The sequence below is a fragment of the Somniosus microcephalus genome, chromosome 3 (assembly GCF_052327205.1).
Source record: "Somniosus microcephalus isolate GS21.2 chromosome 3, FLI_Smic_1.0, whole genome shotgun sequence".
Lineage (NCBI taxonomy): Eukaryota > Metazoa > Chordata > Chondrichthyes > Squaliformes > Somniosidae > Somniosus > Somniosus microcephalus.
In genome coordinates, this window is record NC_140989.1 from 51,359,976 (window position 1) to 51,588,608 (window position 228,633).

Here is a 228,633-nt window from a genome sequence, read left to right on the forward strand (position 1 = left end):
AGACAGGTGGGGGGGAGGAGAGAGAGACAGGTGGGGGGGAGGAGAGAGAGACAGGTGGGGGGAGGAGAGAGAGACAGGTGGGGGGGAGGAGAGAGAGACAGGTGGGGGGGAGGAGAGAGAGACAGGTGGGGGGGAGGAGAGAGAGACAGGTGGGGGGGAGGAGAGAGAGACAGGTGGGGGGGAGGAGAGAGAGACAGGTGGGGGGGAGGAGAGAGAGACAGGTGGGGGGGAGGAGAGAGAGACAGGTGGGGGGGAGGAGAGAGAGACAGGTGGGGGGGAGGAGAGAGAGACAGGTGGGGGGGAGGAGAGAGAGACAGGTGGGGGGGAGGAGAGAGAGACAGGTGGGGGGGAGGAGAGAGAGACAGGTGGGGGGAGGAGAGAGAGACAGGTGGGGGGGAGGAGAGAGAGACAGGTGGGGGGAGGAGAGAGAGACAGGTGGGGGGAGGAGAGAGAGACAGGTGGGGGGAGGAGAGAGAGACAGGTGGGGGGAGGAGAGAGAGACAGGTGGGGGGGAGGAGAGAGAGACAGGTGGGGGGGAGGAGAGAGAGACAGGTGGGGGGGAGGAGAGAGAGACAGGTGGGGGGGAGGAGAGAGAGACAGGTGGGGGGGAGGAGAGAGAGACAGGTGGGGGGGAGGAGAGAGAGACAGGTGGGGGGGAGGAGAGAGAGACAGGTGGGGGGGAGGAGAGAGAGACAGGTGGGGGGGAGGAGAGAGAGACAGGTGGGGGGGAGGAGAGAGAGACAGGTGGGGGGGAGGAGAGAGAGACAGGTGGGGGGGAGGAGAGAGAGACAGGTGGGGGGGAGGAGAGAGAGACAGGTGGGGGGGAGGAGAGAGAGACAGGTGGGGGGGAGGAGAGAGAGACAGGTGGGGGGGAGGAGAGAGAGACAGGTGGGGGGAGGAGAGAGAGACAGGTGGGGGGGAGGAGAGAGAGACAGGTGGGGGGGAGGAGAGAGAGACAGGTGGGGGGGAGGAGAGAGAGACAGGTGGGGGGGAGGAGAGAGAGACAGGTGGGGGGGAGGAGAGAGAGACAGGTGGGGGGGAGGAGAGAGAGACAGGTGGGGGGGAGGAGAGAGAGACAGGTGGGGGGGAGGAGAGAGAGACAGGTGGGGGGGAGGAGAGAGAGACAGGTGGGGGGGAGGAGAGAGAGACAGGTGGGGGGGAGGAGAGAGAGACAGGTGGGGGGGAGGAGAGAGAGACAGGTGGGGGGGAGGAGAGAGAGACAGGTGGGGGGGAGGAGAGAGAGACAGGTGGGGGGGAGGAGAGAGAGACAGGTGGGGGGGAGGAGAGAGAGACAGGTGGGGGGGAGGAGAGAGAGACAGGTGGGGGGGAGGAGAGAGAGACAGGTGGGGGGGAGGAGAGAGAGACAGGTGGGGGGGAGGAGAGAGAGACAGGTGGGGGGGAGGAGAGAGAGACAGGTGGGGGGGAGGAGAGAGAGACAGGTGGGGGGGAGGAGAGAGAGACAGGTGGGGGGGAGGAGAGAGAGACAGGTGGGGGGGAGGAGAGAGAGACAGGTGGGGGGGAGGAGAGAGAGACAGGTGGGGGGGAGGAGAGAGAGACAGGTGGGGGGGAGGAGAGAGAGACAGGTGGGGGGGAGGAGAGAGAGACAGGTGGGGGGGAGGAGAGACAGGTGGGGGGGAGGAGAGAGAGACAGGTGGGGGGAGGAGAGAGAGACAGGTGGGGGGAGGAGAGAGAGACAGGTGGGGGGAGGAGAGAGAGACAGGTGGGGGGGAGGAGAGAGAGACAGGTGGGGGGGAGGAGAGAGAGACAGGTGGGGGGGAGGAGAGAGAGACAGGTGGGGGGGAGGAGAGAGAGACAGGTGGGGGGAGGAGAGAGAGACAGGTGGGGGGGAGGAGAGAGAGACAGGTGGGGGGAGGAGAGAGAGACAGGTGGGGGGGAGGAGAGAGAGAGAGACAGGTGGGGGGGGAGGAGAGAGAGACAGGTGGGGGGAGGAGAGAGAGACAGGTGGGGGGAGGAGAGAGAGACAGGTGGGGGGAGGAGAGAGAGACAGGTGGGGGGGAGGAGAGAGAGACAGGTGGGGGGGAGGAGAGAGAGACAGGTGGGGGGAGGAGAGAGAGACAGGTGGGGGGGAGGAGAGACAGGTGGGGGGGAGGAGAGACAGGTGGGGGGGAGGAGAGAGAGACAGGTGGGGGGAGGAGAGAGAGACAGGTGGGGGGGAGGAGAGACAGGTGGGGGGGAGGAGAGACAGGTGGGGGGGAGGAGAGAGAGACAGGTGGGGGGAGGAGAGAGAGACAGGTGGGGGGAGGAGAGAGAGACAGGTGGGGGGGAGGAGAGAGAGACAGGTGGGGGGGAGGAGAGACAGGTGGGGGGGAGGAGAGAGAGACAGGTGGGGGGGAGGAGAGAGAGACAGGTGGGGGGGAGGAGAGAGAGACAGGTGGGGGGGAGGAGAGAGAGACAGGTGGGGGGGAGGAGAGACAGGTGGGGGGGAGGAGAGAGAGACAGGTGGGGGGAGGAGAGAGAGACAGGTGGGGGGAGGAGAGAGAGACAGGTGGGGGGGAGGAGAGAGAGACAGGTGGGGGGGAGGAGAGAGAGACAGGTGGGGGGGAGGAGAGAGAGACAGGTGGGGGGGAGGAGAGAGAGACAGGTGGGGGGGAGGAGAGAGAGACAGGTGGGGGGAGGAGAGAGAGACAGGTGGGGGGAGGAGAGAGAGACAGGTGGGGGGAGGAGAGAGAGACAGGTGGGGGGAGGAGAGAGAGACAGGTGGGGGGGAGGAGAGAGAGAGAGACAGGTGGGGGGGGAGGAGAGAGAGACAGGTGGGGGGAGGAGAGAGAGACAGGTGGGGGGGAGGAGAGAGAGACAGGTGGGGGGGAGGAGAGAGAGACAGGTGGGGGGGGGAGGAGAGAGAGACAGGTGGGGGGGAGGAGAGAGAGACAGGTGGGGGGGGAGGAGAGAGAGACAGGTGGGGGGGGGAGGAGAGAGAGACAGGTGGGGGGAGGAGAGAGAGACAGGTGGGGGGGAGGAGAGAGAGACAGGTGGGGGGGGGAAGGAGAGAGAGAGACAGGTGCTTTTACCAGGATAAGAGTTGAAAAAAAGTTTTTTTTTAAATTTTCACTGATTTATCATTTAAAAATACTTTAAAGGTAAGTTTATTTTTAGCCCTGTTAAAAACTTTAATTATTTTTTTCAAAAATTTAAATTTTTGTAATTTATAGTCTTTTTAAAAATGTGATTTTTTTTTATTTTTTTTAATTTACTATGTTTTGGGGCTGATCTCTATTCATAGATTTGACAAGTCTTCCTGTTAAATCTATGAATGGCGATTCCCTTCTCTGATTGGCTCCCCATGGCCCACGTGATCCCAGGGATGCTGCGAACCGCCTGCGCCTCTGGGATACGTGTGCCCTGCGCACCGGCAGTTTGGAGAGGCCCAGCAACAGAACGCTGCGCCTCCCGGGAGCCCTCCGGCCTTGGCGCAGATGTTTCCAGATCGCAGCCCTCCGCCCGCGGGAGGCCTGCGAACTGAATTTCTGGGCCTATGTCTCACTCTCTGGTCCATTCCATGCTGCACAGGTTGCAAGGACTGTGTGAAGTCAGGGAAATTTCATTAATGAATTTCAGTGTTTTATAGAAACTTCAGGAGATTGATGCATTTCACAGGGTCCTACTGACTTTGCAAAATTTGCGGCAGTCAGCAGAACCCATGAAAAACATTCAACCCCAATAGTGACTAAGCAAAAGATGAGGTGAGAAATAGAGATATATAGACCAAGCAGAGAAAGGAAAGAAACGAAAATTTCAAAAGGCAACAGGGACAGAACAAAATGAATTGACAGCTGGCTTATCCATTTAACTAATATATATGCAATCTTTCAAATCACTTATATTGGTTACCAATTATTACCATAAAGCATTTAATTGATTTTACAAAATATGATTGGCCTAATTATTGATATATCTGCTCCTGCTACTCTCTCTGCTTTTGAATAGATTTGTATGAAGTGCAAAAAACTATATATACTGATCAAACCATTCCTGCCGTGTAGTGGATAGTGTCATTTAAGTAGAAAGAGTTGCTGGAAGTTTTAAAATTACTGGAAGCAGCCTGGATGATTACGAACATCATACACTGCCCTAAAACAGCTGGTGAAACAACACTTGCACTCCAACTGGAGCACTAGCCCCACCCCACCCAGACCCAGATGTCTGAGGTGAGCAAAACATTCTTTTAATCCAATCCATCCTGCGAGGCAAACACTCTCTGTATAATGCAAGAGCAAATAGCTGAGTGTTCAAGCTAAGCATTCTCATTAACAAGGTGCCCATTTACGGCAGTGGTACTTAGAATACAGCCAGGGGTAACTTGTGGCCCTCCTCCTCCCCTTACCACCAGTGGCCTTTGACAGATCTACTAATCAATGGATTTCTGCTTGTGGTCTGCTCAGCAGTAGAATGCTTTCACTCCTGAAATTCAGTGCAATCCTTCTCTTGCGGACCGTGGCGCTCAGCAGCATCCCCTCCCTCCACTAAAGTGAGAGGTACTACAAAAATAAAAACTGCTTTCGTTGTTGAGAGAATTGCAACTGTCCACAGAGAGACATGTTTGGAAGAAGAGCTCACTATGTGGAGAAATCACTGGCACAGCATCCCATCACTCCAGACTGCAACATACATGTTGGAAGCGTTCCCGAGTGCGTTCTTGAGCAAGGCACCACTCGAGACTCTGGCTCTCAAAGAAGAGTTAATGAAGTTAAATTAAGCTTCTGTTGTAACATAAATAAAGCATACCTTCTCCCGCAACAGGGATGTGGATTTTGTGCTTGTGAAGGTAGAAATTGTCATTTTCTCGTTGGTTTACTGGAAATTATCACCATTACACAATATTATTCATCCTAGGCAAACTTACACAAAACACAAGGTAAACTGCAGAGAACTGCATGTATTGTTCTTGCCCTCCTTTACAGAAGAACAGTGACAACATAATTTTAACTGTCTTCTTCTGTGACATGTTAATATTGTGGAGCAAGACACTGTAACCCAGAAACAATTCCACTTTTTAACTGAAAGCTTTAAATGCTTCAATGGTATCATTACACTTCAGGTGTGTGTTTGACACAGCAGCACTCCACTTTCCCCCAAATCTGACAGCAATGCAGATTTCCCAATTCCATAATGCTTTCAGATCAGAAAGGAAAACACAGCACTGTGCTAGTGCCCAAATGCTGGCAACGTTTTTGATGTTAATTGAAGAGTTGATGATCCCTTTGGCTCTTTGCTAATATTGGAAATATTTAAAAAGCAATTCATGGAAACTTCTTAAACTTTAAAACTGAAGCCTGCTTTGTACTGGTTGCGGTACAACAGGGCTCAAGATGGTCTCACATGCAATGTGGAAACCTAAGCTGAAGCCAATTTGACTTCAGTTTGCTGCCCCATTGGATCCACTTTTCAGTAATGGAAAATGAGTACAACCCCTCTCCAACACAGTCTGCCTGAAATTCAATAAGGTTTTGACAACAAATCGATGATAACAGCCAAATAAAATGAAAACATTTTGAAATGATTTAACAAAATATAAAAGTTGAGATAATGGTCTGTTAAATACCAGTCAGTATGAACATATTACTACAATATAGTGAACAAAATGTTCCTGCTCTCCTCTATACAAATGATAACATAATTTAAATAATTTTCTTCAGTATGACATAACCATATTGTAAAGCAAGACTTTACTTTTATGTTTAACTCAAACTGTTTATACAGTTTTTAACCGGATGGTTGAAATACATTATTATCTCAATATAATTCAAACATTCAATTTTTTTAAAATATTATAATTAACAATATCCTTAAGAATGAGATCACTCTTCACCGCAAGCAATAAACTGTGCCAGGATAAACTCCAGTCTAAGAACACACAGTGTTAGACTGCATTGAAAGTGCATCTACTTGAATGAGGAGCTGAAACATGGGATTGAACTTTAAATGACACTTGCATTCTTAAAGCCTACGGGGAGAATTTTAAAGCTACAAAATGAGTGGGTTGGGATAGGGTGGGAGGTTAAAGTTTAAAAAATCTGAATCCCTACCCCAACCCGCCCACTTCCAGTTTGAACGAAGGCAGGACCGGGGGGGGGGGGGGGGGGAAGGGCGAGTTGGCACTTTAAATATTATGAGGCTGCCAGTCTCATTTTGAAGCTCCATTTTAAAATTTAACTGTCGGCAGCCGGGTTTCCTGGGCCTCAGGGAGCCCAGCAGCTAATGGAAGGAGAGGACTGCTGGATCCAGGAGGCAAGTGCCTTTTCTCTTATCTGTTGGATGCAGCGTCCCTGCCGTGCCAACCCTCCGACCCTTCCAATCTCCACCCCGACCTCCAACCCACGAAGCCTCTGATCTCTGATCCTCCCCCCCCCGCCCCCAGCCTTTGATCCTCAGCCCCCGACCTCCCTCCGGCCTCCCGAGCCCTCCACGATCTCCATCCTTCCGACCCCTCCAGATTCTTCCCTCCCTACCTGGTGCCGCAGGCCTACTAGCCCGACAGCCAGCCAGTCTCTCCATCTGGCTGGCTGCGGGCAGGAAACTGAGAAGATAAATGTTAATCAGGCCATGCCATTAAATTCGGCAGGGCATGAGGGAAACCCATTCTCCCCACTCCCTACCCAAATCCAGTATAAACTTCCAGCCTAGATGTCCAATTTGATGAGTTTAAAATAACCCAAGATCTTACCAGTATATGCTTTATCTCTTGTGTTTATTCCATTAGTTGACTGCTGCTGTTGACTCCATGAAGAACAGCCAGTGATGGAATTAATCAGTGTTGGTTAACTATACAGTACTATCCTCCCGCACCTCCCCATCCCCCATCCATGTACATCTCAGAATTCCCAAAAGAACAGACTCAGTGATCAGAGTTGAACTGAGCTATATAGATCAGCAAGGGCCCAAATTCAGTGCCCAGTCTGTGCTGAGCTCGTTGATCTCCGCCAACGCCACAACAGGATTACTCTAATTCGCCTCAGTGTCCCTAGGCTGGGGTGAGGAGGAGGAGAAATCAGCCAAGATCTCTACCTCTAATGCCTATTAATTGACTCCTACTGAAAAATGCATTTCAGAGCGAGTTCAGGATTATGCTCAACCACAACACCCTCCACAATTGTGTAGATTGTCAATACTCATCATCCAAGCTGCTACTTGAACAAGGTACTGGCTGGTAGCGGCCAGCTTTGAAACAGCATCCCAATATGAAGAAAAGGATGGGAGACAATTGGGTATTATTTGAATAAGACAAATTTATATGAAGAAAGTCATAAGCATTATGGTCATTTACCATGAGGGATTGTTCTGAACGAGTGGCCTGGGAATCAAGACAGATTTTTCAATGATGCTCGCCCATGAGAACGCCCATTAACAACTTAACACACTGCAAAAGGTTAGCAGTACAAATATGTTTCCACAGGTTTCTAAAATCTGCTCAATACCTTAAAACAATCCAGTTGTAATTCTATGTCATTATATGCAGTTTCCTCCTAGTTTTCCACTCTTTCTTCACATGTGCTAAGGTTGCCAGTAAAGTGTATATAGCAAAATAAAAGTTAACTGTGGTTACCTTTAATAACGTAGGCTTCCGCCAAGAGTCTTTTCTTATAAAGTGATTGATCTTCAATGCAAAGGTCATCGATCCGTACTCGGGCATACATGCTGAGTGCATCGCGAAACGACCCCTCCACAAAATGCAGTTTTGCTAAGGTAAGAATGGCTTCAGTCATCAGATTGTGCTGAAAGATCAAAACAAAGCTGTTGGTGCCCATCATTGCAAGTTTATCTGATTTTTTTTTTTTTTTTTTTTAAGAACTTAGGGGGAAAAATTCAGTTGGCAGCGCCACCCGTTAGCGCCTTAAGAGGGCGCTACGTGGGGCGCAAACCAACTAACGCCCGGGCTCGGCGATATCTGCGCCTCTCGCGAAATTGACCAGACATTTTGCGGCGGCGCTAAACAATACCGCCCGATCTCCTGCGCACGCAGATCTTGACGTCATTCGAGAGTGCAATGCCCTTGGGGCGCCCCGGACCGGAAATTCAGTGGCGCCCCCCTCCTTTCCACCTGGCGCTACCAACGACAGGTTGACTGGAACGCATCCCAGTTGATGTGGAGGCGCTATTTAAAGGGGGCCTCTTCCTGGCTTTTGTGTGGTAGCCATTTTTGCACCACCCGTTCTGAGAGAGAGATCTGAGAGTGAGAGAGATTTGGAGAGAGACAAAGAGAGAAAGAGAGACTTCTGCATTAAGTCAACGCTGTCTGAGGTAGTTTTGGCTTCTGACCATAACTTTGCAGGTACTTTGCTTTTTGACCTTCATAACTTTGATTGCCCAGATACTATGGGGGCTGCAATGGATTGGAACATCGTCCTTCTCCATCACATTCAGAGGGCACAGAGACACAGAGAGAGAGTGGCAATCATGGCCAGACGACGGAGGAGGGCCAACAGGCCTCAGAACAGGAGACCTTACCCTCCCAGGGTTTTTCGCCAACAGTTCTCCTACATTAATATGTCTGATGAGCACTGTTTGCGAAGGCTGCGATTCAGCAAGGAGGTGGTCACTGAGCTCTGCCACCTGCTTCAGCCAGATCTGCAGCCTCAACTGAGGAGCAGGACGTCTCCGTCAGTGGCAGTGAAGATAACAGTGGCTCTCAACTTTTATGCCACCGGCTCATTTCAATCAGCTACTGGGGACATCGCCAATATCTCCCAGTTCGCGGTGCATTGCTGCATCCATCAGGTAACAAATGCCCTCTTTAAAAAGGAGACGAGAGTACATCTCTTTCCCATGACCCCGGCCAAGCAGCAAGAATGCGCAACGGGCTTTGCTAGGATAGCAGGCTTCCCCATGGTGCAGGGCACCATTGACTGCACGCATGTGGCTTTGTGGGCGCCGCAAGAGAATGCCGATGATTTCCGCAACCGAAAGGGCTTCCATTCCTTAAACGTCCAGTTGGTCTGTGACCACAGACAGCTGATACTCGCTGTCAATGCCCACATTCCAGGCAGCAGCCACGATGCCTTCATCCTGCGCCAGACTTCTGTGGCAGACCTTTTCCAGGCACTGCATCACCCAGGAGGTTGGCTTCTCGGGGACAAGGGATATCCTCTGTGCACCTGGCTGATGACACCGCTCTGTATGCCCAGCATCCCTGCTGAAGAACGATACAACGAGAGCCATCAAGCTACCAGGAACATCGTTGAGCACACAATCGGCGTGCTCAAGCAACGGTTCCGCTGTCTGGACCATTCTGGAGGAGCACTGCAGTACTCGCCTGAGCGAGTCTCCCACTTCGTTGTTGTGTGCTGCATGCTGGATAACCTTGCAATCCTCAGGACCCAGCCAATGCCACCAGACATTGGAGCACCACCAGAGGAGGAGGAGGAAGATGATCATCAGCAGCACCAAGGTGGGAGGGAGGCACAAAGTGGAAGGGCCGTCCATCAAAGGCTCATAGCAAGTTGCTTCTAGGCCCCCTCTGAGGGAATGGCTACTGCCATTCAAACAACCTGAATGAAAGCATCCCGCAACCCCTAAGCCGGTCAAGGCAACAATGAATGCAAAGACCAAACATGCACATTTTGAATACAGACACTTCTTTATTTCACAAACTCTGTGTGTCTCAAAAGTAATAGAAAAAAACACCAAAAAAAAAGCAGTCAGTCACATAACTGGCTCTCACAACCTGGAGACAATGTCCAAAACAGTAACAAAAATTTGACCACGAACCTCGGCCTTCAATAAAACAATGAAAAACATTTTGCCACAACTCCTACTTTTTGCCCTTCGAAGGTGATCTGCTTCCCTTGCGAAATTGCCCCCTTCCCACCCTGCAGCTCCTCCGTAATGGGACCCCAGTGGCTGGAGCAAGGCTGGGGGAAGGCTGCTGACTGTCAGAAACTGAGACTGCAAATGCCCTTGAGGGACGGCCTGGACCAGCTCTGCGCCTGGAGGGCCCGGCTGCTGACTGCACCAACTCTGCATGGGCAGCAGCAGTCTGTCCTACAGGTGATGGCAACTGCAGTGGAGAAGTGCCAGTGGTGGCAGCAGGAATGCTGTCATCTTGAGAGAGGACAGCAACTCCCTGCTCGACCGACACACTGGCACTCCCACGGGGCAGCACTTCAGCATCCGGAGCAATCTGATGGAGCACAGATTGCTGGCTTGATGCGTTGCGGTGAGAGCCCCGGGGAAATGTGCCCAATCCAGCGAGGGTGGCAGCAGTCAGTGCTCGTGTGGCCTCAATCTGCGTCTGCATGAGACCAGCCACTGACTGCATTGCAGCACTTAGCATTTGCGTGGCAGCTGCCTGTGCTACAGCGAAGTGCTCCACACTCCTTGCCAGTGATTCAATGGATTCGGGCAACCTTGCCACTGCAGCCATGAGCTCAGTGTGCCTTTGCTCCGCCTGGGCGCTCATTTCAGCGAGGACCCGCTCCTCGTCTGCATCCAGTGCAGCAGGACTCGAGGCCATACTCTCCCTCCGGGGAGAAGGCCCCCCCGAGCTTCCCTACCCCCATCGCGTTGCTACAGCCCGCTGGGTCCTGGAGCTTCACCCTCATCAGACCATTCCCCCCCTGCTCCCCTCCAGGGAAGGCGTGTCCCAGTATGGACATGGGCTGCCTCGATTGAGGGTGGCACTGATGGTCCGGCTTCCTCTTCCTCCTCGCCTTCACTCTCACTGGCAGCTTGAGGGCCCGTCTCCTCACTTGGTGAATCACCATCTGAAAGCAGGGAGGTACAAGAGTGGCTTTAGCGTGAGGACAGGGTGGCAGCAAGGGAGGCATGAGTGCAGCGATTTAGTGATTTGGATTGAAAGTGTCAAAGGCTGCTGTTATGAGGACAAAAAGGTGATGACCTTACTATTGCTGGCCAGAACGGGGTCGGAGTCTCCAGTGGCGACGGGACCAATCACCCGGCTTGCCACAATCTAGTGGACGCGTTCAAGATCGCGGAGGGGTTGAAGCTGAGGCCGCCCTCCACCGGTCCGTTGCTGCTGTCTCCTATTATGAGACAGCTTGGCCTGCAAGAAAAAGGACAGCGTCTGAGTAAATATACAGCCATGGTCTTGCCTGATGTGCCTCCCATAGTTGAATAGCCCTTACTGTATGCAGCCATGGTCTTGCCTGATGTGCCTCCCATAGTTGAATAGCCCTTACTGTATGCAAAGTGTGGAATGTGAGTGTGTGTTTGATGAAAGGGCCATAGGAGTTGGATGAGTGTTGGGCATTGGGGCTTTCAAGACCCTCTGGCCATAAAGTGAGGTTGAGATGGAGGGATGAAAAGGTTTTGGAAAAAAAGGCACTCACCCTGACGACCCGAGTGAGGTCGTTGAACTTTTTCCTACATTGCACATGGGTCCTAGGCACCATGCTGCTTGAGTAGACTCTCTGAGCCACCTCCCTCCACACTCTTCTGTACTCGCATGGCAAAGGCCTCCTGCCACTCTCTGGGTACAGAATGGATCTTCTGCGCTCCACCGCGCCAACCAGAGCCTCCAAGACCCGCTCGCAGAAGCGCTGTGCTCACTCCCTGGCCCTTTCCATCGTGTCTGGCTGCTAGATTTAGCCACAGGTCTGCCCAGGCCGAGATTCAAGGCTCCAGTGAGCAGGGTGTGGCTGCAGAGCCAGTGTGTCTGTGTTCAATCGCTAACTGACAGCACCTGCGCTGCGCCCGCCCTCTGAGGTAGCGCCTCGCTCCTCGGCCTTAGCGCTTTAAGAGAGTTGTGTAGCACCTGATTTAGCGCTCCAATCACCTCCAGGGGCGATAAAAGCCAAGTTTGCAGTCGGAGGCGATAATTAGCACCAGGCGCTAATCTTTGCGCCCGGCCGATAATTGCGCCCCAAATGGGGCAATACCGAATTTCTCCCCCTACGTGCCTTACCCTATGAGCAAATTCAGAGAATAACAAATCTTTACCTAGTCTAAAGTTTGCTCTCATCTTCAGTAATAATCTAGCTGTTGTTCACTTGTAAGACCAGTTGCAAGCCAAATTCCTTCACATTCTGATCTACACAGGATATACAACATATATATCTGGAAGAAATATGGTCTTGCTGGTGGTAATATATTCATTGGCCCAGAAATTCGGGTCGGAGGCTTCCCGCGGTTGTAAGCACCCGACCTGCACTTGCCTTGCGCGCTGGCCATTGAGCGGTGGGCCCCCGTGGAATTCCGATCCTGGGCCTGTTCCAACTGCCGGCGCGCAGTGCTTGCGTATCCCAGGGGCGCAGTTAGTTCGATGCGTCCCCTGGGATCACATGGGCCATGGGGAGCCAATCGGAGCAGGGAATGCCCATTCATAAGTTATCAAACCTTATAAATACTACGGGCCCCAAAACATCACTAAATCTTCAAATAAATTTTAAAAAAACATCACATTTTTAAAATAAACTATAAATTACATGAAATAACTATTATAACAATAATTTAAATTTTTGAAAAAAATAATTTTATTTTCTAACGGGGCTAAAAATAAACTTACCTTGTTTTAAAGTATTTAAAAATAATAAACCTGTGGAAAAAATGTTTTAATTTTAATTAATTCACCACTTACCTTGCTTTTTATATGTGTAACTTCTGGAGACTTACCCTCCCGGAGAAACCTGGAAAAAAAACGCAAGTTCGATGCGCACGCGCAGCCTCCCCTGCGCACGCGTTCGAACTCTGAACCCCTTCTTTCAGGGGAACGGAAGTGCCGGTTTCCCACGCATGCGCAGTGCAGTGCATGCAGGAAACCAGCACTTCCATTGGGCCTACGGGTGAGTACCCCATGCGTATTCACCCATGGAGACCCGAAGTTCTGGACCAATATATTCCCACTATTGAAGTTGAACAATGTGAATCATGAGTTTCAATAAATGGTGCAGTGAGTTTTCATACCTGAAACGTGGGCTCAATCTAGACTGATGGAAAAATATCTCCTCTATCTGCAAGGATCTTATATAAAATGAATCTGCACAGTCTCAATCCAGGCTCTTGTTTGGAGCCCCAAAAGACAATCTAGCTCAGAGGATTGGCATGGGAAATGGGAAAATGTAACTGGTGCAATAAGGGATACGCTCCTGGGGCTAGTGCAAAGTAGAGGGAGTTTCTCAGTGCATCTAACCATACTATACTTGACCTGCGAGTGCTTGATGCTGGGTGGCTGCAATGGAAAATATTCCATTCCACAAAACTAACATCCCTCATTGGATGAGAACAAAATCAAAGCCTACTTTTTCAGTGTGTAAAGAAAAAAAATTAACAGTGCTATCAGAGTTTGTGTACACAGGAGACTAACCTCTGCTCTTCACCCCCGCATTACTACACGTCACAGAACCAGCCTCCACATAAAAGCAAAAAGGTCAACAGCTCAAATCCACAAACCATGCATTCCTGAAGTTGGCCTGCAACTAAGGGGAAGAAGCTTGAAAATTTTCGTAACTAACTGATGGATCAAGGGAGAAACATTTTTCAAATTTCTCGGATACCAGGAACATCAGGAACAGGAAACAGCTAATGTGGAAAACTGGCAAACTTTCTCTCTTCGTAATTCATTATTTTTATTTATTTAATTCTATTTAAAGGATCTGTATAAGATGGTAAGAGGGGGGAACCCCATGAACCAAGGGGGGGAGGAGGTGGAAAAAAAAAACTACAACCAAAGCTTCAACAGTCAAGACGACATTTAAAAGCAGGCTCAGTGCAAATGAAGGTTTTCTCAATTAAATGTATGCCCGAGTGGAGATCTTAAAGATAGCAAGTCCAAAATTCAACATAGTACTGGTTGTCTTAGGTCAATTAGGTCTGTAAGGAAAACAGACATCCTCTTCTAGTCTTTCCTAACAAATGAATTTCCAACCAAAAAGATCACAGAAGTGAAACTGAAAAAGAAGCAAGCACAGGAGATGGCTTAGCCATGATAGCTTCCAACAAGCAAATAGCCCTTTAACTTCTGTTATCCCTACTTACACATGAAACCAGTTTGGTGAAGTGCACATGGGCTGATGTCACCCAGCACTAGTCAATGTTTTCAGAAGAGGAGAGCTAAAGGAAAGAAAATTGTTGGGAGGACAAAAATTGCTTTCTTTCTTCTGCAAAGTGAGTTTTATAAACCTGTGGAAATTAAACTTGGGCATCTCAGAATGTGATGAAAGATGATGTGGATTCATACAAACACCAAAAGGAAGAAACATGCTATGGCCAGGGACAGTTTCTTGTACAAAGAGCTATCTGACAATGATGGATATCATCGCAACACCTGAACAATAGAAAGTCAGGGGAAGCATTGAAGGCAAGCTGGTATTATTGATCATAGTCTGCCCCATTTTTTTGTGAACTACATTAAAGCAATTAAGCCAGAATTCAGAGTAGGATTCTGTCATTTTTTTATTTTGTGTAACCAACTCCCTAGGGTACAGTTAATGCAAACAGATCAACATTTCACACACCATGGCAGTTAGGTGATGGATCCTATCCATATTTCAGGGAGTGGAAGAAACATAAGAACAGGACTAGGCCATTCAGCCCCTCGGGCCTGTTCCGCCATTCAATGAGATCATGGCTGATCTGTATCTTAACTCCATCTGCCCGCCTTAGTTCCGTAACCCTTAATACCCTTGCCTAACAAAAATCTATCAATCTCAGTTTTGACATTTTTAATTGACCCAGTCACAACAGCTTTTTGGGGGAGAGATTTCCACTGCCCTTTGTGTGAAGAGGTGCTTTCTGACATCACCCCTGAACAGCCTAGCTCTAATTTTAAGGTTATGCCCCCCTTGTCCTGGATTCTCCAGGGAATACAAGCAGTCTATGCAACCAGTCCTCATAATTTAATCCTTTTAGCCCTGATATTCTGGTAAATCTGCACTGTACCCCCTCCAAGGCCAATATATCCTTCCTGAGGTGCCCAGAAATTAACACAGTACTCCAGAAGTAGTCTGGAGGCATCATCTAACCAGAGCTTTATACAACTGTAACATAACTTCTACCCCTTGGAATGTTAGCCTTTATTCAATTAGCTTTTTTAATACTACCTTTGTACCTGTCCTATTTCGAAGAGCAGGGGAGTTATCCCCAGTGTCCTGGCCAATATTTATCCCTCAATCAGCATCACTAAAACAGATTATCTCGTCATTATCACTTTGCTGTTTGTAGGAGCTTGCTGTGCGCAAATTGGCTGCTGTGTTTCCTACATTAAAACAGTGACTACACTTCAAAAAGTACTTCATTGGCTGCAAGGTGCTTTGGGACGTCCGGTGGTCGTGAAAGGCACTATATAAATGCAAGTCTTTCTTTCTTTTCTGTTCACTAGCTTTTAGATTTCTGTGCATAGACCCCTAAATCTCTCTGCTCCTCCATTGATTCTACTTTTTGTACCATTTAGAAAACATTCTGATCTATCTTTCTTCGGTCCTAAGAGGTTGACCTCACACTTCCCTACATTGAACTTCAGCGCCAGTTTTGCCCCCTCAATTAATCTATCAATGTCCCTTTGCAACTTTATGCCCCCATCGACACTACTTACTGCTCCACGAAACTGTGCTTAGAATTTAGGCGGGGGGGTGGGGGGGCGATCTGATACTCCGCACTAATGGTTGAAAACATTGTATTGTCAAATGACGGATCTAATGTGATTTTTTTTTAATATATCTTCCATTTTTTTTTTATATTCGTTCATGGGATGTGGGCGTCGCTGGCAAGGCCAGCATTTATTGCCCATTCCTAGTTGCCCTTGAGAAGGTGGTGGTGAGCTGTCTTCTTGAACCACTGCAGTCCGTGTGGTGAAGGTACTCCCATAGTGCTGTTAAGGAGGGAGTTCCAGGATTTTGACCCAGCGACGATGAAGGAATGGCGATATACTTCCAAGTCAGGATGGTGTGTGACTTGGAGGGGAACTTGAGGTGATGGTGTTCCCATGCACCTGTTGCTCTTGTCCTTCTAGGTGGTCGAGGTCGCGGGTTTGGGAGGTACTGCCGAAGAAGCCTTGGTGAGTTGCTGCAGTGCATCTTGTAGCTGGTACACACTGCAGCCACGATACGCTGGTGGTAGAGGGAGTGAATGTTTAAGGTGGTGGATGGGGTGCCAAATCAAGCGGGCTGCTTTGTCTTGGATGGTGTCAAGCTGCTTGAGTGTTGTTGGAGCTGCACTCATCCAGGCTAGTGGAGAGCATTCCATCACACTCCTGACTTGTGCCTTGTAGATGGTGGAAAGGCTTTGGGGAGTCAGGAGGGGAGACACTCGCTGCAGAATACCTAGCCTCTGACCTGCTCTTGTTGCCACAGTATTTATGTGGCTGGTCCAGTTAAGTTTCTGGTCAATGGTAACCCCCAGGATATTGATGGTGGGGGATTCGGCGATGGTAATGCCATTGAATGTCAAGCAGCGGTGGTTAGAAGCTCACTTGTTGGAGATAGTCATTGCCTAGCACTTGTGTGGCGCGAATGTTACCTGCCACTTATCAACCCAAGCCTGAATATTGTCCAGGTCTTACTGCATGCGGGCATGGACTGCTTCATTTTCTGAGGAGTTGTGAATGGCACTGAACACTGTGCAGTCATCAGTGAACATCCCCACTTCTGACCTCATGATGGAGGAAAGGTCATTGATGAAGCAGCTGAAGATGGTTGGGCCTAGGACACTGCCCAAAGGTCATCAACCTGAAATGTTAACTCTGCTTCTCGCTCCACAGATGCTGCCTGACCAGCTGAGTATTTCCAGCATCTTGTGTTTTTATTTATATTGTTATTTCTGGCCAAACCTGTGGTGACGTGGCTTAACTATGAGACATGTCTTTCTTGTGCTTGGAAAGGCAGCTTGACCACATCATTTGTGGATGCAGGAAGTGCAAATGTCAGGATTGATGTAGCACTAAACATGCTTCCATGACTATCTGGTGGCGAGGCCAGGGGGGCGGTGGGGGGGGGGTGATGCACTGTGTTGAGAAATGTCTTTTGAAAATACCTCCACGTTGACTTACGAAAGGGAAATGCATTTCACCCAAGCCTTTCATGCACACACTCACACTCCTGTTTGTTTATTTATTCAGTGCATGCCATTCTCTTAGAAAGCAAGAACATAAGAAATAGGAGCACTAAGCCATTCAATAAGATCATGGTTGATCTTCTACCTCAACTCCACCTTCCCGCACTATTCCAAAGATTCACGACCCTGAGAGAAGAAATTCCTCCTCATCTCCGTCTTAAATGGGCGACCCTTTATTCTGAGACTATGCCCCCTCGTTCTAGATTATCCCACGAGGGGAAACACCCTCTCAGCATCTACCCTGTCAATCCCCTCAGAATCTTATATGTTTCAATAAAATCACCTCTCATTCTTCTAAACTCCAATGAGTATAGGCCCAACCAAAGGAAAAATGTAAATACACAAGATAATATTTACGTGTATGTTTGAATATTCTGTCTCAGTGGATTCATGCTCTGTACTCACTTGCAGTTTGCCTTCGTTTAAAATACTGCTCAAGTGGTTTTTGGCATCTCTCATTTTGGGTTCATTCTTTTCCATTAACGGAGTGCAATCTTTCAGCTTGGCTGTATTTTCCTTCAGGCATTGTTCCAAGAGAACTTCAGCAAGCAGCAGATTTCCAAAATCATCTTTATTTCGGCATAAAAAAAAAACAAGAATATTTAACAAAATACTTTAGCATTGCTATAGAACATGCGTTCACAGAAGTTAAAATGTATTTCACTGTCAGCCTTTACTCCCAATTCATTTATACATTTAAACAACAACAACTTGTATTTACGTAGCTCCTTTAACATAGAAAAACTTCCCAAGATGCTTCACAGAAGTGTAATCAAACAAAAATGGAGACCGAGCCAAAGAAGAAGAGGGGATTTAAAGGAGAGGATGTTGGAGAGGCTTAGACAGGAAATTCCAAGAGAGTGTAGGGCCGAGGCAGTTGAAGGCAAGGCCACCAATTGTGGGCGAAGGGAAGGCCGGGGCGGGCCTTGTGGTGATGATGCTAGAGTCAGAGGAACAGGGAGTTCAAATGGGGATGTAGGACTGGGGGGAGGTTCCCGAGATAGGGCGGGGCGAGGCCATGAAGGGATTTAGACACAAATTTTAATTGGAGGCATTGGGGAATTGAGAGCCTATGTCGGTCAGCAAGGACAGGGATGATCGATGAACAGCCCTGTATAGTAGCTTCACTGAGTGGATGCTTCATTCTAAGGTATTCCTGGGGCTACCACTGGTATGCCTATATCTTAAAGCCTTCAAAAGGATCTGGATAAAATCCAGGCTTGGCTGACAAGTAGCAAGTTCATATTTGCATCACATAAGTGGCGTGTAATGACCACCTCAAACAAATGAAAACTCAGCCATCTTTTCATGACATTCAATGGCACCACCATCGACGAGTCTCGAACCATTAACATCTTGAGCGTCATCATTCACCAGCCAGATCAACAATGTGGTTACAGGAGCAGGGTTGAGGCTGGGTACTCTGCGACAAGTGGCTCACCTCCTGTCCTCTCCAACATCTACAAGGCACAAGTCAGGAGTGTGATGGAATACTCATTAACTGTCTGGGTGAGTGCATTCACAACACTACTACTGGACTCAATACCCATTCTTCTACCACCAGAACACTGTAGCGATGCTAAATACAATCTACAGGATGCACTACAGCAATTCACGAATTTTACTTCGACAGCACCTCTCTCCCCTGTGCCCTCTATCATTGAGAATGACAGCAATGTCATGGGAAGAGCTTCACCCACAAGTTTCCTTCCAAGTCACACACCAACCAGACTTGAAAATATATCGCCATTCATTTATCTTTGTAGGGTCCAGATCCTGGAATTCCCTACCTAACACCACTGTAGAAGCATCATCACAAGGACTACAACAGTTCAAGGAGAAGGTACACCATTACCTTCTATAGTGCAGCCTTGCCAGCACTGGCCCAGAAATTCGGGTCTCCACGGGTGAGTACGCATGGGGTACTCACCTGTAAGCCCAATGGAAATGCTGGTTTCCTGCATGCACTGCGCATGCGCGGGAAACCGGCACTTCCATTCCCCTGAAAGAAGGGGATCAGAAGTCGAACGCGTGCGCCGGAGAGGCAGCGCGTGCGCATCGAACTTACGTTTTTTTTCCAGGTTTCACTGGGAGGGTAAGTCTCCAGAAGTTAGACATGTAAAAAGCAGTCGCAAGGCCTGCTTTTTACAAGGTAAGTGGTGAATTAATTAAAATTAAAACATTTTTTCCACAGGTTTATTATTTTTAAATACTTTAAAGAAAGGTAAGTTTATTTTCAGCCCCGTTAGAAAATGTAATTAATGTTTTCAAAAATGTAAATTATTGTTTAAAATAGTTATTTCATGTAATTTATAGTTTATTTTAAAAGTGATTTAAAAAAAATTTTTTTTGAAGATTTAATGATTTTTGGGGCTTATAGTATTTATAGGTTTGACAGGTCTTCCTATCAAACTTATGAATGAAGCATTCCCTGCTACCATTGGCTCTCCATGGCCCACGTGATCCCAGGGGACGCATCGAACTAACTGCGCCCGAGATACGCAAGCACTGCGCGCCGGCAGTTGGAGGAGGCCCAGGATCGGAATCCCATGCGGGCCCACAGCTCAACGGCCGGCGCGGTAGGTAAGTGCAGGTCGGGGGCTTGCACCCGTGGGAAGCCCCCGACCCGAATTTCTGGGCCATTATGTAAACTCAGCACCTTGCAATTGCAAACTCCGGCCAGGAGATAGCAAAGTCCTCCTCACTAACATCTGGGAACATGTGCCAAAATTGGAAGAGCTGTCCCACAGACTAGTCAAGCAACAGCCCAACATAGTTATACTCACAAAATCATACCTTTCAGCCAATATCCCAGATTCCTCCATCACCAAACCTGGGTATGTCCTGTCCCACCGGCAAGTCAGACCCACCGGAAGTGGCAGCACCGTGGTATACAGTTGGGAGGGAGTGGCCATGGGAGTCCTCAACATTGACTCCAGACCCCATGAAGTCTCATTGCATCAGGTCAAGCATAGGAAAGGAAATCTCCTGCTGATTACCACCTACCGCCCTCCCTCAGCTGATGAATCAGTACTCCTCCATGTTGAACACCACATGGAAGAAGCACTGACAGTAGCAAGGGCACAGAACGTACTCTGGGTGGGGGACTTCAATGTCCATCACCAATAGTGGCTCGGTAGCACCACTACTGACCGAGCCATGAAGTACATAGCTGCCAGACTGGGCCTGCGGCAGGTGGTGAGAGAACCAACACCAGGGAAAACCCTACTTGACCTCGTCCTCACCAATCTACCTGTCGCAGATGCATCTGTCCATGACAGTATTGGTAGGAGTTACCACTGCACAATCCTTGTGGAGATGAAGTGCCACCTTCACACTCTCTTTCGTGTTGTGTGGCACTTCCACCGTGCTAAATGGGATAGATTCAGAACAGATCTAGCAGCTCAAAACTGGGCATCCATGAGGCGCTGTGTGCCATCAGGAGCAGCAGAATTGTATTCCACCACAATCTGTAAACTCATGGCCTGGCATATCCCTCACTCTATCATTACCATCAAGCCAGGAGACCAACCCAGGTTCAATGAGGAGTGTACCCAGGTTCAATGAGGAGTGTAGAAGAATATGCCAGGAGCAGCACCAGGCATACCAAAAAATGAACTGGTGAAGCTACAACACAGGACAGCATACATGCTATACAGCGGAAGCAGCAGGCTATACAGCGGAAGCAGCATGCTATAGATGGAGCTAAGCGATTCCACAACCAACAGATCAGATCAAAGCTCTGCAATCCTACCACATCCAGTCGTGAATGGTGGTGGACAATTAAACAACTAACGAGAGGAATGACAGGAAACAGAGTGTAGTGGTGAACGGTTGTTTTTCGGACTGGGGGAATGTATACAGTGGTGTTCCCAGGGGTCGGTACTAGGACAACTGCTTTTCTTGACTTCTAATACTGACTTGGATTTGGGTGTACAGGGCACAATTTCAAAATCTGCAGATGACGCAAAACTTGGAAGTATAGTGAACAGTGAGGAGAATAGTGATTGACTTCAAGAAGACATAGATAGGCTGGTGAAATGGGCGGACATGTGGCAGACAACATCCCGGCTGTCGTGCTGAAGACTTGTGTTTCAGAACTAGCCACGCCTCTAGTCAAACTGCTCCAGTACAGCTACAAAACTGGCATCTATCCGACAATGTGGAAAATTGCCCAGGTATGTCTTGTCCACAAAAAGCAGGACAAATCCAATCCGACCAATTATCGCCCCATCAGTCTACTCTAAATCATCAGCAAAGTGATGAAAGATGTCGTTGACAGTGCTATCAAGCGGCACTTGCTCACCAATAACCTGCTCACCGATGCTCAGTTTGGGATCCACCAGGACCACTTGGCTCCAGACCTCATTAAAGCCTTGGTCCAAACATGGACAAAAGAGCTGAATTCCAGAGGTGAGGTGAGGGTGACTGCCCTCGACATCAAGGCAGCATTTGACCAAGTGTGGCATCAAGGAGCCCTAGTAAAATTGAAGTCAATGGGAATCAGAGGGAAAACTCTGCACCGGCTGGACTCATACCCAGCACAAAGGAAGGTGGTTGTTGGAGGACAATCATCTCAGCCCCAGGACACATTGAGGTGTACAAAATTATGAGGGTCATAGATAGGGTAGATAGAAAGGAACTTTTCCCCTTAGTAGAAGGGTCAATAACAAGGGGGCATAGTTTCAAGATAAGGGGCAGGAGGTTTAGAGGGGATTGGAGGAAAAACTTTTTCACCCAGAGGGTGGTTGGAATCTGGAACTCACTGCCTGAAAGGGTGGTAGAGGCAGGAACCCTCACAACATTCAAGAAGCATTTACATGAGCACTTGAAACGCCATAGCATACAAGACTACGGACCAAGTGCTGGAAAATGGGATTAGAATAGACAGGGCTTGATGGCCGGCGCGAACACGATGGGCCGAAGGGCTTCTTTCTGTGCTGTATAACTATGAGGACATTGCTGCAGGAGTTCCTCAGGGCAGTGTCCTTGGCCCAAACATCTTCAGCTGCTTCAACGAAGATAAACGGATCTTTTTCAGGTTGGCAGGCTGTAACTAGTGGGGTGCCGCAAGGATCAATGTTGGGGCCTCAGCTATTTACAGTCTATATTAATGACATAGTTGAAGGGTCCGAGTGTAATGTATCCAAGTTTGTTGATGATATAAAGCTAGGTGGGACAGAAAAACTGTGAGGAGAACACAAAGACTCTGCAAAGGGATACACAGATTAAGTGAGTGGGCAGTAAGGTGGCAGATGGAGTATAATGTAGGGAAATGTGAGGTTATTCACTTTGGTAGGAAGAAAAACAGAATATTTTTTAAATGGTGAGAAACTTTCAAATGTTGGTGTTCAGAGAGATTTGGGTGTCCTCGTGCAAGAAACACAGAAAGCTACAGTGACATGCAGATACAGCAAGCAATAAGGAAGGCAAATGGCATGTTGGCCTTTATTGCAAGGGGGTTGGAGTATAAGAGTAAGGAAGTCTTGCTACAATTGTTCAGGGCCCTTGGTGAAACCACACCGGGAAAACTGTGCACAGTTTTGGTCTCCTTATCGAAGGAAGGATAGACTTGCCTTGGAGGAGGTGCAACAAAGGTTCACTAGATTGATTCCTGGGATGAGAGGCTGTCCTATGATGAGAGATTGTGTGGAATGGGCCTATACTCTCTGGAGTTCCGAAGAGTGAGAGGTGATCTCATTGAAACATACAAGATTCTGAAGGGGATTGACAGGGTAGATGCCGAGAGGTTGTTTCCCCTGGCTGGAGTATCTAGAACTAGGGGGCATAGTCTCGGGATAAGGGGTAGGCCATTTAAGACCGAGATGAGGAGGAATTTCTTCACTCAGAGGGTTGTGAATCTTTGGACTTCTTTGCCCCAGAGGGCTGTGAATGCTGAATCATGGAGTATATTCAAGGCTGAGATAGATAGATTTTTGGACTCTAGGGGAATCAAGGGATATGGAGATCGGGCGGGAAAGTGGAGTTGAGGTCGATGATCAGCCATGATCTTATTGAATGGCGGAGCAGGCTCGAGGGGCCGTATGGCCTACTGCTCTTATTTCTCATGTTCTTAACCTTCCCTTCATCATACGGTCAGAAGTGGGGATGTTAGCTGATGATTGCACAGTGTTCAGTTCTATTCGAAACTCCTCAGATAATGAAGCAGTCCGTGCCCGCATACAGTAAGACCTAGATGACATTCAGGCTTGGGCTGTTAAGTGGCAAGTAACATTTGTGCCACACAAGTGCCAGGAAATAACCATCTCCAAGAAAGAGAGTTTAACTACCGCCCCTTGACATTTAACGGCATTACCATTGCCGTATCCCCCACGATCCACATCCTGGGGGTCACCATTGACCAGAAACTTAACTGGACCAGCCACATAAATACTGTGGCTACAAGAGCAGGTCAGAGGCTAGGTATTCTGCGGTGTCTCACCTCCTGACTCCCCAAAGCCTTTCCACCATCTACAAGGCACAAGTAAAGAGTGTGATGGAATACTCTCCACTTGCCTAGATGAGTGCAGCTCCAACACTCAAGAAGCTCGACACCATCCAGGACAAAGCAGCCCACTTGACTGGCACTCCATCCACCACCTTAAACATTCGCTCCCTCCAACATCAGCGCACCGTGGCTGAAGTGTGTACCATCTACAAGATGCACTGTAGCAACTCTCCAAGGCTTGTTCAGCAGCACCTCCCAAAACCCACTACTTCTACCACCTAGAAGGACAAGGGCAGCAGGCACTCAACCACTGGTGGCCGTGCCTTCTGTTGCCTAGGCCCTAAGCTCTGGAATTCCCTCCCTCAACCTCTCTGCCTCTCTACCTTTCTTTCCTCCTGTAAGACGCTCCTTAAAACCTACCTCTTTGACCTAGCTTTTGGTCACCTGCCCTAATTTCTCCTTATGTGGCTCGGTGTCAAATGTTTTATATTTTAACACTCCTGTGAAGCGCTTTGGGATGTTTTACTAAGTGAGTGGGCAAGAGCATGGCAAATGGAATATAATGTGGAGAAATATGAAGTTATCCACTATGGTAGGAAAACTAGAAAAGCAGAGTATTTTTTCAATGTTGAGAGATTGGGAAATGTTGGTGTTCAGAGGGACCTGGGTGTCCTTGTACACAAATCACTGAAAGTTAACATGCAGGTACAGCAAGCAATTAAGAAAGCAAGTGGAATGTTGGCCTTATTACAAGAGGATTTGAGTATAAGAGTAAAGACGTCTTACTGCAATTATATAGGGCCCTGGTGAGACCGCACCTGGAGTATTGTGTACAGTTTTGGTCTCCTTACCTAAGGGAGGATATACTTGCCATAAAGGGAGTGCAACGAAGGTTCACCAGACTGGTTCCTGGGATGGGGGGATTGTCCTATGAGGAGAGATTGAGTAGACTAGGCCTATATTCTCTGGAGTTTAGAAGAATGAGAGATGATCTCATTGAAACATACAACATTCTTACAGGGCTTGACAGGGTAGATGCCTGGAGGATGTTTCCCCTGGCTGGGGATTCTAGAGCCAGGGGTCACATTCTCCAAATAAGGGGTCGGTTATTTAGGACTGAGATGAGGAGAAATTTCTTCACTCAGAGGGTGGTGAATCTTTGGAATTCTCTACCCTAGAGGGCTGTGGAGGCTCAGTCGTTGAGAATATCCAAGACAGAGATCGATAGATTTTTCAATATTAAAGGGGAATCAAGGAATATGGGGATTGGGCAGGAAGGTGGAGTTGAGGTAGAAGATCAGCCATGATCTTACTGAATGGCGGAGCAGGCTCGAGGGGCCAAATGGCCTACTCCTGCTCCTATTTCTTATGTTCTTAAAGGCAGTATATAAATACAAGTTGTTGTTGTTGAACGCCACCACCTGAAAGTTCTCCTCCAAGTCACACACCATCCTGACTTGGAAATATATCGCCGTTCCTTCAGAATCACTGCGTCAAAATCTTGGAACTCCCGCCCTAACATCACTGTGGGAGTACCTTCACCACATGGACTGCAGGGGTTCAAGAAGGCGGCTCACCACCACCTTCTCAGGGGCAATTAGGGTTGGGCAATAAATGCTGCTATTGCCAGTGACCCCCATATCCCATGAACGAATAAAAAAAACTGTATGATCTGTCTCACTCAAATTGCTATCATAAATGTTTTTCATCCACCGTTTTTCAGCTCAGTAACTGAAATTTATAATGTCCAAACTTGAACAATATATCTGTGTACCAAAGCTAACGCTCCGCCAATCAAACTGTTTCAGTAAAGCTATGACACTGGCAGTTACCTGACATGTGATTGCCCAGTTATATCCAATTCACATAAATCAGGATGAATCTAACCCATCCAATCCACCCTATCGGGTTCCTCCCAATCATCGGAAATCAATAATGCCATCTATTGATACCTGCTCATTGGTTCCGGTGGAACCCAAACTGAACATCACTCAGCTCCAGACCACATCAAAGCCTTATTCAGACATGACTGTTGGAGCTGAATGGCAGAGGAGAGCTGAAAGTAACTGCCCTTCACATTAAGGCAGCATTCTACTGAGTATGGCAGCAAGGAGCCCAAGCAAAACTGAGGTCAGTGAGGGTCAAAGGAAAAAAAACCTCCAGTGGTTGGAGTCATACTTGACATAAAAGAAGATGGCTGCAGAAGTCATGGCACCCGATTTGCCGAAATCAGGGTTTACACAAAACAAGAAATGGAAAAAATTGCTTATTTCACAACATGATTAAATGTACCCACCGAATATTCATTTCCTCTCCAATAAACCACCAGAAGGTTATAGGTCATGCAAACAATTACAGGAGTAATATTTTTTATTTACATCTTTCTTCTGCCTTTGCAATGGCCATCCCCCAGCCTCCACGTTCTTTGACAGGAATTCCTGGTCTGTCCCTGCTCACTCTTCTTTTCTCCTGCATGTTTCTATTTAACCTGGTTTCTCCTCAATTCCCCATCTCCTCTGCCTCCCCAAACTCCACACGTCTGCTGCAGTCAGGTGTCCCCTAAAATCAAACTGAACTAACGCAAATCTTTTTCTCCCAAAAAGGCTTCAATCCCCAATTCACCTATTAGGGAAATTTAAAAGAACCATCTTTAAAACAAACTGTTAACGCCAAATAAAATGATATTTTCTTTAGGTTAGGGTCTACTCCTGATAATTCAAAGTTGACTTTGCACTAAAATTATTGAATTATCCAATTATCTGAATTAAGCCAAAGAAAGACTTGCATTTATATAGTGCCTTTCATGACCTCAGGGTGTCCCAAAGCACTTTACAGCCAATGAAGTACTTTTGAAGTGTAGTCACACGGCAGCCAATTTGCGCACAGCAAGCTCCCACAAACAGCAATGTGATAATGACCAAATAATCTGTTTTTGTTATGTTGATTGAGGGATAAACATTGACCAGGACATCGGGGATAACTCCCCTGTTCTTCTTCGAAATAGTACCATGGGATCTTTTACGTCCACCCAAGAGGGCAGACGGAAGCCTCAGTTTAACGTCTCGTCCGAAAGACGGCACCTCCGGCAGAGCAGCACTCCCTCAGAACAGCACTGGAGTGTTAGCCTAGATTTTTGTGCTCAAGTCTCTGGAGTTGGACTTGAACCCACAACCTTCTGACTCAGAGGCGAGAGTGCTACCCACTGAGCCACAGCTGACGTAATAGAGTGAAGTGGGAATTTTGTGCTAAAAAGAATTGAATTAACAAATAATTTGAATTAAACAACTTCAAATTAAAAGGAAGAGACTGTATATAGTTTTTTTTATATTTCAAACAAACTTAGAAAAAAGTACAGTATTAAAAATTATACAGGCTGTAAAAAATACCAGAGCCTGGAAAGTACCCTATGCAATATCATTGTCAGAGCACTAAACACATTCATATCAAGTTCCTCTATCTGCTATTTAAAAATAAAATGGCTTAATCCTCTGTTAAAGTTGTAGACAGATGAATTTGATATGAACGTGTGATTACACTGCACCCTGAAATTTCCAGGTTGACTTGTAACTCTCTCATCAGAGGCATTTCTGAGACACGGGATAACTTTATAAAAATGCAAATCTTCTCTTTTCCCTGTGACCAGTCTCTTGGTTTTAATATCCTTAGGCTTAAACCCTGTCCCTGGCTTTGTCACAAGAGGGGCAAATCCAAATCTAAAAGTTCCCAGGTCTAACACCACCAGTTTCGGCAGCGCGTGACGATAAATTGTTTGTTTTTCAGCTGTTATGGGAACGAGCATGCCAGCGGCACCAGCTGGTACTCATACAGTCGTTATCTGCTGCAAAAAAATACCAAACATGAAGCCATAAAACTTCACACAGCTTTTGGAATAATGAAAACCATATGTTTTCCCAAAGCCTTCAAGCTGCATGTGGCCAGGTCAATTTTTTCCCTCCAATTTATTTGTCCCTTATCTTAAAAAAGGTACTAATTTGTACTAAGGAACATGGGCACCAACCACCCTCCAGTACCTTACAATGTGGCCATTTTTTTTTTTTTTAAATAAGTGAGCCTTAACAGTGAAAGTCAGCAGGCCACTCAATCACAGAGGTCATCACTGAAAAGCCTAATGCTTTCCACATAGATTTCCACGGAAATGCACTTTCTATCAGGGGCTCTGAATTGGCAGCCAGCAGGTACAAGAGAGGAACTTAAGAACGATACCCATTTCCCCCTTCTCGTACGGGAAGCACCTGGCCTCCAGTTGGTGCCTCCCCAGATGGCATGGGTAGATCAAGAATTCAGCATAGTAGGTGACTGAAACTTTGCTATGTGGTTTTCCAAAGCTAACATATATTCTTGGCATGTTCAATTTTCTGTTAAAACAAATAAATGAGTGAGTTTCTATAAAGAGCATTTTGTAGATTATAGGTCTCTTTCTTTCAAAACATTTCCAAGCGAAATGTGCTTTGTTTCAGTGCAAGGAAGATAGGTGTTGCCATATTTAGCTATTGAGACTGGAGCAATAACAACATGCTCCATAAGTGCCAACCATGAGATGTGGTTTTCTGAAAGAGTTAGGATTCTCGCAGACATAAAGGATGGTCGGCTGGGTGAAGGTCTAAAGAGCTGTAGTCCATTCAAAGAAGGACCATATATGTCTAATGAAGGGTGTTAACTCGCTCGTAAAAAAGGCACAAGTCAGGCTATTATATTTCCATCTATACACACACACACACAACACTGGATCAAAATAGAATTAGCACCTTCCATCAAGTCGAAACTAAACTAGAGCAGGATTGGGACTGGGCAGGGCCAGCGTTTGGGAACAGAATCTTAGAAATTACAACACAAAGGGAGGCCATTCAGCCCATCGCACCTGTGCTAGTGAGAGTTCTTCAACTGGAGCTATTTCTTCGAAACCAATTTCCCTACCCTTTTCCCATAGCTTTTGATAATTTTCTTTTTCAAATACTTATTTAATTCCCTTTTGGTATAATATTATTGTCTCTGCCTCAGTAACAAACTGTGATAAAGAATTTCATGATCTAATAACCCGCTGTATGAAAAAAAATGTCCAACTTCCTCCTTCAATCTTCCAGTGAATGACTCCACATCATAAGACAGAGAGATAAACAGAAGAAAAGCACTCCTGCTTAACAGATTAACTGCTCATTCATCTAATTCTAATTTGCAGAATCTTGCTGGTGCATTAAAGTTACTGGGGAAAATTTGGGTGGCGCCCCATTTAGCAAATTTCAGTGCCCCGAAAAAGTTAGCACCCCTCTGCCGTAAATTCAGTAGTAGCGCCCCAAGCAGGAGGTGGGGCGCTACTGGAAATGCGCCACCTCCTTCTTGGGGCGCTACTACTGAAGTTCACGGCGCTACGTGCAATGGGCAATGGCGACACGTAAGGCCGCGTCATTGCAGGCCTCCTCACCTGATTAAAGGGGAGGAGCCTAGCGCTGTGCACACCGGGGAGTGGGGTGCTGTGAAAACAGCCCGCCACTCAAGAGGCCGGCACCCCGCATAAAAAAGGAGAAAGGGGGCAGGTGCTGGCAGTCGGCCAAAATAAATATGGCCGCCCGACACCTGCCCTTTAAGTAGCGCTGCCAGCGCTGCAAAAACGCCCCCTGATCCTGTTGCACATATCATCCGGCGATAGGTCACGGGGCGCAAGGGAAGTTTGCGGCCGGGGCGCTGCGCACAGCGATGACATCATCGCCAGCGGCGCAGTGCCACGGGCGCCACCGGCTACCGCTGCCACTAACCTCCCGCTAAATTTCACGGGAGGCATTAGCGGCACCGCGCCCGGGCGCTAGGGGATTTGCGCCCCCCCTGGGGACACTAACAAGAGGCGCAAATCAATCCAATTTTTCCCCATTGTGTCTACCTACATAACAACAGTCACTGCACTCAAAGTAATTCACTGTGCGGAGCGCTTTGATAGTGCATTCACTCTCCATAAATGTAATGGCTTTTCACCAACACTAAACTTGGGAATGTAAATTGAGTGCCCAGGCCTAAACTCCCAAGGAAAGTGGAGTCTCCCTCTACATGTTGTACTGTCAAGTCAGGGAGCCCTGACACCATATTCAAGGTAAAGTTAGCTGTAGCATCCATGTAAAGCAAAACCAGTTCACGCTGATGTTACAATTGTATAACAGCAACCTTAGTCATTTCAACATGGTAAATTTTTGCATTCATACAAATGCCTTAACAATTAAAATTTTAATTGACCAAGAAAATAAGTGACAATCATATGAGTAATTATGAACAAAAATCAATGACAAAAAGAGAAGTACTGTAGCATGTCTCTGTAGTTTGTATCTCGAAAGACAGTAGTTACTGGAGAAAATGACTCACTGAAAACGAAAAACTTATTTATTCCTGCAATACACACCTTCAGGTTTCTGCAGATCAAGGTGCAATTTTTATACAGTGATTACTGCAAAACTCCATATTTATACCTCCATGGATTGTCCAAAATTTCTCAACAGTGAATTTTCATTCTTAAACAGACTTTTTTAAAATTATAAATAAAATTGAAAAGAGAGAAAGTCAACAAACTGTTCCAAACACACAAGGTACAGTCACTCAGAATTAAGGGGGGGGCGGGGGAGTTGAACATGACTTACCATTCTCCGAAGCTTTGGGAGACAGTTGTTTCACAAGATTTTGCACTTTGTCCCACTGACATTCTCCTCTACATTTTTCTATTTCTGCCTCTAACTTATACTGTGAAAATGACATCCTGGCAGCCATTGCACTTCGTGCCAGCAGACGAGGAACTGTTGCCAAACACCCGAAACAGCCACCGCGCCTGCGTCGCGCCGCAAAGCACGCTGGGAGTTGTAGTTTTTGCCTTCGTTTTAAACCAGAAACAAAACGCAGTCGTTGAGACTTGTACCAAAGTTCCCTCTTAAGGTGATAAATTTCAAACGGAAAATATCGGTACTAAAAAAATGTTCGTAAACAAATAAAAGTCAATTTTCCGCACGCCTCTTAGTTTGAAAATGCATATACCTCCGATAAATTAATTAACAATTTATTTGCCATCAGGTCAAAATATTAAGCTTGCCAAATACAAATGCTAATATTGTAAAATAGAAAACGACTTGGACATGGTATTTGTTGTGAATGTAATACTGTGAAATATCATCATCAGAAATGTAGTTCTATGTGGAATATACAGTTTGAGAGTATGCCTCAGATTTATTAAAATTGAAAATTACTGGATGGAAGGTGTCGGTTTTTGTAGACTTTTCTCGTTTATTATCTCTTAATCATTTTATTATAAAGTAGCACAAAACTTACAATCCTTATGTTATGATAAATCAAGCAGTGTTTAGTGATTATAATCCCAATACTATAATAAAACATGCAGTGCATCAATATTTTTAATCCTGATGTTATAATAAAAGATGCAGTGCACAGTGCATTTTTTTTCTTGGGATGTGGCTGATGCTGCAGTTATTGCCTATCCCTGGGTTCCCTGAGAAGGTAGTGGTAGTCCTTATCCTTAAACCACTGCAGTTCTTGTGGTAATGGTGCTCCCACAATGGTGTCAGGTAGGGAATGCCAGGATATTGCCACAGGAAGGATGAGGCAACAGTGATATATATCCAAGTTAGAATGAGTTGTGGCTGGGATTGCCAACTCTGTGTGGACGTATTCCTAAAGGATTCAAAATTCGGTGTCAAATTTTTTGGTCTTATAATACTCCTGTGCAGTGCCTTGGGACGTTTTACTACATTAAAGGCGCTATATTAATACAAGTTGTTGTTGTTGTTTCATCACATGGCCACCCATTTCTAAGCGCTATATTAATACAAGTTGTTGTTGTTGTTTCATCACATGGCCACCCATTTCTAAGTGCCCCTCCCAGTCAAACAGCCTATTTTTCCATCACCAGTATTTTTATAATTAATAAAAGAAAGTGTTCAAAGAAAATAAACAAAAACACACTGTTCTTAATGTGTAGAAGTGCCTTACTTCTTAGCTCTGGGTAATGACTCAATACACACTTGGATTCGTCAGACGGACAGGCCTTTTATTTAACTTCTCTTGCAAGGGGAATCAGTACCTCCACTCAAGGGGTGAGGCTACTATTCCAATGATACAGTGTAAACGTTCTATATTTATACAGTGTAACAAACAAGTTTGATTGAAATCCCTTTGTTCCTCTATCAGGATACATTTTAGATTAATCATCAGGTAGAAATAACATATTGACAGAAGGATCCTGGACACATAAGTCAACCGTTAATCTATAACAGGGCATGAATCGTGTAACCGGAGGTCCTCTTTAATCATATATAAGGGAGGCAAGCTTTGCTTTCGGTCACAAGTTATCAGGTCATTGGTACATCAAAGAAACTCATTATTCCACTTCTACATTCTCATTAGGTGGGCAGGCATCTGTTCTTGGCTGTAGTTCGAGTACGTGCAATAGCTCTAGTTACACATCGACACTTGCCCAGTGTCAAGTCTGAAAACTTTTACCCAGCAAGCACTTGAAATTAACCCCTTATATCATGTAGATTTCCTCATTCCCCCCTTTTGTCCTTTCTAAGGACAATCTATCTCGCTAAGTTTAAGAAACTCTACATCAAAGGTCTCACCCTTAATATCCTCATATTCAGACATCATTGGTACTGGAGGAGTTGACGCTAATAAGGAAAGGACTTTTGTACACAATAATTTTAAACAAAACTAATTAAAATTATTATCATCACAATTGCGATAAAAGCTTCCAAAATCTGCTTTCCTAATGCTCCTCCCCATCCTGAAATCCAATCCCACATTGACCATGGTTCAGGTTGACGTAGTTTCTCTACGGCCTTCTTTATGTGGTTTACCAGATTGGTGATATTTTCTGAGCTATCTGGGATATAAGTGCAACATTCGGTTTTTATGATTGCACATGTGCCCCCTTCTTTTGCCAACAAATAGTCCAGAGCCATGCGGTTTTGTAAAGCAACAGTGCGCAAAACCACCATTTCTGCGTTTACATCACTAAGAGCATCAGCAGTATCATTGGCTATTTGTTCCAACACTGCTGCCATGTTTATAGATTCTCTTGCTAACTTCCCTGTTCCATACCAGGGAAATGCTATAGCAAAGAACCTTTCAGTTTCTGTAATGGTTCGTTTTGCTCGTGTCCCAGGGTGTCTATCCAAAGATATAAGGCACTACATATCCCAAATAACATGACCCAGTCCAATTTTGTGGTAACCAGGGGTATGCTCTATGCCCACAGATGAAATAGGTGTTATTATAGGCTTCAAATTTGTTCCATATCTGGTGCATCATTCCTATTCCTTGTTCTCCTTTCCAGATTTTTTTGTACTGTGGACAGGTTCCACCGTCCCCAATAGGGCCATTCGACTGCGCCCGGTGGTTTAGTAGTAGTTTTAGTCAAAGTGTAGTTACATTTGCACTTACTCCATCTATCTTCTTCTACTATCTTATCCTGCCTAATCCTAAGACTCAGGGGTTGATACGGGGGTACCTGCATAGTGTGATCCTGAAGCTGAACCTTCATAGTCTCGTTATAGCATATAATATAAAAGAAATCACTGTTTAAAAGTACACATTCTTCTATGCATGGTTTGCCCTTCAGGGGATCTGATAAATCAATATGGCAGTTTCAATTATCGTTAACAAAGGGAACAGTCTTATTAGAGTCCAAATCCAGTTCATCTTGGCAGTGTATCGTCTTCACCTGATGCCTTCTTACAATGGGACACGAGTATCCATGTTGGTCGCTCCTTTACTTTTACAGCGGTGTTTGTGGTCAGGAGTACTTGGAAGGGTCCCTCAAATCTGGGTTGAAGGCCATTCTTTCACTTGAAGATTTTTATGTAGACGTTATCTCCTGGCTCGAAAGTATGGCACTTTCCTTCAGCGGGATCGACCTGGGCTTCCTTCACCTGTTGATGGAAACTAGAAATGCATTTGGTTAGTGCAATGCAATAACTCAACATATCTTCCAACATTTTATGAATGTCCATTTGTTTAGCTGTTAAAGGTGCCGAAAAGGGCAATCTTTGTGGTCTTCCCATGACGATCTCGTGAGGCGACAATCCTGTAGTTCTGTTGGTAGCAGACCGCATTGTCATTAAAGCTATGGGTAACAAATCAACCCATTTAAGTCCAGTTTCTTTACACAGTTTTGCAAGCTTGTTTTTCAGCATCCCGTTATATCTTTCCACTAGTCCAGCCGACTGTGGATGATAACTACAATGAAGGTGCTGGTTAATCTGTAAAGCTTTGCATAGTTCCTTAATCACTGTTCCCGTAAAATGGGACCCATTGTCACTTGACAGTTTTGCTGGTATCCCAAAGCGAGGTACAATGTCCTTCAATAAACATTTAGCAACAGTAGTAGCGTCATTCTTTCTACAAGGAAACGCTTCAATCCATCTTGAAAACATATCAATAATAACTAATATATATTTAAAGCTCATACATACAGGTAATTCAATAAAATCCATTTGTAAGTGTACAAAAGGGCCCATGGGGTTTGGGTGGGATGCGGGCTGTACCTTCTTTATTTTCCCTGCATTTATGGTCTGGCAGATAGTACAATTTTCACATATTTGTTTTGCCAACTTTGAGATTCCTGGTGCATACCAGGTCTTGAGGATATAGTCCGCCATCCCCCCTTTGCCCGCATGGGTGAATTTATGAACACATCGGGCAATTGGTGATAGTAATGATTTGGGTGCCACCATGCGGCCGTCATGATGAACCCATAAGCCGTCAGTGTTTTTAAAACAATGATTAACAACCCATTCCTTTACTTCATCAGAACTGGCCCTATCTTGATGGGTCAGCACATCATCTAAGGACGGGGGCTGCGGTATCTCTGGCTTTTCACTAACAGGGAAGGCTGAAACTTGTCGTTCAGTACTTGATATAGCTACTGACTTAGCAGCGCTATCTGCAGCAGCGTTTCCAAGCGCAACCTTGTCCAAATGCCCCGTGTGCGCTTGGCACTTAATAATTGCAATCTGTTTACGTCTTTGAATAGCTAGTAAAAGCCAAATTTGTCATGCTCATGTATTCATTGTCTACAATAACCAGTCATTCCTAGAAAATGCTTCATTTCTCTTTTAGTTTTTGGCAACGATGTGTTGCAAACAACCTTTATTCTATCCGGCGTTAACTCCCTGTTTTAACAATGATTCCATCACTGGCTCAATTCCTTTTTTCTGCTTTCTCTGACAATGGATACTGTGACCTTTTGGGTAATGGTGCAGCTGGATTAATTGTAACTTTATAGGGCTGTGCAGTCTAATAGTTAGGAGGTATTTTAAATCTTGTCCTGTTTTGTCATAGCAGGCTGTGCAGTGCAATTTTGAATGCCATTTCCCTAGTTTCAGGGATTCCTGGTATTGTTTTATGGAGCTTGTAACGAATCCCCACGCTCTTAACAGACTGACAAGTTTGGGACTCAAACTTGGGTCGGCAATTTCCCATGCGTAATGAACAGGGTGTTTTATTTCTGTTACTGGGTACGCATATGCCTTATCTACTTGGATTTCTACCGTTACTCCTGATGGGGAGCAAATGATTGTAGCATTCATTTTGCACAGCAAGTCTCTTCCACATAAATTCATAGAGACATCTCCTGATAACAGAAAGGAGTGTTCTTCCTCAAATTCTTCTACTTTTACTGTGAGGGGAGTCGATTGATTCAAGCGTTGTAGTATTCCAGCCAATCCAGCTATCGGGGTCTTTTTCCCATTAATAGGCATTCCTTCAGAATATCCTTTCCCTAACACTGAAAAGGTTGCTCCTGTATCTACTAAAATGACATAGGTCTCCCAGCTATTTGCATTTTAACTTCAGGTTCGCTGCATGAATTTAAAGAAACAACCGGCATTTGGTGGTCTGTGGCGCCTGGGGCTGCTGGTGTCAGTCAGTAATTCTAATCTCTATTTCTCCTAAATCCCTGTCCGTTTGTAGGGTAACCTCCTGACTGGTCCAAAAAAGGGTTATGGACAGTGAAATTAGGACCTTTATTCTCTAACGGAGGTCCATTATTGGAGGTTTGGTTCTGACAATTTTTCGCAGGGCATTAGTTTGCCCAATGTCCGGGTTGTCCGCAATTGTAACAATTACCAGATCGTCCATACCCTCTTATTCTACCACGTCTTCCTCTATATTCCCCTCTATTCATCCTTCTATAGTTACCTTGTTATCCTACCATAATAGAGGAGAAAGGTGTTTCTTCGGGGTAATTTTTTTTTTTTTCTGACTCAACAAACATAGAGGCAGTCTTTTTATCTGGCTGTTCTCTATTTCTCTCTTGTCCGTTAAACATTCCTTGAGGCAAGTAATTCTTTCTATGTTAAATGAACCATCTGCGGGAAAGGGTCTAGTCTTCAATTTGGTAGGTGATCAATGGATGATTGACCAGTTCTTTAACATAAAGGCTGCTGGCGTGCCTTTCTCGGGTGGCTTACTGGCGCTAGCACTCATTTTAGCAGCTTAAATGGTTCACATAAAACAATCTAAACTCCCGTGACAATCCATGATCTGCGTTGTACGCCCCTACAGATCAGATTAATAAACTATACATACGTATAAAACTCGAGGGTTCTCAACCCTCGTGGAAGGTATTTCTAACTGGGGAAAATACTGAATCCACAATAGCTTAGTGGATCATGTAAAAGACATCACTATTTTCTCAACCATACATTCCGCCGCGGGACTCACTTCCCCGGCTTGGGTCTTTTCCAACCCCTTCTGCAGTTTTTTTTTTTCAGCTTAAATTTTTTAGTTAAAACATACAACAATTCCGTAACACTCTATGATCTGCGTGGGACGCCTCTACAGATCAGACATGACTAAACATTAATACATATAACAATAAACAATAAACAATACACTTGTTAAACAACAACCAAAGTGTTACTAAATCCCCAACCTATGCAGCCTTACTGGACAAAGCTGCAAAGTTGATTGATAATAACAAGTAGTTAAATACTCACTCTCATAAACATTAAACATTGACACTGTGTTTCAGACATCCGCCCACTCTTCTCTCTTTTTTTTTACCCTATTCCCTTTAGCCAAATCTTTAGCAAAAAGGGCCTTCAATTTGTCCCAGCTAACTTCAAGCTCTTCTCTCCTTCTACCCTACTCCCTTTAGCCAAATCTTTAGCAAAAAGGGCCTTCAATTTGTCCCAGCTAACTTCAAGCTGGAACCTTGCTAGTTCAATTTCCAGTAAATCGCTAGCTCCTTAGTTAATCAAATTCCTGACTTAACCTTCTCTCTCAGCAAGCTGGAACCTTGCTAGTTCAATTTCCAATAAATCGCTAGCTCCTTAGTTAATCAAATTCCTGACTTAACCTTCTCTCTCTGGTACCTTTATTTCAGCGCTTCCTACAGTCCTTTTCTGCACGATCCTGTTCGCGGGGCGTCAGCGCCTCATGGCTGGTCCTCTGTTCCGTTTCTGAAAGGGAAGCAGTCACAACGGCAGTTTAACCCCCGAACCTTGTGAGTCAATTACCCGATGGCAGTGCTGTCCAATGGAATAAACAGACTGTGCGCAGCTATGCTTATGGCAGGGAAAGTCCCAAAAATGTGGCAAAACACCACCTTCGGCCGATGGGATTTTCCCAACCGAGCAACGTACTCGGCGTCTGTTAACTCACCAATTGGTACAGCAAGCCATCTCGGTGGAACCTCCAAATTGTAGAAGTGCCTTACTTCTTAGCTCTGGGTAATGACTCAATACACACTTGGATTCGTCAGACGGACAGGCCTTTTATTTAACTTCTCTTGCAAGGGGAATCAGTACCTCCACTCAAGGGGTGAGGCTACTATTCCAATGATACAGTGTAAACGTTCTATATTTATACAGTGTAACAAACAAGTTTGATTGAAATCCCTTTGTTCCTCTATCAGGATACATTTTAGATTAATCATCAGGTAGAAATAACATATTGACAGAAGGATCCTGGACACATAAGTCAACCGTTAATCTATAACAGGGCATGAATCGTGTAACCGGAGGTCCTCTTTAATCATATATAAGGGAGGCAAGCTTTGCTTTCGGTCACAAGTTATCAGGTCATTGGTACATCAAAGAAACTCATTATTCCACTTCTACATTCTCATTAGGTGGGCAGGCATCTGTTCTTGGCTGTAGTTCGAGTACGTGCAATAGCTCTAGTTACACATCGACACTTGCCCAGTGTCAAGTCTGAAAACTTTTACCCAGCAAGCACTTGAAATTAACCCCTTATATCATGTAGATTTCCTCAAATGCCCCTACTATTTTTCTCCTGGGTTACTTACAGCAGTGTCCAGGAGACCAATCATTAATTCCTGAAGACTCCAGGGCAATTCTGGAGGGTTGACAACCCAAGGTATGACTTGGAGGTGATTCTGTACCTATGGTTGGCAAATGAGAGTAGAATGCCGGCTAACATAAAAGGGAACCCAAAAATCTTCTACTGGCATGTATACAGTAAGCGGGTAGTAAGAGGCAGGGTGGGGTCTATTAGATACCCCATTAGTTACAGCCTGACAACCCGAAAATGACCCGTTTATTCCTACTTTCTGTTTCTGTCCGTTAATCAATCTCAATCCAATCAATCCCTTAACAGTCAGGGATCCTAACCTTGGTGGGTGGGTTATTAGAAAATGACTCTATGACTCTATGACAGGATAACAGCTCCAACACTCACATACAGTGACACAGCAGTTCATTAGTTCCAGATTACTCCGGTTTCCTTTCAAATCCTGCCCCAGTTTTAAAATGTAATGAAAGCCTAGCTGGTAGTTTAAGGGAATGCAAAAAATGTTATTAAGGAAAGTGATTGCCAATCAGGATTTCATATACTCATTTTAACATCTAAACAGTTTACAGTTGAAGGCTTTTGTAACCGCTAACAGTTTTTAAAGAATATAAACTGACCTGACAAAGCTGTCAAACATCTGCAGAGAAAGTGTTCTAACTCTCCTCACTCATTTAAGTCTGTTCATTTTGCTAACTCTTCTACATCATCACATATAAAAATATCTGTTCACTGGGAATTTGATGTGGCAAGAATGAACTCGGGTAATACATTTTATTGCAGTTGTGACTCAGAGGTGGAGAGAGTTATTTACAGTACTTTGCTTTTTATATTAACCTGCTAATAAGCCAAGTTGCTGTCGTGCCAAGACTACAGTAATGCAAATGACAATTCTTATGCAGGAATATGACGTAATCCATATTGCTAAATTTTATATTGGGAGTGCACAGAGGGAGAAATAGGAAAGAAAGACTTGCATCTATATAACACCTTTCACGACCTCAGGACGTCCCAAAGAGCTTTACAGCCAATGAAGTACTTTTTGACGTGTAGTCACTGTTGTAATGTAGGAAGCTATAATGTACAGCAAATTGTGTTACTGAACATGTCCTGCACCAAATGAAACAACTGCACATACCTGCCTGCAGCCAAATCTGCTCCAGAATGATGGACAGCTGTTTGGGGGCATGTTTCACAGTGATGCTCTGTGCAGACACCTCAGACATGGCCAGTTCCATTCGGGAAGCAGCGATTGATGGGACACGCAGGGAACCTGAGGGACAGATTAGGAATTTCATGTTGAGTATTTCTATTTAAAGACCGACATGGAAAGGTAGTTTGAAATTAGACAGCTATATGTTTGTGTTCAAGTGGGAGGCTTTTCCAACCCCCCCTGCCATTGTGGGTGCAAATCAAGGGCTTGTATTGCCCACATTGCATGAGATAGGTACAATTTTCAGGAAGAGGGTACGCCCAATCCCTTGATTAATTATGTATAATTTGCTCCATCGTGGATTCAACTGAACTCACCCACTCTATAGAGGGAAGCAACAAGGCAAAGATAAACTTGCAAGAAAATTAGAAGGTAAACACAGATGAGGAAGGCCATTTGCTCCATCTTAGCTTATCCTTCTGGAGAAACCCTACAATCCCACCATGGCTTCCAACTGTTTCTTAAATGATTCAAAACTCTACTTAGACGTCCATTTCATGTGTTGATCACTCTTGGTCTGTAGAAGAACTTCTTGATCTTCTTTCAAGGCCAGAAAGCCCAAGTTCCTACAGTCTCCTGATGAATCAGTCGTCTGATGCTGGGGATCAGCTTCATGGCTCTTCTCTGAACTGCATTCAGGGCCTGAACCTCTTCACTGTGCTCAATGGCCACAACCGGACACAGTGTTCAGGTGTGGTCTGGCAAGGGAACTGCACAGTTTGAGCATGACTTCCTCTGACTTTTACTCTATTCTTCTGGCTAAGTAGTTCCACATTCTATTTGCCTCGTCAATTGCTGCTTCAGTGATTGAATATATTGCATGTTGAATCTATTAAAACCCCTAAAAAAAATTCTACTTAATTTTTAGATAAAAATCCGATTCGCTAGCCTCTTAAACATTGTAATTGACTCAGCTTCAGGAGCACTTGTAATGTATTCCACACTCTTAAAGGGAGAACCAGACCAAATACAATAATTTGAGAGGGGAAGTGAAGATGAAAATAAGATTGTCAAAGAGAGAATATGAGAGTAGAATGGCGGTTAACATAAAAGAGAACACAAAAATCTTCTACTGGCATGTAAACAGTAAGCTGATAGTAAGAGGCAGGGTGGGGCCTGTTAGAGACAAAGAAGGTGATATATGCTTAGAGGCGCAGGGCAAGGCTAGAATACGCAATGAGTACTTTGTATCGGTGTTTACTAAGGAGGTGGATGCTGACAAAATATCGGTAGAAGTGGAAAAGGTAGAAGCAATGGAAGGGGTGAAAATTGATAGACAGGATGTACTAGAAAGGCTGGGTATGCTTAGAGTGGATAAGTTGCCTGGTTCAGATGGCTTGCATCCCAGGTTGCTAAGGGAATTGGGGGAGGAGATAGCGGAAGGGCTTCCCATAATTTTCCAATCTTCCCTAGATGTGGGGGAGGTGCATGAGGATTGGAAAGTGGCAAATGTGACACCATTGTTCAAGAAAAGGTGTAAGCAAAGGGATATTTACTAGTCCTAGCCCCTACCCGGATCAGGCGTATTTCTCAGACGTTCACTTTCAACTAAAGTTTGAGGTAGCCGAATCCTAAAGATGCTTAATTGGGTCTAAAGGTCCGGACTACCTCTCCCTAAAGAAAAGGAACAACCTGAGAATGTTACAGTCCTCCAGATAGCGCTTTTAATAAGTTTAGCTAGACTGTAACGTTCCAGATATTATGAGGGTCCGGAAAACTCCCTCAGAATTCTGCAAGTCCTCACCAAAGAGTGTACAGAGATTGAGTTCACGAGTTTTTGATACAGAAGTCCTATGTGAGACAATTCTAAAAATAAATAGATTTATTAAAGAACCGACATGCAATTTACAGTTGGTGAGTCAATCGCAACATTAACCGTTCTAAAAAGAGAAAAAATGCGATCTTATTATTAACAGAGAATCTTACTTTTAAATCTTAACTTCGCTACAGTATTACAGTTCTTAAAGTTCTTATACAGGATATCCACCAATATCAAATACCTTTGATCCCCAAGGTACAACGAGCGGTAGACTACAGAGCCGCCTCTGAAGCCGAGAATCGCTTTGCCCGATTAAAGCGCGTCTTTTATCCCATTTGAGGGTTCAATATTTATACCCTTTTCCAGTGATATTTCCTTTAAGCTTTTCTGCTGATGCAAGCTAATTACCTCCGGTCATTTTTCTGCCGACCTCTGCAACTCTTACTGCCACCTCAGCCAGAATCATGTCTTATCTCTAGGTGTTCTAAGTTTACCATATAAAAACAGTGTGACGGCAGGTGTTCCTTACTATATGTCATCTTTACGAGGGCAGATGTTCCTTATCTTATGTGCTTCTTTACGAAGCATAAGTTAGAACACCTTATCCAGGGTGAACCATTGTTTCGTTCCCAAAAGTTCAGCCTGTCGGAGCCCTTCACCTTCTGTTTCAATAAGGTTATTTATTCAGGATCAACAATTGTCTTATCTCAATTGCCAGAATGTTTTCATAGCTATTTCATAGTTAGGTTTCAAAATTTCCAAACCCAGTTTGTCATGTTTTAATAAGGCTAGAATTCTTTCATTCTGAATAGGTTATATGGCCTATTCCTTCACATAAGGACAATCCTAGTAACTACAGGCCGGTCAGTTTAACATCAGTGATGGGTAACGTTTTAATAATCAAGAAAAAAATTAATGGCCACTTGTAGAGGTTGTGGGCCAAATATTGAGTAGTGCCCCATTTGGGGCTCTAACTTCGCTAGGCCCCAAAAAAATTAGCACCCTGCGCCGGAAATTGAGTGCTTGTCCCCCAAAAGGGAAGCGGGGCGCCACTGGAAGCACCCTGCATCCCTCTTGGAGCACTGCACATCGCGCAGTGGTATTGCAGGCCTTCCTCCCCTTCTTAAAGGGGAGATGCCTTGCGCAGTGTGACCCGGGGCCCAGCTGGGCCCCCAGGGATCAGGACTGTCGGCAAAAGAGCCCGGCACTCAAGAGAAGTGGCGGGCTCTTGGAGCTCAGCTGGCACTCCGCGGCGGGGGAGGGGGCGTCCAGGAGGCCGGGGACGGGAGCACAGGCAGGTGCTGGCAGACAGCCAGCAACAAAAATGTCCACCCCGCAAATCACCTTTAAATTGCGCCGCCTCGGCCGCAGGTAGGCCTCCCTGACCCCGTCAGACGTAGCGTCCGGCGGCAAGTCAGCGGGCACTCCCAAAGATCGCAGCCAGGGCACAAGTGGGACGCTGTGCAAGGCACGCTGTGCACGGCGATGACGTCATCGCCATTGGTGCAGCACCGCGGGGTGCTACCGGTTAGTGCTGCCACTATCCTCCCGCTGAATTTCGCAGGAGGCGTAGGCGGCACCGCACCTGGGTGCTAGTTGCTTTGCGCCTCATTACCGCCCTCTTAGGGCGCTAACAGGAGGCGCAAAGCAACCCAATTTTCCCCCCTTAAGCTAATTAAGGCGAGCCAACACGGATTTGTAAAAGGCAGATCGTGTTTGACTAATCTAATTGAATTTTAGGTTTTGGGCAAGAGATACAGGGGGGATGTGAGGAAAAATTCTTTACACAGCACGTGGTGAGGACTTGGAACTCGCTGCTGACGGAAGTGGTGGAAAAAAAAGGGGGAAAAATTCAGTTGTTTGCGCTTCCCGTTAGCGCCTTAAGAGGGCGCTAATGGGGCGCAAAATAACTAGCGCCCAGGCGCAGCGATGTTTGCGCCGCTCGCAAAATTAACCAGACATTTTGCGGCGGCGCTAAACACTACCGCCACGATCTCCTGCGCCGGCAGATTGTGACGTCAGTCAAGAGCGCAATGCCCCGTTAGCGCCCCGGACCAGAAATTGAGTGGCGCCCCCTGCCTTACCGCCTGCAATGACAGGTTGAGGGGAGCGTTATGCTGTCAGAAAGGGACTAGGGGAGCGCTATTTAAAGGCGACCCCTTCCTGCCTTTTTTTGTCGGTGACATTTTTGCACCACGCATTCTGAGAGAGAGAGAGAGAGACTTCTGGAGAGATTCAACGCTGTGTGAAGGAGTTTTGGGTACTGAGCAGCACTTTGCAGGTTGATTTTGATTTGCCCTTCCTTGTATCGATTTAGAAGAGACTATTGGGGCTGCACGCTGAGCTCTTTCCCTGGTTCTCTCCATTGTTCTTTCCAGCTGATTTGATGTACAGGTCTCTCCACAAAGGCTCTGCTCATGTTCGCTATGGACTCCTCCATTCGCTCCACACTCGCAGCGACCCTGGAGACAAAACCTGCCAGAGACTCCTGCATCTGTGCATGGAGTTCCATCACCTCTGATCTTACGGATGGACCCAGAGGCAGAGGGTCGACATGCAGCTGAGCCGAGCTGGCAGAGTCCTGTGCCCACTGACGAGGACTCTCCACTGTTTTCCCTGTCTCCACAATCTGCTGATGCTCACTTGTGAGCTGTGATACACCAGGTGACAACTCTACTCTATGTCCCGAAGGTCCCACCGAGGTGTGAGTGTCTGCGCTGGTGCTGGGTGTGCTTATTTCTGCTGACGCTGCGCCCTCAGAGGTTGCAGATTCCTCTGAGGAGTCTGGCTGCTCAGGCTCTTCCTCCTGCAGAGTGGGGACGGGGTCTCTCGCTGGTCCTGTGGGGGAGTCAAGGAAAATGTTAGAGATGTGATGCCAAGGTTACATGCACATTGCATTTTGCAGATGATCATAAGTCCATATGATATAGCTTCAGAATCATTATCAGCGACTCATGCAATGCCAATGAGAGAGAGGGAAAACTATTCTGTCACCAGCTTGCGGGGATGCTCCTGTCTGTCCTTCCCCAACCTCCACTTCGCGGTCAGCCCCGGCAATCTCCAGGACGCCTTCCTCCCAGTGGGTGAGCTGGGCTAATGAGGGCGGCCCTCTTCCTGTCCTGGCTCGCTCTCTCCTGTTGTGAGCTCTCTTTTCCTGCAATGAGGGAGACAAGTGGAGGTTGAGTGAGAATGAAGGAGTGAGTGCAGAGATTGCATAGCATAGATACTTAGAAGGAGACAAAGATGGAGTGAGGTTGCAATACCAAGTGCCCTCCCTGTGTGTTGTCAGTTGTGTTCAAAGCATCAGAGTGAGAGGGAGTGTGAGGGCTGCATGGTGGCATAGTTCTGTGAATGTGAGCATAGAGAGAGATGGAATGGGTAAGGGTGCATGGATGTGAGTGTCTCGTGGGATGTGGAGGAAGAGATTGCTAAAGCTGAATGCTGGTGAGGAAAGGCAATGGGGATCAGATTGAGGGTGATGGAAACATCATACAGTACTTACTTTTCCAGTGCGAAGAAGGTCATGGAATCTTTTCCTGCACTGCAACCATGTTCTTTGTGTAAGCCCCAAGGAGTTGACTTGACCTGCCACCTCTAGCCACATAGCCTTGGTCTGGCTGGGAGGCCTTTTCCTCCCTGAAGAAGGGAAGAGGACCTCCCTGTGGACCCTAGCACCATCCAGTAATGCCTGTAGTGAAGCCTCATCAAATTTGGGCGCAGATCTGGCCCTCCCGCTGGCCGTTCCGCCTGCAGGCTCCTGTGCCATCTTCATGTTGAAGGTTGGAAGCCTGCAGAGGAAGCAAGGCTTGCTGTGGACCTTAAAAGCAGCAGCAATGATGACGTTATATTCTGCGACTTTCTGACTGGAAATACTCAATTGCCAAGGCTTCCCACATGCTGGAAATCAATTGGCCAATTGTGTTAAATTTGCATCAATCTCACAGACCCATTTACAATCGTGTCGGAATCACTAAATTCGGGGAATCCGCCAATTCCCCGCACCTGAGATAAAATCGACCCCAACGTTTCAGGTCAATGCCCATTCATCAGAACTCCCCTTTAAGAATTGGACGGTGCCAGTGTGTCTGTGTTCCATTGCTGACTGACATCACATGAGCTTCGCCAGCGCTGTGAGGTAGCGCCTTGCTCCTCGACCTTAGCGCCTTAAGAGAGGTGTGGAGCGCCTGAATTAGTGCTGCAATCACCTCCAGGGGCGTCAGCGGGAGAAATCTCAGCGGGAATTGCAGAGCGGCGACTATAAAAAGGCCCCAGAGGCTCAGGTAGGCCTCAGTGCATCAGCAGGAGAAATCTCGGTGGGAATCGCGGAGCGGCGACTATAAAAAGGCCCCAGAGGCTCAGGTAGGCCTCAGTGCGTCAGCGGGAGAAATCTCAGTGGGAATCGCGGAGCGGCGACTATAAAAGGCCCCAGCGGACCAGGTAGGCCTCAGTGCGTCAGCGGGAGAAATCTCGGCGGGAATCGCAGAGCGGCGACTATAAAAAGGCCCCAGAGGCTCAGGTAGGCCTTAGAGCGTCAGCAGGAGAAACCTCGGTGGGAATCGCGGAGCGGCGACTATAAAAAGGCCCCAGAGGCTCAGGTAGGCCTCAGTGCGTCAGCGGGAGAAATCTCAGCGGGAATCACGGAGCGGCGACTATAAAAAGGCCTCAGAGGCTCAGGTAGGCCTCAGAGCATCAGCGGGAGAAATCTCAGCGGGAATCATGGAGCGGCGACTATAAAAAGGCCTCAGAGGCTCAGGTAGGCCTCAGAGCGTCAGCGGGAGAAATCTCGGCGGAAATCGCGGAGCGGCGACTATAAAAGGCCCCAGAGGACCAGGTAGGTTTACCAATCTCCAATCTCAGAGGGAAAGAAGTAAAAAGTTATCGAAGTGTGACGTCACCAGAAAGCAGGTAAGTGATTGGCTGGTGAGTATTTCGCTCTTTATAAACTTTAACTCTGTGGTTTATAGTTTCTAAAGTATCTGTGGTGTAGCGGGGACTGTTTATAAACCAGGGCCCTTAAATATACTATTTAACTGTAGTGTAATTGGTGGGATTGATTTGATTTAATTTAATTGCAATTAATTAAAGGGTAAGTCATGGCAGGAGAGCCCGGCCCCATTGTATGCTCCTCCTGCGCTATGTGGGAACTCAGGGACACTTCCTGTGTCCATGACAACTATGTGTGCAGGAAGTGTGTCCAGCTGCAGCTACTGGCAGACCGCATTGCGGCGCTGGAGCTGCAATTGGATTCATATTGGACCATTCGCGAGGCTGAGGACGTCGTGAATAGCACATTTGATCAGTTGGTCACACCGCAGGCAAAGGTTGGACAGGCAGAAAGGGAATGGGTGACCAACAGACAGAGTACTAGGCACAGGCAGGTAGTGCAGGGGTCCCCTGTGGACATCCCCCTCTCAAACAGATACACCACTTTGAGTACTGTTGGGGGGGATGGCTTACCAGAGGAAGGCAGCAGCAGCCAACTTCCTGGCACCAGGTGTGGCTCTGCTGCACAGGACGGGAGGAAAAAGAGGGGTAGAGCTATAGTAATAGGGGATTCTATTGTAAGGGGAATAGATAGGCATTTCTGTGGCCGCAAACGAGACTCCAGGATGGTGTGTTGCCTCCCCGGTACAAGGGTCAAGGATGTCTCAGAGCGGCTGCAGAACATCTTGGAAGGGGAGGGTGAACAGCCAGTTGTCATGGTGCATATAGGTACCAACGATATAGGTAAAAAGCAGGATGAGGTCCTAAAAGCGGAATATAGGGAGTTAGGAGGTAAATTAAAAAATAGGACCTCAAAGGTAGTAATCTCAGGATTGCTACCAGTGCCACGTGCTAGTCAGAGTAGAAATAGAAGGATATTTCAGATGAATACGTGACTAGAGGAATGGTGCAAGGGGGAGGGATTCAAATTCCTGGGACATTGAAACCGGTTCTGGGGGAGGTGGGACCAGTTCAAACTGGACGGTTTGCACCTGGGCAGGGCTGGGACCGATGTCCTAGGGGGAGTGTTTGCTAGTGCTCTGGGGGAGGGTTTAAACTAAAATGGCAGGGGGTTGGGAACCTGAGCAAGGGGACAGAGGAAAGGGAAACAAGGATAAAAGCAAAAGATAGGAAGGAGAAAAACAAAAGTGGCAGTCAGAGAAATCAACGGTTTAATCAAACATGTCCACAGTAAATAATAAATCTAATAGGTGTAAGAGCATTAAAAAAACAAGCCTGAAGGCTTTGTGTCTTAATGCGAGGAGCATTCGTAATAAGGTGGATCAATTAGCTGCGCAAATAGAGGTAACCGAATATGATTTGATTGGGATTACGGAAACATGGCTCCAGGGTGGCCAAGGCTGGGAACTCAACATCCAGGGGTATTCAATATTCAGGAAAGATAGGCAAAAAGGAAAGGGAGGTGGGGTAGCATTGCTGGTTAAAGAAGGGATTAACACAATTGTAAGGAAGGATATTAGCTCTGATGATGTGGAATCTATGGGTAGAACTGAGAAATACCAAGGGGCAGAAAACGTTAGTGGGAGTGGTATATAGACCTCCAAACAGTAATGCGGAGGTTGGGGGTGGCATTAAAAGGGAAATTAGAGAAGCGTGCAATAAGGGCACAGCAGTCATCATGGGTGACTTTAATCTACATATAGATTGGGCTAAACAAATTAGTAACAATACTGTGGAGGAGGAATTCCTGGAGTGTTTAAGGGATGGTTTCCTGGACCAATATGTCAAGGAACCAACCAGAGATTAGGCCATCTTAGACTGGGTATTATGTAACGAGAAAGGATTAATTAGCAATCTTGTTGTACGAGGCCCCTTGGGTCGGAGCGATCATAATATGATCGAATTCTTCATTAAGATGGAGAATGAAGTAGTCGACTCAGAGACTAGGGTCCTACATTTAAATAAAGGAAACTATGATGGTCTGTGTAATGTATATACCTTTAAGGGGGGAACTACTTTTTACAGCTCATGTATACTGTAGTACCGGCAGTGACCACACCTGTATATAGCACTGAGTAGTAATCTGTACAGTTCAGTTCCAGAGTGAGCCACATTGCGTAAACACCTGTTGTACCGTTCTCCTGCAGTCTGTGTCTTACTACTGACGGACACAACATTGGCGACGAGGCAAATTCGATCCTACCTGCAACTCTGCATCACCTCCCAGGGATTCGTTCCTGGAGACCAGTAGATTGGAGGTCAAGGCCAGAGACACAGGCGTCGACCACGGGCAACCGCCCAGTCATCCAGCAGAGACTCGAGAATTGCGGGGGAGGCTGTTGAGAGCCTGGCTTGGCTTTCCAGTCGCGGTGGTCCAGAGAAACGGGCTGGCAACAGGTAGTGCACAGACCCTTCCCGGACAGCGGCGGGCTAGAGCCCGACCGAGCGGCACAGCAAAGGGCCAAGCAGTGTCGACGGGAGAGAGAGAGAGAGGGCAGAGTGCACAGGGCGCAGCCGGTGTTCAGGGGCCGAGCAGCGTCGAGGAGAGGGAGAGAGACGCGCAGAAACCCGCGAGGCGCCGCCATTGCCACAAGGACCGCCGAGAGCGGCGTTGGCAGCAGCGCAGGAGAAGCGCGTGAAACCTACAGGGCGCCACCATTGCCACGAGGACTGCCGAGAGCGGCGTTGGCAGCAGCGGGGGAGGAAGGAAAGCGCGGGAGACGCCATTTTAAGCCATTTTAAACCACACCCAAAATGCCGAAGAGTGGCAGTATCACCGCATTTGACAATGAAGTCTAAGATTGGACTACATATGTCGAACGAATAGAGGTATACTGCAAGGCAAATGAGGTGTCAGATGACAAGAAAGCGCCGGTATTGTTAAATTTAATGGGTGCAAAGACGTATGGCTTATTACAAAATCTAGTAACCCCAGCGAAGCCAGTGGAAAAGAGTTTTGGAGACATAGTGACGATACTACAGGAACATTTAAACCCCACACCGCTGCTGATAGCAGAAAGATTCAAGTTTCACAAACGGAACCAGCATAAGGATGAAAGCAATGCTGAGTATTTAACAGAACTGCGCAAACTGTCGAAACACTGCCAGTTTGGAACGGGACTGGCAGATACCTTAAGGGACAAGTTTGTGTGTGGGCTTCAAAGTGAAGGAACCCAGAAACGGCTTTTATCTGAAAAGGACCTTACGCTGGACAAGGCTTTCAGCATTACGGTATCATATGAAGCAGCAGCATGGGGCGCTGCAGAGATACAACAGAGACCGCAAGAATATGGCACAAACGAAATGTCATACAGAACAGAGAAGTGCTGTCACTGCGGCAGAACAACACACGACCACAATGATTGCTGGTTCAAAGACAAAGTGTGCAGGCAGTGTGGAAAAGTAGGACACATAGCACGAGTCTGCAGGTCGGGAAAGAAAACCAGCAATAAGAAATCTCCAAAAGAAAAGTACAAGAAGGTACATAAGGTGACGGAGAATAGTTCAGACGAACAAAAGAGTGATACCGACTCCGAAAGCAGGGAACGGAGGATCACCGAACCATTTGGGTCACTCTCAAGATAGCAGGAGTCCAGGTAAAAATGGAATTGGACACAGGATCAGCCCTAACAGTCATAAACCGACAGCACTACGAGCGGCTATTCTCACACATACCCTTGAGAGACACAAAAATTATTTTGAAGACGTACACGGGGCAAAAAGTCGACCCCAAAGGAAAAATAAGGGTGACCATTATATATAACGGTAAGGAAACACCAAAACTAGACCTGTATGTATTGCAAGATGGAGGACCACCATTACTGGGACGTGAATGGATCCGGAAAATACAGCTGGATTGGCATTCCATACAAGCACTGACTGTGGCTGCCAAAAAGGATGACGATGTCACACCTGGGCGACTGTCAAAGATCCTAACCGACGCGCAAGAAGTGTTCCAGCAAGGACTCGGAACACTAAAAGGCATGACAGCAACAATTAAAATTGAAGAAAACGCAAGCCCAAAATTTTTTAAGGCCAGACCGGTACCTTATGCGATCCGCCCAGCCGTCGAAGCAGAGCTGGAGAGTTTGGAACGTTCAGGTGTACTGTCCAAGGTAGACTGGAGCGAGTGGGCTACACCCATCGTCCCTGTGATGAAAAAGTCGTTGAGCAGCACACCTGGGGAACCAAGGAAGGTTCGCATCTGTGGGGACTTTAAGGTAACAGTGAACACAGTCCTTCACACCGTGCAATATCCACTTCCGCGGATTGAAGATATTTTCGCCTCGCTATCTGGAGGGAAACGCTTCACTAAGATTGATCTGGCCCAGGCGTATCTGCAAATGGAGGTAGAAGAAGCATCAAAAAAATACCTCACAATCAACACCCATAAAGGTCTCTACCAATACAACCGGCTGGTATTCGGGGTAGCATCAGCTCCAGCTATTTGGCAAAGGGCAATGGAACAAGTCCTGCAAGGGATCCCCGGGACCCAGTGTTATTTGGGCGACATCCTGGTCACGGGCGAAAATGACAGTGATCACCTCGCCAACCTGGAGCAGGTGCTCACTAGATTGAAGGAATATGGGCTCCGAGCTAACCGCCGCAAATGCAAGTTTTAAAAAAAACAGATCTCGTATTGTGGCCACGTTATCGATAAAGAGGGGTTACATAAGTCCCCAGAAAAGATTGAGGCAGTAGTCAAGGCTCCAGCACCGGAAAACGTGTCACAACTGAGGTCGTTCCTCGGGCTGGTAAACTACTACCATAAGTTCTTGCCAAAATTGTCTACAATACTACACCCACTGAACACCCTACTGCAAACTGGAGTGCCATGGAAGTGGAGTGACGAATGTAAACGAGCTTTCCAGAAGAGCAAAACACTAATCACATCGAAAGATGTATTGGCCCATTTCAACCCAGCACTACCAATTCGGTTGGCGTGTGATGCGTCACCCTATGGCATTGGAGCGGTGCTGTCGCACAAATTCTCGGACGGCTCAGAGAGGCCAATAGCCTTTGCGCCACGATCACTAACCTTAGCCGAGCGTAACTACGCCCAGATTGACAGGGAGGCCCTCAGCCTAGTGTGGGGAGTGAAAAAGTTCAATCACTATCTGCATGGGCAGAAATTCACCTTGCTGACTGACCACCAGCCTCTTGTCTCCATTTTTAATCTGAAGAAGGGCGTTCCGGTGATGACTGCGCAACGACTACAAAGATGGTCACTCTTTCTAGGGGCGCATCACTATGAGATTGAATATAAGGGCACGAAACAGCATGGAAATGCTGATGGGCTATCACGCCTGCCACTTCCTACTGCGGAGGAAGCACCAGCAGTGGATCCTGTCGAAATATTTCATTTGACTATAGTTGAATACCTACTGGTAACTAACGCTCGTATAGAAAAGGAGACCCGAAATGACCTGACACTGTCTCGGGTATATGATTTGACGGTGAAGGGATGGCCAGCACATGGCGACTCACTGTTGCCAGCATTCTCGACAAGAAGAGAACAGCTGTCAGTGTGCCGGGGGACCTTGATGTGTGGATCCCGAGTGGTAATTCCACCCAAGTTAAGGGATAGAGTGCTCAATGAGCTTCATGAGGGTCATCTGGGAGGGGTAAAAATGAAAAGCCTTGCCAGGGCTTATGTGTGGTGGCCGGGAATCGATAAACAAATCGAGGACCTGACCAAGAGCTGCTCAGGATGCCAGAAAGTCCAAAATGCACCACCACAGGCCCCTCTACACCCATGGGAGTGGCCCTCATCTCCATGGCAACGGGTGCATATTGATTTTGCTGGTCCATTCATGGACTCAATGTTTTTAATAGCCGTGGATGTGCACTCGAAATGGCCTGAGGTCATCAAAATGTCCTCCACCACCACGGAGAAAACTATTGCAGTCCTATGGACCATTTTTGCCAGGAATGGCTTGCCAGAACAGATTTGCTCCGATAACGGACCACAGTTTGCATCCGAAGAGTTCCAGAGGTTTATGAAGAAGAATGGGGTAAGGCATTACACATCTGCCCCGTATCATCCAGCCACAAATGGATTGGCTGAGAGGTTCGTACAAACCTTTAAGAAGGCAATAAAGGCTATGTACAATGATAACATTCCGCTGCAGCATAAGGTGGACAATTCCCTGTTCGCCGACCGGAATGCGACACATGCAGTCACCAACCAGGCCCCGGCCATGATGTTCTTTAACCGAAGGTTAAGATCTCGCCTGGATTTGCTCAGACCAAACGTACGAAGAGATGTTGAGAGTAAGCAATTCCAGCACATCCATGAGAAGCCAACAAGGAGCTTCAATGTAGGGCAACCAGTCTTGGCCCGCGACTACCGAACAGAAAAATGGCAGCCAGGAACGATATGCACACGGCAGGGCCCATTAATGTACACAGTGGACGTTGGGGAGAACATCGTGAGACGCCATGCTGACCAGATCCTAGAGTCACAGGAACAAGTCAACCCCATGCCTCGCCCATACGTACCCGGTGGGGAACCCGACGTACAGGTCGCATCTACCCCAGAAACAGTAGCATCGGAAGCTGATGACCCAACCGATGACAGGGTGCCAGAATCGCCTCCGCACCAAGAGCGAGACACTCGGGAAAGGCGCTATCCAGAAAGGATCAGGAAGCCTCCCCAAAGACTGAATATATAAATGGACTATTTTCAGCTAACGTTGTATGTTAAAAGTGTTAATTGTAATCAGTTTGATATTTAATTGTTAAATGAGTGTTATGGTACTGTTAATCTAAAAGGGGAGGAATTGTAATGTATATACCTTTAAGGGGGGAACTACTTTTTACAGCTCATGTATACTGTAGTACCGGCAGTGACCACACCTGTATATAGCACTGAGTAGTAATCTGTACAGTTCAGTTCCAGAGTGAGCCACGTTGAGTAAACACCTGTTGCACCGATCTCCTGCAGTCTGTGTCTTATTACTGACAGACACAACAGTCTGAGGCACGAATTGGGTAGGATTGATTGGGGAATGTCACTCAAAGGGTTGACGGTGGATAGGCAATGGCAAACATTCAAAGACCGCATGGATGAACTACAGAATTTGTTCATCCCAGTTTGGCATAAAAATAAAACAAAAAAGGTAACTCAACCATGGATAACAAGGGAAATTAGGGATAGCATAAGATCCAAGGAGAGGACATATAAATTGGCAAGAAAAAGCAGTAAACCCGAGGATTGGGAGCAGTTTAGGATTCAACAAAGGAGGACAAAGGGATTAATTAAGAAAGGGAAAATAGAATATGAGAGTAAGCTTGCAGGGAACATAAAAACTGACTGTAAAACCTTTTATAGATATGTGAAGAGAAAAAGATTGGTGAAGTCAAGCGTAGGTCCCTTGCAGTCAGAATCAGGGGAATTAATAATGGGGAACAAAGAAATGGCAGACCAATTAAATACATAACCTCCCAGAGATGTCGGGGAACATAGGGTCTGATGAAAGGGAGGAACTGAAAGAAATCAGTATTTGTAGGGAAATGGTGTTAGGGAAATTGATGGGATTGAAGGCTGATAAATCCCCAGGGCCTGATAATCTACATCCTAGGGTACTTAAGGAAGTGGCCCTGGAAATAGTTGATGCTTTGCTGATCATCTTCCAGCATTCGATGGAATCTGGAACAGTACCCATGGATTGGAGGGTAGCTAATGTTACCCCACTATTCAAAAAAGGTGGTAGAGAGAAAACGGGGAATTACAGACCGGTAAGCCTGACATGGGTAGTGGGGAAAATGCTAGAGTCCATTATAAAAGATGTCATAGCAGAGCACTTGGAAAACAGTGACCAGATCGGACAAAGTCAACATGGATTTATAAAAGGTAAATCGTGCTTGACTAATCTACTGGAATTTTTTGAGGATGTAACTGGTAAAATAGATAAGGGAGAACCATTGCATGTGGTGTATTTGGACTTTCAGAAGACTTTCAATAAGGTCCCGCATAAGAGATTAGCATGTAAAGTTAAGGCACATGGGATTGGGGGCAAGGTATTGTCTTGGATAGAGAACTGGTTGGCGGACAGAAAGCAAAGAGTTGGAATAAACGGGTCTTTTTCCGAGTGGCAGGCAGTGACTAGTGGGGTACCGCAGGGATCGGTCCTTGGGCCCCAGCTATTCACAATATATATTAATGATCTAGACAAGGGAGCTAGGTGTAATATCTCCAAATTTGCAGACGACACAAAGCTGGGTGGGCGTGTGTGCTGTGAGGAGCATGCCGAGAATCTCCAGGATGATTTGGACAGGTTGGGTGATTGGGCAAAAGCATGGCAGATGCAATATAACGTGGATAAATGCGAGGTTATCCACTTTGGTGGCAAAAACAGGAAGGCAGATTATTATCTGAATGGCAATAGATTGGGAGAGGGGGAAGTGCAACGAGACCTGGGTGTCCTTGTGCACCAGTCGCTGAAGGTAAGCATGCAGGTGCAGCAGGCGGTTAAGAAGGCAAATGGCATGTTGGCCTTCGTAGCGAGAGGGTTTGAGTACAGGAACAAGGAAGTCTTGCTGCAGTTATACAGGGCCTTGGTGAGACCACATCTTGAGTATTTTGTGCAGTTTTGGTCGCCTTATCTGAGGAAGGATGTTCTTGCCATGGAAGGAGTTCAGCGAAGATTCACCAGGCTGATACCTGGGATGGCAGGAATGACGTATGAGGAGAGATTGGGTCAATTGGGCTTGTACTCGCTGGAGTTTAGAAGAATGAGAGGGGATCTCATTGAAACTTGTAAAATTCTGACAGGATTGGACAGACTAGATGCAGGAAGGATGTTCCCGATGGTCGGGGAGTCCAGAACCAGGGATCACAGTCTAAGGGTAAGGGGTTGGCCATTTAGGACAGAAATGAGGAGGAATTTCTTCACCCAGAGAGTGGTGAACCTGTGGAATTCTCTACCACAGAAGGCAGTAGAGGCCAATACATTAAATATATTCAAGAAGGAGTTGGATATATTTCTTATGGCTAAAGGGATCAAGGGGTATGGGGAGAAAGCAGGGACCGGGTACTGAATTTGGATGATCAGCCATGGTCGCATTGAATGGCAGAGCAGGCTTGAGGGGCCGAATGGCCTATGTGATGAAATATATGCCTGCTATGTTCTTAGTGATTAAAAGCCTTAGTTGAATCCTTTAAATTCCTTGTCTTTGAGTTATTGAAGGCACATCAATTTTAATCACTAAAACACCAGGATGGATCGACTCCTGAAACCAGAGCGCTTGGATCTGGACCCCCATGCCTCAGACGCAGGCACACAGTTCGGACACTGGTTCCAATGCTTCAAATTTTTCATTGCAAACTCATCCACTGCCATAGCCGCAGCCGAAACCGCTACCGGAGACATGAAACTGGGAATCCTGCGAAACTGGGTGAGCCATCGGGTCTCCCCTCTCATCCAAGATGCCACCAGCTACGAGGAGGCCTGCACCATCCTGAAGGCCCACTACGCGCGGCCAATAAACGTGGTGTACACCAGGCATCTTCTGACTACTCGCACGCAGCTGCATGGTGAGTCACTAGAGGACTTTATACTAAACCTAAAAGTACTGGGCAGAGACTGTAACTGTAAGGCCGTGTCTGCCATCGTGTACACGGAGGAGCTGATTCGAGACTCCCTTATTGCGGGCCTCAGTTCAAATTATATTCGGCAGAAGCTGTTTGAAAAGGAGGGATTGGACTTAAAACAGGCTATAGATATAGCGCGATCGCTGGATATGGCCCGGAGGAACTCTGAATCCTGTTCCCCTGGCCACGCGGCCCACTCCGCCTCGTGCGCGCCATGGGGGCCGCCATCTTGGAAGCCATCTTCACCTCCCAGGTCTCAGGCCAGCCCAGCACCATCGGAGCCCCAGCCTCCACCCAGGAGCCCCACTACTGCCGCAATGCATCGGGACCCGAAATGCTACTTCTGCGGCCAGGACAAACACTCCAGGCATCTGTGCCCAGCGAAGGGCACCACCTGTTTTAAATGCGGGAAGAAAGGACATTTCAGCAAAGTCTGCAGAGGGAACCCCGCCTCCAACTCCACCACCGCCGCGTGCGCGCCGTGGGAGCGGCCATCTTGGAAGCCATCTTGTCCACCCTCATGGAGTCCACCATCTTGCCCCGACTACACGGACCTCCAGGACCCACTGGTGGCCTCGATCACAGTGGATCAGTCCAGGCCGCATCCGTTGTCTAAAGCGATGATGGACATAGAGGTAAACGGGAACAAGGTTAAATGCTTGATTGACTGCGGGAGCACCGAAAGCTTTATTCATCCTAGCCTGGTAAAACGACTTTCACTAACGATAGTCCCCACACAGGGCAAAATTGCCATGGCCGATAAGACTCATACCTCAAAAATTACAGGTTTCTGCGCGGTTATGTTGTCAGTAAAAGGCAATGATTACAGAGATTTTAAACTATTGATAATGCCAGATCTCTGTGTGAGCGTGATCTTGGGTCTGGACTTCCAGTGCCACCACCAAAGTATCACGCTTACCTACGGTGGGTCCCAGCCGCCCCTCACAGTGTGCGGTCTGGCTACCCTGAAGGTCAAGCCGCCCTCTCTGTTCGCCAACCTCGCACCCAACTGTCGACCCATAACGACCAAGAGTAGGCGGTACAGCTGGGAGGATAGACGGTTCATTGCGTCGGAAGTAGAAAGACTCAAGCGGGAGGGTATCATCGAATGCAGTACCAGCCTGTGGCGCGCCCAGGTAGTAGTAGTTAAGGGTAGCGAAAAGAAGCGGATGGTGATAGATTATAGCCAGACGGTTAATCTATACACCCAGCTAGACGCCTACCCTCTGCCCCGCATAGCGGATATGGTTAACCAAATCGCGCAATACCGGGTGTTTTTCACCATCGGCCTAAAATCGGCATTCCACCAGCTCCCCATTAGGCCGGAGGACCGTCCATACACCGCCTTCGAGGCGAACGGACGTCTCTACCACTTCCTCAGAGTCCCCTTTGGGGTAACGAACGGGGTCTCGGTCTTCCAGCGGGAGATGGACCGCATGGTCGATGAGAACCAGTTAACAGCCACCTACCCATACCTAGACAACGTCACCATCTGCGGCCACGACCAGCAAGACCACGACTCGAACCTCGCGAGATTTCTGAAAACCGCCCTCAGACTCAATCTCACCTACAACGAGGATAAGTGTGTCTTTAGCACCACGCGCCTCTGCATCCTGGGCTGCATGGTGGAAAACGGGGAAATCGGTCCGGACCCCGACCGATTGCGCCCCCTACGGGAGCTACCCCTACCAAACACTCCCAAGGCCCTGAAAAGGTGCCTGGGGTTCTTCTCCTATTACGCCCAATGGGTCCCCAATTATTCCGACAAGGCCCGTCCCCTCCTGAAATCAACGTCCTTCCCGCTCACGGCCGAGGCCTACGCCGCCTTCAACAGCATTAAACACATTGAGAAGGCCGCGCTGCGGGCAGTGGACGAAAACATCCCTTTCCAGGTCGAAAGCGATGCGTCCGACTTCGCTTTAGCAGCCACCCTCAACCAGGATGGGCGGCCCGTAGCCTTTTTCTCAAGAACCCTCCAAGGGCCCGAGATCAGGCACTCCTCGGTAGAGAAGGAGGCCCAGGCCATAGTGGAGGCAGTGCGGCACTGGAGGCACTACCTAGCCGGCAAACGCTTCACCCTGCTTACTGACCAGCGGTCGGTAGCCTTCATGTTTAACAACAAACAGAGGGGGAAGATCAAGAACGACAAAATTCTCAGGTGGCGGATCGAACTCTCCACGTTTGAGTACGACATAATATATAGGCTGGGGGCCCTCAACGAATCCCCCGACGCCCTATCACGAGGGATGTGTGCCAGCATCCAGGGGGACAGGCTACAGGGCCTCCACAATGGCCTCTGCCACCCGGGGGTCACCCGGCTATTCCACTTTATAAAATCCCGTAACCTGCCCTATTCCATCGAGGAGGTCCGGTCTATGACCAGGGACTGCCGCACCTGTGCGGAATGCAAGCCCCGTTTTTTCAGACCCGACCGAGCCCACCTGATCAAAGCTACACGGCCATTCGAGCGCCTGAGCTTAGATTTCAAGGGACCACTCCCCTCCACCGACCGCAATGTGTACTTTCTCAACATTGTGGATGAGTACTCCCGCTTCCCATTCGCCTACCCCTGCCCAGATATGACCAGTGCCATGGTCATCAAGTGCCTCGGCAACCTGTTTTGCACGTTCGGCATGCCTAACTACATCCACACTGACAGGGGGGCGTCGTTCATGAGCGATGAACTGTGCCAATACCTGCTGTCGAAGGGGATAGCCACGAGTCGGACCACTAGTTATAACCCCCGGGGTAATGGGCAAGTGGAGAGGGAAAACGCGACAGTGTGGAAGGCGGTCACCTTAGCACTAAGGTCTAAAGGCCTCCCCACCTCCCGCTGGCAGGAGGTCCTCCCAGACGCACTCCACTCGATAAGGTCGCTACTGTGTACTGCTACTAACGCCACTCCTCACGAGAAGATGTTTGTTTTTCCCCGCAAATCAACCTCAGGAGTATCCCTACCCTCGTGGCTCTCCACCCCAGGGACAGTCCTGTTACGGAAGCATGTGAGGGGCCACAAAACGGATCCCCTCGTGGAGGCAGTACACCTACTCCACGCAAACCCACAGTACGCGTACGTCAAGCACGCCGGCGGGCGTGAATACACCGTGTCCATAAAGGACCTCGCCTCGGCAGGAAGCGACGACGACGACCCATCACCACCACCCCCAGAAGAACCTCCACCATCCCCAGAGGTATCCTCACCACCCCCTGAAGTACCTGCAACACCCCCAGCACATGGGTATGCCCAGGAGGGCACCACGGGCTCCCGGTCGGAACCCGAGGTACTGTTGCGACGTTCAGGAAGGACTATCACACCCCCGGACAGACTAAATCTGTAGAAGGGGTGAATGTGATGAAATATGCCTTCATCAACCCACGTGTTTTATCTGCTTGTATTGTGAACCGCCCCCTTTTGTTCCTATTGTGTGTATTGGCTACGCCCCTGTCTTTTGCCATATAAAGGTCTCAGGAGCTGTATGAGTCATTTACTACCAGACGAACCCGATGTGGGAAGACCTGCTATACTGCTATGTTCTTAGTGATTAAAAGCCTGCAGTTGAATCCTTGTCTTTGAGTGCGGAAGAAGCCTTGGCGAGTTGGTGCAGTGCACCTTGTAGATGGTACACACTGCAGCCACGGTACCCCAGTGGTGGATGTTTAAGCTGGTAGATGGGTTGTCGATCAAGCGTATTTCTTTGTCCTGCATTGTGTGGAGCTTCTTGTTGCAGCTTCCCTCATCCAGACAAGTGGAGAGTTTTCCAGCACAGGCCTCAGTTTTGCCTTGCAGGTGGTAGAGAGGCATCTGCGGGTCTAGGAGGTGTGCCACTCACCACAGAATACCCAACCTCTGGCCTTCTTGATTAGCCACGGCATTTATGTTGCTGGACAATGATAATGCCATTCAGTGCCAAAGGAGATAGTTGTATGCTCTTGTTGTATATGGTCTTTGCCTGGCACTAGTGTGGCGCGAATGTCACTTGTCAGTTGTTCATTTAGTGGTGATTAAAGGCCTTAAAGACCAGTCCCACCTATTGGATGCGGGTCGGATTCGGGACCATCAGACACGCCTGAGTAAAAATGGCTCGGAGTCGGGAACCAGGCGGGGGGGCTCCCGCCCACCGATTTTGCATTTTTAACCCCCCGCACGCCTCCAAGCCCGCCTCCACTGCTCAGTTAAAATCGACTCCATGCAATGCAACCTTTTAAATCCTAATGTTTATACTTAAACATGCAATGCAGTCATTTTAATCCTGATGTTTATACTAAAACATGCAACGCAGACTTTTTAATCCTGATGTTTATACTAAAACATGCAATGCAACCTTTTAAATCCTGATGTTTATAATAAAACATGCAATGCAACCTTTTAAATGCTGATGTTTATACTAAAACATGCAACGCAGTCTTTTTAATCTTGATATTTATACGAAATCATGCAATGCAACCTTTTAAACCATGATGTTTATACTAAAACATGCAATGCAACCTTTTAAATCCTGAGGTTTATACTAAAACATGCAACGCAGTCTTTTTAATCTTGATATTTATACGAAATCATGTAATGCAACCTTTTAAACCATGATGTTTATACTAAAACATGCAATGCAATCTATTAAATCCTAATGTTTATACAAAACATGCAACGCAGTCTTTTAAATCCTGATGTATATAATAAAACATGCAGTGCAGTCTTTTTAATCCTGATGTTTATACTAAAACATGCAATGCAGTAATTTTAATCCTGATGTTTATACTAAAACATGCAATGCAAACTTTTAAATCCTGATGATTATATTAAAACATGCAGTGCAGTCTTTTAAATCCTGATGTTTACACTAAAACCCGCATTGCAACCTTTTAAATCCTGATGTTTATAATAAAACATGCAGTGCAATCTTTTTAATCCTGATGTTTATACTAAAAATGCAGTGTAGTCTTTTTAATCCTGATGTTTATACTAAAACATGCAACGCAGTCTTTTAAATCCTGATGTTTGTAGTGTATGTACCTTTAAGAGAGAACTACTTTTACAGCTCCTGTATACTGTAGTACCGGCAGTGACCACACCTGTATATAAGCCTTGAGCATGCCTCTGTACCCCAGTCTTGAGACTACCCTACTCCAGTAAATACCTGTTGAATGTTAAGTTACAGCATCCGTGTGGTTATTGAAAAACATCATACTCTCAGAATCACGGATCTAACAGTGGCGACGAGTGGCGATTCGAATCTACCTGCAACTCTGCATTTCCCTTCGAGGATTCGCTCCGGGAGGGCGGTGGAAGAAAGTCGAGGCCAGAAACACGGGCGTCGACCACGAGCAACCGCCCAGTCACCCGGCAGAGAGTGAACATCGCAGGGGAGGCTGTGGAGAGCTGGGCTTGGTTCCCCAGCCACGATGATCAGCAATAGACTGACGATAGGTACAGTGCAGACCCTTCCCGGACAGCGGCGGCTGGAGCCGACCGACGGCGGAGAGAAAGCCGAGCAGCGTCGATGGGGTAAGACAGAGGGTGAAGCGCACAGGGCACAGCCGGGGGTTGAAAACCGAGCAGCATCGAGGAAAAACAAAATGGAGAGCGAGAGGGTAAAGCAACAGCCGGGTTCAGGACCGAGCGGCGGAAACGGGAAAGGCGCACACAAAAAAAAAAAGAACGCGCAGAGCACAGCCAGGGCTCATGGGCTGAACAGTGTCCCCGGGGAGAAGAAGGGAGAGCGCGGGAGACGCCATTGAGCCGCGGAGAAGGAAGAGCGCGGGAGATGCCATTTTTAGAAGCCGCAGCGGAGAAGAAGGGCGAGAGCGGGAAGGAAGGAAAGCGCGGGAGACGCCATTTTGTGCCAGCGGAGAAGAAGGGGAAGCGCGGGAGACGCCATTTTTGACAGTTAAATCACGCCCAGGGATGCCAAAGAGTGGCAGTATCTCTACGTTCGACAATGAAGTCGAAGATTGGGCGACATATGTGGAACGTATTGAGGTGTACTGCAGGGCGAATGAAGTGCCAGATGCTAGGAAAGCACTGGTTTTGTTAAATTCCATGGGTGCAAAAACTTATGGGTTACTGCGAAACCTAATAACCCCAGAGCAGCCTGTGAACAAGAATTTCAAAAGCATAGTAGAAATCCTACAGGACCACTTAAACCCCACACCGCTGCTGATAGCAGAACGATTTAAGTTCCATAAAAGGAACCAACACAAAGACGAAAGCAATGCTGAGTACCTAACGGAACTGCGCAAGCTATCGAAACACTGCCAGTTTGGAGCGGGACTGGCAGATACGTTAAGGGACAAGTTTGTGTGTGGGCTGCAAAGTGAAGGAACCCAGAAACGGCTTCTATCAGAAAAGGATCTTACGCTGGACAAGGCTTTCAGTATGGCAGTATCACACGAAGCAGCCGCAAGGGGCGCTGCAGAGATACAACGGAGACTGCAAGAATATGGCACCAATGAAATGTCCTATGGAACAGGGAAGTGCTATCACTGCGGCAGAACAACACATGACCAGAAGGATTGTTGGTTCAAGGACCAAGTGTGCAGACAGTGTGGAAAAGCAGGACACATAGCAAGAGTCTGCAGGTCTGGGAAGAAAACCAACAGTAAGAAATCGCCACAGGAGAAGTACAAAAAGGTACACCAGGTGATGGACAGTAGTTCAGACGAACAGAAAAGTGACACAGACTCCGGAAGCAAGGAGCTGGGTTGTCTGAAACTACATAAGGTAACCAAAATGGAGGATCACCAGACTATCTGGGTTACACTCAAGATAGACGAAGTCCAAGTGAAAATGGAATTGGACACAGGATCAGCCCTAACAGTCATAAACCAAAGGGACTACAAGCGGCTATTTTCACATATACCCTTGAAAGCTACAGAGATTGTCTTGAAGACGTACACGGGGCAAAAGGTCTACCCCAAAGGAAAAATAAGGGTGAAAGTGATATATAAAGGCCAGGAAATACCTAAAATGGATATATATGTATTGCCAGATGGAGGACCACCACTGCTAGGACGTGAATGGATCCGGAAGATACAATTAGATTGGCATTCCATACAGGCACTGAAGGTTGAGGCCAAAAAGGATGATGACGTCACACCTGGACGACTGTCAAAAATGCTAACTGACGCAAAAGAGGTGTTCCAGGAGGGACTCGGAACACTAAAAGGCATAACAGCAATGATTAAAATAGAGGAAAATGCAAGCCCAAAGTTTCTTAAGGCCAGACCAGTGCCTTATGCGATCAGACCAGCTGTCGAAGCAGAGCTGGAAGGGTTGGAACGTTCAGGAGTACTGTCCAAAGTAGACTGGAGCGAGTGGGCTACACCCATCGTTCCTGTAATGAAGAGGTCGTTGAGTAATACGCCTGGGGAACCAAAGAAGGTCCGCATCTGTGGGGATTTTAAGGTGACAGTGAACCCAGTCCTTCACACGGTACAATATCCGCTTCCACGAATTGAGGATATTTTCGCCTCGCTATCTGGAGGTAAACGCTTCACCAAAATTGATCTAGCCCAGGCGTACTTGCAAATGGAGGTAGAAGAAGCCTCGAAACAATACCTTACGATTAACACTCATAAAGGTCTTTATCAATACAACCGGCTGGTGTTCGGGGTAGCATCGGCTCCGGCTATTTGGCAAAGGGCGATGGATCAAGTCCTGCAAGGGATTCCAGGGACCCAGTGTTATTTGGACGACATCCTGGTCACGGGCGAAAATGACAGTGATCACCTCGCCAACTTGGAGAAGGTGCTCACCAGATTAAAGGAATATGGGCTCCGAGCTAATCGCCACAAGTGCGAGTTTTTCCAGAAGCAGATCTCGTATTGTGGCCACGTCATCGATGAAGAGGGGTTACATAAGTCCCCTGAAAAGATTGAGGCAGTAGTCAAGGCTCCAGCACCGGAAAATGTGTCACAACTGAGGTCGTTCCTTGGGCTGGTAAACTACTACCATAAGTTCTTACCAAATTTGTCCACGGTATTACACCCACTGAACACCCTACTGCAAACAGGGGTACCATGGAAGTGGAATGATGAACGTAGACGAGCTTTCCAGAAGTGTAAAGAATTGATCACATCAAAAGAGGTGTTGGCCCATTTCAACCCAGCACTACCAATTCGTTTGGCATGTGATGCATCACCCTATGGCATTGGAGCGGTGCTGTCGCACAAATTCCCAGATGGGTTGGAGAGGCCAGTAGCCTTTGTGTCTCGGTCACTAACCTCAGCCGAGCGCAACTACGCCCAGATTGACAGGGAGGCCCTCAGCCTAGTATGGGGAGTAAAAAAATTCAACCACTATCTGCATGGGCAGAAGTTCACCTTGCTGACTGACCACCAACTACTTGTCTCCATCTTTAATCCTAAGAAGGGCGTTCCAGTGATGACTGCACAACGGTTACAAAGATGGTCCCTGTTTCTAGGGGCGAATCAATATGAAATAGAATATAAAGGCACGAAACAGCATGGAAACGCTGATGGGCTATCGCGCCTGCCACTGCCTACTGTGGAGGAAGCACCAGCAGTGGACCCTATTGAGATATTTTATTCGTCAATAATTGAACGATTGCCAGTAACGAACGTGGATATAGAGAAGGAGACCCGCAATGATCCGACGCTGTCTCGGGTATATGATTTGACGGTGAGGGGATGGCCAACACATGGCGACTCACTGTTGCCAGCATTCTCATCCAGCTGTCAGTATGCCAGGGGACAGTGATGTGTGGATCCAGAGTGGTGATTCCACCCAAGTTAAGGGAGAGAGTGCTAAATGAACTACATGAAGGTCATCTGGGGGGAGTGAAAATGAAAAGCCTTGCTAGGGCTTATGTGTGGTGGCCAGGAATCGATCAACAAATCGAAGGCCTAACCAAGAGCTGCTCAGGATGCCAGAAGGTCCAAAATGCACCACCACATGCCCCTCTACACCCATGGGAGTGGCCCTCCTCTCCATGGCAACGGGTGCATATTGATTTTGCTGGTCCATTCATGGACTCAATGTTCTTAATAGCAGTGGATGCTCATTCGAAGTGGCCTGAGGTGATAAAAATGTCCTCAACCACTACAGAGAAAACGATTGCAGTCCTACGGACCATATTTGCCAGAAACGGCTTGCCAGAGCAGATTTGCTCTGATAATGGACCACAGTTTGTGTCCGAAGAGTTTCAAAAATTTATGAGGAGGAGTGGGGTAAGGCATTACACATCCGCCCCGTATCATCCAGCCACAAATGGATTGGCTGAGAGGTTCGTACAAACCTTTAAGAAGGCGATAAAGGCCATGTGCGACGATGAAATTCCACTACAGCATAAGGTGGACAATTTCTTATTAGCCTACCGAAACGCGACACATGCAGTTACCAACCAGACCCCGGCCATGATGTTCTTTAACCGAAGGTTGCGATCTCATCTGGACTTGCTTAGACCAAATGTGCGAATAAATGTTGAGGATAAACAATTCCAGCACATCAATGAGAAGCCGACAAGGAGCTTTAATGTAGGACAACCAGTCTTGGCCCGTGACTACCGAACAGAGAAATGGCAACCCGGAACGATATGCACACGGCAGGGGCCATTAATGTACACAGTGGATGTCGGGGAGAACATTGTGAGACGCCACGTTGATCAGATCTTAGCGTCACAGGAACGAGTCAACCCCATGTCTTGCGTACCTGGGAATGAACCCGACATACCGGTAGCATCTACCTCCGAACCAGTAGCAGTGGAACCCGATGAACTAACCGATGAAAAGGGGCCAGAATCGCCTCCGCACCAAGAACAAGAACCTCAGGAAAGGCGCTATCCTGAAGGGATCAGGAAGCCGCCCCAAAGACTGAATCTATAAATGGACTATTGTTGTTTAATGTACATGTTAAAGTGTTAATTGTTATTTGAATATTATAGGTACTACTAATCTAAAAGGGGAGGAATTGTAATGTATGTACCTTTACGAGAGAACTACTTTTACAGCTCCTGTATACTGTAGTACCGGCAGTGACCACACCTGTATATAAGCCTTGAGCATGCCTCTGTACCCCAGTCTTGAGACTACCCTACTCCAGTAAATACCTGTTGATTGTTAAGTTACAGCATCCGTGTGGTTATTGAAAAACATCATACTCTCAGAATCACGGATCTAACAATGTTTATACTAAAACATGCAATGCAACCTTTTAAATCTTGATGTTTATACTAAAACATGCAGTGCAGTCTTTGAAATCCTGATGTTTATACTAAAACATGCAATGCAATGTTTCTGATCCTGATGTTTATACTAAAACATGCAGTGCAACCTTTTAAATCCTGATATTTATGCTAAAACATGCAATGCAGTCTTTTTAATCCTGATGTTTATACTAAAACATGCAGTGGAGTCTTTTAAATCCTGATGTTTATGCTAAAACATGCAGTGGAGTCTTTTAAATCCTGATGTTTATGCTAAAACATGCAGTGGAGTCTTTTAAATCCTGATGTTTATGCTAAAACATGCAATGCAACCTTTTAAATCCTGATGTTTATACCAAAACATGCAATGCAAACTTTTAAATCCTGAAGTTTATACAAAAACATGCAATGCAGTCTTTTTCATCCTGATGTTTATACTAAAACATGCAGTGCAACCTTTTAAATCCTGATATTTATACTAAAACATGGTGGAGTCTTTTGAAACCTGATGTTTATCCTAAAACATGCAGTGCAGTCTTATAAATCCAGAAGTTTATACTAAAACATGCAATGCAATCTTTTTAATCCTGATGTTTATACTAAAAAATGCAGTGCAACCTTTTAAATCCTGATGTTTATACTAAACCATGTAGTGGTCTTTATATCCTGATGTTTATACTAAAACATGCAGTGCCGCCTTTTTAATCCTGATGTTTATACTAAAACATGCAATGGAGTCTTAAATCCTGATGTTTATACTAAAACATGCAATGGAGTCTTTTTAATCCTGATGTTTATAATAAAACATGCAGTGGAGTCTTTTAAATCCTGACGTTTATACTAAAATATGCAGTGCAGCCTTTTTAATCCTGATGTTTATACTAAAACATGCAATGGAGTCTTAAATCCTGATGTTTATACGAAAACATGCAATGGAGTCTTTTTAATCCTGATGTTTATACTAAAACATGCAGTGGAGTCTTTTAAATCCTGACGTTTATACTAAAACATGCAGTGCAGCCTTTTTAATCCTGATGTTTACACTAAAACATGCAAGGAAACCTTGTTAATCCTTATGTTATGCTAAAACGCGCAATGCGTTATAAACATTTCACTGTCAGACGTGTCGTTTCCTTCGGCCGATTGCCTCCAATCTGACGTCACTTGATCGTTGAACCACAATTCCCAGAGTTCGCTGCGGGGAAATTGCGTGTGATGTAATAGAACGTGCGTGCCGAGTTAGCGCAACTTGTGAGTCCGCCCAAGGTTTCCATAGCAGCGGGGCCTGTGTGGTTTGTGGGAGCCGGGGCTCAGAGTGGAGGAGCTCTGGGAGAGGGCGATTCTGTGATCGGGAAGGATGGCTCGGCCGAGGTGAATAGTTAACGACCACTGTCGCTGTACAGTTGGACTTGGGGAGGGGACATGGAGCACAAGGCTGAGGCTGGCGACAGACTCAAAGGGGCTTCATATCAGGAATCTCAGCGCATTGTCCCACCGTGTCTGCGCCATAGACCCGGTCAATCCGTTTCTTTGTTCATTTCCAAGCCCTACAATCTCGCTTCAGTAGCCACTTAGGGTCATGAATTCCACATTTATATATTTTATGCGAAATCTAACCTCCCTCTTTACGCTTCTACTAATCCTGCATTTATGCTCCTTGTTACCGGTTCACCAGCCAGTGGAAATATTCTTTTGACTGTTTATCCTCTGAAAATTCCGAACACTTCTGTGAGATAGAAAGGAAAAGAAACTTGTGTTTATTTACTGCCTTTTACATTCTTGGGGTGTCCCAAACCACTTCACAACCGCTGAATTACTTTGAAGTGTAGTCACTGTTTCATAGGCAAATATTCACAGTATGGACCTGCTAATTAGATAAATAACCAGATGATCTAATTAGGTGATTTTGTTTGTGTCATGAATGTTGGTCAGGAAACTGAGCGAACTCACTGTTCTTCTTTGAATAGTGTAATGACATGTTTTACATCCACCAGGATGGTCTCATTGAAAGATATAAAAGTCCCTCCTAAACCTTCTGTGCTGGAGTGCAAACGTCCCAGTTTCTTAACTGTATCCCCTCGTCCTTAGTATCATCCCAAAGAGTTAGCATTTCCTAAAGAGAGAGCATCCCAAACAGAGTCAAATGTTTACCATTTTTTTAACTAAAGGTCAGAATATTTTGCAATAGAAACATAGAAGATAGGAGCAGGAGTAGGCCATTCGGCCCCTTGAGCCTGCTCTGCCATTCAATGCGATCATGGCTGATCATCCAAATTCAGTACCCGGTCCCTGCTTTCTCCCCATACCCCTTGATCCCTTTAGCCTTAAGAAATATATGCAACTCCTTCTTGAATGTATTTAATGTATTGGCCTCTACTGCCTTCTGTGGTAGATGTTTACCATTTTTTTAACTAAAGGTCAATATTTTGCAATAAAAACAGAAAATGCTGCAAATACTCAGCCGGTCAGGCAGCATCTGTGGAGAGAAGCAGAGTTAACATTTCAGGTCGATGACCTTTTGTCAGAACTGGCAAAAGTTAGACATATAACAGAAAATTTTGCAATGTAGATGTAAAAATAGAAAAAATCTGAAAATATTGGAAAATTGAAGTAAAAATGGGAAATACGAACATGCGAATTAGGAGCAGGAGTAGGCCACTCGGCCCCTCAAGCCTGCTCCGCCATTCAATAAGATCATGGCTGATCTGATTACTCCACATTCCTGCCTACGCCCAATAACCTTTCACCCCCTTGCTTATCAAGAATCTATCTACCTCTGCCTTAAAAATATTCAAAGAGAATACAATACTGATAATACAAGCAAGCTTGTCAGTATTTGAATACACAAAAAACAAAAAGTTAGAATCTTGGGTAGACACTCATTTTCAACTCGTGCTCAAGGATCTGTTAAACTAATTTTTTTTGCAGTATAATTTTTAGTGATTGGTACAAGTGTCCTGAAATCATTTACTGTATTACTGCCAGAAAATCAAATGATTTGTATGGTAATTTCTCTTGTTTTGCAATATTCTTTGTGTGGGCATTTTTTTCCATCTACAGTGACACTCTCTGGGATATAGCTGTGGCTCAAGTTTCAAAAAAGAATGAGGACAAGGAAAATGAAGAAAACTTGGAAATCAGGGAGAGATCTGTATTCTTCTTGGGAAGTAAAAGTGGGGTAAGCTGCTAGAATCGCTTTCAAAGCTAAAGAACAGTGTTTGCAGTATGTTCCCCAAAAAAGCACTGCTGTAGAATTTTTCATTGTTGCAGGATTGGACCCTAGTGCCCATTGGTATGTTGCAGAGTAGCAAGATGTGAGTCTGCATCTGCAGTTCCAATCTAAGTTAAACTGTCAGATGAGATGCTGAATGAAAGCTACTTATTTCTCCACAAGTAGGGAGGGGAAATCAAAGGGTCAGTTACTCAGTGGTGAGACAGAACTAGCACCTGCGTTTATGTCCATCCAATGTTGCAAAAAAGGAACTTAAGAATTCCATAAAACTTTGGTCTCAAGAAGTTCTTTAAAATAAGAGTTAAGTACTGTATTGCAATGTTACCTGTTGATTTGTGTGTCCTTCTATAAAATGTTATGTATTACAATAAATTGGAATTCATTTTAGTCTGAGTTTTCAGTTAGCATGCTGTTTTGCCACCTATTGGAGAGATTGTGTGGTGGGCAACCCTTGCTATTCCCTTAACCCAGTGATGAAAGGTCAGCCCTGAGGTATCTATATGCCATTCACTATAAGATTAGGTTTATTTATAGGAAACATTGGCCTTTCTGCCTTTGGTGACGAACACAAGTAAAGAGTGTTGGATGAGGGCCAGAACTGTAACAGTGGTGTTTCCTCTTTCTTTCAGTGTCCCCATGTAATGCTCTGTTCCCAGACCAAGACCTGTTCTCATGCCCCTAAGTGTGTGCATGTGTGTTTTTGGAAATGCCTCCTCTTGTCAGCTGAATGAGGATTTATCATATGGATAATTCTTGGGGGGATCACAAATTGAAACATTTTTGTCACTGAAAATTTTAACTTCCATTTTGAAAAGTTCACATTTGCATCATTTTGAAAGATGCACAGTGATTTTATTGTATTTATTGCTTGTTCTCTCTCCCATTGCAGAAAAAACCTGAGAGTGAAATGTAGGTTCAATTTTCCTGCACCCACTACTCAGCCTCATAGCTGAGGGATGAGGTGCTTCCCACAAGGTGGGAGGGAATATCATGGTGTGAGTTTTCCTCAGCTCCTCTCATGTATCTCTTGGAGCTCAGTTCAATGTGGCATTAATAGAGGCTAACATGCAGGTCACCACCCCTCTCGACTGCATAGTTTAGGTCAGTTATGGGGCAAACGTTTGCACTGACTAAAATTTCAATAATCAACAGGTAATATTTACATGCTTGTTTTGTGTACTGATTTTGGCAAATTCTGCTTCATAAGCAATTTCCAGAGCAGGTTGTTTGTGAGAATGGTTAACTTTACTCATTAACAAAATTACATGTCTACATGTACAAAATTACATGCTTGTCATTTGTATTTTGTTTTACAGGGAAAAACTACAATTATACTCAGATTTCTTGACCGGTATGTATTAATTTGTGAGTTTAAAATAAGAACATAAGAAATAGGAGCAGGAGTAGGCCATTCAGCCCTTCGAGCCTGCTCCGCCATTCGGTGAGATCATGGCTGATCTTCTGCCTCAACTCCATTCACCGGCCCTATCACTATATCCCTTGATGCCCTTACTAGTCAGAAATCTATCGATTTCTGTTTTGAATATACCCAATGACTGAGCCTCCACTGCCCTCTGGGGTAGAGAATTCCAAAGATTCACCACCCTGTGTGTGAAGACATTTCTTCTCATCTCAGTCCTGAATGGCCTACCCTTTATCCTGAGGCTGTGGCCCCTGGTTCTAGACTCCCCAGCCAAGGGAAACATTCTCCCAGCATCCACCCTATCAAGCCCTGTAATAATTTTGTATGCTTCAATGAGATCCCCTCTCATTCTTCTGAATTCAAGAGAATACAGGCCTAGTTTACTCAATCTCTTCTCATACGACAGTCCTACCATCCCAGGAATCAATCTCGTGAACCTTCGTTGCACTCCCTCTATGGCAAGTATGTCCTTCTTTAGGTAAGGGGACCAAAATTGTACACCGTACTCTAGGTGTGGTCTCACCAAGGCCCTATATAATTGGAGTAAGACTTCTTTACTCCTGTACTCAAATCCTCTTGTAATGAAGGCCAGCATACTATTTGCCTTCCTAATGGCTTGCTGCACCTGCACATTCACTTTCAATGTACAAGGACACCCAGGTCCCTTTGAGCATCTGCATTCCCCAATCATTTAGGAAATACTCTGCCTTTCTGTTTTTTCTACCAAAATCTGGAGGACTGAGTGACCGAGCAGGTTAGCACATTGTCTTCAGTCCTAGAATGTGGGTTTGAAACTACCTCAGTTTAACCTGTTAAAAGCTGCTCTCTTAGACCTGGGTTTACTTCAATTATGTTTATGTTGCCAGATATAAGTCCAGAGAAATAATTTGAACTTTACAATAATACGTTGCTAAATAAATATGATTCTAATGCTTGCAATGAACTTATTTTTGGCAGGGATGAAGTCCCCAAGCCTACATTAGCTTTGGAATATACTTTTGGAAGAAGAGCAAAAGGACATAACACTGTATGTACTGGCATTACTGTGTTAAATGCAGATTCATTCCAAGCGGGCAAGCAACCGGCATTGTCTGGGGTCACCCTTTTATTGCCAAGTGCCCCACTGAAAGCTGTCGTAAAGAAGTCTGGGGCTAAGACTGGGACTGGTCCATCCTCCTAACTGGTCAGATAATGAAGAATAAATAGAGGGGGGAAATCGGGATAATGCGGATCAGAGTGGTAATTGTAATAGAATAGTGGTTATGTCACTGGACTAGTAATCCAGAGGCCTGGACTAATGATCTGGAGACATGAGTTCAAATCCCACCACGGAAGCTGGGGAATTTAAATTCAGTTAATTGAATAAATCTGGAATAGAAAGCTAGTATAAGTAATGGTGACCATGAAACTATCTGATTGTTGTAAAAACCCATCTGGTTCACTAATGTCCTTCAGGGAAGGAAATCTGCCATCCTTAGCTGGTCTGGCCTATATGTGACTCCAGACTGACAGCAATGTGGTTGACTCTTAACTGTCCTCTGAAATGGCCTAGCAAGCCACTCAGTTGTTAAAAAAAAAATGCTACGATAAACAATAAGAATAAAACCGGATGGACCACCCGGCATCGACCTTGGCACATGCTATGGACACGACAACGGCACACCCAGCCCAGTCGCCCCTCCAAAGTCCTCCTCACCAACATCTGGGGACTTGTGCCAAAATTGGGAGAGCTGTCCCACAGACTAGTCAAGCAACAGCCTGACATAGTCATACTCACAGAATCATACCTTTCAGCCAATGTCCCAAACTCTTCCATCACCATCCCTGGGTATGTCCTGTCCCAGTCAGGAAGGAGTGGCCCTGGGAGTCCTCAACATTGACTCTGGACCCCATGAAGTCTCATGGCTTCAGGTTAAGCATGGGCAAGGAAACCACCTGCTGATTACCACCTACCGCCCTCCCTCAGCTGATGAATTAGTACTCCATGTTGCACACCACTTGGAAGAAGCACTGACAGTAACAAGGGCACAGAATGTACTCTGGGTGGGGGACTTCAATGTCCATCACCAAGAGTGGCTTGATAGCACCACGACTGACCGAGCTGGCCAAGTCCTGAAGGACATAGCTGCCAGTCTGGGCCTGCGACAGGTGGTGAGAGAACCAACACGAGGGAAAAACCTACTTGACCTCGTCCTCACCAATCTACCTGTCGCCGATGCATCTGTCCATGACAACATTGGTAGCAGTGACCACCGCACAGTCATTGTGGAGATGAAGTCCTGTCTTCACACTGAGGCCACCCTCCGTCGTGTTGTATGGCACTACCACCGTGCTAAATGGGATAGATTCAGAACAGATCTAGCAGCTCAAAACTGGGCATCCATGAGGCGCTGTGGGCCATCAGCAGCAGCAGAATTGTATTCCACCACAATCTGTAACCTCATGGCTCGGCATATCCCTCACTCTACCATTACCATCAAGCCAGGGGACCAACCCTGGTTCAATAAGGAGTGTAGAAGAGCATGCCAGGAGCAGTACCAGGTGTACCTAAAATTGCAGTGCCAACCTGGGGAAACTGCAGGACTACATGCATGCTAAAAAGTGGAGGCAACATGCTATAGTGATCCCCAATCAATGGATCAGATCAAAACTCTGCAGTCCTGCCACATCCAGTCATGAATGGTGGTGGTTCATTAAACGGGAGGAGGAGGCTCCATGAATATCCCCATCCTCAATGATGGTGGAACGCAACACATGAGTGCAAAAGACAAAGCTGAAGCGTTTGCAACCATCTTCAGCCAGAAGTGCCAAGGGATGATCCATATCAGCCTCCTCCTGAGGTCCCCACTACCACAGTCTCCACGTGATATCAAGAAACGGCTGAGCGCACTGGATACAGCAAAAGCTGTGGGCCCCGACAACATCCTGGATGTTGTGCTGAAGACTTGAGCTCCAGAACTAGCCGCGCCTCTAGCCAAGCTGTTAAGTAAAGCTATAACACTGGCATCTATCCGACAATGTGGAAAACTGCCCAGGTATGTCCTGTCCACAAAAAGGACAAATCCAATCCGACCAATTACTGCCCCATCAGTCTACTCTCAATCATCAGCAAAGTGATGGAAGGTGTTGTCAACAGTGCTATCAAGCAGCACTTACCCACCAATAACCTGCTCACTGATGCCCAGTTTGGGTTCCACCAGGACCACTTGGCTCCAGACCTCATTACAGACTTGGTTCAAACATGGACAAAGGAGCTGAATTCCAGAGGTGAGGCGAGAGTGACTGCCCTTGACATCAAGGCAGCATTTAACCGTGTGTGGCATCAAGAAGTCCTAGTAAAACTGAAGTCAATGAGAATTGAGGGGGAAAACTCTCCACTGGCTGGAGTCATGCCTAGCACAAATGAAGATGGTTGTGGTGGTTGGAGGTCAATCATCACAGCCCCAGGACATCGCTGCAGGAATTCCTCAGGGCAGTGTCCTGGGCCCAAACATCTTCAGCTGCTTCATCAATGACCTTCCCTCCATCATAAGGTCAGAAGTGGGATGTTCGCTGATGATTGCACAGTGTTCAGTGCCATTCGCAACTGCTCAGATAATGAAGCAGTCCATGCCCGCATGCAGCAAGACCTGGACGACGTTCAGGCTTGGGCTGATGAGTGGCAGTGGTTCAAGAAGGTGGCTCATCACCACCTTCTCAAGGGCAACTAGGGATGGGCAATAAATTATGGCCTTGCCAGCGACACCCATGTCCCATGAACGAATAAAAAAAAAAACGTTCTTATTGTGCAATAACATATTGGTCCATAACATATTGGTCCAGAAATTCCGTTCGCGGCCCCCCCCCCGCGAGCGGAGGGCTGCGATTTGGAAAAATCTCCGCCTGGACCGGAAGGCTCCCGGGAGGCACAGAGTTCCGTTGCTGTGCCTCTTCAAACTGCTGGTGTGCAGGGCACGTGTATCCCAGGGGCGCAGGTAGTTCGCAACGTCCCTGGGATCACGTGGGCCATGGGGAGCCAATCAGAGCAGGGAATCTCCATTCATAGATTTGACAGGAAGACCTGTCAAATCTATGAATAGAGATCAGCCCCAAAACATAAGTAAAACTTCAAATAAATTTTTTTTTTAAATCACATTTTTAAAATGACTATAAATTACATAAATTAACTATTTTAAACAAAAATTTAAATTTTTGAAAAAAATAATTAAAGTTTTTAACGGGGCTAAAAGTAAACGTACCTTTCTTTAAAGTATTTTAAAATGATAAATCAATGGAAAAAAAATGTTTTTTTTTTTACTTTCTTCACCTCTTAGCCTGGTAAAAGCAATCCTTGCGCCTGCTTTTCCAGGCGCAGCTGTTTCAGACTTACCTGGACTGAAGCAACTGTGGGGAAAAAATGGAAGTTTCAGCCGTACGCACTGCCTCTCCGGCACAGGCGTTTGACCTGTGACGCCCTTTCTTCAAAGAACGGAAGTTCCGGTTTCCAGCGCATGCGCAGTGCATGCCTAAAACAGCACTTCCGTTGGCCCTACTGGTGAGTACACAGCGCATACAAGATAAAAAATCACGGGATTGGGGGCAATATACTGGCATGGGTGGAAGATTGGCTATCTAACAGAAAACAGAGAGTTGGGATAAATGGTTCATTCTCGGGTTGGCAACCAGTAACTAGTGGTGTTCCGCAGGGGTCAGTGCTGGGACCCCAACTCTTTACAATCCATATTAACGATTTGGAGGAAGGGACCGAGTGCAACGTATCCAAGTTTGCCGACGATACAAAGATGGGAGGGAAAGCAGTGAGTGAGGACCGTGTCCCTCTATCTCCCGCACTTCTGCCCTCACCCCTGCCCCTCCCTCCCGGAACCACAATGGCTTCCCCTTGTCCTCACCTTTCACTCCACCAGCCGCCACATTCAACGGATCATCCTCCGCCATTTCCGCTACCTCCAAAGTGATCCCACCACCAAACACATCTTCCCCTCCCCTCCCCTTTCAGCATTCTGTAGGGACCGCTCCCTCCGAGACACCATAGTCCACTCCTCTATCACCCCCAACAGCCCTTCCCCTTTGCCTGGCACCTTCCCGTGCAAGCGCAGGAGATGTAACACCTGCCCCTATACCTCCCCCCTTCCCACTGTCCAGGGCCCCAAACACCCCTTCCAGGTGAAACAGCGATTTACTTGTACTTCTTGCAATCTAGTATACTGTATTCGCTACTCACGATGCGGTCTCCTCTACATTGGGGAGACCAAACGCAGATTGGGTGACCGCTTTGCGGAACACCTCTGTTCAGTCCGTAAGGGTGACCCCGAGCTTCCGGTCGCCTGTCATTTTAATTCACCGCTCCACTCCCACTCGGACCTCACCGTCCTTGGCCTCTTGCATTGTTCCACGGAAGCTCAACGTAAACTCGAGGCAACAGCACCCCATCTTCCGATTAAGCACTTTGCAGCCTTCCGGACTCAATATCGAGTTCAACAATTTCAGATCATAACCTCGGCCCCTATTACATTTTTACTCATTTTTTTCCACCCCACTGTTTAATTACACAACCTTATTCGAGATAGCTTTTTACAGAGTAACCATGGAAAAGATTTGTTTTAATTATCTAATGTGACTGATGACATTCCAGAGTAAACCAGTACTGAGGGTCTTGAAGGTGGTATACATATTTGTTTTAGCACTATTTTAGATTCAACTCTTTCCTAGAAAGATCCCCACATCCTCCCCCACCCCCCCAACAAAAAATATTATTGACCTGACTATTCCTTCACAGGCTGCCAGGTCCAATATTTCTTTCTGCTAAATTGGATTAAAAGCCTTTCTTAGATCCCACTTAATTTGGACTGAGTATTTACCCTGAAGGTCCCCAGGCTATCTATTCAAGACTTGTAATGTGTATACTACATCCACATATGATCCTTAATAGGAGTTACAGATCTTTTATAAGCTGACATGCCTCAAATAAATAATAGATTTGACACAGCCCTGTACTGATTGAATGTAGTTGTCATGGTGGCAATGTCTCTGAGGACAGCCTGTCTTGCTTCAAACAGTAATGTTATGATACTTGGAATATAGGTACTGTCATATCGAAGGCATTGAGAATCTGTTCCACTGAAGCATGAGTAGGTGTATAGAGGGATAGAAACATAGAAGATAGGAGCAGGAGTAGGCCATTCGGCCCCTCGAGCCTGCTCCGCCATTCAATGCGATCATGGCTGATCATCCAAATTCAGTACCCGGTCCCTGCTTTCTCCCCATACCCCTTGATCCTTTTAGCCTTGAGAAATATATCCCCGTGATATGCTCCTCTTGCTCTATGTGGGAATTCAGGGACCCCGGTGCCCCTGATGACCACGTGTGCCAGAGATGCATCCATCTGCAGCTACTAGCAGACCGCATTGAGGCGCTGGAGCTGCGGGTGGATGGGCTGTTGAGCATTCACGATGCTGAGAGGTTCGTGGATAGCACGTTTAGTGAGTTGGTCACACCGCAGGGAAGGGCTGCACAGGAAGACAGGAAATGGGTGACCACCAGGCGGAGCAATAGAAGCAGGCAGGTAGTGCAGGAGACCCCTGTGACCATTCCCCTCTCAAACAAGTATACCGCTTTGGATACTGTTGAGGGGGATGACTCACCAGGGGAAGGCAGCAGCAGCCAACTTCCTGGCACTGGGGGTGCTCCTGCTGCCCAGGAAGGGGGGAAAAAGAGTGGGAGAGCAATAGTGGTAGGGGATTCTATAGTAAGGGGAACAGATAGGCGTTTCTGTGGCCGTAGACGTGAATCCAGGATGGTTTGTTGCCTCCCTGGTGCCAGGGTCAAGGATATCACTGAGCGGCTGCAGGGCATTCTGGAGGGGGAGGGTGAACAGCCAGAGGTCGTGGTCCACATTGGTACCAACGACATAGGTAAAAAGAGGGATGAGGTCCTGCAGCAAGAATTTAGGGAGCTAGGTGAAGGATTAAAGAGCAGGACCTCAAAGGTTGTAATCTCTGGATTACTCCCGGTGCCACGTGCTAGTGGGTATAGGAATAGGAAGATAGAACAGATGAATGCGTGGCTAAAGGGATGGTGCAGGGGGGGAGGGCTTTAGTTTCCTGGATCACTGGGTCTGCTTCTGGGAAAGGTGGGACTTGTACAAGTCAGACGGTTTACACCTGAACCAGAGGGGAACCAATATCCTTGCGGGGAGGTTTGCTAGCACTGCTGGGGGGGGTTTAAACTAACTTGGCAGGGGGATGGGGTACAGAGTGGAGCTATAGTAGGGGGTGATTTACAGCCAAATACAGAGGAAAAAACAAGTCAGCTGGGAAGGCAGAGCAAATATGTGAAGGCAAAAGGGAATATGGCAGGGCTGGAAGGCATTTATTTTAATGCAAGGAGTCTTGCAAATAAGGTGGATGAACTGAAGTTGTTGTTGAGTACATGGGAGTACGATATTGTTGCTATCACGGAGACATGGTTGAGGGAGGGTCAGGACTGGCAGCTCAATATTCCGGGGTATAGAATCTTCAGGCGAGACAGAGGGGGGTGTAAAAGGGGAGGGGGTGTTGCAATATTAATTAAGGAGTCAATTACTGCTGTAAGGAGGGATGATATATTAGCGGGTTCCTCTAATGAGGCCTTATGGGTAGAACTTAAAAACAAAAAGGGGGCAAGCACTTTGCTGGGAGTGTACTATAGGCCCCCAAACAGTCAGGGGGAGATAGAGGAACAGATATGTAGGCAAATCTCAGAGAAGTGTGAAAATAATAGGGTAATAATAGTGGGGGATTTCAACTTCCCCAATATAAATTGGGATAGTCAGAGTGTGAAAGGCTTAGAGGGTGCAGAATTCTTAAAGTGCATCCAGGAGAGCTTTTTGAGCCAACATGTAGAAAGTCCTACAAGAGAGGGGGCGGTACTGGACCTAATTCTGGGGAATGTAGCCGGGCAAGTGGTGGAAGTATCAGTAGGAGAGCATTTTGGCGACAGTGACCATAATTCGGTGAGATTTAAGGTGGTCATGGAAAAAGACAAAGACGGCCCGGAAATAAGGGTTCTAAATTGGGGGAAGGCCGATTTTAATATGATAAGGCAGGATCTGGCCAAAGTGGACTGGGAGCAGCTACTTATAGGAAAATCCACATCAATACAGTGGGAGACTTTCAGAAGGGAAATAGAGAGAGTACAACGCCAACATGTTCCTGTAAAGGTCAAGGGTGGGACCAACAAGCAAAGGGAACCTTGGATGACAAGGGATATACAAAAATGCATTAGAAATAAAAGGGGGGCTTTTGGCAGTTACAAAAGACTAAAGACAGAAGAAGCCCTAGAGGAGTATAAAAAGTGCAGCGGCATACTTAAAAAAGAAATTAGGAGGGCGAGGAGGGGCCATGAAATAACACTGGTGAGCAAAATAAAGGAAAATCCTAAGATGTTTTATAAGTATATTAAGGGCAAGAGGATAACCAGGGAAAGGGTAGGGCCCATTAGGGACCAAAGTGGCAATCTGTGTGTAGAGCCAGAGGATGTAGGCGGGGTTTTAAATGAATTTTTTGCATCTGTGTTCACTATGGAGAAAGACGATGCGGACATAGAAATCGGGCAAGTGGACTGTGACATACTTGAACATATTAGCATCGAGAGGGAGGCGGTGCTAGCGGTTTTAGCAGGCCAAAAAGTGGATAAATCCCCAGGCCCGGACGAGATGTATCCCAGGCTGCTGTGGGAGGCAAAGGAGGAGATTGCAGGGGCTCTGACACAAATTTTCAGAACCTCTCTGGCCACAGGGGATGTACCAGAGGACTGGAGAACAGCTAATGTAGTACCATTATACAAGAAGGGTAGCAGGGATAAACCAGGGAATTACAGGCCAGTGAGCCTAACATCTGTGGTAGGGAAATTGTTGGAAAAATTCTGAGGGACAAAATTAGTCTCCACTTGGAGAGGCAAGGATTAATCGGGGATAGTCAGCATGGCTTTGTCAAGGGTAAATCATGTCTGACAAATCTGATTGAATTTTTCGAGGGGGTGACTAGGGGGGTGGATGAGGGAAATGCTGTGGATGTGGCTTACATGGACTTCAGTAAAGCTTTTGACAAAGTCCCGCATAGGAGACTGGTCAAGAAGGTAAGAGCCCATGGGATCCAGGGTGCCTTGGCGCGTTGGATCCTAAACTGGCTGAGTGGCAGGAGGCAGAGGGTGATGGTCGAAGGTTGCTTTTGTGACTGGAAGCCTGTGTCCAGTGGGGTACCTCAGGGATCGGTGCTGGGTCCCTTGTTGTTTGTGATCTACATAAATGATTTGGATGAGAATGTAAAAGGTATGATCAGTAAGTTCGCAGATGACACGAAAATTGGTGGGGTGGTAAATTGCGAGGAGGAAAGCCTCAGGCTACAGGACGATATAAACGGGTTGGTCAGATGGGCGGAAAAGTGGCAAATGGAATTTAACCCTGAAAAGTGCGAGGTGATGCATTTTGGACGGACAAATAAGGCAAGGGAATACACAATGAGTGGTAGGACCTTAGGAAGTACAGAGGGTCAGAGGGACCTTGGTGTACATGTACATAGATCCCTGAAGGCAGCGGAACAGGTAGATAAGGTGGTTAAAAAGGCATATGGGATACTTGCCTTCATTAGCCGAGGCATAGAATATAAGAGCAGGGAGGTTATGATGGAGCTGTACAAAATGCTGGTGAGGCCACAGCTGGAGTACTGTGTGCAGTTCTGGTCACCTCACTATAGGAAGGATGTGATTGCTTTGGAGAGGGTGCAGAGAAGATTCACCAGGATGTTACCTGGGATGGAGCGCCTCAGCTATGAAGAAAGACTAAACAGGCTGGGGTTGTTTTCCTTGGAGCAAAGAAGGCTGAGGGGGGACCTGATTGAGGTGTACAAAATGATGAGGGGCATAGATAGGGTAGACAAAGAGGAACTTTTCCCCTTAGTAGGGGGGTCAATAACAAGGGGGCATAGATTCAGGGTAAGGGGCAGGAGATTTAGAGGGGATTTGAGGAGGAACTTTTTCACCCAGAGGGTGGTTGGAATGTGGAACTCAATGCCTAAAAGGGTGGTAGAGGCAGGAACCCTCACAACATTCAAGAAGCATTTGGATGAGCACTTGAAATGCCATTGCATACAAGGCTATGGACCAAATGCTGGAAAATGGGATTAGACTGGACGGGGATGGATGGGCGGCGCAGACACGATGGGCCGAAGGGCCTCTTTCTGTGCTGTAAAACTCTATGACTAACTCCTTCTTGAATATATTTAATGAATTGGCCTCTACTGCCTTCTGTGGTAGAGAATTCCACAGGTTCACCACTCTCTGGGTGAAGAAATTCCTCCTCATTTCTGTCCTAAATGGCCTACCCCTTATCCTTAGACTGTGACCTCTGGTTCTGGATTTCCTGACCATCGGGAACATTCTTCCTGCATCTAGTCTGTCCAGTCCTGTCAGAATTTTATAAGTTTCAATGAGATCCCCTCTCATTCTTCTAAACTCCAGCGAGTACAAGCCCAATCGACCCAATCTCTCCTCATACGTCATTCCTGCCATCCCAGGTATCAGCCTGGTGAATCTTCGCTGAACTCCTTCCATGGCAACAACATCCTTCCTCAGATAAGGCGACCAAAACTGCACACAATACTCAAGATGTGGTCTCACCAAGGCCCTGTACAACTGCAGCAAGACATCCTTGTTCCTGTACTCAACCCCTCTCGCTACGAAGGCCAACATACCATTTGCCTTCTTAACCGCCTGCTGCACCTGCATGCTTACCTTCAGCGACTGGTGCACAAGGACACCCAGGTCTCGTTGCACTTCCCCTTCTCCCAATCTATTGCCATTCAGATAATAATCTGCCTTCCTGTTTTTGCTACAAAAGTGGATAACCTCACATTTATCCACGTTATATTGCATCTGCCATGCTTCTGCCCAATCACCCAACCTGTCCAAATCATGCTGGAGTTTCTCGGCATCCTCCTCACAGCACACACGCCCACCCAGCTTTGTGTCGTCTGCAAATTTGGAGATATTACATCTAGTTCCCTTGTCTAGATCATTAATTAATATATATTGTGAATAGCTGGGGTCCAAGGACCGGTCCCTGCGGTACGCCACTAGTCACTGCCTGCCACTCGGAAAAAGAGCCGTTTATTCCAACTCTTTGCTTTCTGTCTGTCAACTAGTTCTCTATCCAAGTCAGTACCTTGTCCCCAATCCCATGTGCCTTAACTTTACACGCTAATCTCTTATGCGGGACCTTATCGAAAGCCTTCTGAAAGTCCAAATACACCACATCCACTGGTTCTCCCTTATCTATTTTACCAGTTACATCCTCAAAAAATTCCAGTAGATTAATCAAGCATGATTTACCCTTTGTAAATCCATGTTGACTTTGTCCGATCCTGTCACTGTTTTCCAAGTGCTCTGCTATTGCATCTTTTATGATGGACTCTAGCATTTTCCCCACTACCGATGTCAGGCTTACCGATCTGTTATTCCCCGTTTTCTCTCTACCACCTTTTTTGAATAGTGGGGTAACATTAGCTACCCTCCAATCCATGGGTACTGTTCCAGATTCCATCGAATGTTGGAAGATGATCAGCAATGCATCTACTATTTCTAGGGCCACTCCCTTAAGTACCCTAGGATGTAGATTATCAGGCCCTGGGGATTTATCGGCCTTCAATCCCATCAATTTCCTTAACACCATTTCCCTACAAATACTGATTTCTTTCAGTTCCTCCCTTTCATCAGACCCTATGTTCCCGACATCTCTGCGAGGTTATTTGTGTCCTCCTTTGTGAAGACAGAACCAAAATATGTATTTAATTGGTCAGCCATTTCTTTGTTCCCCATTATAAATTCCCCTGATTCTGACTGCAAGGGACCTATGCTTGACTTCACCAATCTTTTTCTCTTCACATATCTATAAAAGCTTTTACAGTCAGTTTTTATGTTCCCTGCAAGCTTACTCTCATATTCTATTTTCCCCTTCTTAATTAATCCCTTTGTGTGGTGATTATTCCTTGATTAGTAAAAGTATTGTGATTCGTTGTTTGTTAACTGCCTTGGGATATGTGTTGTAATCTCATTGGTAGTTGATGATCACATGATGTGTTGTGGCTACCTTAAATTCAGTCCTTTTCTAGCTTTAATGGGGACTGGATTTAGAAAGATATGCTGCCGATTTTAAAGTTAATAAATTGAAATAAAGAATAGATTTGCCTTCCAAAGTTAGGCTTTATTAACTTTAAAATCGGCAGCATATCTTTCTACATCCAGTCCCAACTAAAGCTAGAAAAGGACTGAATTTAAGGTAGCCACAACACATCATGTGATCATCAACTACCAATGAGATTACAACACATATCCCAAGGCAGTTAACAAACAACGAATCACAATACTTTTACTAATCAAGGAATAATCACCACACTTTGTCCTCCTTTGTTGAATCCTAAACTGCTCCCAATCCTCAAGTTTACTGCTTTTTCTGGCCAATTTATATGTCCTCTCCTTGGATCTTATGCTATCCCTAATTTCCCTTTTTAGCCACGGTTGAGTCACCTTTTTTGTTTTATTTTTATGCCAAACTGGGATGAACAAATTCTGTAGTTCATCCATGCGGTCTTTGAATGTTTGCCATTGCCTATCCACCGTCAACCCTTTGAGTGACATTCCCCAATCAATCCTACCCAACTTGCGCCTCACACCATCGTAGTTTCCTTTGTTTAAATTTAGGACCCTAGTCTCTGAGTCAACAACTTCATTCTCCATCTTAATGAAGAATTCTATCATATTATGATCGCTCCGACCCAAGGGGCCTCATACAACAAGATTGTTAATTAATCCTTTTTCGTTACATAATACCCAGTCTAAGATGGCCTGATCTCTGGTTGGTTCCTCGACATATTGGTCCAGGAAACTATCCCGTAATCACTCCAGGAATTCCTCCTCCACAATATTGTTACTAATTTGGTTAGCCCAATTTATATGTAAATTAAAGTCACCCATGATGACTGCTGTGCCCTTATTGCACGCTTCTCTAATTTCCCTTTTAATGCCATCCCCAACCTCCGCATTACTGTTTGGAGGTCTATATACTACTCCCACTAACGTTTTCTGCCCCTTGGTATTTCTCAGTTCTACCCATACAGATTCCACATCATCAGAGCTAATATCCTTCCTTACAATTGTGTTAATCCCTTCTTTAACCAACAATGCTACCCCACCTCCCTTTCCTTTTTGCCTATCTTTCCTGAATATTGAATACCCCTGGATGTTGAGTTCCCAGCCTTGGCCACCCTGGAGCCATGTTTCTGTAATCCCAATCAAATCATAATCGTTTACCTCTATTTGCGCAGCTAATTCATCCACCTTATTACGAATGTTCCTCTCATTAAGACACAAAGCCTTCAGGTTTTTTTTTTAACGCTCTTAGACCTATTAGAATTATTATTTACTGTGGCCATGTTTGATTTAAACCGTTGATTTCTCTGACTGCCTAACTTGATTCAAAATGTAAAGTTAGAGGAATCTGAGAGCAGCCATTTTGCATTAGTATTTTACATGCAGATGTGCAGTCGTGATGATCTGAATGGGGAGTGCTGCCAGTCATCCCCATCACAAGGTCAGTGGAGCAGAACTTCATATCATCATGTAGAAATTCTACAGAAATGGTCTGTTTCAAACTGCCTCTACACAACCTTTAAAGATAAATTTAGGGAGAACTAATTAAAAGAATGGTATGTATACAACTTTTGGGTAAATCCATTAATTTATTGATTCAAAGATTCATCCAAATAATCTGTGCCTCTCAAATATTTGAAAAGGGGGTTGATTCTCGTTGTGAAATTTTGAGATTTCACACTGACTGCATCTATATGGTCGTGGATTTAAAAAAATTCAATATATTGTAACCTATAATAAATTTAAATTTGTTTTCTTATTCTGGTTTAGCCTTAAAATAAATTGTAACTGCATTTTTGTTGATTTATACTTGATCAGTACTATCAATTTTCTGCCACTGGAGGGCATTGGTATAATTTGCAACTATTATACAAGCTACACAGTAAAGTAATGATGGAAATCGGAAATAAATTACAGATGAACGTTTTGGCTGTAGACCCATATGGGGGTCTGAAGAATCGAGTTCTGACAAGGGTTTACACCCAAAACATTACCCTGATAGCAGGGAACTGTTGTGTATTTACAGCATTTTCTGTTTTATTGTACAGCAAGGTACACTGATGCTACCTAGTGGTCGAATATTGCAGAAACTTCACAAGCACATAAGGGCTGCAGGTAACCATTTGCCCAAATCTAAAATCATTACTGGATTGGCATCTCGTCTCTTTTTAGAAAAAAAAAGTTAATATAATTGAAGCCAAGGATAACTATCAACATGGGATTTTATATGTTACTGTGTTAGTATAAATTTATTTTTAAGCATCTCATCTATCTATGTATTGAAATTGTTTTACAGCCAAAGGATATTGCTCACTTTTGGGAACTGGGTGGTGGAACATCGCTATCCGATCTTGCTCAGATTCCGATCACTGTCGACAGCATAAGGTTTGTGTTGCTGTGATTTTGAGGTTAAATATTACCAGTAAAATATTAGTATGCAAATCAAAAATCTGTTTTTACCAGAATATCTTTGTTGCAAATTTTTATCCTGGCTGTGCTTTTTATTTTGCTGTATCATGGGGAAGTACCTGGCAACTGCTTAGTACCTCACCATAGATACATAGAAGACAGGAGCAGGAGTAGGCCATTCGGCCCCTCGAGCCTGCTCTGCCATTCAATGCGATCATGGCTGATCATCCAAATTCAGTACCCTGTCCCTGCTTTCTCCCCATACCCCTTGATCCCTTTAGCCTTAAGAAATATATCCAACTCCTTCTTGAATATATTTAATGAATTGGCCTCTACTGCCTTCTGTGGTAGAGAATTCCACAGGTTCACCACTCTCTGGGTGAAGAAATTCCTCCTCATCTCTGTCCTAAATGGCTTACCCCTTATCCTTAGACTGTGACCCCTGGTTCTGGACTCCCCGACCATCGGGAACATCTTCCAGCATCTAGTTTGTCTAGTCCTGTTAGAATTTTATAAGTTTAAATGAGATCCCCTCTCCTTCTTCTAAACTCCAGCGAGTACAAGCCCAATCGACCCAATCTCTCCTCATACGTCATTCCTGCCATCCCAGGTATCAGCCTGGTGAATCTTCGCTGCACTCCTTCCATGGCAAGAACACCAGAGTTGTGCAAGCCCATGCTGAGGCTGATGTCTGCATGGGGAAATCATATGGTCCTTGTTCTGCCACTCTGGTGCTCCACGTTTGTTGCAATTTTATTTAGGACCTATAATTTTTTTAAACCAAAAGCTGTACTATATGTGTAGTTATTATATAGCTATTCATTGCCCTAATGATACATTATGTGCCTACATTATAGATTTTAAAGAATATTGATATTCTTTTCTTCCCCTCTTTTTCTCCCCTTCAATTTTCTCCTCCGGAGGGTAGGCAAGTAAGAAAGTAGCTCCCAGAATTCTTCTAATGCTGCTCTAGCTGAACTCCTTAAAAAGTACACAAGACCACACTGAGATACTTTGCCTACCAGTTGTCATCCTTTTATATGAAGAAGCATCTGGCCTTTGCTGGTGCCTTTCATGATTTACCCAGCAGAGGTTACATATTTACTTTGTGGGGAATTGTAAGTGAGGTTCTCCCTCCCATCGCTATGTGCCAGTGAGCTGTCTTTAACCAGCTACACAACAACAAGAACTTGCATTTATACAGCGTCTCTAATATAAAAAAAATCCCAAGATGCCTCATGGAAGCATAATAAGGCAAAAGTTGACACTGAGACAAAGAAGAAGGTGACCAAAAGCTTGGTCAGAGGTGGGTTTTAATGAGAGGGAGGGACTCCCAAGCGTTTGGCGCCTAGATGGCTGAGATTTCTCAGGAAAAGAAAACTATGCTACACATAGATGAGATATATCAATACAATTTGCCCAGCAGAATTTACAACTTTGTCACTTGTATGTTATGCAGTCAGCTTAGATGGATGTGATATTACATGTGATATCCCCTCTAGAGAGGTTCTACTGTTTATCAATTTTTAAATGCATTGAAAGCAATTGAAGGCATCTGTGATGTTTAAATTGAACTAGGACCCTTTCTATTGTTTTGGTTTTGGATCTTTCGAAACCCAATGACCTATGGCCAAGCATGGAGAAACTGCTGATTGTGACAAAGAACCATATAAACACAGCTATAAATGAACTGAGCAAAAAAGATTCCATAAATGTAAATGAGATCAAGCAAAGGACCTGGAAAACGTTGCAGAGGAATCACCCGGTGAGTCTAGCTTCAGAGAACTTTCTATAATGTCAGTAATCTTAACATTCTGAGTTTCACTTAAAAAAAATTGTATTTATTGCTGTTTAGTGCATGAGGACTCAAGACCAGGTGTAGTCTTCAGATTAAGCCAATATCCTGGGGTGGGGGGGCGGGGGTTTAAACTAACTTGGAAGGGGGGTGGGCACTAGGATATAGCATTGGAAAGGAGAAACAATGTGCACAAAGGATTGGGAGAGAGACATGATACCAGAGTAAGAAATAGTACGGTACTAGGTGGGGTCAGACTAAGAGAATACAAGAAGGTCTAAGATAGGTTGACAGTGCATGTGTGTAAGCGCACAAAGCGTGTTAAATACGGTTGGTGAGTTGCAGGCGCAAATAGCCGCATGGGAATATGATGATGTGGCAATAACGGAGACCTGGCTCAAAAAAGGGCAGGATTGGGTACTAAATATTCCTGGATATAAGGTGTTCAGGAAAGAGAGGGAAGAAAAGAAAGGAGCTGGGGTGGCAGTATTGATTCAGGAGAATATTACAGTGCTAGAGAGAGGATGTCCTGGAGGGGTCAAGGACAGAATCTATTTGGTTAGAGTTAAGAAACAATAGAGGTGCCATTGCACTACTAGGTGTATTCTATAGGCCTCCAACTAGTGATCTATTACATAGTGGGAAGGATATAGAGGAGCAAATTTGCAGGGAAATTACAGAGAGGTGCAAGAACTATAGAGTAGTGATAATGGGGGACTTTAACTATCCTAATATAGACTGGGATCATAATAGTGTAAAGGGCAGAGAGGGGAAGAATTTCAGAAGTGTGTTCAAGAGAACTTTCTTGATCAGTACGTTTCTGGCCCAATGAGGAAGGAGGCATTGCTGGATCTGGTTCTGGGGAATGAGGTGGGTCAAGTGGAGTAACTGTCAGTAGGGGAACATTTAGGGAACAGTGATCATAGTATCATAAGGTTTAGATTAGCTATGGAAAAGGACAGGGCGCAATCTAGAGTAAAAATAGTTAATTGCAGGAAGGCCAATTTCAGTGGGTTGAGAATGGATATGGCCTGGGTAAATTGGAATCGGAGATTGGCAGGCAAAACGAATCGAACAATGGGCTGCCTTTAAAGAGGAGATGGTTCAGGTACAGTTGAGGTACATTCCCATGAGGGGGAGAGGTAGGGCAACCAAAGTCCGAGCTCCTTGGATAACGAAAGAGATAGAGAATAAGATGAAGCAAAAAAAGGGGGCGTCTGACAGATGTCAGGTTGAGAATACAAGTGAGAACCAGGCTGAATAGTTCAGTGGAGAAGTGAAAAAGGAAATAAGAGGGGCAAGGAGAGAGTATGAGAATAGATTGACAGCTAACATTAAAGGGAATCCAGAAGTCTTATATAGGCATATAAATAGTAAACAGGTAGTAAGAGGAGGGTTGGGGCCGATTAGGGACCAAAAAGGAGACTTATGCATGGAGGCAGAGGCCATGGCTAAGGTAGTAAATGAGTACTTTACACCTGTCTTTACCAAGGAAGAAGATGCTGCCAAAGTCATAGTGAAAGAGGAGGTAATTGAGATACTGGATGGGATAAAAATTGATAAAGAGGAGGTACTAGAAAGACTGGCTGTACTTAAAGTAGATAAGTCACCAGGACTGGATGGGTTGAGAACGGATCTGGCCCGGGTAAATTGGAATCAGAGATTGGCAGGCAAAACTGTAATCGAACAATGGACTGCCTTTAAAGAGGATGCTGAGGGAAGTAAAGGTGGAAATTGTGGAGGTACTGGCCATAATCTTCCAATCCTCCTTAGATATGGGGGTGGTGCCAGAGGACTAGAGAATTGCAAATGTTAACACCCTTGTTCAATAAAGGGTGTAAGGATAAACCCAGCAACTATAGGCCAATCAGTTTAACCTCGGTAGTGGGGAAGCTTTTAGAAGCGATAATCTGGGACAAAATTAACAGTCACTTAGACAAGTATGGATTAATTAAGGAAAGCCAGCACGGATTTGTTAAAGGCAAATTGTGTTCAACTAACTTGATTGAGTTTTTTGATGAGGCAACAGAGAGGGTTGATGTGGACTTCCAAAAGGTGTTTGATAAAGTGCCACATAATAGGCTTGCCAGCAAAGTTGAAGCCCATGGACTAAAAGGGACAGTGGCAGCATGGATACAACATTGGCTAAGTGACAGGAAGCAGAGAGTAGTGGTGAACGGTTGTTTTTCGGATTGGAGGAAGGTACACAGTGGCGTTCCCCAGGGGTCAGTACTAGGACCACTGATTTTCTTGATGTATATTAATGACTTGGGCTTGGGTATGCAGGGCACAATTTCAAAATTTGCAGATGACATGAAACATAGAAGTGTAGTGAACAGTGAGAAGGATAGTGATAGACTTCAAGAGGACATACAGATTGGTGGAATGGGCTGACACGTGGCAGATGAAATTTAACGCAGAAAATTGCAAAGTGATACATTTTGGTAGTAAGAATGAGGAGAGGCAATATAAACTAAAGGGTACAATTCTAAAGGGGGTGCAGGAACAGAGACACCTGGGGTTATATATGCACAAATCGTTGAAGGTGGCAGGGCAGGTTGAGAAAGCGGTTAAAAAAGCATACAGGATCCTGGGCTTCATAAATAGAGGCATAAAGTACAAAAGCAAAGAAGTTCTAATGAACCTTTATAAAACATTAGTCCGACCTCAGCTGGTGTATTGTGTCCAATTCTGGGCACTGCACTTTGGGAAAGATGTTCAGGCTTTAGAAAAGATTTACAAGAATGGTTCCAGGGATGAGGAGCCTCAGTTACGTGGATAGACTGGAGAAGCTGGGGTTTTTCGCCTTAGAGCAGAGAAGGTTAAGAGGAGATTTGATAGAGGTGTTCAAAATCATGACAGACATAAGTTTTTTAAATTGGATAAGTACCTAAAGGAACAAAATTTGCAGGACTACGGGGGAGTGGGACTAGCTGAAGTGCTCTTGCAGAGAGCCAGCACAGGCTCGGCGGGCTGAATGGCCTCTTTCTGTGCTGTAACCATTTAATGATTCTATAAGCAGGGTTAGAGTGTAGGGATAATTGGAGCAGATCACACAGATGTAAATCATTCCTCATGTTAAAGTCCTTCATCTGTCCTTATTTTTATATAATACTTTGATTTTTATATTATTATTTAGAGTTAAATAGCAAACCTTACGGCAATTTGGTAAGCAGAGAGGTAGATTTTGTATGTACTGTAGTACAAGTTGAGAAGCTGGGAAATGCAAAACTGAAGTACACAGCATCACTACTGTTGGGAGAATGTAACTACATTGTGGCTAGTTTGCATGGGCAGTTTCCATTATAAATGTGGACACAGATGTTTATAACAGAAAATGTTAACAGAAGCAGGCTATTGTAGACAGGAAGTAAGGACAGACATAAGTTTTTTAATATGTTTATTTAGGTCAGCATGAAAACTGATCACTCCCCTCCCCTTAGCTCGTCCACATTTATGTCTTGCGCCAGTCATTATTCTTCAATTCATCCTGTGAAGAAGCTACTTATTCATTAGTTATTCCTGGACAATCTGACCTGTCCTGGATGATCCATAGTCTTGATTTTTTTTTTTAAACTAGGCAACCCAAACCCAAATATGAAAATCTTTGGAAGGATACTACAGGAAACTTTTTTTTATCCGGGACCGACGTGGTGCCGGTTTATCAAAAAGTCCGGATTACAGAGAGGTATAGTTAAAAGGTACGAGAGCTCCGTACACAGCAACAAATCCAGGCTTCCCTGTTGCTTAGCAACATGTGCAGGAACCCCAGCCACAGACCAAGCGCCTCTGTTGCTTAGCAACATGTGCAGGAACCCCGACTGCACAGCCACAGATCGAGGAACGACCACTAATATGAAGTAAAACTTACCTGAACCTACTCCTGAATTTTGCCGGTTAACCGAGATTTCCGGTTATTTAGGTGCCGGTAAATTGAGAGTTTCCTGTACAATGTTATCACAGTTTTGGCGTTATCTCCAGAATTGGTTATGAATCTGGCACAGATGCAGGTACATTTCCCTTTTCTTTCTCAACAGCTGCCTCCCATTCCAATGTGACATTTTTAATCATGCACAATCCATGACCAGGCTTTCAGATATGGGACATGGTGATACTCAGACCTTGCTTCTTGTACTCTGGACAGTCCTTATTTTGGAATGTGAATGTGGATATTTTTCTTCCATCCCAATTCTTAAAGATAACAATGAAATTGTCATTAAACCCTCCCATGAATGGTAGTACCTGTATTGTGATAAAACCCTATTCCTCCCCTCGCCCCACACACACACACATTCTATTGCTAAATAGTTTGTCACCTTGGAAGTACTTCTGTCAAGGATTTTAAAGAGGCTGCTAATGGCTTCAAAATACTACCTCCTCCACGGGTTATTCCATATCAAGTGAGAATGTCAAAAGACCCTCTTTTAAAATGTGTACCCTATTTGGTGCATGTACCCCTTCCATCTCAAACATCCTGGTGTAAGATAGCATCAGCTTTAATCTTGTTAGGGTAAAATAAAGTGGAATCTGTCTGTACAAGTTTATAGCGCTGAAGTAGGCTATTCGATCTATTGTGCCTATGCCAGCCCTTTGCTAGAGCTGTCAAAGCATTTTAGTAGAATCTCATTTGACTTCAATCTTGGTTGAGTGGGTTTCAGTGACTTGTTTGAGTTGGATTTGGGGTCCAGATATTTTGACTTGTATGCACTTCTCTAGCTATTTTGTATAGATGCATGTATTCCTTCAGCACCAAAATACATTTATTTTTGTGTTCTTTTTTTAAAATTCCAATAGGACTGGGAACTAATTGATCCATTTCCCATTCCTCTTGTTATAATTGGGAGCAAGTACGATATTTTTCAGGTACAGTGCCGATTATATTAAGTGTCAGTCTTAATTGATGCATTTCCATATGTTAGTTACCATTATGAAAACTATAGTTCTGTTGATCTGTTAACCGGTGGGTTCTTTCTGTAGGATTTTGAATCTGAAAAGAGAAAAGTAATCTGCAAGACACTGCGCTTTGTGGCCCATTACTATGGAGCGTCACTATTGGTATGTTTGGATTATTTGCATGGTGATATTGGTAATCAGTCTCTCCTTTGGCAAATGCTGAATGGTTCCTCATTCACTTATACCTAGGCTAAGTTCATCATCAAAGAGCAAGAAGATCACAGAGACAGGGTCTCATTTAAGAGCTTTGCTTACAGTTATGAAAGCAATATGCTCCTCTCCATTTCCACACTGCATAAGTAATGTAGATCCAGACCAATACCCAGCCATCTGCTCCTGTTGTTGCTAGCAATTGGAGATTATTGTTGTTCTACTAGTAATCTCAACTTTTGATTCTTTTTGGAGATCAGGTTACAGAATGGGTTAGGTGCAAAGCCAAGTTACTCCAGCAATGTATCTTAGTTTTCTTCTGAAATTGGGGCTATCTTTCCATTTTTCCACACCAGTCATCTTTGTGGGATATCTGAGTAAGATTGCCAATTTGCACCAAACTTGGCAGTTTAGTGCTGTGGGCTCACAATCAGTAAGAGTTGGTTTGAGGCAGTCAAACCCATTTTATGTAGGGCCCTTAACCTTCATTCCATCATTTTGAACTAGATTTAAATCTAGGTTCAGAGGTAGTTCACAACACACTGCTCTTGCACACCCTGCCACGAAGTCTTTAGGGTATAGGAAAAGAAGGGGAAAAAACCTAATGCTGACATCACATTCTACCTAATTTCACATTTGTAATTCTTTCTCTTTTCTATTCTATCTTATGCCTGTAGCGTTCCTTGCAATCAATGTATCAATACTGTATCAATTAGTAAGAAATTAGAAGAGGAACATTCATATCAAATCCTAAAAAATTGTACCATATCTATTCAGTTTTTCAGCAATAAATTGGAAAGTATGATGTCTAAGATGCGGACTGTCCTAAACCATTTGGCATTCGGCACCAACAGAAGGTGAGCAACGTGTATGTTTTGCTTGCAAAGCCCATGTCTGTGTTGTGGTGACTACTCTAAGTTAATAAGGAAGATAGCTCCTAGATGTAGGGCTAGTCTTGAAACATGTGGCACAAAGCACTGATTTGCTGACTCTCATTCTTGTCAAAAAGGAATGATAGTTCAGCCTCTCCACACCTCCATGGACGTCATCTGCTGCTCTCAGTCTTCCAGCCCAAAAAGCACACTAGCATGACGCAGGAAGGGAGCCCCCTCACCCCAACAGCCAATTTCTCTTTGCCTCCCTTCCACTGTTTTGGGAAGCATTTTTTAAAATGAAATATGTCATCCGTCAAAATCTCTAATGCTCTTTTGTGTCTTGTAGCAAAACAATATCTGTAGAGCACAACAAGCCGCTGTTTGTCCCAGCTGGGCTGGATTCACTGAGTCAGATTGGTAAGTAAGCAACAGAAAACTGTTTTACCACACAGTAATTTTTAGCGGTGAGGAGCTACAATATTCCACTGGCTATGTCACTTATTATAACCGTGTGATTGGGATGCAGGTTCAATCTCCCACAGCTTGCCTTTCCATAAGAAGAGAAAATCAGAGGTAGAAAGTTGTCCCCTAGGACTCGCTTCCCGCCATCCCAATGACTGGGAGCAATTTGCCTGATTACTTGCTTAGCTCCAGTTGTGTGACCTGGAATTTCCTTTCAGAAAATACATTTTTATAATTGGGTGAGGTCATCGAGTGCTTGTCAGAAAGGGCGAAAACCCTTATAATAAATTACAGTATCATGATGTGCCAGAATCAGAAAACTGGACAAACAGCCCTTGGGCATGTTTTGCGACCAATTCTTTTGTCTGCGATATGCCAGCCAGTTGTATTTTGTGTGTTCGAATGCTTGTGCATATTTTGTGCCATAGCCTCTTTAAGGTCCCAGGAAAGATTTATAAATATTTAAATGGTTTTCTGCCACAAATTCCCAGGTCTTAAAGGGGAATCAGTTTTTTTTGTTGCACCTTTTTAGTAGTGTGTGTGTGTTTTTATTGCTGTTTCTCGCCCCCCCCCCCCCCCACCCAATATTTCTGTTTTTTTATGATGTTTTGGGGGACAAATTCTATTTATTCTGTACATTAAACTTGTTTTTAAATATCCCAAAAATGATAGTCCAATATTATCAGCAAGTTGGTGAACATTGTACTGTTAGTGAAGCATTTACAGGACTTCAGAACAACAACAACTTGCATTTATATAGCGCCTTTAACTTAGTAAAAGGGCAATTAGGGATGGGCAATAAATGCCTTGCCAGCGACGCCCACATCCCATAAACTAATTTTAAAAAGTCCCACGGTGCTTCACAGGAGCGTTATCGAACACCGTGCCACATCAGGAGATATTAGGACAGGTGACCAAAAACTTGGTAAGAGAGGTAGGTTTAAAGGAGGAGAGAAAGAGAGCCTAAAGGAGGGAATTACAGAGCTTGGGGCTCAGGCAACTGAAGGCATGGCCGGCAATGATGGAGCGATTTAAAACTGGGGATGCACAATAGGCCAGAACTGGAGGAGCGCAGAGATCTTGGAGGGCTGTAAGACTAGAGGAGGTTACAGAGATTGTTGGGGGGGGGGGGGGGGGGGGGATGCATGGCCATGGAGCGATTTGAAAACCAGGATGAGAATTTTTCAAACGAGGTGTTGCCAGACCGGAAGCCAATGTAGGTCAGCGAGCACAGGGATGGTGGGTGAATGGGACTTGGTGTAAGTTAGGATACGGGCAGCAGAGTTTTGGATGGGTTCAGGTTCATGGAGGGTGGAAGGTGGAAGGCTGCCAGATGAACATTGGAATAATCAAGTCTAGAGGTAACAAAGGCATGGATGAGGGTTTCAGCAGCAGATGAGCTGAAGCAGAGGTGGAGACAGGTGATGTTACATCGATGGAAGTAGGTGATCTTGGTGACCAGAAAAAAAAGGTGCATAGAAAGAAATCTTCCAACATCCGTGGAAGCTCAGGGAGCCACAAGGTATTTAGATGCAAGCTGCAGAATGCCAGTGGCAGGCAGCAAGTGAAGATAAAGTATGGTGATTGCTTTGGATGCACTCCAAATACAATATTTCATGGTTGAAGTGGTACAAGATACAAAGCATGCAAAAGAGATCAGCTGAAACCTGAGCGAAGCTGGCTACACCTGCCATTATGCCACCATTAACTGCATGCCTCAGCACACCTACCTGAGGACCAAGGACAAGTTATTGAACGTTGCAGAAAGGAGGAGGACAGATAATACATAAAGGATATCATAGGGATGTTTCAGTGCTGTGAGAATGGTAGAATCCCAACCAGAACAGAGAGTTGCAAGCGATGGCATTGAGCTAGGAGGCAACGATGCATTTGAGTTCCTTGGAGAGGAAAGAGAGGTTAGGGATGGCGTGGTAGTAGAAGAGAACGGGTAGGTTAAGGGTGGATTTCGCAGTAACTTGATTTGGAGATGCGTAACATGGTGAAGGGTTTTTGTGTGTGCATTAGATGCCTGGCTGACCAAAAATAAGTCCCATTTGTTCTCCTTGGAAGGTACTACAATAATAGTGAAACTGTACACAATAGCACCTGTAATTTGTCAAGTTACATCTGTGACACAAGGAACATTAAAATTGAAACTTCAAAATAAAGGATTACTCAAAATATAGCAATTATAATAGTGATATTATGACAGGACATATAGCAGGTGTCTTAGACAGTTGCTAGACCAACAATCTTATTGTTCTCTAGCGTTTGTCTTGTTTACTTTTATGTACAAAAAGCTGATATTTAAAGATATTTAGTAGATGAGAATCATATATGTATAACTTTAAGTGTAGCCATTGACCAAATAGTATTATCCATAATTACTGCTGGGTAACTAGAAAGCTAAGACTTGTTCAAAATATAGCTGCAGACAGTTCAAAAGCAGTTTTGACTAAGTTTTAATAACAAACAGCCATAGACTGCAAGTGAAGGTCAAGTCATTAAATTGCTAAGAAAAAACATATAATAATGTTATAAGAACATAAGAAATAGGAGCAGGAGTAGGCCAATCGGCCCCTCGAGCCTGCTCCACCATTCAATAAGATCATGGCTGATCTGATCCTAACCTCAAATCTTCTATCACTCTGCATCCACCCGAACCCATGTGATCTCCCGGGAGAGATGAAAAACCAGATAAAGACCCAATGGCCAATTTGGGAGAAAAAAACCTGGGAAATTCCGCTCCGACCCATCTAGGCGATCGAAATTCTTCCAGGAGATCACTCTGTCCCTATATTTTCTACAGTACTTACCTTCTGTAAAGGCGATCTCCACCCCAGCCAGGAACAGGAATAAAACCATCTCCTGAAATCTAACACAGAATTAGAACACAGTAGGAGCAGAACCAGGCTACACGGCCCCTGGGCCCACTCCACTACCCACAGGGCCATGACCATTCCGAACCTAGACTCATGTCCAATTTCCTGCCCGCTCCCCGTAACCCTTAATTCCCTTTACTTCTAGGAAACTATCTATTTCTGTTTTAAATTTATTTAATGATGTAGCTTCCACAGCTTTCTGGGGCAGCAAATTCCACAAACCTACTACCCTCTGAGTGAAGAAGTTTCTCCTCATCTCAGTTTTGAAAGAGCAGCCCCTTATTTTAAGATTATGCCCCCTAGTTCTAGTTTCACCCATCATTGGGAACATCCTCACCGCATCCACCCGATCAAGTCCCTTCAAAATCTTATATGTTTCAATAAGATCGCCTCTCATTCTTCTGAGCTCCAATGAGTAGAGTCCCAATCTACTCAACCTCTGCTCATATGACCACCCCCTCATCCCCGGGATTAACCGAGTGAACCTTCTTTGTACTGACTCGAGAGCAAGTATGTCTTTTCTTAAGTATGGACACCAAAACTGTATGCAGTATTCCAGGTGCGGTCTCACCAATACCTTGTACAACTGCAGCAATACCTCCCTGTTTTTATATTCCATCCCCCTAGCAATAAAAGTCAACATTCCATTGGCCTTCTTAATCACTTGCTGCACCTGCATACTAACTTTTTGAGTTTCGTGCACCAGGACCCCCAGATCCCTTTGTACTACAGTACTTTCCAGTTTCTTGCCATTAAGATAATAACTTGCTCTATGATTTTTCCTGCCAAAGTGCATAACCTCACACTTTCCAGTATTGTATTCCATCTGCCAAATCTCTGCCCACTTACTTAGCCTGTCTATGTCCCTTTGCAGGTTTTTTATGTCCTCCTCACTCACTACTTTCCGTCCCATCTTTGTATCATCTGCAAACTTTGATATGTTACACTCGGTCCCCTCCTCCAAATCGTTAATATAGATTGTAAAGAGTTGGGGACCCAGCACTGACCCCTGCGGAACACCACTAGTTACTGGTTGCCAATCTGAGAACGAACCATTTATCCCAACTCTCTGCTTTCTGTTAGAGAGCCAATCCTCCACCCACGCCAGAATATTACCCCCAATCCCGTGATTTTTTATCTTAAGCAATAAACTTTTGTGTGGCACCTTGTCAAATGCCATTTGGAAGTCTAGAACTTAGAATTCGCTTAACAAAACTAATTGCCAATAAATGAGAGAGATCATGGAAGTTAAGGTATTTATCTGGTAGATTAAAGTGAGATAGTCTGGATACATCAAGACTAGTGAAACAGCGCTGAAATGATTTGGGCCCTTGGTGTAGAGAAAGGCCTTATACTGCTTGAGGCATGACATGAAAGAGACATGGTAAATTCCATTGGGGTGAAAAGCTATAAACAAGATAACACGACAGCAGACCAGGGTTAATGGAAATGTACTGGAAAAGGAATGGCCAGGTTACTAACCTTAACCTGAGTGACAATGGTATTTTGACCATTAGAACCAATTAAAAAAAGGTGATTTTGCTAAAGACCATATATGGACACTGGCCAACCAAACTGTTGATAAGGAATGGGTTAAAACCTCGATATTCAAAGAACAGTTTCACACAGAGTTTTGCTGCGAGGTTAAGGAACAGACCTGCAACGACGCTGCCTGTGTCCGAAGGGCTCCAGAGACCAAGGGCTGCGAGCAATTCGTTACTATCGCCTAATGTTAAGTATTGATTACGCTGTAAGCTTAATAAATCTGATCTATTGCTCAAACATACTTGCTGCTGTTTATTTGTGTCTTGTCCAAGAATTCTGAGCGGTCATTACTGATTGACTCACATTTATATTTAATTTACCTTTTGTCATCCTTCCTGTCCTGAAGACATTAACTACTTGCTGGAATATGAGGGTAAATTTTCTGCTGCACATTAAATTTCCTGCCACATGCTCCCAGCGGGCAAGGCGCTGTAATAAGAGTGTGCTCAGAAAATCTACCCTATTGTTTCATGGCCGGAATCCCTCTTAATACTTTGTCCAAATGACAATTCTTCACATGAGGCTGACTATGAGTATCATCAGGCTATTTTGTATGGAGGGCATAACATTCAACTCCAATCGAGTGCTCACCTGACATCCATACAAGCACACATTCCAGCAGAGGCTCACTACATAGCTGTCAAGATTGGGAGCCCTGACTGATTTTTTTTCTTTTCTGCCTTATTAATCCAGGGTATTGATGCCAACTGTAGCATTCCAGATGAAATCAGCATATACCGAAGAATCAAACCTGGGACCTTCCTAGTCTGTAGAGTTCAGTATCACACTGAGAATGCTCTTGGGAATTGAGCTGGCAGGGGGACTCTTTGATCTCGTACTGTAATGTCTGGTGCTAATACTTATATAGTACAGGACTGTATTTTCTCTCCACAAATGCTGATGGACCTGCTGTGCACTTCCAGCTATTTCAGACTTGCAATTTTGCTTTTTATTTGCTATTACTTGTATATTTAACATTATTCCACTGACTTAAAAATTCAAAAATGAAGTAGCATCTGGAGGGTAGATTCAATGCCATTTAGTTCTGATTAACAAGAGCTAAAGACATTAAATCTGCAGTCAGATACTGCAACAGAATCATTGAAACTTTTCGACATTCTACAAATACCACATTTTGTTTAATATATACACACAGGGTCTCCACCAGCTGCTGAAGTTGACTTGGGAAAGATAAATGCACGGAATCCAATTGATCTGTGGAAGAAAGTTTATGAGAGGCAATTTCCATTTGAGGTAACATTACCATCTATTTGTAAACTAATCAATATATTTAGTATTTTGCTGACTTCTGTAAACCGCCTCGTAAACCACATTATTCTGAAATACACAACTTCTTTCATAACTGAAAACATTATTGTAAGATCCAGTAGTGGTTTTATTTGAGGTTGGGGCTGAGCCATACTGTTAGGGCAGAGTACAGGGAGCATTACTGCGCAGGCCAGGCAGCATCCGTGGAGAGAGAAACAGAGTTAATGTTTCAGGTCTGGGACTCTTCATCAGAACTGGAAAAGGCTAGAGATGTAAAAGATTTTAAGCAGATTGAGGGGTTATCCACTTTGGTGGCAAAAACGTGAAGGCAGATTATTATCTGAATGGCAATAGATTGGGAGAAGGGGAAGTGCACCAGTCGCTGAAGGTAAGCATGCAGGTGCAGCAGGTGGTTAAGAAGGCAAATGGTATGTTGGCCTTCGTAGCGAGAGGGTTTAAGTACAGGAACAAGGATGTCTTGCTGCAGTTGTACAGGGCCTTGGTGAGACCACACCTTGAGTATTGTGTGCAGTTTTGGTTGCCTTATCTGAGGAAGGATGTTCTTGCCATGGAGGGAGTGCAGTGAAGATTCACCAGACTGATACCTGGGATGGCAGGAATGACGTATGAGGAGAGATTGGGTTGATTGGGCTTATAGTCACTGGAGTTTAGAAGAATGAGAGGGGATCTCATTGAAACTTATAAAATTCTAATGCAGGAAGGATGTTCCCGATGGTCGGGGAGTCCAGAACCAGGGGTCACAGTCTAAGGATAAGGGGCAAGCCATTTAGGACGGAGATGAGGAGGAATTTCTTCACCCAGAGAGTGGTGAACCTGTGGAATTCTCTACCACAGAAGGCAGTTGAGGCCAATTCATTAAATATATTCAAGAAGGAGTTAGATATATTTCTTAAGGCTAAAGGGATCAAGGGATATGCGGAGAAAGCAGGGACAGGGTTCTGAAGTTGGATGATCAGCCATGATCGCATTGAATGGTGGAGCAGGCTTGAGGGGCCGAATGGCCTACTCCTGCTCCTATCTTCTATGTCTCTATGTTTTCCAGTTCTGATGAAGGGTCCCAGACCTGAAACGTCAACTCTGTTTCTCTCTCCACGGATGCTGCCTGGCCTGCTGAGTGCTTCCAGCATTATCTGTTGTTGTTTCAGATTTCCAGCATCTGCAGTATTTTGCTATTGTATGAGCATTACTGCGCACTTGGCTGTGCTATACCTCACCTGGGAATGCTTGTTACTGACACTGGGTACCTAAAATGGGAAGAGTTCCATTCCTCAGAGCTAACATCCCCCACCTTGATGAGCATAAAAAAATGTTTTTAAGAGTCTGGTCACAGACATTTTTATAACTGGCTGTTATGTGACATCATGACAACCTGAAGCATCCTTAGACTGCGATGTTAAACCAAGGCTCTGCAATGGGAGTGGTCAGAAAATTTACCCTATTGTTTCATGGGTGTTTTTTCTGCTTGTTTCAGTGGCTCAGGTGCATGTTCAAATTCCCATATCGCATTAAAAGAGCAAGGTGTTCAGCCGGTGTCCCACACATTTCTCACTTAACTAACACCACCAAAAAATCCACATGGATTAAGTGGTCATTCATCTCCTGGCTATTTATGGTTCGCTGCTGACAGAGAATGGCTGTTGTATTTGCTTGCATAACAACAATCACTGCCCTTCAAAAGTAATTCATTGTATGAAGTGCTTTGAGACATTTTGATGTTATGAGTGCTAGATAAAAGCAATTTTTGAAAAATTGGGCATGCTATTCTCTGTCACTAGAGCAGAAAGTGATAATGTCATTGAAGGAGAATGTCTGCTCCTAAGTGGCCTTCAATCAGCAGTTCTAAAGGGCAAATGTTAAAGACAATGTGGACACTGTGTTAAGAGGATGGATAATTCCCTTTACAAATTTAGGCTTCTCTTCCTAAACCCCTCCACGTTGTTGCCTTTCTCCCCACCATCAAAAGCCTCCTCAGTACCTATATTGTTGGCTATGCCTTCAGTCACTTCCCCTGTTTCTTCTAATTACTGCTCAGTGTCTGCTCTCTTCCTAACCCCCTCCTGTGAAGGGCAATGAAAGAATGGTATAGTGTACATACAGGTTGTATCGCAGCTATTCATTGCAAGTCTGTTGAGCATTCAACACATGGAATCCATTTGTAAATAATGAAATTTAATATAGAAATTTTTAAACCTTAACTCTTGTGATGCAGTTACCGCTATTTAATTTTGACATTGTTTTGTATTTATAGAATACTAGTGAATTGAAAGATATTGCGGATCCAGCTAAAGACCCACAGTATGCTGAACCTGAAGTGGATGCAGTGAGGACACAAAAGGACCAGGTAATATACACAATTGCAGTATACACAAATTATATTTGTTTATCTGGTAGATTTCGAGCCCATGCAACGTAAAAGTTTTTAAAATTAAGATTACTTGATTTCTCTTATTGAGCTTTCATGCTCATCAAGGTCAGTCATGCAGATCCTCCAAACCAAGCTGCTGAGAAATTTGCTCATGGTTTGAGACATGTTAATGTCATGAGCGTGTATAAATTCAGTTTTTTAAAAATTGGGCATCCTATTCACCGTCACTAGAGCGGAAAGCAATAATGTTGAAGGAGGAGATCCATATAAAATGTCTGCTCCTAAGCAAAGTACTCATTTAACAAGTCTGCCATGTCCATTATCTTACCTGAATCTATAATTAATAGGCCCACATTCCACTCACTTTCTCTTATTTATAGAAACTTTTGCTGTTAGCTTTGACATCGCTTGTGGTTTTTAATCATATTCCTTTTTGCACCTCATTACTTTTTGTTGCTTTTTATAGCTCTCCCGCTCTGCTGGATTTCCACCTTTTCTTGCATTGTGTAAGCCTTTTAGTTTGATTATGTCTATTACCTTGTTTGTTGACCATGGTTGCTTAACTACACAAGTGGCTACTTTATCTTTTAGGTGTGTGTACTGATTTTGTATCATACCATGTACTTTGAATACTACCCAATGTTTGTCTGTAGGTTTACCCATTAACAGTTCAGCTCAGTTTACTGTTGTCAATTTATTTCTCATCTCTTCAAAGTTTGTTTCACTTAAATTTCAATAATTTCAGCCAAGGTTTTGAATTTTATCAGTGTTGTTACAAAATACCCTGGTGAAAGTTGAAATGATAATTCATATCTTAGTGTCTGTATTATAAGTTTACTTCTCAGGACATGTTGTATATCAATTGACCAAAATTACTGTAATGAGTTGTCCTTGACTAACTTCTTAGATAACTTGTGAGATAATTAAAGAGGTGACTACAGGTTTTTCTGCAGCAGTTCACGTGGTACATTGTCCCTTAGTTATCTTGGAGTCAGTCAATACTCTGTCCAAAGGTAAATAACTGTATAAGCTTGCTTGGATGATCGAGATTTAGTTGTACTGTGAACTCACAATAGACGGGCCATTTTATGTAAATTTAGCCTTGAACTAAAGTTTACAAATTCCCTACAAGTTGCCGTGTATAATTATCCTCGGTTACTTCAGTTCATCTGAGTTTTCTTACTTTTTTCTTTATGGATATTTTAAAAGAGGAACTCATCCATGTTTAAAATGAATAAATTTCAATGGTTTATATGTGGTGTACTGCCTGTATTTAATTATTTTCAGATACTGTTTTTCCACAACATGTACCACATTCCTAGCAATTATGTTCTGTGACTTCTGCCAACGCCATTCTGTAAGCCACTCACGGGAGGTAAACGAGCAGAGCGATTTATCCCCTTTTTTGGCAGTTATAGATCTGATGCTGCTTTCAGGTTAACAATTCTGTGTTTTATACTTTAGAAGAAAAAGTTGAGTTTTCAAAAAAGTGTTTATTTTGTCTCAACTATTGTTGCTCTCTAGTACCTTCTCTCAGGTGTTTGTATTTGTCTGCCCTTTGGTTAAGCAGTGCCAAATTTCACTTTAAGATAAGCAAAATGAGTAATCTTTAATTAGGTGCAATAATACTGTGTAAGATAGCAAAAAAAGCTTCCTCATAACCTTTAGTAACCCATTGAATTATCTCTTGGTGATCCATTTTATGAATTGTGTATGTAACAGTTCATATTAGTGTACATTTAATTGCACAAATAAAAGTACAGCATACAAATCACATTTAAAAACCAGGTTCACCGCTCTGATGCCAGTCAAAGGTATTTTATCAAGATTTCTGAGTATTGAGGTACATTTGTAATTTTTAGTTTCAGTAGCAGGCAGCAGCAAGTAAATGAAACTTCCTTGGAGCCTTTCACATCAAAACATTTGATTTTTGGGTAGATTTAAGGTATGTTGGTAAAACAGCAGGTTCAGCCTTAATCTAGGATCCAACTTGTGAAAAATTTCCTTACAGAAAGGTCCTTCTTTCTAGAAGTATAACATTCCTAAATTGATCCTTATTTCTTGCTCTGTTCCATACAAATCTGTAAGGGTGTTGCGACTTCAAGTTTAGCTAATCTTCAGTATTGTGTTATTCAGCAATAGATGTAGTGATGATAGTTGAAAATTAGCATGGAAGTGTGCTTCTGTTGAGTAGACTGTTTGTAACTGGAACGTTTACATTTTAAACCAATTTACTTTGTGGCACCCTAATGGTTTCATGGAGTGATGGGATTTAAACCCACAATTCCAAACAAAATGGGGTGAATTTTCAGCTTCACCGTATGAGCGTTAAACTGGTGGCGAAGTTTGCCTGCCTGATACTCATTCCATTAATTTCAAAGACATTTTTTAAAATTCAAAAATGCTTGCCTATCCCCATTTGCCCTTCTTGAACCGCTGCAGTCAGTGTGGTGAAGGTACTCCCACGGTGCTGTTAGGTACAACTGGGTGGCTTGCTAGGCCATTTCAGAGGGCAGTTAAGAGTCAACCACATTGCTGTGGGTCTAGAGTCACATATAGGGTAAGGACAGCAGATTTCTTCCCTAAAGGAGATTGGTGAAATAGATGGGTTTTTACAACAATCAGTTTCATGGTCTGTTAAAACAAATAGTTTCATGGTCACCATTACTGATACTAGCTTTTTATTCCAAATTTACTTAACTGAATTTAAATTCCCCAGATGCTGTGGTGGGATTTGACCTCCTGTCTCCGGATATTTAATCCAGACCTCCGGATTACTAGTCCAGTAACATAACCACTATGCTACCGTACCCCCCAGACACTTCTATAAGTGAACCTTACATCCCATATGGTCTGGAGTGTACCTTTTTCTGCTCAATATCTAGGTGAAGAATACTGAGGCCCAGGGGTTATTGCAGAGAACCCTTGCACTGTACACTAATTACTGGAATGTATCGAGTGCTGCTACGAGATTCTCTTCAAAAATTGAACTAGATATTCATTTACCAAATCAGACACTCAAGCATTTGAACCTACAAATGGATATATTTAAACAAAACCGATCAATGAACAGTAAACAGTATAATAGTCAAATATATACCTTTCCTTGCCCTCCTCGGTAGATAAAATATAAATTTAGTCAAATATTTTATCCAACTTCCCTTCGTAGACTAGTCCAAAGCATTAAGTAACACCAAGCCCTCTGACTGTGGCTGCACAGCTAACACACTGACCTATATGTGTGTGGAACAGATTGTCTTGCATTCAGTCTGTATTAACTTGTGAAAAAAATCCATTTGTTTCAGAGACCATCACCCCGATGCATTGAACTGACCTTCGTTTGCAATGATGTTCATTTGCTGTGCAATGCGAAGCCTAGTTCACAAACCATAATTAACCCCATGTGTGTTGTTTCTAGTAGTAAAGTTAACATTCCAGAGACTAAGGGGGAGTAATTCCCCTAGAGGGCTGTTTGGGGCGCTAAGTGAAAAATGTTTGGAAAGTTAGCGCCAGGCGCTAACCTTTTCAAACATTTGTTAAATTCCCTCTTTTTGCTCCAAGAGGAAAGTGGAGCGCTAAATCGAGCACTCCACTTGCCTCTTGGCGCGCAAGAGACAGGGAATGTTTCGATCTGGGGCGATGTGCTCAGCGTGGCGCTGCCACGTTGGAGGGGTTCTTCCTTGCATTAAAGGGAACGGCCTCACGCTGCGAGCTCTGCATTCATTGTAGATTTCTGGGCCACCGGGGAGCGGGAGTGCCGCGTGATCAGCCTGGTACTCGGGCAGAGTGATCGTGGCACGGACGGCGCGACCGGTAGCCGAAAATAAATCTTTTTAAATCGGCATTTTCTTTTGGCCAGCCGCCCACTACGCCTTTAAGTTGCGCCCTGTGAGCGGCCGGCCTCGCTGTTCACGACCCCTGCAGTAGTCGGTAACACCGCCCGGCGCTGCTGCGGGGCGCGAGTGCGAATTTTTCTCCTGAGGCGCTACGGGGGCGATGCGCCCGGAGATGATGTCATGATCTCCGGGCGCAGAAGATTGGGGCAATACCCGGTAGCGCTACCACTAACTTCCTGCGGAATTTTACGGGAGGTACGGTTATCGCCTTGGGGTGGGGGGAGCCATTTGCACTCCGTTAGCGCCTCCCAGTGGAGGCACAAACTAGGGGCATTTCACCCCCTGGGAGTATGTTTTTCTCACACTAACTCTGGAAGATGATTTCATTTGGCCAATTATACTGGCAGTTTAAATGTTTGAATTCCTGAATAAGTAAAGGTAATTTGACCACCTGTGCCTCTCTGATTAAAGTATATGTGTATATAAAACATACATATTAATCTGTGATTTGTAAGTTACCATTTGTCTTATTTTTTTTTAAAGAATTACTTGATCATTCAGCTGTTTTTAATACTAGCTGTTGCTGAGCCAGCAAACAAAATTCTCTAATTTTATTTTATCTTTATTTTATCTTTTCAGGAGCTTGAGCAATATAAAAGAAATGCTTCCAAATCATGGAAAGAGATGGAATTTGACACACATGGGAGATAATTTAACATTAAGTATTTGTATGGTGCAATTTTAAATTTTGATTTTGAAAATGCATAATTTATATATAATTTGAAATGAGTAGCATTTTGGCAATATTTTAATATTTATTTCCAAAAGTCATTTTTTAAGTGCCATTGTACTTGAAGTATTTTACCTATTACTACTTTTTTCTATGTTAACATATTATTCACATATTTCAGTTCTATTTCAGTGATTATTTTTTCTGAACTTTTGTTTTGTTCCTGTTCAATAAGTATGTATTCAATATGGTAAAGGTTTATTTATTTGGTGTATATTAAAAAAGGGAGAAATTTGTGGTTCTGTACATTTTGTGAAATTATCAGTATCAACAATTCATGTTACTGTAAATGATGTGAAGTGATATAATCACATCTGCAAAACAAACTCTGGATGAGAACAGCATGCAATACTCTTGGCAACATATTTCAAAGCATAATAAATCTTGGTGCCTGTAAAATTTTGAAATTATTAGTGGATATCATGCAAAACTAATAAGCTGAAGTACTACATCCCATAATTCACCAGCTTTTGTTCTACTTCAAGTACTTAAATTTAAAAAAATGTTTTTATTTGTCCTGAGATGTGGGCATCACTGGCAAGGCGAGCTTTTATTGCCCATCCCTAATTGCCCTTGAGAAGATGGTGGTGAGCCACCTTCTTCAACCGCTGCAGTCCGTGTGGTGAAGGTGCTCCCACAGTGCTGTTAGGGAGGGAGTTCCAGGATTTTGACCCAGTGACGATGAAAGACCGGCGATATATTTCCAAGTCAGGATGGTGTGTGACTTGAAGGGGAACTTGCAGGTGATGGTGTTCCCATGCACCTACTGCCCTTGTTCTTCTAGGTGTTAAAGGTCGCGGGTTTGGGAGGTGTTGCTGCAGTGCATCTTGTAGATGGTACACACTCTAGTCACGTGCGCCGGTGGTGGAGGGAGTGAATGTTTAAGGTGGTGGATGGGGTGCCAATCAAATGGGCTGCTTTGTCCTGGATGGTGTCAAGCTTCTTGAGTGCTGTTGGAACTGCACTCATCCAGGCAAGTGGAGAGTATTCCATCACACTCCTGACTTGTAGATTGTGGAAAGGCTTTGGGGAGTCAGGAGGTGAGACACTTGCTGCAGAATACCCAGCCTCTGACCTGCTCTTGTTGCCACAGTATTTATGTGGCTGGTCTAGATAAATTTCTGGTCAATGATGAACCCCCAGGATGTTGATGGTGGGGGATTCGGCGATGGTAATGCCGGTGAATGTCAAGGGGCGGTGGTTAGACTTTTGCTTGTTGGAGATAGTCATTGCCTGGCACTTGTGTGGCGCGAATGTTACTTGCCACTTATCAGCCCAAGCCTGAACGTCGTCCAGGTCTTGCTGCATGCTGGCATGGACTGCTTCATTATCTGAGGAGTTGCGAATGGAACTGAACTCTGCAATCATCAGCCAAATATCCCCACTTTTGACCTTATGTTAGAGGGAAGGTCATTGATGATGCAGCTGAAGATGGTTAGGCTGAGTAACTCCTGCAGTGATGTCCTGGGGCTGTGATGATTGACCTCCAACAACCACAACAATCTTCCTATGAGCTAGGTATGACTCCAGCTAGTGGAGAGTTTTCCCCGATTCCCATTGACTTCAGTTTTACTAGGACTCCTTGACGCCACACTCGGTCAAATGCTGCCTTGATGTTAGAGCCAGTCACTCTCACCTCACCTCTGGAATTGAGCTCTTTTGTCCATGTTTGGACCAAAGCTGTAATGAGGTCTGGAGCTAAGTGGTCTTGGTGGAACCCAAACTGAGCATCGGTGAGCAGGTTATTGGTGAGTAAGATAGCAAAATACTATTACTTTTTACTTGTAATTTTTCCACTCCTTCCCCCCCCCGCCCCTTTCCTTTTGTTTCACTCTCCTACCTGGCAGCTATCTCCTGCCCTGCCAGTACACTTCACACCTAATCTCGGCCTATTACCATCTCGTCTGGCTTCGAATACCTTTTATTGTCTCTTCTACTTTTGACTCTTTCACTTCTTTTGTCCGATCGCAGCCCTGCCTTCGATCTATTTTCTTTTCTTTCCAGTTTTGAAGAAGGGTTCGACCCGAAACGTCAACTCAAATTTCTCTCCACGGATGTTGCCTGACCTGCTGAGTTTTTCCAGCATTTTCTGTTATTATTGGTAAGTGTCACTTGATAGCACTGTCGATGATTGAGAGTAGACTGATGGGGCAGTAATGGGCCGGATTGGATTTGTGCTGCTTTTTATGCACAGGACATACCTGGGCAATTTTCTACATTGTCGGGTAGATGCCAGTGTGGAACAGCTTGGCTAGAGAGGTGCAGTTGTTCTGGAGCACAAGTTTTCAGCAGTACAACCGGGATGTTGTTGGGGCCCACAGACTTTGCTGTATCCAGTGCGCTCAGCCGCTTCTTGATATCACATGGAGTGAATCAAATTGGCTGAAGACTGGCTTCTGTGATGGTGGGGACCGCAGGAGGAGGCCGATATGGATCATCCACTCGGCACTTCTGGCTGAAGATGGTTGCAAACACTTCAGCCTTGTCTTTTGCACTTGCATGCTGGGCTCTGCCATCATTGAAGATGAGCTCCTGTTGTTTAATTGTCCACCACCATTCAGGACTTGATGTGGCAGAACTGCAGAGCTGAGATCTGATCTGTTGATTGTGGATCACTTAGCTGTCTATAGCATGCATGCAGTCCTGTGTTGCAGCTTCCCCAGGTTCGCACCTCATTTTTAGGTACGCCTGGTGCTGCTCTTTCGCACACATCATTGAATCAGGGTTGGTTCCCCGGCTTGATGGTGGTGATAATGAGAGAGATATGCCAGGCCATGAGGTTACAAATTGTGGTGGAATACAATTCTGCTGCTGCTGATGGCCCACAGCGCCTTGTGGATGCCCAGTTTTGAGCTGCTAGATCTGTTCTGAATATATCATATTTTGCCAGGTGGTAGTGCCACACAACATGATGGAGGGTATCCTCAGTGTGAAGACAGGACTTCGACTCCACAAGGACTGTGCAGTGGTCACTGCTACCAATGCTGTCATGGACAGATGCATCTGCGACAGGTAGATTGGTGAGGACGAGGTCAAGTAGGTTTTTCCCTGGTGTTGATTCACCACCAGCCGCAGGCCTAGTCTGGCAGCTATGTCCTTCAGGACTCTGCCAGCTTGGTCAATAGTGGTGCTACCAAGCCACTCTTGGTGACGGACATTAAAGTCCCCTGCCCACAGTACATTCTGTGCCCTTGCTACCATCAAGCCAGGGGACCAACCCTGGTTCACTGATGTAAGATCCTCCTTTTTGGGATCTTTTATTCCAAAAGATTTGACGTTAACTGAAATTGGTAGTAGAGATTAAAACTTTATTTCTTGATTTTATTCAGTACAATCAAGGATCAACAACCCTTACGGTGTCTTAAGCAGTGGTAACAAAGCATAAAGCAGAGTCATACTACCCCGTTATGCCTTGGGTAAAAGTCACGGTATGAGTTGTCTGGCCCCTCCTGCACAGTCCTGAGTCCGCTATTCTCGCCTCCAGGTGTCCACGCACCTTCCGGCACGATCACTCAAGTCTGCTATCTTCGCCTCCAGCTGTCGGGCTCCAGTCTTTCATAATGAACCCATATTGGGATCTCCTTTTTATACCTTTTGTTTCCATTCAAACCTATTGAATCTTACTGAAGCAATTGCTGACATACTTAACCTCTTTATTTCCATTGGGTCACCTGACCTTACCTAGGTTAATTCTTGTGTGTTTTCCCACTAAGTTATTTTTAAAGAAACAAAGCATAAAACATTCATTTTTTTAAAGTCTTATGCAGACCCCTTCCTTATCTGCCTGTTTTGTTACCTTATCAGTCTAGTTTCTATGGTTGCATAGAGATTCCAGCCCCTGCCGGTGTCTTGTTTTTTGCGAGTTATTATAATTCCCATTTCCCCCCCCCCCCCCCCCCCCCCCAGGTCTGCGACTTCATGTCTTTTAGTTTGAATGCTCTATTGCCTATGCTGCTTTATTAAAGTCAGTCAAGTTTTTCCGATCTACCCTTGCTGCAAGCTGGTTATTTTGCTGTGTAAGCTAATTATGATTACATGAGTGTTTATATAAAATAAGTATTAATAAGCAAATTCAGTGAGTTAATTAATAAGGAAATTAGCTATAATCTCACAATGAGCAGTGTAGAAGAGCATGCCAGGAGCAGCACCAGGTGTACCTAAAAATGAGGTGTCAACCTGGGGAAGCTGCAACACAGGACTACATGCATGCTAAACAGTGGAAGTAGCATGCTATAGACAGAGCTAAGCGATCCCACAATCAATGGATCAGATCAAAGCTCTGCAGTCCTGCCACATCCAGTCGTGAATGGTGATGGGCTATTAAACAACTAATGGGAGGAGGAGGCGGCTTCCTGAATATTCCCATCCTCCATGATGGCAGAGCCCAGCGCGCGAGTGCAAGACAAGAATGAAGCATTTGCAACCATCTTCAGGCAGAAGGGTTGAGTGGATGATCCATATCGGCCTCCTCCTGAGGTCCCCACCATCACAGAAGCCAATCTTCAGCCAATTCAATTCACTCCATGTGATATCAAGAAGCGGCTGAGCGCACTGGATACAGCAAAGGCTATGGGCTCCGAAAACATCCCGGCTCTTGTGTTAAAGACTTGTGCTCCAGACCTAGCCGCGTTTTTAGCCAAGCTATTCTAGTACAGCTACAACACTGGCATTTACCCGACAATGTGGAAAACTGCCCAGGTATGTCCTGTCCACAAAAAAATGGACAAATCCAATCTGACCAATTACCATCCCATCAGTCTACTATCAATCATCAGCAAAGTGATGGAAGGTGTTGACTGTGCTATCTAGGGCCACTTACTTACCAATAACCTGCTCACTAATGCTCAGCGTTCTGCCAGGACCACTCGGTTCCAGACCTCATTACAGCCTTGGTCCAAACATGGACAAAGGAGCTGAATTCCAGAGGTGAGGTGAGATTAACTGCCAGTGACATCAAGGTAGCATTTGACCGAGTGTAGCATCAAGGAGCCCTAGTAAAATTGAAGTCAATGGGAATCAGGGGGAAAGCTCTCCATTGGCTGGAGTCATACCTAGCACAAAGAAAGATGGTTGTGGGTGTTGGAGGCCAGTCATCTCAGCCCCAGGATATTGCTGCATCCTCAGCAGTGTCCCTAGGCCCAACCATCTTCAGCTGCTTCATCAATGACCTTCCTTCCATCATAAGGTCAGAAGTGGGGATGTTCATTTATGCTTGCAGTGTTCAGTTTCATTCGCAACTCCTCAGATAATGAAGCAGTCTGTGCCCGCATACAGCAAGACCTAGTCATTCAGGCTTGGGTTGATAAGTGGCAGGTAACATTTGCACTACACAAGTGCCTGACAATGACTCTCCGACAAGCGAGAGTCTAACCACGGCCCCATGACATTCAACGGCATTACCATTGTCGAATCTCCCACCATTAACATCCTGGTGGTCACTACTGACCAGAAACTTAACTGGACCAGCCACGTAACTACTGTGGCGACAAGAGCAGGTCAGAGGCTGGGTATTCGGCGGCGAGTGTCTCCTCTCCCGACTCCCCAAAGCCTTTCCACCATCTACAAGGCACAAGTCAGGAGTGTGATGGAATACTCTCCAGTTGTCTAGATGATTGCAGCTCGAACAACACTCAAGAAGCTCGACACCATCCAGGACAAAGCAGTCCGCTTGATCGGCACCCCACCCACCACCTTAAATATTCACTCCCTTCACCACCGTGGCTGCAGTGCGCACCATCTACAAGATGCACTGCAGCAACTTGCCACGGCTTTTTCGGCAGCACCTCCCAAACCCACGACCTCTACCACTTAGAAGGACAAGGGTAGCCAGCACAGGGGAACACCATCACCTGCAAGTTCCCCTCCAAGTTTTACACCATCCTGACTTGGAATTATATCACCGTTCCTTCATCGTCGCTGAGTTAAAATCCTGGAACTCACGCCCAAACAGCACTATGGGAGTACCTTTCCAAGCAGACTGCAGCAGTTCAAGAAGGCAGCTCACCACCACCTTCTCAAGGGCAATTAGGGATGGGTAATAAATGCTGGCCTTGCCAGCGATGTCCACATCCCAGGAACAAATTTTTTAAAAACACCCTGAAAGCCTTTTGCATTTCACTGCAATAGTTTGCTCTTAACTATCAAACTAAATCCCTGGCGATTATAACTATAAACATATTGACTGACAAAACTTCAACTGAACATGTAACAAAATGTGACTGAAAATATCTCTTGCGGATAAATTAGTTTTATTTTCTATTGTATGTATAAGTTAACTTTTTTTTTTTACAAATCACAATTATATAATTGGAACAAAATGAAAATCATTTCCCGGCCTGGTAGTTATGTGCTCTATTCAGAAACATATTTTCAAAATAACCATTATGCTGGTAAACACATTTGCTGAATAGCACATTAAATAATAAATCTGTGTACAACTTAAACCTTCCAGATGGATTGAAAGCAAAATCTTTATTAAAAATGATGGCCAAATAGCACCACTACTTCCATTTTATCTGTAAAACAAAAGCTATCACAACCAAGTTTTTTTAAAATCTAGTCAAAATAGTGACATCAATGAAGTATTATGCCACAGAATGTTTGGAAATGGATTCATGGACACAATTTCCCAAAATATTTTATAATCTTAGCCAATGAATCGGGGATTTCTGTGCCAGATGGGTAGGAGCGGAAATCCTTGGCACAATCACTATCCATTTTAACATAATATTTTATGTAAATGTGTCAAAAATCTTCAAATACTACAGGAAACTTTGTGATATCCGGCACTGACGGGACCGGCGTGTTGCCGATCTATCAAAACTGCCGGACATACAAAGTTAATGTTGAAGCATACGGAGGTTTTCATCTCCGTATCTGACAACAAACACTGTTGCTTAGCAACAGCTTCTAAAGAGTTGGCGGCAGCTGCAAGCGTCTGTAGCTGAAGCTGCTGCTATAGCTACAGGCCTTGCAGTGGCTGACTGGGGAAAAAAAAAGAACGAGATCTAAAAAAACTTACAGAAAATGGCTCCTGATTTTTGCTGTTAGATCGAGTATTTCGGACATACAACCTCCGGATAAACCAAAGTTTCCTGTACTGACAATTTGCAATTGACCATGGCTGGCTGCCCATCTGTGATCTGATTGATACGATTCCTGAGTCTTGCATATTCTTTCTACCCAGTTTACTCGTGCCATAAAATTTCTCTATGACCAGTGTGCTATCGTCATTTGTCAGCTTCGACGCAACATTCAGTGCTATGAGGGCACACTACTTTGGGTTTTTGTTTTTTTTAAGTGTACTCTTATCAAAGTTCACTCTGACCGCTTTTCATTTAAACATTACTGGAGGTCCCAATTCCAAATCTGCACAAGGGCATCACTGATCTCTTCCTCCTTCTTTCCTCTTCATGGCTCAGTGAGTTTGTCCGTTAAACAGTTAATCCATACAGACCAGGAATGTCCTATGTTTCATCCTCCATCTATGCCGAGTTACCAGATCTTAGCTAGATTGGCAATAGGGGAGCTACAATTGGTCTCGGGACAAGAGGGGAAATCAGGCAAGGTTGCTGCTCTTTGATCTTTATCCACCATCCCTGCTGGAAGTGCACAGTTGAGGACAGGATTGGGCTTGGCTGGGCTGTGGTGCTGATGTTGAATAGCCTGATAATATTCACTGTCAATACTCACACATAAATAATGGTCACATGGGTGAAGTATGGGAGGGCAACCCGCCCATGGAACTGTACCTCAGCAGGTGAGGTGCGAGGAAAGGAGAAAATAATTTTTAACTTGAAAGTCCCGTTTCCTCACATTCTTTCAGGAGTGTAAGCATTTCAAGTTACAGCTCTTTGTTCTCACTACCACTGGATTATTAAATCTCGAATCTTAAAACTAATAATGCCGAGGATAACTAGAGCAGGCAAGAAAGCATATAGCATCAGAAAATCAAACACAAATCTGGAAGGTGCCCCGGGGTATGTCGTATCAAGATACTGAATCCCTTGTGTAAACCAGCAATGGACATTTGTGGTGTTAGGAGATGACTGTTCACCTGCGGGTATAAATATCAAACACAGTCAGTCACAAACAATTTGGAATCTCATAATACGTTACACTTTATAAATATAATTTGTATGAACTTCTATTGCTTGGCATACAATTTTAGACACAACTATTTTGCTGCTATTGTAAGACATGGGTTGGCACAGTAACTGGGAGCTACAAGACCCAAGGCATAAATGTTTTTCCTAGAAATGGCCTTTTATTATCTCAGAAATCATATGTAATTATTTTAGCAAAAACTAAGATATCTGAATAGTCCTACTTACTGCTAATGAATGGACATTATTACATACAACCATACGAACTAGGAGCAGGAGTAGGCAACTCGGTCCCTCGAGCCTGCTCCGCCATTCAATAAGATCATGGCTGATCTGATTACTCCACATTCCCGCCTACCCCCGATAACCTTTCACCCCCTTGCTTATCAAGAATCTATCTACCTTTGCCTTAAAATATTCAAAGACTCTGCTTCCACCGCCCTCTGAGGAAGAGAGTTCCAAAGACACACATAACATCAGAAATAGGAGCAGGAATAGGCCACCTCGCGCCTGCTCTGCCATTCAATAAGATCATGGCTGATCTTGGGCTCAGTCACTTCCCAGCCCGCTCCCCATAACCCTTCACTCCCTTATCTTGCAAAAAATCTGTCTATCTCCACCTTAAATGTATTTAATGGCCCAGCCTCCACGGCTCTCTGGGGCAGAGAATTCCACAGATTTACGACCCTCAGAGAGAAGAAACTCCTCCTCATCTCAGTTCTAAAAGGGCGACCCTTCTGAAACTATGCCCGAGTTCTAGATTTCCCCACGAGGGGAAACATCCTCTCTGCATCTACCTTGTCGAGCCCCCTCAGTATCATATGTTTCGATAAGATCACCTCTCATTCTTCTAAATTCCAATGAGTATAGGCTCAACCTTTCTTCATAAGTCAACCCCCTCATCTCTGGAATTAACCTAGTGAATCGTCTCTGAACTGCCTCCAATGCAAGTATATCCTTCCTTAAATAAGGAGACCAAAACTGTACGCAGTACTCCAGGTGTGGTCTCACCAATACCCTGTACAGTTGTAGCAGGACTTCCCTGCTTTTATGCTCCAACCCCCTTGCAATAAAGGCCAACACTCCATTTGACTTTTTGATTACTTGCTGTACCTGCATGCTAACTTTTTGTGTTTCATGCACAAGGACCCCCAGTAGCATTTTGTAATTTCCATTTAAATAATTTTCTTTTTTATTTTTCCTGCCAAAGTGGATAACCTCGCACTTTCCCACATTTTACTCCATCTGCCAAATGTTTGCCCACTCACTTAGCCTGTCTATATCCCTTTGCAGATTCTTTGAGTCCTCTGCACAACTTGCTTTCCCACCCATCTTTGTATCATCCGCAAACTTGGCTATATTACACGGTCCCTTCATCCAAGTCATTAATGTAGATTGTAAATAGTTGAGGCCCCAGCACCGATCCCTGTGGCACCCCACTAGTTACCGTTTGCCAACCGGAAAATGACCCATTTATCCCAACTCTCTGCTTTCTGTTAGTTAGCCAATTCTCTATCCATGCTAATATATTACCCCCAACTCCGTGAGCTCTTATCTTATGCAGTAACCTTTTATGTGACACCTTATCGAATGCTTTCTGGAAATCCAAATACACCACATCCACTGGCTCACTTTTGTCCACCCTGCTCATTACATCCTCAAAGAACTCCAGCAAATTTGTTAAACATGATTTCCCTTCCATAAAACCATGCTGACTCTGCTTGACTGCATTATGATTTTCCAAATGCTATGCTACTGCTTCCTTAATAAAGGACTCCAGCATTTTCCCAATGACAGATGTTAGGCTAACTGGTCTATAGTTTCCTGCTTTCTGTCTCCTTTCTTAAATAGGGGTGTTACATTTGTGTTTTCCAATCCACTGGGACCTCTCCAGAGTCCAGGGAATTTTGGTATATTGCAACCAATGCATCCACTATCTCTGCAGCCACTTCTTTTAAGACCCCGAGATGCAGGTCATCTGGTGCAGGGGACTTGTCATCTTTTAGTCCCATTATTTTACCAAGTACTTTTTCCTTAGTGATAGTGACCGTCTTTAGTTCCCCCCTCCCTGTGGCCCCTTGATTATCCATTATTGGGATGTTGTTAGTGTCTTCTACCGTGAAGACAGATACAAAATATTTGTTCAGAGTCTCTGCCATTTCCCTGTTCCCCATTATTAATTCCCCAGTCCCATCCTCTAAGGGACCAACGTTTACTTTAGCTACTCTCTTCCTTTTTATATACCTGTAGAAGCTCTTACTATCTGTTTTAATATTTCTTGCCAGTTTACTCTCATAATTCATCTCTTTTTTTTTTAGTCATTCTTTGCTGGTTTTTTAAAAATTTCCCAATCCTCTGGCCTCCCACCAATCTTGGCAACATTGTATTCCTTCGTTTTCAATTTGATACCATCCTTTACTTCCTTAGTTAGCCACGGATGGTGCTCCCTTCTCTTAAAATCTTTCTTTCTCACTGGAATATATTTTTGTTGGTCTGCGGGACCCTCTTGAGAAAATATTGCTCCTCATCCCTGTCTTAAATGGGCGACCCCATATTTTTAAACAGTGACCCCTAGTTCTAGATTCTCCCACAAGAGGAAACATCCTCTCCACATCCACCCTGTCCAGACCCCTCAGGATCTTATATGTTTCAATCAAGTCACCTCTTACTCTTCTAACTCCAGTGGATACAAGCCTAGCCTGTCCAACCTTTCCTCATAAGACAACCTGCCCATTCCAGGTATTAGTCTAGTAAACCTTCTCTGAACTGCTTCCAACGCATTTACATCCTTCCTTAAATAAGGAGACCAATACTGTACACAGTACTCCAGATGTGGTCTCGCCAATGCCCTATATAACTGAAGCATAACCTCCCTACTTTTGTATTCAATTCCCCTCGTAATAAACGATAACATTCTATTAGCTTTCCTAATTACTTGCTGTATACCTGCATACTAACCTTTTGCGATTCATGCACTAGGACACCCAGCTCCCTCTGCATCTCAGAGCTCTGCAATCTCTCACCATTTAGATAATATGCTTTTTTATTCTTCCTGCCAAAATGAACAATTTCATATTTTCCCCACAATATACTCCATTTGCCAGATCTTTGCCCACTCTCTTAACCTATCTATATCCCTTTGTAGCCTCCTTATGTCCTCTTCACAATTTACTTTCCTACCTATCTTTGTGTCATCAGCAAATTTAGCAACCATACCTTCGGTCCCTTCATCCAAGTCATTTATATAAATTGTAAAAAGTTGAGGCCCCAGCATTGATCCCTGTGGCACACCTCTCTTATATCTTGCCAACCAGAAAATGACCCATTTATGCCTACTCTGTTTCCTGTTAGCTAGCCAATCTTCCATCCATGCCAATATGTTATCCCCTACACCAGGAACCTTTATTTTCCACAATAACCTTTGATGTGGCACCTTATCAAATGCCTTCTGGAAATCTAAGTACAGTACATCCACTAGTTCCCCTTTATCCACAACACATGTTACTTCCTCAAAGAACTCCAATAAATTGGTTAAATATGATTTCCCTTTCACAAAACCGTGTTGACTCTGCCTGATTACCTTGAACTTTTCTTAGTGCCCTGCTATAACGTCTTTAATAATAGCTTCTAACATCTTCCCTATGACAGATGTTAAGCTAACTGGCCTGTAGTTTCCTGCTTGCTGTCTCCCTCCCTTTTTGAATAAAGGAGTTACATTTGTTATTTTCCAATCTAATGGAATCTAGGGAATTTTGGAAAATTAAAGCAAACGCATCAACTATCTCACTAGCCACTTCTTTTAAGGCCCTAGGATGAAGTTCATCAGGACCCGGGGACTTGTCAGCCGGCAGCTCCAACAATTTGCTCAGTATCACTTCCCTGGTGATTGTAATTTTCTTGAGTTCCTCCCTCCCTTCCATTTCCTGATTTACAGCTATTTCTGGGATGTTACTTGTATCCTCTATAGTGAAGACCGATGCAAAATACCTGTTCAATTCAACTGCCATCTCCTTATTTTCCATTATTAATTCCCCAGACTCACTTTTTATAGGACCAACGCTCACTTTGTTAACTCTTTTGTTTTTTAAATATCTATGGAAACTCTCGGTTTTTATATTTCTAGCTACTTTTCTCTCGTACTCTAATTTTTCTCTCCTTATTAATCTTTTAGCCATTCTTTGCTGTTTTTTATATTCTGTCCAATCTTCTGACCTGCCACCCATCTTTGCACAATTATATGCTTTTTCTTTAACTTTTTTAGTTAACCACAGATGGTGGGTCCTCCCCTTGGAATTTTTCTTTCTCGTTGGAATGTATATATTCTGTGTATTCTGAAATATCCCCTTAAATGTCTGCCACTGCAACTCTATTGACCTATCCCTTAACCGAATTTGTCAGTTCACTTTAGCTAGCTCTGCTTTCATGCCCTCATAACTGCCCTTATTTAAGTTTAAAATACTAGTCTTGGACTCACTCTTCTCTCCCTCAAACTGAATGTAAAACTCAATCATATTATGATCGTGCTACCTAGGGGCGCCTTCACTATGAGGTCATTAATTAATCCTATCTCGTTGCACAATACCAGGTCTAGTATAGCCTGCTTTCTGGTTTGCTCCAGAACGTGCTGATCTAAGAAACTATCCCGAAAAAATTCTATGAACTCATCTAGGCTACCTTTGCCCATCTGATTTTTCCAGTCTATATGTAGATTAAAATCCCCCATGATTATTGGCAATGTGATAGATTTTTGGACACTGACACACCACATCACCAGCAGCTCTTGCTATAAAGCTATGACCTGAAGTTTCTCAAGTCTTGGAGCTTGTATTGAACTTCATTGGAACAGTAGTTTTGTTTCTACTTAAATACAAATAATTTTTATGCATCTGGTGAGAATATAGCGTTCTATGTTAATACCAATTTAAATAATTAATTTTAAAACTACCAAATCTCCAACTTTAGATGATAGTAGCAAGAAACTTGGCAATTTCTTAAACTAATCTCTAAACATGCTATTTAACATGTTTGCCTCTTAGTATTTAACTGAGTTTTTTTAAGTAAGCTGTGCACCTGTCTATTAAGGCATACAGTTAATACAAGCCACAGCTAGCTGTTATCTTTTTATTAAGATTGTTCAAAACTTTGTGAAATATGCCCTTTATGGACGTGCAACAATTGTGAAACTAATGGCCCTACTTATCATAATATTGACCTTGAATCTAAAATCTAAGTGAGTAATCTTGAATGTTCAAGCAATTAAACTAACATAAATAAAGTGCAAAATTAATCTCAATTTATTTCATTACAACTCCTCAAATTAAACACTCACCATTGCCACATGTGAAATTTAAACCATAAAATTCATTAACCATCAGGACCTCTACTCCATATTTCTGAAATGTGAGATAACTCAGCCACCGGAATGGTTCGGGCATTTCTTCCGCACTCCTAAAATCATGAAATCAAAGCAAGCCAATATTAAATCATACAGTCTTACAGCAGCTTGTTTAACAGCTTGCTGAAATACAGCTTTCTCTTCCCACCAGTAAATAAAGTACTGTGTTAACTTACTTAACTTTAGCTCATTAGGTACATTATAGGCAGAGCTCACAAGAAAGTGTCAGAAACTTGAATGAAAACAACTTTTAGCAAAATGTCAGTCCCTTTAAGGATTGCTGGTTAGTCCACTCAATGTCCATTGGTATCTCAAAATTGCATTGGGTCCTACAACCTAATGCAATTTGCATCTTGACAGTATGCCCAAAACAGGCAGATGCAAGCGCTGCCCTCCTGAATGCCCTAAAAAATTATGGTGACAATATTGTAAGTGGTGGTGCACTGACATTTTCGGCCTGCTACCGCCCCATTCCTACCGGGCAGAGGCCATTAAATTCGGCTCTAATGTGTCCCTGAGTAATGAACCACTAATTGTTATAACAACTAGACTTTGTGACAATAAAGGACAGGCCACACACAGCTTCCCCTTAAAAGCAGAATCCTATATTGAGTGTTATATGGTTTAAAGCGCCAATCATTATGTAACAGCATATCCTCCAATTTATTGTAAGTAATGCTACAGGAGTCATATATTGCATTTCAAAACTTCTCACCTTAAGAAACCTGATCCGACTAGAATTCCTGCTACATTAATTAAAGCCACAGCACTGTTTGCTATATTTGGATTCTGAATAATACCAAGTAAGACCAGCGTCAGAAGTTCACCAACTAGATGCGGCACTATGAGTACAGCAAAGAAACAGCCAAACCGCTCCCACAATGGAAACATTCCCAAAGTCCTGAAAAACAAAGCCAAATAATTAAAATAAATTAAGAGCAACATTCCTCCTCTCTATTGGTAACATTTGCAGAGGTAAAATCATCATAATCCCTATAAATAGTTTACTGTACATAATAACCTGCAATATCTGTGTAGGAAATTAAGAAAAATAGGAAAAGTCAGGGATGAGATAGGTCATTCTGCAAATCAAAGCTCATCCCTATAGCACAAATGTATTTAGAATAAGCCAAATGTTTTTGCCTCTATCTTCTTGAGTGGTAAATTATTTCAAACATTTATCGCTGTTTGAGTGAAGTTGTTTTTCCTGACACCTGTTCAAAATTTACTTTTCACTAATTTTCATGCATGTCCTCTGTTCTTGGCATACTTTGAAGTAATAAGTTGCGTTTACCTTAGCCAAGCCATTTATTATTTCATATACTGCGATACGATTCCAGCTTAACCAACTTCTCTCAAGACTGATAAAACTTAAGCTTCTGTGGCCGGAATTTTCTGAGGTAAATGCAGGTGGGTTGGAGACTTTGGGGGGGGGGGGGGGGAGGAGAGTGAAAGTTGAAAAAAATGTGAACCCCAACCTGCTGGGGGGTGAGGGGAGGGCAGGCTGACAACCCATTGCCAAGAGGCGGGTTGGCAATTTACATATTATAATGAGGCCCGACGCCTCTATTTTAACCTGCTTTGCAGGTTTAACTGCAGGTGGCCAGGAACCTGGGGCTTGGGATTCCCGGTGCCTGCAACGGGGCGGCCTCAGCCTCGGGGAGCAATGCTTGTGGGCCAGGAGGAGCGGGGATGCTTCCTCCCGGCCCCCCGAGCTCCCCCATCATCAGTCTAGCCCTCCCCGGGGTCAGGGTTCAGACCCCCTCTGGGATCAGACCCCCCCCCCCCCTCAAGGCCTGGAACCCCACCCCCTGGGAGCGTGACTCGGCCCCAGGGATCGGACACCCCCGCCCCCCTGGGCTTGGGACCTACCCAGTCATCCTAGGCCCAGCACATACCTGTTGCTGGGGCCTCCTTCTCTGAACAACTGGAAGCCAGCCTGTCAATCAGCCTGACCTCCGGGCGGGGGAAACCGCCCCTGATGTCGCACGAATGCTGTGGAGTTAAATGCGAGTGGGACCCGGGAAAATCCAGCCCCTTGTCTTTCCTCATCTTTCATCTCCTTTACACTTGTGTTCCGCCTTCTGTTTTCTGCACCCTTTGTAATGCAAGTATATATATTTTTTTTTGTGAATTGGTAACCAAAACTAAACACTTGGGCCTGGAGTTTCCGCTCGGTTATGCTGGATTTTACGGTGCAATTCGCCCAAACTCAGTGAAACCAGTGCAAAAGATCAAGGAATATCAAGCACAAATTACAGCCAGCGCAAATCGAGTGTCTGCAATCTTTTGCGTTGGTTTCAAAAACATTGCGCTAGAACCCAGCCATGGCCACAAAACTGGTTACACCCCCCAGGATGAATTAATCACCATTGGGAGTTTCCGCTAACTGTGCTCGTTTGCAGGCCTTTGAGGAGGCTCTAAATATAAAGCTGGTTCTTTTGGGTGCAAGGACACTAATAGGCATGTTTTAAAAGTATGTGAATCTAATTTTTTTTAATTACTAAGAAACTGACTACAGTACCCCAGTATAACTAGCAAATGGTTCTGTATTTAAAAAAATCATCTTCAGTAATTTAAAATCAGGTTACTCACAGGTGGTGGATTAACACTGATTAAAAATGCTTATTTTTTATGATAAACCCATTTTCAGCTGTGTTAATCAAACTGCACCAAGTTACCATTCAAATATATGAAGGAATATTTCTTAAAGCAATTTTTTTTTTTTAATTACATTTTAAAACTCTGCCCGATTGCCCTGGTTCGTGGCAGATTTTGCATTTGATGATATGCAAATAAATTTGAGCAGATACTCGAGAAAAAAAAAACACTTTTCAAAACCAGTGCAATTTTTGGCACAATTTGCACCCGAATCGCCAATTGTGCCCAAAGCGGAAACTCTACCCTAGTATTCTAAGTAAGGTAAATTATGAGTTCACACCAAGACAATTTCTAAGTATTGTTACACATTTGCTAAAAACAATTAAAACATTGAGGAGAGAATTTCCTCAAGCCATTGAGGGTAATTTTTAATTTGGGCGATAGTGTAAAACGGCCGCTATCGAATCAGCTGCCCATTATACATCTCTTCAGATTGCCATTTCCATTGACTTCAATGGCGGCTGATTCAATATCGGCCATTTCACACAATCGTCCAAAGTCAAAATTACCCCCATTATGTGTTAAACACAGTAGGGAGATTTCCTCTGATCACTATTTTAGTGAAAGTGTAAACCGGTGCTTTAGATTTCTAGCAAAATTACAAAAGCAATCAGAGAACATCTATGACTCCACTAACACACAGCAACGAGAGGTGATCTTACCCCATAATTCACGATTACCCATAATTTAATTATTTTGTTTATTTACAATGTTTTAAGCTTAATTTTAATTTTTCTGCTTTTTTTTTTGTAGTACCCTACACCTCAGACTACTCCCAGGCAGCAATATGACTTGCTTCGGGCCAATGGTCCAGGCTAATTCCATCTTCATTCATTTCTATGAGAGACTATAGGTTTAAGTAAATGTATTTTAATTTTGGAGTTTCGCAGTAGATCCTTCACCCAACTGCCTTGCCATTGTAAAGGCTAATCTATTAACTATTCTTTTGTGCGGAGAAAGCAGCGGGGGAAAATATCACATTCAAATCCAAGACTCCTGTTATTGTAATTATGATGCCATTTTGTATGACCGCTTGCTTTATATCCCTTCTTAAATGTGCATTCTTTTTGAAGTGCACAAAACAATTTGGGAAAATAATAGTACATTGTATATTTAAAAAGAGTGCAAAGTAATAATATCAATATTAGAGTATTAAACTAATATTTATTCAATCACCTTACCCAAGTAAAACCATAGATTTTTACTTCAAGTCATTGTTCCGCACTGGCACAGCACATTCATCCCCAAAATGCTCCTGTGATAGGTGAAACAATTCTTACCAGTAGACAAAGAAGCTGTAAATAGCCACACTGACGATGCTGAAGGGAAGGATATGGATGATGTAGGCTATTAACATTAGCCATTTCTGATACAGACCATCCGTACTTTCCTGGTCGCCAATTGCCCGTAATGAAGGATCTTAAGTTTTACAAAAAAGATAAATATTATTGAGGTACCAGTTTTATTAAAAGAAACAATAGTTCAGACTTGTAAATACTAAATTACAGAGTTTTTAGCAATGAAAATACACCAGATTATTAAAAAAAGCTTGCACATGAGCAGTTTCTGTACAGCTGCCAGAACTTTGCAATCTATCCCTTAATGTAAGTGGGACAGATTTTAGACCGCCAGGAGTCAACATAGTCACAAAGAGCCATTTCTATTTGAAGAGGTTCTGTACAATATAAACTGGCTATAAACTGATCTTTGTTCTGAGGTACTGAAAATGCTACAAACAACTGAAGTTGAACCTTCTGATCTTTCCGTTACTCTTTTGAAGGCACAATTTTTTAACATGCCACCTGTTCAGTCAAACTAAATGAACTACTTACAAAGCTATAAACCAAAACATGATTAGTGACGTACATAAAGCGACAGCATTCAGCATCCCAGTATAGGGTGAGGTACCTATGCTTTGGTAGATGATCCCAATTCGGTCTTGCACTGCACCCTTTGATGGATCGCTATTCAGCTTCATCAAGAAGAACACTACAAACAGACCATAGAGAAGATTTTGGGAGAGTCGCATAATAATCCCAGTCTTGTTTCTTGATAAATTCCTTGCAATTCGCCTGCATTGAAAAATGAGAAGCAATTGGTCCTTTTATTTACAAGTCAGCAAAATATACTAAAGAATGCAAAAAATTATTTTCACAAAGAAATAATACCTTGTATATAATAAACTTCAAACTTATATTTTGTTAAAGATACTGTATTTGTTCTCCACCTTCCATTTTTTAAATTAGCTTTATCCTAAGTCGATGGTGGCACTCCACCATGGAGCAGGTTTGTACTAATAATTGCCTTCAGGGTGAATTCCTAGTTCGAGTCATGCCACCATGGGGAAGCATCAAAATGAAGAACAGACTACCATTTCCTCACAGGGAGGGAAGAACTGGAGAGTCAAGCTGTCCTGATGCATCTACGAGTAACCTACAACACAGCAGCAATGGTGAAGCACCTCTGCATCTCTCCTCTTACCCAGATACAGCACCTGCCATGGGAAGAATACAGCAGGGCAAATAGGGCAGAAATAGAATATAATTTACCAGTAGGAGCTGAGCATGAGTGGCATGGATTGATTTCACCCCAGACTTTTGCCTTTCTTCTGATCTTGAATATTCCCCCAACTTATCACATAGGTAGTTAATACACAAAGTCACCTCCCACCATCCATTGGAAGGTAACATTACAAAATTCTAAGTATTTGTCATTTTTTCAGTAAGATGTGTGTTATTTTTTGATATAATAAAGTAGAACCTTTTTAATCTGTAAAAAAACAACAGCATGCACAGGTACAATTCTACATTATGGAATGGTAGTGTAGTGGTTATGGTACTGGACTAGTAATCCAGATGCCTGGACTAATAATAAAGAAACTGTTAATCTTTACCCATGTTTTATCAGTATAATAAAGTGTGTTTCCATTCATCAAAAGTCAAAATTCACACTAGACACTAAACACCAATATGCATTGCTAAACTTAAAACATTAGAAGCCCAATAGACTCCCTGTACTTGCACCATGTGGAAACTATTATTGTTAGAGACTACTGACTCCAACTTCCACATGACAAAAAAATAAAATGCAGTAAAGACCACATTTTACCGTGCACTAGCTTGGGACAGCAAAAGGGCTTAATGACAGTCTTGGGACATGGACTGCAAAAATGTTTAGCAAACTTAATCTCTCACTAGTGAAAACTCTAAATCTGTACTATCTTGATATCTAATCCATTTTAAAATAAATCATGTACGCAATATACTGTATGTTGTAATATACAATATATGAATGCAAGTTGTTGTAATAGGTTTACCTGATCAGTATCCAGAGTTTGATGGCTGTGTTTGGAGAAGCTGTGCTCTTGAAAGGAATGGATGACGATCGTTTTGTTTGCTTTGCTGCTTTAATATTCTCCAGTACATTGTTAAATATATTTGAATTTCGATATGAGAATGAAATTTCTTGGACTCTGCTGTAAGTCTCAATTTCTCTCTCCCTGCTTCTTGTGTCAACGGAAGTCAGATCCACTGTAAAATTTTAACAGGAACAAATTAACAGATGTGCAAATGTTTTTTTCTGGTGTGTTCAATTTATATCAAACGAATTGATGTTAAACCTGTATATGGTATATCCGCCCATATGGAAATCAATTTTAAACATGGGACTGGAACTAAAGCTTGAACATTATGGTCATTGAAAGTGCGTAAACCAGCAAGAATTGTTTATGCAAGGGTGGCAAAAATCACAAGTTTATTAACTTGCTCATTTTCTGCCCATTCTGCACTTTGTATGATATTCCTGAATGTGTCAACAACAACAACTTGTATTTATATAGCACCTTTATCGTAGTAAAACGTCCCAAGGCGCTGCATAGGAGTATTTTAAGACAAAAAATTTGACACCGATCCACATAAAGGATAAATTAGGGCAGGTGACCAAAAGCTTGGTTAAAGAGGCAGGTTTTAAGGAGCGCCTTAAAAGGAGGAAAGAGAGGTAGCGAGGCGGACAGGTTTAGGCAGGGAATTCCAGAGCTTAGGGCCTAGGCAACAGAAGGCACAGCCACCAAAGGTTGAGCGATTATAATCAGGGATCCGCAAGAGGCCAGGATTAGAGGAGCGCAGATATCTCGGGGGGGGGGGGGGGGGGGGGGTGGTTTGTGGGGCTGAAGGTAATTACAGAGATAGGAAGGGGCGAGGCCATGGAGGTATTTGAAAACAAGGATGAGAATTTTGAAATTGAGGAGCTGCTTAACCGGAAGCCAATGTAGGTCAGTGAGCACAGGGGTGATAGGCGAACGGGACTTGGTGCGAGTTAAGTCTAGAGGTAACAAAGGCATGGATGAGGGTTTCAGCAGCGGATGAGCTGAGGCAAGGGCGGAGATGGGTGATGTTACGGAGGTGGAAGTAGGCGGTCTTTGTTATGCTGCGACGTGGTCGGAAGCTCATTTCAGGGTCAAATAGGACACCAAGGTTGCGAACAGTGTGGTTCAGCCTCAGACAGATGTTAGGGAGAGGGATGGAGTCAGTGGCTAGGGAATGGAGTTTGTGGCGGGGACCGAAAACAATGGCTTTGGTTTTCCCAATATTTAATTGGAGAAAATTTTTGCTCATCCAGAACTGTATGTCGGACAAGCAGTCTGACAATTTAGACACCGTGGAGGGCTCGAGAGAAGAGGTAGTGAGGTAGAGCTGGGTGTCGTCAGCGTACATGTGGAAACTATCGCTTTGTTTTTGGATGATGTTGCCAAGGGGCAACATGTAGATGAAAAATAGGAAGGGGCCAAGGATAGGTCCTTGGGGGACACCAGAGGTAACGATGCGGGAGTGGGAAGAGAAGCCGTTGCAGGTGATTCTCTGGTTACGATTAGATAGATAAGAATGGAACCAGGCGAGTGCAGTCCCACCCAGCTGGACGACGGTGGAGAGGCGTTGGAGAAGGATGGAGTGGTCAACCGTGTCAAAGGCTGCAGACAAGTCAAGAAGGACGAGGAGGGATAGTTTACCTTTGTCACAGTCACAAAGGATGTCATTTGTGAATTTGATGAGAGCTGTTTCGGCACTGTGGTGGAAACCTGATTGGAGGGATTCAAACATGGAATTGCGGGAAAGTTGGGCACGGATTTGGGAGGCAACAACACGCTCAAGGACTTGAGAGGAAAGGGAGGTTGGAGATGGGGCGGTAGTTTGCAAGGACAGAGGGATGAAGGTTTGTTTTTTTGAGGAGAGGGGTGACGACGGCAGATTTGAGAGAGAGGGGGACAGTACCTGAGGGGAGAGAACCGTTAACAATATCAGCTAACATGGGAGCCAGAAAAGGAATTTGGGTGGTCAGTTTGGTGGGAATAGGGTCAAAGGAGCAGGAGGTGGGTCTCATAGACAAGGTGAGCGCAGAGGGGTCATGAGGGGAGATCGGAGAGAAACTGGAGAAAGATGTGAGTTCAGGGCTAGGGCAGGGGGGAACCTTAGAGGAAGTTTGGCCCGGTGGGCTTGGGGAAGGAAGGGAAGTGGCAGAGGCAGCTGAACGGATGGTCTCAACCTTAGAGACAAAGAAGCCCATGAGCTCCTCACATTCGTTATCGGAAGTGAGGGTGGAGGAGACAGGGGAGAGGGGTTTAAGACGGTTAGCAGTAGAGAATAGGAGCCGGGGTTTATCTTTGCATTCCAGAATGATTCTGGAATAGTGAATAGTGTCATTATACATTTAAATTTAAAAGTTTCATGATACATTTAAATCCAATGTAAAATAGCTATTAATTGGGGACCTGTGACATTCCACACATACAGTACACTAACCTGACCCATTTCAAATTGGCACTAAAGGCAAGCCTGATTTTGGCATGTGGCAAAGGGATTCCTTGTCACTGCACTGTTCAATTGCAAGCTCCAGGGATTGCTTTCCTTGCTCTGCTTACACACTGTTCAATGTTCAGCAGAAGCAATTATGGAGCTGTGACATCTGTTTCAAGGAGCCTTGCAGCCAACCTCCACCACAGGGACTGCTCTGCTAGTGGTAATCAAGGTGATCGCTTTCCTCAACGCTGGGAGTGTGAGCAGTATTGGAGATCTGCTCCTGGTTTTAATCAAGTAAATATGTCAAATCAAAAGCAGATACTACCGAGCTAGTTTAATCCTTAGACTACCAACAGTTTCACAGAAAGTCCTGCCTTCCTGGGCTAATCCCTTTTTGTTTTTATTCTACCCATCTTGCCCCAATTGCCCACCCATAAGGAAAACGCAAGAAAAGTCAATGAAAAGACAAAAGTCACCAAGAACAGCATTAGTATAAGACCGCTGATTCTCTTGAACAAGTATCTGTGTATAGCATAGGATGCCTAAAAAGTGAAGGGAAAAATAACTAAATAGGGAGGGGGGTGGGAACATCTTACACTTATATAGTGCTTTTAAAGTAGTGAAACACCCCAAAGATCCTCCAAAGGTGCATATCAGATAGCAAACCAGGGCAAGCAAAAGGCTGAAGGCATGTTTGAACTCTGTACTCTCACCACCAATTCTATCCCCCTCCATGGCTATTGTCTCAGGTTGAACCAGACTCTTTGCAATTTCAGCGTCCTATTCGACCACAAGCTGAGCTTACAACCTCACATACTCTCCATTATAAAGCCCGTGTACTTCTACCTCTGTAACATCACCCACCTCTATCCCTGCTTCAGCCCATCTGCTGCTGAAACACTCATCCCTGGCCATGTCACCTCCAGACTTGACTATTCCAATGTGCTCCTGGCTGGCCTCCCATCCTCCACCCCTGTAAATTCCAGCTCATCCAAAACTCTGCTGCCCATATCCAATTGCACACCAAGTTCCATTCACCCATCAGCCCTGTTCTCCCTAACCTATATTGGTTCCAGGTCCACCTCCAATTCAAAATCATCATCATCATGTTTAAATCTCTTCATGGCCTTATCCCTTCCTATCTCTATAACCTCCCCCAGCCCTACAACCCCCTCCCCACCCCGAACTATATTCCTCTGACCATGTCCTTTTCTGCTTCCCACCGCACCTTTGCCCCACCATTGACGGCTGTGCCTTCAGCTGGATAGGCCCCACGCTCTGGAATTCCCTCCCTAAACCCATCTGTCTCTCCACCTCCCACACCTTTTTTAAGGCCCTCCTTAAAACCTACCTCTTTGACCTATCTTTTAATCACCCATCCTAATATCTCCTTCTTTGTCTCAATGTCCATTTTTGTTTGATTACATCTCTATGAAGCATCTTGGAATGGTTTTCTTTATTAAAGGTGCTATATAAAACCAGGTTGTTGTTGTTAGTAAGTTTTGAACAGATTTTTAATGCTTTTTGAATATCTAAAAGACTATACAAATCAGAACAGAAAATTCTGCAAAAGCAAAAAGGTGAATCAGTAGCTGAAAGAGAAAGATCTATATTTCTGGTATAACTCTTCATTATTACAGCCAGAGCCAAAATGTTATCATAGAATCATAGAATGGTTACAGCACAGAAGGAGGCCATTTGGCTGGCTCTCTGCAAGAGCACTTCAACTAGTCCCACTCCCCTGCAAATTTCTTTCCTTCAGGTACTTATCCAATTCCCTTTTGAAAGCCGTAATTGAATCTGCCTCCACCACCCTCTCAGGCAGTGCGTTCCAGATCCTAACCACTCGCTGCGTAAAAAAGTTTTTTCTCATGTCGCCTTTGGTTCTTCTGCCAATCACCTTAAATTTGTGTCTTCTGGTTTTTGACCTTTCCGCCAATGAGAATAGTTTCTCTCTATCTGCTCTGTCTAGACCCCTCATGATTTTGAACACCTCTATCAAATCTCCACTCAACCTTCTCTGCTGTAAGGAGAACAACCCCAGCTTCTCCAGTCTATCCATGTAACTGAAGTCCCTCATCCCTGGAACCATTCTTGTAAATCTTTTCTCCAAGGCCTTCACAGCCTTCCTAAAGTACAGTGCCCAGTTGAGGCTGAACCAATATTTTATAAAGGTTCATCATAACTTCTTTGCTTTTGTACTCTATGCCTCTATTTATGAAGCCCAGGATCTCGTATGCTTTTTAACCGCTTTCTCAACCTGCCCTGCCACCTTCAACGATTTGTGCACACATACCCCCAGGTCTCTCTGTTCATGCACCCCCTTTAGAATCATACCCTTTAGTTTATATTGCCTCTCCTCATTCTTCCTACCAAAATTTATCACTTCGCACTTTTCTGCGATAAATTTCATCTGCCACGTGTCCGCCCATTTCACCAGCCTGTCTATGTCCACTTGAAGTCTATCACTATCCTCCTTACTGTTCACTATACTTCCAAGTTTTGTGTCATCTGCACATTTTGAAATTGTGCCCTGTACACCCAAGTCCAAGTCATTAATATAAATCAAGAAAAGTAGTGGTCCTAGTACCGACCCCTGGGGAACACCACTGTATATCTTCCTCCAGTCCAAAAAACAACCGTTCACCACTACTCTCTGTTTCCTGTCACTTTTGTATCCATGCTGCCACTGTCCCTTTTATTCCATGGGCTTCAACTTTGCTGGCAAGCCTATTATGTGGCACTTTATCAAACGCCTTTTGGAAGTCCATGTACATCACATCAACCTCATTGCCCTTATCAACCCTCTTTATCACCTCATCACAAAACTCAATCAAGTTAGTTAAACACGATTTGCCTTTAACAAATCCGTGCTGGCTTTCCTTAATTAATCCACACTTGTCCAAGTGACTGTTAATTCTGTTCCGGATTATCGTTTCTAAAAGCTTCCCCACTACCGAGGTTAAACTGACTGGCCTGTAGTTGCTGGGTTTATCCCTACACCCTTTTTTGAACGAGGGTGTAACATTTGCAATTCTCCAGTCCTCTATCACCACCCCCGTATCTAAGGAGGCACCACCCCCGTATCTAAGGAGGGTTGGAAGTTTGTGCGGGCCAGAACTTCGGGTCCCCACGGGTGAGTACGCGCTGGGTATTCACGCGTAGGCCCAACGAAAGTGCCGGTTTTGTGCGTGCACTGTGCATGCGCGGGAAACCGGAACTTCCGTTCCCTTAAAGGAAGGGGTTCACAGGTCAAACGCATGCGCCGGAGAGGCAGCGCGTACGCCTGGAACTTCCGGTTTTTTTGCAGGTTTCTCCGGGAGGGTAAGTCTCCAGGAGCTACGCTTGTAAAAAGCAGTGGCAAGGCCTGCTTTTAACAAGGTAAGTGATGAATTAAGTTCAATTAAAACATTTTTTTCACAGGTTTATTATTTTTAAATACTTTAAAGAAAGGTAAGTTTATTTTTAGCCCTGTTAGAAACTGTAATTAATTTTTTCAAAAATTGTAATTATTGTTTAAAAGTTATTTTATGTAATTTATAGTTATTTTAAAAATGTGATTAAAAAAAAAAATTACTTGAAGTTTTAGTGATGTTTTGGGGCTAAATTGTATTCATAGATTTGACAGGTCTTCCTGTCAAATCTATGAATACAGATTCCCTGCTACCATTGGCTCTCCATGGCCCACGTGATCCCAGGGGATGCTTCGAACTAACTGCGCCCCGGGATACGCAAGCACTGCGCGCCGGCAGTTGGAGCAGGCCCAGGATCGGACTCCCATGCGGGCCCACAGCACAACGGCCAGCGCGCAAGGTAAGTGCAGGTCGGAGGCTTGCACCCGACCCGAATTTCTGGGCCATTATCTTTCTCTTTTAGAAGCTGCTAAACCTGCTGTGCATTCCCAGCATGTTGAGTTTTTGATTTCCGATTTACAGTGTTCATGGCTCACATACAAGAAAGATTACTTACCATATAAATCAAACGGGTTGCAGTATTCCGGACACTGGTAACCACAACTGCTGAAAAATTCTACCATTTCTGCAGTTCCACCACAAAACACCAACTCTCCACGGGTCATTATGCCAATTCTGTCAAACAACTTGAGAAATGTGCGAAACAATAAATTAAGCAGTAGTGTACATGTACCATTGAAAAACAGACTCCCCTGAAATAGGGATAAATACAGTAAATAAGAACACAAGAACATAAGAAATAGGAGCGGGAGTAGGCCATTTGGCTCTTCGAGCCTGCCCCGCCATTCAATGAGATCATGGCTGATCTTCTGCCTCAACTCCATTCACCGGCCCTATCGCCATATCCCTTGATGCCTTTACTAGTCAGAAATCTATCAACTTCTGTTTTGAATATAACCAATGACTGAGCCTCCACAGCCCTCTAGGGTAGGGAATTCCAAAGATTCACCACCGTGTGTGAAGAAATTTCTTATCTCAGTCCTGAATGGCCTATCCTTTATCTTGAGGCTGTGGCCCCTGATTCTAGACTCCCCAGCCAAGGGAAACATTCTCCCAGCATCCACCCTATCAAGCCCTGTAATAATTTTGTATGCTTCAATGAGATCCCCTCTCATTCTTCTGAATTCAAGAGAATACAGGCCTAGTTTACTCAATCTCTTCTCATACGACAGTCCTGCCATCCCAGGAATCAATCTTGTGAACCTTCGTTGCACTCCCTCTATGGCAAGTATATCCTTCCTTAGGTAAGGAGACCAAAATTGTACACAGTACTCCAGGTGTGGTCTCACCAAGGCCCTATATAATTGGAGTAAGACTTCTTTACTCCTGTACTCAAATCCTCTTGTAATGAAGGCCAGCATACCATTTGCCTTCCTAATGGCTTGCTGCACCTGCACATTCACTTTCAGTGACTCATGTACAAGGACACCCAGGTCTCTTTGAGCATCTGCATTCCCCAATCTTTTACCATTTAGGAAATACTCTGCCTTTCTGTTTTTTCTACCAAAGTGGATAACCTCATGTTTATCCACATTATATTCCATCTGCCATGTTCTCGCCCACTCACTGAGCCTGTCGAGATCCCTTTGAAGCCGCTTCACATCCTCTTCGCAACTGACATTGCCACCTAGCTTTGTATCATCAGCAAATTTGGAAATGTTACATTTAGTCCCCTTATCCAAATCATTGATATAGATTGTGAATAGCTGGGGCCCAAGCACCGATCCTTGCAGTACCCCACTAGTCACTGCCTGCCATCCTGAAAAAGACCCATTTATCCCTACTCTTTCTTTTCTGTCTGTTAACCAATTCTCAATCCATGCGAGTATACTACCCCCAATTCCATGTGCCCTAATTTTGTTCACCAACCTCTTGTGTGGGGCCCTATCCAAGGCCTTCTGAAAATCCAGATACACATTTGTCTACTCCACTAGTTACATCCTCAAAGAACTCCAATAGGTTTGTCAAACAGGATTTCCCTTTCATAAAGCCATGTTGACTCTGCCCAATCTTACTATTAGTTTTTAAGTGCCCAGTTATTGCATCCTTTATAATAGATTGCATAATGCAGGAATGCTCTCTGATAGTGTCTCATCCACAGCATTAACCCATCTTTCTCTTTCAGATCCCAACTGAGCAGCTGTGCATTGCCAACATTTTCTACTTATATTTCAGACTTCTGTCATTTGTGTTTTCTCCTTTTTATTTCTCATGAAAATATGTCTATTTTGGTATGCTTAAGATAGTTTTTAGCATTCCATCCGCACTGGTATTTAGAAAGTCGGTTAGGACTTGGTAAGATCAAATTGAAAACCATTTTTAAAAGTACTGATGCCAAGTAAGAAGCAGCTAAGTTGTGTCTTTCTGATAATCAGCCAGTCAATGGGAATGTAATATATATACTGTATTTATTTGAACAGCCAGTGGTCATTTTACCTGCTACATTCCCTGGAATTTGTACTTGTGGATTTTGCTTTCTGCAGGTATTGCAAATCAGATAATATATTTTATTTAATTATTACTATAAAGTCCTATGTCTAAGACACCATTATGTCCTGTAAATATAAGGAGCTTCTTATACATAGATGCCATGTATATTTCAGAGCTTACATATCCATTGAGCATCATACAATAAAGGTTACTGATGTTGTTTTAATAATTACCAATTGGTCTGCTAACTGCATGAGGTATTTGTCATAATTAAAATAATGAAAAACTTCATTTACAGCATTTGACTCCAAATGGTGGATGAATAATCTGTATCAAATTTCTTAAATTTTGACTTATTATATGGGAGTATCTTTTTTTTGTAAAAAAATAGTAGTTTTATCCCTGTGATATGTTAGAATCAGCACTCCAAGCAGGTAAACATGCATTTAGTCCAGCATCAGATCATACAACTCTGAGACAGTTGGAAGAGATTTTCTTTAGGTGCTACTTGCAACAAAATTGTTCTTTCTAAACTGCAAGTTTAGGATTTTGCTACAAATAGCACACATAGACTATTTCCCCCAATATTTCAGAGTACAAATGCACTGCCCTACCTAAGCAAATAAACTGTAAACTTGTAGTGAGATCACACTCATTCCTCGATCCCCTTAATTTGGCAAACCTTAATCATTGACAGCATGCTCACCTTGAAAAGTTCTGATCTAGGTTGATGAATTGTTACGATGACGATTCGATTTTTGTGAGCTAGTTCAGAAAGCAAGACAATAATCTGGTTGGACGTCATACTGTCCAGGCCTGTGGTTGGTTCATCGAGCAAAATGACTTCTGATTTTAAAAAAACTGAAATTTATTGAAGTGTAATATATACTGTACATAGAATATCACAGTAATGCCCAACAGTGTCTTCACTGATAATATTGCAAGAATGAGCTTTGGTCCTTCACCAAGATTTCTCAATTTAAAAAAATAGCATTCCAAAAAAAGGTTAGAAGTTTCTTGTCAACGTAGCACAACCGTTTGAAAGGTAAAACTGTAGCGTTAAAAAAAAAAAATCACTTGTAAATGATACAATAACTTCAGATAACATACTCTTTAGTTGCTGGTTCAGAATTATAACTGCTAAATGAATGCAAAGAAAAGGAAAAGACTAGTCAAATAATCAAATATTTTAAATATAGAAGTAAATTCAGTTTCAAAGCTGTGACCAATTATTGTGGGCTCAGACTAAAATCCAGCTTTCCTCCCATTATATTTGAATTCAAAACCCTCAATTAAATTACTACTTTTTTAATCATTCCCAGGTATTCTTTAAAGCATCACATTAAAGCAAAAGTGGATTAAAATTATATTAAAACACGGTCTTACTGGGATCTTGGAGAAGCTGTGCTGCTATAGAGACCCGACGTCTTTCACCACCAGAAATCCCCCGAAAAACACGGCCTCCAATCACGTGATTGGCTACATGACTCAGGCTGAGCTCTAACATGACAGACTTCACCTACAGACACCGGCATACAAGATCTATTAATGCATTTTTCATTGTGTTTCAACCCTATAGTCAACCATAGCCTTGCAATGCCTTTACCAGGTAAATCACATTTTAAAAGCATAGCACTGAAACATGCAGTCTTATGCCCAAGCGAAGTGATACTACAGCAAAGAATGGTACCTAAATCTTCTCTCTATATTAATATAATTCTTCAACAAATCAATTAAGAACTAAAATCTACAGCAGTTCCTGGAGACTGTCAGAGAATGTGTGTGTAAAAGCCAAGTGTACTTTATTTGCACTTGCAGAGTCCATTTCAAGCACTCTCAGGTCAGGAGTAGCACCAATTAGATGCGGAGTAAAGCTCTCTCTGCTGTGCTCCAACAATGTATATAACTCTAATCTTGAAACGGGACCCTCTTCTACACCAGTGTAACATTTCCATTTCCCACAACAGTTATGCTTGTGACTTCTTTTACTGAGATCTCCATTTAGGTCAAAAGAATTACCAGTTTTGTGCTGTGGATGCATGCCTAGTAGGAACTGGGTTGAGAACATTGAAATTAATTATTTATTCTGCTAGCAAAAGACCTCTGTAAAGCAGTGGCAATATGACAAAAGTATTACACTAATAGTATCTATAACTCCGTATGTTGCCACTGACAATAGCCTTTCAAAAATAGTGAGTTTTTGGGATAACCCTGATTCAAAAAACAAAGCGTACCTTTTTTTTGATGATATTAGAATGTCCACGAAGTGTTAGTAAGGCTGTGTAAGTCAGTGTTTCCTCCACTGTGAGGTAGCTGAGTAAATTGTCACTCTGAAGAAGAAAAAGGAATGAGTGCAGTGAGTTCACCTTGGAAATTATACACGGACTTGCTGTCTAATTTACAGAAATGACTGTTCCTTAGTCCTTATGCAGTAAAATCATTCACACAAGTATATTTCCCTCTTTCCCTGAAGACAGTGACTCATGCTGTGTGTGTGTGTGTGTGGGAGTGGTTGGGCAGCACGGTGGCATAGTGGTTAGCACTGTTGCCTCACAGCGCCAGGGACCCGGGTTCAAATCCGGCCTCGGGTGACTGTCTGTGTGGAGTTTGCACATTCTCCCCGTGTTTGCGTGGGTTTTCTCCGGGTGCTCCGGTTTCCTCCCACAGTCCAAAGATGTGCGGGTTAGGTTGATTGGCCATGATAAAAATTGACCCTTAGTGTTAGGGGGGATTAAATGCGTGGGGTTACGGGGATAGGGCTTGGGTGGAATGGCTGTCGGTGTAGGGACTGGGTGCTAGGGTTTGGATGATCAGCCATGATCTCGTTGAATGGTGGAGCAGGCTCGAAGGGCCGAATGGCCTACTCCTGCTCCTATCTTCTATGTTTCTATGTTGTGTGGGTTCGCGGTTGTGTGGGTTCGCAACCTTAGTGTCATATTTGACCCTGAAATGAGCATCCGACCACTTATCCACACCAATACTAAGACCGTCTATTTCCACCTCCGTAACATCGCCCGTCTCCGCCCTTGCTTCAGCTCATCTGCTGCTGAAACCCTCATCCATGCCTTTGTTACCACTAGACTTGACTATTCCAACGCACTCCTGGCCGGCCTCCCGTATTCTACCCTACATAAACTTGAGGTCATCCAAAACTCTGCTGCCCATGTCCTAACCCGCACCAAGTCGCGTTCACCCATCATCCCTGTGCTCACTGACATACATTGGCTCCCGGTTAAGCAATGCCTCGATTTTAAAATTCTCATCCTTGTTTTCAAATCCCTCCATGGCCTTGTCCCTCCCTATCTCTGTAATCTCCTTCAGCCCCACAACCCTCCGAGATATCTGCGCTCCTCTAATTCTGGCCTCTTGAGCATCCCTGATTTTAATCGCTCCACCATTGGTGGCCGCCCCTTCCACTGCCAAGGCCCTAAGCTCTGGAATTCCCTCCCTAAACCGCTCTGCTTCTCTACCTCTCTTTCCTCCTTTAAGATGCTCCTTAAAACTTACCTCTTTAACCAAGCTTTTGATCATCTGCCCTAATTTCATCTTATGTGGCTCAGTGTCAAATTTTGTTTTATAACGCTCCTGTGAAGCGCCTTGGGATGTTTTACTATGTTAAAGGTGCTATATATATATATTATATATATATATACACATACACACATATTGTTGTTGTTGTTGTAGGGAGACGGTGGCTGGGAGAGGGGGAAGAGGAAGGTATAGTCCACATGTGGCAGCAGCCCTTCTGGTACCTTGCCCAAGAAGCCAATCTTTCTGCGTGAGTCTAGAAGGTATGTGTTAACCTAGGTGGTGCATACCAGTAGGCTGTTCAACTGCAAAATATCATTACAGCCAAACATCATCAGACATCCACATATATATATTTTCCATTATGGGTTACTGGACAATAAGCTGCAATGGTAACTGTTGATTGATTTTTCCACTTTCATGCAGATGGGCACAAATGCTGGTTGTAGCATTCTATATTTTGCCCTGAGTGAGATCAACTAATTCAGAACAGACCAGGTATCTATTATTTCTTAGCACTCCATGACAGTTCCATTCATGCCTGCTTTTTAAATGCTGTCTATAACCAGCACTGCAGAATAGTTCAACAATTTTTCAGCAACATGAAAGAACACCTTATTTCACCATCACTTGTGAAATAATCTGTTTTTTAAAAACTGTCTAAAGGAAGATATTTTCTTTATTTTATTCCCATGACAAAATAAAGCATCTTTGTCCATATGTATATTTCTGTCAAGATACATAATGGGGTTAAAAAAAAACTAAGTTCACTTACAGAAAATGGCCCAGCTTGTTTTGATAAGCAATAGCCTCAGAACAAATGTTATGTCTGCAGCAAGTATCCAAGGAAGGAGCCAAGGCATTCCGTTCAAATACAGCACCCTGCGAGTTTTGCTTGAACATCTGTTTGAGTGCTAGCTCTATCGGAGTTTACGAGTTACATGTTTAAATTTCCTTTGTCCCAGACAAATTTTGAAAATATGCGCGATTGGAGGCAGGTCGGGTGGGAAATTTAAAATTAGTCGGAGCGGGTCGGGAACCTGCCGTCATCCCGCCGCCACGTGCCTTTCCCTCGGGCGTGTCTGCCAGCGCGGCAGCGACCCAAACAGCAGAGACAGGCGACCTAATTCAAATCATTAAGAGGTACTTGTCAGACCCTTAAGCACCTTTTTAACCCTACTTTTCAAATTTACCTGGATGTCCACGGGAAACACGTAGCTCGGGAAGCACGTCTGTCAATCTGAGGTGGGAGTTCAGTGGCCATTGCTCCAGCTGATTAGTTGATAGCATGAAATGTACTAAAAAAGCTCCAACCTGACAGCTTCCCTCAGGCAGAAGCTGTTGCTGACTGCATTCCCAGCACAGATTTAGCTTTCTGCAGGTTGCAAGTCTTTCCAGCAAAGTCTCCATCCAGTGTCACCTCATTGGAAGAACCTCTCCAACCATTGACAGATTGCTTCTCTCTTCTCTACTTCATTGCCATCTATTTCATCAGCATGGGTGCCGTTAATACTGTCTCACCTCAGTCCTCAGAATCTGACCATGATGAGCCCCAACACCAGCAGCACCGCTACCAAACTTCTCCTCAACCACCTGATGCTGCACAGGACAGAGGGCATCAGCACAGGGCTGCACCACGCCGGAGGTGATACCCCAACACAGGGTATCCAGGGATGGCCTCATCATGGACAGATTTAGTTAACTTTACACTGTACACCCATGTGGCTGCCACATGATGTGCCAGGTTGGCACCACCCCACACCAACACCATAAAGCATCCCTACAATGGCCAAGCCATTCATTTCACACTCACCACCATTTCCTGAGGTACTGTTATGTCTCACCATTCACTGCAACTCACTAAGCCACTTCCAAAGATGCACACAAATCTGTCCAAGAGCAGAAAGTGGTGAAAATAAAGATTTTTATATTTGACAGCCGTTAACGGAAACTTTACATAAACATCGAATAAAACACCCAAATGAATGTACTTGTGTGTCATCTTTCTCTTCTGCATGCTCCTACGAGGTGCTACCCCTGTGGCTTCAGCAGCGGTCGAGGTAGCCTGCTCACTTCCCTGCTACGACTGCTTACGACACTTTTGGCAGACGTCCTCTGGGTTTTGGAGCCTGTGATGGCCCCGCCAAAGTCTGTTCCACCTGCGACTCTGCGGGGAAGACTTGGCCATCACTATCCGAGGAGGCATCTGGGGCTCTGACTGAGGAGGTGGCAACGGGGGAGACGTGTAAGTGCTTTGAGAGGAGCCCCCACTTTCATGTCCCCTCTCACCATCATCCGTCTCATGGGCCATCCACACTTCCCTGCTAGCAAGGAACTGGAGAGCACCGTGCTACATATCAGTGGGCCATGTGGACCCACGTCCATGCTGACATCCCTCCTAGAGAGGAGATCTATGAGCCTCTGCCATCTATTCTCCATAGATAGCATGTGCTCATGTGAGTGGCACATTAGCTGCTCCATGCAGGTGGCCATCTTTTCCATGGAAGAGCCTACAGTTGACATTATCTGCTACACGGTGGTGCTCATTTTGGAGATGGACTCCTCCATTCTCTGAACATTTGCAGACATCGCGCTCGCAAAACCTGTCCGAGCCTCCTGCACTTCCAGGATTGCCCTCTTTCTGGGTGGCCCCCGAGGCGCAGCATCTGCATGCAGCTGAGCAGAGCTGGGAGCATCCTGTGCCCTCTGGTGAGGAGTCTCCACTGCCGTCCCTGTCTCCATCATCTGCTCTTGCTCGGTTGCGAGTTGTGAGATACCAGGTGACAACACTACTCTATCTCGCGAGGGATCCACTGAGGTGTGCGTTTTTGCGCTGTTGCTGGGTGTGATTATGTCTGGTGACGGTGCGCCCTCAGAGGCTGGAGGCTCCTCTGAGGAGTCGTCTTGCTCTTCCTCCTGGACAGTGGAGGGGGTGCTCTTGATGGACCTGTGGGCGAGTAAAGAGATGAGTTGGATATGTCATATGAAGAATGGGTACAGATACCATTATGCACATGATGACCATTCAATGGTCCCATATGAGTGACTGATGTATGCCATGTAGCTGTATATGTAATTCTGTCACCAGGTTGCTGAGATGTCCCCCTCTCTCCGTCTCCCACCGTCTCCCACCTCCAGCTGCTCAGAGACTCCAGATATTTCTAAAGCAGCCTCTTCTGCTGTTGTAAGGTTTGCAAATGATGGATGGCCACCGCCAGTTCTCTGCCACTTATTGTGGGCTCTCTTTTCCTGCAAGGAGAGAAAGAGAAGGTTGAGTGAGAGTGATGGAATGAGTGTAAGGAATGAATGGGTTAGATCTTTAGAGGGAGACTCTGATGGAGTGGGGTGCCAAAGCCAAGTGGCCTCCTTGTGTGTTGTTAGTTGGAATGATTGCACTAAGGATGAGGATGAGTGTGAGGGGCGGCTAGTGAGATGGGGATGTGATAATGTAGGTAGGACATGCAAGGTATGTTGGTGTAAGGATGTGCAGGAGTAGGGTTGGGAAGGCAGAGTGATGGGGATGTGATTAGAGGAACTGCAGGGTGAAGTTGAGTGTGGCTTTGTACTCACCTTTCCCGATTTAATGAGATCTTTGAAATGTTTGCGGCACTGCACCCAGGTCCTCCTGACCACATCCCTGCTGTTGACCTCCTCTGCAATCTCCAACCAGGCTCTTTTTGTCTCCTGGGGAGGTCTCCTCCGCCCATTGGAAGAGAAGAGGACCTCCCTGTGTGCTCTGACTCCCTCCACAAGCATATGGAGGGAGTCATCGGAGAACTTGGGTGCAACCCTCTGCGCAGTCATTTGCAAAGTGTTTGCAGCACTCCAATGCTGTAGTGCAGTGCCTGCACTAACCTAGATGAAACTTCAAATGCAATGTGGCCATAGCTCCTTTAAATATCCCAGCTGAAAACGCGTCATCAATGACGTTATCAGATCCACACCATTTAATTGGGCCGGACATAATAGGCCCCATTGACAGTCGTTTTTCTGGAGCGGGATGGAAGCAGCAATGGGGTTGTGACCTGCCATGGCGACTGCCTGCACCTGACCCGCCCAGGTAAGGAAAATTCCAGCCACAGATAGGCCAGAGACTTTTGGGAAAAACAAGTAACATAAAACATAAATCAGGGACGTCTGAGCCAGGTCCAGTTCACATTGAGATTTACTGCAGCAGAAGTGACTTCTTGTTTGCTATCATTCCAAGGAGGAAAATTTAAGCATGCAATTACTGTAAATCTACAGTATGTTATTACTACCATTCACACATCCATTTATAGTTTAGCATTTTATAGCCTAAGCCACAGTCTAGTGAAGTGTTTATTCTACTGTATTACAAATTCAAGGAAGATCACATGAAGGTATATGATTCAACCAGAAAACTGAAATACAGTGGCAAGGGTTTTCTGTTCAACCTGTGGGCTTGCTACAAATTACTTGGATATTGGGCTGGTAAAGATAAACTCTGGTTTGCAGGGAGTGAGGACTTGCCTGTGACAGTGATCTGAGATGTTGAACACAAAGAAATAGCAAAAGTAAAATCCCAATATATACCAGTCTCCTTCCTCTCTTTAGTCTCCCTACTCCACACACCATCCTCAGCCAAGTACAGACGGGCAAACGCATCACCAGTCTCTTCAATGGAGTCATTCCTTCAGTCTTTCTCTATCTTTCCATGTTGGAAAGCACCTAGCCTTTGCTCAGCACCAGCCTACAACTAAGATCGGAATTTCACTGTAGCCTGGATTTTGCGGTGAAGCGACGGCGATCGCCACTGACCTCGAAGAAAGCTGCCCACAAAGATCTAGCCTTCTCTATGGCATCAATTTCAGCTCTCTCTCAGTTTTAATCTGGGGCCAAATGAAGCGAATCACCAGCGTCCAGCAACAGTGATGTCATCAAGCTGGTTGAGTAGCCAATCACATTGAAGAGTTCTCACAGACAGCAAACCAGGAAGTAAAATGCACAGATTATAATTTATTTTTAACGGGGAGCGAAATAAAGATTGGGACATATACAGCTAAAATATCATAAACAAACTTTAAAAAATGATATTAAAAACTTGTAATTCTTTATCATATTACTGTAATGGATAAATTTCAGATTCCACAAATATAAAATTAGTTTTACATGGCCAGAGCTGTTGTTGAGCAGTCAGTATGCTGTTAAAAACCCAGTTACACCTCTTTCAACAAGGCTTAAATTTTATGGGGCTTTTTAACAGCAATATTACATCGTAAAAGGGGAAGTTTCCATCAGTTCAAGTGATTTGCCGGCTCTGCGGAGTTCCACAGCGCAACCTGTGGCAGAGCAGGGAATGACTGACCGCAACTTTAGGATTTCCGCATGCGCAAAATCTGAAGTTGCTATCAGTTTCAAAGAGTAATGATAGTGAACGCTGACAGTTTCGCCATCATTACCACTGCAAAATCCAGGCCAATGCCTTCCCATCTCAGCACTATGTGTTGGAACTCCCAATGCATTGCACCACCATTGTGGGATATTTAATTTCATCTAATAGTGTGTAAATCTTGGCACACATCTGGAGGTGAATTCTTCACTTTCCTGGGTAGCAATCACAAGTGGGAATCCTGGATGACTTTTCCCTTTTCTAATCTAGGGGTGCTAAGCCAATTGTGGCATCACTGTAGCCACTTTGGCTGAGATACAGTAATTCAAAAAGAACTTGCACTTAAATAGTGCCTTTCACGACCACTGGACGTCTCAAAGCGCTTTACAATCAATGAAGTACTTTTGAATTGGAGTCACTGTTGTAATGTGGGAAACGTGGCAGCCAATTTGTGCACAGCACATGTGTCCCACAGACAGTAATGTGATAATGACCAGATAATCTGTTTTTGTTATGTTGGTTGAGGGATAAATATTGGCCAGGACTCCGGGGATAACTCCCCTGCTCTTCTTCGAAATAGTGCCATGGGATCTTTTACGTCCACCTGAGAGAGCAGATGGGGCCTCGGTTTAACGTCTCATCCGAAAGACGGCATGTCCGACAGTGCAGCACTCCCTCAGTACTGCACTGGAGTGTCAGCCTAGCTTTATGTGCTCAAGTCCCTGGAGTGAGACTATGAACCTATAACCTTCTGACTCAGAGGCGAGTGTGCTACCCACTGAGCCACAGCTGACACAAAGGCCAGGGTTGAGCCTGCAGCATTCATAAGAACATAAGACGTAGGAGCAGGAATAGGTCATTTGGCCCCTCGAGCCTGCTCCGCCATCCAGTAAGATCATGGCTGACCTGATCTTGGCCTCAACTCCACATCCCTGCCCACTCCCCATAACCCTCGACTCCCTTACCATTCAAAAATTTGTCTATCTCCACCTTAAATGTATTCAATGACCCAGCCTCCACAGCTCTCTGGGGAAGAGAATTCCAAAGATTCACGACCCTCTGAGAGAAGAAATTCCTCCTCATTTCCGTTTTAAATGGGTGCCCCCCTTATTCTGAAATTAGAACTAGATTCCCCCACGAGGGGAAACATCCTCTCTGCATCTACCCTGTCAAGCCCCTTCAGAATCTTATATGTTTCAATAAGATCCCCTCTCATTCATTCTTCTAAACTCCAGTGAGTATAGGCTCAACCTTTCTTCATAAGACAACCCCTTCATCTCCGGAATCAACCTCGTGAACCTTCTCTGAACTGCCTCCAATGCAAGTATATCCTTCCTTAAATAAGGAGACCAAAACTATACGCAGTACTCCAGGTGTGGTCTCACCAGCGCCCTGTACAGTTGTAACAGGACTTCCCTACTTTTATACTCCATTCCCTTTGCAATAAAGGCTGACATTCAATTTGTCTTCCTAATTACTTGCTGTACCTGCATGCTAAATTTTTGTGATTCATGTACAAGGTCCCCCAGATCCCACTGTACCTCAGCATTTTGTAATCTCTCCCCATTTAAATAATAATTCGCTATTTTATTTTTCTTACCAAAGTGGATAACCTCACATTTTCCCACATTATACTCCATCTGCCAGATTTTTGCCCACTCACTTAGCCTACCTATATCCCTTTGGAGATTCTTTGCGTCCTCCACACAATTTGCTTTCCCACCTATTTTTGCATCATCAGCAAATTTGGCTACATTACACTCGGTCCCTTCATCCAAGTCATTAATATATAGATTGTAAATAGTTGAGGCCCCAGCACTTAGTTAGTTACAGTTTGCCAACCTGAAAATGACCCATTTATCCCGACTCTCTGTTTTCTGTTAGTTAGCCAATCCTCTATCCATGCTAATATATTACCCCCAACCCCGTGAGCTCTTATCTTGTGCAGTAACCTTTTATGTGGCACCTTATCGAATGCCTTCTGGAAATTCAAATACACCACATCTACTGGTTCCCCTTTATCCACCCTGCTCGATACATCCTCAAAGAACTCCAGCAAATTTGTCAAACATGATTTCCCTTTCAGAAAACCATGCTGACTCTGCTTGACTATATTATGATTTTCTAAATGTCCTGCTACCACTTCCTTAATGATGGACTCCAGCATTTTCCCAATGACAGATGTTATGCTAACTGGTCTATAGTTGCCTGCTTTCTGTCTCCCTCCTTTCTTAAATAGGGGCGTTACATTTGCGGTTTTCAAGTCCACTGGGACCTTCCCAGACCTCTTGGTCTGTCTGGCTCAGCTAATCATATATATATATCTTAAATAAATGAATTGAAAGCAAAATCAGTTCTATGCTTGAAAACATTTGCACTGTAGTAAATTTTCCTTAGGTACATCAAAATGTTGCAGAAGAACACACATTGTTACATGGTTACGGTTTTAAATATTTATTACACTATTATTACCTGTAAGACATATGAAAAGCAGTCATGAAATTCTTCCTTTTTCAATTTGCACCCATTCACATATACATCACCAAGTAGGTTTGCTGAACCACATAATCTTCCTGTAATTGCATCCAGCAAAGTGGTCTTTCCAGATCCTAAAATATAATCATGGTGCTATTATAACAAAACACCTACAAGTAATGTTTTATACACCAATAATAAAATAATTAAAGCCTTTCTGCATCTTATATTAAATTGTCCAAGCTGTGATGGCCCTTTATGGTAGAACAGCCTGGTGGCATTCCTGGCTATCAGACCAGGAAGGTTCAGGTTCAATTCTCGAGCTATGCTGAGTTAGCTTATCTCAGCCAGGGTGGCAACTGGTAACAGCACCTCTGGGCTAGGGAAGATGGGGGCGAAAAATACAATGTTACCCACTCGAGGGTAGAATTTCCGCTTTGGGCGCAATCGGCAATCCGGGTACAAACTACATTCAAAAATGTTTTCAAAAGTGATTTTTTTGCTCGTGTATCCACTCAAACTAATTTGCATATCGCCGAATGTAAAATCTGCCATGAACCAGCGCAATCTGGAATAAAAAGCTAATTATCAGTAATGGTGACCGTGAAACTATCAGATTGTTGTAAAAACCCATCTGGTTCACTAATGTCCTTTAGGGAAGGAAATCTGGCATCCTTACATGGTCTGGCCTATATGTGACTCCAGACCCACAGCAATGTGGTTGACTTTTTAAACTGCCCTCTGAAATGGCCCAGCAAGTCACTCAGTTGTAGCAAACCGCTACGAAACACAATAATAAGAATAAAACCGGACGGACCACCCGGCATCGACCTTGGCACTGGCTACGGCACACCCAACCCAGTCGACCCTGCAAAGTCCTCCTCACCAACATCTGGGGACTTGTGCCAAAATTGGGAGAGCTGTCCCACAGACTAGTCAAGCAACAGCCTGACATAGTCATACGCATAGAATCATACCTTTCAGCCAATGTCCCAAACTCCTCCATCAGAATCCCGGAGTATGTCCTGTCCCAGTCAGGAAGGAGTGGCCCTGGGAGTCCTCAACATTGACTCTGGACCCCATGAAGTCTCATGGCTTCAGGTCAAACATGGGCAAGGAAACCTCCTGCTGATTACCACCTACTGCCCTCCCTCAGCTGATGAATCAGTACTCCTCCATGTTGAACATCACTTGGAAGAAGCACTGAGAGTAGCAAAGGCACAGAATATACTCTGGGTGGGGGACTTCAATGTCCATCAGCAAGAGTGGCTCAGTAGCACCACTACTGACCGAGCTGGCCGAGCCTTGAAGGACATAGCTGCCAGTCTGGGCCTGTGACAGGTGGTGAGAGAACCAACGCGAGGGAGTAACCTACTTGACCTCGTCCTCACCAATCTACCTGTCGCAGATGCATCTGCCCATGACAGTATTGGTAGCAGTGACCACCACATAGTCACTGTGGAGACAAAGTCCCGTCATCACACTGAGGACACCCTCCATCATGTGTGGCACTACCACTGTGCTAAATGGGATAGATTCAGAACAGATCTAAGCAGCTCAAAACTAGGCATCCATGAGGCGCTGTGGGCCATCAGCAGCAGCAGAATTGTATTCCACCACAATCTGTAATCTCATGGCCCAACATATCCCTCACTCTACCATTACCATCAAGCCAGGGAACCAGCGCTAGTTCAATAAGGAGTGTAGAAGAGCATGCCAGGAGCAGCACCAGGCGTATCTAAAATGAGGTGCCAACCTGGGGAAGCTGCAACACAGGACTACATGCATGCTAAAAAGTGGAAGCAGCATGCTATAGACAGGGCTAAGCAATCACACAATCAACAGAGCAGATCAAAGCTCTGCAGTCCTGCCACATCCAGTCGTGAATGATGGTGGACCATTAAACAACTAACGGGAGGAGGAGGCTCCATGAATATCCCCATCCTCAATGATGGTGCAGCCCAGCGCGTGAGTGCAAAAGTCAAGGCTGAAGTGTTTGCAACCATCTTCAGCCAGAAGTGCCGAGTGGATGATCCATATCGGCCTCCTCCTGAGGACCCCACCATCACAGAAGCCAGTCTTCAGCCATTTCGATTCACTCCACATGATATCAAGAAATAGCTGAGCGCACTGTATACAGCAAAGGCTATGGCCCCCGACAAAATCCCGGCTGTTGTGCTGAAGACTTGTGCTCCAGAACTAGCCGTGCCTCTAGCCAAGCTGTTCCAGTACAGCTACAACACTGGCATCTACCCGACAATGTGGAAAGTTGCCCAAGGGTGTCCTGTCCACAAAAAGCAGGACAAATCCAATCTGGCCAATTACCGCCCCATCAGTCTACTCTCAATCATCACCAAAGTGATGGAAGGTGTCACCGACAGTGCTATCAAGCGGCACTTACTCACCAATAACCTGCTCACTGATGCCCAGTTTGGGTTCTGCCAGGACCACTCGGCTCCCGACCTCATTACAGCCTTGGTCCAAATATGGACTGATGTGCCTTCAATAACCACAAAACTAGAAGTTATAGACTTAAACAAGTTGGCTTTTAATCACTAAGATCAGAGCTAACATCTCAACACACTGACTGGCTCGCAGGAATGAGTCATACAGGTTAGTCAGGAAAGAGGAAGTGAAACTATACACCGTGTGGGGGAGGGTAATATACATGAGTGCAAAACGAATACAGGCAATAACAAACAGATTTCATTACATTCACCCCTTCTTTAGATTTAGTCCATCGGGGTGATGTTTCTTAAAAGTTGGTATAAGTGAGTCTGTCAGGAGGTTTTGCGGTTCTCAGTGATCGGCGCAAAGCCGGTTGGGGTGCCTCTAGGGGAGTGGATTCTGGTTCCTCCGCTGTCCGGGCCTCCGCAGTGTCTTCCAGGTTATCTGCAGTGTCCTCCAGGTTAAAGTTGGGTATTGATACCTCTGGGCGCCCTGTCTCTTTGTGTAGGTCTTCCTCGGGTAGTCTCTCATCGTTCTCTCCGCTCCCCGAGGGAGCGAGGTCTTTTATGGAAACAGTGTCCTCTCGCCCGTCAGAGTATTCGATATAGGCGTACTGAGGGTTTACATGGAGGAGCTGTACCTTTTCCACAAGGGGGTCCGTTTTATGGCCTCTCACGTGCTTCCGCAATAGTACTGTCCCCGGGGACGTCAGCCACGCGGGTAGAGATATGCCCGAGGTCGATTTCCGGGGGAAAACGAACATCTTTTCGTGAGGGGTAGCATTAGTGGCTGTACATAACAGAGACCTTATGGAGTGGAGCACGTCTGGGAGGACTTCCTGCCAGCGGGAGGTCGGAAGGCCTTTTGACTTTAAGGCTGACGTGACAGCCTTCCAAACAGTAGCATTCTCCCTTTCCACTTGCCCATTACCCCGGGGGTTGTAGCTAGTGGTTCTGCTAGTGGCTATCCCCTTTGAGAGCAAGAACTGGTGCAGTTCGTCACTCATAAATGACGTCCCCCTATCGCTGTGTATGTAGTTCGGCATGCCAAACATCCAGAATAGATTACCGAGACACTTGATGACCGTGGCACTGGTCATGTCTGGGCAGGGAATGGCGAAGGGGAAGCGGGAATATTCATCGATGATATTGAGGAAGTATACGTTACGGTCGGCAGAGGGAAGGGGTCCCTTGAAGTCCAGACGTAGGCGCTCGAATGGCCGTGTGGCTTTGATAAGGTGTGCACGGTCAGGCCTGTAGAAACGAGGCTTACATTCCGCACAGATGCGGCAGGCTCTGGTCATTGCCCTGACCTCCTCGATGGAGTGGGGCAGATTGCGGGACTTTATAAAATGGTATAGTCGGGTGACCCCTGGGTGACAGAGGTCGTTGTGGAGACCCTGTAATTTGTCCGTATGAATGCTGGCACACATTCCCCGCGATAGGGCGTCTGGGGGTTCATTAAGGGCTCCCGGCCTGTACATAATATCATAGTCGAACATGGATAGTTCGATCCTCCACCTGAGTATTTTGTCATTCTTGATTTTCCCCCTTTGTTTGTTATTAAACATGAAAGCCACCGACCGCTGGTCGGTGAGCAGGGTGAAACGTTTGCCGGCTAGGTAGTGTCTCCAGTGCCGCACTGCCTCCACTATAGCCTGTGCCTCCTTCTCGACAGAAGAGTACCTGATTTCAGGTCCCTGAAGGGTTCGGGAGAAGAAGGCCACAGGTCTCCCAGCCTGATTGAGGGTCGCAGCTAAAGCAAAGTCTGACGCATCGCTTTCGACTTGAAAGGGAATGCTTTCGTCCACTGCACACAGTGCAGCCCTTTCAATGTCCTGTTTGATACTGGTGAAAGCCTCCCGAGCTTCAGCTGATAGTGGGAAGGACGTCGATTTAATGAGGGGTCGGGCCTTATCAGAGTAATTGGGCACCCATTGGGCATAATACGAAAAAAATCCCAGGCACCTTTTTAAAGCTTTGGGATTGTGTGGCAGGGGCAGTTCCTTTAGGGGGCGTAATCGGTCAGGGTCCTGTCCAATTACCCCATCTTCCACCACACAGCCGAGGATACAGAGACGGGTTGTGTTGAAGACACATTTGTCTTCGTTGTAGGTTAGATTCAGCTTTAGGGCAGTTTTTAAAAATCTCACAAGATTTAGATCGTGGTCTTGCTGGTTGTGCCCGCAGATAGTGACATTGTCCAGATAGGGGTAGGTAGCTTGTAGTTTATTCTCGTCAACCATGCGGTCCATCTCACGTTGGAAGACCGAGACCCCATTTGTTACCCCGAAGGGCACTCTGAGAAAATGGTAGAGGCGTCCGTTCGCCTCAAAGGCGGTGTATGGGCGGTCCTCCGTTCTAATGGGGAGCTGGTGATACGCGGATTTGAGGTCGATAGTCGAGAAGACTCGGTATTGCGCGATCTGGTTGACCATTTCTGATATGCGGGGTAAAGGGTAGGCGTCCAGCTGGGTATAAATATTAACAATCTGGCTGTAGTCAATTACCATCCGTTTCTTTTCGCTATTTTTAACTATGACTACTTGGGCACGCCACGGACTGGTACTGCATTCAATAATGCCTTCCTGCAGGAGTCTGTCCACTTCCGCCTTGATAAAGTGTCTGTCTTCCAGACTGTACCGTCTACTTTTGGTCGCTATGGGCCTACAGTTCGGAGTGAGATTAGCGAATAAAGAGGGCGGGCTGATTTTTAAGGTTGATAGGCCACAGACTGTGAGTGGCGGCTGGGACCTGCCATATGCTAGCGTGACACTTTCGTGGTGGCACTGGAAGTCCAGGCCCAAGATTACATTAATACAGAGTTCTGGCATCACGAGGAGTTTAAAATCCTTGTAGTCCGTGCCTTTTACAGTCAGTGTTACCACACAGTAGCCCAAAATGTCCGAAGTGTGGGGCTTAGCAGCCATAGCAATTCTGCTCCGTGTAGGGGTTACCGTTAATGAGTGCTGCCGTACCAGGCTAGGGTGGATAAAACTCTCGGTACTCCCACAGTCAATTAAACATTTCGTTAAATTCCCGTTTACCTGTATGTCCATCATGGATTTTGTCAACGGGTGTGGCCTGGATTGATCCACCGTGATCGAAGCCACTGTTGGGCCCTGGGCGGCCGTTGAGTCGGGAAAAGATGGCGGATCCCAAGATGGCGGCCCGCACGAGGCGGTGACGGAGTTGGAAATCGGATTCCCCCTGCAGACTTTGCTAAAATGCCCCTTTTTCTTACATTTGAAGCATGTAGCATCCTTCGCTGGGCATCGTTGTCTGGGGTGCTTGGCCTGGCCGCAGAAGTAGCATTTCGGGCCTCGAGACATTGCCACTGTAGTAGGACTCCTGGGTGAACTTCTGTGTGGGGACTCCGGCGGTGTAGAGCTGGTCTGAGACCTGGATGGGGAAGATGGCTGATTCCAAGATGGCGGCCCGCTCGGCGCGCACGAGGTGGTGAGGGCCACATGGCCGGAAGAATAAGAGTCAGAGTTTTTCTGGGCCACGTCCAGCGATCACGCAGTGGCCACTGCCTTTTTTAAGTCCAGGACCTCCTTCTCCAGCAGTCTCTGCCGGATATAATTCAATTTGAGGCCCGTGATGAAGGAATCGCGGGCCAATTCGTCAGAGTACACGTTGGCCGTCACGGCCTTGCAGTTACAGTCCCGGACCAAGTCCTTTAGGCCCTGTAAGAAATCGTCCATTGATTCCTCAGGTCGCTGCCTGTGTGTAGCCAGCAGATGTCTGGCGTACACTTCGTTTACTGGCCTCTGGTATTGGGCCTTCAGGATAGCGATGGCCTCCGTGTAAGAGGTGGCGTCCCGGATGAACGAATAAATCCGATGATTAACGCGAGTAGTCAGTAGATTCAGTTTATCTACCCCACTAGCGGATGAGGCCCTCGCGAAGAGTTCGAAGCATTTGAGCCAGTGTCCAAATTGATTTGATGCTTCAGCAGAATGTGGATCCAAGTCCAGACGCTCTGGTTTTAGGAGTCGATCCATCCTAGTTTCTTTAGTGATTAAAATTGATGTGCCTTCAATAACCACAAAACTAGAAGTTATAGACTTAAACAAGTTGGCTTTTAATCACTAAGATCAGAGCTAACATCTCAACACACTGACTGGCTCGCAGGAATGAGTCATACAGGTTAGTCAGGAAAGAGGAAGTGAAACTATACACCGTGTGGGGGAGGGTAATATACATGAGTGCAAAACCAATACAGGCAAGAACAAACAGATTTCATTACATGGACAAAGGAGCTGAATTCCAGAAGTGAGTGGAGAGTGACTGCCCTTGGCATCAAGGCAGCATTTGGCTGAGTGTGGCATCAAGGAGCCCTAGTAAAACTGAAGTCAATGGGAATCGGGGAGAAACCTTGCCACTGGCTGGAGTCATACCTAGCACAAAGGAAGATGGTTGTGGTGGTTGAAGGTCAATCATCACAGCCCCAGGACGTCCCTGCAGGAGTTCCTCAGGGCAATGGCCTAGGCCCAACCATCTTCAGCTGCTTCATCAATGACCTTCCCTCCAACAGAAGGTCAGAAATGGGGATGTTTGCTGATGACTGCACAATGTTTAATGCCATTTACAACTCCTCAGATAATGAAGCAGTCCATGCCCGCATGCAACAAGACTTGGACGACGTTCAGCCTTGGGCTGATAAGTGGCAGGTAACATTCGCGCCACACAAGTGCCAGGTAATGACCATCTCCAACAAGCGAGTTTAACCACCGCCCCTTCATATTCAACAGCATTACCATCGCCTAATCCCCCACCATCAACATCCTGGGGGTCACCATTGACCAAAAACTTAACTGGCCCAGCCACATAAATACTGTGGCAACGAGACCAGGTCTGAGGCTAGGTATTCTGCAGCGAGTGTCTCACCTCCTGACTCCCCAAAGCCTTTCCACCATCTACAAGGCACAAGTCAGGAGTGTGATGGAATACTCTCCACTTGCCTGGATGAGTGCAGCTCCAACAACACTCACGAAGCTCGACACCATCCAGTACAAAGCAGCCTGCTTGATTGGCACCCCATCCACCACCTTAAACATTCACTCCCTCCACCATTTGCACACCGTGGCTGCAGTGTGTACCATCTACAAGATGCACTGCAGCAACTCGCCAAGGCTTCTTCGGCAGCACCTCCCAAACCTGCGACCTCTTCCACCTAGAAGGACAAGGGCAGCAGGTGCATGGGAACACCACCACCTCCTAGTTCCCCTCTAAGTCACACACCATCCTGACTTAGAAGTATATCACCGATCCTTCATCGTCGCTGGGCCAAAATCCTGGAACGCCCTACCTAAGAACACTGTGGACCTCACCACACGGACTGCAGTGGTTCAGGAATGTGGCTTACCACCACCTTCTCAAGGGCAATTAGGGATCAGCAATAAATGCTGGCCTTGCCAGCGACGCCCACATCCCATAAATGAATAAAAAAATCAGGCAGCGTTTTAGAACATAATTTTTTTTGCATTAAAAATATTCCTTTACATATTTAAGAGTGGTAACCTGGTACAGTTATTAATACAGCTGAAAATGGATTTAATTGCAAAAAAATTAGCATTTTTAATCAGAGTGTCTAGTCCACCACCGCTGAGTAACCTGATTTTAAATAACTGAAAATGACTTTAATAAACTATACAGAACCATTTACAGTACTAGTTTTATTGGTGTATAATCGTCAGTTTCTTAGTAAATTAAATATTTTTAAATCTGTAAAGCTTTTAAAAGGTACCTATTAGTGTTCTTTCGCCTAAAACTTAATTTTAGGAGCCTCCTCGTAGGCCTGCACATGGGCAAAATTAGCAGAAAATCGCCAGTGATTAATTCGATCTGGGGGTGTGGCCAGTTTCCAGCATGATGTTTTTTAAACTAACACAAAAGATTGCAGAAACTAGATTTGCGCTGGAAGTAACTTGCACTTGAAATTCCTTGATCTTTTGCACTGGTGCGGCCGATTTCGAGCAGGTTGCACCGAAAAGACCAGCGCAACCAAGCGAAAACTCCAGGCCACAATCGTTAACAAGTGACCCCCCTCACCCAGAGAGTTAAAGTTGGGTGAAGAAAGGTTCAAAGCTGGCCGTGACACTTCCCCAAGGTTGAATACTTTGCCAACATCACTGTCTAGGCTACTACATGAAGAATTGCCATTTAGTTGAAACAACAGAGGGTTGACATAATTCAGCATGAGTAAAACCTTCAGCAGAAGAGGGGAGAAAATTGGCACGGGCAGGGAATGTGGCTGCATGAAGTTACTCCAAGGCACTATTTCAAATAATGGTGAGCAAATGTTTGTACCCATGATTCCCCAGCCAGTTCCTGATCTCTGAGGTACTATCAGGGGAAGACAGCAACCATTTCCTTAAAGAGGGAGGTTAAGTTGTGGGTGGGAGAGGAGGTTGACCACAGTAGTATTGTCCATTTGCTAAAGGCTAGTAACAGAATAGCATTGGCAGCTACCCAGACTTGGTCTAGAAGAATAGTGTATGATGGGGAAGACCTAAAGAGGTGAAAAATATGAGACGAGTTGAGCTAAAAAGCAAGTTTTTAAAAATAAATCCGAAGAACAAGAGCTGCAAAGCAAACTATTTGCAGCATCTATGCATTAATTACCAGAATTTCCCAAAATTCCCATAAGTTGTCCACTTTCCACATAAAACGAGACATCTTTCAGGATATGCCTTGTCCACTTTTTATGGTACGACTGAACATCCCACCAGGGCCCAACTCTCTCACTGTAAGAACATAATTTTAAACATAAGGCAGTGAACAGTCAGCCAGACAAAAAGCCGTTACAATTTTCCAAGTTCATCATTTGCATTATTTTAGAATATGTTTTGCATATTTCCCCGCTTGAAGGAAGATTTGGATTGGGTGAGGTGGTAAATATAGGTGCAGTTTCAATCACTCCTGCTTTCTGAAGTTGTAGTCTGATAATTTACTAATTGATCACTTCTTTGTGAATTTTATGCTCATCAAGGTGAGGAATTTAGCACTGGCTAGTGGAACATTTTGCAGTTTAAGGACCGAGTGCCAGCATCCCAAGTCAGGCATACATATTTAGCTGCAAAGTAAAGCACCCTCTTCTCGGCTCTCACCTCAAGAGAGCACTCTCTATTGCACCATTGGGATATTTTTCCATTTCCCGACATTCTCTCTAAGTGAAATTGCTAATTTGTTGTCAAATTTGGTCCCATACCCATAAGGAACTGGACAAATTACTGATGATTTAAAATAAACCTGATATGCACTAATTTATTTCTAAAAGGTGTTAGGCAATTTGTACAACATTTTGGTGGAATTGTCCTGCATGGGATCGTTAAGACAGTATTTTCAGTAAACATTCACCCTATTTCTGTAGCACCTATATTTTCACATGGCAATTCATTGCTGACAGCAAATTAAACCATCTAACGGGTAACTGGGTGAACTTATGCTGATTTTATGGCCTCGATTTTCAGCGGCGAGGGAACAGCGCTTGCCGTCTTCTACACTGACAACTGCCCGCGGGCTTTTCGTGGGCTTTTGAGCAGCAACTTGCTGTCATCGGGTGTCTAATCCAGTGGGGCGCCCTCTACAGGGCATCTGTGGCACGTGTGAGCAGGTCAAACTACAGCGTGGCTCTTCAACCAATCAGACTGAAGAATCCTTACTGAGCCATGCAGAGCCTAAACCAGGAAGCATAAATTAGATTTAATTCATTGTAAAATCATGTACAGAAAGAAAGATGGGATTAAGAGAGATAAAAGAGACAGAAAGAAAAAGTAATTTTTTTTTAAAATCTCCAACACTAATTAAATTCTGAAGAAATGAGACTCCACACTTGTAAAATTACATTTACATTACCAGAGAGGTTGTTTGGCAGTAATTATGACTTACCACACCATTAAAAATTAACTTCCATCTGAATGCACCAGCCCTAACTTTCTCCCATGTTTAGTGGGTAACTAGTGGGTAAGTACAGCAACTTCATGCCCTTAAATGGATTTCAATGCCGAGTCTATCAGCGAAGTACTGGTATAGCGCAGCCTGTGGAGGCACAGAGTAACTTGGACAGCAACTTCCAGATTTCCGCGTTTGACTGCGCATGTGTGGACTCCGGAAGTTGCTGTCCGATTTACTCCATAATAACGGTGAGCGCTGATAGCCTCATTGTTACTCTTAACGCAAAATCCAGGCCATCATCTTAACAACCATGTTCCATGCTAACAAGTGTGGTTTAGTTTCCATTGTTAATAAAGTAGGTAAAAAATGGTGTCCTCTTAGTGACTAGGAAGCCACACTCTCAGGAACCCGGATTTAAAGCTTCAGTTAATTTTTTTTTTTTTTAAAGATATGATTAGCTTCAAACTCTCCGGAAAATCAAAAACCTTGGGTTGATGTTACAATAAAGGTCACAATACCCATCATCAGCAGAAATGTACAAAAGTATAAAATAATGGGCAGATTTTATTGGGTGGCAAACCCTGTGTGACATACTGACCTCGAAATCCTGATGAGCAATATCTTACTTCAATTCAATATTAGGAAGACTGAAACCATCATCTTTGAGTGGAGTTTCTGACCTCATAGCCATTCCATCACAGAGACCACTTACTTCCACCTGTGTAACAATGCCTGTCTCTACCCTATCTCAACCCCTTTTGATTAAAAATTCTGGATAACAGAGAGGTATACCTACCAAGGCAATTTTTAACACAAACAAAAATAAAAACCACTGACTAACTCAGCCACCGCAGGAGACTCGGACTCGGCAAAATGAGTGCTGGATGGATTGGGCAAGATTATCGGCTATCTATTTTGCCAGTTATTAAAGTATTCCGGATGATTAAGTGCTGTTTAAACAAGAGTTTACTGTACATCCTTTTGTCATCACCAGACTTGACTAATCCAATGCTCTTCTTGTTGGTCTTTCATCATTCACTCTCTATAACTCCTACTTTTCCAACACGCTGTTGCACATATGCTGCAGTGTACTAGGTCCTGCTTACCCATCTCTGTTGACCTATGTTAGTTCACATCCCTCAGCTTTGCCCCATCTTATCTCTGCAATCACCTCTAGTACTAAATCCTTGGTGAATGCTCATTCCTCTGACTCTGGCCTTTTGTACATTTCTCCAGTATTTCGACTTTCCATTGTTGGCTCAACCATCAGCCACCTGGGTCAAACTCTCTGAAATTCAGTCCCCAAACTTCTCTTCTTCCCTCGCCATCTGTAAAATCCTTCTCAAAACTCATCTTTTTGATCAAGCTTTCTGTTGTCTTTCCTAATTTCTGACTTATCTGTGGGGGTGGGGGGGGGGTGGGGGGGGGGGGGCCTGCGGAGGAGCAGTGAATGACAGACTGCAACCTCAGCATTTCCGCAATAGGCTGCACATGCGCTAAATCCTGAAGTTACGGTCAGTTTCAAAGGCAAAATTACGCCGAACGCTGCCAGTTCGCCATCATCAGAACCACAAATTCTGGGCCAATATAATTTAATCCCTAATACAAAAGCAAAATACTGCGGCTGCTGGAAATCTGAAATAAAAACAGAAAATGCTGGAAATACTCAGCAGGTCAGGCAGCATCTGTGGAGAGAGAAAAAGAGTTAACCTTTCTGACAAAAGATCATCGACCTGAAGTGGAAAAATTTGAACATGTTTTTAAGCAATTGTAGGGGCAGGGAAAGGGGGGAGGGGAGGAAAGAACAAAAGGGAAGGGCTGTGATAGGATGGAAGGCAGAAGAGATTAAGAGACAAGAGGGATCATTGATGGTGCAAGGCAAAAGGAGATGTTAAAGGGACAAGTTAAGAAACAAAAGATGACTCTAAATGAAGTGTAAATGGCAATGGCAGAATGATGCTGCCTGACCTGCTGAGTATTTCCAGCATAATTTAATCCCTGCTGTTTAGAAATTCAGATGTTTCGTTACATGCTGTACCGGGGGTGCTGATGAATGTAATTAAACCATGGGAAATTTCTGACTTGCTCTTCATTGATATGTCAACACAATTTGGGTAAGTCCTTCCATGTTGTCAGCAACCACCAGGGTGAAATTCAAGAGGCACAATTATACCCTCTTGTTATGTTACCTAATATATTTTTAAAAACTCATGCCCGGGATTTGCGGTCAGCGGCGAAGCTAAGGCGCTCACCACTGACCTCGAAGAAAGCTGCCCACAGAGATCCGGTGATCTCTGCAGCAAGAAGTTTACCTTCTCAATGTGCTGTAGTGCTTTGTAATGGGAATCCCCAGCGTTTAACAAGCAGTTTAAGCAGCCAATCACATTGAAGAATTCTCACCGACAGCAAACCAGGAAATTAAAAGCACTGAATTATCTGCATTTTTAAAAAAATGTTAGAGAGGGTGAAATAATGATTGGGACATACACTTGAAGCTGAAATATCATGAACAAACTTTAAAAAGATTGTAATTTATAGCATAATAGAACAATTTGACACTCCACATATATAAAAATTAGTTTTTTGGGGGTCAGGACAGTTGTGTAGCAGTCAATCTGTTAAAACCCAGTTACACCTATTCCAACAAGGCTTAACATTTTATGGGATATTTAACAGCGATATTAGCGTGGAAAAGCTCACATTTTCGTCAATTTCAGATTGCCGGCTATGGGTGGGTTGGGGGGTCCACAGCGCAGCCTGTGTTGCAGCAGTGAATGACTGACCCCAACTTCAGGATTTCCACGTTTGGATGCGCACGCGCTAAATCCTGAAGTTACGGTCGGTTTCAGAGTGGGAATGACAGCGAACGTAAAATCCAGGCCATTCCTTCTGAAGCAGCATATTCTCCCTCTTTTTGGTGGCATCAAGCAAATTGTGACCGCAAGTAGCGCCCCGCTTCCCAATAATTCCTATACTTGCCCATATAACACTTATACAGAAATAAAAAAGGAAAGTTGAAAATGCTGGAAATCAGAAATAAAATCAGAAAAGATTGGAAATGCACGGCAAATGAGTCTACATCAGAAAGGCACAGGTTAACATTCCGGGTAAACCCCTCATACCACCAGTATTGATGAAGTAATTCATTGGCTCTGAAGTGCTGTGGGGTGTCCTGAGGTCGTGAAGGAGGCATTAAATGGAAGTTCATTCCATTCGTTCGCAGGGTCGCACCTAAATGTCACAAATCTATCTTTCTCTTTTGGATATTGAGCGACTTGTTGTGCCTTTCCTGTTTTATTTAATTTATATCGAATACAAATTATATCTGACGCAGATATCAATATGAACACATAATTCTAAATTTATTGTTAACCAAGTCACATGATAAAAACATAACTGTTAGAAAAAACATTCTTTTCCTAACTTGTATTTAAAAGCTTTTTGGCCGGAATTGTACCTGATTGAGAAGAAAATGGTATTGGAAGAGAAGAGCTTTGAACTTGTTGGAATGCATCGATTGGGCCAGAAATTGGTGAACGGGGCTTGCAGCCCCGTTTCTTCACTTACCCCGCGCTACTGCCGATCAGCTCCAGGGACGCCTGGAATTGGTGTTTCCAGAAGAAGAATCCCGGGCAGCGTATGACGTCATGCCGCCCAGGAGTGCAGCCAGCGCGAAGCCAGGAGCGTGCAGTGCAAGTGAGACACGCCCCTTGAGGTCTCAGTTTCACTGGACACGCCCCCAATGTTTCTGTCAAGCTGCTAAGCATTTTTACATGCAAAGCAGCAGTTTAAATAGGTTTTTGGAAGTTTTTTGAAGATTTTGGTAACTTTTATAAACTTTTTAAAATGTTTACATTATTTTGAGTAATCTGAAGTAGTTTTAAACAGAATTAAAGCAATTTAAAGACTTTTAAAAGCCCTAAAAGAATTTTTTAAATTCCATTTATTTATTTAGCAATGTCGTCGTCATACGTGTCTTCACACTGTTCCCTTTGGGGAACTGTATGAAGTGGTGGAAGGATTTATGGCCATGATTAACGCTCATTCCGTGACCGTAACCATCTTTGAACCAGCCATTAGGGCGGTTAGTCCTATGGCGGGAGGGTTTTACGGGCTCCCACAAGCTATACAAGGAGGGGGGCCACCCACACCCACGGACGCAAATATCCCACTGGATGTCAACCCAGAATTTAGAGCTGGAGCTCCGACTCCACTTGCCGGGACTGTCTGGAGCGGGGTTCGAAACCCTACCCTAATCTGGCCCAGCGGCGGGGATCCTACCGCTATGACAAAGGCCCAATCCGATTAGCAACGTGAAATGGCAGCATAGGGCTCCAGTCACGGGGAGGGAAAAGGCGCAGGAAACATATGGGTGTCACCTTTTGTGCGGAGTGGGCCTTTTACGTAGCAGTAAGCATCCCCGCCGCTGGGCCAGAAGGAGTAGGGTTTTGAACCCCACTCCAGACAGTCCCGGCAAGTGGAGTCGGAGCTCCAACTTTAAATTCTGGGTGGACATCCAGCGGGATACTTGCGTCCGTGGGTGTTGGTGGCCCCCCCCCCCTCAGATGGGTTGTGGGAGCCCGTAAAACCCTCCCGCCATAGGACTAACCACCCTAATGGCTGGTTCAAAGATGGTTACGGTCATGGAATGAGCGTTAATCACGGCCATAAATCCTTCCACCACTTCATACAGTTCCCCAAAGGGAACAGTGTGAGGATACGTACGATGATGACCTCTTGCGCAATGCACCTCCTTGGACCCTCAGTCGCAGATGCGAGGGGGCAAGTCGTGCAATTGTTAAATTTTTCATTTTATTGACATGTAAAATGTTGGCCCAGTAATTCCCTTCCAACTGCGCGAGTACAGTCGGGGTACTTACGCATCTGGCCGGATGAAATGCCGGTTTTCAGCATGCACAATGCTTTTGGGGAAAACCGGCATTTCCTGTCCTCTGAAGGGGTTCAGAGGCAGAACGCGTGCGACTGCACAGGCAGCGCGTGCGCAGTATAATTCGCCGCTTTCATTACTGCTTTCAGTGAGGTCAAGTCCTTACAACTTACACATGAAAAAAGCATGGGTACAGTTGCTCCAGAGGCTGCGGAGGAAGATATTTCTTATCGTGGAGCTTCTGAAAGTATGTATGTCTGTATATATTCCTTTGCGTGTTATGTATATATTCCTTTACTTATGTGTATGAATGTATTATTTAATTATGACTTTCAGAGAAAGTAACTTATTGGAAAATCATAATTAAAAACATACATTCATACACATTAGTAAAGGAATATAAAACATACATACATATACGTAAAGGAATATATGTGGACATACATACATAACTCATTCTCACATTCCATTCACACAGCCACAATTGCTCCTTCTACCTACCGTTCTGAAAACCCTTTTAAAAAAAAAAAAAATTTTTAACTTTAAAACTTACTTAAAATTTCTTAAAATAACTTCCCTCCCTTTCCCAAACAAAAATATTGCATTTCAGAAGCTCCACGATAAAATGTTTCTTCCTCCGCAGCCAATGAACCACTTTACACTTGCTTTTTTCAAGTGTAACTTCTGAAGACTTACCCTCACGGATTTCATGAATGAAATCTACGAAGTTCACTGCGCAAGCGCTACCTGTGCAGTCGCACGCGCTCGAGGTCTGGAAATGCCGGCGTTCCCCGCATGCGCTGTTCATGCTGAACGCCGGCATTTCCAACGGCCAGATGCGTGAGTACCCCGAGCGCACTCACGCCTTTGGCCGCGAATTTCTGGCCCAATATACTTTCTAAATTCAAGCACATTTTACTTCTGGTTACTGCCACTGAGGGCAAATCTGTAAAACTATCGAATTGGTCTGTCAAGTTTTATTATATCGACTTCCAATCACCGTCTTATTTATTTCTTTTAATTTATTTGAACGGCTTCTCAAATATAATTTCAGTCTTGAGTTCAATTGGCTTTGCACTACACATCTAGTTTTTGTTTTCTGAAAAGCAAAGCCTCACTCTTCGGAATGATCTGCTTTTAAGATATTTATTTATTGACATTTGAAGGACTGAAGCCGCCCCCACCGCAAGTTAAAAGTTAAGAGCGAGGATAGTGTTTACCTGACGGTGTAGTTGAGGTGATTTACGCAGACTGTGCAGGCCGCCTCTGTTTTTCCCGGTGAATCGGGGTTTTGCGTTTGACGGTCACAACACACGCTGCTGTGGCGAGATTCCTCCCCTGGCACAATCCCACCGCCGGTTTCTTCCAAGCAGCTCATTTCCCAAAATTAAAAAAACAAAACAATAAAAGTCAAAAAAATAAATAAGGAGCAGACATGCTACAGGGATCAGTCTTAGACTGGTTACCGGTACACTGCAACGCAGAGTTGGAGACCACTTTAAGTTACGTTGTTGGCTCCTGCTTGACCCCACTTTCTGCCCAGGAATAATGCAGGGGGGTGAATACTGGCTAGAAGTTAGGAAAGAACCAGTGCGACATTCTGTCGTGGCAAAGGACTGCACTTGAACTTCAAAATTAAAAAAAAAATAATGCAAAATTTAAAATGCAACGAAATCCACATTTGAGCAAAATGGTAACGAGGAATCCTGCCGGCTTTCGCCCTCCCGGCCCGCTCGGGTATGTGAGGAGGTTGGGCGGAGGAGCCGCGGGAGGGCGCGATGCAGCGACCCTTGGACCGGCGCCTGAGCTATAGCTCCCGGACACCGCTGCACCGAGTCAGCGAGCAGAGCATTGCTCACACAACTAGAGCTCGTTAAAACACAACCTGGCCTCCGCCTATACATTGCCTTTCTTTACTTGTTGATTTTTTTTGCGGGGAGTGCTGGGGTAAATTCAACTTTTCCAAGGATGCAGCAAATGTCCACAGAGTCGCATCGTCGCACCTGCAGTCGGTCCAGAACTATGGAGGCGACCCAGCAGGAGGTGAGGTGTTTCCACTCCCGAGGAAGGGTCTCGGAGCTGAAACAAAAGCAAAATACTGTACTGCGGATGCTGGAAATGCTCAGCAGGCCAGGCAGTATCTGTGGAGAGAGAAACAGAGTTAAACGTTTCAGTTCTGACGAAGGGTCATCAACCTGAAACGTTGACTCTGTTTCTCTCTTCACAGATGCTGCCTGACCTGAGTATCTCCAGCATTTTCTGCTTTTATCTCGGAACTGAAACGTCGACTGACTGACTTCAGTTATCTCCACAGACGCTGCCCGGCCTGCTGAATGTCTCCAGAGCTTTCCGATTGTGTTTGACTTGTCTTTAACTCGTTACTATTTTAAGTTTTATTGATTTTATATTCTGCATGTTTCATACATGATTATTTTGAGTTTTTGTGCATTTCCATTGTCTTTTTTTCTAAAACCAGACCGGCTGTCTCCGAGATCAGGTGTTCTGTCCGTTAGAGGAAGAAAACAGTCTTTACTTCACCTACAGCGGCAAAGCCAACCTCCTCCAAGTGCGGGACCTCAATTATGAGGCGAGTGACATCTCTTGTTTGCGCCACTCTGTAGACTGAATTGAATGTTCGCCACTATTTCAGATCGCTAAGTAGCTACTTCAAGCTAACAACAGAAAATGCTGGAAAAACTCAGCAGGCCAGGTAACATCCGTGGAGAGAAATTTAAAGTCGACGTTTCGGGTTGAAACCCTTTTTCAAAACTGGAAAGGAAATAAAATAGATCGAAGGCAGTGCTGCGATAGAACAAAAGAGAAGTAAAGAGACATTAAGAGGTATTCAAAACCAGACGAGATGGTAATAGGACAGAGGAGACAAAGACGGCTCGGATTAGGTGTGAAGTGTACTGGCGGGATGAGAAACAGTTTTTCCAGCATTTTCTGTTGTTATTTTGGATTTCCAGCATCTGCAGTATTTTGCTATCGTACTAAGCTACTTCAAGCTGTTCTGCATCAAGCAAAAGTAGAAATGCAGCCTCAGTGTCTTATTGAGAATGTTTGTCTTTATTTTTCGGAGTGACTATTGACAACGATGTAACACGGCATTGCACCAAAGTAATTTTAGTTCTGCGTCGATGCATTTGGGTGTTCGGACTCCGAAAGCACTGGAGCAAAAAAGATGCGAGACCACCTCCAGCAGTAGTCCCGCAATGCTGGAGTTTCACGGTAGATAAAGTTCAGGGGCAGCCCTTTGCAACGACAGAATGTCGCACTGGTTCTTTCCTAACATTTAGCCAGTATTCACACCCCCTTGAGAGGTGGGGTTCTGGGTCTGCAGAAAGTGGAGTGAAGTAGGAGCCAACAACGTAACATAAGGTCTCCAATTCTGCGTTGCAGAATGCGGGTAACCAGTCTATAGCATCAGTCTGCTCCTTATTTACTAGACGACACCAAAACCCAAAAATATTTCAATTGTGATGCTGGGTCTGACAGTCCTGTATTCTGCAATATTAGCTAAACAAAGGTAGATATGAATAAATGTTGGTGCAATGTCGGAAGAAAATGCCAACGGAATCAACGGCTTCCAGCATTCCCAGTCCAGAAAAAACAATAAAGAAGGCTAGCTGAGACTGATGGGGAAGCTAATGTTACTTATCAAAGGCTTTATTGAACGTCATTAATGAGGAACTGGTGCAGCGTTCTGCACCCGCAGAGTCGCATAGGAAAGACAATTTTGCTTGGTGCACAACCGCTTTAAGTAACTATTTTACCCCAGGTCAGAGCTGGAGTTAGTGAACTTAATGAGCAGGGAGATTTTCAAGTAGTGAGAGATGTGAATAGCAGAGGAATTTTCTGTCTGAAATCATAGGTGTAGCACCCATTAGCGGGTACCAGTGCCTGTGGTGTCTTGCTGTGAGCTCAGCGTTTTCAGACGCCTATTGCTACAATACAACAGTGATTGCACTTCAGAAGTCTTTCATTGGCTTTAAAACTTTTTGGGACACCCTGGGGGTGTGAAAGGCGCTATATAAATTCAAGTTTTCACTTTCATTTTATTTCACTGGTGCATGACTACGTGATGACGATGACAGAAAACTGCATTAGTTATGCCACTGGTACAGTGGACATATGTGAGGTTTTGAAATCGATCTGTTATGGCTGCCTGTAACCATTTTGCAACTTGATTCACTGACCTTTTTTTGGATGCTGTTAACAATTTTCCTAAGTCACATATTTGAAAACATGTTCCTGCAAGTTGCATTACCATTTCATCATGTTTGGAGAAAAACTATGGGCTGTATATTCCGATCCCTACGGGTGGGTACGCGCTGTGTACACACCCTAGGGACATCGGAAATGCCGGTTTCAGGCATGCCAAGCGCATGCGCTGAAAACCGGCATTTCTGATCTGTCAAGAATGCCTTGGAGAAGGGCCTCTGCGGGTGAAGAGTTCCGCTTTCTGGAGAACCTCTGCCCGCAGAAAACCCTTAGAAATCTTACGCCTGGTAAAAGCAGGAGCAAGGCCTGCTTTTACCAGCCTAAGAGTTTAAAAAAAATGTTTTCACTCATTTATCATTTAAAAATACTTTTTTAAAAAAAGGTAAGTTTATTTTTAGCCCTGTAAAAAACTTAATTTTTTTTCAAAAAATTAAATTTTGTTTAAAATATTTAATTGACTGTAATTTCAACTCATTTTAAAAATGTGATGTTTAAAAAAAATTTTTTTTTTGAATGTTTGTGTTTTTGGGGTGATCGCCATTCATATATTTGACAGTCTATCGGTCAAGTGTATGAAGGAAGATTCCCTTCTTTGATTGGCTCCCCATGGCCCACGTGATCCCAGGGACACTTGCGAACCGCATGCGCCTCTGGGATACATGGGCCCTGCGCATTTCGAGTTGAAGAGGCCCAGGAGCAGAAGTGTCTGGACCTCGGAAGTTCTCGGGTAAGTCCGTAGATTTATTCCAGATTGGAGGCCTCCGCACGCAGGAAGCCTCTGATTGGAAAATATGGGCCATTATTTGGGTCCCCATTCTTAGCAAAGGGGAGGAACATTAGGGCCTGTATAATGTACCTGTACTCCAACGACTCTTTGGGGAAAAATGTTTAGTAAACTTTTCTTATTTAGGAAGGGAAAAGAGCCCTGCCTCATTTTCACAATGACACTGTCACATTTAAGTGATTTCAATGTGATTTATGTCATGTTATTGATTTAAAACGCAAATAATTAGAAAACACTTTTCAGATCCCTTTAGAACATGTAGGCCAACAGCCATATTATAGTAATTTCATTTGGTATCCTACTGCATATTTCCATTATTAATAAGTAAAATTGATCATAATAGTATAAAATGTAGTTGGGACGCTCCCAAAATTAATTTAAATGGAGCGCTTTTGAACACAATGTTAAAATTGCATTTTCAGTGCTTTATATTATTGCAATAGCGAAATTGCTGTATTTTATACACATTTTCAATATGTAGCATGAAAAATACACAACTGCATGTTTAAACGCAACAATAGTGTATCAGCTGGACACGTAAACACAAGGATAGTGTTTACTTGAGGAATTTAAAGCATTCAGTGCTATTTAGGATATTTTCAACAAGACTGGAATCAAGTTTTGGAATCAAGTCTTGAAATTGTAAGGCTATTGTCTGATGGCTTTTATGTGATCTATATACAATCAATCTCCTGTGGCAGTGCAGATGGGGAGTGTCTGAATGATCAGGTCAGCAAGGGAAAGGGGTATTGCAGTGAAATCCACATCCCTCCCATCGGCAAGGATTAACATCTTGGGGGAAGGGGAGGCATTCATTCCCTCCACAGGGCTCCAACTTTAAATTAATCAGGAAGTGCCTAGGGAGGTTCCAGTTTCAGGCACAAAAAATAAAGGAAAACCGTATAATGGGTCAGACTATTCTCAAGAGGTGACTTTGAGAAATTGCCACATTTCATTGGAAAATCAAAGAGAGCTGAGGACTAATTTTAAGCGAATTGCCAAATATTACAGAACTTTAAAGCTTTTGTCCTTGCATTGATTGCCTGTGATGAGGACTGAGATTCCTGTGCTGTCACCCAGTGGCATTCTTGTGGAACTACATACTGAGTCTTGGGGCCAAATTACAGTACCTGTGAGAGCTTTTGCCACGAATGTTACATAACTGCACTTTGAACATTGTAACCAGCTATCAGAACATTACCTACAGATGTAACTAGTACATTTAAAATAGATTTGTTCATCGACAGAGCCTGACATAGGAATTTTCAATCCATTTTGAAATAGAATGTTGTGATGTACTTAATTATTTTAATATATAATTCATATCTTTAAAAAAAAATCCTGATTTATAAAATTGTAAAGATCAATCATGATTCTGGAGCATACTGGGTGAAGTATTTTTAGCATTGTCTTATATCAAAATTAGCCTACCGCTCCTTTAAAGATGAATTGTAACTAAAATTGAAAAGTAGCAATTTTTGTTTGCCAATTTTCTCCTTTAATTTTCTGAAGACACAGCTTCAAGCTGGAGTACAGTTTCCACAAGTGCCATTAGCCCTTCAGGACCTCATCCAAGTGGCCATTATTCATGTCTGACCCTAAGCAATCACTTTTGGCCAGCTATTTAGCTGCGGGAGGGCATTGCTGCCAAATCCAAGCCTGTCATTTCCTAAAGGTTTCAAGATGGGGAATAGTTCCACATGTACCTCCAGTACGTCACCCATTCTTCATGTATGAAGCTAGACAATGACTGACTGTTTGAATGAGGAGGATATTCTAGCCAAACCCAATCCAGTCTGATCCAGTGTCAAACATGCTAACTTTCCAACAAGAGTTAAATGACAGTGATCAGGAGAAAGGGTGCTGGCTAATTTTTTTTCCTCCCTAATCCAGGGACAGTGAAGCCAACTGTAGCAACCCACTATCACCCCAGCCAAGATCTGTTAACTCCGCACACATCTGGGACCTTCCCAGCCCACCTGACTCAGTATCACACCATGTAGTGCATTTACCCACTGAGCTATTTGTGGAGTCTGATGTTCTTTTTAACAAAAGGTGCTGTGTAAAGATTATTAGCTGCTTCTATGAGACGAAGCATTTTAAGACTTTTCTTGGCCTGCTTTAATATGCATTTCTTGCCTACCAAATGCAGATAAATACTGCAGCACAGATCCCCTGGTATGAGAAGCTGGCAGAATTACAGATGCCATGGGAATGGAACTCCAGTCCAGACGGACAGATATTAGCTCTGAAGAATCTAAACATTAAAGTCAGAAGTGGGCAGATGTTAGCTGTTATAGGGAGTTCTGGTAAGAGTCTTCCAAATTGGTGTTCTCTTTATGGGATACATTTTCTAATTGTGTACTCCTAGTGCATGTATTCATTTATGAATGGGAAATGATGTTTTGGGCATGTGCAATTTCATGATGTGAACTCTGGGAAGAGGGCAGAGGGGGAGGGCTGAGCCACTGATATATATCACTGAAATTCCTCTTTAAATGAAAACAAGAGAGTGCCACTATTTCTGAGTTTGTAACAAGTTGGCTATTACCCATATCACAGGGACACACTGCTTTGAAACAAACAACTTCTGAGAATGTGATTCTTGTTAACATGTCGTTTATTACAGAGAAAATTGAATATTCTCTCTTTTTTAATTCAGATACTAATTTTGCCCTCACTACCACTGCACCCCCTCCTCTCAGTGACTCCTCTTAACATGGTCATGGAGCTACCCTAATGGCTTAATGCATTAATGAAATGCAAAATGTGTTCCTGAACCGTACAGCCGAAGAAGGCTGAACATTTATTGTCCAGTCAATGCTGAGTTTACTGAGTTAGATGATTTTAGTTGATGCAGTAGCAGGGCTGCTACAGTTGGTCTACGCTTAGGGAGAGAAAAAAATCAACTGGGGTTCCTACTCCAGATTCCTATCCAGGGACCCCTGGTGGAAACTTTCTGGATGAGAATATGTGTAAGAAGTCACACAACACCAGGTTATAGTCCAACAGTTTTATTTGAAATCACAAGCTTTCGAAGCGCTGCTCCTTCATCAGGTGAACATAAGAACATAAGAAATAGGAGCAGGAGTAGGCCAATCGGCCCCCCGAGCCTGCTCCGCCATTCAATAAGATCATGGCTGATCTGATCCTAACCGCCAATCTACTATCACAGAACCATCTCCTGAATCTAACAGAATTAGACACACGACATAGGAGCAGGATCAGGCTACACGGCCCCTGGGCCCGCTCCGCTACCCACAGGGCCATGACCAATCCGAACCTAGACTCATGTCCAAATTCCTGCCCGCTCCCCGTAACCCTTAATTCCCTTTACTTCTAGGAAACTGTCTATTTCTGTTTTAAATTTATGTAATGATGTAGCTTCTACAGCTTTTTGGGGCAGCATATTCCATGGACCTACCACCCTCTGAGTGAAGTAGTTTCTCCTCATCTCAGTTTTGAAAGAGCAGCCCCTTATTCTAAGACTATGCCCCCTAGTTCTAGTTTCACCCATCATCGGGAACATCCTCCCCGCATCCACCCGATCCAACCCCTTCACAATCTTATATGTTTCAATAAGATCGCCTCTCATTCTTCTGAACTCCAATGAGTAGAGTCCCAATCTACCCAACCTCTCCTCATATGCCCATCCCCTCATCCCCGGAATTAACCGAGTGAACCTTCTTTGTACTGACTCGAGAGCAAGTATGTCTTTTCTTAAGTATGGACACCAAAACTGTATGCAGTATTCCAGGTGCGGTCTCACCAATACCTTGTACAACTGAAGCAATACCTCCCTATTTTTATATTCTATCCCCCTAGCAATGAAAGCCAACATTCCATTGGCCTTCTTAATCACTTGCTGCACCTGCATACTAACCTTTTGAATTTCGTGCACCAGGACCCCCAGATCCCTTTGTACTTCAGTACTTTCCAGTTTCTTGCCATTAAGATAATAACTTGCTCTACGATGTTTCCTGCCAAAGTGCATAACCTCACACTTTCCAGTATTGTATTCCATCTGCCAAATCTCTGCCCACTTACTTAGCCTGTCTATGTCCCCTTGCAGGTTTTTTATGTCCTCCTCACTCACTACTTTCCCTCCCATCTTAGTATCATCTGCAAACTTTGATATGTTACACTCAGTCCCCTCCTCCAAATCGTTAATACAGATTGTAAAGAGTTGGGGACCCAGCACTGACCCCTGCGGAACACCACTAGTTACTGATTGCCAGTCTGAGAATGAACCATTTATCCCAACTCTCTGCCTTCTGTTAGATAGCCAATCCTCTATCCATGCCAGAATATTACCCCCAATCCTGTGATTTTTTATCTTAAGCAATAATCTTTTGTGTGGCACCTTGTCAAATGCCTTTTGGAAGTCTAAATACACTACGTCCACTGGTTCCCCTTTATCCACCCTATATGTTACTTCCTCAAAGAACTCCAGCAAATTTGTCAAACATGACTTCCCCTTCATAAAACCATGCTGACTTTGTCCTATTAAATTATGATTATCCAAATGTCCTGTTACTGTCTCCTTAATAATGGACTCCAAAATTTTACCTACTACAGATGTTAGGCTAACCGGTCTATAGTTTCCAGCCTTCTGTCTACTGCCCTTTTTAAATAAGGGTGTTACATTAGCAGTTTTCCAGTCTGCCGGGACCTTTGCTGAGTCCAGGGAGTTTTGGAAAATTATTATCAATGCATCCACAATCCCTACCGCCACTTCCCTCAAGCCCCTAGGATGTAAGCCATCAGGTCCAGGTAATTTATCCGCCTTGAGTCCCATTATTTTACCGAGTACCACTTCCTTAGTGATTTTGATCATGTTGAGCTCCTCCCCCCCATAGCCCCCTGTTTGTCCAGTGTTGGGATGTTCTTAGTGTCCTCTACTGTAAAGACTGATACAAAATATTCATTCAGTGTTTTTGCCATCTCCATATTTCCCACCATTAATTTCCTGGTCTCATCCTCTAAGGGACCAACATTTACTTTAGCCACCCTTTTTGTTTTTATATAACTATAAAAACTCTTACTATCTGTTTTTATATTTTTTGCTAATTTACTTTCATAATCTATCTTCCCTTTCTTAATCAATCTTTTTGTTATTTTTTGCTGTCTTTTAAAGTTTTCCCAATCCTCTATCCTCCCACTAGATTTGGCTACCTTATATGCCCTTGTTTTTAGTCGAATACTATTTTTAATTTCTTTACTTAGCCACGGATGACTGTCTTTTCTTTTACACCCTTTCCTTCTCAGTGGAATATATATTTTTTGGAAGTTGTAAAATAACTCCTTAAATGTACACCACTGATCATGTATCGTCTTACCCTTTAATCTATTTTCCCAATCCACTCTACTCAATTCTGCTCGCATACCTTCATAGTCTCCTTTATTCAAGCTTAGCACGCTTGTTTGAGATCCAACCTTCTCACCCTCTAATTGTGGTGTGGAGATGCCGGAGTTGGACTGGGGTGGACAAATGTAAGAAGTCACACAACACCAGGTTATAGTCCAGCAGCTTTATTTGAAATCACAAGCTTTCGGAGCGCTGCTCCTTCTTCAGGTGAAGTGGAGAAATGCATAAAGACACAGCTTATATAGTCAGCGAATCATGTCAGATGTTTACAGGTAACCTTTCCAACTGCCATTTATCACACCTCGGCAGAGAGATAATCACAGCCGTCAAAGGTGTGAATGGTGCCCAAACAGGCCAGTCAGGGAAACATTACATCAAGGAACAATGAGGTGGGGTCACAAGGGGTCAAATATTGCAGATGCTGGGGTCTGTATGAAAAACAAAAAAACAGACAAAAAACAGCAGGTCCGGCCGCATCTGTGTAGCGAGAACAAGCCAATGTCGACTCGAGTCTGGATGACCTTGCATCAGGTGGGGTTACATGTAGCGTGACATGAACCCAAGATCTCGGTTGAGGCCGTCCTCATGGGTGCGGAACTTGGTTATCAGTTTCTGCTCGACGATTTTGCGTTGTCGTGTGTCTCGAAGGCCACCTTGGAGAATGCTTACCCGAAGATCGGAGGCTGAATGTCCTTGACTGCTGAAGTGTTCCCCGACTGGGAGGGAACACTCCTGCCTGGTGATTGTTGCGCGGTGTCCGTTCATCCGTTGTCGCAGTGTCTGCATGGTCTCGCCGATGTACCATGCTCCGGGGCATCCTTTCCTGCAACGTATGAGGTAGACAACGTTGGCCGAGTCACATGAGTATGTACCATGTACCTGGTGGGTGGTGTCCTCACGTGTGATGATGGTATCTGTGTTGATGATCTGGCATGTCTTGCAGAGGTTGCTGTGGCAGGGTTGTGTGGTGTCGTGGTCGCTGTTCTCCTGAAAGCTGGGTAATTTGCTGCGAACGATGGTCTGTTTGAGGTTAGGCGGCTGTTTGAAAGCGAGTAGTGGAGGCGTGGGGATGGCCTTAGCGAGGTGTTCGTCGTCATCGATGACATGTTGAAGGCTGCGAAGAACATGGCGTAGTTTCTCCGCTCCGGGGAAGTACTGGACGACGAAGGGTACTCTGTTGGTTGTGTCCCGTGTTTGTCTTCTGAGGAGGTCTATGCGATTTTTCGCTGTGGCCCGTCGGAACTGTCGATCGACGAGTCGAGCGTCATATCCCGTTCTTACAAGGGCGTCTTTCAGTGTCTGTAGGCGTCCATCGCGTTCCTCCTCGTCTGAGCAGATCCTGTGTATTCGCAGGGCTTGTCCATAGGGGATGGCTTCTTTAACGTGGTTAGGGTGGAAGCTGGAGAAGTGAAGCATCGTGAGGTTGTCCGTGGGCTTGCAGTAGAGTGAAGTGCTGAGGTGTCCGTCTTTGATGGAGATTCGTGTGTCCAGGAATGAGACTGATTCTGAGGAGTAGTCCATGGTGAGTTTGATGGTGGGATGGAACTTGTTGATGTTATCGTGTAGTCTTTTCAGTGATTCTTCGCCGTGGGTCCATAGGAAGAAAATGCCGTCGATGTATCTGGTGTATAGCGTTGGTTGGAGATCCTGTGTAGCGAAGATGTCTTGCTCGAACTTGTGCATGAAGATGTTTGCGTATTGGGGTGCGAATTTGGTCCCCATGGCTGTTCCGTGTGTTTGGGTAAAGAACTGGTTGTCGAAGGTGAAGACATTGTGGTCAAGGATGAAGCGGATGAGGTGTAGGATGGCGTCTGGAGATTGGCTGTTGTTGGTGTTGAGTACGGAGGCTGTCGCAGCGATGCCGTCATCGTGGGGGATACTGGTGTAGAGTGCCGAGACGTCCATCGTGGCGAGGAGTGTTCCTGGTTCAACTGGTCCGTGGGTGCTGAGCTTCTGTAAGAAGTCTGTAGTGTCGCGACAGAAGCTGGGGGTTCCCTGTACGATGGGTTTCAGGATGCCCTCGACATATCCAGAGAGGTTCTCACACAGGGTTCTGTTGCCTGATGCGATAGGACGTCCAGGTTGTTGGCTTTGTGTATCTTTGGGAGGCAGCAGAAGTCTCCCACGCGGGGAGTACGTGGGATGAGAGCATGTAGGATGCTTTGAAGGTCTGGATCGAAGGTTTTGACCAGTCTGTTGAGTTGGCGGGTGTGTTCTTTGGTCGGATCTGCAGGTAACTGTCTGTAGTGTTCCTGGTTGTCCAGTTGTCGGTATACTTCTTTGCAATAGTCCATTCTGTTCTGTATGACGATGGCACCTCCTTTGTCTCCTGGTTTGATGACGATGTTGCGGTTGGTCTTGAGAGCGTAGATGGCGTTGCGTTGTGCTCGGGTGACATTCTGGACTGTCTTGTGAGTGCGGCTGATGAATCTGGCGTTGATGCATCTCCTGACAGCTTGAGCATACATGTCAAGCTTAGGGCAGCGACCCTCCGCAGGGGTCCAATTTGACTCTTTCTTCTTCGGTTGCCGCACTGCGGATCCCTCTGTCTGCTGTTCCGGATCATTGATTGTCTCATTGGGTTCGCTGCTGACATCTTGGGATTTGTGGAAGAATTCCCGGAGCCTCATTCTCCTGATGAATTCCTCTGTGTCTGCCGCGAGACCGATGGGGTCCATTTTGGTGGTGGGGCAGAAATTGAGCCCTCGGCTGAGAACTTCAATTTCGTCTGGTTGAAGGGTGTGGTCGGACAGGTTGACGATGAATTTCCCTGTGGTTTCAACCGTGGTACCGGGGGAGGCTTGGTTGCTGCTGCTGGTGATGCCAAGTTTCTCAAGCTTCCTGTTCTTGGTGTGCATGTAGGTAGCGTAGTTCCGTTGCCTTGTTTGTTTGGCGGTGTCTCGTAGCTGGTCTGCTGCGTCCAGAGCACAGGCTGAGAACATGGACTCCATCTCGGTTTCGAGGTTGCGGCGTCTGCTGTAGAGCTGGTGTACGAGATGGTTGAGGAGTGTGCGAGAGGTACGACGGCAGAGTCTCTCAGCGTAGTCTGTGTTGTAGGTCGACTTGAGTGGGTTAGTGATCTGTAGTCCTTTCGGGATCTTGTCTGCTTTCTTGCATCTCTGTAGAAACTTGATGTCTGTGTCGATATGCGCGATCTTCTTGGAGATCCTCTCCACTTTGAGCCGGCAGTTTGTGGTGTCGATAGTAGCCATGGTGTGGAGATGCCGGAGTTGGACTGGGGTGGACAAATGTAAGAAGTCACACAACACCAGGTTATAGTCCAACAGCTTTATTTGAAATCACAAGCTTTCGGAGCGCTGCTCCTTCTTCAGGTGAAGTGGAGAAATGCATAAAGACACAGCTTATATAGTCAGAGAATCATGTCAGATGTTTACAGGTAACCTTTCCAACTGCCATTTATCACACCTCGGCAGAGAGATAATCACAGCAGTCAAAGGTGTGAATGGTGTCCAAACAGGTCAGTCAGGGAAACATTACATCAAAGAACAATGAGGTGGGGTCACAAGGGGTCAAATATTGCAGATGCTGGGGTCTGTATGAAAAACAAAAAAACAGACAAAAAACATTTTTTTGGCTGGAAATCACAGCAGGTCCGGCCGCATCTGTGTAGAGAGAACAAGCCAATGTCGACTCGAGTCTGGATGACCCTGCATCAGGTGGGGTTACATGTAGCGTGACATGAACCCAAGATCTCGGTTGAGGCCGTCCTCATGGGTGCGGAGCTTGGCTATCAGTTTCTGCTCGACGATTTTGCGTTGTCGTGTGTCTCGAAGGCCACCTTGGAGAATGCTTACCCGAAGATCGGAGGCTGAATGTCCTTGACTGCTGAAGTGTTCCCCGACTGGGAGGGAACACTCCTGCCTGGCGATTGTTGCGCGGTGTCCGTTCATCCGTTGTCGCAGTGTCTGCATGGTCTCGCCGATGTACCATACTCCGGGGCATCCTTTCCTGCAACGTATGAGGTAGACAACGTTGTCGCTGTTCTCCTGAAAGCTGGGTAATTTGCTGCGAGCGATGGTCTGTTTAAGGTTAGGCGGCTGTTTGAAGGCGAGTAGTGGAGGCGTGGGGATGGCCTTAGCGAGGTGTTCGTCGTCATCGATGACATGTTGAAGGCTGCGAAGAACATGGCGTAGTTTCTCCGCTCCGGGGACGTACTGGACGACGAAGGGTACTCTGTTGGTTGTGTCCCGTGTTTGTCTTCTGAGGAGGTCTATGCGATTTTTTGCTGTGGCCCATCGGAACTGTCGATCGACGAGTCGAGCGTCATATCCCGTTCTTACGAGAGCGTCTTTCAGCGTCTGTAGGTGTCCATCGCGTTCCTCGTCTGAGCAGATCCTGTGTATTCGCAGGGCTTTTCCATAGGGGATGGCTTCTTTAACGTGGTTAGGGTGGAAGCTGGAGAAGTGGAGCATCCTGAGGTTGTCCGTGGGCTTGCGGTAGAGTGAAGTGCTGAGGTGTCCGTCTTTGATGGAAATTCGTGTGTCCAAGAATGAAACCGATTCTGAGGAATAGTCCATGGTGAGTTTGATGGTGGGATGGAACTTGTTGATGTTATCGTGTAGTCTTTTCAGTGATTCTTCGCCGTGGGTCCATAGGAAGAAAATGTCGTCGATGTATCTGGTGTATAGCGTTGGTTGGAGGTCCTGTGCAGCGAAGAAGTCTTGCTTGAACAGGTGTATGAATATGTTGGCATACTGGAGTGCGAATTTGGTCCTCATGGCTGTTCCGTGTGTTTGGGTAAAGAACTGGTTGTCGAAGGTGAAGACATTGTGGTCAAGGATGAAGTGGATGAGTTGTAGGATGGCGTCTGGAGATTGGCTGTTGTTGGTGTTGAGTACTGAGGCTGTCGCAGCGACGCCGTCATCGTGGGGGATATTTTTGTAGAGTGCCGAGACGTCCATCATAGCGAGGAGTGTTCCTGGTTCAACTGGTCCGTGGGTGCTGAGTTTCTGTAAGAAGTCTGTAGTGTCGCGACAGAAGCTGCGGGTTCCCTGTACGATGGGTTTCAGGATGCCCTCGACGTATCCAGAGAGGTTCTCACACAGGGTTCCGTTGCCTGATACGATAGGACGTCCGGGTGTGTTGGTTTTGTGTATCTTTGGGAGGCAGTAGAAGTCTCCCACGCGGGGAGTACGTGGGATGAGAGCGCGTAGGATGCTTTGAAGGTCTGGATCGAAGGTTTTGATCAGTCTGTTGAGTTGGCGGGTGTGTTCTTTGGTCGGATCTGCGGGTAACTGTCTGTAGTGTTCCTGGTTGTCCAGTTGTCGGTATGCTTCTTTGCAATAGTCCGTTCTGTTCTGTATGACGATGGCTCCTCCTTTGTCTGCTGCTTTGATGACGATGTTGCGGTTGGTCTTGAGAGCATGGATGGCGTTGCGTTGTGCTTGGGTGACATTCTGGACTGTCTTGTGAGTGCGGCTGATGAATCTGGCGTTGATGCATCTCCTGACAGCTTGAGCATACATGTCAAGCTTAGGGCAGCGACCCTCCGCAGGGGTCCAATTTGACTCTTTCTTCTTCGGTTGCTGCACTGCGGATCCCTCTTACAGAAACTCAGCACCCACGGACCAGTTGAACCAGGAACACTCCTCGCCACGATGGACGTCTCGGCACTCTACACCAGTATCCCCCACGATGACGGCATCGCTGCGACAGCCTCCGTACTCAACACCAACAACAGCCAATCTCCAGACGCCATCCTACACCTCATCCGCTTCATCCTTGACCACAATGTCTTCACCTTCGACAACCAGTTCTTTACCCAAACACACGGAACAGCCATGGGGACCAAATTCGCACCCCAATACGCCAACATCTTTATGCACAAGTTCAAGCAAGACTTCTTCGCTGCACAGGACCTCCAACCAACGCTATACACCAGATACATCGACGACATTTTCTTCCTATGGACCCATGGTGAAGAATCACTGAAAAAACTACACGATAACATCAACAAGTTCCATCCCCCCATCAAACTCACCATGGACTACTCCTCAGAATCGGTTTCATGCTTGGACACACGAATCTCCATCAAAGATGGACACCTCATTACTTCACTCTACCGCAAGCCCACGGACAACCTCAGGATGCTCCACTTCTCCAGCTTCCACCCTAACCACGTTAAAGAAGCCATCCCCTATGGAAAAGCCCTGCGAATACACAGGATCTGCTCAGACGAGGAGGAACGCGATGGACACCTACAGACGCTGAAAGACGCCCTCGTAAGAATGGGATATGACGCTCGACTCGTCGATCGACAGTTCCGATGGGCCACAGCAAAAAATCGCATAGACCTCCTCAGAAGACAAACACGGGACACAACCAACAGAGTACCTATCGTCGTCCAGTACTTCCCCGGAGCGGAGAAACTATGCCATGTTCTTCGCAGCCTTCAACATGTCGTCGATGACAATGAACACCTCGCTAAGGCCATCCCCACGCCTCCACTACTCGCCTTCAAACAGCCGCCTAACCTCAAACAGACCATCGTTCGCAGCAAATTACCCAGCTTTCAGGAGAACAGCGACCACGACACCACACAACCCTGCCACGGCAACCTCTGCAAGACATGCCAGATCATCAACACAAATACCATCATCACACGTGAGGACACCACCCACCAGGTACATGGTACATACTCATGTGACTCGGCCAACGTTGTCTACCTCATACGTTGCAGGAAAGGATGCCCTGAAGTATGGTACATCGGCGAGACCATGCAGACACTGCGACAACGGATGAACGGACACCGCGCAACAATCGCCAGGCAGGAGTGTTCCCTCCCAGTCGGGGAACACTTCAGCAGTCAAGGACATTCAGCCTCCGATCTTCGGGTAAGCATTCTCCAAGGCGGCCTTCGAGACACACGACAACGCAAAATCGTCGAGGAGAAACTGACAGCTAAGTTCCGCACTCATGAGGACGGCCTCAACCGGGATCTTGGGTTCATGTCACGCTACATGTAACCCCACCTGACGTAGGGTCATCCAGACTCAAGTCGACGTTGGCTTGTTCTCTCTGCACAGATGCGGCCGGACCTGCTGTGATTTCCAGCAAAAAAATGTTTTTTGTTTTTCATTCAGACCCCAGCATCTGCAACATTTGACCCCTTGTGACCCCACCTCATTGTTCTTTGATGTAATGTTTTCCTGACTAACCTGTTTGGACACCATTCACACCTTTGATTGCTGTGATTATCTCTCTGCCGAGGTGTGATAAATGGCAGTTAGAAAGATTACCTGTAATCATCTGGCATTATTCTCTGACTATATAAGCTGTGTCTTTATGCATCTCTCCACTTCACCTGATGAAGGAGCAGTGCTCCGAAAGCTTGTGATTTCAAATAAAACTGTTGGACTATAACCTGGTGTTGTGTGACTTCTTGCATTTGGATGAGAATATAATTGGGTTTGGCTCTGATGCCGTCAATTGTTGACTAGGCTACCAATGATTAACAAGTGAAAAATGGTCACTTGGTTGTGATACTGGAGAGCTGTCAGTGGCCTGAGTAACTCTACCTCAAGCCGAGTCACTGCCTTCAAGAAAAAAAGGAACATTAGGTTACACCCTTCATATAATGTTGGACACAGATTTTAAAAATACGGAACCAATAATTAATTGAAATATGGAAAACGTGACTTTTATTGGATGTGGCGTTCTGAATACTGTTAATTCTGTGAATTGGATTTCTCGTTGCAGAATTTCTAGTTACATTAAAACACCCATCTAGAGCTCTCCAGTGGTTCAGTTAACAAGTGCACTTGCCAATTTGGAGCTAAGCCATATAGACCAGTGATTTCAAACTTCTAATGTTAATGCACTCCCAGTGACCCCCTGCAAACATTGATACACTCCTAGTTATTCCCTGCAAATGCTGATATACTACCAAGGTCCCCTGCCCTGACTTTCAATATATAATCAGACATTCTGACAAAAGGTCATCGACCTGACACGTTAACTCTGTTTCTCTCTCCACAGATGCTGTCTGACCTGCTGAGTATTTCCAGCATTTTCTGTTTCTATTTCAGATTTCCAGCATCCGCAGTATTTTGATTTTGTTTCAATATATGATAGCCACTCAAAGGAAAGCAATGCTGTCATTGCAGAAAACCTCATTTTTATTGGTATAGAGCAGGCCTTGGAAATAGGTCCTTAAAATATAATTCATTTATATTTGAATTATTTTTCTTAATTTATGAATGAACAGGGTGCGGGAAGACATCGTTACTTGACATCATTACCTGCAGAGATGAAGGAGGGAAAGTGAAATCTGGCAAAATATTGATCAATGAAACACCAGTCAACAGGCAGCTGGCTAAAAAGTATATTGCACATGTGCGACAGGATGACCGATTATTACCCAACCTCACTGTAAGAGAAACATTAACATTTGTTGCAAAGTTGCGTCTTCCAAAACACTTCTCAGAAGAACAAAGAAACAAAAGGGTAAGAATCATAGAAGTTTACAGCACATAAGGAGGCCATTGGTCCATCATGTGATTGCCAGCTCTTTGCTAGAGCAATCTGAAACCAATCCCACTGCCCTGCTTCGTCCCCATAGTTCGGTATCTTCCTGTGCCAGACATTATTTTCTTACCACACTCCCTCAATGGCTTATATGTAAATACAGGGCCTGGTGTGGAACTGAGGGTTGTACAGACCAGGAAGGTTTCCGGTTCAGTCCCAGGTCTGCGCTGTGTCAATTGATCTCCATCATGGACATAGAAGGAACATTATTCAGTGTCCCTGGCTAGGGAGGGGGAAAATATCAGCCAGGATCCTGCTTCTGTTTGCTATAGTACTGTGAAAAAGTACATATGCATGGATACCAGGTGAATAAAATCAGGCTTGACTGTGATTCACACCAAAGTTAAATAGCCAGCCAACAGTTACTGTTTAAAGCTCACACATGATGAATGGTCACTTGGGTGAATTACCAGAGGAGTCACATATAGGCGAAACAGGGTAAGGACAGCTGGTTTCCTTCCTGCAAGGGCATTGGTGAACCTGTGCAATTGTACAACAATCCGACAGCTTTGTGGTCACTCTTACTGATACCAGTTTTTATTATTTTTTTTTAACAAAATTCAAATTCTCAATCTGCCATGGTGGGATTTGAACTCGCGTTCTCTGGATTATTAGTCCAGTAACATAATCACTACACTACCGTAAAGGAAAGAAATACTTGCATTTATATTGCGCCTTTCACGACCACAGGACATCTCAAAGCGCTTTACAGCGAATGAAGTACTTTTTGAAGTGGAGTTGCTGTTGTAATGTGGGAAACGCGGCAGCCAATTTGCGTACAGCAAGCTCCCACAAACAGTAATGTGATAATGACCAGATAATCTGTTTTTGTTATGTTGGTTGAGGGATAAATATTGGATAATTCCCCTGCTCTTCTTTGAAATAGTGCCATGGGATCTTTTACGTCCACCTGAGAGAGCAGACGGGGCTTCGGTTTAACGTCTCATCCGAAAGATGGCACCTCCGACAGTGCAGCAGTCCCTCAGCACTGCACTGGAGTGTCAGCCTAGCTTTATGTGCTCAAGTTCCACAACCTTCTGACTCCGAGGCGACTGTGCTACCAACTGAGCCACAGCTGATACTACCGTACCCTGTTATATATTTTTTCAATATTTATATTTGTCTTAAACCAATTATAATCAATTAGCCTCCCCTATATGCAGGTTTCTCTTTTTGTATTCAATGTGAGGGATGTTACTGCTGGAAGTTAAACATTTTCCCATTTCATATATCCAAGTGTCCAGATTGACCATTTTCAGGTTTGGTGTAGTACAGGTCAGATTGTGCCAATCCAAAGTGCCTTTGCCCCAAACCTAGCAAAGCACCCTCTACTTCACCACTCTGACATTTTTCATTTCCTACATCAGCCATTCTGACTTCTCGAATGAGGTCACAAGTCTTGTGCCAGCTAGTGCCAAATTTGGGGTAGTTTTGTACCACAGGAGCCCATTTACATAGAACTGTTACAGTCAGTTAAGAAACAGGATTATCATCCAGTCAGTCTGGTCTTGATTCCCACAGGTGAACATAGATAGCACAAAGTTCCAAGTATATCATTTTTTAAATCATACATGGAAAACTGCTTTTCTTAAATATAATAATTGTTTTGACTTTGTGATTAAGTTAGGAACAGTCAGAAATAATCAACATAATAGGGCAACAGATATAATTTTAGACTTGCTTCTTGCTGTTTTTCAGATAGAGGATGTTATAGCAGAACTCCGACTAAGACAATGTGCTAACACTAGAATTGGGAATTACTTTACCCGGGGAGTCTCTGGAGGTGAGAGACGACGGGTGAGCATTGGAGTGCAGCTTCTGTGGAATCCTGGTAAGCAGCCATTGGTTATTTATCTCTCTGCTAATGTTATGTTATTCTCTCTAAACGTGCTGAGTTATGTTTTTGCAGGCACCTGAAGCCATGTGCTACCGCCTCAAGTAGCCATTATTCACAAGTGAGCTAAGACAGTGAATGTTGGCATGCTGTTCACCCACATTGGGTAACAATTATGTGGCAGACTTTTACCTTTCTTAATCAAGTGATATAGCTAACTTCATTCACAATACTCTTTGCTTTCTCAGGTTTGGCCAACTTCCAATCCACTTTAAAAGCCTGTCTTCTATTCCAAGACTTTAAAAAAAATTCATTCCTGGGATGTGGGCATCGCTGGCAAGGTCAGCATTTATTGCCGATCACTAAATGCCCTTGAGAAGATGATGGTGAGCCGCTGCCTTGAACCGCTGCCGTCCTTGTAGTGAAGGTACTCCCACAATGTTGTTAGGGAGGGAGTTCCAGGATTTTGAACCAGCAACAATGAAGGAATGGTGATATATTTCCAACTCTGGATGATGTGTAACTTGGAGGGGACCTTGCAGGTGATGATGTTCCCATGCACCTGCTGCCCTTGTCTTTCTAGGTGGTAGAGGTCGCTGGTTTGGGAGGTGCTGCCGAAGAAGCCTTGGCGAGTTGCTGCAGTGCATCTTCTAGATGGCATACACTGTAGCTACGATGTGCCGGTGGTGCAGGGATTGAATGTTTAAGGTGGTGGATGGGATGCCAATCAAGCGGGCTGCTTTGTCCTAGGTGGTGTCAAGCTTCTTGAGTGTTATTGGAGCTGCACTCATCCAGGCAAGTGGAGAGTATTCCATCACACTCCTGACTTGTGACTTGTAGATTGTGGAAAGGCTCTGGGGAGTCAGGAGGTGAGTCACTCTCTGCAGAATACCAAGTATTTATGTGACTGGTCCAATTAAGTTTCCGTCTATGGTGACCCCCAGGATGTTGATGGTGGGGGATTCGTCGATGGTAATGCCGTTGAATGTCAAGGGGCGGTGGTTAGACTCTCGCTTGTTGGAGATGGTCATTGCCTGGTACTTGTGTGGCGTGATTGTTACTTGCCACTTTTCAGCCCAAGCCTAAATGTCGTCCAGGTCTTGCTGTAGGCGGGCATGGACTGCTTCATTACCTGAGGAGTTGCGAATGGCACTCAACACTGTGCAGTCATCAGCGAACATCCCCATTGATGGAGGGAAGGTCATTGATGAAGCAGCTGAAGATGGTTGGGCCTAGGACACTGCCCTGAGGAACTCCTGCAGTGATGTCCTAGGGCTGAGATGATTGACCTCCAACAGCTACAACCATCTTCCTTTGTACTCGGTATGACTTCAGCCAGTGGAGAGTTTTCCCCTGATTCCCATTGGCTTCAATTTTACTAGGTCTCCTTGATGTCGCACTTAGTTAAATGCTGCCTTGATATCATCTCTGGAATTCAGCTCCTTTGTCCATGTTTGGACCAAGGCTGTAATGAGGTCTGGAGCCGAGTTGTCCTGGGAGAACCCAAACTGAGCATCGGTGAGCAGATTATTGGTGAGTAAGTGCCGCTTGATCGCACTGTTGACAACACCTTTCATCACTTTGCTGATGATTGAGAGTAGGTTGATGGGGCGGTAATTGGCCGGGTTGGATTTGTCCTGCTTTTTGTGGACAGGACATACCTGGGCTATTTTCCACATTGCTGGGTCGATGCCAGTGTTGTAGCTGTACTGGAACAGCTTGGCTAGAGGCGTGGCTAGTTCTGGAGCACGACAGCCGGGATGTTGTAGGGGCCCATAGCCTTTGCTGTATCCAGTGCGCTCAGCCGTTTCTTGATATCCCGTGGAGTGAATCCAATTGGTTGAAGACTGGCTTCTGTGATGGTGGGGACCTCAGGAGGAGGCCGATATGGATCATCCACTCGGCACTTCTGGCTGGTGATGGTTGCAAACGCTTCAGCCTTGTCTTTTGCACTCGTGTGCTGGGCTCTGTCATCATTGAGGATGGGGATATTCATGGAGCCTCCTCCTCCTCCTGTTAGTTGTTTAATTGTCCATCACCATTCACGACTGGATGTGGCAGGACTGCTCAGCTTTGATCTGATCCGTTGATTGTGGGATTGCTTTGCATGCTGCTTCCAATTTTTAGCATGCATGTAGTCCTGTGTTGCAGCTTCCCCAGGTTGGCACCTCATTTTTAGTTACGCCTGGTGCTGCTCCTGCACTCCTCATTGAACCAGGGTTGGTCCCCTGGCTTGATGGTAATGGTAGAGTGAGGGATATGCTGGGCCACGAGGTTGCAGATTGTGGTGGAATACAATTCTGCTGCTGCTGATAGCTCACAGCGCCTCATGGATGCACAGTTTTGAGCTGTTAAATCTGTTCTGAATCTATCCCATTTAGCACAGTGGTAGTGCCACACAACACGATGGAGGGTGTCCTCAGTGTGAAGACGGGATTTCGTCTCCACAAGGACAGTGCGGTGGTCACTGCTACCAATACTGTCATGGACAGATGCATCTGCAACAGGTAGATTGGTGAGGACGACGTCAAGTAGGTTTTCCCCTCGTATTGGTTCTCTCACCACCTGCCGCAGTGCTGTCTGGCAGCTATATCCTTCAGGACTCGGCCAGCAGTGGTGCTACCGAGCCACTCTTGGTGATGGACATTGAAGTCCCCCACCCAGAATACATGCTGTGCCCTTGCTACCCTCAGTGCTTCTTCCAAATGGTGTTCAACATGGAGGAACATACTGATTCATCAGCTGAGGGAGGGTGGTAGGTGGTAATCAGCAGGAGGTTTCCTTGCCCATGCTTGACCTGAAGTCATGAGACTTGGGGTCCGGAATCAATGTTGAGGACTCCCAGGGCCACTCCCTCCCGACTTTATACTACTGTGCTGTCTCCTCTGGTATGGTGATGGAGGAATCTGGGACATTGGCTGAAAGGTATGATTCTGAGAGTATGACCATGTCAGGCTGTTGATTGACTAGTCTGTGGGACAGCTCTCCCAATTTTGGCACGTGTCCTCAGATGTTAGTGAGGAGGATTTTGCAGGGTCAACTGGGCTGGGTGTGCCATTGTCATGTCCAAAGCCAGTGCCACGACCGATGCCAGGTGGTCCATCCGGTTTTATTCTTTATTATTGTTTTTCGTAGCAGTTGTGTACAATTGAGTGGCTTGCTAGGCCATTAGTAGGAAGTTAAGAGTCAACCACAGTGCTCCTGTGAGTCACACATAGGCCAGACCAGGTCAGGACGGCAGATTTCCTTCCCTGAAGGACATTAGCGAACCAGATGGGTTTTTATGACAATCCCATAGTTTCATGATCACCATTACTGATACTAGCTTTATATTCCAGATTTATTTAATTAACTGAATTTAAATTCCCCCTCATTGAATTTGGGGATTTGAACTAGTGTCTCCGGATCATTAATCCAGGCCTCTGGATTACTAGTCCAGTAACATAACCACTATGCTACCGTTCCCTTGTGGACCAATCACTAATGTGGCATGAAGTCTTGCTGAAACTTAAGAATATCAGGTCCACAGAATCTCCACTGTAAAGAGGGTGCATCAGTTCCTTAAAGAACTCCAATAAATTTGTTAGGCAAAATCCCCCTCCCATAGATTAATGGTGACTCCCACTTACAGAAAACATACTTATCCAGGTGTTTCATTATTCCCCTTTTCAGTTTGCCTGCTAATATTCTATCCACAACTTACGTCAGTGTCACTGGTCTATACTTTCCTGAGTTTCCGTGCCCCTTTTTAAAAATTTATGTTTTGTGAGTTACTTTCCAATCCTTGGGCACTATTCCCTTTTCTAATGATTCTGTAGAGAGTGTAAAAAGGACATGACTGACTTTATTAGCTACTTCTTTCACTCTTGTATGAAGCCCATCTGGGCTGGGTGCCTTCTTTTCCTTTAGCTTCCTAGGCTGACCGTCAGCCTATCAGTGGCTGCATTATCTGAATTTTTTTATTTCCTTTACAACTTCCTCTGTTTCCTCCCTTTCCCCCCCCCCCCCCCCCCAAAAAATCAACTTCCAAAAGGGGGAGATTCCCCATGGTGTGCTCTGCGTACAGAAAAGAAGACTTCATTTAGTGTATTTATTAGCCCTTGGTCACTTGATGTAATGTAATCTTTGATCTTGCAATGTCACACCGTTTTTTTTTCACCAACTTCTGCAAATAAATATATTTATAGAAATGCTTGACATTTCTTTTAATATTTCCTGCTGTTCTCATTTCATTTTCTATTTTAGCTTACCTGAGCAGTTTCTTAACCTCCTTTACTTTGCTTTTATATTCATCTTGTTCCACTGTGCGAGCCGTAGCTTTAGCAGAAGCTATTTTCAGCCCTATTCCTCACATTCCTTCCATTGTTGCATGCTTTAGTGTAAACAATAAAATTTATATCTCACTTCTATTATTTTCTTATTTTTAATTACTTGCCTGATGTGATATAAACAGAATAGATGTTGATGTTCTGTGATATACCAATTATATCTCTGTCATGACACTGATCATTACTTACTCCTGAGTTCATTATTCTCCAGTTATTAGGTCAGGGCACTCATGGGATGTATATCATATCCCACAGCTATTCATCCTGTATGCTCTATATCTTCCACCTAAATTGATCAAATTTGATGAATGCTACATAAGTTTAACTGTAAAATTTAGTTCTTATTTCAAAGAATTCGGACTTTGGGAAAAGTCAAAATAGAAAACCTTTTGAAGGGTTCAACCACTAGGGAACACAAACTAAAAATTAAAAAAGTTAGAAGAAGGAGATTAGGTGGAAATTTTAAACCTAAATGGCAATAGACGTGTGGAATAAGTTATAAGGGACAGCCATTAAAGCGAACAGTATAAATGAGTGCTAGAAGCATTTAGGCATGTATCTGGAAAGAGAATGGATTGAGGGATATGGTAAGAAGATCAGTAGATGGGTTTTTGTCTATCAAAAAGAAATGGCTTGTTGGGCCAACTGGCCTTTTCCCGTTCCGAGAAGCTCATGCGTTCTTTACAATTTGAATATAAAAAGGCAAGAAGCCATGGGATGAGAAGAGTCATTCATCCCATCAAGCCAATTCTTCTCATAGACTGCATACAAGAAGCCATGGGATGAGAGTCATTCATCCCATCAAGCCAATTCTTCTCATAGGCTGCATACAATTAGACAGTCTACTCAATCCAGTCAAACATCAGAAGATAGAGCTTTGTAAGGTTTTGCCCCTGACATCCTAAGGTAATAAATGCATGATTAGTCTAATCTTACACTATACATTAATCAGCTTTGACCAGTTGCACTCCACAGATGTTCATGTTCCATTTAATTTTTGAACATATATATGTACTTTGCCTTGCAACCATCAATCGCATTCCTAAGCAGATATATTTACTGTTTCTAATGTTTTCATGTACACGAAAGAGTATTTCTTCTATTAAAACGCCTTGTTAATGATATACTTTGAGTCCTCTTGTTTTCTGATTAGTGTCTGTTAAATAGTCTGCTTATGTCTATATTATCCATACATCATTTTAATGAGTTGGATCATGCTCTCTTTAAATGTACAGACAGTGATATCCAAGCTATTGTGAAATTATTAGTTCAAAGAAGAAGCCTAATGACACCCGCCCAAATAAGCCATTGTTTTGATAACTTGTCACAATTGATAAATATAAGCTCATGAAACCAAGGAAATATTTTTGGTTCCAGGTATTTTAATATTAGACGAGCCCACCTCTGGACTTGATAGTTTTACAGCACACAATTTGGTGATGACTCTCTCAAGACTTGCCAGAGGAAATCGATTGATCCTAATGTCAATCCATCAGCCACGGTCAGACATATTCCATTTGTTCGATCTGGTTGTTCTGCTTTCTTCAGGAGTAACAACGTATTGTGGAACAGCTAAGGATATGATTCCGTATTTTACCTCCATAGGATATCCTTGTCCAAAGTACTGCAATCCCTGTGATTTTTATGGTGAGTATTGAACATGCTGAGAATGGTTCTCAGTGGTAATGTAAGACAGAAGGTTTAAGTCACTCTGGTCTTATCTTGCTATGGTCAGCTACTTTTCTTCAATTGTATTATTGGCCCTTTAACTGTGATAGAGAATAAGACCCTTTATGGTGTTTAGTTTTTCTGAAATAGTCCCAGTATTACTCTTAATGACAGTTTTTAATCATAACCTTGCTTGTCCCACAAGCACTTGCATTCTGCCAGAGCTTGTAATAGGAATAAAAAGAGAAGATGCTGAAAATGCACATTAGCTCAGTCGACATCTGAAAGAGAAAGATAGTTAATGTTTCAGGTGTGACTCTTGATCAGAACTTTAGTGTGACTCGCTTCTATTAGTCACAGTTCTTTTTATCTCTCTTAAACAAACATCTGTCCAAATAAAACTTGGCAGCCTTGCTAATAATCAGACATTGCATCTAGTCCTTATTTTTCACAAAAGAATGCATTTCAGAAATTTGAGGTATTGGAGTTGATTTTAATTTGAGGGGCACAACGGGCGGTCGTTGGGCAGAGTGCATCTGCCACCTGTCCGTTATTACCGCGGTGAGGCCCAAGCAAGTTTGAGGCCAAGGCCTCATGCACATACCAATCCAGTTCTTTGAGGCAGTTCACCAGTTGGGGATGGCAAGAATTTGGCTGGCTCCTACACCATCAGAGCTTTAGTGGGGATGTGGGGCGGGAGAACCAATCCTAGTGGGGCCTTGCACTGGCCAGCAGTGGGCCAAAGTTCTTTTATGGGTCCAGGATGAGGAGGATTGCTCTTCCTGACCCCACAAAGGCAAAGGTTTAAAAAAAATCTTTGGCCGTTTTCTGAGTGAAAGAATGCTCAATGCCAGTACAAACGGGCAGAGTATGCACAGCTCACACTTAGCCCATTTGTTCTTCAAAATTGGAATTGGGGTCTTATTTGCGTTATACTACCCAATATGCATATTGCAAATGGCTTCCCACCTGAAACAGGCAGGTGCTCCAGCTGCCCATCTCCGCACCCTACTCAAGATGGCGGTGGCCGGAGCTGCAACATGGAAAAGGTGGTATGTGATATGTGAGCCATTGCCATTTTTTCAAGTGCTACCGTCCCGTTTACAATGGATGGAGGCACTCAAGATTGGCCCCAATTAGTTTATTAAAGGAAAACATAATTGACTGGGACATTTATCAGTGATGTGAATTATAGATAAATCAAAAAATTTCAAGATCTGTCACGGATACAAATTGTTGTTTTCGTATCTTCACACTCTTCCCTCAGAGAATAGTGCAAAGGAACGGAAGGATTCGTAGGCTGATTAACGGTCTGACAGGCTGCGACGTGACCCTCTTTCCATAGTCATAATCATTATACCAGCCAATAGGGGGGGGGGAATTATGTCCTATATGGCAGGAGGGTTTTATGATGAGGAGGGCCACCCACGCCCACCTGGAGTGGGTTTGAACCTTGCACCATCTGACTCAAAGGAACGCTACCATTAAGCTAAAGGCCTGCTCCACCAAATCAGGTGTGCTACAGCAACAATTTTTACAGCAATTCAAAGTCTAGCAGATAGTGGATTTTTCACTAGCTTAGATACCCCTTCTATCTCCTTAATAACGTTGGATTCCCAGAAAAAAAAATTTACAATTCATTCACGGGCTGTGGGTGTTGCTTGCAAGGCCAGCATTTATTGCCCATCCCTAATTGCCCTTGAGAAGGTGGTGGTGAGCTGCCGCCTTGAACCATGACAGTCGTGCTGTTAGGGAGAGAGTTCCAGGATTTTGACCCAGCGACAATGAAGGAACGGCGATATATTTCCAAGTCAGGATGGTTTGTGACTTGGAGGTGGTGGTGTTTCCATGCACCTGCTACCCTTGTCCTTCTAGGTGGTAGAGATCACGGGCTTGGGAGGTGCTGTCGAAATGTCCACATAGCGGTATTCCTGATGCCCAGCGTTGCTAAGACATTAATGATGGCCTTTACCCATCATTAACTTATAATTTGCATACGGCCGTCCAAATATGAGTGGAGGTAAAAATGACCAACTTCAATTTAATCGGAAAATATCAGAAGTGTTGCCAAATGTTGGTAAACTGGTGGAAAGTTTCCCCGCACAACTCCCACACCTGTCCACCCTGAAGCTGCAGGGATCACAGTTTAAAAAAAAGAGGAGGAAAATCTGGTCCCCTGTGTCACGTGGTACTTTTTTTTTCATTTTCCACTACATGATGTCGTATTAATCCCATGATTACGTTAATATCTCCTCACCTACCCTTTTGTGTGACTTCTGCTCTATTAAAGACCATATCCCAACACGAGCTCACACATGAAGATTAGCCACTTGAGTCAGATCCGGGAGGGCTATTGACACCCACGGAACCATATTGAAGTACAATCCAGCTCCTTCAGGAAAAGAAGGGGAAAGAAAGGAAAACAAATACATTAAACAAATACACTTTCAATCCCATTGAAAATATTCTGTGTGACATAATAAATATCTCCTCTGGTGAAACTGTCATGACTTACAAGTGAGTTATCTTGTCTGCCTCAGTCATGAGATATTTATCATATGACACTGCTAATCATGAAAGTGCTCTTTAAACCTTATGATGTAATAACATAGATTTATATTTAAAGTATTCTAAATTGTTGCTTATAATTCAAATCACTGCAGGTCTTTGCAGAGAAGGGAACTTCCATGTTGAACAATCTGCAGTCAAAGACCTCTTGTCATTAGTTTAGCCTGTGAATCAGCATTATCTAATCCATCAATCAACATTTAAATAGATTCAATTTTCTTTAAACCGTTAGTCAGCATTTAGGGGCCTCATGTCATTGTAAAATCATTAATCAGCATTTTAGAACCTCTTATCTTTGTACTTTTGTCCTATTAGCATTCAAATACCTGTTGTCATTATCTAAACCATTAATCAGCATTCAAAGGCCTCCTGCCTTTAGACTGTTGTCAATTTTTAAAGATATTCCATCATTATTCAGTCTGTCAATCTTCATTCAAGGACCATCTATCATTATCCTTGTTACGGCAGAATTGTGCAGACCTGTCGCATCACACATTATTAGCATTTAAAAGTAGTATTTATTTTGATGCATGTACCACTTAAAAATAACACAGCTTCATTTGTTTAAGCAAGCTTGCAGCTTGTATCACTCTTGATGGTTCCTCAATTTTGATAGCTCTGACTAGGTATGAGTGCAAAGGGTTTGTGTTGGTACTAGAGAACAGAAAAGTGGGAATATAATATTGGGCCGGATTTTGCAGTCAGTGGTGAACAAACAGCACTAGCTGTTCCTTACACTTAAACTTGCCCACAGACTTTCTATGGGCTTTGCACTTGAATTGCGGTAATTAGAAATCGAAAATAGCACGGCTTCCTCTACATGGGACCTGGGACTTGTGTGAACAGGACAAGCAACTGTGTATCTCCTTAACCAATCAGATTAAAGATTCCTTACTGAGTCTGAAGCAGAAAGCGTAAATTAGAATAGTTAATTCAATGCCAAATCATGTATAGAAAACAAAATAAAGGGAAAGAAAGAAAGATGGGATTAAGTGAGAGATAAGAGACAAAGAAAAAGTAAAAAAATTAAAAATTTTAAAGGGGCGTATTTTGCGACCTCTATGGGTGCATACGAGGTGCGCACGCACCCGTAGGGGCCGCGCAAGTTCCGGGTTTAGGCATGCGAAGCTAACGGGAGGCGCAAAGCAACCCAATTTTTCCCCCATCAATTTTTGTTTCAAAAAATTAAATTTTCATTTAAAATATTTAATTAAATGGCATTTTAATTCATTTTAAATATGTAATTAAAAAAATTATTTCATGTGTTCGTGTATTTTTTAAGTGATCCCCATTCATACTTATGGGATCCCCATACATACTCCCATAAGTATGAATGGGGATTCCCTTTTATTGGTTGGGCTGGCCCACATGATCCCAGGGGCGCTTGCGAACTGCATACGCCCCTGGGATATGTGGGCCTCTGCCTGCGCGGACCCAGAGAGGCCCAGGATCGCATGCCTCCATATCTCCCGGGCCACCAGATAAATGCATAGATATTAACATGTCGGAGGCATCCGCCCGTGGGAAGCCTCCGACCGCATATTTTGGGCCAATATCTCCAACAATAATTAAAATCTGAAGGAATGAGACTGCGCACTTGTAAGAGTAAATATTCAATGCCAGAGAGATTGTTTGGCAGTAATTAAGAGTTATCACGCCGTTAAAAATTCACTTAGACTGGAATGGACAAGGCCTAACTTTTTCTGGTGTGTTTCGTGGGTATCTATCATGGAAGTACGCCAACTTCACACCATTACATGTATTTCAATGCCGAGTCTCTCAGCGAAGTACCGGTATAGCGAAGCTTCTGGAGGAGCAGGGCAACTCTGACAGCAACTCACTGATTATTGCGTTTAACTGTGCATTTGCAGTCGCCGGAAGTTGTTGTCCAATTTACTCTTTAATAACGGTGAGTGCTGATAGCCACCCCATTATTTTTACTGCAAAATTTGGGCCAATATATTGGAAAGTAGTTTCTTTTTGCAACCCGGGCTCTAGTTCTGCTTTCAACTGTTGGTAGTATTTTGAACTGTCAATAGTGACTCTCAGAAGCATCTCGTTACCTCTTACAGTTGACCTAACCAGCATTGATAGGCGTTCCAAAGAGCAGGAAGCACATACACAGGATAAAGCCAACACACTTGCTTCGATATTTTGGGAAAAAGTCAAAGACACTGATGATTACATTTGGCAGCCTAATGCCTGCAATACCTCTCCAAATATGAGCAGCGCTACAAGGTAATACTATGAAGTGAAACTTTGGTACTACAGCAACACTATCATCGGCATTTTGTATCCTTATTTATTATCATAGAAGTTCAAAAACATCAAGTAGTTGTTTATTCATCCTAAATATGAATGAATGGAATAATCCCTTTATAGGGATTCTATTTGAAAAGGCCCAGCGGACAGAAAAATATTGACTGAAACAACTGCACAGGCAAATAGGGGCTTGCATCTGTGCAGTTTGCCTATTGCGCCAGTGCTGTAGAATCCGCCCACAATATAAAAATGGTGAATCCATGCTACTGACAGTCTCGGGCAGTATTACAGATCTGCATCAAGAAGGGATTGTGCACTATAGAGAGGTCATAACATTATGTAGAACTACAAATATGTTATCTTTTATTTCAAAGAATATAAGAATGTTGGACGAAGTGAAAGACCATTTCATGTGGCTAATCCAATCGTTGGGGTACTGTTCCAAGATCAAGTCTGAGCATTTATTCATCTTTTTCTGACCTTAATCTATAGCTCCACTTTTTTGTTGAATCAGGAATTGATCCAATTACTTAGCAGAGTTCATATTTAATACATTACATGGCACACTATTGCATAAATCAATGATTTTAAGTGTGAAGAAGTTATTCTTTAAATTACTTTAAGCTTGTGACTAAATGGTTTACTAGTTGACCTCTTGTGGTATTAATCGCAGGCAACTTTTTTAATGAAAAACTATCTCTCTAACCTCCCTCCACGTAATTGTACTTGACTTTCTGCTTCTCTCCCACTTTGTGCATATCTTTGTTTGCCTCAGTTTTTCTGTGTTTGCTTTCCATTCTTTCAGGGTCACCCTTTGTATGCTTTTTGACACAATTTCTCTAATTGTCACATCCTTTTGTTTTATCTTTATTTCAGCCATTAATTTCCCACCTGCCTAACCCATCGTATGCTCTTTAGTTCTCTCTTAATGCCATTTGCTCTCATTTCCCCATTTTTCACCCTCCCTTTCTTTCTCATTGTATTGCATTCACTCTCTCTGAGATCAGGCCAGAGGTCTTGCTTGTACAACCAATGATAACCAACAGTGAGGTCATACATGCTCAGAGGCCTCTAAAACCAGCACTGAGGATCACTAACATTGTATGCCTTATGGCGGCCCCAGAAAAGGGCACCGAGTTCATGCATGCCTGGAACAGTGAAAACTGTTGGGAGTGAAGGCCCATCTGAAAGGCACCAACTTATAATGGAGCAGAAGGCAAGACCTAGGCCCTTGAGAGAAGAACAGGACCACAGCAGAAGCAGGCAGAACAATGAGCTCAGTAAAAATGAGAAGCGGGCTAAGGTGCAGGTCAAGGAGTAAGGTTTACCAAGGGAAAGCTCTCAAAAATGACAGGAGGTGATGAATTGAGTGAAAGAGAAGCGGAAAGCTCAGTTTGTTAACTTTTTTTCAGTGATATAATTGGGACTTTTAAATGCACTCTGTATGTTTGTGAATGTTTTAAATGCATTGGGTTTTTAGTAAATATGAAATTTGAGCTAGTCAACATTTTTTGCATCCTACTGACAAATAAAAGATGTGTCGAATGCAAAACTTTTAAATTTATGATTTTTTAATTTGAAGTAAATCTGATGATCTGGAAATGTTATTTCTCACGTTAATTTTACTGTGTTATGTGGTTCACAAATTGTTTATAGAATTATTATGCAAATATTTTGATAGTTTTTTTAAATTAAAACTTTATCTCTGGATATTGGGCAAAAGTGAATTAATTAATTTCAACACAATTCCTGAAGACACTAGAGATATTGCAGTTTTATGATACATTTAAATATTTCTACATATTTATTATATAACATTTTAAAGCAAATGTTTTTAACTTGCTGCTCATGCATATTTTTCAACCCCATTTCAAAATTCTTTCAGTGCCTCTCCGACTTCTGACGAGATTATTAACATTAAATCAGAAACCATGGACAAGCTAGCTGGACAATTAAGACAGTTTTCTGTCTTATTAAGGTAAACACTTTTTTTGTTATAAAGAACTGTTAGTTTAGAATTGCATTTCTTTATAAAAATCTATACACAGTCATTTGAAAGGCAAAGTTACTGCTTTTTGAACTGAAATACTTTTTCTTTTGCACCAGCCGACAGGTTTCTAATGATTTCAGAGATTTGCCGACACTGGCTATCCATGGATTTGAGGCACTCTTGATGTCTTTACTAATTGGGTTTTTATACTATAGCCAAGATGGCAAACAATTATCCATCCAGGACACAGTGGCGTTGTTATACATGATCGGAGCTCTGACCCCGTTTGCAGTTGTTTTAGATGTTATCGCTAAATGTAAGCTGTTTTTATTTTCTTTAGCTTTTATTTTAAAAGTTTTATTACAAGATTTTACTTCCAAGAGCAAATAAAGCTAAATACCTATCTGTATAAAAGCTTTGAGAGGATCTGTTGGACTTCAGACATTATACTTCAGTTGGTCCAGAGTATTTCAAAAGAAGAGAAGGCAAGTCAATAATTTGATATTTTTTTCTCTTTAGTTAAAAATTTACAAGGATCATACACTTCGCAAAATTCCTACTAAAAAGCAATTAAACTCTGATTGACCTCAGGCTACATTTACTTACTGAAATGGCCTGAAAGGGTTAGGTTACACATAGCTCCACTTTAGCAGCAGAATAAAAATTGTGCACTATAAGAAATAATGCTTTTGCCATTATAAAACAGCATATCATTTAACTTACCATTAGCAATTCCACAGAAATGTGGCAGTATATGTAAATAAACATTGCCTTTTTTTTTAGCTTGCAAAACCTGAGTCTTTTTAAATTAAATGTACGTGATGTAGTTGGATTGATGCAGTGACACCAGGAGATGGAACATCAACTTCCTGCACCATGATGTAGTTGAACATTGGTTTCCACAGAGAGATGGGATGCATGTTGATACCCGCAATCCCTGACACGACAGACTTCTTACTCTCGGGAATGTCGTGTTGGGAAAGTGTTAAGTGGACACCAGGAACTTCCTCACAAGATTGTGGATTTGGGAAACAGTCTGCTCTTGCACATTCTCCAGTGACCAATTCAGAGCAGCATTGCGAAGGCCTGGAGAGCAGGTTCCTCATTCAGCCTCCTGGCTGCAGTTGAGGCATGGGCTAGGGAGACCAACAAAGAGAGCTAAATAACGTTATCTAAAAAAAAAGGCACTCCATAGAAATAGAAATGTGATATTTCCACGGTAATGCATGCTTTCAGTTTTGGTACTGTAGTGGGTTCCAATCCTGGGATTGCTGGCTTGCAGTACCTGAGAAAGTCTAACTAAATATCAAAACAGTGAGCCAGTGGTCACATATTAGCACAGCGTGTTGGAACTCCAGCATGCTGTCCATGGAGCAGTAAGAAGAGGGCTCACTATTTCCCACAGTGAGCCATCAATGTCAGTCATGCCTCCCTTGTGCAATGCCAAGCAGAAGCTGGACACTTCCTCATAGCGAGGGAGAGAAAATCGCTCTTGTTCAACTACTATCAACTGGCTATAAGAAGCCATTGGGAGCAACTGGCTGGCCCAGCTTGTTGGCCAGTGCTCGTGTATGCCACAAGGAAACCACAGAAGAAAAATAACTGTCGGAGGTGCTGTCTTTCAGGTGAGACGTTAAACTGAGGTCTCGTCTGCCCTCTCCGGTGGACGTAAAAGATCCCATGGCACTATTTCAAAAAGAGCAAGGGAGTTCTCCCCGGTGTCCTGCCCAATATTTACCTCAACAAACATCACTAAAAAGCAGATTATCTGGTTATTATCACATTGCTGTTTGTGGGACCTTGCTGTGTGGAAATAGGCTGCCGCGTTTCCAAGCATTACAACAGTGACTACACTTCAAAACACCAGGCTATAGTCCAACAGCTTTATTTGAAATCACAAGCGCTCCGAAAGCTTGTGATTTCAAATAAAGCTGTTGGACTATAACCTGGTGTTGTGTGACTTCTTACATTTGTCCACCCCAGTCCAACTCCGGCATCTCCACACCATGGCTACACTTCAAAAGTACTTAATTGGCTGTAAAACGCTTTGGACGTCCTAAGGTTGTGAAAGGCACTATATAAATACACGACTTTCTTTTTCCTTTAAACACCAGTAACACTTTTTTAAAGCAGTACCAAGATTTAAGAATACGCAGTCAAGACCACTCGGATTGTTAACTTCTTTTGAACTGGATACAATTATCTTTTCCTAGGCCATTCAGAAAGGGCAATGCTTTACCATGAGTTGGAGGATGGGATGTATTCTGTTACTCCCTATTTTTTTGCTAAGGTAATTTTTTTTTCACTTTACTGACAGTGAAGTAGTATAAGTACAATACATATTAGACAGTGAAAAAAATTATATGTAAAAAGCTGTTGGGAAAATTATGGAAAAAAATATTGTAAATGAGGAAAGCCATCTCTAAAAAGGGGCTGTTTCGTATAAGAGAATCATATACAATATACATATATATCAGTGTGTTATGAATGCCATTGTTTTATAGTGGGTTTTTGATTGGTAAGGGAGCCACGAATAAGAAGCTAGATTTTCTATTTGGATGTATGAGTGATCTGTACGCCACTGATCCTGTGCATATTTCCACGGTCAGCTAATTTTAATATTGTGGGTTCTTGTTTTTTTATCTTTACACTCTCTTGCCTTGGAGAACAGTGTGAAGTAGTGGAAGGATTCACAGGCTGAACAGCAGTCTAACAGGCTGCAACATGAACGCTCCTTCCATGGCTGTAGCCAATGTTCCCCCTAATTTAAAATTTGGGCGCGCGGCCCATTCAAAGTTTTGCGCATGCATGAAATTTTACACTGGAAAAACCCAGTCCTATTCTGTGCGGGTCCGGCAGACGGCTGCGCAGCCATGCAGCTCAGAGGAAATGTTGCCTGTACGGTGGGAGGGTTTTATGGGTTCCCACAACCCATACGATGAGGCGGGTGGGGGTGTGCACCCAGACCCAGAACCAGCGGGTGTGAGCATTTTGCTGGATATCAACCCAGAATTCAGAGCCAGAGCTCCGGTCTCCGTTCACTGGGGCTGTCTGAGAGCAGGGTTCAAATCCTGCACCTTCTGAGTCAAAGGTGAGAATGCTACCATTGATCTAAAGGCTCGCTCCAATATTGTGGATGAGCTGCAGGCATGGAAAATGCTTATGATTGGAAGCTTACCCATTGGTGGTTGGGGAATTACATGCTTCTGCAGGATTTAAAGGCTTGTCACATCTTAAAGGGACAGGCATCCTGGTTTTAAAAATTTGTAAGACAACACGCTTCAGTGAAAGCAAGAGATAGGCATTAATGAAAAAAAACGATACTGGAGTGGCGTGGAGTCCAGTTCTCAGTGGGGCCACTGAGTGTCTTCTAAAGGAAGTGAGGCAGAGAAAGAGGTGTTTCTTTAGCAGGGAGCACTGCAGGCCCCCAAGAAAATGGGAGGAGGTGGCCATCAGTGTAAACGTCACCTCAATCATTCTGCACACTTGGAAGCTGTGCAGAAAAGCTTTGTGATCTTACCACGTCCGTCAATGTACAGGAACCTTTTTTTATTCGTTCCTGGAATGTGGGCGTCGCTGGCAAGGTCAGCATTTATTGCCCGTCCCTAGTTGCCCTTGAGAAGGTGGTGGTGAGCCGCCTTCTTGAACCGCTCCAGTCCGTGTGGTGAAGGTGCTCCCACAGTGCTGTTAGGGAGGGAGTTCCAGGATTTTGACCCAGCGACGATGAAGGAATGGCGATATATTTCCAAGTCAGAATGATGTGCAACTTGGAGTAGAACTTGGAGGTGGTGGTATTCCCAGGCACCTGCTGCCTTGTCCTTCTAGGTGGTAGAGGTCGCAGGTTTGGGAGGTGCTGTCGAAGAAGCCATGGCGAGTTGCTGCAGTGCATCTTGTAGATGGTACACACTGCAGCCACGGTACGCCGGTGGTGCAGGGAGTGAATGTTTAAGGTGGTGGGTGGAGTACCAATCAAGCGGGCTGCTTTGTCCTGGATGGTGTCGAGCTTCTTGAGTGTTGTTGGAGCTGCACTCGTCAAGGCAAGTGGAGAGTATTCCATCACACTCCTGACTTGTGCCTTGTAGATAGTGGAAATGCATTGGGGAGTCAGGAGATGAGACACTCTCTGCAGAAGACCCAGCCTCTGACCTGCTCTTGTTGCCACAGTATTTATGTGGCTGGTCCAGTTAAGTTTCTGGTCAATGGTGACCCCCAGGATGATGGTAATGCCATTGAATGTCAAGGGGCGGTGATTAGATTCTCGCTGGTTGGAGATAGTCATTGCTTGGCACTTGTGTGGCGCGAATGTTACATGCCACTTATCAGCCCAAGCTTGAATGTCGTCCAGGTCTTGCTGCATGTGGGCATGGATGCCTTCAATCTCTGGGGAGTTGCGAATGGAACTGAACACTGTGCAGTCATCAGTGAACATCCCCACTTCTGACCTTATGATGGAGGGAAGGTCTTTGATGAAGCAGCTGAAGATGGTTGGGCCTAGGACACTGCCCTGAGGAACTCCTGCAGCGATGCCCTGGGGCTGTGCTGATTGGCCTCCAACAACCACAACCATCTTCCTTTGTGCTAGGTATGACTCCAGCCAGTGGAGAGTTTTCCCACCGATTCGCATTGACTTCAATTTTGCTAGAGCCCCTTTATGCTGCTCTCGGTCAATTGTTGCCTTGATGTCAAGGGCAGTCACTCTCACCTCACCTCTGGAATTTAGCTCTTTAGTCCATGTTTGGACCAAGGCTGTATTGCGGTCTGGAGCTGGGTGGTCCTGGCGGAACCCAAACTGAGCATCAGTGAGCAGGTTATTGGTGAGTAAGTGCCGCTTGATAGCACTGTCAACGACACCTTCCATCACTTTGCTGATGATTAAGAGTTGACTGATGGGGTGGTAATTGGTCGGATTGGATTTGTCCTGCTTTTTGTGGTCAGGACATACCTGGGCAGTTTTCCACATTGTTGGGTAGATGCCAGTGTTGTAGCTGTACTGGAACAGCTTGGTTAGAGGCGCGGCTAGTTCTGGAGCACAAGTCTTCAGCACAACAGGCGGGATGTTGTCTGGGCCCATAGGCTTCGCTGTATCCAGTGCGCTCAGCCGTTTGTTCATGTCACGTGGAGTGAATCGATTTGGCTGAAGACTGGCTCCTGTGACGGTGGGGACCTCAGGAGGAGGCAGAGATGGATCAGCCCCTCGGCACTTCTGACTGTAGATGATGAGCAGAAGCGGTGCAGCTGGTTCATCTCAGGACTCAGCTGCCAGGAGGTGGTGGCCACTTCAGACTGTACTGCCAAGATGCTATTAACCATTTCTACATGCCCTTGCACACCTACCTGGCAGTGACCAGAAGGAATTGTCTTCTCAGAATCGGGGTCAGCAGAAAGGCAGGTGCAGAGCTTTACCATCTGCTGAACAGATACCATGCAGTATAAGGCTGGCATATTCGGTCATTAATGGTCAGTTGTGTCCTGAAACTTGGCAACACCTCTTGAAGACATGCTTCAAGACTTTGGGGATGGTATAAGTGACAGCCTTGATTCAGCAGTAGCACTTGCCTTTGAGTAAGGAAGTTGTGGGTTCAAGCCCCATTCCAGAGACGTCAGCACATAATTTATGCTGGCACTCCAGTGCAGTACTGAAGGGGTGTTTCACTGTCAGAGGTGCTGTCTTTCGGATGAGATGTTAAACATCTGACCTCTCCGGTAGATGTACAAGGTCCTACAACACTATTTGAAACAGAGCAAGGGAGTTCTCCCAGTCCTGGCTGCATTAATCCTTCAACCAACACTTCAAAACAGAAGATCTGGTCATTTATTTAATTGCTGTTTGTAGGACTTTGCTGTGTGCAAATTGGCTACCGCATTTCCTACATTACAACAGTAACTACACTTCAAAAGTACTTCATTGGCTGTAAAGTACTTTGGGATGTCCTGAGTTCGTGAAAAACACTATTTAAATACAAGTTCTTTTGTTCTATGGCCCCATAGAATGGCAGAGATCCTTACAACTATTTCATACTGCATCGCCTCAGCCGCTATTAAACTGGATGCTGGCTGCTCCGTCACTTTCTTGCAGACTGTACAAAACGCTAGTTAGACCACAGCTGGAATACTGTGTGCAGTTCTGGTTGCCACACTATAGGAAGGATGTGATTGCATTGGAGAGGGTGCAGAGGAGATTCACCAGGATGTTACCTGGGCTGGAGTGCTTCAGCTATGAACATAACATAAGAAATAGGAGCAGGAGTAGGCCAATCGGCCCCTCGAGCCTGCTCCACCATTCAATAAGATCATGGCTGATCTGATCCTAACCTCAAATATACTATCACTCTCCATCCCACCCGAACCCATGTGATCTCCCGGGAGAGGCGAAAAACCAGACAAAAAAAACCCAATGGCCAATTTGGGAGAAAAAATCTGGTAAATTCCTTTCCGACCCATCTAGGCGATCGAAACTCGTCCAGGAGATCACTCTGTCCCTATATTTTCTACAGTACTTACCTTCTGTAAAGGCGATCTCCACCCCAGCCAGGAACAGCAATAAAACCATCTCCTGAAATCTAACAGAATTAGAACACAAGAAGTAGGAGCAGAACCAGGCTACACGGCCCCTGGGCCCGCTCCACTACCCACAGGCCATGACCATTCCGAACCTAGACTCATGTCCAATTTCCTGCCCGCTCCCCGTAACCCTTAATTCCCTTTACTTCTAGGAAGCTATCTATTTCTGTTTTAAATTTATTTACTGATGTAGCTTCCACAGCTTTCTGGGGCAGCAAATTCCACAAACCTATCACCCTCTGAGTGAAGAAGTTTCTCCTCATCTCAGTTTTGAAGGAGCAGCCTCTTATTCTAAGATTATGCCCCCTAGTTCTAGTTTCACCCATCATTGGGAACATCCTCACCGCATCCACCCGATCAAGTCCCTTCACAATCTTGTATGTTTCAATAAGATCGCCTCTCATTCTTCTGAACTCCAATGAGTAGAGTCCCAATCTACTCAACCTCTCATCATATGTCCACCCCCTCATCCCCGGAATTAACCGAGTGTACCTTTTTTGTACTGACTCGAGCGCAAGTATGTCTTTTCTTAAGTATGGACACCAAAACTGTATGCAGTATTCCAGGTGCGGTCTCACACCAATACCTTGTACAACTGCAGCAATACCTCCCTGTTTTTATATTCTATTCCCCTAGCAATAAAAGCCAACATTCCATTGGCCTTCTTGATCACTTGCTGCACCTGCATACTAACTTTTTGAGTTTCGTGCACCAGGACCCCCAGATCCCTTTATACTACAGTACTTTCCAGTTTCTTGCCATTAAGATAATAACTTGCTCTATGATTTTTCCTGCCAAAGTGCATAACCTCACACTTTCCAGTATTGTATTCCAGCTGCCAAATCTCTGCCCACTTACTTAGCCTGTCTATGTCCCTTTGCAGGTTTTTTATGTCCTCCTCACTCACTACTTTCCCTCCCATCTTAGTATCATCTGCAAACTTTGATATGTTACACTCGGTCCCCTCCTCCAAATCGTTAATATAGATTGTAAAGAGTTGGGGACCCAGCACTGACCCCTGCGGAATACGACTAGTTACTGATTGCCAGTCTGAGAATGAACCATTTATCCCAACTCTCTGCTTTCTGTTAGAGAGCCAATCCTCCACCCACGCCAGAATATGACCCCCAATCCCGTGATTTTTTATCTTGAGCAATAATCTTTTGTGTGGTACCTTGTCAAATGCCTTTTGGAAGTCTAAATACACTACGTCCATTGGTTCCCCTTTATCCACCCTGTATGTTACTTCCTCAAAGAACTCAAGCAAATTTGTCAAACATGACTTCCCCTTCATGAAACCATGCTGAGTTTGTCCTATTAAATTATGTTTATCCAAATGTCCCATTACTGTCTCCTTAATAATGGACTCTTAAAATTTTACCAACCACAGATGTTAGGCTAACAGGTCTATAGTTTCCAGCCTTCTGCCTACTACCCTTTTTAAATAAGGGTGTTACATTTGCAGTTTTCCAATCTGCCGGGACCTTTGCTGAGTCCAGGGAGTTTTGGAAAATTATTACCAATGCATCCACAATCCCTACCGCCACTTCCCTCAAGACCCTAGGATGTAAGCCATCAGGTCCAGGGGATTTATCCACCTTGAGTCCCATTATTTTACCAAGTACCACTTCCTTAGTGATTTTTAATCGTATTTAGCTCCTCCCCCCCTAGAGCCCCCTGTTTGTCCAGTGTTGGGATATTCTTAGTATCCTCTACCGTAAAGACTGATACAAAATATTTGTTCAGCGTTTTTGCCATCTCCATGTTTCCCACCATTAATTTCCCGGTCTCATCCTCTAAGGGACCAACATTTACTTTAGCCACCCTTTTTCTCTTTATATAACTATAGAAACTTTTGCTATCTGTTTTTATATTTTTTGCTAATTTACTTTCATAATCTATCTTCCCTTTCTTAATGAATCTTTTAGTTATTCTTTGCTGTCTTTTAAAGACTTCTCAATCTTCTATCCTCCCACTAGATTGGGCTACCTTATATGACCTTGTTTTTAGTCGGATACTATCCTTAATTACTTTACTTAGCCATGGATGGCTATCTTTTCTTTTACACCCTTTTTTCCTCAGTGGAATATACTTTTTTTGGAAGTTGTAAAATAACTCCTTAAATGTACACCACTGATCATGTACCGTCTTACCCTTTAATCTATTTTCCCAGTCCACTCTAATCAATTCCGCTCTCATACCTTCATAGTCTCCTTTATTCAAGCTCAGCACGCTTGTTTGAGATCCAACCTTCTCGCCCTCTAATTGAATATGGAATTCAACCATGTTATGGTCACTCATTCCAAGGGGATCCTTTACTAGGACATTTTTAATTAATCCTGTCTCATTTCACGGGACCAAATCTAGGGTTGCTTGCCCCCTGGTCGGTTTAGTTACATACTGCTGAAGAAACCCATCCTTAATACACTCAATGAACTCATCCTCAAGGCTGCCCTGCCCAATTTGATTTGTCCAGTTAATATGATAGTTAAAATCCCCCATAATTATAGCTGTTCCCTTATTACAAGCCTCAACTATTTCCTGATTAATACTCCATCCAACAGAGTTGCAACTGTTCGGAGGCCTATAGACTACGCCCACTAGTGTTTTTTTCCCCTTATTATTCCTTATCTCCACCCAAACTGTTTCACTATCCTGCTCCTTTGACCCAATATCCTTTCACTATTATAGTGATTCCTTCCTTTATTAACATAGCCACCCCACCTCCCCTTCCTTCCTGCCTGTCCTTCCTGATTGTTAAATAACCTGGTATACTTAATTCCCAGTCATGGTCACCCTGCAGCCATGTTTCTGTAATGGCCACAAGATCATACCCATATGTAGTTATTTGTGCCATCAACTCATCCATTTTGTTACGAATGCTACGTGCATTCAGATAAAGAACTTTCAAATATGTTTTGTGACACTTAGTTCCTGTTTTTTCCCCTTTTACTACTTTACCTTTTACTCCATACCTTCTGTCCCTTCCTGACACGTTCTGTTTTTTAATTCCCCCACTGCTACCTAAGTCTATGACCTTCTCCGTTGTCATTTTTATTATTTGCTCTCTAGAAACCTCCCCCCCACTAATTAGTTTAAAGCCCTCTCTACAGCACTAGTTATATGATTCGCCAGGACTCTAGTCCCAGCACTGGCCAAGTGAAGTCCGTTCCAACGGAACAGTTCCCTCCTGTCCCAGTACTGGTGCCAGTGTCCCAAGAAGCAAAACCCATTTTTCCCACACCAGTCTTTGAGCCACGCATTTAACTCTTTAATTTTATTTATCCTAGCCAAATTCGCTCGTGGCTCAGGTAATAATCCAGAGATTATTACCCTTGAGGTTCTGTTTTTTAATTTGACCCCTAGCTGCTCATACTCCTTTAACAGAACCTTCTTCCTTGTCCTATCTACGTCATTTGTACCAACATGGACCACGACAACTGGATTCTCCCCCTCCCACTCCAAGTTTCTTTCCAGCCCAGAAGAGATGTCCTTAACCCTGGCACCGGGCAGGCAACACAGCCTTCGGGACTCCCGCTCTTGACTGCAGAGAACCCTATCTATCCCCCTAATGATACTATCCCCTACCACTACAACATTTCTTTTTACTCCCTCCACTTGAATGGCCCCCTGTTCCACAGTGCTGTGGCCAGGTTGCTCATCCTCCCTGCAGTCCCCGCTCCCGCCCTCACAGGGAGTAAGAACCTCAAACCTGCTTGACAAGAGCAAGGGCTGTGTCTCCGTCAACACTACCTCCTGGATCCCTGTACCTGCCTCACTCGTAGTCACACTGTCCTGTCCCTGACCATGGACTACATCTGCAGTAATTAATTTCATAGGTGTGACCACCTCCTGAAACATAGAGTCCAGGAACTTCTCCCCCTCCCTGATGTGTCGCAGTGTCTGAAGCTCGGTCTCAAGCTCTTTAACATGGAGCCTGAGTTCCTCTAGCAGCAAACACTTATCGCAAATGTAATCACCGTGAGCCTTTCACAACAGTAACACATCACCTGTTCACCCATATCTATGTAATTAATTAAATTTCTTATTATTAGTTATGAAGGCCCTCTGCCCCAAAATAGATGATAATATTGCACCACTATTTAATGGGACTTACCAACTTAAAGGTATAGAAGAGAAGGAAAAGGACCTACCAACCAGCTGATTACCAACCTCCCTTTTGAATGCTGTCTGTGGGGCCTGTCCGGTTGAATTGTCTCGCTGCTCCGCTTCCGCAATGCTGGATTAGCCTGAGAGTGGGAAGCAAAACAGAGCAGAAACACCCCCTCACCTCCCACTTACCAAACTCTGCTTACACTCAATGCACCGCACTCAGTGCAGCCGCACTAAGCCCGCCCCTTTTTATACCCGGATTCTACTTCCGGTTTATACTCCCTAACAGCTTAATTTACTCTTTAAAAAAAAATTAAACTTACTTCAAATAATTAACTTTTGAAGAGAGACTGGACAGGCTGGGGTTGTTTTCCTTAGAGCAGAGAAGGCTGAGGGGGGACCTGATTGAGGTGTACAAAATTATGAGGGGCATAGATAGGGTAGATAGAAAGGAACTTTTCCCCTTAGTAGAGGGGTCAATAACCAGGGGGGGGCATAGATTCAAGGTAGGGGGCAGGAGGTTTAGAGGGGATTTGAGGAAAAGCATTTTCACCCAGAGGGTGGTTGGAATCTGGAACTCACTGCCTGAAAGGGTGGTAGAGGCAGGAACCTTCACAACATTCAAGAAGCATTTGGATGAGCACTTGAAACACCATAGCGTACAAGGCTACGGACCAAGTGCTGGAAAATGGGATTAGAACAGACAGGGCTTGACGGCCGGCATGGACATGATGAACCAAAGGGCCTCTTTCTGTGCTGTATAACTCTATGGGGGAGAAATTGGGTGAGTAGCGCCACCTGTTAGCGCCTAAAGAGGCAGGCAGTGGCTGTAGTGCCACTGGCTGCGCCTCCCGCGATATTCAGGAGGGGCGCTAATGGTGGCGTTGGCCTGTTGCGCTGCGCCGCCACCGATGACGTCATCGGTGTGCGCAGCGCCCCGTTCGCGATATTTGGTAGCGAACGCCGCAGTTGCGCCGTTCGCTACCCACGCCCGGTTCATGGGGCCTTACTGTGCCGGCAGCAGCGCAAGTTAAGGTGGAGGTGCGGGGCGGACGCTTTTTCGGTGGCCGCCTGCAAGCACCTCCGTCCCCGGCCTCCTAACCACCCGCCCCCCCCCCCCCCGCGGCATTGCCGGCTGTTTCCCGAGAGCCCGGCACTTCTCCTTGGTGCCGGGCTCATTTGCCGGCACTCGCGAGCGGGGATCGCGCTGTTGCAGGCACCTCCCCCTTAACAGTGGGAGGAAGGCCTGCAGTACCGCAGCCTGCCGTGCCGCAGCGTGTGGCGCTGCGGCACGTTGCGCTGCGATAATCAGTTTCAGCGCCCTAAGAGGGACGCGGAGCGCCTCGAGCCTCGCCCCGTGTCCCTCGAGGGGCACTGAAACTGAATTTCTGGCGATCGGTATTACTCCGATCGCTGCGCTAAATCCTGCACTCGGGCGACTTTTGCGCCACTTTGGCGCCCCAACCCAATTTCTAGGCCTATGACTCGACTTTTAATTGTACTTTGGGTTTGCTTTCCCTTTTATGTCTGTCTCTTAGTCCCCTGCCCATCAGCCTTGGCAAAGGTTGATAATGGGTTGAGATGCCTTTTGATGCTCAATGTTTTCAGAATTTTTCTCACCCTATTCTAACATTCCCCATTAAATTTCACAGAGATGCAATGTTGCACCCCCCCCCCCCCCACTGGTGTGTAACCTACATCCATCCGAATCTGCATGCGAAGCTATGCTAATAAATTGGCAATGAAAAATTAGGTGCTAAAAGCAAACTTTTATTTGGTGTGTCTAAAACCCACCAATAGCAATTGAGGTGTAAACTATACCAAAAGGGAGAACCTAGGCCAATGCACATCATAGGAGATTGCAGTATGGCCCTGAATTTCTGATCATAGAAACATAGAAGATAGGAGCAGGAGTAGGCCATTCGGCCCCCGAGCCTGCTTCGCCTTTTAATGAGATCATGGCTGATCATCCAAATTCAGTACCCTGTCCCTGCCTTCTCCCCATATCCCTTGATCCCTTTAGCCTTAAGAAATATATCTAACTCCTTCTTGAATATATTTAATGAATTGGCCTCTACTGCCTTCTGTGGTAGAGAATTCCACAGGTTCACCACTCTCTGGGTGAAGAAATTCCTCCTCTGTCCTAAATGGCTTACCCCTTATCTTTAGACTGTGACCCCTGGTTCTGGACTCCCCCGCCATCGGGAACATCCTTCCTGCATCTAGTCTGTCTAGTCCTGTTAGAATTTTATAAGTTTCAATGAGATCCCCTCTCATTCTTCTAAACTCCAGCAAATATAAGCCCAATTGACCCAATCTCTCCTCATACGTCATTCCTGCCATCCCAGGTATCAGTCTGGTGAATCTTCGCTGCACTCCCTCCATGGCAAGAACATCCTTCCTTAGATAAGGCAACCAAAACTGCACACAATACTCAAGGTGTGGTCTCACCAAGGTCCTGTACAACTGCAGCAAGACATCCTTGTTCTTGTACTCGAATCCTCTCGCTATGAAGGCCGACATACCATTTGCCTTCTTAACTGCCTGCTGCACCTGCATGCTTACCTTCAGCGACTAGTGCACAAGGACACCCAGGTCTCGTTGCACTCCCCCTTCTCCCAATCTATTGCCATTCAGATAATAATCTGCCTTCCTGTTTTTGCCATCAAAGTGGAAACCTCGCTTTTATCCACATTATACTGCATCTGCCATGCATCTGCCCAATCACCCAACCTGTCCAAATCATACTGGAGTTTCTCGGCATCCTCCTCACAGCACACACACACACCCAGCTTTGTGTCATTTGCAAACTTGGAGATATTACATCTAGTTCCCTCGTCTAGATCATTAATATATATTGTGAATAGCTGGGGTCCTAGCACCGATCCCTGCGGTACCCCACTAGTCACTGCCTGCCACTCGGAAAAAGACCCGTTTATTACAACTCTTTGCTTCCTGTCTGCCAACCAGTTCTCTATCCAAGTCAGTACCTTACCCCCAATCCCATGTGCTTTAACTTTGCACGCTAATCTCTTATGCGGGACCTTATCGAAAGCCTTCTGAAAGTCCAAATACACCACATCCACTGGTTCTCCCTTATCTATTCTACCAGTTACATCCTCAAAAAATTCCAGTAGATTACTCAAGCATGATTTACCTTTTGTAAATCCATGTTGACTTTGTCCGATCCTGTCACTGTTTTCCAAGTGCTCTGCTATTACATCTTTTATAATGGACTCTAGCATTTTCCCCACTACCGATGTCAGACTTACCGGTCTATAATTTCCCGTTTTCTCTCTACCACCTTTTTTAAATAGTGGGGTTACATTAGCATATTAAGAAATATTTTCCATTGGAACTGTTCCAGAGTTTATAGAATTTTGGAAGATGACCAGCAATGCATCTACCATTTCTAGAGCCGCTTCCTTAAGTACCCTAGGATGTAGATTATCAGTCCCTGGGGATTTATCGGCCTTCAATCACATCAATTTCCCTAACACCATTTCCCTACAAATACTGATTTCATTCAGTTCCTCCCTCTCATTAGACCCTATGTTCCCCGACATCTCTGGGAGGTTATTTGTGTCCTTTGTGAAGACAGAACCAAAGTATGTATTTAATTGGTCTGCCATTTCTTTGTTCCCCATTATAAATTCCCCTGATTCTGACTGCAAGGGACCTATGCTCACTATAGTATATACTATTCCTGCGGGCGGCTGCCTCCGATTAGAAAAAAATTCTACTGGCTCCGTAGATACCAATGCTTCCGCTCTTGGGCCTCTCCTCTTCGAAATGCGCAGAGGCCCACGTATTCCAGAGGCACATGCGGTTCGCAAGAGCCCCTGGGATCACGTGGGCCAGCCCAACCAATGAAAAAAGCGAATCCCCATTCATAGTTTTGACAGTTCTGCCTGCACGGAACTGTCAAAAGTATGAATGGGGATGACTGCAAAAATGCACCAACACACTGAAAGAAAGAAAAGCCATTACATACAGAACATTAATTAAAATGGCATTTAATTAAACATGTTAAACAAAAATTTAATTTTTTGAAATATGTTTTAACAGGGTTTAATATTACCTTATTGGACAGGGGTTTTAATTTATAAGTGAGTGATAAAATCTTATTTTTCTATTTTTTTAAACTCTTATGCTGGTAAAAGCAGGGTACACACCTCGTATGCAGCCGTGGGGGTCGGAAATCCAGCGCCATAGTGTTAAAGCTTTATAAAAACAGTGGGGTAGAATTTCCAGTCAAGCTGTTTCTACAGGGTTTCTGCTAATTTTTCTCCAGAAGTTACAATGGACAATCGGGAGAACCTCCCATCGAAATTCTAGGCAAGTATTGGCTTCTCTACTGGTAAGGCAGCTACAAACAAGATGCATTATATCAGAAGCTGTGGTACATCAGAATGTTTTAATGTGATGGGGATGTCTACTATACTTAATTTGTAATCTCCATTTGTAAATAACTAATTGGCATTATCTTTCACCCTGCAGCTTTTGGGGGAACTGCCAGAACACACTGCTTTCGTAATAATCTACGGTGTGCCAATCTACTGGTTAGCGGCGCTCAGACCTGAGGCTAGTCCTTTCCTCTTGAACTTTCTGCTGGTGTGGCTCGTGGTTTATTGCAGCAGAGTAATGGCTTTGTGGGTCTCAGCATTACTACCAACACTGCAGTTATCTTCTCTAATAGGAAACGTCTGTTTTACAATTTTCTACTTAACGGGAGGCTTTGTTATTAGTCTAAAAAATATGTGGACAGGTAAGCATGTTTAAATTCAGCCGTAGAATGCTGTGTGAGTAATTTCTGATGTGCATGTTGTATTAGAACTATCTTAATATGGGCTCAGTTTCCTGCATGACACACCTCACAATTTCCCATAAGACACATTCTGGTCTTCAATAAACAAACCCCAACAAGCAGATCCATTATGTTTCACTCATTTGATTCAAAACTGATTCATTTTGGTTTAAAAATGTGACGTGTTTTAATGCATCTCACTCTGATATACAGCTCCATTGGGTTAATGATTTTCACCCCCCACCCCCATCTCCTCTCTTGAAGATGTTAAGATATGGTTAATTTTTAAAATTGTATTTAATTTCAAATTAGCTTCCGGGCTCAAAATTGAGTTCAACAATTTCAGATCATAATCACTGCTCCTATTTTTTTGCACAGCAGCTGTTGGTGGTAATGAATCTGCTATTGCTACTTGCACCTCCTCTAGACCCATCGTTTGTTTCTTTACTTGTCCCATTACCATCTCCTTTAACCTTGTACCATCATCCCTCTTGTCATTTAATCTCTCCTGCCTTCCACCCTATCACAGACCTTCCCTTTTGTTCTTTCCTCCCCTCCCCACTTTCCCTGCCTCTGCACTTGCTTAAAACCTGTTGCATCTCTAACTTTTCCCAGTTCTGATGAAAGGTCATTGACCTGAAACGTTAACTCTGTTTCTCGCTCCACAGATGCTGCCTGACCGGCTGAGTATTTCCAGCATTTTTTGTCTTTATTTCAGATTTCCAACATCTGCAGTATTTTGCTTTTGTAGCTTCCATGCCTTGTGCCTCTCTCTCTTTGCCCACTAATTGACATTGGCTGCTAGGTGGGTTGGTTGTAGTGGTCTCTGCCAAATTGGGTGGGATGAGGATGAAAGTGAGGGGGATGAGGGTTAGAGAGTTAAGGCATGTGAAAGTAAAGAAAGTAGAAAAAAACACAAGTTTGACAGTGTAGCAAATGTTGACGCAGTCGGAAGCTTCTCAGGTGAATTCTCATCCTCCTGTTCAAATCCCTCCATGGCCTCACCCCTCCTGATTTCGGTAACCTCCTCAAGCCTCTAAGAACTCTGCGTTCCTCCAACTCTGGCCTCTTACTTATGCCCCACTCCCTTCACCCCACCATTGCTGGCTGTGACTTCAGCTATCTAGGCCCTAAGCTCTAGAATTCCCTCCCTGAACCTCTCCACCCCTTTCTCCTCCTTTAAGACCCTCCTTAAAACCTACCTCTGTGACCAAGCTTTTAGTCAACCCTCCTAATATCGCTTCTTTGACTCGGTGCCAATATTTGAGCCTTGGGACGTTTTCCCACGCTAAAGATGCTATATAATTGCAAGTTGCTGTTGATGTTCAGTGTTTCTTGCTTATTCTGGTCGCATATCAATTGCTGTTAATACACCCAGCCAAAGACATTCATTTATTGGTAATTCTGTAATAATAACCTGTGATCTTTTCAATGTTAACTTTTATTAGTCATCACTTGTACCTTCATAGTCCACTGCTGCCATTTTCCCTGCATTTTATAAGAACATAAGGAATAGGCCACTTGGCCCCTCGAGCCTGCTCCGCCATTCAATAAGATCATGGCTGATCTTGGGCACAAAGCCACTTCCCCGCCCGCTCCCCATAACCCTTCACTCCCTTATCTTGCAAATATCTGTCTATCTCCACCTTAAATATATTCAATGACCCAGCCTCCACAGCTCTCTGGGGCAGAGAATTCCACAGATTTACGAACCTCTGAGAGAAGAAATTCTTCCTCATCTCAGTTCTAAAAGGGCAACCCCTTATTCTGAAACGATGTCCCCAAGTTCTAGATTTCCCACGAGGGAAAACATCTTCTCTGCATCTACCTTGTCGAGCCCCCTCCGTATCTTATGTTTCAATAAGATCACCTCTCATTCTTCTAAATTCCAATGAGTATAGGCCCAACCTGCTCAACCTTATGTTGCAAAAGCACAACAGAAACGGATGTTAATTAAATTATCCAAAATCCTAAGTGTGCTGCTGCCTTATAATAGCCAGATATTGTGTATTCTTCGCATGCCAAGTGCTTACTATGATTTTAGGTAAGTGAAAAAAGTAAATAAAAGTAAGTGCTTTGGCTGGTAATTAGAAATCTATTTTAAGAACAGAAAATGCTACACATGCATTGCAGATTGATCGGTATCTGAGAAAATCAGATTAAAGTTTTAGGTGGAACCCTTCATCAAAACTTTTCACATGCAGGGTTTTAATTAAAGGTAATCTTTCTTTCTGTTCCAGATGCTGAACAGCCAGTTGTGCATTTTCTATTTTTATTTCAAATTTCCAGTATTCAGTTTTCCTTTTTACATATAAATAACTTCCATCTGTATGCCTAGATCACTTCATTTTGTTAAGTTAGATGTTTAGGAAGTTTTTATATTTCGTGCTCTTGAGAGAATATTGGAACATTTTTTACGCTAGTATTTAGGATGATAAAGATGACACCAGATTAGATTTGGTGCAGAGTAACAATAAAGCTACATTCTGTCAGCCCTAATCTTGAAAATGATTGAACCCTTGTCTCCAATAATTTACACTGCACCAAGTGACTTTTCTCATTTTCCACAATTTCGGCAGATTGTGCAAGATGACACGTGTGGAGATAAAATTCATTTTTATTATGTGGACTTTTCTCTACCAAAGGGAGAAAGATTACTTCAATCATGACTTTAGCTATAATATAAAATGCTATTTCCCAGGAATCAATTGCATATTATCACTCCTTAAACGTGCAGAAATTATGTTAAAATTGTCAGTCTTTCAATCAGGATGTCATCAGATATCAACCACATAAAGTGCATTCTGCCCATTGATATTCAGCATGATACCTGCTGGCAATGGCAAAAGAAATGAGTGAATACTCAATAAAATTGTCTACACCTATTTCATATATTCTAAACAGAAATGGATATGTGAAAGTGACTTCAAGACACTATGGCTGGAATTTTTACCTGTGAGGCGAGTGGGTGCGGGGGGCCTGTGCAGTGGGTCGGCCTCACGCAGCACTCGGCGGCTCGCTGTCCACTTTGTCTTCAACTGAATTGGATCAACTGAGTTAGGCCTGAGGGTTTACCGGCCAATTAAATGGAGCAGGTTGGATGACATCATCGATGACTTGACTTGAGCTCAGATATTTAAAGGGGCTCCACACATCAGACTTGAAGGTTGTTGGAGGAGGATCACAGGTCTTTGGGAGAGGTGTGGTTGTTGAGACACTAAAGATTTTCGACCTGAGGCTTGAGGGAAAGCATGGAGTCCCAATGGCAGAATGCAGCGCTCAGATTCTCCGACTCCTGCCTGGAAGTCCTGCTCCAGGGAGTTCGAGCACGCAGGGACACCCTGTTCCCTGGGAACGGGCACATGAGACCGTCCAGTGAGACCATGAGGACATGGTTGGAGATTGCGGAGGAGGTCAGCAGCAGGGATGTAGTCAGGCGCTCCTGGATCCAGTGCCGCAGAAGGTTTAATGATCTCATGAGGTCAGGAAAGGTGAGTTCAGTGCTATATTCAGCTACATCTTGATGTGCGTGTCACCTCAACAACCCAATCTGCCTTCCCAAGCCTACTGCACGTCAATCCTCACACCGATCTACCTTGCAAGGTGCACCTATCCCTCACTCTCTCTGCACCTACTCACATCCCCATCTGATTAACCACCACTGACACTCGCCCTCATCCTAATGCAATCATAGGAAGTAACGCCACAGAAGGAGGCCATTTGGCAATGTCACGCCACTCCCTCATACAGATGTAGCCCATCCATTCCTTACACTCATTCTGTCACTCTCACTCAAAGTTCTCTTCTTTCCCTCCTTGCAGGAGAAGAGAGCCTAGAACATCCAGGAGAGGCAACCTACCGGAGGTGGCCCTCCAATTTACACCAAACTGGACTCCAGCAGAGGAGGAGGCACTGCAAATCAATTGCAGAGCTGCTGGCAGTGGGAAATGGAGAGAGGAGGACCTCCCAGCAACCTGGTGACGAGAATTAAATATCATACAGCCACATGGCATATAACCGTCACTCATGATGACTTGATGTCAGCAGCCAGTGAAATGTGATCATGTGCGTAATGGTTGTGATGAAATATGCCATTCATCAGGCACTCTGTATTCTCTGTGTTTGATTGTGCCTGTGACTGTGACAAGCAGGGGAGTTTAGTTTCAGTTTCATTTCCTTACCTGGATTGTATTGTGTGTAGGGCTCCGCCCATACCTGGCCCCTACTTAAGCAGGCCCCAGCGTGTCTCACAGGCAGTACAGCAGATCTCTGGATGAGAGACACTTCTCCACTGTGTATTACTTTCTGAGTTAATAAAAGCCTTGCTTTGCTCCGTTAACGTTGAGTCTCGGATTCATTGAGGCACATCAATTTTATTAACTCAATTTTCAACGCAATGGATCAACTCTTGAAACCCGAACGTTTGGATTTGGACCCGCATGCTTCCGACGCATCGGCACGATTCAGACACTGGTTTAAGTGTATGGAATTCTTCCTGGACAATTCCGCAGCCATCACAGACGCTACGGACGCTGAAAGTATGAAACTTGGAATCCTGCGGAATTGGGTAAGCCACCGGGTTTACCCCCTCATCCAAGACGCCGACACGTACCCGGCCGCCTGCGACATCCTAAAGGCGCATTACCAGCAGCCTACGAACGAGGTGTACGCTAGGCATCTGCTCGCTACTCGCACACAGCGACCTGGGGAATCGCTGGATGAGTTCCTAGTCACCCTGAAAACGCTTGGCAAAGACTGCAAGTGCCAAGATGTAAAAGCCGCAGTGTACACTGACGAGCTTGTTCGTGATGCCTTTATCACAGGCCTCAGCTCCACTTACATCCGGCAGAGACTACTGGAAAAAACGGGATTGGACCTGAAACAGGCTGTGGACACAGCACGATCCCTGGATGTGGCCCAGAGAAACTCGGACGCCTACTCTTCAGCCCGCGCCGCCCACGCCGCCACGTATGCACCAAGGGCGCCGCCATCTTGGAAGGCATCTTCCCCGCCCGGCAGCCCGACACCGTCGGGGCCCCGCTCTCCCCCCAGAAGCCCTACGACAGCCGCGACGCGTCGGGGCCCCAACTGCTACTTCTGCGGGCAGCCGAAGCACACCAGAAACCTGTGCCCGGCGAAAGGCACCACCTGCTTTAAGTGCGGTAAGAAGGGGCACTTCGGGAAGGTGTGCAGAGGGAACCCCGCTGGAAAACCCACCACCGCCGTGGGAGCGGCCATCTTGGACGCCATCTTGCCCGACCTCGTGGGGTCCGCCATCTTGTGAGCAGACAGCGTGGACGTCATCTTGTCTCGATCAGGGCCCTACAGTGGCATCGGTCACAGTGGACCAGACCAGACCGCACCCGCTATCCAAATCAATGGTGGACATCGAGGTAAACGGGTGCGGGGTTAAATGTTTAATTGACAGTGGAAGCACGGAGAGTTTTATCCACCCTGAACTAGCACAACAATTCTCTCTAACGGTGGTCCCTGCTCGGGGCACCATCTCTATGGCTGATAAAACCCAGACATCGACCATTATGGGTTACTGCGCGGTACAATTGTCTGTTAACGGAACTGTACACGATAATTTTAAATTACTAATCATGAAGAGTCTATGTGCGAGCGTGATCTTGGGCCTGGATTTCCAGTGCCACCACCAAAGCATCACGCTCAATTACGGTGGGTCCCAGCCGCCCCTCACAGTGTGCGGTCTGGCTACCCTGAAGGTAAAGCCGTCTTCGCTATTCGTGAACCTTACTCCCAACTGCCGGCAATAGCGACCAAAAGCAGGAGGTACAGCTGGGAGGACAGGCGGTTTATCGCGACCGAGATGGACAGGCTGCTGAGGGAGCGCGTTATTGAACGCAGCAACAGCCCGTGGCGCGCCCAAGTGGTGGTGGTGAGGGGTAGCGAGAAGAAACGGATGGTGATCGACTATAGCCAAACGATCAACATGTACACCCAACTAGACGCCTACCCGCTACCCCGCATATCAGAAATGGTGAACCAAATTGCCCAATACCGGGTGTTCTCCACCATCGACCTCAAGTCAGCGTACCACCAGCTCCCTATCAGACCAGAGGACCGCCCGTACACCGCCTTCGAGGCGAACGGACGCCTCTACCAATTCCTCAGAGTCCCCTTTGGGGTGACGAATGGGGTCTCGGTCTTCCAGAGGGAGATGGACCGCATGGTCGATGACCACCACTTGCAGGCAACCTTCCCCTACCTCGACAACGTCACCATCTGCGGTCACAACCAGCAGGATCACGACTCGAACCTCGAGAGGTTCCTGAAAACCGCACAAAAACTCAACCTCACTTACAACGAGGACAAGTGCGTTTTCAACACCACGCGCCTCTGCATACTAGGCAGCGTGGTGGAGAATGGGGAAATCGGACCAGACCCCGACTGATTGCGCCCCCTACGGGAGCTGCCCCTGCCCAACACTCCCAAAGCCCTGAAAAGGTGCCTGGGGTTATTTTCTTATTATTCCCAATGGGTCCCCAGCTACTCCGACAAAGCCCGCCCCCTCTTGAAAGCATCCTCTTTTCCGCTCTCTGCTGAGGCCCACGCCGCCTTCAAAAGCATTAAGCGGGATATTGAACAGGCCACGCTACAGGCAGTGGACGAGAACGCTCCCTTTCAAGTGGAAAGTGATGCGTCTGACTTTGCCTTGGCGGCCACCCTCAACCAGGCGGGGCGGCCCGTAGCTTTCTTCTCGAGGACCCTCCAAGGGCCCGAGATCAGACACTCCTCCGTGGAAAAGGAGGCCCAAGCCATCGTGGAGGCAGTGCGCCACTACCTAGCCGGCAAACGCTTCACCCTACTTACCGACCAGTGGTCGGTAGCGTTTATGTTTAATAATAAACAGAAGGGGAAGATTAAAAATGATAAGATTCTCAGGTGGCGGATCGAGCTCTCCACCTTCGAGTATGACATCATTTACCAGCCAGGGGCCCTTAACGAATCCCCCGACGCCCTCTCACGAGGGATGTGTGCCAGCACCACCGGGGATCGGCTACAGACCCTCCACAACGACCTCTGCCACCCAGGGGTCACACGGCTGTTCCACTTCATAAAGTCCCGCAACTTACCCTACTCGATTGAGGAAGTTCGGTCTCTGACCAGGAACTGCCGCACTTGCGCTGAGTGCAAGCCTCGGTTCTACCGCCCAGATAGAGCCCACTTAATCAAAGCTACACGGCCCTTTGAGCGGCTCAGCTTAGATTTCAAGGGCCCCCTCCCGTCAGTCGACCGCAATGTTTACTTCCTGAACATTGTGGACGAATACTCCCGTTTCCCATGCCCCTGCCCAGACATGACCAGCGCCACGGTCATTAAATGCCTCAACAGCCTGTTCTGCCTGTTCGGTATGCCGAGCTACATCCATATGGATAGGGGGGCGTCCTTCATGAGTGAAGAGCTACGCCAGTACATGCTGTCCAGGGGGATCGCCACGAGCCGTACCACCAGCTACAACCCCCAGGGTAACGGCCAGGTGGAGCGAGAGAACGGGACAGTATGGAAAGCAGTCACTCTAGCTCTAAGGACCAAGGGCCTCCCTATCTCCCGCTGGCAGGAAGTCCTCCCAGATGTGCTCCATTCGATACGGTCGCTATTGTGTACTGCCACTAATGCCACACCTCATGAACGAATGTTTGTCTTTCCCCGGAAATCCACCTCAGGCGTATCCATGCCGTCATGGCTCTCCACCCCAGGTCCGGTATTTGTACGAAGGCATGTGAGGGGCCACAAGACGGACCCTCTCGTGGAGTCAGTGCACCTACTCCACGCCAACCCCCAATACGCGTATGTCCGGCACGCTGACGGAAGGGAGGACACCGTGTCCATAAAAGACGTCGCCCCAGCCGGTAACGACAACAACCACGACAACAACAGCAACAACGATCACAGCAACTCTTACCCACCCACTATACTTTCATCACCCCCGGAAGAACATCGACCAACGGTGCCCCCACCAACTACCCCTTCAACAACCCTGGCGGCGCCCCCGGCAGAGACCCAGGAGGCCACCGGGGACACCCAGCCGACAGCCGCGGCACCACAACAGCTACGTCGGTCACAGAGGACTATCAAACCTCCGAACAGACTAAATCTGTAGAAGGGGTGAATGTGATGAAATATGCCATTCATCAGGCACTCTGTATTCTCTGTGTTTGATTGTGACTGTGACAAGCAGGGGAGTTTAGTTTCAGTTTCATTTCCTTACCTGGATTGTATTGTGTGTAGGGCTCCGCCCATACCTGGCCCCTACTTAAGCAGGCCCCAGCGTGTCTCACAGGCAGTACAGCAGATCTCTGGATGAGAGACACTTCTCCACTGTGTATTACTTTCTGAGTTAATAAAAGCCTTGCTTTGCTCCGTTAACGTTGAGTCTCGGATTCATTGAGGCACATCAATGGTAACGTTACCCATTCTTATTATAACACTTCTAATTCATCTCTTTACTGTCCCACAGGTCCATCAAGTGCCCCCCCCCCCCCACTTCCCAGCCGGAGGAGGAAGACGACTCCTCAGAGGAAGCTCCACTCTGAGGGTGCACCATCACCAGACCCATGCGCACCCAGTACCAGCGCAGATACACGCACCTCGGTTGGTCCTGTGAGACGTAGAGTCGTGTTGTCACCTGGTGTCTCACAGATCACAAGTGAGCAAGAGCAGTTGGTGGAGACAGGGACAGCAGTGGAGAGTCCAGGCTCTGCTCAGCTGCATGCAAATGCTGAACCTCGGGGACCGTAGACAAAGAGGTTGGTCTTGGAGGAGCAGCAACAAATGCGCGAGGCTCTGACAGCTTTTGCAGCCATGATGTGTGCGATTGTAAAGAGAATGGGGGAGTCCATCTCCAACATGAGCACCACCATATTGCAGGTGATGGTGATGATGTGCTGTTCCATGGAAAGGATGGCCACCTGCATGGAGCAGCAAATGCGCCAGTCAAACGAGAACATGCTTGCTGCGAACAACAGATTGCAGATTCTCATTGACCTCATCTTGAGGAAGGATACCAACATAAACTTGTGCGTTCATCGCCCCACTGTTGTGCAACAAGGTGCTGTCCAGCTCCTTGCTAGCAGGGAAGTGCGGGTGGCCCATGCGAGGGATGATGGTGACAGGAGACATGTAAGTGAGGGCTCGTCTCAAAGCACTCCCACTTCTCCCCCGTTGCCTCCCCCTCAGTCAGAGCACCACAAGCTGCCTCGGATCCCGATGGCCGAGTCTTCCCCTGCACAGTTACAGGAGGAGCAGTCTTTGACGGGACCCTCGTGGGCCCTAAAACCCAGAGGACATCCGCCAAAAGTGTCAAAGCAGTCACAGCAGGGAAGTGAGCAGCCTGCCTCTTCCTCTGCTGAAGCCACAGGGGTTGCACCTCGTAGAAGCACTCAGAAAAGGAAAAAGACACAATCGTAGGTGCACATGGGTGTTTGCCAAAATGTTAGTGTTAAGTTTCAGTTCTATTTATGACGCACATAAATTTATTTCTTTGCACTACTTTCCTGTCTTGTCCATTTTTGCCTTCGACTTTGGAAGTGGCTTTGTCACTTGGAGTGAATGGTGAGACATTACTTAACCTCGAGCAATGGGTGTTTGACAGGAATGGCTTGGCCATTGTAGGACTGCTTTGTGGTGGTGTTGGGTGGGGGGGCGAAGCATCTGGGAGCCATATGGGTGCACTGGTGCAAGTTAAGTAAATCGGGCCATGATGAGGCCATCCCCGGCCTCCCGGGCAGCAATGTGCACTGCTGCTGGTGCCATGTCCACCTCCGGTTCCTACTCCATCATGCGTTTCACCTGTTCCTCCTCCTCCTCTGAAGAGGCTGTGCGCTCTGTGCCTTGCTCCTCCTGCAGCTCCAGTCCTTGCTGCTGCGCTATGTTGTGCAGCGCGCAGCATACAACAATGATTCCGGAGATAACAACAGAAAATGCTTGAAACACTCAGCAGGCCAGGCAGCATCCATGGAGAGATAAAAAGAGTTAACGTTTCAGGTCTGTGACCCTTCGTCAGAATGATTCTGGAGACCCTGGCTGGTGCGAACTGAAGGGTTCCTCCAGATATGTCAAGGCATCTGAAGCGCAGCTTCAGCATGCTGATTGCTTGTTCTATGACACATCTGGTGGATATGTGGCTGTCATTATAGTGCTCCTCGGCCTCATTGCTTGGCCTCCTCAATGGTGTCATCAGCCACATCATCAGCGGATAGCCCTTGTCTCCAAGCAGCCAGCCGCTAAGTCTATTTGGAGGTGCAAAGAGCTGAGGGAGGGTGGACTTGCGCAGCACGGAAGAGTCATGACAGCTGCCAGGGAATCTGGCACACACATGCACGATCATCGCATTGAGGGAGTAGAAGCGCTTGCGGTTCACAAACACTCCTGGGTGATGTGGGGGTGCTTTGATGGCCACATGTGTGCAGTCGATGACGCCCTGCACCTGTGTGAAGCCAGCCAGAGCCGCAAAGCCGAGCACCCGCTCGGTAACACTGGCTTCATCAGTGGCAAAGTTTACATCATTGGCTGACTTGTGAAACATGGCATCGGTCACCTGGGTGATGCATCTGTGGGTGGCCAATTGCGAGATTCCACAAATGTCTGGTGCAGATCCCTGGAAGGAGCCTGAGGTGAAGAAGTTGAGGGTGGTGGTGACTTTGACAGCCACTGGTAAGGAGTGTCCACCAAGTCTGCTCGGCAGCAGGGCTTCTTCCAGCAAGCTACAAATGTCAACAACAACCTGGCGCGATAGACTGAGCCTCCTGATGCACTGCTGTTCAGTCATGTCCAGGAAGCTCATCCTTTGCCTGTATACCCTGTGTTGGGTGTATCGCCTCCAGCACGGTGCAGCCCTGTGCTGATCCCCCCTCTCCTGTGGAGCATCAGGTCGGTGAGAAGAAGGCTGCTGGTGTGGTTGCCACTACTGCTGGTGCTGTTGGTGCTGGGGCTCATCTTGGTCCGAATCTGAGGTCCAAGTTGAGACAGCATAAGTGGCACCCATGCTGATGTAATAGATGCCAGGTAAAGTAAAGATAAGAGGCACAATCCTCCAGTGACTAGCAATGTGGTGAGTGTGACTTCCAAGGTTGCAGAAATCACCTGCAAACTTCTGAAAGTTAAATCTCTGCACAAAATAGTGTCAGCAAGAGCTTTTCCCTTAAGCAAAGGTGTAAGGTATAAGTATTTATGTGCTTTTTCCAGCTTTCACTTAATAAAGTAGCACAATAGCCACTGAGCTTCCGCCTCCCCTTCACAGGCGAGGTTACCGAGGTGCGTGAATCCCGTGTGCAACCAGTTAAAGTTCAAACTTCATGTTAAAAAGGCATATAAGGGTCTGTAAGCGAGCAGTTAACAACCCCAGTGAAAGGTGGAAATCAGCGGGTTCCTGACACGCTGTCAATTTCAGCACTTTTAACCGCTGACTCATCCTAAACCCTCTGCAATGTGAAAATTCCAGCCTATAGTACATTTTAAACCTCTGAACCCTGTGATGAGATTGCTGATGGTGGTCACTCCCAAGTGACACCAAATCAGATTTAAAAACAAAAGTTCCATATAAAAGGGGGTAGTGCCAGAGGACTGGTGGACAGCTTATGTTGTTCCTATATACAAAAAGGGAGATAGAATAAAACCAGGGAACTATAGACCAGTCAGCTTAACATCGGTGATAGGAAAGATACTGGAATCTATATTAAAAGAAATGATAGAAGAGCATCTAAAGACAGAAAATATAATAAAAAATAGTCAGGATTCCGAAAGGCTAAGTCATGCTTAACTAACCTGATAGAATTCTTTGAAGAGGTAATGGAAAGAGTAGACGAGGGTAATGCAAAATATGTTATATACTTGGATTTTCAAAATTCCTTTGATAACATACCACATGGTAGGCTCATGATAACAATTAGGGAATGTAGGGTGAGGTGAAAAATAGCTGAATGGATAGCAAATTGGATAAAAATTGAAAGCAGAGAGTGAGGTAAAGGGTAGTTATTCAGATTGGAGAAAGTGGTGTTCCATAAGGATCAGAGCAGACCACTGTTATTCATAATTTACATAAATGATTTGGATTTAGGAATAAGTAACTCAATATCAAAATTTGCAGATGATATCAAACTGGGGGTTATAACCAACACTGAGGAAGAATGCAACGTAATACAAGAAGACATTAGAAAACTTGCAGAGTGGGCAGATAAGTGGCAAATAAACTTTAACATAGATAATGAAACATCACCTACACCATAGAAAATAAGAAACTGAATGGGGTAGAAGAGCAAAGGGATCTAGGGATACTGGTGAACAAATTATTAAAAACATCATCGCAGGTCAGCAAAGCAATTAAAAATGCTAACAAAGCACTGGGGTTTATTTCTAGGGGTATAGAATTCAAAAGTAGTGAAGTTATGTTAAACTTGTATAGAACCCTGGTCAGGCCGCACTTAAGAGTACTGTGTGCAGTTCTGGTCTCCATGCTATTAAAAAGGACATAGAAGCACTGGAGAAAGTACAAAAAATATTTACAAGGATGGTACCAGAACTAAGAGATTACAGCTATTGGGAAAGAGTGAACAGGTAGGGGCTCTTTTCTTTAGAAAAGAGAAGACCTGATCGAGGTCTTTAAAATTCTGAACGGGTTGGACAACGTAGATGTGGAGACAATGGGCCAGAAATTCGGGTCGGAGGCTTCCCGCGGATGCAAGCCCCCGACCTGCACTTACCGAGCACGCCTGCCGTTGAGCTGTGGGCCCGCGTGGGATTCTGATCCTGGGCCTCCTCCAGCTGCCGGTGTGCAGTGCTCGCGTATCCCAGCGGCGAAGTTAGTTTGCAGCGTCCCCTGTCAAATCTATGAATAGAGATTGGTCCCAAAACCTAAGTAAAACTTCAAATACATTTTTTTTAATCACATTTTTAAAAGAACTATAAATTACATAAATTAACTATATTTTAAACAAAAATTTAAATTTTTGAAAAAATTAATTAAAGTTTTTAACGGGGCTAAAAATAAACTTGCCTTTCTTTTAAAGTATTTTAAAATGGTAAACCTGTGGGAAAAATGTTTTCATTTTACTTAATTAACCAAAAGCAGGCCTTGCGCCTGCTTTTGTCACGTGCAGCTGCTAGGGACTTACCCGCACGGAGAAACCTGTTTTAAAAAAAAAAATCGGAAGTTCCAGGTCTACGCGCTGCCTCTCCGGTGCACGCGTTTGACCTCCGAAATCCTTCCTTCAAGGGAACAGAAGTTCCGGTTTCCAGCCGCGAAACCGGCACTTCGGCACTTCCATTGGCCTTACGGGTGAGTACACAGCGCGTACTCACCCGTGGGGACCCGAATTTCTGGCCCAATGTTTCCACTTGTGGGGGAATCCAAAACTAGGGGCCATAAATACAAGATAGTTACTAATAAATCTAATAGGGAAATAAGGAGAAATTTCTGTGATTAGAAGGTGGAACTCACTACCACAGGAAGTGGTTCAGGCAAATAGCTTAGATGCTTTCAGAAGGAAACTAGATGAGTACACGAAAGGAAAGGGAATAGAAAGATATGCTGAAAGGCTGAGATGAAGTAGATGGAATGGAAGAAGAATTGTGTGGTTTATAAACACCAGCAGATTAATTGGGCCAAATGGCCTGTTTCTGTGCTGTTTATTCTATGTAAGGATCAATTATTCTTTGTTTAAGTTCCTTGTAGAATGTTTAAATAAATAATAGTTTGGACCTACCAAGATGGACTTCTTCTACCCCTCTGCCAATGTGATGTCAAACTTTTATTGAGTTGTTTACATAGATGTCTGTGCCCCAACTCTTTTACCTGGTAGTAAAATGTTGAAACTTGATGAAAAGGATTGTTTTTGAGACAGCACAAATCAGAAACATTACCCTGACCCTTTGCTCTTGAATGCCTGTTACTGAACTAGATTTGAATCCGAACTGCCACAAGTTCAAGGACAGTTCATGTGTAACATCACATACATAAATTTTGTCTTAGTCTGTAAATGCTGTTTTATATGTTTCAAACAAACAAAAAATGCAATGTTACATCTTCTTAAAATTTCATTTTACAGTGCAGAAGGGTGACTGTGGGGGGAGAAAAACAAAGAAATAGATTGAATTTGAAAACTAACTTTATGTCTTTGTGCTTGATCACAGTCGCCTCTTGGTTTTCCAAAATGTCCTTCCTCCGATGGGGTTTTGAAGGTCTGATACAGGTTCAATTCATAGGATGTTTTTACTCTATTATGATAGGAAATCTTACCATTCCAGTCAAGGGCACAAATGTAAGTAAGAGCTATGCTGAAGTTATGTTGAGTCAAGCAAAATTGTTGCCAATAATAATGAGGAATGTAATATTAGAAGTTTCTTAACATTTGCATTTGATCAGGTATCACTTAAAAAGACGTATGGCAAAGACAATGGCATATAGAATTAAGGGGAATATGGCTACATGGGTAGACAGCTGGGAGCAGAAAACAAAGGATAAAGGTAGACTGAACTTTCTCATACGGAAAAGATCCGGTGAGTAGTTCTCCACAGAGATCGGGATTGTGGCTGCTCTTATATCTTCATAAATCATTTGGGCACAGGAATTGAGGGAGTAACATCAACATTTTTTGATTGCACCAATTGGGGAGGGTCTGGCAAATTGTGATGAGGATTGTGAAAGACTGCAGGAGGACATAGATGGGCTAGCAGGGTGGGCAGCTAGGTGACAGTTGCAAATAAATGTAGAAAAATGTGAACCAATATACTTTTGGAAGAATAATGGAAGGAAATACACCAAGATTTTAAACAGAGCATAAAGACCTTGGAGTGTTAATACATAGGTTACTAACATTGATGGTGCATGCAGATGAGGCCATAAAAAAGGCAAACGGAATCCTTGGTTTTGTATCCAGAGGCATACAATACAAAAACAAGGAGGTAATGCTGAACTTAAACAAGACCTTGGTTAAACTGCAGTTGGAGTTATGGAGGTCTTCAAGGTTATGAAGGGTTCTATTTATAGATTGCATCAGTTGGTCAGCAAGACGGTAATGAGAGGGCATAAATTTAAGATAATCACAAAAAGCATTAAACGGGAAGTTGGAATGTGCAATTCTCAGCCACAAACCATTTTTTCAAAGGCAATTGAGAATGAGATTAGGTGGTTGATCTGGAGAAAAACACTTGAACAGGCTTGATGGGTGAAATACCATGTTTCTGTGTTGTATGATTCTGTGGTACCAAAATGCTGTAGAAAAATTGGGCTTGAGTCATTACTGCTTAATGCTGTGCAATACTGTTAATTCAGCTCCTCAAATTGCTCCCACCGCTGTTGACAGACTGTAACCAGCTGTGACTCCCATCCCCCAAGTTATAATGATCTCTCCAGATGCAATTCAAGTTTGAAGGGATCAAATCTACTGGGTGTTTTTTTTTTATAGTGCAAGTGAACATCTGTCTATATAATGTATTAAACATCTATTTCTGTAATGCTATGTAAAACTGCACTTCCATTTCTAAATTCTTATCTTGACATTTATAATGGAAATTGCCTATGTAAACTTGTTACAGGAAACTTTACACCGACGGGACCGAGCTGTTGCCGATCTATCAAAACTGCCGGACATACAAAGTTAATGTTGAAGCATACGGAGGTTTTCATCTCTGTATCTGACAACAAACACTGTTGCTTAACAACAGCTTCTAAACAGTCGGCTGCAGCTGCAAGCGTCTCTAGGTGAAGCTGTTGCTATAGCTACAGACCTTGCAGTGCCTGACTGGGGGAAAAAAAGCAACGAGAACTAAAAAAACTTATAGAAAACGGCTCCTGATTTTTGCCGTTAGATCTAGCATTCCGGACATACAACCTCCGGATAAACCAAAGTTTCCTGTATACTGTAATTGCAACCTTGCAGCAGCGGTGGTGCTCTAGTGTAGTGCCTCAGTTATGTGTCTCCCATTGTCTCTGCCTGTACTAGAGAGAAACGCTTATGCTCAAACCAGCTCTCCTTATCGTCTTCCCAAATTCACACAAGTTTTGCTCTTTAATTAAAAATAATATAAAATCAAAGTATTATATTAAAATAAGGACCGAATGTATGACTTTAAAATAGGGAGTTACGTCTGTGCGTTCTTGTCTAATTATGCTCCATCCTCTAATCCACTTCACCTGAAGACTACACTTGGTCTTGAACATGTCAAAGGCTAGAGAGGTCAAGGAGGACGAGGAGGAATGATGTATTATGGTCACAGTCACAGAGAATGTTGTTTGTAACTGATTACGGCTGCTACAGAGCTGTGGAGGGGTAGATACCTGATTGGAGAGATTCAAACATCTGAGAAAGATGGGCACAGATCTGGGATGCAACAACTGATTCAAGGACTTTGAAGGGCAAAGGCAGGTTGAAGATGGGGTCGTAATTTGCAAGAAAAGAGGGGTTGAGGTTTTTTTTGCGGAGGGGTAGGTGACAGTGATTTTGAATACGCGGGTAATGATGTTTGAGGAGAGGGATCTATTTATAATGTTAGCTATCGGGAGTAGGGAGGGAGGGAGGCTGGATGGTTAGCAGTTTTATTGGGAATGGTGTCAAGGGAGCAAGAGGTGGGTCTCATGAATGAGATGAACTGAGATGGGAGAGAAACTAGAAAGAGCTGGGGATGAAAGGTGCTGGGCAGGTTTGGCTTGGTGGGCAAGGAGAAGAAGGGGAACAGCAGAAGCAACTGATTAGACAGCCTGTATCTTGATGAAAGGGAAATCTATGAACTTATTGATAAGCTAGTAGAGTGGGCAGACAGTTGGCAGATGTAGTTTAATGCGAAGTGGATTGCTCTAGCAAAGAGTTAGCAGAGATAAAATGGACCGAATGGCCGCCTTCTGTGCTGTAAACTAATAGTGGTTAGGTAACATCACGCTTATGTTCTAAAAACCTGTAATTGTAGGAGGAAGGGAAGACTGCGGAAGGTAATGACTTGGAGCCCTAGCTAATTTTGACATGGGGACACTAACTAATTGTAGTGCTCTCCAGTGCCATACTGAGATCAGATAATTCAATGCAGATCAAGGTTTGAACCTGGGTCCTTCCTGGTCTCTACGACTATATTTAAGGTTTACCTGCTGGGGTATATGAAGGGGAAGGTGGGAGTGGAATGAGGACGACACTACTAGTCATTTTTTACTTCATGTTAAAGAATCCAAGCACATTATGTCCTTTGATGCTGTACAACCTAGAGGTCTTTGACCATATAACTTAAACTTCATAGGATGCCACATTGCTTCTCTACACTAGCTGGGTTCTGGCACAAGAAAAATTGATGCACACTTAAGTGAAGCTATGGTTATTAAAACTTTTTTAGATTGATTCTCATTGACTGTTATTAGCGAATATGGACCCTGAAAAGATCAGTTGGAAGATAAATCTAAGGAAGATTTTATGTGTCAGCATTTCACATAAGAGACGATTTAGGCACTATATAAATGCAAGTTGTAATCTAGGCCTTAATTTAACCTTATTGTACAGTTAACCCAAATTGATTCAAAATCACTGAAGATAGTAGTCTGACCAACAAATAAGAAGAATATTTGTGTGGTTTTGTGTTATAAATACATGGGATCACAACATATCCAAGCCGACTGAATGACAACTAACAATTTTTTTTTCTCCCTTTTTATAATTTGATTTTCTAGGTAATTAAATCTATGGATATGGACTCGGAACCGCTGTACATGTGCTACCTCATCCTGCTAGCCATATGTGTTGGATTTCTGATTCTCTACTATGTGTCATTAAGGTTCGTCAAACAGAAATCAAATCAGGATTGGTAAAATACTATTACCACAGTTATTTCAGACTCACCGCACTCAAAGGATGGCCATTTCAAATAATTACAAGACTTCTAGTTTCCTCCACCCAGCCAGATGCTTCGGCAGAGAGTTGAGGGTGGAGTACATCAGATACCGGACATTGCTGCGTTGGCTTTTTGACATTGTCTGTAATTGTGCAGGAACTAGCTGATAATCAGCTGAAATAAGTTTTCAAGTTGGAAGTTTTAAATATCACAAACTTGTAAATTTTACCCACTTCCAACCAACTGTTTCTTTCAATTATATGGTTTGTATATAGAAAAAAAACTAAGAGACTAGTAAGAAATTAAAATAAAATTTAGTTTTAGATAGCTGGTACTGTGTCTATAACTTGTTAAACAGTTGAGACAGGTTTTAACATCAAATGGTATGTCTTGAGGGACATATGAAATATCACAAGGTGATGGAGAAAAAAGTAAGATCAATTTTAACTCGTTCAATTAAATATGTAGAGCCTGATGTAATTTCTTTGAATAAAGACAGGTGCATTGCATCGCTTTGAATTACAGAAGAGCAGTTCTGAAAATATTTTCAGGTTCCATGGCCCCCTTATTCACCGTCAATGTCTTGTGTGGTTAAGGTAATTATGGGATCAGGTGGTGAGTCAAGATGGTCTTCCAGAATAGTCTGGCTATCCCACTGCTCCCAGTTGTATATTTGACATGTGCAATTATTTCAAAAGTAAAAAGTTCAATTTAATTTTTGGACTCACTTTTAATGGGATTGCTTAACATAACAGAGGGCATTTCAGCAAACTTCATCAAGGCTCCTCTACGGTCATTGTACAGGCATGACTGGCTGCCTTTTTAAAAGTCCCATTGACTGGGATGAAACGGTTAATGCATTGAACCAATTCAATTCCTAGTGTGTGCTGACTTAGCTAACCTCAGCCACGTAGGCGGTGGGAGGGGGTGCCGTGGGTGCAGTGTGCTGCTGTCACTATTATTCAAGTGTTCTACTCTTGATTGGAATCCAGTGATCCCTTTTAGTGCATTTATATGGACTCCGATGCAACGGCCTCCACTATTGAATAATCTGCCAATGTTCACTGTTTAAGTACAGACATAAAGGCCCTGATTTTTACTCCGGCGGGGTGGGTGACTGGGTGAGTTAGACACTCACCTGCTGCAGCAGAAAGCAGGCCCAGGCTAATTCAACTCCCAGGCCTCATTAACATGCCACGGTTCCACTTCCCATTTACAGAACGGGCAGGAAGCAGTTGCCGGCCTGCAGAAAATCAGGCAGCCCATGGCCAGCTTGCAAGTAGCTCTGCGGAAGAGTTTTCGCGCGAGCAAAGGGGAGTCTGGGGCAGGGGAGGCCTGAACTTTCCTTGTGAGGCCTGGAGCAGCACTCCTGTCCATCCTAGTCCCAGAAGGAAAGTAATAGCTTAAATGGCTTCTTCAGGTCCCGGATCCTCTACTTGCTTGATTTTACCCATCGGGAAAGCCGGAGCTGCTTCCCTGCTCAGGCCAGTGTCAACAGAACAATTGGGGCACAATGACATCATTGAACCTTATTCTGCATATGTCAATGAGGACCCTGTCAGTTTTATAGGGGGGTGGGGGAGGTGGGCTGCTTATCCGCCCGTCTAGAAGCCCGAGTCAAAATTTCGGACGGCAGGATCTGGGCGGCTCCAGGGTGGGG

The 228,633-nt window shown here is 44.8% G+C and overlaps 5 protein-coding genes and 1 pseudogene across 7 annotated transcripts in view; 2 read left to right on the top strand and 4 right to left on the bottom strand.

Annotated features, from left to right (window-relative positions):
* LOC147121052 (tetratricopeptide repeat protein 7A-like) overlaps positions 1-30,279 on the bottom strand; it is a 408,967-nt gene extending 378,688 nt beyond the window's left edge. Inside the window, exons 1-3 of the mRNA XM_085980379.1 lie at positions 30,106-30,279; positions 17,425-17,588; positions 7,562-7,730 (exon numbers count right to left, since the gene is read on the bottom strand). Of these exons, the coding sequence (XP_085836505.1) occupies positions 7,562-7,730; positions 17,425-17,588; positions 30,106-30,232 (460 nt within the window). The 5' untranslated portion in view covers positions 30,233-30,279. The remainder of the gene's footprint in view (positions 1-7,561; positions 7,731-17,424; positions 17,589-30,105) is intronic.
* Positions 30,280-66,641: 36,362 nt separating this feature from the next.
* On the top strand, positions 66,642-106,040 carry dync2li1 (dynein, cytoplasmic 2, light intermediate chain 1). 3 transcript variants are annotated; one of them, XM_085980380.1, is made up of 13 exons: positions 66,642-66,825; positions 68,515-68,632; positions 70,003-70,037; positions 71,067-71,136; positions 84,586-84,674; positions 86,277-86,463; positions 91,288-91,356; positions 91,471-91,548; positions 92,374-92,453; positions 92,818-92,888; positions 98,517-98,614; positions 100,899-100,991; positions 101,482-105,484. In XM_085980380.1, the coding sequence occupies exons 1-13, from the start codon at positions 66,812-66,814 to the stop codon at positions 101,617-101,619; spliced, it is 1,140 nt and encodes a 379-aa protein (XP_085836506.1). In that variant the 5' UTR covers positions 66,642-66,811; the 3' UTR covers positions 101,620-105,484. The 3 variants fall into 3 exon arrangements, with proteins under 3 accessions (XP_085836506.1, XP_085836507.1, XP_085836508.1); XM_085980381.1 differs by lacking the exon at positions 101,482-105,484 and adding an exon at positions 105,491-106,040 and having other exon boundaries at positions 66,648-66,825; XM_085980382.1 differs by lacking the exons at positions 66,642-66,825; positions 68,515-68,632; positions 70,003-70,037; positions 71,067-71,136 and adding an exon at positions 74,457-74,643.
* A 5,832-nt stretch (positions 106,041-111,872) lies between these two features.
* On the bottom strand, positions 111,873-161,827 carry abcg5 (ATP-binding cassette, sub-family G (WHITE), member 5). The gene is made up of 13 exons (XM_085980385.1): positions 161,308-161,827; positions 153,928-154,049; positions 144,848-144,984; positions 135,732-135,827; positions 134,884-135,016; positions 134,204-134,343; positions 131,564-131,693; positions 125,119-125,332; positions 123,669-123,874; positions 123,083-123,221; positions 119,857-120,042; positions 119,076-119,194; positions 111,873-113,697 (listed from the first exon to the last, which is right to left on the bottom strand). The coding sequence occupies exons 1-13, from the start codon at positions 161,463-161,465 to the stop codon at positions 113,504-113,506; spliced, it is 1,974 nt and encodes a 657-aa protein (XP_085836511.1). The 5' UTR covers positions 161,466-161,827; the 3' UTR covers positions 111,873-113,503.
* A 124-nt stretch (positions 161,828-161,951) lies between these two features.
* Positions 161,952-227,500, top strand: abcg8 (ATP-binding cassette, sub-family G (WHITE), member 8). The gene is made up of 13 exons (XM_085980383.1): positions 161,952-162,130; positions 162,564-162,674; positions 167,248-167,404; positions 178,691-178,929; positions 180,709-180,841; positions 186,550-186,819; positions 191,481-191,646; positions 193,556-193,648; positions 193,777-193,976; positions 195,874-195,950; positions 208,835-209,102; positions 223,296-223,423; positions 226,813-227,500. The coding sequence occupies exons 1-13, from the start codon at positions 162,056-162,058 to the stop codon at positions 226,948-226,950; spliced, it is 2,055 nt and encodes a 684-aa protein (XP_085836509.1). The 5' UTR covers positions 161,952-162,055; the 3' UTR covers positions 226,951-227,500.
* On the bottom strand, positions 170,993-172,674 carry LOC147121057 (uncharacterized). The gene has a single exon (XM_085977605.1). The coding sequence runs from the start codon at positions 172,366-172,368 to the stop codon at positions 171,001-171,003; it is 1,368 nt and encodes a 455-aa protein (XP_085833731.1). The 5' UTR covers positions 172,369-172,674; the 3' UTR covers positions 170,993-171,000.
* On the bottom strand, positions 174,975-178,409 carry LOC147121058 (uncharacterized; annotated as a pseudogene).
* Positions 227,501-228,633: the final 1,133 nt, after the last annotated feature.

Bases quoted from the DNA above. Each gene is read 5' to 3' on its own strand.
- LOC147121057 (XM_085977605.1), bottom strand. From the start codon at position 172,368: ATGGACGTCTCGGCACTCTACACCAGTATCCCCCACGATGACGGCATC.
- abcg5 (XM_085980385.1), bottom strand. From the start codon at position 161,465: ATGAGCTGCTTGGAAGAAACCGGCGGTGGGATTGTGCCAGGGGAGGAA. The intron at 134,344-134,883 runs GTAAGACCGTGT...TTTTAAAATCAG, and splicing joins ACAGCTTCTCCAAGATCCCA to AAGTCATTTTGCTCGATGAA. The intron at 131,694-134,203 runs GTGAGCATGCTG...ACATTTCTCAAG, and splicing joins CTAGATCAGAACTTTTCAAG to TTGTTTGACAGAATTGGCAT.
- dync2li1 (XM_085980380.1), top strand. The intron at 71,137-84,585 runs GTATGTACTGGC...ATTGTTTTACAG, and splicing joins GAGCAAAAGGACATAACACT to CCAAAGGATATTGCTCACTT. The intron at 86,464-91,287 runs GTGAGTCTAGCT...AAATTCCAATAG, and splicing joins CGTTGCAGAGGAATCACCCG to GACTGGGAACTAATTGATCC.
- abcg8 (XM_085980383.1), top strand. From the start codon at position 162,056: ATGCAGCAAATGTCCACAGAGTCGCATCGTCGCACCTGCAGTCGGTCC. The intron at 191,647-193,555 runs GTAATACTATGA...AAATTCTTTCAG, and splicing joins AATATGAGCAGCGCTACAAG to TGCCTCTCCGACTTCTGACG. The intron at 223,424-226,812 runs GTAAGTAAGAGC...TTGATTTTCTAG, and splicing joins TTCCAGTCAAGGGCACAAAT to GTAATTAAATCTATGGATAT.